Source organism: Myiozetetes cayanensis, unplaced genomic scaffold (genome assembly GCF_022539395.1).
Source record: "Myiozetetes cayanensis isolate MyiCay16 unplaced genomic scaffold, myiCay2020 scf19, whole genome shotgun sequence".
Lineage (NCBI taxonomy): Eukaryota > Metazoa > Chordata > Aves > Passeriformes > Tyrannidae > Myiozetetes > Myiozetetes cayanensis.
This window is the reverse complement of record NW_026087400.1, coordinates 3624776-3902934: the sequence shown is the minus strand read 5'-3', so window position 1 is coordinate 3902934 and position 278159 is coordinate 3624776. Positions and strand designations below refer to the sequence as shown.

General features: G+C 49.8%; 12 protein-coding genes and 1 non-coding gene across 41 annotated transcripts in view; 5 read left to right on the top strand and 8 right to left on the bottom strand.

Annotated features, from left to right (window-relative positions):
- ZNF512B (zinc finger protein 512B) overlaps positions 1–16282 on the top strand; it is a 29812-nt gene extending 13530 nt beyond the window's left edge. For 3 of the 4 annotated variants that reach the window (XM_050313696.1, XM_050313693.1, XM_050313694.1), the window contains exons 11-17: positions 758–856; positions 1571–1861; positions 2443–2634; positions 8841–8942; positions 9920–9982; positions 11903–12001; positions 12329–16282. In XM_050313696.1, the coding sequence (XP_050169653.1) occupies positions 758–856; positions 1571–1861; positions 2443–2634; positions 8841–8942; positions 9920–9982; positions 11903–12001; positions 12329–12622 (1140 nt within the window). In that variant the 3' untranslated portion in view covers positions 12623–16282. The remainder of the gene's footprint in view (positions 1–757; positions 857–1570; positions 1862–2442; positions 2635–8840; positions 8943–9919; positions 9983–11902; positions 12002–12328) is intronic. The other variant, XM_050313697.1, reaches the window with a different exon arrangement.
- A 1064-nt stretch (positions 16283–17346) lies between these two features.
- On the top strand, positions 17347–39335 carry UCKL1 (uridine-cytidine kinase 1 like 1). 2 transcript variants are annotated; one of them, XM_050313789.1, is made up of 15 exons: positions 17347–17415; positions 24942–25135; positions 25637–25743; positions 25947–26117; positions 26361–26432; positions 27936–28125; positions 28869–28930; positions 30216–30232; positions 36339–36437; positions 36767–36860; positions 37159–37221; positions 37536–37658; positions 37968–38075; positions 38239–38395; positions 38964–39335. In XM_050313789.1, exons 1-15 carry the CDS (start codon positions 17366–17368, stop codon positions 39038–39040), a joined length of 1584 nt encoding a protein of 527 aa, XP_050169746.1. In that variant the 5' UTR covers positions 17347–17365; the 3' UTR covers positions 39041–39335. The 2 variants fall into 2 exon arrangements, with proteins under 2 accessions (XP_050169746.1, XP_050169745.1); XM_050313788.1 differs by lacking the exon at positions 17347–17415 and adding an exon at positions 21188–21351.
- An 8847-nt stretch (positions 39336–48182) lies between these two features.
- LOC126639241 (corticoliberin-like) lies at positions 48183–49258 on the top strand. Its single transcript, XM_050313888.1, has 2 exons — positions 48183–48200; positions 48672–49258. Exon 2 carries the CDS (start codon positions 48696–48698, stop codon positions 49086–49088), a length of 393 nt encoding a protein of 130 aa, XP_050169845.1. The 5' UTR covers positions 48183–48200; positions 48672–48695; the 3' UTR covers positions 49089–49258.
- A 1862-nt stretch (positions 49259–51120) lies between these two features.
- On the bottom strand, positions 51121–81865 carry DNAJC5 (DnaJ heat shock protein family (Hsp40) member C5). The gene is made up of 6 exons (XM_050313613.1): positions 81796–81865; positions 66748–66815; positions 62393–62529; positions 59927–60140; positions 58721–58892; positions 51121–57999 (listed from the first exon to the last, which is right to left on the bottom strand). The coding sequence occupies exons 3-6, from the start codon at positions 62497–62499 to the stop codon at positions 57896–57898; spliced, it is 597 nt and encodes a 198-aa protein (XP_050169570.1). The 5' UTR covers positions 62500–62529; positions 66748–66815; positions 81796–81865; the 3' UTR covers positions 51121–57895.
- A 345-nt stretch (positions 81866–82210) lies between these two features.
- On the bottom strand, positions 82211–82282 carry TRNAE-CUC (transfer RNA glutamic acid (anticodon CUC)). Its single transcript has one exon. It is a non-coding gene; the product is annotated as a tRNA-Glu (tRNA).
- Positions 82283–84768: 2486 nt separating this feature from the next.
- TPD52L2 (TPD52 like 2) lies at positions 84769–100916 on the bottom strand. 9 transcript variants are annotated; one of them, XM_050313678.1, is made up of 10 exons: positions 100762–100911; positions 100138–100277; positions 98849–98997; positions 97945–98004; positions 96441–96500; positions 92313–92414; positions 88437–88463; positions 88011–88052; positions 86749–86797; positions 84769–86534 (listed from the first exon to the last, which is right to left on the bottom strand). In XM_050313678.1, the coding sequence occupies exons 1-10, from the start codon at positions 100778–100780 to the stop codon at positions 86439–86441; spliced, it is 744 nt and encodes a 247-aa protein (XP_050169635.1). In that variant the 5' UTR covers positions 100781–100911; the 3' UTR covers positions 84769–86438. The 9 variants fall into 9 exon arrangements, with proteins under 9 accessions (XP_050169635.1, XP_050169628.1, XP_050169629.1 ...); XM_050313671.1 differs by lacking the exon at positions 96441–96500; XM_050313672.1 differs by lacking the exon at positions 96441–96500 and having other exon boundaries at positions 100138–100250; positions 100762–100863.
- A 23490-nt stretch (positions 100917–124406) lies between these two features.
- ZBTB46 (zinc finger and BTB domain containing 46) lies at positions 124407–177398 on the top strand. 7 transcript variants are annotated; one of them, XM_050314059.1, is made up of 11 exons: positions 124407–124475; positions 124926–125106; positions 131410–131537; positions 133295–133434; positions 140045–141014; positions 155332–155613; positions 161530–161702; positions 162816–162867; positions 162959–163270; positions 168966–169141; positions 172430–177398. In XM_050314059.1, exons 4-11 carry the CDS (start codon positions 133381–133383, stop codon positions 172814–172816), a joined length of 2406 nt encoding a protein of 801 aa, XP_050170016.1. In that variant the 5' UTR covers positions 124407–124475; positions 124926–125106; positions 131410–131537; positions 133295–133380; the 3' UTR covers positions 172817–177398. The 7 variants fall into 7 exon arrangements, with proteins under 7 accessions (XP_050170016.1, XP_050170018.1, XP_050170019.1 ...); XM_050314058.1 differs by lacking the exon at positions 124407–124475 and adding an exon at positions 124623–124784 and having other exon boundaries at positions 124897–125106; XM_050314057.1 differs by lacking the exon at positions 124407–124475 and adding an exon at positions 124625–124784.
- Positions 177399–178258: 860 nt separating this feature from the next.
- SLC2A4RG (SLC2A4 regulator) lies at positions 178259–182614 on the bottom strand. Its single transcript, XM_050314065.1, has 8 exons — positions 182545–182614; positions 181406–181557; positions 180558–180667; positions 180228–180472; positions 179697–179797; positions 179320–179587; positions 179116–179195; positions 178259–179023 (listed from the first exon to the last, which is right to left on the bottom strand). Exons 1-8 carry the CDS (start codon positions 182599–182601, stop codon positions 178912–178914), a joined length of 1125 nt encoding a protein of 374 aa, XP_050170022.1. The 5' UTR covers positions 182602–182614; the 3' UTR covers positions 178259–178911.
- Positions 182615–186491: 3877 nt separating this feature from the next.
- On the bottom strand, positions 186492–193644 carry LIME1 (Lck interacting transmembrane adaptor 1). The gene is made up of 7 exons (XM_050314066.1): positions 193413–193644; positions 191117–191378; positions 189293–189443; positions 188765–188813; positions 188585–188672; positions 187969–188375; positions 186492–187595 (listed from the first exon to the last, which is right to left on the bottom strand). Exons 3-7 carry the CDS (start codon positions 189406–189408, stop codon positions 187191–187193), a joined length of 1065 nt encoding a protein of 354 aa, XP_050170023.1. The 5' UTR covers positions 189409–189443; positions 191117–191378; positions 193413–193644; the 3' UTR covers positions 186492–187190.
- Positions 193645–193799: 155 nt separating this feature from the next.
- ZGPAT (zinc finger CCCH-type and G-patch domain containing) lies at positions 193800–201245 on the bottom strand. Its single transcript, XM_050314064.1, is given in 7 exon segments — positions 193800–195921; positions 196360–196771; positions 197522–197623; positions 197626–197652; positions 198583–198738; positions 199456–199589; positions 200220–201245. Coding segments are annotated over 7 exon segments (1623 nt in total). The 5' UTR covers positions 200873–201245; the 3' UTR covers positions 193800–195782.
- Positions 201246–201416: 171 nt separating this feature from the next.
- ARFRP1 (ADP ribosylation factor related protein 1) lies at positions 201417–212361 on the top strand. The gene is made up of 8 exons (XM_050314071.1): positions 201417–201482; positions 202602–202701; positions 203018–203105; positions 203239–203321; positions 203956–204037; positions 204202–204272; positions 209847–209947; positions 211399–212361. Exons 2-8 carry the CDS (start codon positions 202609–202611, stop codon positions 211484–211486), a joined length of 606 nt encoding a protein of 201 aa, XP_050170028.1. The 5' UTR covers positions 201417–201482; positions 202602–202608; the 3' UTR covers positions 211487–212361.
- A 2573-nt stretch (positions 212362–214934) lies between these two features.
- On the bottom strand, positions 214935–230959 carry TNFRSF6B (TNF receptor superfamily member 6b). Of its 3 annotated transcripts, XM_050314067.1 has the most exons (6): positions 230324–230958; positions 229720–229792; positions 228154–228231; positions 227238–227616; positions 225005–225199; positions 214935–223224 (listed from the first exon to the last, which is right to left on the bottom strand). In XM_050314067.1, the coding sequence occupies exons 3-6, from the start codon at positions 228193–228195 to the stop codon at positions 222947–222949; spliced, it is 894 nt and encodes a 297-aa protein (XP_050170024.1). In that variant the 5' UTR covers positions 228196–228231; positions 229720–229792; positions 230324–230958; the 3' UTR covers positions 214935–222946. The 3 variants fall into 3 exon arrangements, with proteins under 3 accessions (XP_050170024.1, XP_050170026.1, XP_050170025.1); XM_050314069.1 differs by lacking the exon at positions 229720–229792 and having other exon boundaries at positions 230324–230959; XM_050314068.1 differs by lacking the exons at positions 229720–229792; positions 230324–230958 and adding an exon at positions 228757–228844.
- A 1578-nt stretch (positions 230960–232537) lies between these two features.
- Positions 232538–275473, bottom strand: RTEL1 (regulator of telomere elongation helicase 1). Of its 9 annotated transcripts, XM_050314055.1 has the most exons (36): positions 275454–275473; positions 274677–274793; positions 273912–274110; positions 273528–273621; positions 272524–272605; positions 271863–271923; positions 271538–271613; positions 271287–271371; positions 270256–270321; positions 268438–268591; positions 268057–268095; positions 267378–267456; positions 266633–266730; positions 265302–265357; positions 262577–262654; positions 261661–261742; positions 259202–259334; positions 258766–258879; positions 257539–257579; positions 257105–257190; positions 256223–256300; positions 255426–255503; positions 254882–255025; positions 254065–254180; positions 253298–253421; positions 252005–252158; positions 250923–251077; positions 248107–248202; positions 246745–246955; positions 245397–245534; positions 244674–244793; positions 242586–242828; positions 241023–241196; positions 240046–240231; positions 239429–239532; positions 232538–233922 (listed from the first exon to the last, which is right to left on the bottom strand). In XM_050314055.1, the coding sequence occupies exons 2-36, from the start codon at positions 274776–274778 to the stop codon at positions 233848–233850; spliced, it is 3921 nt and encodes a 1306-aa protein (XP_050170012.1). In that variant the 5' UTR covers positions 274779–274793; positions 275454–275473; the 3' UTR covers positions 232538–233847. The 9 variants fall into 9 exon arrangements, with proteins under 9 accessions (XP_050170012.1, XP_050170008.1, XP_050170005.1 ...); XM_050314051.1 differs by lacking the exon at positions 275454–275473 and having other exon boundaries at positions 239429–239528; positions 274677–275012; XM_050314048.1 differs by lacking the exon at positions 275454–275473 and having other exon boundaries at positions 246745–246952; positions 274677–275012.
- Positions 275474–278159: the final 2686 nt, after the last annotated feature.

The following is a 278159-nucleotide window of genomic DNA, read 5'->3' as shown; positions in this document are numbered from 1 at the left end:
GGTCTTTGTAAAGGAGGGATCACAGCACCTTCTTTGCAGCTTTTCACACACTGCTCAGCCCAGACAGTGGCCTTCCCCCTTCCCTGCCAAGCAAAGCTTTCCCTTCCCCAGTAGTGAGTTAGGCTCATGTTGATCTTGATAAGTAGAGCAGAAGACTGAAAAAATAAACCAGGATTTCAGATCCCAGCGTGGGGGAAGATTCGGTGAGTACAGTGAGGCAGATTTTGAGTGGCAAAGCTCTGCCTCCAAAACCTTGCCCGCAGATCTGGGACTGGTGGGTTCTGCCTCGCACAAATCTCAAAATCTGGTCTTTAGCTCTCCACCATGCATGGGAGAAGCAGCCACAAAATTTATCATGAATAAAATTTTGTAGGCACCAGTTTACATGCTGTTCTAAAAATCTGGCCATGTGCATCTCTGGGATATCAGGGCAAGGCATAACCACATATCTACATGTCCCGTGCTTACCAGTTGTGACTTGTCTTTTACCTGTGCCTTAATCTCCTGCTCTTCAGTCTGGCTGGTGAATCCTCCATGCAGGAACTGCTCTTGGGTTTCTCAGCTAACCCTTTGGGTGTAAACACAGGAAAAGCATGAGCAGATCCAGCACATAACAGTGAAGCAGCAGCTCTCCTAAGGAGAGGTTCCCTCCGGCCCAAGGCAGCTCCTGAGAGGCAGGGGTTTGCCACCCACTCCTGGCACAGAGGACATGAGTAAATGGTTGACTCTGTTGCTTCTGTTACTTCCTTGTTTCCAGCCTGTTCCTGTGGAAACCACTGGACTTGGTGAACAGGAAGAGCGGGAAAGGCTGAGGAAAGTGCTAAAGCAGATGGGAAAACTGAAATGCCCCAATGAGGTACGAGAACGATTCCTGTTTCTCGTTCTGTGAAAAGGTGGAAGGAGTGAGTCCCGTGTAGAGGGGGACGTGCTCTCTCCAGGGGGACACGTGCTCTCCAGGCATCCATTGGCACACGCTCGACGTTTCCACCCTAGCTCAGCCATCCCAGTCCCCATCCCCCTGGCTCTGTGTGCTCTGGCGACAGGAGGATGGGCACAGGGCAGGCTGAGGAGCAGGGCAGAGGGGGCAGGTTCTGCCTCCTGAAGTCAGGAAGGGGCACAGCTGGCGCTGTCCCAGGCACAGCATAAAACCAAAGCAAACCACACCAAAAACGGTGCCGAGCCGGTTGCAGACAAGTCACGAACAGGTAAGGGGGGTGTGTGGCAGAGGTTTGTCCCGTGGATGCTTTGCTATCCGTGCAGGCAGTGCCTCCTCAATGCCTTCCCCTCCTACTGCCCACTGTGTGTCTGTCTGGAGAGCTCTGTCCATGTGGTGGGGCAGGGAGTGCGAGGGGCAGGGGCTGCTCCCCCCATCCCTCTGGGGCAGTGCTGTGTGTCTCTTTGGGGGCTGTCGAATCCCCCATCACTCAGATGGGATGGGTTGGTGAATCTGCGCTGAGGAGTGGGCTCCTCAGGAATATTCCTCCCTGGAGCAGCGGCATCCCAACCTTTTGGAAATGGGCACGTGAAGCCCCAGCCCTCCTTCACCCTTCCCTTCTCCCCATCTCCATAGGGCTGCGTGGCCAACTTCTCCAGCCTGATGGGTTACCAGTACCACCAGAAGCGGTGTGGGAAGCAGCTCACCGAGGCTGACAAGCCTGTTTTCAGCTGTCCACACTGCAGCAAGAAGTACAAATCCAAGGCTGGCCACGACTACCATGTGCGGTCAGAACACGCGGCCTCGGTGAGCCCCCCGGATGCCTCCGCAGCCCGAGGAGCTGGGCCACCTCCCCCTGGGGGGGACTGCAGAGCTGCTGCGGAGCCCGTGGGCAGGACAGAGCCGGGCAGGGCCGGGCCAGGCAAGGCAGGTGCAGACGTCGGGCTGATGTTGTTTCCTCCCTCACATCACCACACGCGTGTGTTGTACCCTGCGGTGTCGGGGGGAACAGGCTGCAGGCCCCTCTACTCCTCCCAAAAGGCAGGATGCTGTGTTAACGGGAGCAGAGCGATTGTCAGTGTTCCCTTTCCCCAGTGCCCACTGGGCTGTGCTCCAGCCCACCCTGCATCCGTGCTCTGCAGGGGAAAAAAACAGAACTCAGGCCGCTCCCTCACAAGCACCAGCTGCTTGCCAGCGCTGGGGTGGCAGGATCTGTCCCTGGGGAGCATCCCTCTCTGTTCTGTTGATCCCTCCTGACAGTGCATCCAATGCTAATCACTCCCTAGCTCTAATAACTGGAGACATTTATACACGTGGGACGCAGTCGGTCTGTCTCATGGCTGGCTGCTGGGCTGAGGGGGTGGGCGCTCCCTTCATTCCTGTGCTCTGGTGCAGAGGCACAGAGCAGGTCTGGAAACGCGCAGCCCAAATTCCAGCATCCCCATCCCGGGGCCGGAGAGCTCGCCTGTTCTCTTGTCATGCCCTTGCTGACTCTGTCTCTGTTGCAGCCTCCGGAGGAGCCAGAGGTGAAGCAGGAGCCTGCTCCCGTGGAAGATTTCGAGAGGACCCCGAGCGGCCGCATCCGTCGGACGTCGGCCCAAGTAGCCGTCTTTCACCTCCAGGAGATAGCGGAGGATGAGCTCGCCAGGGACTGGACCAAGCGGAGGATGAAGGATGACCTGGTGCCTGAAACGAAGCGGGTGAGCAGCCTTTAGTTCTCCTTTTGTTTGTACACGGAGATCCTGGGATGCTAGCCTGGCCCCAGCTGTACATGGAGATCTCGGTATGATTGCCTGGCCCCAGATGGCTGAGGGCTCACGTGTCTCCCTTGCTGTGCCTTAAATTAATTAGCTGTGATGGCAGATTTATTGCTGAAGAGCCCACCCAGCACAGGCTGAGCCCCTGTGGTCCGGAGGCTCCCAGCTGCAGGCAGCTTTGCCCTTTTCCACTGGGTGGAATGGAGCAAAGGGTGGTGCTCTAGGGAGAAATCAGAGTCCAGCCCAGAGGATGTTGTTTCTGGAGCAAGGTTGGTTCTGGTCCGTGCTGGCAGCCAAGAGGAGCATGTGAAGAGAGCAGAGATCGGACCTAAAATGATCTCTCTTACGCTGTCAGAGAGCAAAGATGCTCCAGGCAGAATTCCCTCCCTTCATATCTCTTCCTTAATTTCTGGGAGATGCTTTCCTGGAGGTAAAGGGCCTGCAGCATCCCAGAGCAGTGCTGCTGAGAGCAGAGGAAGGTGGAGAGTGGAGGCAGGGCTCAGCCCCGCGGGCTCCAGCAGCGATGCACTCGTGGCCTGATGCTGTGGGGTCTGCATGGGGCTCCAGGAGGTTTGAGCTTTGTGTAGGCATTGGTTAAACCAAACCTTCCTCCCCCTGGCTGTGGGAAGAGGTGATTATTCCTGGGAGTGTCCCAAAGCTGAAATTCCCTCCAGGTATGCTCCTTCTGGACTGTAAAAGGAATGAAGCAGCAGCAAATCGTAAATCTTTTAAGTGTAAAAGAGGAATAAAGAGGAAATCAGAGTATTTTCATCTGCCAGGGCTCAATGCAGAGCCATCCTGCAGTCTCTGCATGAGCTGTGGCCTGTTTCCTGAGCAGGCAAATCTGCAGTTGGGTGCCAGGTCTACTCCTTGCTCTGAACAGTTGGGCATCTCTTGTCCAGTGCTCCAAAATTCACCCTGGGCAAGATATTGGGCACATTGCAAATGTGGGAATGAGAGTCAGAGGGCATCAGGAGAGCGTAGTCCTGCAGAGACCAGGAGGAGTTCAGCCCAGCTCAGATCCCAGCTGGAAAACCAGCACAGAAACAAACCAGCAGCTTCTTTACCCACCTTGGCATCCTGGTGAGGCGCTGGCACAGAAGGGGATCCATCCACAATGCTACCACAGAGCAGAGCTGGGGGTTCCAGGGCCAGAACTGGTTGCAAAGTTTTTTATTTCCCCAGTGCTTGGTGTTACCATTGTTGGTTTCCAGATGACTTCAGCTGCAATGCATTTGTGACATAAAAAAAATCAAGCCTAAAGTAGCTGTTTCATTTCAAATACTGCGTGAGGAGAGGTGTGCTGCTTTCTTCTCCCCCCTCCAGCCTCAGCTGTCGTGTTCCTCTCTTCCTTCTCAGAATTCCTTCCCTTACCCATGAGTTGGGGTATTTTCTGTTTAAATGGAAGGAGCAGCCAGGACCCCGGGCCTGGACAAGGGACACATGTTCAGGCTGACATACAAAGGCATCGTAAAGGTCTCAGCACTGCTGTAATTGTTCCATGAAATGCTGGTGGGGGTTTTTTTATGAGACATCTCTCGTGTTCAGAGCCTAATTGTTTAAGTTTAACTGAGCCCCATCTTGGTGCTAAAAAGCAAGGAATTGCTGTGATGTTGGCAGAAACAGTTTTGTATTGAGGATGGACAAGGGGGGAATTGGATCAGCTCCCAGGTGACAAAACAAAGATTGGGACCTCAGGCCCTGCATGAAATCCTCCATGGATTTTGAAGGAAACGAGTGCAATGGGTTAATACATACGTAGCTTTGTGTGTGCCTGTGGATACGTCTTGCAGTGGCTGTCACGTTCCCTTGACAACACTCTATAATCTGTTCAGTCTATGACACTTTTTCTCGATGAGAGGTGCTGGAAGGAGGTGGGAGGCAGGTTCTGCCTGGGGAGGCTGGTGGGAACTTGCTGACTTCAGCACGCTCTGTGTTGCTCTGCTGAGCCGTGTCTTGCGTCGCTCGGGACCCCTCTGGGTTTACAAGTTGCTTCAGTTCAGGGCGTGGAAAAACCCTCCCAGCTGGGAGCGCCTCAAACATGCCAGCAAGTGCCCAGTCTGACCCCATTACAGCCCCGAACAGCCCTTCCCTCAGAACTGCCTTCAGCTGAGCTGGCAGGACAGCCCTGTGCCATGTGGGAGGCTTGGAGCAGCAGGCAGTGTCCCCACGTCCCATGCCACCACCCCACCGAGCGTGTGTGGTGGCTGTCCCCGAGGGAGCTGACAGCCCAGAGCCACTGGAGCAGCAGGAAGAAAAACACCAGTTCACCCTGACCCAGTGTGGTGGGACTGATGGGAACTGGTGGAAATCCTAGAAGAGCTGCCACACCACCACCTCTTCTTCCCCCTGAGCCTTACCCAGCCATTGGGAGTATGCTGCTGGGCCTGCAGACCCCCTCGCTGGACCTGGGGAGAGGTGGGATGTGAGGGATTGGCAGCAGATTTCAGCTGCTCCTGCATCTTCTTAGCAAGCCCCGGGGATTTCCAGGATTCCTGAGGGATGAATGAGTCCCAGCTCTGATCTGTAACCTGTGGCGGATGGATACACCCAAACTATGCAGCTCCATCCCTGAACTCTTTGAGTTCCACACCAACAGTCCCAGCAGTCAACATGGATTCCAAGGAAGCTGATGAAGAAAGCCACCCCTCCTCTCCATCCCTTCTCCAGGCAGCAAAACTTTTTCCCAGGGGAAGGCACAGCTCCTCAGCAAGCCGATGGGATACAGAGGTTTGCAGCCTTCAGCAGGCACAGCCCCACTGCAGCCCCTGTGCTGTGGCCACGTGGCAGCTGGTCCCAGCCGGGGAGAGGGATGCTGGGTCTGGATCCCACTGGTGGCCCATGGTGGGATGCGTTCGCCTTTCCCCGGGAGAATGGATTCCTTCACACCAAAGCAATGGCATTAGAATAAACGATTGCTGCTCGATCCCAGGCCCTGCGCTGCCTTCGGTCTGCGCTAACCAAATCCAGCATTTCTAAATATACACTGGAGTCTTATTTTCTCGCTCCGATCTTTATTTGCCTCCGGATAAGCTGAAACAGATGGGGTGTTTCACAACAGCCGCTTGCTGGGCTTGTCAGATGGGGAAGGGCACACCCCTGCTGCTCTTCTGGGAAAAATCCCCTCTGCAGAAGCTCCATGAAGATGATGTCGACCCTCTGACCCTCCTCTGGCCTTCGCTGGGGCCATCATCCACCCATGGGCAGCCTTGGGGCTGCCGCAGAAGGAGTGAGAGGCTGCAGGGGTGGCCAGGTTGGTGGCACAGGCAGGCATGGTGGGCTCTGGGAATCTAGTGGGGGATGAGAAACAACTTCCTCAAGCAGAGGGAAGAGGCATCTAAGGGGAAAGAGGGGAGAAAATGCCATGGAAATCCCATTGTTTCATGGAGTGATGCCTTCCTAGTATAGCTGGAGGTGGCATTGCTTGCTTCAGGGTGCTGGAGGTGGTGTTGGGCTCCTGCAGCCCAGGCAGCCACGGTCCTGTACAAGGAGGGATGTTGAGCTCCTCTGTGGGGTGCAAGGACACCCCATTCACCTCCCCAGGGCTCAGGATGTGGTGCTGTTATAGGGCTGAGGGCAGCCGTGGATGCTGCACATCCCCATGGAGCCTGAATGCTGTGGGGAGCCAGGGGTTCAGAGCGAAGGACTGCCGTGGGCCAGTCATAAAGCTAAAGGGGAAAAGTCATCTCCAGGCTTGAGGTTTTATACTGGAAGCAGGATAAATTCCGGAGCAGAAGGGGCTGGCTTGGGTTTGTCCCCCAAAACAATGGCCCTGCGATCTGGGCAGGAGCCAGGCTGAGCCCTGTGGACTCATGTCACTGGTGGGCCAAACCGGATCCCAGCTCCAGCTGCAGGGCAAAATCCATCCTTCCTTCCCATGCTCGGCAGTGCTGGCGTGATGTGACCCTCCTGTGGGACCTGGCTGCCATCCAGCACCCTTGGGTGCATTTTGGCTTCACCTCCAAGGCAGCATTACCCACAGCTTCCACGGGGCCCTGGGAGAGCCATGCCTCGTGCTGGGGACCTGGGTGAGGCTTCCAGGGGCGCTCCTTGGCTGAGACATCCCACATGGTTCTCGTTTACTGCTATATATTTTGGGGAAGGGGAGAGCTGTCTAAGGAGGAGAGAGGATTGAAATATGAAAGTTAATTAAATAAAACCGTCAGTCAAAGAAAACAAACCTTCCCAGCCCAGCATCCTTCGACTGTTCAGAAGAGATGGGCTGGAGCCAAAACCAGTTGTAGTCGTTTAATGATTTGGCCATGAAGATTTTCACTTACAGGCTGTTTGAGGAAAATAAATGGAAAAGAAAAAAAAATATAAAATATTCCATGCCTGGGGCTCCCTCTTAATAGAGACATAAAGATGACTTTGACATTCCCAGAACCGCAGCGCCCCGGGAAGACATGGGATTTGCATGTTATTGTGCAGGGCTGTTGGAGGAGAGCGGGGAGGGATTTTTCTCTGGAGTGGGAAAGCAGAGCAGCAGAGTCCACATCTCTGAACATCCCCCCTTGCCTCCTCCCCGGGGACGTGCGGAGGGAGAGGTTGTTGCTGGGGCTGTGTGCGGTTACCATTAATGTTTGCTCATTCATGGGATTGATTGGTTTTTAATTATGGAGGCCGTTTGGCATCCTGGCTCTCAGTATCAATGGCAGAAAGGGACTCCTGTGTTCTCCCCTGGAGGTGACATTGCCTCCCCCGGGTGGGGGACCAAGCGCTTGGTAAAGATGCACCATCCCAGGGCTTCAAAGAGCTCTGCTGGCATCTCCCCCAGCCGCGAAGCACGACAGAATAGCAGCACGCTGGGGCTCGGGGGAGTTTTCCACATCCACATCCGTCTGTACCAGCGTTCGCGGCGCCGTTTCGCAAGGCCCTGTGCCCCTGCCCCTCGCATGGAGCCCAGCACTCCACGGGCTCCCTGCTCCGGCCGTGCCCCGCCACGTGCCAGGGGGAAGGCAGCAGGGGCACACAGATCACTTCAATTTGAGTGGAAGTGAGCGGTTGGCATCTGAGCCCTCCACATCCCGAGCTTCCCTTTGCTGGGAGGTTTGGGAACAGCTTGCGGTGGGGGGGGAAACAGACAAAGGCAGATTTGCAATTTTATCAGCGTGTTCAGGAAAAGTCACAGCTGGAAAAGAAATCCAGCCGGCTTCCCGCTGCCGCTGAACCAACCAGCTCTGGGTCCTCGGGGAACGTTTTAAAAACAGCTCCTGGGTTTGCACCTCTGCGAGCGCCGTTTGGCTGTGCGTCCTCTCCATCCAGGGATGCGGCCGTGCCCCACGCTCGGAGGTGCCCATGGAGAGTGGCACGTGCTCAGGTACCTACACCTGCACCGGGTCATCTGCGGGCTCACCTGGCACTGCTCCCACTCGGGGCAAGTTTGGGGCTTGAGACCCAAACAACATCCATTGGCTCTAGCAGAGCTCACCGGGGCGGGCTGGGAGTCATGCAGGCTGGTGTCCCCTGCAGACCTGGCCACGGGAGCACAGTGTCAGGCTGGGACCAAGCCCACAGGTAGGGCCAGGCACAGCGGCCAGGAGGCCCAGAGATGCCCCGAGCTGCAGCCTTGACTTGTGCTGAACATGCAGAACTGGAGTTGGGAAGGCCGGCCCGCTATGCTAACCCTCAAAGTCGTTAATAAAGCGGTAATTAAAAGCACTTGGAAGGAGCAGCCCTGCCAGAAGGAGAGGCAGAGGCACAAGAGCCTTTCATTGTTTGACGGGTTGTGCCCATTCATCCATGGAAGGCAGCCATGGAGGCTCCTGGCTGTGTCCCCTCTGCCCAGCGTGCAGGGTTGTTTATTCCCCCGGTTATGAAACACGGCAGAAGGGCTGTGCAGACACTGGGCACCGAAAATGCTGGGTCCAGGCCTGGCCCTGCAGCTGGGCATGGACCTGAGAGCAGAGCAGGAGCCTCCCCTCTCCTGTTTGCTGGGGACTCCTCACTGATGGCACAGCAGTGGGCAGAGCCGCCCCTGTGCTCTGCAGTGCCCGGGGAGGGGAATGGCATCTCTGGGGGAAGCCCCACAAGTAGTTTTCAGCTCCGATTCACTTCGGGTGGGGACAAGACCCTTGTGAAGAGGCAGGACTCCACCACAGAGCGGGTTGGGGTGTGCAGCTCTGCTAATCCTCTGCTATTGTTCACAGCTCAATTACACCCGACCAGGGCTTCCAAAGCTCAATCCCAGGCTGGTGGAAAACTGGAAGAATGAAGTGAAGGAGAAGGGCCGCATCAACTGTCCCAACAATGTAAGGACTGTCTCTGTTCTGCCACAGGCTAGCTGGTCCCAGCAGGAGGAAGGGGAAGTTTGGGGGGCAGAAACCCACTAAAGCATGTTCTCATTGGGCCTCAGGTGACAGTGATGCTCAGACACTCGTTTCACCTCCTTTCCCTGGGCTTGCTGCCATGCCTGGTTAAAGCATGTCCCACCTTTGGGATCCTCCTGGCGTGCTCAGCCTTGGGGACTGGGCTGATGGTTCAGCATTGCCCAGTTCAGGCTCTGGAGCTGCCTTTGGGAAGCTCCCGAGATCCAGACAGGGGCAAGAGCTGTGCATCCTGTGCTCAGGAGCCTTTTCATGCAGAGAACCTGCTTTTCCCAGAGTTAAGCTGGGCTGGATTTAAGCCAAGCTTTTTAAAGCCCTGCGACAGGCAGCAACCTCAGGGCATGGTGCATGCACTTCATCTCTCTGTGAAAGAGTCTTGGCCTGAGCTGGCGGGGAGGTGAACCCCACCCTGGTGCTGGGCCTGGATTTATCATCCCAAACAAAGCCTTGCTAATGGGAGTTCTGAAGGAGGCTGTTCCCGCAAGGCCGGGGGAGCCAGGCTGCCTAATTAATGTCATACACAGGCACTTGAAAAAGACGGTTGCTCAGAAACTGGTCATGCTGCTGCCTGGGTGATTTCTCCTCTCCCTTAAGCCTCTGCTGTGGCTCCAAGAACTCCTGTAGCCCAGCAGGACCTCCCGACAGCTCGCAAATGTACCGTTTTCCACGGAGACATTTAGGGGAGACGTTTTTCAGCCTGTTGCAGAGGGATGTGGCCACATGACTCCCATTAGCACTAATAGGAAACGTGTGACCAGAGCCCTCGGCGCCTCGCAGAGCATTAACCTCACACTGCTCAGCCTGGACCGGTGGCTGTGCTGGCTCAGCGGGCTCCTGGCCCCGGCTCAGAGGAAGGCAGATGAGGGGGATCGTGTCTAACCCTGCTTTGTTTCTTCCTGCAGTTCTGTGAAGCCATTTACTCCAGCGTCTCGGGGCTGAAAGCTCACCTGGCCAACTGCAACAAGGTGGGTCCCTCCTTTTACACCCTTGTCTCAGAGGTGGCTTTGGGGTTTGGTTTTCTCTTCCCTCCCAGCTGCTTTGGAAGGCACAGGCCAAGGGACAATGCACAGGCTGAGAGGCTCGAGCAGAGCAGATGGGAGGGAGGGAATGTAGCTGCCATCTCAGCTGTGGAGCAGAGGTCCCACAACACAAACATCTCCCTCAAGAGCCAAGACCTCTAACACATGGAGCAGTCTCAGGGATACAGCAGTGGGACCAAGCCCTCCTGCCTCATGTACTCCCATCCCTCAGTAGCCCTAGCCCAGCTGGTTTCTGCAGCCCCTAAATCATTCATGAGCCTTTGATTACTCAGCAGCTCACACAGCCACACATCAGCCCCAGCACCTCAGAGCCAAGGAGCTGGGTGTTGGAAACTGAATGTTCCCTGGGGCAGGTGGGAGTCAGGAGTCTTCCTCCATTGATTTAGGCAGCCCTGCAACCCCTCTGGAATCCCAGCTGGAGGGATGCTGTTGTGGTACCTCCTGGGATGAGCTGAGGCTGGAAGAGGCGGCCGGTCCATGCAGAGACCAGTGCCCTCCTGCCTGAGGGAGCAGCCCTGAACTCCAGTGGCCTGCAGCTGCCACAGGGGAGGGAGAGGGAGCTCAGAGTAGGTCCCTCAAACTGGAACTGAGTAAGAGCTGCAAAAGCTTTATACCCTGAAACATTTCCAGCTGCAGCTTCCATTGAATGGAGCTTCCAGGAGGCAGCTCCAATCCATATCCCATGGTTATTAAAAACACCAACTCCTGCACTCCTCCAGCGCTAGCTGGAACAGCAGCCCTTAATGAGATCATTTAGAAAATGGGCTGCAGAGATCCAGCAGGAGAAGCTGGATTTATGCAGGATAAAAGAGCAAACACAGGAGACTGGGGCAGCTCCTCTGCTGTCCAAGGGAAAATGGAGCTGGTTTCTGGCTGGTTCCATGCACAGGAAGCAGCCAGGATCTGCATGAGCATTTCCATGAACCACAGAGCTGCACACTCTATCTGGCACAGCTGGGACCGGGTGCTGGGGGGGTCAGCACTGGGGGAATTCCAGCTCTGTGACCCCCACACCACCATCAGTTGGCTTCTTCCCCTTACCGAGGATTTAGTTTGGTTACATGTGCCATCAAATTGGGCATAAATAAATTATAACCCCTCCAGAGCTGGCCTGTGATTCCTGCTGTAAAATCCTGCAGAGCTGGTTGCAGTACATCAAGCCTGAGCGAGAGCAGAGGCTGCTCCCAGGCAGCACCCCACCCTCAGTGGGGATTGATGCACCAAGGTGATTTTGCATGAGTATTCCTGAAGCCAGTCTGTAGTGTGGCCAGCCCTGTCCTCTCCTGAAATGAGAGACCCATCTAACTCCAGATTTACAGCTACGGAGAAATTCCCAGGGAGGAAATATATTGCCTGGAGGGGCCCATCCATAACCCCCTCGTCAAGAGAGAGCACATTATCTCTTGTGTGCCGTGACCTGCGGCAGAGCCGGGGGATCCATCATCCCACCAGGGCTCTGATGACAGGAATCCAGCAGTCACTGTGGCTCTTTGACAGCATAAAAGGAAAATTAGGTGAGTGTTGGACATAAATCTGATGGTGGTTCAGTCCCGGGAGAGCACAGATCTGTTGACAGCGAGGACACAGGGCGATGGCCTCATCAGCCCCGGGACACACCTGATGTCTGTGGTGACACTGGGGACACACAAGGCTGCAGCACGGGCTGAAAATCAGAGAGAAGATGTGGCTGTGAGCTCCTGGCCTGGCACCGAGGCCAGTAGTGATCTGGTGCTTTAGACATGAGTGTTTATTTTGTGTCACTTTGAGGTCACAGGGGAGTCAGGGCCAGGGAGGCCACCCCTCTGGGCCACTTCTGGCTCTGCAGGAGGCTGCTCTGTCTTGCAGGGAGACCACCTGGTGGGCAAGTACCGCTGCCTCCTGTGCCAGAAGGAGTTCAGCTCCGAGAGTGGTGTCAAGTACCACATCATCAAGGCTCACTCGGAGGTAAGGAAGCAGCTGGAGCTGGGCTGGGCTGGTCCCCGCTCTGAAGTGCCCATCCTTGGGCTGTCCCTCTCCATCCATCCATCCATCCATCCATCCATCCATCCATCCATCCATCCATCTGTGAGCTTGGCAGCAGCTCCCAGAAGCACAGCAATGCTGTGACAGCCTTGGGGGGTCCTCCCTAACCCCCAGGCTGAGCAGTTTGTCCTGGGGAGGTGATGCCGGTGGGGTGTGGGGTGGGCCAGGCTCGGGTTGTGTGTGCTGGTGCCGGTGCCAGTGCCTGGCCTCTGGACAGTCACTAACCCCCGTGTCACCCCACGGACACAGAACTGGTTCCGAACCTCCTCAGAGGCCAGCCGGAAAAAGAAAAACAGGGAACAGCTTTCTTCCAGCAAAGAGGAGAAAAAGAAAAGCACAAACGGGAAGAAAAGAGGGAGGAAACCCAAGGAGAGGCCTCCAGAAATGTCTCCGAAGGGCAAAGAAAGCATGGCAGCAAAGACTAATCACAAGAAAACCCTCGAGCACTGGGAAGGCTCCCGGGGCAGCCCCGAGGGGGACGAGCATGTCCCCAAACCCCCGAGCCAGCGGAAGGGAGGAGCCAGCAAGATGCCTGAGAAATGAGCAGCTCAGAGACTTGTGTCCGAGGATTCGTTTACAGCCCAGGGTAACAGGGTGGGGGTCTCTCCCGGTTTTATGTCCTCTCCTTCCCATCCCACCTCCCTTCCCCCCACCCTCCTCTCACCCTCTTTTTACAAAAAGAAAGGAAAAAAAAGAAAAAAAAAAAAAAGACAGAAAATACCAATTAACCACTTTAAACTAAAGTCACGGACCTTGTTTCACACTGGAAAACAAACAGGATCAAGGAAGCTGGACCGTTCTCCACCCCCTGCCTATGTACATACCCCTCGGTGGGACCCCGCTGCCTCCCCCGGCCCGTGATTCCCTTCCCCTGCACCAAACTGGTGACGCTTGAGTGAAAGAGAAGTGCAATAGCAGCGGGTCCCGTGAACGGGGACCCTCCGCCAGCAGCTGCGTGCCGAGGCAGGGAGCTGCCCGCCTGCCCGGCAGCCTCCAGCGGGCCCCAACCTTCCAGCTCCAGGGCGATGTTTCCAAAGATGTTTGACCTGGTTGGGCAGAGGGTCCGGCAGCGGGTGCTGGTGGGGTCGGCAGTACCTTCCCTGCAGCCTCAGGTCGAGGGAGAACGCGTTTGGCAGGGATCGGCTCCGTGGGGTGTTGGCTTGGCAGGGTTTGTCTCGGCGGCGCAGGCAGAGGAGGGAGCAGGGAACGTGGGGCTGGGGGTGCGGGGGGCAAGAGCGGGAGATAGGACTGGTCGGGTTGGAGGGTTTAATGGAAAGTTGGGGGAATGTTGTGGGCACCGTGGAGCGTGGCAGTGCGACCACGGAGGGGGCACAGTGAGGGAGCTGTGCCTCGGTGCTCGGGTTCTGTTCGCGAATGCAGCTGGCAGTGCCAGGGTCAGGGGGAGATGGTAGCCATCAACCTGCCCCCCTGACCCGGGGGGCATCCAAGGGTTATTCAGGGTCCCACTGTGCTCTATCCAATCACACCAGAGGGAGGAGTGGGGCTCGGTTCCCCATTTGCAGCCGTGGGAGGTGTGTGATGGGGACAGGGGCAGCGTCAAGTGACAATCACGGGTCCTGCTTTGGGGCAAGCCCAGCCGCTGCCCAGGCACCTCCTGCTCCCCTTGCCCCTCTGGGCCGGGACCCGCTGTAGGAGGAGTCTCTGCTCCCAAAGATGTATCTGAGCCCCTGATCATCCCCCTCAGGATGGGAGGTCCCTGTGGTGCTGTCCCTGCTTGTGCTCTTCCCCCTGGGCTCTTCTTTGCACCTGTGTTGACATGGTCATCACACCTCGCTCCAGCCCAGAGGGAACCCTCCCTGGACCAGGACATATCCGTCTCCAGACAAAACCAGGCTACCTCGGTCCTTGGGAAACAAGCACGTTTCCTCTCGGTAATGGAACAGAAAACCTTAATTCAATTTTTTCCCTATGCAGAGCCAGGAAAGTGGCATCGGAGGGAGAGCTTCTGCTTTTGCTTTAATCAGTTCAAACCTCAGTCCTCGCTTTCCGAGGAGTCACTGCTCCTTGCTGCCCGCTAGAGGCTCGGGATCATTCCCTGGCTTCGAGCAGTGGCTCAGTCATAATTAACATCCTCCACTGGCAGGTTATTCCAGCCGGGCAGGGAGGGGGGGTTGGTGGGGGCTGAAGCCAGGGCAGCTTCTCGGGGAGCCAGGTCTCCTGCTCTGTCCACAGCTCCAGCCCCTTGATCCATGCTCTGCATTGCCCAGCGAGCTGGGCAGGTGCCTGCGGGTGAGGGAGCGTGCTGGAGCACTGCTGGCTGCGCCGGGCCTCGAGGCAATTAGCGAGAAAGCCTAATTAGTCGCTGCGGCACAGCCTGGTCACTGCTTGCTCTTCATCTGGACCTGCATTTGGATGGTGTCACCGGGGTAGATCCTGCCTCCCCAGGAAAGGGGGGGAGCTCCAGGGGAGTGTAGGATGTACACGCTTGGAGCTGCTCGCTGTTTGTCACGGCAGGGACGTGGTGGTGCTGTCCTGGCAGTGACTTTCTCTGGTGCTGTGCCCTCACTGAAGCCACAATGGCTGGGAGGGCAGTGAGCCTCCCATCCCAGGAGGGTATTTGGGGGGCACACTGGAGCTGCTGGGGAGGCCGGCAGGAGCAGGAAGGTCACAGCGGGCAGAGAGGGGGACCTGGCACTGACATCTCTGCAAAGGGGCAGAGGGAGCCTCTGCATCCCAAAATCACGTCCCACCACGGAAGAAAGCCCTCGGGAAAGCTTCATGCCCTGACCCAGGGAGGGCGACCCAGCTGGCCCAGGCTGCTGGCTTGGACAGTCACCACACAATCCCCAGCGCCTCCCCTTGTGCACAGCCCGGGGTTCCATTCTCATTAATGTGCAATTAATTGGCTTCTTGTTGATTAAATTAACAGCAGTGTGCTCCATGATGGGGGAGCCCTGGGAACTGCTCAGGGCGGGGGAGACCCAGGGAAGGGCCAGCCTGGGGGGTTGTCATGGAGTGCACAACAAAACCCAACCTCTGCTTCCTTAACGAGATTGTCTGCAAAGGACCGTCCTGGGAGGAGCAGGGACAGCTGTGGTGGCCTCACAGAGTGACACCAGCCTGGAGGGGACCCCAGGGACCATCTGGGGTCTTAGGGTCGGCAGCAGGAGCGGCGGTCCTGGTGCTCTCCTTCACACCTCAGACCTGGGAAACGCTCACAGCCCTGGTGAGGGCAGCACTGTGGTCAGTTGGGAATTGCCATGAGAAAGTGAAATCTTCAGAACACCAGCAGCTGCCAGCGAGTGGGCAGGGCTGAGTGACACCACTGAGTGACACCACAGTGGCATTGCTGGGGCCAGCAGGTTGTGCCCCTTCAGGTGCTCCCAGCGAGGCAGCGCCAGCTGGGAAACCACCTTGATCCAGAGGGAGGGGCAGAGGCTGCAGGACCAGATGGGGGCATGAGGTGTCCTGTCCCCTTCCATCCCATCATCTGCAGGGTTTGGGAGTTTTGTCACCCTGGGGACAGTGACACTGTGGTCCCACACGTCCGCTGTTGTGGAAACCCACCATCCCGTCACCCGTGTCCCTAAGGAAAGGGCTAAACCTCTGTGGGAGCAGGGATGGACTGCAACCCTGTGGGAAGACCTCATGGAAAGCTTCAGTCCCAGGGGGCTGCTGTGGCTGAGGAACCCCTGGCACTGACACCACACCCTGGTGGGGGTGTCTGTGCTGCGCCAGCTCCAGGCAGGAAGCGAGGGCCAAATCCAGCCACAGTGGGTGGAGCTGCCTGGGCCTGGAGCATCTCTCACACCCAGGAACCTTGGGAGCGTTTTGTTCTTTTCTTTCTCTCCTCGTGACACCCATCCCACGGCATATCCGAATGTTTCTCGTCGATGCCAGTTATTAGTGCATAAGTGTATTTTGGGGAAAAAATGAAAACATTAAAAAAAAAATAGGAGAAAAAAAAAAGAATTTTCAATTTATCACTTGTAACCATATATATAAATATATAAATATATATATTAAAAAGTGTTTATTTGCAAAAAAAAAAAAATAAAATTGTTTTAACGGTAAACTATCTTATAATAAGCTCCCGATTTGTGACGATCTGTTCTTTTGTTAATCATTGACAAATCCTCAGTTGGAGAGTACTGTCCGAGCAGCTGAGCCCCCGCGGAGGCGCTCCCTGTACTGTATGTATGAAACAGCTGTATCAAATAAATGGTTATTGATTTTTTATTAGCACTGCTGTCATCGTTATTTGGCATTTCGGAGGGAGGGTTGGACGTGGGATCCAGTGGGTTTGGATTTGTCCTTCCCCTGTCCACTGGGGATTGAGCCCAGGGGTGCCCCCAAAACTGGGATGGGGAGGGTGGGGAGGGTGAGGACTAGGGATGCTTCCTGCACTACCACTTGGCACAGCTGGCAGTGCTGGTGACAGAAGGATCTCCAGAGGATCCCCGGTGCCCACAGCCCAATGTCCAGCTGCCCCCCACTCCCCTATTTTAGGGGTAGAAATCCCCCTAAAGCTGCTCCCAGTCCACCCATGCCATCAGCAGCGTCCAGGGTCTCCCAGCCCCAGGGGCCGCATCCAGCCCAGGACCTCTCCTCCCTGGGGAGTTCTGCGGGACCCAGGCCCCACCTCCCGGCCCTCCCGGCGTGGGAATAAATCCTCTTCTGCTCCATAATGTTTTCTTTGGCACCGAACCCAAGTCAGGGACAGATTTAGACTGATCTCCCCTGATCTGGCTGAGAACCCGACCCTTCCCCATGGACGCTCCAGGCTCCCCAAAGGCAGGATGGGGACTCCAGAAGCAGCACTTGCCTTGCCCCCCCCCCTCCCCAAACATGTGGTACCCCAAACCTCTGCCCCGGGGACGCCAGACACGAGATGGGAGCACGATGTTGAGTAAAACCAGATCCCACCCAGCACCCTGGGACCCCCACAGGGCTGGGGTCCCCCAGCTTCTCCACTCCCCGTGCCCAGTGACCAGGTCAGGGCCTGGAACTGCCCAAACCCTGCTGCCCCCAGCTCTGCTGGCAGCGATAGGGGGTGGGGGGAAAACCCTTTTCACTCCACGGCACCTATCAGTACCCAAAGCCTCTACCTGCACCCCACAGCCCCCCTCATTGTGCCCTACAGCTCCCAGCCACGCTGAGATCACCCTGCGGTGCTCACCTGGACCCCACAGCTCCCACCACCCACCTGCACCGCACATCACCCCAAACCGCTCCGCACGCCCCCCTTCCCGGTCCCGCACTACAATTCCCGGGGATCCCCGCGCCAGCGCCGCCCCCGCCGCTCCCGCCTCTCCCCGCAGCACCATGGCCGCGGCCCCGGTGCCCGAGGGGGCTCCGGTGGAACCGCACGACAGGTAAGAGCCCGCGTTCTTTTCCCCGGGATAGCCCCTCCGGGACGGGACCGGCACCGCAACGCCCCGCAGCCGCCGGTTCCCGTTCCCGCCGCGTCCGGGGCGTTGCGGTGCCGGTCCCGTCCCCCACGATGCCACTTCCGCGAGTGGGGCCTCCCCGAGACCATCGCTGCGTTAAAACCCTTCGCCTTTCCCACCAACCAACCGTTTATCCGCTGTTTTTTCCCACCCCCGCCTTATCCCTTGTTTATTTTCATCCCCCCTTTTTTCCCCTTCGCGTTGTCACCTTTCTCCTTATTTCCCTTGTTTTGTGGTTTTTCCCCTAATTTCCCAGCAGATAAACCACAGCTCCCATTTTCTAGGCTTGCTGGTACATGCATCTGCTCCATCAAGCACAAGGAGTGGGACAACCTAAACTTTTACACCCAAAACCCCCATGCAGGGCGATTTTGACACACACACACACTCGTGTTTTCCCTCCATCGTCCACCCCCTTTTCCGGCTACCCCTTTTCCAGCTCAATCCTCAGGGATTGAGGAGAGTGACTACTCCCAAACATCAAACGTCTTGGAATTGGATTTGGAGCATCACTGGGAGGGCTGGTGATGTGGCAAAGCTTATAGGGATGGAGCATCCCTGCATCCCTGGTTGTAGGGTACCAACACCCCACCCCACTGGCCGACTGACCCCAGAGTGAGTGCCAAACCATCCCGCATGTTCCAGGAGCTAAATCCGCTACCTGTGCCTTTCCTGTGAGTCAGCAGTGGGTAGCAGGGAGGATGAGGATGAGGATGAGGAGGAGGATGAGGATGAGGATGAGAAGAAGGAGCCTCCCCGAGTTGCGCCGACCGAGCAAGGGATGAGTAACCGGGTTGTGTAACAGAGCCCCTTCCACCGCGGCTCCCGCTCGGTATAAATAGCAGCGGATAATTGGGTTTGAAGAGGGAAATGTTTGTCCTTTTGTGGTGAGGGAGCAGAGGCCATAATGGAGCTGGAAGGCAGCGTGTGTGTGTGTGTGGAGCTGCTGGGATGAACCATCTGGCTCTGGGTGGCTCTGGCCAGGGCAGAGGTTGGTACGAGGCCGGGTAAAGCGGGAGTGACGTTCGATGGGTTGGCAGGATGTGCGTGGATAGGGCACGGCACGGGCACGGCACGGCGGGACTGCCAGGCAGTGTCTTGGTGCCCCTGGATCCCCACTGGCAGTGGGGTGGCAGCCAGGTTCCTCCATCCCCTGAGCAGGCTCCTCCATCCCTTGTGTGAGTCCCTCCATCCTCTGGGCAGGCTCCTCCATCCCACGGGCAGGTTTCTCCATCCACTGGACTTGTTATTCCATCCTTTGGATGGTTTCCTCCATCCCTTGGGTGGGTTTCTGCATCACGTGGGCGGGTTGCTTCATCCCCTGGGATGGTTCCCTGGACAGGCAAGGCCCATCCAAGGGCTGTCACACACAGATCCAGCCCAACAAAGCCCAGCTCAGTGATGGAGGAAGCAGGTTTGGCCTCCAACGCTCCTGCAGGTGCTGCTCACAGGGGGTGGATCTGGGAGCAGGACCCTCTCCCAGGCATGGTGTGTCCACATCTCTTCCACCTATCCAGTGACAATATGCATGACCAAACCAGGAAAAGCCACATGCAATCCAGCTTCCATCTTTAAATCCTATGGGAAACCCATCCCTGGGAGGGAAAGGGGGTCCTGGCCTTTGTACCTGGTTTCCTCTTCCTCACCATTTTAAGTCCAGCTCCTGGAGACTGTGATTAGAGGAGGGATTTGTGCTTAAAAATCATCTAGAAGGAAAAAAGGCCAAACCCCAGGACTTTTGGCCTGCGTGAGAGCTCAGCAACTGTGAAGGGACTTGGGAAGCAGAGGAGGTTTGCAGAGGAACGTGTGCCAGGAGGAAGGCTCTGTCACTGCTGAGGTTTGGAGCCAGTGTGGGCAATTCCAGTCCCACCTGGGAATCTGGCAGGGGTGTGGAGTGGGATGCTGGGAGAATTGCTCCTCTCCCTCGGACATTTTAACAAAGGCAGGAAAAGTGGCAGCAGGAGCGTGCGATAAGGAACAATATCCCTGGGCGAGGGCTCCTCGCGCCGTGTCCTGCGTCCCTTTGCTTTTTTGCTTCTTTAATGAGAAGGAACAGAAGTGGCTCCGGAAGAGGATTTTATTTTTAAACTTCTGAGAGAGCTTTTACAGCAAGAGGAGAGTCCGGGCAGAGATCAGAGGTGGAAAAGTTCCTTTGATCATCGCTCATTTCCCTGATGTCGGGGCAGCAGCTGCAGCTCCCGCTGGGGACAGGTTACCCCAAAACCCTCCTGTCCCTGTCCCTTGCCTCAGGACCAGCCCCTCATTCCTGGTTCCCATCAGGTTTCTATCTTTCAGGGTGATGGTCTCCTCTGCAGGTCCTGTTGGTGAGCAGGAGCAGGAGGGGGCTGGTGCCCCCCATGTTCAGGAGGGGTTTGCTGAGGACACCGGGATGCAGTGTGTGCCCCCTGCCTCTGGAATAGCCCTGGTGGCTCCAGAAGGTGGAGGAGGGGCCCATCTCCAGGTGTTGGTGCTGAGCAGGAGGGAGTACCCACCCTGGACCCCCTCAGCTCAGAGGCCAAGCTCCCATCTCAGGAGTCTGGAGTCTCACTCAGTGACCATGGAACATCACTGGGATGTTCTGTGTCCCTGGCAGAGCCCTCAAGGTGTCCTCTGCCACCTTCTTCCCTCCTCAGCAGCCAGGGGCTGTGGAGTGGGGGCTGCTCTGCCCTAGCCCCTCTACCCCAGGGCCAGCTGGGATCCCCATGCCGTGGTGCCCAACATCTCCCACCCTTGGCCCATGTCCTGCCCATCAGCTCCTGCCTGGCTTCCCACAGGATGCCCAAGCTCCCTGCCCTCCGTGGTGAGCCTGACGCTGGCAGAGGAGCTGGCAGGCCCAGGGTGGGGGCAAGGGTCAGCTGGCAGGGGGTGCTGAAGGAGCGGATAGCCAGGCTCAGCAGCCAGCAGGACGTTATTCTTAGCCACCCACGGCTCCGGGTGTTGAGTTTCACCCACTTGTTTACTCCAGGGCTGAGGGGACAGTGAGGGGCAGCTCTTGGGGAGCTGAGTGACTGGGGGTGGGGGACTCACAGCCGGACCCCCACCGATGGGAGCTCAGGGAGGAGGGTGAGTCCTACACCGAAAAGCCCGGCACAGCCAGCAGCCCCCTGGCCCTGAGCCCCAGCTGCTCCACCAGCTGCATGTGACGTGCTGGCTGGGAACCCCCTCCACCCCTGCCCTGGGGCCATCCCCTCCTGCCCCCCTGCAGACCCCTCCCCACCAGCGTCCGGAGCCCACTGGGGACTCAGCAGTGCCCGTGGATGTGGATGTCACTTACCAGGTGCCCTCCCTGCTGAGCCCCCTCGTCCAGGGCGGTGGGACACCCCCGGTCCTGGGGAGCAGAGGCGCCGGGGGCCGGTGTTTATTGCGTGTGCCGGGGGCGGTGAGGGGAGGTGTCACTTCACCCCCGACCCCCCCGCTTTGCTTTTTTTTTTTAATCAAGCCAGTGCTATTAATATCAGGTAATGAACGTAATCTGGAGGTTAAGCTATCCTCTTATGCTGCTGACCGCCGCGCAGCTCCCAGACGCAGACACTCCCCCGGCTCTGCTCGCTTCTCCTGCCTCCATCTTCCAGCCCCCCGGATCTGCGGGGGGTCTGTGTCGACCCGACCCCTCGGGACCCCGCAGTCCCCGTGCCAGGGGGACGCTCCGTGCATGGCTCCGAGTCCCGAGGCTCGCCCGGCTGCCTTCCCGCCCTGGTAGTGCCAGAGGTTGGGGACAGGAGCCGAGGTGCAGGCAGGGACAGGGGGTGACACCCTCTGTCCAGGACCACCCCCAGCTCGGCGGCAGGGGGAGATGAGCAGCCCCCCAGCCTTCTCCAGCGTCCGCATCTCAGGCTGCTGGGCCCTTGGGCCGGATGGCGGGTGAGTTTTACCTCGTTTTTGGGTGGGATTTACTGGTTTTCACCTGTTTGCGTGCTGGAGCGAACCCTCGGTGGCCCCAGTCCCGGTCCCCCAGCTCCAATTCCTATCTCCTAGACAGCTGAGGGCTCTAGAGAGCTCTAGAGAGCGCAGGCAGCAGCCTGGAAAAGATCAACCTCCCATGGGACACGGCTGCGGCCAGCCCGGCGCCTCGGCAGGCTCAGGGGGCTGCTGGGGGGTCCCGAGGGCTGGGAGCTCGGTTGGTGGGTTGTTTACGGGGCACAGAGCCCAGGACATGCTCCCCTGTCCACTGCCAAGTTCAGGTTTGGGGCTGTGCCATCTTTCCTTGCTGCTGTGGGCACTGCTGGGATCTGCTGCCTTTCCTGACCCGATCCAGCACGGATCCAGGGTGGTCAGAGGGCTGAGAAGGCAGTGGAATGCAGAGCCTGGGGATGGGAGTGCAGTGGGGAAGGAGAGGGATGGCCCTCACACCTCAGCAAATCCATGCTTGGACTAAGCAGGAACAGAATGCTTCCTTCATTAATGCTGGCACGGCAGCAGGGCTGGAGAGCCCTTGTGGGGAGCAGACACCCCACACCCCCTCGAGGAGGCTCCAACGAGGATGCACCAGCTGCAGGGAAGGCAAAGCATCCCCAAAAGCTGGGGACAGGTAGGCTTGGCAGGAAAGGGGATACCAAACCAGAGTGTTTCCTGGTTGTGGCACTGAGCTGCTGAACCCCAGTGATCCACAGCCCTGAAGAGGGTCTGTGTGGGACAAGGAATGGCATGGACTCCAGCAAAACAGAGTCTCATTCTCTCAGGGCTCTGCAGGTCGGGATATTGCAGGGTCTTTATCACTGCTACAGGGAATTTTTGAAGAGGGATAGGGAAGAACGGCCAGCAGAGATGGCTTGGATCAACCATCCCTTTGGAGCTAGGAAGATCCCCTTTCTGGCAAAGGCAGACATGGAAAACATCTACAAATCTTGAAGTGTAACATTAGGAGAAAAGGCATGACCTTTGGGGAGCTCTGGGACAGCCCTGCAGACCGCCCCACAGCCCTCCTTCTCCCACATAAATCATGGGAAAGGTGGATTTGAGAGGTGTAGAATATCTGCCTCCTATACAGGCACCAGCAGTGTAGGTGATATCGATAGAACTGTGCAGAATTTTGGTGAAAGCCCAGAAATATTTGGATGAGACGAGGCAAAGCACTGACTTTTGGAACAGGAGTCAAGTGCTGCATCCCAGAGCAGCCCCAGGTGCGTGCAGGGGGAGGATGGCTCTGCTCCTCTCCTGGAGGTGCACGTCCCTGCATCCCAGAGGAATGTCCCCTCTGTGCCAGCACCCTGGGTGTGCTGTGGGCACGCAGGAGAGCGGAGAGGAGGGGTGGCACTTGGGAAAGCAGGATGGAGCTGTGGCCATTGCCAGTAATTCTGGCACTGCCAGAGCCGTCCATGTCCAAACCTCCCCGTCCCTGCCAGGAGCTGGATGATGTGGATGCTGGTCAGAGGCACCGGTAGCAGAGGTCAGCCTTGCTCTGAAAAACAGAGCTTTGCCCAGCTCTGAGTCACTTTGGGAATGATGGCCTAGGTGGGGATCTGCGAGCTGGCACAGCAGAGCTTGGCACTGTGTGGCACCAGGGAGCAGAGCATCCCGACAGGCTCGCCTGTCTCGTGGAGACCGGCGTGCATTCCCAGAGGAAAAGCAGCCGAGCAGCCCGCGGTGCAGCGCCAGTGGCAGGGCTCTGGAGTAACCACGGTCCCAGGAGAGGGACTGGGATGCGGGTGAAAGGAACCACTTTATTTTTCTGGTAAACAACTGGGGGTTTGTCATCTCTGCTTTTATCAAGCCAAAATGACTTTGTTCGTGCACCGGCACCACCAGCTGCTGTCGGCCCCACCCTGGGAATAGCACCAGTGGGAGGGGAGACCCATCTATCCCATCTGGGTTTGCTGCTCTTGGCGGACAGAACCATTTTGGCGATTACCCCAGAAGGTTTCCTGATGGTCTCACTTCCTGAGGTTGGTTTTTAAACGTGATAGTTGGAGTGCTCGTGGCTCCTGGTTGAGCCGGAACCCACTTGGAGCTGGCTGTGTGTGCCGATGGGCTCCGGCAAGGGATGGGGTGTTGAAGGCTTGAGGCTCCTGTGGGGCACTCTGTGGGTTCACACCTTCAGGTGGGCATCGGTGGGAGAGGTCCTGGTGCAGGGGCAAGGGCTACAACCTGCCTTTTGTTAGCAAGAGTTCAGCAAAGTCAAGCAAAATCCCTGTCTCCTTGCCCACTCTGCAGGGATGTGCCGGTGCAGGAGGTAGGGATGGTTTCCTGGGGGGATCCTGCCATGCCCAGGGGGTTTGCCAGGGCCATCTCCACTCTGCCTGGGAGGTTTGCTGTGTGACTTCACGCACAGATGGCGGGTCTGAAATTTTGATCTTTATCTAAAATTGTTCTAAAAGGGGCTCAGGGGGTGAAGGGAATTAACCTTCATACCGAAACAGCTTAAAATCAACCCAAAATCTGTAAAGCCCTGCAGTTTAAGCCCTTTCAAAAGCAAACCATAACAGAGTGGCAGCAATGCCCCCCTGGCTCGGCTGAGCTGTACCAAATAGGGCTGGTTTGGAGCCATTGGTGCTGAGATCTCTTGGTTTCCCTTCCAGCCCAGTCATGGCTGGGGAGAAGAGCAGCCCAAGCAGGGAGGAGCCCTTTGCACCTTCTCCCAGCAGGCAGACATCCCTCTGAGGTGGTGGAGCAGGAGCAGGGAGGAGAGGGCACTGGTATAAATAATCCTCCCTGTGCCCACGCTGGCTGGGCAGTGGCTGTAGCTTATCTCCTGGCCAGAGGCCACTTATCATTTCCCAGCCACTGCTCTCCCGCTGCCAAGCTGGAAAGGGTTCAGGAGGGTGTGTTGTTCCTCTCCCTCCCCGGGGCTGCAGTGGGAGGGGAGATAAGAAAGAGGCGTTCAGCTGCTCCACGGCTCCGGGTGAGCTCGGAGCTCGCCCAGCTCCCAAGGCAAAGCTGATGCCAGCATCTTGGCATTCCCACTGCCTGGCTCTGCCCAGCTCACAGGCTTGGCCCCAGGGGCTTCAGGACAAAGGAGGGGGAGAACTAGAGCTTGAGTGGGAGTGCAGTGCTCAGAGTGGGAAGAGAAATGGAACTGGTGGTGGGAGGATGAGGACAGTTTAGCTGTAGCCTGTGTGTTTGACTTCTATCCCCAAGAAAGGTCCCTTGGCACATCAGGAGGGGTTGTTGCCCCCTGTAACACACCCCTCCGTGCTTTGAGAGCTCACTGGGGGGTTTAGTTCACACAGACCTTCTGCAAGCAGCAGGATTTTAGGGAGGGACGTTTGCGTTGCGCCTGTTCCAGGTTAAAGCTGCTCGTGTGTAAGAATTCCTCTGTGCTGGCCATGGCCTGAGGTCACAGAGGTGTGGGTGCTGGTAGTGCTGCAGCAGGGCTGTGCCTGCCTCTCCCCCTCTTCCATTGCATCCCTCATCCATATGGCGTGGGATCCCCTCGGGACGCCACTCCCACACACTGGGAACACTTCTCCTTCCCCGCTCCCGGTAACTGCGCTGCCTCCTCTCGCCGTCCCCAGTAACAGCAGCGCTGAATCCCTGGACCGCCTGTATCCCACGGTGGGCTCCACCAAGCCCCCCCGCAAGCGAACCACCAGCCAGTGCAAGTCTGAGCCCCCACTGCTGCGCACCAGCAAGAGGACCATCTACACAGCGGGCCGGCCGCCGTGGTACAACGAGCACGGGACGCAGTCCAAGGAGGCCTTCGTCATAGGTAGGACACCTCCACACTGCCCAGGCAGCATCGCTGCCACCTGCCCTGTGGCTCTCCAGGAGATCTTGGGGTTGGCTCTAGCCCGAACAGGAGCAGGGAGAGTCCCCGTGGTTAGTCCAGCACTGACTGGGTGGGCTGAACCCAAGAGTCTGCAGAGGGGCTGATAGACTGTAGCAGACCAGAGTCTTTGTTGTTCCCTCAACTCCTGTTGCCTGGGCTGTCACGAGTTCCCAGGGATTTAGTCTGGGCTGGTTCCCATGCCAGCTCTCACCGTGTTACACAACCATGTAGTGAAGGGTTTCCCAGCCTTTGCTGGGCATGTTGCTGGCAGTTCCAGTACATGCCACTTGACTTTTTCGAGGATAATCTCCTGGAGTGCCTATGATTTCCCTTTTTTAAGGTTCCTCCAGCTTAGTGCAACAGTAGCAGGACCTGGGCTCCAGCCTGGGGTGGGAAAGGCTGTGCCCGGAGTTGATGACTCCATTCCCTTTTCCCTGGCAGGCCTGGGAGGAGGCAGCGCCTCTGGGAAGACCACGGTGGCCACCATGATCATTGAGGCTCTTGATGTGCCATGGGTGGTTCTGCTGTCCATGGACTCCTTCTACAAGGTGAGGCTGCTCGTGGCCCTGGCCAGGCTCTTGAGGCTGCCGCGGCCCTTGGCATAACCCTCGGGTGGTGGGGCACTGGCACAGGTTGCCCAGAGAAACTGTGGCTGCCCCATCCCTGGAAGTGTTCAAGGGAAGAGGTGACTGGGCACGGCACTGGGCAGGGAACTGCACAGCCACGTGCCCCAAGCTCTACTCTGTGGCAGGTGCTGACCAAGCAGCAGCAGGAGCAGGCAGCCAGCAACGACTTCAACTTTGACCACCCCGACGCCTTTGACTTTGACCTCATCATCGCCACCCTCAAGAAGCTGAAGCAAGGCAAGAGTGTCAAGATCCCCATCTACGACTTCACCACCCACAGCCGGAAGAAGGAATGGGTATGGGACCCTGAGGGGGGTGGGACGAGGTGGGGGGATGGCCAAGGCAGGGGGAGGGAGCCAACTGGACCCTTCCAACCCCTGCCCTTGGCACTCAGATTTGCGCTGTCGCCCTCTGCTCTGTGCCTGGCTCAGGATGCATTTTTGGGTGAGCTGTTGCAGTCACTCACAACCCACAGCTCTGGGATGAGGCATCTCTGAACAGATGTTCTGGGCTTAACCACATCCATTTTGACTCCACAGAAAACCCTTTATGGCGCCAATGTGATTATCTTTGAAGGCATCATGGCATTCGCAGACAAGGAGCTCCTGAAGGTGAGGAGGGGTTTCTAAGCAGTTCTGGCAGGAGGTGGTGGGAGGATGCTTTCTCCTGAGGTCCAGCAGAAGGGAGGTGACCTCCCCTTCCAGGTTACACCAGCTGTTGCAGCACTTCCCTGTGCAGGAGAAACAGGCTTTGACTCTGCAGCAGCAGGGGAAGAGCCCTGGCAGAGGTCAAACATTTCAGCGAATACCTCGATCTCAGCCATTTGTGCCCAGGAACCAGGAGCTGTGCTGAGTGGTGACCTGGTTCCTGGCAGTGCTGGTGCATAAATACAACTGGAAATAGCTCACCTCCACACTGCTGCAGCTTGCATAGCCAGAGGCAAAGTCTGCTGAACTTCTAGTGCACAAACCCAGTGTTGCTAGCACCGACTCATCCAGCAGTTCAGGCTTTCTTGGGAATTATTTGGACACATCACAGAATCACAGAGTGGTTTAGGTTGGAAGGAACCTTAAAGGAACATCCAGTCCCACCCCTCGCCATAGACAGAAGACACCTTTCACCAGGTTGCTCCAAGCCCCATCCAACCTGACCTTGAACACTTCCAAGCATGAGGCAGTCACAGCTTCTCTGGGCAACCTGTGTCAGCATCTCACCACCCTCATGGAGAAGAATTTCCTCCTAATCTCTAATCTAACCCTGCCTTCTGTCACTTTGAAGCCATTCCCCCTTGTCCTGTCACTCTGGGCCCTTGTCCAAACTCCCTCTTCAACTCTCTTGAAGCCTCTTTAGGCAATGGAAAGATCTCGAAGGTCTCCTCAGAGCCTTCTCTTCTCCAGACCGAACAGCCCCAGCTCTCAGCTTGTTTCCATAGCAGAGGTGCTCCAGCCCTCAGAGCATCTTCACAGCCCTGACAAATGCTCCATCAGGCAGTGAGCCATGCACAGACTTAGCCAAGCTCTGTCTAAAAAGTTCCCTCCCCTGCCAAGCAAGCACTTGGGTTGCACTTTCCTGGAGCAAGGATGACCTCCAGTGGACAGCTGAGTCAATCCCCCAGGAGACTTTCCTCAGCATCCCTGCTCCTGCCTCTTGCAATTAAGGGCAGATTCATGAGCTGCCCAGCTGTGCTGGGCAACTTTCCAGTGTTAATTCCCTGCCTATAGAAGGGGCTTGGAATGAGATGATCTTTAAAGTTCCTTCCAACCTAAACCATCCCAGGATTCTATGATTAAGGAGCCAGTGCTCCTGGGTGGATCCTGTTGGTCAGTGTTGTGGGCAGTAACTCCTTTTGTCTCCTTGCTCCTAAATAACATCCAGCCAATGTGTTGGAGCTGGTTGGTAGAGGGGACAGGGTTTGGAGCAGGACAGGTCTCAGAGGGCACAAGAGTAACAGACAGGTGGCAGCAGGGGACTCGCTGCAGCACCAGGCAGGTTCCAAGGAAAAGCTCCTGCAACGCTGGAGCAGAGCAGAGCCGGGAGGTGTGCTGAGCGCGGTAGGAAGGTGGATTGTCACACACCTGACCCGGTGTGGTTTGTTCCCTCCCTTCCCACTTCAGCTCCTGGATCTGAAGATCTTTGTGGACACGGACTCGGACATCCGCCTGGTGCGCCGCCTGCGCAGGGACATCAGCGAGCGCGGCCGGGACATCGAGGGTGTCATCAAACAGTACAACAAGTTTGTCAAGCCCGCCTTCGACCAGTACATCCAGCCCACCATGCGCCTCGCGGACATCGTCGTCCCCCGAGGTGCCTGCCCAGGGCTGGCCTGAAGGGCAGTCCCTCAGAGACCCCGTCCCTCTGCCCTCAGCTCTGCTGGCCAGTCCCCCTCCCTCCAGCTGGTGGGGACAGGGTGGCTGTCCCATACCAAAGCAAAGGTCCCTCCAGCCGAGTGTCTCCAAGCACTGGCCCAGTGCAGGTTCCATGGGGAAAGTCTGTGCTTTTCCCTCAGCCACCCCCTGCCCTGCCACGTCCTGGCAGCTCAGTGACTGAAGAGCTGGAGGTGACTTGCACATACCCGGTAACAGATTATTGAATAAGGGTTTAATAAAAGCAGGAATGTCTCCTGCTTTGGCAGGAAAGGCCTCTTTGGGGAAGCAGGGGTACTGTGTGGTTTTGAGCACAGTGGGGAATTTGAGGAAGAAACATGGAAGAAAACTGGTCCTGATCAGGGTGACTCCTTTTCTCTGGTATTAAGTGACAGGACAAAAGGAAAGGGCCTCAAGTTGGAGCAGAGGAGGTTCAGATTGGGTATCAGGGAAAATTTCATCACCAAAAGGGCTGTCAAGCCCCGGCACAGGCTTCCCAGGGCAGTGGTGGAGTCACCATCCCTGGAGGGATTTAAAAGATGTGTAGATGTGGCACTTGGGGACATAGCTTAGTGGCTGGCTTGGCAGTGCTGGGGGAGCGGTTGGACTCGGTGATCTCTGAGAGCTTTTCCAACCTTCACAATTCTGTGATTCTGTAATTCTGCTGCTTTTGGTTCACTCCAGGGAGTGGAAACACCGTGGCCATCGACCTGATTGTTCAGCATGTCCACAGCCAGCTGGAAGAGGTAAGAGCTGCCGGGTGGAGAGGGAGGTTCTCAGCCTTGCCTGGCAGTGGTGGCGTTGCAGGGAGCCATGCTCTGGGTGCCCGGGTGGGAATGGCCTGGCTTCCTTTGTGCTCCAGGTGTGGGAGTCCCTGTGAGCTCCTCCCAGCCCTCTCCCTCACTCCAGATTCCTTCCCTACCTGGGAGAGCACGTCATCAGGGGACAAATCAACCATCCTTCTGTGATCCAAGGGATGTACCCCCTTGCCTGCAGCCCTCCTGGGGCAGCATCGCCCCAAACCCTCCACTGCTTCAGCTCTTGGGCTTTTCTTTTCCCCCTCCCCCCATGCAGACACTACTGCACAGTCTTTCCAGTCAGGAGCCCACTTTTTCACGTCTGTGTTGAGTGCAGGCCCTGGGTTTCAAAACCCAGAGTCTCATCAGTGTTCGAGCCCTGATCCAGGCACATGCTCCATCACTTCCCCACCACTGGCTTTAACAAGTCTTCTCCTGTGTGTCCCGGGCCAGTCCTGACTGGTGGTTTGTGACTCTGTGATCAGCTGGTGCCGTTGTGTGTTGCTGTCCCCAAGCAGCACAGCCTCCTCCTGCCCCACAGTTGTAGCTTTAGTGATGTTTCAGTCATGGAGATGCTCAGAGCGATGTCCTGGGAGGTGGAAGAAGTGTGACCTGGAGATGGATGCACCTGAGAGTGAAGGGCTTGATTCCTTCAAGTCTTTTGGAGCTCCCAGGTGGTAGGAGCTGCTCGGCCCTGGGATGGAAGCTGGCACACCACAGCATCCTGCTTCCCATGCCTGCTCAGGAGGGACCACTCTTGGGCAAAGGTGTCTTGGCAGGTTCCCCCTCCCGGAGCAGCTGATTGCCTGGATTCCCAGCACTGAGCTCTGGGGGGTTGGGAATGTGGTTTCTAAACCCTCGGGCACAGGAGGAAGGATCAGAGCCCTGGCATTGGTGCTGGCACCAGGCTGAGGAGGACACCCAGCTGTGGGGCACAGACCAGGGGAGGGGAATGTCTGTTTCCCCCCAGCCCCTGAGATCCAACCAGGGAATATTGTGGCACACCCAGGGAATATTGTGGCACACCCTGCAGCTCCCATGGGTACCACTGCCAGCCAGGCAAGGGGTTGCCTTGGGGGAGGCTTTCGTAGACCTGGGGAGGGGAAGAAGGGTGAAAGGCTACATGGGAATGCAGGAAAATATTCCTATTTTTCCTTTTTTTTTGTCTTGAAACGACCCTGGTGTTGACAATGCTTAATACCGGTTGCATTGTGTCTTTGTGTTGCTGCCGCAGCGTGAACTCAGTGTCAGGTAAGAGCCCTCACTCTGTCCTGTCTGTGCAGCCGAGGCATTTCCAATGCCAGGCACTGCTTGGCCTCACCCTGACCTGCAGCGGGACTGACAGCTCGTGTAGTGCACGGCCCTGTCACGCTCCAAGGTGACAAAAGGCCGCCTTTGTCCTTGGCTTTGGGCTGGCAGGGACGGGGCTGCTCCCCAGGGATGTGCCACCAGCTGGAGCGCAGACCCCTGAAGCTGGGGCAGGGCCAGGTTTGTAGCTGGGGACCCCCAGTCTCTGTGAGAGGGGAGGCTTTGCACTCTGAGTTTGTGTTTTATTTCTCTTCATCCTCTAAGTTGAACCATTTTCAGAGCAACTCTCCATCCCCGATGATTAAAGATCATTAAATGTAAATTATTAGATTAGCCAAAGCATCTTAAAAATTTAAAAAAAATTGTTGGAGAGTGACGTATTTCTTGGACAGATAGTGATAGGACAAGGGGGAAGAGTTGTAAGCTAAAGGAAGAGAGACTTAGATTGGATATTAGGAAGAAATTCTTCCCTGTGAGGGTGGTGAGGCCCTGGCACAGGTTGCCCGGAGAAGCTTTGGATGCCCCATCCCTGGAAGTGTCCAAGTAGCATAGCAGTTTCATGTGGGCATATGTACCCCCTTTCCCACTGCATCCAGAGGCTGCACAGCCACTGCTGGAGGACTGAGAAAACCCTGCTGCCCAACTCCAGCAGGATTTCTGATTTCGAGGTATCTGCAGGTAGATGTTATATGTTGATTTACTTAACCTCTTCAGCATGTGCCTCCAGATGGGACTTTGGCTCTCTTGCTTCCATTAAGGCTTTCAGATATTTCTGTAGGAAGCAGAGGGAATGCATTATTGCAAATGGACTTCCATTTAAATCTTCATCATTGTATGGAGATGCTCAACTCAAGTAGCCCTAAAATTTACCTTTGGCATACAATGAGCTTTTAAAATACCTGAGATGAACAGGGAAGAGGCCCTGCCTTACTTATTTCTGCTTCAGCCAGTCATTTCTAGACTAGGGCAAGTGGATGTTTTATTTTATGTCTCTTTGGTTGTGTAACACCCTGGGGCCTGACATTTCCATACAGACACCTAAGCTTCCCTCTGTGTCTGGAGGTCCAGGTGGGAAGATGCTGTTTAGTATGGAGAGAAATCTGTTACTTTAAAATATGGCAGGGATAACATTAGCAAAGACACTAATGTGTGTGTGTATGGGTGTATGTGTGTGTGTGTATATATATATAGACATATAAAATTATATGTATATATAAATAAAATTTTTATGTATGTATACACATATACACACATAAAATTTCCTTTCTTTCCAGGGAGTCTCCCCTTTAATCAAAGGGGCACTCAGTACAGGTGATCTTTTTCTGCACCTTAAAAATCAGGCATTTAATGTATCCATAAAGTATTAGTAGTTTTATGATGGCAAGTTTGGAAAGGTAACCCTGACCTGCAGAAACACCTCTGTGATCACGACAGCCACAGCCGGTTTTATGTTCTGTCTAAGGCTCGTGGTTTCCATTTATGCCTTTGACATAAAATCTGGAAAAAAATTCCTGCAAAAACCCAAATCTGTTCCTCTGCTGGAGCCTCAGTGCTCTCCTGGCACTGCTGTGTCCCCCAGCCCCTCTGTGGCTCTGCAGGAGGAACCAGGTGGATGGAGAGACGCAACGAGGGAGATGTGCCTGGCAAATATGGGCTTTTCATCACAAACAATTCCCCATCCTCTTGTCTGGAATGGCTTCTTCTAAATGTCAGGGTTGTTGTTCTGATGTCACCACTGTTTGCTGGCGGTGGGGACACAGGGAGGGCTTTGTGCTGGCAGGATAAAACCTGGATGCTCAGATCTGGCCCCAGTCCGAGGTTCTTCTGGAGGCTGTGCTCCAGGGCTGCTTTTTCTGACCGAGGGGCTGGCTGGGACAGGCAGGGAGTGCTCTTCCCTGATCAGATGGGTGAATTCTGGGGAGTTTAAAGGAAATGGTGCCTTCCTTGGACCTACAATGCGTGTTTTCATCCTATAACTGCTGGCTGCTGAAGAGTTTCACTGCCTTCCCAGTTATTCCCCCAGAGAACAGGTCAGACCTTAGCATCCTTGCTGCTGGGATATTTCTTGTCCAGCTTCCCCTGTGGAACGGTGCATGTGCTGGAGATGTAATTCCATACCAGCACTCCCATTCTATCCGTGCCCAGGTGGGTGTTTCTCCTGCAGCCTGGTAGCAGGAGTTGGAACAGCCAGCCCATGCCCACCAAGGCACAGGGCTCCCAGACCAGCCTGCTCTCCATCCCTCCTGCCACGCTCTCAGCATCCAGCCCTGTTCCCAGATCCAGCACTCTTTCCAGCCGATTCCCCTCGCCAATCAATATTCCCCACCCCCAAGGTCCCGATCAGCTTGGCGTGCCCTTTGCCAATTGTGTCTTTAAATATCAACCCGTGGCGCAGTTTAATAGCCCTTGTTTGAAATGTCAGCCCTGAAAGGCAGCCGTGTACGTGTTTGAAATGCCTTGACTGCATCAGCTCCTTTGTAGCTGGATGTCTCTTGTCTGCTTCCTGCTCGATAGCATGTTCCACAAAGAGCTGAGGATGCTTCCTGAAGCCTTCCTGGGAGATGGTCACCCCTTTCTCTCTCTCTTTCTTTCTTCTTCTTTCCGTTTTCTTTTTTTTTCCCTTTAAAGCTTTTGTTCTCAGGGGGAAAAAATGTTTCCAAAATAAGACGTTTTTCTTGACGTGCTCATGGCTGCCCGTCTGGATGTTCCGTCGCAGTCCTGCCTGGCAGGGAGGGACAGGAGGCATCAACGCTCCCTCCTTCCCTCCTGGGATGGGCAGGGGTTGACACAGCAGTGGTGGGGTGGCTGCCAGAGGGGCTGAATTCTTCCCTCAGCCTGCAGCCCTTCTCCAGGCATGGTGAGCCCAGGACAGGTCCAGGTGAGCCCAGGGGAAGGAAGGTCTTCCCAGTGGTCAGTGATGTTCAGTTCAGAGATGGGTTTCTCCCCATGTTCCTGGTGCTTTTGGCTTTCCAGGCTCTCCAAGGCTTGGTCATCTCTTCAGCGTGCAGGAGGGGGACATCCCTGTGAGCACACAAGCAGTTTGCCTGGGAGCAGGGCAGGTTGGATGAAGGTTTTGCAGGTTGGGCAGAGGTTTCTAGTTTTGAGTGCCTGCACTTGCTCTGGGATTTCAGCAGAGCCCCGGGTGAGGGCTGGGCAAGAGCCCTGGAAATGTTCAAGGCCAGGCTGGATAGGACTTGGAGCAGCATGGTCTAATGGACCTGCCCATGGCAAGGAGAGTGGAAGAAGGTTATCTTTAAGGTCCCTTCCCACCCAAACTATTCTAGGATTCTATGGTACTGTGTCCCTCTGGGCTCCAAGAGCCTCTGTTGCAGTGTGGCATTACCTGGGACAGAAGTGGGACAGTGTCCTACCATGTCTCTGGAGCAGTGGAGCCGGTGCCATGGAGAGCAGCGGTGACATGACTTGGTCACCAAGGGAGGAGCACTGGTGCTGCACCATGATGACCTGGGCACCAGACAAGTCCAAGAGCCATTGATCAATTAGGGGATTTTTTTCCCCCTTTGACTAATGACAGTGCTTTCTCCTCTGTTTCATGTCCTGTTTGTCCCTCTCCCCTTAAACTCTCGTGCCTCCTGTCTTGTCTCCCCTGGACATCCCTCCCACCGGGTGACCAGAGGAAGCTGCGCTGGGATATGTGAGGAGACAAACGCTTATGGCAGTGTTTTGGTTGTGACACTAATGGTGGGGAGTGGGCAAGGGCTGTGCAGGGTGAGCTGCCTCACTAACCCGGGCTGGGGGTCTTGGGCAGACAGCTCGTGGGGTCCCGCTTTGCTGGGGCTGTGTGGACCAAACAGGGGTGGAGGCACTTGAGAGAGCAGCTTTATCCCAAAAATGGGACCTGTTCCCCCCAAAAGTACTGTAGGAACCCCCACAGCACTGAGTGGCTTTCGAGCAGGGTGGCATCCAGACCTCCCTGTCCCCGCACTGCGTGGGTGTCACAGGAAGGTGCAGAAAACTCGATGACAGAATGCTGACAGCGCTTCCTGGGGGCTTGCTGACAGCTCAGAGTTCAGGGGCAGTGTTCCCACCACTCATGGAGCTTGGAGCACTCACTGGTATCTGTGGCAGGGAGCAGGAGCTGGGCTCACACCAGGGCAGGAAAGGGGCTACCCATGGCACTGGCATGGCAGGATGCTGTGACATAGACCCAGCAGTGATGGAGGGGAGAGGTGCCAGTGGCAAGCTCATTCCTGTGCCCCTGGGTGGGCTCTGGTGGATGGAAGATGACCCCAACAGCTCCTCTGGTTTGGGCAGCAGCAGTTTGTCACCTGGGCAAACCCAGCAGGGGCCATGAGCAGGTGTGTGGCTCTGTGTTGGGGGTCCCCTCTCTGCCCCCCTAAAGCAGGCAAACAGGCAGCCCCTGTGCAGGCACCATCTGCCCAAAGCAGAGGAGCTGTTCATGCCCTCCTCACCCACTGCGTGGGCACCCTGGGGTAAGGGAGGGGTTTAGACAGGGCTTTACCCCCAGGATCTGTTCCCAGGCCAGCTCTGGCAGGAGGAGGGAAGGGAGGGCTGTGGGGGCAGAGCTGTGGGTGCTGCTGGCAGCACAGCCCTGGCGTGGGAGCGGCTCTGACAGCAGCTAATCCGCGGGGCAGCCACTAACGGGGTGAGCTCGCTTCACTGACAGCAGGCCTGGGGCCTTGAGGGCTGCTTGTCCCAAACCAGCGATGGGCTCTGCAGGCAGTGGGTGAGCCCACGATGGGACCATGACCCATCCACGCTCCCCACAGGGCTGCCAGCTGTCCTGGCTCTCCGGAGCGTTCCCTGCATGGGGGCTCTTGGCTGCTGCACAGGACTGGAGCTGGCAAAAGCAAGAAGGAGCCCTTAAGTACCCACGGGCCTCGGGAATGTCCCGTTTGGTGTTGGTTGGCCAAGACCAAGAGATGGCTATGTGGATGGAGGCCTCAAGTTGCCTAGCTCTGCCCTCCTCCATGCCTGCCCATCTTCTCTGTCCTCCTCTCCGCTTGCGTGCCTCTGTGTGCCTGTGTGCCATTAATCCAGGTTTCTGCTTGATTTGAAATCTTAATCATGCGGTGCTTTCGTTTGCTCTCTTCTCCACCTCCCCAACATCTCTCTGGCTGGGATGCAGCCGCTGGCACGTGTGTGATCTGACGTGTGGCTTTCGGACCCCAGCCCTCCTCCCAGACAGAGTTGCTTGTCCGTCCTGCCCAGCCTTGTGGAAGCCAAATGTGTCCTTCCTCTCATTACTGCTGCTCTCACAGGGAGAGGTGACTAATGGGGCTCCATTGTGCACTTCCCCAGGAATGGTGTTCCCTTGATCCAAGAATAGCTCCCAGCCCTATTTGTTATGTGGAATGAGTCACACAGAGCCATCCCTGTCCAGCCATAAAGTCTTGAAGCTGTTCCCAATTTGGAATGGTCCAGGTGCTCTCTGAAATGGTCACATTCCAGCCATGTGCCAGTGCTGCCAGCCTGGCTGCTTGTCCCATTTCTGGTAATATCTGGCTCTTGTAGGACAGAGACAATCACAACAACCCCTCTTCACCCCATGAGTCCAGGATCCATCACCAAATAAGACTCCAGAGCAGCAAAAGGTTTTGAGGTTATTTTCCACTTTCTTCCCAACCAGTGAAAACCAAGACGGGCCAACCACCTTCAGAGAAGCTGTGGCTGCCCCATACCTGGAAGTGTTCAAGGCCAGGTTGCATAGGGCTTGGAGCAACCTGTTCTAGTGGAAAGTGTCCCTGCCCAGGGCAAGGGGCTGGAACAATACGGTCTTTAAAGTCCCTTCCAACCCAAACCATTCTGTGAACCGTGTGTCAACTGCCCAGCAGGTCCTTGGGCTGCGAGGTGCCACTAACTCCAGTGCCCCCCATTCATGGGAGCAGGTCCCTTTGCCATGGCAGGGCAGCAGGCAGGGCTGGCTGCTGGCTCAGCTCAGCTGGATGGGCTCGGTGTGCGTTTGCAGTGTGCCAATGACATCTGGGAGGATGGCTCCGGCCGTGTGCTGTGCTCCAGCCTTCGGGCAGCCTTCCCCAGACCTTCTGACCCTGTGTTTGGTTTTCAGGGCCGCCCTGGCCTCTGCCCACCAGTGCCACCCCCTTCCTCAGACCCTCAGTGTGCTGAAGAGCACCCCTCAGGTGAGGGGCATGCACACCATCATCAGGTAAAGCTCCTGCTGTGGCTCCAAGGGTGGGATGGGGCTCTGCTGCCACGGGAGTGGGTTCAGTTGTCTTTGGGCTCCCCAGTCCTACTTCTGTCTGTCCTCACAGACAGGGCTGAGGGTGGTGGTCCCTGCATCGAGGAGCTGTGCAGTTAGTGCTCAGTGGTCTTGCCAACAATTTTTCTGCTTTTTACCTTAAAACCAATGCCACAGTTCCAGGCTCAGATGATACAAATGAGCCAGAGAGGGGCAGGGGCTGCCTCTGACCTCTGCCAGCATCTCCTGGGGCACACTTTAGTCCACAGCTGACATTGCCTTTCCCTTCCCTCTAGAAACAAGGAGACCAGCAGAGACGAGTTCATTTTCTACTCCAAGAGGCTGATGCGGTTGCTGATTGAGCACGCGCTCTCCCTGCTCCCGTTCCAGGTAGGTTCAGGGCTATAGATACTGAGTTTCCTCTCCAGTTCCTAACCCAAAACTGCTGGGGAGCCAGGACAGTCCTGGCACTGCTCCTCCAACCTTCCTCATGGATCAGCCCTTTCCCCTGGATTAAAGAGCACCAGGGCTCCCTGAGGCTGTGAAGCAATGGTGTGGCCATGGGTGACAGCTCTTTGTCCTGCCTTGGTGTCCAAGGGTCCAGCCCAGCCCATGGCTGGGTGACTCCAGGGCTCCTCTGAGAGCTGTGCAAGAGCTGCTGGTAACACTTCTCATGTGGTTTTTGTAGAGTTGCACAGTCCAGACCCCTCAGGGACACGACTACGAAGGGAGGACGTACAGCGGGAAGCAGGTAAGTGGAAGCCAAAGCACTGTTGAGACCTGCCCCATGGGGGTGCACTGGAAGCCCTGTGGGTACAGGGAAGGACCCCCCTGGCTGCCATCAGGCTGGGTGTGGTGCCTGCTGGCGCCCTGGGTCAGGCATGCCAGTGACCAAGGGTGCCATCAGCAGTGTCACTGTGCCACTCGTGGGAGGCACTCTGCCCTGGGAGCAGCACAGCCCTCTTGGAAGGGATGTGCTTTGGGGTTACCCACTGGAGTCCCCCGCTGCCATGTGGGGTGGTGGCAGCTCCTCCACCGTGTGACCACCCCGGCTGTGTGCTGCAGATCACCGGGGTGTCCATCCTGCGAGCGGGAGAGACCATGGAGCCGGCGCTGCGCGCGGTGTGCAAGGACGTCCGCATCGGCACCATCCTCATCCAGACCAACTGCAACACGGGCGAGCCGGAGGTAAAAGCTGGGGCTGCCCAGAACATCTGGTGTTAACCTGCATGTGCTGGGTGACTCAGGTGTTTTCTGAGAGCTCTTCAGTGACACAGGAGTCGGTCTTGGCAGGGGTTGAGTACTTTGAAAGCTGCTCAAGTGGGCTCTGCCAGCGGGTTTGTGCACACAGGGACTGCTTTGCTGCCCGAGCGTTTGCGCTGGCTCCAAGCTGACAGCCGGGGTCCCAGGGGTGGAGATGAATGAGGGATCGAGAGAAGTGCTCGGGTTGCTCCATTCGCCCACATCCTCTAAGCTGCTCTCGTGTTCTCTGCCCAGCTCCACTACCTGCGTCTGCCGAAGGATATCAGCGAAGACCACGTCATCCTGATGGACTGCACGGTCTCCACGGGCGCCGCAGCCATGATGGCAGTGCGGGTGCTGCTGGTACGCAGGGGGGTGGAGGGTGGTTGGTTCCAGAACAACCTGCAAAGCACCAGCTGAGGGGCTGTGCCCGGAACTGGCTCCTCCGTGGGAAGGATGGTGTCAGGGCACACGGCACAGGCTGGGGTGACTCTGCCCCTGAGCTGTCCCTGTGCATTTCCTGTAGGATCATGATGTGCCAGAGGACAAGATCTTCCTCCTCTCCCTGCTTATGGCAGAGATGGGTGTTCACTCGGTTGCCTATGCGTTCCCCCGGGTGAAGATCATCACCACGGCTGTGGACAAGAAGGTGAATGACCTTTTCCGGATAATCCCTGGCATTGGTGAGTATCGGGGTAGGAATAACCTGAGGCGAGGGGATTTCTGGTGCTTCTGGTGGGGAGAGGTGAAGCCCTGGTTGTCAGCAGCATTTTAATTCTGGCCTTATTTTACCTGGGGACCCACTGCCCCTCCTGGGCCCTGCTGCCACGTGGGTGGGATTGACATGCTGGCTCTGAGAGCTGCCAAGCAGCCATTCCTTTTTAAGCAGTGGGTGCCATTCCACATACCAGGAGCCTCCTCCAGCCCCAGGTGGAGAGGTCTGGCTGGGACAGCTGGAGCAGCCCTGTGCCCACCTCATTCCCGAAGCTGCCACCTTGTACAAATTCACCCCAAACAAGCTCAGCGTGTTCTTCTGTCCTCACCTCTGCTGTGCCAGGAAACACCCTTCCACGGGGTGCTAAACCAGCCTCCAGGCTGCTCCAGTTTTGCTACCACTCAAGTTTCCGTGCTGTTCAAGCTGTCAGATAAACCTGGTTTTTTTGTCCCCTTGCCTGCTGGGGTGAGGACAGGCAGGAGGATGGGTCCCAGCGCTCCTGCAGTGCTGCACTCTGACTCTCTCTCTCCCCACAGGGAATTTTGGTGATCGGTACTTTGGGACAGACGCTCCTCCCGACTGGAGCGACGATGAGGATGCTCTGAGCACTTAGCTGGATGTGGAGGTGCCACGGGCACCAGGCAGCTTCAGCACCGCACCTTAACCCCTCTGTCCAGTGCAGATTTCTCCTTCCTCTCACCAAGCATAGATATTTTTTTCAAATCTTTCATCGGAGATCTAGGGCATATTTTTTCAAAGAAACATAAATCCTAGTTTGATTTTATGGACAGTCGTGTGTCCCAGCATAGAGCAGAGTTAATTTATTTTAATTTAAATATTTGCCTATATAACTTATTGGAGATATTTTATAAAGGACAATAATAAATTTTTTCTCTGGTTTTCTTGAACGGAGCCATTCTTTGTCACTTCCCATGGACCCCCAGTAGGATTTGTGACCCTCTGGGACCACTGTCCTGAGAGGGGTGGTGGGAGGTTGAGAATACCACACTCTTGATCCAAGGAAAGACTTGGTGGCAGAAGAGAGAGAATTCCTCCTGTCTGCAAGGAAACAGAAGCCTGGATATTAGGAAACAATTCTTCCCCCAGGGGGTGGTCAGGCACTGGAACAGGGCATGGCACCAAGTCTGCCAGAGCTCAGGAAGCATTTGGACAAGAGTCTCAGGCTCACGGTGGGATTGTTGGGGCTCTCCTGTGCAGGGCCAGGGATTTGGACTTCGATAGTCCTTGTGGGTCCCTTCCAGCTCAGGAGATTCTATGAAGTTCAGCTCAGATCACGTCACACTCCAGCTGAAGAAGCACCAAGTCCCTCTTTGAGTTCAGCAACTGAAGTGAAACAAGCTCACCCCAACCCCAGCTCTTGCTGAATCAGAGCTGCTCAAGATGTGGTGAGGAGCAGGTCACGTACCAGTCCCAGGACTCTGTGAGCAGAGCAGGGTGATCCTGGTGGAAGGGGAGCAGGGTTCGACCTGAGGAGGCTGTGACCCCTCCAGAGCAATTTTTCCTGCAGGATTCAAAGTACCAATGCAGCATCTTTGTGCAGGAGATAAATGTGCCAAGGGGAGCAGGCCTGATTCTCATCTGGGCATCCCAGGCCAAAGCCAGCTTCTGAGGGATCAGGGAAGGCAGCCAGGTGCTGCTGGCACCTCGGGTCTGGGAGGGAGATGGTCTGCCAGGCCCTCAGTGAAATGGAGAGTCACCTGGTGATCACTCAGTGTGGGCTTGGGTGTGATGAGCCTGAAATAACCGCCACTGCTCTGCGGCACATTCTGTAAATTCTCGACTAGATTTAAAAGAAAACACACACCCGAGTTCCTGCCAGCACTTGGTGAAAGAAGGAGCCCTCAGCTGAAAGCCACGCTCAGAGCCAGCACTGACACTCGATTAATGTCTTCTAAAAATAGGTCCTTGTGTGGGTGGAAGGAGAGTTCGTGAGCACAAACACGGGAGGACAGGCAGGCGTGGGGTGGTTTTGGCTGGGTCAGCAAGTGAGCAGTGGTGGGACAAGGGACAACAGTGTCACCGTGTCCATGGAGGAACTTATCTGAACCCAGAGTCTTTCCTCTGGGCTGCAGCTGCCAGTGCAGGAGCTCAGTGCTGGAGGAGCCTGGTGGCATCTTTCTAGACCATGCTCAATGCCATGAACAAATACCACTGTCATCCTTTGTGCATAAAGCTCTGGCAGACCTTGTTTGAGCAGAACTGTGGGCATCCTTGAGGGAGATAGAAATATGTGTGGGTCTAGAGCTCGGTTTGTCCCCAGAGTCCACTGTTGGGATGTAGATCATGGAATCCCAGAATAGTTTGGGTTGGAAGGGACCTTAAAGCTCGTCTCATTCTAACACCCCACCACAGTCAGAGACACCTTCCACTAGACCAGATTGCTCCAAGCCCCATCCACCCTGGCCTTGAACACTTCTAGAAATGAGGGAGACACATATCACTTATTTTCACCCCTCAAACCCAGGTTTGCCACCACTCAGCCTGAGTTCAAGACAGGTTTGGACAAGGCTTTCAGGCACATTGGGGGTTTCTTGGGGTGTCCTGTGCATGGCCAAGAGTTGGACTCTGTTCCTGATGAGCCCTTTCCAACTTAGCATATTCTACAATTCTATGATTATTTTACCTCACTGTTTTACCTCAGCAAACCAACCCCCATGCCCATGCCAGCGCCTCCCCTGGGGCTGCTGCTCCCGCCACTGGCAAACATGGCACCTTCCCTCCCCTCCCGCCCCGTGGGCTGCTCCTGCCACTGGAAAACGTGGAGCCATCCCTCCCTTCCTGCCCTCCTCGAAGCCGCCATGGCTGATTCATCAGCAAACTCTCTGGCTGGTGGTTTCCACCCCAGGCGACCTCCTCGCCGCCGCCCTTGCCCTCACGCCACGGCGCCATCTTGGATCCCTCAGCCTCCCCGTCAGCCTGCCATGTTCCACTCCCTCAGCCCGCCATGTTCCCCTCCCTCAGCCCGCCATGTTCCTCTCCCTCAGCCCGCCATGTTCCTCTCCCTCACCCCACCGTTACCAGCACTAACAGACCGAATTTATTTTGTTTGTGACAAACTGCTGGTAGCAAACGCCAGGTCGGAAACAGTGTGTGGGCGGTGGGCGGCTCCCTCCTTCCCTCCACCTGTGCCTCACTGCCCCCCCAGCCGGAGGCAGCGTTCCCCCCCGCCCCCAGCCATGCTGGCCATGGGCTGGGGTGGGGAAACAGAACAAAAAACGAGCTTTTTTTTTTTTTTTTTTTTTTTTTTCCAAGATATCGATCTAAGGCGTTCTAAGCAGTCCAGGCCTTGAGGCTGCACCACAGCAGGGTGGGGGATGCAGCTCCTCATCAGCCCAAACTGCCCCGCAAGGGTCACGCCATGATTTAAGTGGAAAAAAGGGCAAAAGTGGTGGGTCTTGAGCACAGCCAAGCCCAGTGCTCTGCAGACCCTGACCAGGACAGGCACACACTGCTCCAGATCCCTCCTGCTGCTGACCAGCCCAACCAGGAGCATGTGGCACACAGGGACACCATACAGGGACACCACGGTCACCCTCCCCACTACCTCCTCCATTACATGGGGACACTGGGGAAATGGAAAAAATCCCTTTCTTCTCATTGCAAACCACACCTCCATCTGTCCAATTAAAGCAGCCAAAAAGAAAAATAAATCCTAAAAGTATTTGTTCATTGCCATCGCAAGGTGCCCATGGGCTCAGGTGCATCCCCCTGCCATCACTGCAGTCCCACCTCCCATTACAGGATCCCTGCTCTCGGCAGCACCTGCAGCTCTCAACCATCACTAGGGTCCCACCCCAGGACCCCCACTCTTGGCAGCCCCCTACCATCATTGGGGTCCCACATCCCCCAGCAGGATCCCCACTCTCAGCTGCACCAAGGCTGCCTGTGCTTGACTTCCTGCCTGGCATCTGGAGTGACCCAAACCCTGACCCACGGCAGAGCCTCTTGAGCACCATCCCCTCATCACCAAAAATAGATCCGAGCAGTTAAAAAAAAAAAAAAACCAACAGACAAAAAAGGCGAACAATGTCTGCTTGACCATCAAAGAGCAACCACAGTCATTTTGAGGCAGCAACACCTGAGAAGAGGACTTTTGGGTTGTGTTTTCTCTTTCTGCAGCAGATGGGCTCGGTTTTCTCTGAAAGAGATGAAATCTCTCCTTGCCGGAGGTAACGGTACAAGGAGCTCCAGTGCTGGCAGCTGCCCCACTTGTGTGCTTGGTGAGGCTGGAAAGGAGCCCAGGGATCAATGGGTCAGAAGAAATGACTCGTTTTTCTTTTGAACTTGTTACCTGCTTGTTTCTTAATTGGGCAGAAAGAGGCAGAACTTGTGAGTTGAAATCTGGGTGCTCACCCCAATACTCATCTGAGAACCCAGCAACTCATTGCAGGAGTGGGCTGTGCTGTCAAGGCCACCTCTTTGGCCTGAGTTTGTGGGAGCAACATGCTGCAGCTCTCTGGACCTGGCATCTCCAGCCCACAGCTCTGTAGGAAACAATCTTAGCCAATTGTTAAAAAAATATTGTAAATTTCCGTGCATTATAAACAAGAAGATTTGTTGCAAAGAATGGCTGTTGGCATCAAACACTCTGCTCTGCTAGCAGAGGCGGGTTTTCAGAAGCCAGTATCGAAACAGGGATGGAAAATGGGGTATTTTGAAGCTGTTGTATGAGGAGTGTCACGCACGGTGATCAGCCGAGACATCCGACACGCCACGCACGAACATGTTTACCTGGTGCTACTGGAAAATTTTTCAGCAGCACCCTAAGGTAAATTCATACCATCTGCTTCTTAGAGAGATCCTTGTCCAAGCTCACTTATCATAGAGGCATTTATAAACACCCAAGACATTTAAAAGACTTTATTGGACCTCAGTGCATTTGGGCAAGGGACTGGAGTGACAGGACAAGTGAGACCCGCTCCAAACTGACAGAGGGCAGGGTTAGACGGGATATCAGGTAGAAATTCTTCCCTGTGAGGGTGGTGAGGCTCTGACACAGGTCACCCAGAGAAGCTGTGGCTGCCCCATCCCTGGAAGTGTTCAAGGCCAGGTTGGACAGGGCTCAGGGTAACCTGGTCTAGTAGAAGGTGTCCCTGCCCATGACAACAAATTTCCAGTTAACATTTGTTGAGTCACAGAATCTGAGAATGGTTTGGGTTGGAAGGGACTTGAAGCTTGTCTCATTCCAACCTTCTCCCATGGGATTGTGCCCCTCCAGACCAAGAGACATCGCTTCAGATGGGCCTGGATCCTTTGACAACATCCATATTTTCACAGCAGGCAGTTTTCCACCTTTTTTTTTTTTGTACCCTCCTCTGTTCTACAGCCAAAATGACTCTTCTGCACACACCAAGGATAATGAAAGATAAAAATAAATGGCTCCCCTCCAGATCTGCTCTCTTGGAACCATGAGGCAGGGGAGTTGCTCTCCTCTCTGGGCTTGGTCACACTGGAGGATCTGCTGGTTGAGCTGGAGTGGCTGGAATGGGATGCAGAAAACTCCACAGCTCCTGGTTAGGGCAGGATGGAGCTTTGCCTTGTAACTCCATTCAGAGGAGCAGCATTTAGAAAATGCTTTTTTGGTGAGTGGGTTGGGTGGGAAGGAGGGTCTTCTTGTTGAACTGAGTAGTGGAACCTCTCCATCCCTCAGGGACAGGGAGGGGGAAGCCAAAGCAGCTGGAATGGGCATTGGTTGCAGTTCCCACACTCAGGGCATCCCTCCTCACCTCCCTCTCCATCTAACAGCACTTTCTCATTTTCAAACGAGGCGAGAGAACCACTAAAACACAGAGTGGTGTCGGGGTTTCTTTCTTTGCCTCACTTCTCTCTGCTGCCCTGCCTGTCCAGCGTGTAATGGAAATTTTACCACAGCCGCTCGATGAGCAAACAGGAAGCCTGCAGAGAGCGTGGCAGCTCGCTGTGGCCCGGCTCAGCTCAGCAGGGTGACAAGGAAGGCCATAAAAGCCAGCAGGGGGTGGCAGGGGGGTGGAGAGTGAGCCAGAGGGGCTAAGGCTGGCAGCAGAGAAGGGGAGCTGGTCCTGGATTCACAGGTAAGGCAGGCTCTGCCCTGCAGCTTATTTTCTCCCTTCTTCAAATGATTCCTTATTATTTTGGGGAGTACTTTCCACTGTTTGCTTGGGGCCAATTGGGAGGATTCTGCCACTACCTTATTCTCAGTCCCAAACCTACTAAAATTTCACCTTGCTCTGAGTTCTGTTTGGGTTTTTCCTCTTCTTTTTCACCTTTTCAAGCCCAAAATACAAAGCTTAAAACTCCCCAGAGCCACTCAGATTTCCAGTGGAGGTACTGGAGAAGGTAAAGCTGGGCTGTAGTTCCACAACCCTCACGCTCCTGCCAGAAAGATTTTTCTTCCCTTTGCTCCCAGGAAAATCCAGAGTCACTTCATTGAATAGTCTTGGCACTGTAGGGGGTACCCAGAGTTGCATCTGGCTCAGTCCCCACCACACACGTGGCTGTTAGGACCCAAGTGAAGCAAGAAATCCAGAAAGGGGCTGAAAATGGATCACAGCTTTCCTTCCTCGGTGTCTTTTGCTGACAGCTTTCCAGACTGGCTCACTCCTTGCATGGAGCTTGTCAGTGACGAACTGGGAAAACCCTTCCTTTTGATTTTCCACTTAGTGCACTCATTTTGACTGATGAGCTTTTAACACTCATTTTTCCATACAACTCCCTGAATGGAGGTTGTAGCCAGCTGGGGGTCGGTCTCTTCTCCAGGGAAAAAAATGACAGGACGAGAAGAAACAGCCTCAAATTGTGCCTGCCAAGGTTTGGCTTGGATATTACAGAAATTTCTTCGCCAAAAGAGTCGTCCAGCACTGGGAGAGTGCTGGAGCTGCTCAGGGCAGTGGTGGGGTCACCATCCCTAGAGGGATTTAAAAGAAGTGTGGATGTGGCACTTTGGGACATCGTTTAGTCGTGGGCTTGGCAGTGCTGGGGGAACGGTTGAACTCAGTGATCTTAAAGGCCTTTTCCAATCCAAGGGGTTCTGTGATTCCATGATTCCATGGGAGCACGCAGGGCAATATGAGGAAGATTGGGTAGGTCCCACAGATAACCCCACCATAAAACCAGAACCAAGGGGCCGCTTCTCTGCTGTCTCCTCCAAATCCCTCAGAGACTGAGGGGTCTGGGCAAGCACACAGTGCGGGGCACAGAGCACACGGCAGGGGTTTCGGCGGCTGCCTCGGCGAGGGGCACCTCGAGGACTGTCTAACCTGAGAATGGTGAAACATCAGGGTCAATCTCAGGTTCGTCAGCCCATGAGATGCCTTCTCCAGAGCGGGACGGGCAGCGCCGGCCCCCGCCGGCCCCGTGGCTGCTCATGGGGGAGCATACGCGGGAGCACAGCGGGGAGCAGGGAGCTCCATCTGCACCCTGGCACGGCTGTTTGTGAGGATGGGGAAGGACCGGGACGCGTGTCAGCTCCCCAGGGAGAAAAGCGAGGAAAGCGGCCGGCAAATCCCACCTGTTGCTCAGGACAAGCCGCTGGAAGCTCGGCCGCACGTTAGTGCAGAAGCTGTCACGGTCGGTGACACAGCGGCTGCCACGTGCGAGTTGCTGTTCGTGAGACAGAAGGCTCTGAGTATTAAAAATGCCTAATTGGGAACCTCTCTGACTCCCACCCGGATCTGTGCCTCTGTGTGCCAGTGAGCACAGCCCAGGGGTGAGCTTGGCATTCCTGAAAGCATCATTAACACGTCGCTCCTCACACTCCTGACTGGAGGAAGAGACAGTTACAGCCCTAAAAGTGACGATAATGAATCCCCAGGCAGCATGCAGGGCCTGTCAGCGCTGGATGTGTCAGTAATTTATGAAGGGAGCAGAAAAATATAGGGTTTTTTTTCTTTTCTAAATTTTCCAAGTTGAGCTTCCTAAATAAAACATGAGTACAAGATGCACTTGTAGGAATCAGTCTTTCCTACAGTGAAATGACTAATCCTAAAAGATAAACAGTCTAAAGAGTTACCAGCCCCAGTGCAGGCCACGGGGTAAGGGATGAACTGAGCTGCTCCTGGCCAGGTGGATGCCAGTGCAGGAGTAGCAATCCCTGCCCAGAGCCACTGGTTCGCTCCTTTTGAACCAGGGTGGCCCCCAAAGCCCCCCAGGCTGATTCCAGGCAGGGAGCACCAGCACCCACCAGGTCCTGACCTGACTTGAAGGGAATTCAAAACCATTCCAGGAGCCCCCACGAGCAGCTGGGCAACACAGGGAAGGGTCAGGCTCAGCACTGGTGTAAGAGTGGGGGTCAGTACGGGGTCAGGAGTGGGGGACAGGGGGGAGAAGTGGGCTCAGGTGGAACACTGGAAATGACAGCGGATCTCAATGATTCAGTGAAGAAAAGGACTTGCAAAGCTCACAAAGCTCACAAAGCCAGCAGGAGGCAGCTGCTCCCCCACCTCCTTCCCTCCAAGAGCTCTCTCTGCTGTTGCTGAGAGTTATTCTGCAATTGAGGGGGGCACAGAGGAGCCCCCAACTTGTCACATCCACAGACCCCCTGAGCCCTCTCCAGTGACCCTCAGAATGCAGCAGAGCCCTTGCTTTTTTGGGTGGCTCCTGCCATGGAGAAAGATGGGGGTGGTTCTTGCCATTCATCTCAAGTTCTACTTAATGTGGGCTGGTTTGGTTTTTTTCCCCTTCTCTTGAAATATTTGTTCCTCATGAGGGGATTTTGATTTTAGAGACAGCAGTGCTTCTGCAAAGTGAAGTGATTTCTGAGCTCTGAGGGCCAGGTGATAGAGAGGCCATCAGGGCAGAAGGGAAAGGCAGATGAATCCCTTGTGTACTTCCCTTGGATCCCAGGAGGCATCCCAAGGTGTGTGTTTGTGATGGGGTCGGGCCAGGGGAAGAACATGCCTTTGTGTTGTGCCAAAGGGGGGCAATTGTGCTCCAGAAGTGCATTTCACTTCTGCAGTGAAGTTTTTGTCCGTATGAGAGCTGAAGAGGGATCACTGCAGGGAGCCAGGAAGGAGTCAGGGCTGCCTTTCCCAAACAACTGCCAAAGGAGCCATCAAGAAAACTTTGCCTGCGACATGAAAGGCTGCAGAGCTCAGGGTCAAGTCCACACACACAGGGTTGTGCCCCAGCGTGCCTCTCTGCCGTGGGCACACGTGGTCCCGAGGGGACCAGGGGTCTCCATGGGGGTGTCCAGGGCCCAAGTGCCGGGAGACACATCCTGGTGCGATGTGGGAGCGTGGGGCTCAGCCCAGTCGCCCCTGTCACCCACAGAGGGTCTGTCATGCACACAAGTGTTCTCACACACATACCCTCCACCTCTCCCACCCCCCCGGGCTCCCCCTCCCCACCTCCCGAACCCCCCACCACCGAAACACACAGTAAGACCCCTCAGGCCATTTGTGCCCTCTTGCATGCACACCCCTGCACACCCCACGCACCCCCATGGCCCCCAAAACACTCAACCCCTCACCCCACGTACCCCCAGACTCATGCCACGAACCCCTGTGCCCCCCTCTCTTCATCTCACGTATCCCCGTGTCCCCCTAGACTCTCCCCCCACGCACTCCTGTGTACCCCCAAGTGCTCCCCAGACTCTCCGCCCCTCCACCCCCGTATCCCCCACTGTCCCCTGTGTCCCCCCGGCCGTCCCCCCGTTCAGCACCGCGGACAGATCCCGGCCCCGCTCCCATCACGTGGCTCCCACCGCCCCTATATAGCGCGGGTTCGGGCGGCGCGGAGCGGCGCGTCCTGCGGGAGGAGCGGAGCGGAGGAGAGTGGTGAGACGCGCACCGGGAACCGGGACAGCCACCGCCCCGGGAGCCCCGGCCCGAGGAGAGGGAGTCCCGACCCCGGGAATGTCCGATCCAGGGGAGAGGAGGGTCCCATCCCGGGGGGAGGTGGGAGAGGGGATCCAGTGGCAGGGGATTCCCAGGTCCTGGGGGGTCCCGTTCCAGCTGCCGCGTGTGTCCCATGCCCGGAGGGGTGACACATCCCGGGAGAAAGGATGCCCGTCCCTGGGTGTGGGGGCCGCAGCCCGTGTGGGGGTCCTGTCCCAGGAAGGGTCCTGTCCCAGGGTAGGGGGATGGAGTTCCCATCAGCTGGGGTGGGAGTCCCGTCCCGGGGGGCTCCATCTCCAGGGGATCTCATCCCTGGGGCGGGAGTCCCCCATGGGGTGAAGCCCCTCGAGTGACCCCTGACCGCAGCAGGGGGATATGGGTGTTGGGGGTGTGGGGGGGCTGCTCTTGCAGGCATCTGGCCCCGGAGCGGCTGCGATGCGGGTCAGGATGATTTCGGCTGCCTCCGTCCTCGTCCTGCTCTTCCTGCCCTCGGAGACCTGCTCACCCCTGCAGTGGCCCCGGGGTCCATCCCGCAGGCTGACCCTGGCCCCCCAAGCCACCTGGGAGCCCTGGATGGGCGCCCCGCGACCCCCGGTCCCTGCCGCCGATCCCCTGCCCCAAAGACTGTGCCAGCTCCACGGGGCACAGCCCAGCCCGGCCCCCCGAGCCCCGCGGGCGCTGCAGACCGGCAAGAGGCGAGACGGCAAACCCAACTCGTTGGATCTCACCTTCCACCTGCTGCGAGAGTTCCTGGAGATGTCCCGGGAGGAGAGACTGGCCCAGAAGGCACTCAGCAATAAGCTCTTGCTGCAGAGTATAGGAAAATGAGGGAGGGTCGTTGAAGGGGGGGAATGAAGGAGACCGACCCCATAGCGAGACGCCGCGGCACAGCAGAGAACGGGGGGAGTGCCGGGGGCTGCAGCCGTGCCCAGGGAGCCCCCACCTTGCCTGGCAGGGTCCCTGTCACTGCGTCCCGCGTGTCACTGTTGTGCATTAAAGTCACCCTCGTACCTGCCCTCCTGCTGTGCTTTTATGCATCCTCTCCCCGTCATGAACCTATCACCAAACCAGGTCTCCCCCCAGACATCAGAGCAATCCCAGATGTATCCCTGGGTGAAAAGCCATAGCATAAAGAGCTCAGAGTGATGCAGCTTGTGCCTCCCCAGCTGGGAGCTGCACCCCGGGACCCAGTCAGGGCTTCTGCTCCTCCAGTCTCTCTCTGAATGGCTCAAAGAGCTGCCACTTCCCGGCTTCACAGAAAGCCTGCACCTTGTCGCGTCACAGCTGGGGATTTGGGACAAGGCTTCATGAAACCTGAGGTTGGCAGCACTTGGAGGAAGATGAGCAACCATGTAAAAGCATCGGCAGCAGGCCCCCAAGGAGTCCTTGTCCTCTCCCTCCCCACTCTGTGTCCTCTCTGGGCACGGACTTCCCCCACAGCGGCTCAATCCCCCCCTCCCGCAATCACAGCCCCGTGCTCGGAGCAGCCTTCCCACCTCAGGCTGTGCAGGATCTGCTGCTGGGCACGATAGGGCTGAAGGGGGTCTGGGAGGGCTCCCAGGCACTGACCATCACTGTAGAAGGAGGGAAAATGTCCTGGGACCCTCTGCAAACATCCTCTCCCCACAGCCAGCTCGGCCATCCCAGCCCTGGCTGACTCACTGGGGTGGGCACAGGGACGGACCCCTCTGCCACCCTGGGGGTATTGGAGAGGGGACAGTGAGGGAGTGGAGACTTGTGGGGCTAGGACAGAAATCTTGATAAGGATCAGACTATTCCAAGCTGGGAGCACAGGGAAGTGGTAAGGAGCACATGCTTAAGTTTAGCAGCTTGGGCTTAGCTCTGTGACACCAACCTGGCCTGACCCTACCCCTCACATCTGCCTCTCCAGAGGGGCTGCTCTGCTCCAGCAGCTTTTTCCCTCTGTCCATCAGTACCTTTCCCAAGTGAGGCCACAGCAGCTCACAGCCCATGAATAAAACTCTGGTTGGACCACTCCAGCATCCTCCATCCTCTGCATCATGCACTTCCTTAGCACCTCTGGGCCAAATTTTGCTCCCATTGTCCCCAAGAGCACAGTGTCACAGAATCCCAGAATGGTTTGTGTTGCAAAGAACCTTATTCCAACACCCTGCCATGGAATCTTCCACTAGGCCAGGTTGCTCCAAGCCCCATCCGACCAGCCAACCCCAAACTTAAACAGGATGATGTTTTGCTCACCTCCATCAAATGTGGAACTCACCTTGGCAAAATGAACAATCCTAGGGAAGCTGTGCAGGTCAGAACAGGTCAGAACAGGTGCTGGTGCCACCCCTGGCAGGAGCAGCCTTGCATTCCTCCCAAGCCTGGGTGGCAGGATGGTTTGTGCTGCCTTGGCTCCCACTTTGGCTTCCATCAGTCTTGTAGCACCCTCAGCGCATCTTCCACTCATCTTTGCTTCAGTCTCTCTGCTGGCGACACCAGGAGTAAAACCAGTGTCCAATAACCTGAGCTTCTCCAGAAAAGAGTATTTTTACTGCAGACAGTCAGACATTCCCTGCCCCGTTCCCCAGCCCTGAAACAATTTCCCATCCCACCTGACAACTCTAACCTGCACTTGCACCCCAAATACTTGCCAGGCTCTGGCACCACATGAAGATCTTTGGCCTTTAAGGCTCAAAACCAGCTGGGCCCCTATGGCAGGTGCAGGAGGGGCAGAGGGCAGCTGCAGTCCCTGCCCTGGGGACCCTGCACCCAACCCCACACGTCCCAGGGACAGGTGACCCCTCCCACCTCCCACCCAGCCCCACTGTGTCCCACAGCCCTTCCATCCCGCACCAACTTACAGCGTGCAGACGTGGAAAGAAAAAGCCGGTGGGCGTTTCTGCATTGAAAACATTTATTTTACAACAGTGGTTTCCGATAACTTAGCAATCTTTATTTTAGTTTATATTTGGACATACAAGACACAAATTACCATGCTAAAACAGAAAATAATTCCTTCTGCCGTCGCTGCGGGTATGTACAGGAGCTCAGTAGTATCGAGTGTTACAATCCACGAAGTTCAGACAGCCACGTCTACTTACAGACAACTCAAAGTATGGTCCTTTAGTAACATAACAAAATAGATAATATGTCTATATTATAATTGCTTCTCAGATGCATTTATACCTCGATTGTGGTGGGTTTGGTTTTTTTTTTTTTACTGTTTTTTTTTTTTTTTAATTTTTTAAAGATGGGCTCCCCCTACCCCCACCCCCCGCCCGAGTTGAAGTGCAGTGCAAACGCAGACGCGCCTCTCCCGGCGCCCTCAGCTCCCGCCAGCTCCATGAGGAGGCCGGGACAACCAAACCCCATGAGGAATTACACAGTTCAGGGCCTTGCTCACATGCAAAATGAACATAAACCGCCTGGGATGTCAGCAGTGACACCAACCGACCCATCCACACCCTGCCCCAGCCTGGCGGGCGACGGTGGGATGAGAGGGAGGAAGGAATGACAGCGATCGGCTCAGCATCCAGCAAGGAAACAGCGCGTCTGGAATTGGCAAACTCGGAGTTCATAGACCGTGATGGACACAAACAGAACTTCAGAGGTGCCAGCAGTAAAAATCTCCCCAGTATTCCCCCATCTCTGCTGTGAAGCAGGAACCCCCAGCGTGCTGCATGTCAGGAACAGCCCCTGGAAGGAACGGCCCGAGGAGGAGGAGGGCGGCAACAGCTCTACCCAGCATGTCTAGAGGGGACGTGGTGGGACTCACAGGTACACTGGCCACAACTGTTGTGCCTTCACACGGATCACTGCCAGCTTCGGGTTTAGGAATTTCAGTGACTCCAAGTCCTGATGGAACCAAAGTGCAGGTGGAGGGACTGTGCCCGGCCGTGCAAACACACCCCACTGCTCACGTGGGAACTCCCCCGAGCACAGCGTGGGGAGCAGAAGGTGCTTCTCCCACTTCTATGACCCACTTATTTATACAACAGGCTCCGTGTCCTCACCAGTCCCTTGACCCTACAGGTCTGGGTTTGGGTTTTCCTGCAGCTGAGAGGAAAGAAGCACAATTGTGGCCACACAGAACTCACACCTTCCACCTGTCTGGCTGAGTTCAGCGCAGTACTTTGAGCCAAATTTCACTTTTTTATCACCAAAATAAAACCAGCAGCAAGTCCTAGGTGCACACCTGTTGTATAAATATATACATATGTGCATATATACATACATACACACACGTGATGCTGCAGCCCACAGCCCTCAGCACGGGGTGGACCTTGCTCTGTGAGCTCACCCAGCCTCGCTCCAGGGAGTCCAACGTGGTGAAAACCAGGGAAAGACCCCAGATCGAGGTGTTCTGTCACAGCTCCAGTGATGAGCACATCGACCGCATCTGAACACCCCACGGACCAGCTGCACGAGTCCGAGTCACTCCAGAGCTGCCCCTGTGCCCTCTGCCTTGTCTCCCTTCTCTCCTCCAAAGGAAAGCTGGAGCAGGTAGAGGGGGCCAGGACAAGGGGCAGCTCATGGAATTCAAGTAGATTGTTAAATTTTTGGAATGGTTTGACAAGCAACCACTCACAGACTGCAAGAGCACCCCCACGGGGCTGGCTGTGGAGAGAGGGAGCAGAGAAGACAACGGCACTCGGGAATGAACAGCCAGTTTATATAAGAGCTTCCTCTATACATATACATATATATATATATATATATATATAACCACCAGAAATTTCCAGCATCTATCCTTTTAACACCTAAATGAACTGTGCATGTAACATTGGCATAATGAAAGTTTGTCTTCCAGATTTCTGGCATTTGGCTTGTGCAAACATCAAAGACAGCCAGGTTCCCTCCCGTGGCTTCTCCTCGTAAAGAAAGCGTCTTCTTGGAAGGGCACGGGAATTGCAGTCTTGCCGAGTCCCAGACAGTCCCAGTTAAGTCTCCCAAGGCAGCTCATGGAGCAGACCACGGATCTTGTGGGAGCTGAACACTGACAAATTTCCTGCCACCTGGTGAGCTACCGGTTAGGATTCTTTCGAGAGATTTTAAGCAGCTGTTGGTGCAATGAGACACTACAAACTAGGTGATTTCCACTAGAACACAGAGAAGCGGCACCAGATGATGAAGCATGTGAAGTTTATACCAACCTGACACTACAAACACGAGTACTGGGGGGTTACAGCTCAGTGCTCCGAGATTAACGCGCATTTAAACACCATCCGGGATTATTAACACGAGGTGGGGGCTGCAAACGCCACCCTGACCACCCTGCCGGGGTCACCTGTTAACCATGATGCCAAGATACAGGTACACTGGGTACAAAAAACCTGCAGCACAAATTTCCTAAAGTCTCCAGAAATGGCAAGAAGATTGAAGGGCACAGGGACAGACGAAGGGCACAAAGTAGTTGAGAGAAGCAGGTGCCTCTCTCACGGAGTGTGTGTGGTACAAACGCCCTGGTACAGCCCCCCAAAGTGCACTGGTGTCCCGCCACGCCACACAACCGCCTCGCAGATGGGACAGGAATAGCTTTTCCATCAGGCTCCTGCCCTGGTTACACCCGTGTGAGGGTGTTCCCAGGCTGACAGGAAGGGGTTGGAGAGTTGCACTGCCCTGACCGCAGCCCTGCTGCAGGACTGGGTGTTTCTGTGCCCAAGCACTCCTCAGTTCTGCTCCTCCAAACCTTCAAGAGCATCCCACTGTAAGAACACTAGGAGTGCTAATATCTAAAGCAGTTTAAAAAGCTTACAAATCTAAAAAGAAGACTAAAAAGGGAACATTGCTCTAAAACGTCACTGCATGGGACCAGCAGAAACCGACACCCTACGGGACGCCACCGAGGCTTACATAAATTTATATACAGATAAATATTTAAGAATTTCCTACAAAAATCACTAACAAAATGAGACTGGCATTTAAGGGCTGCAATGCCCCTTCAGTACAGTGCATTGGGGATGCCCCCATCCCCAGGGAGGACGGGCAGGGCAGATCCAGCACCTCCTTCTCCAGCAGTTCCACGCACCGGGAAGGACAGGCAGCACCCGAGCGCTCTCAGCAGCAGCTTTCCCTCCTCAGCCTAAGCTAGGAATGACTCTCCATGCAACACAGCTCAGGGATAAAGTCAGTGGTCCTGAACACCAGCTCTCTGGATAGGATTCACCCTGATGGAGCTACAAGTGCTAAGGAAATCGGTGCTGGAGTGGTCGGAGGAGCTGGATGGAGGCGGCCGAACGACTGAAAACGGAGGGCTCAGGCAACTCGTACAAATGATACAACTTCAAAGAAACAAATAAATAAATAAAATCCAAGCTCAAGTTTTGATTCTGGTAAGATGTCAGACAGAGATGGACAGTGCTCAGGTTTGACTTTGGAGGGAAACATTCTGCACTAAGCCAGGTCAGGGACGCAGTGCTGGGACATGGCAGCTCCACCTGCCCAAGCTCAGACCTCCTGTCTGAGCTTCTCCACCAGATTTCAAAACATGATTCCCAATACAACTTTGCATTTACTATGATTCCACTTGGCCATTTTTAAGTGCAACTCGTGTTAGAGCCCAGGGTACTTTTGTACCTTCCCTCCTAGAGGGGAAAAGTGGGCATTAACTTACTTATCTTCCAATGACATGATTTTGGCTTTAAAAGCGGAATGTTTAAATCACTTTCTTACACAGTTCAAGAAGAACTTCAATAATACACAACAATCCTAAAGTCAAGAGATTAGACAGTAACATGGGCAAACTTTAAATAGCTTTAAAAAATATGAATATTCATGTAGAATTATGTTTTTCCATCGTTCTCTGTAACTGGGATCTCGGAGTGGTTTCCCTCGGAACATCTAACATCACTCTGGCACGTAACAGACTAATTTCCTGTTCACACACCACCCACAGACAACTGACAGGAAAGCAGTCTCTCTCCAAACTCATCCCTTGCTAAGCAAAGAACTAAAACTGCAGATTTATCTTGGATGTCATCTTTCCCCATGGATAACGGTGCTGCCTCTGGTCCTCACGTGCTGCTCACATTTTGGATCCCTTGTCAGGAGCCTGCAGAGCCATTCCAGGTGTGTCCCACACCTCCCTGGAGCCACAACTTCCCACCAGCCTCTCTGCTTCCATGGAAACAGCCCAGAGGGGTTAAGAAATAAGAGGATTATTCCAAATGAACAGCAACAACCAGCCACCAGCACCTGGGGCAAAGCTGCTCCGCAACAACCGGCTTTGTGTTACCACCAACACAAATGCAGGGACAGGGAGTGTAACAACTCCCAGGGAACAGTCCCTTCCCCATTCACCAGCTCTCTCCAATCAGCCACACTCATTTACAAAGCCAAAAATCCCCAACACCTTATATTTTTTTTTCCAAGAACACAATTTGCACAGTGAAGGGTGATTTTAACCAGCAACTGTTTAGGGACAAAGCCTACAGATACTCAAGCATATTCCAGCCTGTAATTCTACATCAAGAACAGGCTTCAGGCAAAGTCTGCAAGGACAGTCAAAAGTGATGTTGGATGTAAGCCTAAAAACTGCTTTTCCATCCAAGGGGTCAAACAAAGACAGTAATTAAATAAGGACCTCAAGCCAAATCATACTCAAATGTCCTCAAGACCACCTAAAACACAAAAAAGTATCTTGCAGTAAACTACCACATTTCAGGTCTAAAAGGACCATGGGCAAGGAAGAAATGACTTAAGGAACATGCTACTGAAATCAAGCCATTGGTTAGAGGTCATGGGGGTTTTTTTGGAATTTTGGGGGCCTGATGTGGTACCAAAAGCGTGTTGATCTGCATCAAGCTCCTGTGCAGGCAAACGTGCTTCTACCAACAGCTACAGCCAAGTCTGGGTGTGCAAACATCCCTCACTGAGCACTGAGACCGTGCTAAGAACATTTTCTCCTACCCAGCATGTTTAACAGGGTTTTCACGGTGGATTTTACGTGTTCCATCACTGCTGCTTGTGCAAAGACAGCGGGAAAATAGATTCCAAATGGTTCTCTAGCAGGAGAGTCCCCTCCTATCCTGGTGGTTTTCCTACAGACCAGCAGAGCTTTACACTGCTCCAAAGTAACCCCTGGAGCAGCAGACACGTTGGGAAGGTGCCAAGAGCTCCTCCAAAGAAAGAGGGGGAGAAACAAAACAGGGGAAGGGGGGTACAAAGGACAGCAGAGTGATAAAAACCAAAGCGATCAAAACTAACGAGGCCGTAATTTCCCGCTCAAAGTGCCAAGTGTGGGTTCTCTGTAGCTGTTCTAGATCCTGATTCTGTATCCCCTAAAGCAGGATTACTGACAGCAAAATACACCAGCAATTCAGCAGCTGCCTAAAATGCCTTTTTAACTGTTCATTTCAATAAACCACAGTTTACTAGAGCAGAATTCGGACTTGATTTGGTTTCAAAATAGAACAGGAAACCTTTCAGTGGCTTCCACATAGTTGTTCTGAGGAAAAGAAAAACACTGGTGTAAACAAATCTAAATGCAAGACAATGTGCAAATTATACAATATAAACACAAAGAAAGGTGGTTTGTTCCTAAAAATCCATTTCAGTACTCCACAAAGGTGGTCATGAGAAAATTAAAGGGTTAGTGTATTATAAAAGCTTTAAAAAGAGACAGGTAATACCCCATTTGTCTACTAAAGTCTCAAATTATCAGAACAAATTTTTACAAACCAATTTTTTTAAAACATTTCTGCTGTTGCCTGCATTTTACTCACTTGCTCAGTGAGAGCCAATTAACCAGTTTCACTTTAAGATTCTCATGCATTCAGAAACAAAGCTGCACTATTTGGTCTTTAGCATTTCAGGAAAACAACTGAACTCAAACCGAAACAGAACTGTGCTTGGAGTTAAAAATCCCACTGCCACCACCACAGGAGCCCATTCCCAGTTGGTTTTGGTTCCATTGTCACTGGAGATCGCCTCACACACAACGAGCTGTTCAATTTACTGTTCAAAGATTGGCAATTCTCCCTTTTTATGTCTCAAGGTAGATTTATTTAAGCTGAAAACCAACATTAGAGAGGACTCCAGCTCTGCAGGACTGGCATTTTTTGGTTCTTGGCTTTGTAAACTTGCTTAGATAAAAACTCAGGAACAGGAGGAATGAAAGAATTTGTTTGTTGCACTCAAATGAAAATCCTCAGCTTTTAAAGGTCTTCGACAGCTCAGCTGTAACAGAAGAACAGTGGCTTCTGTGACAGTTTCTGAACCTCATTTTTAGGCCAGTACTGCTGCTTAAAATGCAGAATGTCTCCATCGCACTGACATTGTGACAACTCAATACGTTACACCACAGACATTGAACATAACTCCATACATGCTATTAAAAAAAAAACCAAACAAACAAAGAAAAAAAAACAGGGAAAACAAAAACCAAAAGAAAGGAAACAAATAAGACCGTAGCTAAACTGCTTTAAATACTGCATGCTACAGCACTTCACGTATCATCGAGATACGACACTGAAAGGTGACAAAAGGCTGAAGGGATTACAAAATATTTTCGGCAGGTTGGAAAGCTGCCTTCTTACTGTGGCAGAATTATTCCCCCTCCCCGTTCTCTACTTCTAATGTTCATGATTCTAGTGTTGAGTTGGCCATGTATTTATTATTTTTTTTTGTTTTTGTTTTTTTTTAATCCATTCTAATGACAGTGTTTCCTTAACTTAATTAAATCCATCAGTGTGGTAGCTGGGGTGAGAGTCAACTGTGAGCTGGGTTGTCTCTGTGGCTGATGCTGGCTGTATCACAATAGGTGCGTCTGAGGCCTCTGAAAAGGGAAGACAAAAGGCTTAGGACACCAAGGAACAAACACAGCACTGTATGTTTTGGTCAGCACAAGTCACATCTCCCTGCAGGGCTCTGATACCACAGTTTCACGCTGCTCTAAGAGTGTGATGTTAGTGCCCTGATTTTCGGTGTGCACACAGAGCGCTTGACTCAAGTCCACACGTGGAATATTTATCATATTTCCTTCTCCCTATAAGAGCAGCTGATCCTCACCCACCATTCAGCAGTGCCCATTAAAAATGTCGTCACAGCTTACACAAGGCTCTCCAATTTTTTTAACTATTGGTTTAATTCTAAAGAAAGAGTTTATACCTTCATGAACAGTATCAGACAGAGCTACTGGGGCAGCAGTGCCAGCTCCTTTGCACCTGACGCAGTTCCAGCTGCCCTGACACCCCCAACCTTTGGGGTACAAGAGCCCCTTTCTGCAATCACACACTCCTGGCCCCGTATGTTACCCCCAGAGATGTGGGAGGAAGATGAATGGTGGTCACTGACTGCTCTGAAGCTGATACCATCAAGTTCAGCGAAGACCCTCAGGGAGTTTTTGGCAACTCTATACCCGGTGTCGGCGTCACCCACACAGTGCCACAAACACTCCCTGCTCATCACCCACACCCCAAGGCCTGTGCTGATCCCTCACTGATGGGCCTGGCAGGGACTGATGGTCATCCCAGACATCCAGCAGCATTTTCACCTACCCCTTTCATCTGACTGCAACTGTGCCTCCAAGTCCTCTGGAGAGACATAGTATTCCTGCTCTTCGCCTTCGGGAGGTTTCGGTTTACACTTCCCACAGCAACAATTACAGCAGCAGCACAGACAGCAGCAGCAGTAGCAGGCTGTGATGAGCCCACAGAACACAAACAAGGCCTGCAAGGGACAGAAAACACAGAAATAATCGCAACCTGTGCCTACTGCACCGTGATCACGGAGTTTGTGAGACTTGGATATGGAACCAGAGAGCAAAAACAGAACTCACCAGCTACAGCTTTATTGCCTCATCAACAAGAAAGATTTAAAATTATCTGCAAAACTATAGCCCTCCCCATTTTACATTGAGGTGAATACTGACAACCTGGCTTGCTTGAAGAATTGCTACAATTTAGGTTAAGTGGACTATTTATTCTGCTGCATCTGGAAGAACATACAGGTCTAAGACTGCATCTGTATTAAAATCCAGAGGTACAACAGCTCAGAACGGGCTGTAGCTTGCAGTAATATCCCTGACACAGACTGACCTGTGCTGGCTGATGCACAGGTCGTGATGTACCTTCAGCAGGGACCTGGAGCAGCCCAAGGCTGTGGGCATGGCTGGGAGCTCAGGGCACTGAGGTTTGATGCTCCCACTGTGAGCAAGGCAGCCCCAAGAGAGCCAGGTCTGCCAGGTGCTTATCACAGTGACAATGGGTTAAATTAAAGTCTTCCTGTAGGTCACTGTATAATTGTTTGAAAGAAATGATTTTACACATATCAAACCAGCACAGTGATACAATTATTCCCTTCCTTAGGGGAGTCAAGAGAGGGAGGCAATGCTGGCAAAGGGTGGAAAAATTCACCCATGCAATGAAATGTAAGCAGACTTCTCCTGTGTGAGCTCAAGTTCAGAGTCAGGACTCATTTTGCAAAACTATTTAGCAGATATCACCAGAGAACACCCCGAGACCCTCATCACTTTTAATTCCACTAGAATGGAAGCTTCAGTTAGTAACAGAAGTCTTTGTATTAGGTCTGTTATCACCAAAAGATCACAGAAAAACACTTGTGAACACAATGCAGGAAGAGGGTTAATTACCAGGTATCAGAAATTCTGCAAATTTCCAAAAAAACAACACACAGTTATCAAATGGAGCTCCTACAGGGCTTTCAGTGCCAACCCAGAACAACTTCCCTGCCCTTTTATTTACCTTTGCCCACCAGCTGGACAGCACGAAGTATGTGTTCACATTTTCTTCACCAAACTGCTCTGCTACATAGAGCCCCAGGGACCCATACTTATCGTAAATGTTCCTCTTTGTGGCATCGGTCAATATTGCGTGGGCATTATTGATCTCTTTAAATTTTTCTGCTGCCTCTGGATTATCAGGGTTTTTATCAGGATGATATTTCAATGCCAGTTTCCTGCAGGAAGAAGAAAAAAAAAGGAAAAAAAAAAAAAGATTAAAAACTGTGATTTGGGTTCCTGTTTTTTTGATTTAGTTTAATTCCGTAGCCTGCCACGCAAGGGAGACTTTCATGTTTCCTTCATCTGTGATTCAACTTCCCTGATGATTCTTCCTTAGGTGATAACAAAGAGCTACAGCAGTGTCTGGCTTAGCTCACAGGATTGACTTCAGACTGTTGGATTTGACCCTCAGAAATCCACAGGGAAAAAAAAAAAAAGACACTGAAGAAAAGTAGTTGTGTTTTTTTTTTACCCTCAGCTCCAGCAATTTCCACCCATAAGTTTTGCTGCTCCTGCTACAGCAAAAAAAAAACCACACCCCAAATCTAAGGTATAGCACCAAAGAGTAAATAGAAGCTGCTTGAACAGCGTCTGAGCTGCTGCTTCTGCAGTGTCTGAACACAAAAATAGAACAGACGATCACTTGTGGTTAATTCACCAATTCCTGTGCAGGAACAAAGTACTTCTCAGTTCAAGGTTTGCTAGAATAGAAAACGCTTCTCAGTTTCGAGATATCAGGAAATCACAACGTACACCTCCCCTAATCAGGCCAGATCTCTTACAACTCACAAAAAGATCAGATTAGGCATTGATAAATGTGCTAGTTCTCACGTGGCCCAGACTATTTACAGAAACCAGCAGAAATTACTGGGCAAGCACCTCCTTAGAAACAGAAAACACGTGCTCCCCAGTACAAAAATGACACGGAACTCTGGGCTGCCTCTTCTCCACCACAAAAGGTTCTTGTACAGAAAATGACCACAAAGTCTCATATTTGAGAAACACGAGAGGAGCCTGCAGAGGATTCCACATCGGCTTTGCAGCGGGGTAATGTTTAGACCAAACATAAAATAAGGATGCGTGTGCAAGCCCTTGGATGTGCCTGCAAGGGTCTCACAGCATCTGAAAACCTGAATGGCCCTTGGAACGCTCCCACTGCACACGATCCTGCTCAGGTGAATAATGTCCATGGCTGCCACTCGTGCCGCAGCCTCAGGGAGGACTGAAAGAATCACAGCTTTTATAATTACAGGGAAGTTCTAGAAACCTGGAAAGGGCTTAATCAGGCTGCAGTAAATAAACAGTTTTCATTTCCCATCTCCTACACACACACAAAGCCCAGAGCCCCCGGGCCAGCAAAGGATGTGCACATTGAACACGGTACAGGAGCAGCAGAGGAAACGAGATGAGATGAAGGTTCAGGTAAGTATGAAGCAGCTAAATTTCACCCCAGGACCTCGTGGGGCTGTTCCTCCAAAGGAAAAACTTGCAGTCTTTTCCCCCAGGATGGTAAGATTATTTTCCAGTTGCTTGAAGATAACCGATTCAAACTTCCACTTAAAGTTTTTAGAAAGATACACCTAATTTTTGAAAATCTGGGGTCCCAGTTTATTCCTAGACTTCACCATGTCGTTCCCATTGGTATTACAAATGTAACTTGGGAGGGGAAGAAGTTTTGGTAAAAGACTAAAAGGAAACAATTTTGCAAAGAGTATCCTCAAGGAAAGGTGATGCTGACCCCTAGTGTAATTCCATACACATTGCCACTTGTCACAGAGCAGCAAGTGCATTTAAGTAGATTTTTTGGGAATGTGGAAAGGGAGGTTGTTACAGAACCCTTTTTCTGTTATTAGTTGATCAATATGAAGCCATTTCATGTCTCCAACTCTTTACGAAAAGAAACAAAGAAAAAAATCCTCTTTTAAACTAGTTAGCTCCACAAAGAATATGAAATTTTGAGAGGAATTTTAGGAAAGGGTAAGTGTCGATACTCGGTTTCCATCCTTATTTGCATCTTTATTCTCTACCTCACTCAAGTGGAAACGATGGCCAAAAAGTCAGTTCTGCCCATCTGTGCTACCCCTGAACCAGACACAAGGCTGCCTAACAGGTAGAGTTTGACTCTGATCACGCTGCCTTAAAATTCTATTCAACTTTTAAATAAAGCCCTTTCAGAATGACACTGCATATTTGAGAATCTAGCTTGGAAATATGGGTGGAAATTGAGAATTTAGATGGAAAAATTGAAAAGACCTAGGCACGTTTTCACACCAAGAAGCAACCAAGTTTTCACCTGTTTTTCTTACGTATTTTTCTTGCAAAAGGTCTAAATATACCAACTCAGGCCCCTCTGTAAATAGGCCATCTGTTGAACATTGAATTAAAGCCATTTGTGCTACTGGGGCAGGTGTGAAACTCGAACTTTTACCTGTAAGACTTTTTGATATCATCTGAAGTGGCATTTTTGTCCAGCCCCAGCACGTGGTAAAGGGATTCCCCAGAGGTAGAGAGCGAGCGTTGCCTCTGGTCTGCCATCTTGAGCTAACCTGAGGAGAGAACTGGCCCCTGCCAAAAAAAAAATTAGATTAGGAAATACTTAAAGAATAAAACAGATCTCATGAATCAAATCATCCTTAAAACCAGGGTTTGCATGAGAAAATTCAGCTTTTATGAGGTTTAAATGTGCTTTGAAATGGCTCTTTGCACATGTGGAAGGTAAAAAGATACAAAATGAAAATTTCACTGAATTACCGGAGAAAACAACTATTATACTTTCAGCACAACACCAGGCAGCCTGAATCAACACTGTGTATACTCAACTTTTCTTTCCAAGAAGCCCAAATCAACAGCTGAGGTACAGCTACAGCTATCCCTAAAGATACTTCTTAATATTCAGACTAAGAAAGATTATTTGTGGTAATATCTATAAAAACAATCAATTACACTTTAACAAAAAAAACCCCAAACCTCCCCACACCTCCCAAACCCCACCAGGTCAAACAGAATCCTTAAGGCAAGTCCAGTGTGCCTAGGCCTGTGCATCCCAAGAGGAAAGAGGGAATGCCTGCCCACTTAGAGAGGCGCAGATCTCCCCTCTCGTAATTTAAAGTTGAGGATCCAACATTTGACATGCATTCTAGTCAAATCCATGCTACTTGAACATGGATTAACCTCCTGCTCCACATCCAAACGTGGCAGACCCCAGAGGTGTCCCCTGTGCCATGGCAGGGACAGGTCTGGTTGTGTCCCCTCCCATCCTGAGGAGATCAGCTCTGCTGTTCTTTAGCTGCAGAACTGCAGCCAGGATGAGCATCCAAGAAAAGTCTATTGGCTATTTTTGGATTATGTCATTACAATTAGCCTACACCAGATTATGCAGCCTTTGAAAAAGATATTTAAAGCACCAGACTTTTCTAATTTAACCCTATGTCTTATATAACAAAGTTAATAACTCCAGCTTTCCCGAGGCTGGCTGAAAGCGACGCTCTCAGACATCCCTCCCCTGCGCTGCCTGGGTGGAGCTGTGACCTCACACCTCACAAAACCACAGCACATGGGAACTGTCACACCCACACAAGGGTGACCAGGCGACAAGGAAGTGGACACACACGTTACCACTGTCTTGTTCAGCTCAGACCCTGCTGCTCATCCTCTCCCGCATTTGGGCTCTCCAGCTCTCCATTTATTTAACACTGTGCTCCATGTCCAGTTGTTGTAATTGGAATACATCACCTAAACCAAACTCTCATCCAATCTCCTTCAAGAAGTCTTTGGCAATTCTACCAAGTTTAATACAAGGAAGCCTAATAGGAAGATATAAATTGTTACTGTTGATAATAAAAGGTCTAAATTCTAAAGCTCTGGCTAAGAATTCAAACTGCACCCCAAATCTGGAAGGTGAATGTGTGGGTAGGGAGAGTCAATCGTTTCAAGGACATTGTTCAGTACCAAAAGCTCTCTGTATGGGAGGAAAATTACTGAGTGCTGCGAGACACAATACAAACAACTCACTTATTCAGGCATAATCTGATTCAGTGAAAGGAAAAACGTATTTCAGGAACGAAACCCCACACCAGGGCACACAGCAGGCACAACCCTCCAGGCCAGCCTTTTCCCACTGGGAGCCTCCCAACCCCCTCCATGCTGGAGCTGAGGTCAAAGACCGATGATCCTGACATCTCCCTAGTAATCTACCTAATCACAGCAGCCTGCTCCCACTGCTGTCCTGGCTCCCTGCACAGCTCCTGCTGCTCTGTGACCGTCACCTCACACCCTCCTGGGAGCCTCCAGCCACCAGCCCCCCATCAGCAGCTCCCAGCCAAGGAGTGTCTGCCACTTCTGTCACTGTTGCTCTTGGACACGGACCTGTGAAGTCTGAAGGGAGGGGGAAAAGCATCCTGATTGGAATTTTACACGTTAGTTTGCTCTCCCAGAGAAGATACTGCTTCAAATGGGAGCTTCCAGGGCATTCCAACATTTGTGCTGTTTTAAAGTCTGCAGCTCTGTTTAAGCACAGCAAGCTTCCTGTAACATCAATCCAACATGCCCTTGGTGACAGATGCTGCAGATCACAGCCATACACCATGTTCTGATTAACAAAATCTCCACTGCTAAATTAGGGCAAATTTGTTTAATAAGAATGAATTCAGTTTGACCCAGGTGGTATCTATCAGTCTGCAGGCACAGGAATACAATTCCACACTGCTGCATCCTTAATTGCTTCCATCTGAGCAGTCCAGGGGATCCACAGCTGGGTGTAACGGGGTGTTAGCACTTATTTCTCCAGACTGGTAGGAAATGGACACCTCGGCCTTGGCAGAAGAGTGGAGGACAAGGTGGTGATGGGAGTTCATCTGGGAAGCTTGTTATTTAAGGGAACAGAGGAGTATTATTACTAGGAATGCAACCTTTGGCTTTTTTAAATACGAAACAGACAATAAAGATGCAAGTTATTTAAGTTCTGAGTGCCTCATAAACCAGGGTATCATCTATCCTGCTGTTTTCACACGTGGCTCTAATTCACAATCCTGAAAGCTGCCCTGTATTTTTAAAAACGGTTGTGTTCAGCAGCAGGAAGCCATCTGCTCCCTGCTCTGTATTCTAACCAAGCTGGATGCCCTGAAGAGGCTTCTCTGGGAAGGCTCTGGAGAAAGGTAATCTCCTGGATTAACCAGCACAGTGTTTAACCATCTGTGTACCGAAATATCCTGCCTTAGTCAGCTTTAACACAACAGGCAGCTGCTTCCAGCAGGACCAGGTAAATAGAACTGGTACCACCTTGCTGAAAAGACTCAGGTTAAACCTGAGAGGTTTTCATGGGAGCCAGCCTTAACATTCCAAATGCATCCATGGAAGTTCAATCTTACAAAGGCTAATTTTCTTTTCAGCTTCCCAAAAGAATCCCATCAAGGTTCGTGAAACTGGTGGTACTTTAGCTTTTGCCAAGACTGCTGACTCTTTTGGAAGTCGTATTTGACTCATTAAAGTGTTATTACAGAAAAAAAAAAATGAACAGTTCTGTGCCAGTTTAGGGAACTAAACAGTCACAGAGCATCCTAAAGAATGCCTGCACTGGAAAGGGTGACAACAGATCCGGTGGCCAGAAGCAGGGAGGGAGGGCCAAAACTCCACCTGACCTGCTTCAAGATGCTGCAAAGAATTTCACTGGAAGGGGGCAGCAAGGGGGATATTGATTTTTCCAAAAAACACCTGTGGAGCTGTGCAACAGGACAGAGGGTGGAGGTACCAGCACTGGTCACTCAGGGAGAATTTACTTGAAATAAAATTGAACAGCCACTGTTCTAATTTTCTTAATGTCTGTATATTCATCAGTTTAAATTCCTAAAAAATATAACAAAACATGAATGCTGTGCCAGTGCATAGACCTGTACACATGTGCTATTCACAACATTGCACTGAACTATCCTCAATGCAGGGAATGTGGCTGCCAACAGCTGTTCCAGAAAGTGAAATCCCACTGTAAAGGAGAAAATCCACCACCCTCTGACAAGGTGATACCCACTGGACACAGGATAACGGGAGGTCATTAATGCTGATGGATATTCTCCTTTGCAGAGGAGTTTGGTTGAAACCACAACAAAACACAAACTACCAGTAATGCTGCCAAACCCTCTGCAATTACAGCTTTAAGAGCACATCAGCAGATGATTAAAGAGTCCAGCTTGGAAACGATGTTTTGCCAGCTCTTACAAAAATTATGTCTAGTTGATGCTTTATTATAGAACTTTAGGAAGCACTGGAGTATTTAAGGAAAGATTTGTATTCCACAAAGCCTTGCTGCTAACTGACTGTGTGGTAAAATACAATGTCAGTTAAAGTTATGATTCCAGCTTTTCAAAGATTTACAGTGCAGAAAATTAACTACAGGCATTAATCTTTAAATTAATTATCCTGTCTCAAACAGTATTCATCAGTAAAATTCTAAACAAAAACACTGAGCCAGAAAACACTTCAGTAAATATTGATTTGTCACAAAAAAGAAAAAAGCACCACTGGCCTCCACACCCTGTCCATCTGTCTCAGAGTCATTTAGAGTCGTTCTCACAATCTGGTATTTTTCGAGGGTGAAAAACACCCGTTTTTACAGGGGAGAGGAGAGAAGCTCCTATACAAGATTGTGTTACCACTAAAAATATGAGGTGTTTTAGGTTTGGCTTCCTGAGGTACTAAGAGATTTCTATAGGAAATTTTGAGCTTTGTTTCCTTGGCAATATTTTGAATTTAAATGAGAAGCTGCAAGAAATACAGAAATCCAGAACTTACCTGGTGTCTACTTCGAGTATTCTAAGGTAAGTGGTATCAGCCTTCACACACTTCTAAAGCTGAATCTCCTGAAGACAAAACAGAAACAAAATAAATTGTTCACCAGCTCTTAGGCTGAGGGTTCATTGAAACACTGTCATCGCATTACTGGACAGTAAAAACACACAAGTGTTTTATCAATATTTATACACAGTAAGTCCCCACAACGTAAATACTTGTCTTTAGAACTGATTAACTGTCAAAGTAAGTGACAAATATTTTAAAGCATAGGTTAGAGGGCTCTATGCTTTTCTCTGTAGCTTCAGTCTCTCTTCCTCATTTTTTTCCCACGTGAAACACACTTACCCAGTCGCACCGAAAATCTAATAAGCATTATTGGTTAAAGAATTTGGGCTTTTTCAGTTTAGGCCTTTGTGAAATACCTGTGCTGAGAACAAGAGAGGCGTGTTTTTCAAGTCTTGCCAATGTGTCACGTTGTCAGAGAGGGACTGCTAAAGCAGCTCAGCTCACACAGCAGACCCCAAGCTCCGGCACAGAGCCCGCTCTGAGGAGCAGCACCAGCTCCTTCTGCCAGGACACATTTCCATCAGGAAAACAGAGGTTTCATCCCATTCACATTCCCCCATCCTGAAGCAGATCACTCCATGCAGAAACAAGGCTCATTTCAATGTACAAGGAGGGAGAGAACCTGAGATGAGCCAACAGCACAGCCTCAGTCTTTCAGCGGTCAAGGCAAAGTCAGACAGATCACTCCAGATCAGTGATCACATGGAAATAAGAGAGTAAAAGGGCAAGAGGAGCCTAGGAAATGCTATCTGATGCTATAGAAAAAAATTGAGGAAAAATCACTGCAACAGTTTAAAATATCTTTCCTATTAAGCTGGTACAGGACACGTCTAACCCTCATCACCAATCCCAAAGTCACTTGTGCATTGGATGGCTGAACAATAAACCTCCTGAGTGGAACTTGAGAGCAGCTTTTTCCCGGCAAGTCATCGCTTCATCATCATCCAAACCCTTTCAACAGCTTCCAAAGAACAAGCTCTGAATGCACTGGAGAAATAAACTCCCCATTGAATTAATAATTAGGCCTTTCACGCACTGGAAGGTTTCAGTGTGGCGAACAGAGATGTTGGGAATACAACCAGTGAGCTGCTGGCATCGCTGCCCACAGCAATTGTTTGGTGCCATCTGCAAGAAGCTGCTTGATCCAGCAGCACATCACTGAGCGGGTATGAATGAACCAACCAACAACTCAATAATCAGCTTACTGTTAATGGATCTGTTTAGTTCCTTTGATAGGTACTGGCAAAGGACTTTTCCTGAAAAACGAAAGGCAGGGAGTTAAACTTCCCCACTCAGGGTGTGTGCAATACTAGAGGGTGGAATACCCCTCCAAGGAAAAACAACCTGGTGTGTGAAGCTATCAAAGCTCCCAGGTTTCCTGCCCGCTGCTTCCCTCACTACAAAGTAATCCACAAAAGGCACGTTTTTTAAGCATCTACAGAAAGCTGCAGATGGTTAATGGGGTTGGCAACCAGAATTATGGCTTCACACCTAGATGAAGAACATCTTTAATTGTACCACTGATTCTGTTTCAAACAGCAACCTTAGATGTTTGACAGGCAAACTGAGAACCAGTTAAATTATGTTCAATTTATGGATGTACACAGATAGAAATATGGGAGTGGAACAGGAGAAAAAAAGCAAAGTTCAAATGTACTTAGGAGACAAATACACTTTGATAGAATGAGCTATCCTGCTAAAGTCAAAATTGGGCATGTAATGGTATAAATAACATACAATGATCTGTGAATAGAAGGTTCAAACACAAGATTCTGGCCCAGGCCTCATCAAAACTCCATCAGTAGAAAAGATTATTTTTTACAGCACATATACATACATAATAACCATCCATGTGCAGAACTCAAGATATATATAGCAAAGTATTATCTTAATCTGGATGCAAGCAGCAATACTTCCTTCAGTCTTTCAGCTATGCCGACACGTTTCACTAAGAGCAGGCAGCCTGATTTACAGCTGAAAATAACCAAACAAGGCAGAAATAAACGCCAAAGGAAACTACTTCTTATAAAATCAAAGTATACACGACAAACCCATGCCAGCTACTCCGCATCCTCCCCTTCCCCAGCGCATCCTCCCTGCCAGCACTGAGCCAGCCCAGCGCTCCATCCCCAGGGTTCACTCCCTCGCTTTCTGTTGCAACTGGCAATTCCAATTTAGTGACTCAGGAATGTTTTGATCTCCCCATCCAATCTCATTATTCAGCAGGCCAGATCCACTGACCCAGAGCTCTACATAATACCCGGCTTGTAATTACTTGTAAATATCCCCCCCTCCCTTATTACACGATATTCACAATCCAAATAAGAGCAGAGGAAACGAAAGGGAAAAGATGAGGGGAAGCGTTTGAAATCCACATCAAGCGCACGGCACCCGGTTCAACAACACACACACAAAGAGGAAAAAAGTCTGGGAAAAGGGAATGCACAGTTGTTTAAGAAGCAGAAAATGCAGATGTGAGTATGAAAATGAGAAGATTAAAGAATGACAAAGATGAGATAACAAACAACAGCAAAGCTACACAACTGCAAATTGAATTCAGCAACACATTCAAACTGTGGTGAGTTTTGTAACACAAATGAAGAAATTCGCTTAGGAAGGCTGTGTGCTCCTGCACCCATTTTGCTCAGACCAAAACCAGCTCTTCCAGCCTTATTTCTCCTCCAAATTTGAATCCAGTTTATCTAATACTGTATTTTCCCCACACACTGGAACCATAAACAGTGCTCAACACCTTTCCCTCCTGTAACCAAGAGACAGATATTCCCTTTTTCCTTCCAGAAATCAGACACGTTCTCAGACCTATTTGACCAAAAGTGTGTGTGTTTCTTGTCTCCCCAAACCTCCTCTGACAGATGCTGGAGAACCATTTTTATTGAATAATTCCAGTGACAGAACTGCCCTCATCCTGCTCCAGATGTTGTTAACAGAAAGAGGGAAGCACCTTCAGGATACTTTCCCTCATAATCCATCTCTGCCATGTACAGGAGCTGTACCACAGTTAGCAAATATTTAAAGAAATGCTGCTGCAATTAAGGTAAATACAATAAATCAATATACAAAACAGGAACTCCCAAGCCTTTATTTTCACATCCTTACTTGCTCACATCACTTGCAAAATGAATCAGCATTGGAGAAACAAGAGGAAAAAGCTGAAGGCAAAGCAAAGTGCCTGCAGAAAACCACTACTATTTTAAAGCACCTTTCTTCTCCCTGTAGCTGTCTTGAAATAGTGATTTTTAACTCATTAATTGAATCACTAACATTTACTATTTTGTTAAAGCATCCAAGAGTGTGCTTTGGTGTTGCTTATATTTTTGTATCACAGCACAAAAGCCTCTCAGCTACATTTTGCTATTCAGTTTGTGGCCTTTTCGCTAAAGGTCACGTGAGAAATTTCATAGCCATAAAAAACATTCTGTTTTAACATAAAAGCCCTGATGGAAAGCTAACTGAGCATCCAGGGAATTAAATTAAGTGCGTAGATCTTTCTCCCAGAAATGAAAAAGAACTTTACTATGTCCAAATGCATCTGCCTTGGGAACAGAGGACAGGCTTCCAACAGGGAAAGACTGCAACACTAAAAACTTCATTAAATTCCCGTAAATATGAGGATTTTTTAAAAAAATAGAAACACAGAGCTTTTAAATAAATGAACAACACAATTTTTCTGCTAAATTCAAGTCTAAATTGATGTAACCCCCACCACTGATGACTGCCAGAGAGGTTCCACTGAAACTTGTGACAAACTTAACTACAGTGACACAGTGTTGTTTCTCTAATGAGCTTAGCAGATTAAAATGTGGCCATTTAAGTCTGATTGACCAACCTGTTATAAAGACTTGTGACCTTGTACCCTATACAAGAGTAAGATTCAAGCCTGCTAAAGGAAGTTCTCCATATCAGGGGTGAAAAATGTGAAGTATTAGATTTGCATTTTCTATCCTCTCTCGTCAACTAAAATAATTACTCTAAAAACCGGGGGGGTTTAGTGGATTCCCTGCTTAGGATTTCATTGCTCCTATTTAATCCTTCAGCAATATTAAATTATTGTTTGTGGCATTACACTAATTTATGTGCAGAGTGTAACTGTCACAAACTGCACATGGCTATAAAAAACTTGTGTCTGCTTACTCAGTTATTTAATTTAACCATTTAGGAAAAAATCAGCAGTTCTGTTTCCTTGGCTCATTATTACTCTTAATTTTTGCCCTCTATAAATTGTGTTTGAATCACTGTAACTACTCACAGCAAGTTCACTGGAATAAATCAGCAAACCCACAACATTCCCTGCTGTGGGTAAAGTGATGCTGATGCCAATTCCTCTGGAGAAGAAATATTTTAAACTTCTTCAAAAGCACCAGTGCAGACATAAAGCTCCATTTGTGTCAGGTGGGTTTTATAAATTATAAAAAAAAAAGAATTCAGTCCCGTTTTTGTTTTCCTACCAGTTGTGAGAAAAAGGAAAAGGTAAATGAGGGTTTTCCCCTCCTCAAAACTTACATAATGTAACGCTATGGATTTACAAACTGCAAAACATGGACCAAAATGACTTTATACCTAAGCTGGTGTTGGAGTTGCTGTGTTGTCAAATAAACACTCTCGGCAGTTTCAATCATGAACAGTTTTTGGTAAAGACTCTGAAAGGAAGAGTTTATTTTAATGGGTTAAAAAGCAAAAGGGAAGAGCAGGTTGTACCAACAGCAGAAGGCAATGCACATACCTTCACCCTGAACTAAAATGATCCACTCTGGTGTTTCCCTTTTGAGAAACTCTGCCAGTTTTCAAGTTATCAAACTCTGTCATTCAGTTGTTTAATGGTTGTCTCTCACCCCACCAAGCACACAAATATTTTGCTTAAAAAATTATGAATAAAAAGGCAAAATAAGCAGAACTTATAAAGAATTTGTATTTTCCAGAAACAACCACCCACCCACCTCAGGAACAGAGAGGTCAAAATGCTACCAGGAACCCCCTGTAACATCAGAGCCCTTCTATTTCACAGGATAATTAGAGTTTAGTAATCTAAAATATACATTTTACTCTAAAAATTAATCTTATTTATCTTCATAATACAGGCAGAAAGTAGATTTTTCCCCTGATTCACTTTTACCTCATGTATCCAATCAGGTCCTCCCAGCCTAAGATGATGGATAACTATTCCAGCAACACTTGTATCTTCTCAGTTAAATTCCGAAGGCTTCAGTTCCAGAGGTTATTTCTTTTGCAAAGTTAAAAATTAGGTGTAGCTTAAGATCCTCTCTTCTCCTAATTGCTCAACTGTATTTCCCCAGTTTTTATGGAGGGTGGGGAGGAGACTTCACTATTTCATTATTTCACTTCCTCACAGAAACTGACAGAAAAAAAGAACATTTTCGTTTCCTTCTGTCAAATAAAAAACCCAGAAAACATGGGCTTCTAACACAGCTCCTTTATTACATCATGAAGAGCTGCAGTAGAGCTGCACTGGGGACCAACCACTGTGCCAGTGGTCATGCCCAGTGAGGCCATCCCTGCACCAATAAACAGGAGTTTTAATCACAACCTGCTCTATCCCAGAGGTTCCCACTGGCACAACCCCTCCTGCAGGTCCTCGGTGGCCAAGCACTGATTGTCACCACTCCCTGCCAGCCCAACACCACAAGCACAGCAGGACACCACTCCTGCAGCTGAGAAAAACCCACCAGGACACGCAGTCGGTGCTGTAAAAGATATTTTGGGCCTGAGGAAAAAAAAACGGCCAAAGACCCCAAACAAAAACAAGCCCAACAAAACTCCACCAGGAGTTAAGTGGTGCCCTGATTACCAAGGGGGCACAGATAAAACCACTGTGAGGGGTGAGCACAAACCCAAGCACAGCAAGTCCCCCCAGAGGCCACCTGCAGGCTCCAGGTGAACACCTGCCCAGAACTCAGCTGGCACAGAAAGCAGGATTTGCTTTTCCCACAGCCTGGATCAAGGACAACACCACCCCCACCCCAGCAATCACCAGACCTCACTATGTACCCCCCAGTCCTGCAAACCAGAGCTATCCCTGCACATGGAGCAGCAGGACTGGCCTAAAAACTGCAAGTGAAATGGCAAGCCATGAACAGATTTACTAAAACTAACGGATGCAAACAAATATATGTGTATTTTGGACATGGGAGACACTTTTCATACCACAGATTCCTCCTCGCTGGATGGTGTTGGGTGTTACAGAAAATGCTTTAAAAGCCCCAAGGAGATGAGTTTCAAACCTGCCCCATTCAAATCCCCGGCACATGGACATTCAGAAGCATGAAAGGAGTTCAGACTTCAGAATTCCACGACAAAATCTGAACTGACCAGCTTAGCTTTTACTTGTTTTGGCAGGAAAATACAACCAAGTTCCTTCTGAAGGCTGGGTAATGCTGGCAGTGATGCCTTCACTGCAAAGATTTCTGTTTCTTCTCAGGTGAATTAAACCAGAGCCAATGTCCTTGGGATTGAGAAAACATTTATTCCCTAGTGATCCCAAAGTTTTGAGGAAAGCCACTGTGAATGCACTGCTAATGTCACAATATTCTTAGAAATGCCCCCAGAATGCACTACCCAGTACACATCCCATATGTTGGAGTCAGCTCTCCTGGCTACAAATACCCAAACAAATCCCAGGGCTGGATTAAAAGGGGTTTTAATTTAAAGTGACATTTTCTTACAGGAGACAAACTCTTTGGTATTTTCTAAGTATACAGTGTGGTTTCACCAACAAAAAGATTTATTTTATACTACTCCTCCACAAACCATAACGATGTTTATTTCCCCTGTTCTCCTCACTCTGCATACATTTAATCTGCAGACTGCCTGATGAAGTATGTCCTCAGCTCCTCCACTCAGTCTGGCAACAGTATTTCATGGCTGCTTAAAAAAAGAAAGAAAGAAAAAAAAAAGGCAGTCTATAATTTAGAAATAATAAGGCAACTAAGAATGTATTTGTTCTACTGATTTTCCCACTAACTCACCAGTGATTTAACAAGAAAAGACATGGTTTGAATTTCAGACCATACACTCATTTTGCAAACCTGACACTTCAGGAAAAACCACGTTCTAGACTTTAATTGTAACTGAGTTTTCTAACATTATAATTGGGTAAGAAAAAGAAGACATATAGTTTTTATACCCTGAGTTTTCAGACAGGAATCACATTTCAGACAGCTTAGAACAAAAAGGCCACTATTACCAGTGGGGCATAATTTAATCACTGCCATTCCCAAGGCCTTTCAGTTCCAGTACAAAGTATAGAATTATCACATTCAGGGCCTTTTCCCCACCTAAATAACTGAGAATAATGTCACAAACCCCACAGTTTTTGTGACTGTGACACTTTTTATTCCTCCCTGTGATCTTCACTAACACCAGAGTGTGACTGTCTCTTCACTCTGCCTGTACCCCTGATGTGATGCCATCAGTCCAGTGTTAAACCCATGTCATTCCTAAACATACTCCCCAAAGCACAAGGATGTCCCCCTGGAAACCCTTAACAGGAACAAAATTAGTTGTAAAATAACACCTTTCTCCATTCAGGGTTATTTTAAAATAGTATTTTATACATCCACACATTTTAAACAGCCTCAAAATAGCAAGGAAGAGTGAAAGTCATAATAGATAATTTTTAACATGCAGGAGGGAGTCCCTGGGCTTTATAAGGAAGATATCAACAGAATAAGCCACGGGAAGAAATGTGGTTTTAAGGCAAGCTGCAGGAAACCAGGGTAAGGAGTTGTGCATTACCAAACAACTAGGAAAAATGTTGGGTTTTCATCATCCAGGATGTTTCATCCAAAATATGTTCCATTCCAGGCCCAATAGTAAAGTCATGTTGGCTGCTGTCCCTGTTACCCAAACCACTCAGTGAAATAGTGAGGTAGGCTTGGGAAATTATACTGTGCACCTTCCAAATACCTTCTGATTAACTCTGATTGCCTGGTTTTCCTGAGCTAATTGTGAATAGCAAATGCTGTGCCAAAGCAAAATTTAAAAGGGCAACAAGAATGAAATCAGCGAGTGTGGAAATCAGGAACTTTTTAGGAAAAGAAAGAGACATCTATTAAGGAAGGTAAATATTTTCACTAATTACTGTCCAGACAAAAATATTTCCATTGAATAGGTATTTATTTCGCTCTCTGATGAAAATGGTCTACTCCAAGCCAGAATATTACAGCGTTACCTTTAGGGCCTTCAGAAGGACTGACTGACCAGTGATTTGCCAAACCAAACCCCAAAGAAGACAAAAATAGTTTTCTGAAGAAGGGACAAGCTTCAGACCCTATTTCTCTTCCACCACACAGACCAGAACAGCTCCAAGTCATAAGAATCCTACAGGTGTGGAAAGTAGGGTCTCTGTGTGACAGAACTCATTAGTTATCAGATGGAAAATACTCCTAAAGTTCTCAAAGAACAGCAACTCAGAATGAACCTGGAACTAAATCCGTTCACTGCCATAAACAGAAACTGAATCCAGCTTTTCAACTCAGTTTAGAACAGGAATGTCTCTGGCTACAGCTTCCAAGAAACAGGTCACCTCAGATTTCAGTGGAGGGACAGTTGTGTGGTCCCTTCCTTCCTCCTCAAGGAGCAGCAGGTGAGGAGATTTTGGGGGGTGTTGGGAAGAATGTAGCACCCAGGACCTCCAGCCAGCATCCCAACAATCACTCCAGAGCTCAACCAAGGTCCCCTGTCCAAACCACCACGTACATTGAGTCACGTGAGGTGTACTGGTATGCCCTCTGTGAAAGCACATGAACACTCTTTAATTTTATTCCCCTTCTACCCACTTTTATCACAACGTCCCATGTCTCCCAAAGACACACTGCCACGCTCCAGACCCTGAACAGGATCTTGCACATCCCGTTTTGGCCGCTCATCCCCGTTCTTGTATGTCCAAATACCAGAAGCAGGAGCACCAGCTTCCATGCTGACCTCAGAACCAGAGAGAAGTAAAGAAAAATTAAGACATTCCTCAACATATTTTTAACAGTAATCCCTCAGGAAATGCTGGAAGCAACCTGAAATTATAAATATCCCACCTGATGCAGCCTGGCCTTGGTAAACAAATTACCTGCATTTGGCATATTCAAGATTACTGCAGATATCGTCACTTGTAACTGTCCACAACAACATCTGGAGTTTGGCTTCCAAGTCCCCTCCTCTCTACGAGCAGCTTGAAACCTAATTATGTTTTTCCAGTAAGTGTCCTTAAATCCTTATGCCACGAGAAGTAGATTCCTAAGGAAAATTCCCCAACAACTGACCTAGGCAAAGGCCAACATAAATTAAACTGCTACAGTATTACCATCAGAGCAACAGAAAATCCTGCTAAGATGTTACACTTGTAATGACAGATGGAAGAGAAAAAGAATGTTTTCATCTGAAGTAGAGAAAAAAATCGAAGACATAAAAGGGGAAACGCAAAGAGGAAAAAAAAAAACCTCTGTGAGTTTCTGCTTTATGGAACTGTAATAGGTCACTGCAATGATATCAGTAAACTCTGGGCTTCTCTTACCCCCACTGTAAAACATCAGCAATCCAGAGGTTCTGTATCTTCACTTTTTTTCTGCAGATTGTTCCTGAGAAGTTGCAAAGGTTCCAGAATCCCTGACACCAAACACAACTTCAGTCAGACCCAGGTGAAGCCAAGGAAGGACTGTGACGCTCCTTGGGACCAAAGCAGAAGCAGGATGGTGTAAGTTCTCCTAGAGCGAGCAGTTAAAAACCAGCTCCTGGCAGATACATAAATATATATTCTCAGAGGGAAGAGGAAGCCCAGAAGGCAGGAAGGGGAAGCACGAGCTGCTGTTGGATCTCTGGTTTGTGCTCTCCTATCATTGGTCTGAGATAGTGCCTGTCGTTGCAAACAGATGCACAGAACCATTGACTTGCACCATTCACTGGTCAGAAGCCACAAAAATACCAGTTAATGAACACAGACTTATGTCACAAAACTCAAAAAAGGAAAGGTTCACTAGTGGTGCTTTGGTAAGAGGTAACTCAATGCCACTGAGTTTTTTGTTTGCACAACCATTCACCCAACAAAGTCCAGATCACGGCACTGAAGTATATTAAAAATAAAAATAAAAAAAGAGCCCTAAACTTTCATTGAGAAACTCCCATTACAAAACCCTTGAGCACATTATGAAAGAGGAGATGGCAGCTGCTAATTCAAGCTAATTCTGGCCTAGAGGATCGTTCTGTTTGCACCTCTGTGCGCCACAAACCTTCAATTTCCTCCTTCCAACACTTGCACAAGAAGATGAGAAACTTGTACCCAGGAGAAAAAGGTACTCCAATTTTACTGAGTTTGGCCCTTCAACACACTGGCACTGAAAGCACCTCAGCATTACTGAAAGAGGCAGAAAAGGACTGTGAGAGGCACATTTCAGTGCAATGCAGATATATGGAAAGTGCAATTAGGAAGAACTGCCAGGATATAAGAAATTTGAACATATGCTAAAATAATTTTATTCACGTTCTCCCAATAAAAAATGATTCATCACCAATGCATTGAAACCCTGCAATCAATGCCAATAATTATTATTAACTATTCTATGCACAAAAAAATGGTAACCTTTTTTGGTTGGTCACTTCATAAAAACATTCAGGAAACCTTGAGGCACTTTCATTTTGGAACACAGTCCTTCCTATCCGTTTACATGGCCTGAACCGGGAAGCAAAGTGCTTTTGAAGGTAAAACATGCACTTTCCAATAACTGTGCTTTTTTTTAATTGATTAAGAAAATATTTTCACTGAGCTTCCAAGGAAACCCTAAGATACAGCACCATTCAAAGTCCTTTCTTTCAAGACTAAAGGTAGCCACTGGTTAATCAACCAGCATCAATATGGAGTAGTTGATGCAGTAACAAAACTGTAAGAATAAACAACATAATAAAACAATGGTAGGAATTCACAGTTTTTAAAGGATTATAAGCACTGGCCACCTGCTGACAGCACACACTGGCCAGGTGCACTCAGGTCACTCCTCAATTTCCTTTTCATCCTCCAATCTTTTCTTTTGCAAATGTCCATCAGTCATTAAATCATCCTGGACGCGCAGACAAGCCTTGACAGCCAGGGCAGGCAGCTGGAGAGTTAGAGATGCAAAAAATATTTACATGGACACTTCTGAACCAACACTGCTCAATTCAAGTGACTTCAACAACTGGAGCACCTGGAGAACAACCTTTTCAGGTTAAAAGAAACAGCGCAAAGCTTCGCTATGGTCCTGGGGGTTACTGATGTTCCTCAATCCCCCCTCTGGATTCTGCCACGACCCATCTGTGCCATGGCCCAGGTGGCCACACCTGAGGCAGGGATGTGCTCACTGCAGGGCTCTGTGCCATCTGCTGCCAACGTGGGGGTCACCTCACAGAGACCCAGCGACTGCCAAACCACACTCCTGCTCCTGGAAAATAAATGTCTTCCCAGGCAGATGCAAAGCCAAACAAAGAGCACTTGCACAGCCCGAGAGCAAACAGTGAAGGAAATCAGTTACTCCATTAAAACTATCCTAAATTAATCCTCCTGTTTGTGGTTTGAGAGGAGAGAAGTGAAGATGCCACCAGATGCCAGTCTGCACACTCTGGGGAGGGCTGTGAGTGCTCAGGCCAGGTATGAGCTCTGCAGAAAATTTCTGCCAACACCGTCCCAACCATACCGAAAAAATTTTTTGATCCGGTTGTTAACATTGAGGAGACTTAAAAAAGATAAAAAACTGGCAAACTGATCAAAAGAGGTAAATATAGCAAATACTAGAGGCCAGTTACAGCAGTTATTGTAAGTCAAGAAATGTAATGGACAGGCAGGATTTCCTGAAGCCCCTTCCAACCCTCAGTTGTGCCTACTTTTCCAGAAAAGATATTCTGGCAACTGAGTTCATAAATTTAAAAAAAAAAAAAAAAAAAAAAAGAGCCAGATCAGCAACTTTGTATTTAACCTAAAACATGATTTCTGCAGTAATCCAGTTAGGCTTCCATTAACATTCACTGTCACACTGCTTAAACACAGACCAAAATCCTTCCTGAGGCTCACCAAGAGAAGAAATGCAACGATGAACAGCAGCACTGCTGACAACCACCAACCTACCACACAGCCTGAGCGAGGCCAAGGCTCTCAGCATCAACATTCCTGAACCTGACCAGTTCCATGAACCCGACAGTGCTGTCAGGTTTGGATTGCAAGGGACCTTAAAGCTCATCTCGTGTCCCCAGGCAGGGACACTTTCCACTAGACCAGGTTGCTCCAAGCCTCATCCAACCTGGCCTGGGACACTTCCAGGGATGGGGCAGCCACAGCTTCACTGCACAACCTGTGCCAGGGCCTCCCCACCCTCACAGGGAAGGATTTCTTCCCAATATCCCATCTAACCCTGCCCTCTATCAGTGTGAACTCATTTCCCCTTGTTCTGTCACTCCAGGCCATTGTCCAAAATCCCTCTCCAGCTCTCCTGGAGCCCCTTTAGGCACTGCAAGGGGCTCTCAGGTCTCCCCACAGCCTTCTCTTCTCCAGGGGATCATTCCCAGCTCTCCCAGCCTGTGTCCAGAGCAGAGGGGCTCCAACCCTCAGAGCATCTCCATGGCCTCCTCTGGACTCACTCCAGCATGAATGTGCTTAAGTCATGTTTTGGGACCGCTCCATGTTTTCCAAAGCACGACAGTCCAAACGCCCCTGCTGATTCCATGGATGCCTTCCCCTGGCATGGCGAGAATGATGGGAAAAGCTTGTCCGTGCCACAGCTGTATTCCAGCCCCTGCTTTGATCATCCTCTGCAGAGCAAGCTCTGCAGGCTCCAACCATCTTGGGAACCTTCCCAGGGCAGCCAGGTCAGCGACGGTGCCACCCCAGCCACAAACCACACCAACCGCCTGCAATCCACTGAAAACCGGGACACGCGACAGCGGAGCGGGAGGCGGATCACTGGACACTCAGGAAAGACTGAGAGAGTGTTTATACTTCCTGGAATAATCTACATGGATTATGGTCCACTCTGGGAGACGAAACATACTCCAAAACGTTACTTTTTTCAGACACTCGCTGATAAAAGGTGGTTAAATATAGCACAGGGACACCCTGCGAAGTGGGGGAATCTTCCACCAGTGCTTTGAACCTCCAGCCTGCAATTTATCAACACAACACATCCAGGATTTAGGAGGAAAATGACCACGTTGCAGCATCTCCCCTTTCATTTAAACACTGCAGACAGTGCCTAAGATGAAGTAAAGGAGGGAAAGAAGTACTTACTTATGCTTATAAAAAGCTGTTTGGCTGAAAATCCCAATCTCCCAACCCAGGGTTCTCCACAAAGCAGATTCTGCACTGCCAGCATCATGACAAATTTCTCCAAAGCCCTTAGAGCATGGCAAGAAAACCACAGGAAGCTGCCTAATAAAAATAAACTTCTTTTCATCCTACACTCCATACATTAAAGTCAATTTCTCTTCCACTCCAGCTTCTGCTTCCCATCTCTCCTCCCTCCCAGTGCAGAGCACACTTGATTTATTAGAGCTAATTCATTAAAGCAAATGAATCTGGCATCTATTTCCCAGGATCCCTTAGTCAGATTAGGATTCCATAATTTTCCTATCAAAAGCAAACGAAAACGCAAACACTGACCCTGAGCAGCCTCAAACCAAACAGATGCCCCAGAACCTGAAAGAGCCTCCACCAGCATCACAGTCAAAAGAATAAATCCCACTTCAAGGTGGCTGCTACAATTCGAGAATTCGAATAGGTCCGATCCTGACGCATTTCCAAAGGAAATCCTTGCGGCTCTGCATACTTTGGAGGGCTTAATTTACCCAGAGAAACCCAGCGAACCACCACGGCTCAGCCACCGGCTGAATGCGGCCTGCAAGTTTTTTGCTTCGATAGCAGCAAACTAAGACGGCATCCAAACACACACACACACATCATTTCCCTTTCCTGACGATAAGCTGGCACGAGGCAGACACCAGCAGGGAGAATTAGATTATTTCACACCGCTCTGAGACGATGTATCAAATTTACGGCTTTGCTATTCTTTTTTTTTTTTTTATTAAGCTTTACCGCAGCACAGACAGCTCGACAGCAACATCTCACCGTGCACGAAAATTAATACCCCCACAAAAACGAAACCTAGAAAAGACAAAAAGATTTGGCTTTTCCTCTGGTGTCAGACAGGGTGGCCTTCATCTTTCTCCCCAGGGAGCACCGGCTCCATCGGTGCCTCCACTCCGGCAATAAACTCAAGGCTTTGATGTCACTGGTGTGTAACAGCCAGGTATTGATACAGCACAAAAGCAGGAGCGAGGCGCTATCAGGGAATTCTGCCGTTCTGTCCACTCGCGTTCCCCACCTCCAGAATTACCTGACCGGAATTCTTAATAATGTGTGAGAGCCAGGAGACACCGCACGAATAAACCGAATTATGCTGCCCTCGCAAGTTTCTCGTCATAAAGGCTGGATTTGCTTCCCCGCCGCCGGTACGTCATTCATTAAGCACCTCATCACCCGAGCGGCCACAAATTATTTCTCCAAAAAATTAGGCAGAACAATGTAAGGAAAGGGAAGGGGGAAAATCACCGCGGCTGCCGGAGCGAGCCGGGGTGAATCACTGCTCCCACACACACAGATGACTTTCATTAGGAATTCACCTTCCCAAGGCCTTTTGTTTGGGGTTTTTCCTCCGAGCCCGGGGGAAAAGGGGAGGGGGTGTTGCGGAGGGCAGGCCCCGCACCGCCACCGGGGAACGGGGCGCGGGGTTCCCGCGGCGGGGATGCTCGGCGGGCGATAAACCCCCCCAGGCAGGGAGATACCGGCGGGCAGGGAGATACCGGCGGGCAGGGAGATACCGGCGGCACATCACACCCTCCCCCCCGGTCCTTCCCCCTCCCTCCTCCCTTCCACCACCACCACCACCACCACCAGCTCCATCTTGGCCTCCGCCCGCGGCCCGGCCCCGCCGCGCTCACCTGCGGCCCGCGGGCGGGCGGGGGCCGCGCAGCCCGCGGGCGGGAGGGCGAGGGCGGCCCCGCGGCTGAGGGAAGGGGGGGGCCGGGGGCGGCTCCTCGGGGGCCTCGCGCGGGGCCCGGTCGCGGCGGCCGCGCGCGCTCCGCCCTCAGCGCCGGTGCCGCCGCCAGACACCGACCGGGACCCGGCCACGGCAGGGGGCGGTGCCGGCGCACTGCGCATGCGCCCTGCCTTCCCCCCCGCCCGGCACGCAGCGCCCCCGCCGGGTTGCGGGCACGAGGCCGCGGCCCCGCCAGCGATGAGGGGGGGAAAGGGATAGGGGAGTCGGGAGCGCGCGCGGGGGGATCCCGGTGGGATGGGACTGGGAAGGGGGCGGGGATTTGTGGAAAAGAGGGGTGAAAGGGAAAAAAATGAGACTTCCCTGACCGGGAATCGAACCCGGGCCGCGGCGGTGAGAGCGCCGAATCCTAACCACTAGACCACCAGGGAGCGATACGAGTTTGTGTTCCTCGCTGCACTTCACACTTCGCTACCGCGCCCGGGCAGGGACGGCGATACCGGGAGTGCGGTGGAACCGGGAGCCACGGCGGCATAGGGACCGGGACCCGTGGTACAAGGACGGGGAGCCGTGATACAGGCACCGGCAGCCGTGGTACAGGCACCGGGAGCTGCAGTGCTGGGACCGGGGGCAGGGGCTGCGCTACAAAGGCCTGGGGGCTGTGGCACAGGGACCGGGGGCTGTGACTCACCACGGGAGCCGGTGCTGGCGGTACAGGGTCAGGGGGCTGTGGCACGGGGATTTGTGGGGCTGGGGGCAGAGGCACAGGGGCTCCGGTGGGGTCGGGGGCTGCAGTGGCACAGGGGACATCCCCAGCACATCGCCCGTGTGCCGCAGGCCTGGGGGTTCACTGCCGTTGTGATGCTGTACAGACGCTCAGCCTGCCGCCCGCTCATCGACCCCCATCTACAAGAGGTTTGGGTAGCACCTTCAACCCCTGTTCCAGAGGGTCCCATCCTGCCACCCCACCGGCCCGTGCAGGCACCAGGAGCTCAGCACAGAGCCCTCTAATGAACAAACGAGCATTTACAATTAGAGCAAAACAGGTTTTTTTAAGCTCGTGAGCCTGTTTTTCCCAGTTGCTCAAGTTTCCTGGTGCTCCTGGTGGTTCCCCAGGGAAGGTGGCTGTTTCCCAGTGTTGGGTAAAAGCCTGGCTTCCACCCATCCAGTGCATGCTGGAGTAGGTGACCTCAGTGCCAGTGCAGGGACACTCATTCCAGTTATCCCTCCCATAGCTCCAGCATGGCACTGCTGGCATTTGTGGCCTCTCGGTGCAGCCCTAAACGGCCTTTCCCGTCTGCTGCTTCTGACTCACATTTTTAAGAAATGAACGATGATGGATCCCATTTGCCAACAGTCATTGCCATGAATCACACAGCCATGCCCTCTCCTGCTCCATCCAGCTCCATCCCCAGCCCAGCTCCAGGATCACACTGGAGCACAGGATCAGAGCACAGGATCCCGCTGGTGGAGTGGTCATGCAACCCCTCTCACAAGCCTAAATGTCAAATTCCTTAAAAAATGTTGGTTGTGGTTTAGGCTGAGGGTTGGGACATAGTGCCAGCAGGGAAAAGCGGCTTCCAGCTTTTTGCAATTGGTTACCTTTTGATTCTCCTGTTTATCTGCTTGTTCCCACTTTGTGGGACGGAGCAGTCCAGCTTCTCCCCACCTTTGACGCTCTGGATGATGCACCTGCACCTCACACTCCTCCACCCAAGTTGTCCCATCTTTGGGCACAGGTGCTCACCCTCCCATTTACAGTGATAGAGGTTTCCTTTTCATGGCTTAGGAATTCCAGTGCCCTGCAGTGAACTTTTCCCAAGCTCTCCTTTCCTTCCCAGCCACGAAGGAACACAGGGGTTTGCACCCACAAGAGCTGCCAGGAGCACACTTAGAAGCCAGGAAGTGACAGAAACCCTGCCAGGCTTGTAACCAGGAAGGGAAGGTTTGATTATCCTTCCTGCAAAACACCCGAGATTCCTTGCTGGAAGGGACTGGGGAGGTGGAAAACATCCCTGAGCCCCTGCGGCTCTCACAGCCCCAGCTCTGCAGGCCAGGCACTCCCAGCAGCACCTCTCCTCCAGGATCAGGTCTTGTACCAACCCCTCTGCTCCTCACCCCAGTTGCAGAGATGTAGTTTTGCCTGCTGAAGCCAGGTAGTAAAAAGATCCCCAACCTTCAAAACAAACAAACACCCCACAAAACCAAACCCAAGCCCTCACCACCAAGCAGGTGCCTCAAGCCTAGCCAGGCATCCTTCCTCTGAAAACAGCACACCAAGGATCTCTGCTGGCCTCTCTCAAACCTAGTTGCCTGCTCTCCACTGCCCTTTTAAACTTAAGAGAGAGAGCAGCTCCCAGTTCTCCCAGCCATCCATCCACTGCTCCCCCTGTGCCGTGCTGTTTGACTGCCAGAGCTTCCGTGGAGGTGATGGATTCCCTGAGGTATCACACTGGGAAGCTGTGCCAGCACCACAGCTGCAGCTTTTCCTTCCACATTAGAAGCTTCTCCAGGCTCAGCTCCCACTGCCAAGGTTAGTGCTGGGACTGCAGTCCCACGCTCCCAGCTCGGGAAGCTCGAGGTTCACGTGTGGCACCGGTGGCAAAGGGAGAGAGGTGATGGAGCTTGGAGCTCCCCAGCCCAGGATACAGGCACGGCTCGGGAACCAGCTTGGGAACCATGTCCTGCATCCTGAAAAGGAAACATCAGACTGCAAATATTATTTAGTGCATTCCTTTATGAGAAAGCATCCGGAGCACTGACAGACAACAAGCCAGAGGGATAGGAAGGAATATTTCAGTTGTTTCTTGCCTCGGGCTGCTGCAGGCAGTTGGTATTTACCTGACAAGTTCATCACAAGCGCCCAAGAGCGGAGTTTGGTGCTGTTAGACCAAAGAAGACGACAACATTCACCCCATTTTCTCCCAAAGGAATCCTTTATTGACAAGTTTCCTCAATCTTTATCTTAAAGAGAAACAGTTCCATACCCAAGCTCCCGCAGTCCTCGTTTCACTGGCTCCGTTCCTCACAGGGAGGCCAGTTCCAGTCAAACGAGGAGCGCCAGTGAACGACACTCTACACTCCACCTATGGCCTAGTACATCTGCCCACTAACATTTCATCCCCAGGTCTGCAGAGGGAGGGGAGCAGGGGTGGGGGAAATGGAGATTAATCAAATCAGTGTCAAAACTTGCTTCTCTAAAGGGTCAGAGACAGTTCAGTCCCTCCCGGGTGATAAACCACTAAAACTACCCAGATATGTACATAAGTCTAAAGACCTGAGTAAGTCCCACTTCGCCTCTAAGGCACAGATTTGCTCACTCTAGGTATTTCTATGTGGAGGCACTAGAATAAGATCAGGCCTCTAGAAAAAACTTGGAATTTTATCAGCTCCTGAGCAATGAAGTTGGACATCAAAAGAGCAAAACGTCCAGCCCCTGGGGACTGGGTGAGCTCCGTGACTCTCTGCCAGTTATGTAAACCAAAATTAGAGCTGGGGCTTTTCAACTGAGAAACCCATCCAATCACAGCCAGATGTACCAGCTGGAGGAGCCCTCGGAGAGCAGAGTCCCTCCAATGGTATCCATATTCCAGCCTCCAGAAATTCCTCCTCCGAGAACGAAGGCATAAGCTGAGAAGGGAGAAGCAAGTTTCATACACTCGGGAAACAGAGTGCACCACTGAATTTAAACACAAGAACTGGCTTTATAAGCATGCTGCTACGACTGCATGATGCAAAACTCCAGTGCTCAACAACCAGCTTTAGAAACCTTGCAGTCTTCTCTACAGAAAACAAATCATAAACAAGTAAAGCGTAAGTGATGTAAGGCTTGCAATTCAGCTTCAGAGTCCAAGGGAGCATTGCCCTAATATGATGCCAAAGCTCTTTTTTTTTGTTTGTTTTTTTTTGTCTGTTTTTAAGCTTTATTTCTTTAAAGTTCATTGCATTTAAAAATAAAGATTCTTAGTTTTGTTAAAGCTAGAGCATTAGTGTAACAACGAGGCAGCTGCTAAGTGAAGTTTCCCTTTTGGGAGCCCAGAAAAAAAAAAAAAATCAACTGTTTACCCCATTTACCAGACTGCTCCAATGAGAGCCAGAGAAAACAGTAACGGGAGAAGCCTGGGAGCATCCAGAGTAGCTGCATGGCATGTCCCACACAGAGAATGGAGCCAGAAGCTAAAGCTAAGGTGCTTTAGCATTCATTTGGCTTCTCCAGTAACTGCCCTCCTCGTGCTTCTCAGGGCCACGATCTGCTCCAAGCGATGTCAGACAAGGGAAAACTGTTCTTATCTATAGCAGTGGCATTTCTGAGCTACTTTAAGGAAACTCCAGCTTACATGCTCTCCCAAAAGGACAGCAGTGATACATTTAATCTACAAACTTTAGTGTAAAATATTATTTGTGTACAAAACTCTGCATTCTCTTTATTTGACTTGGATCCAGCAGCAGTGTCTATGAATGAAGGATGGATCTCTCCTGACTGGCTCTCAGCCCCTTCTTGGATCGGCATGTTGTTTGCTGTGGTGAAGGTTTGGGAGGGAGGGGGCTCTTCCAGTTGTGCACAGCCGTGCAAAGCCACATCCAGGCCTAGAAAGGAGCGTTGTCTTGTGGAGACTTGTCCCCAGCTCCCGAGGGGGAGTGCAGGCCGTCGGTGCTGTTTTCCCTGCTGCCCACCACTCTGTTCTGCAAGGAGAGAAGAGGGTGAGGATAACAAGAAAGCAGCACTGGGAATACCAAGTCAATTCCCCCTTGTCGAGGTCACCTACTGTAGCCAAGACTTCACATATCTGAGAGGCCATTTGCCCGAATACTAGTCTACAAGAAAAACATTGCAGAAATTAAAGTTTCTGCACAAGGCTTCATACTGTGTGTTTACAGGACAAAGCAGACTGTTTACCTTTATGGTCCCAACTCTATCTTCAAAGGACTTGAAGGTTGCAGAATTCCTTGAAGAAAGAAAAAAAAGAAATCAAAACAACAAATCAAGACAAGTTAGTTCTCAACCATGTCAAATGGCACGGCGTGACTGGGCTCTGTGGATGTTCCCCTGCAGCGACACCACTACCCAAAACACTTCCAGCTCCTCACAGCCTTTGGCACAAATCTCTCAGGCACATCAGGCAAGAACACCACATACAAACTCTGGAGGAAAACATTTATACCACGTGCAATCCGCTCAATTGCTCAAGCTAGAATCTTGAGGGAAACAAGTCCTAGCTCACTGGGGAATCAAGGCACGGTAAGCAGAGAAGAAATCAGCTCCTAGTTTTACAAGGCTTGCAACTAAAAACATTTTGTTTTAAATAATGGAAAGGGAAAGCTGAGAAGCCTTTAAAACAAAGGCTTCAGCTTCCCACATCACATCCCGTGGGCGGGAAGGGGAAGAGCCACGTGCCTGCACCTATCAGCAGTTTCATTTCGTACAGGAGTGATCATTCACATCAGGAAATGCTCACGAAAACCACAGTGTAATAAATTAATCAGAGCATTTCATATTTCTAGCAAAGAAAACCAGGTCAGTTGTTTGACAAGCCAACAAGCCGCTTCTCTGGCGAAGGATTTCAGGGAGAGCTCTGTACTGAGCCTCCAGACCAGGCAATTACTCATAGCGCTGCTCCCCCGGGCCAGGCTGCAGGAGCGCTGGGAGATGACTCGTCTCATCTCAAGTTATTTTTGTTCCAAGGAATCGCTTTATATTTGCAGCCACAAAATAACCTCCCTTGATCTGGAATGAGAATGAACAGAGGAGAGTTTCTGTGGGCCTTGTCCAGCCCTGGCAGTCGTTTCCCCTGCAAGGAGATCACCACCTAAGGCACCACGAGGGCAGGCTGAGAAGGGCACTGAGCTCCCAAGCCTGGAGGCAAAGGGTTCTAGTTAGGATTCATCTTGGTATTAGCAATGGCCATGTTGTACATCGTGAGAGAACTGTAATCCTGCCCTTCAGGGACCCCTGAAAGCCACGAATTTCAATCAGGCTCTGGTGCAGGCGCAACACTTGTGCTAATTAACCATAAGAGATACCAGGTAAGCCCCCCACCAAAACAGTCAAACTGCAGGCTGTGGTTCATCCATGCTCGAGAAGAGAACCACTTGTACAACTCAGAACAAAAACCCCAGCAGCAGTGGAGGCAGCTGTACCACCCCCCAGCCCCACGTTACCTCATGGCTGGCATACTTATGGAGTGGCGAATGGAGTAACTGCTGCTCGGAAGCATTTGGAATAAGGAGGGAAAAGTTAATGACAATTTCACACTGTGACACCGTGCAAAAGTAGCGTAACCCCGGGGGCTGAAGCACTTCCTGTCCACACACAGACTGCTGTGGACAACCCAAGTGGTAAGAGCCAGCCCTCTCTCCCCTTATTTAACAGCTGCAGCCCAGAATTTATAGTTTTCCAGATACAGGACAGCAAGTATTTAACTGCAACTGCGATACAAGAGTGAATCCCCGGGCATTGGTTTGGGGCAGATTTCTCAATCTGTGTCAAAAGTGTAGGCGAGGCTTAAATAACCAGCTTCCCTTTAAGGTCTGCAAGGGCCTGGCACAGAAACAAATGCTCTTTTAGAGCCTTGAAGAGTATCTTACCTAAGGGAATGCGAGATGGAGTGAGCCCTGGGAGAGGCCACGGGCAGCAGAGAGAAAAGGGAAAGCAACAGTCAGAAACTTGTGCAGAGCTAAACACTAAAGGCAGGGACACAGTCACAGAATCATGGGGCAGCAAAGCCAACTACTCAGGAAAAAACCTCTCAAAATAAATCACAGAAGCAAGCAAAAAAACCAATGCTTTTCATTGACTCAAGGCAAGCAAAGATGTTTTTCAAAGAGCAATAACAGCACCTCCAGCAACTTAGAGCCAGGGTGCTGGGGAGGGGAAGGAGTGGGTGTGCAACAGCAAAACAAAACATTTTTCCTATTCCTATCCATTGCTTTCACATGTTGTTTTAAGTATATTTTTTTTTTCTAAACTGAAGGTTTTACCAAGTACCAACTAAACTGGTAGAGATACCTCCTTCCCCTAAATCCCCCCATGGTGTCTCATACAAAGACAGCACTGCTTGGACTTCTGATGAGAACTTGTCTAAGGGCAGCCTGCAATGGATTCCTGAACATTATCTTGCCAAGCCTGCAAATCGCAAAGTTACAGCTCAGAGAACAAATGCACTGCAGCCTAATAAAGATAAGATTAAAGGTATATCATGTTTACCCCATAACCTGGTTGCCCATTTTTAGGCTGGGGTTCAGCAATGCAGTAGCATCTCAGAACAACAGACCAGGGTTTTCTACCTCTATTAGCAGGATTACCAGGATGCTCTAAAGGAGCTTCTCCTGCCAGAGCAGTGTTTTATTCCACTTAAATATAACTTTTGTCTCTGCAGGAAGCAGTCATGGCAAGCTGGATGTGAAGTACTTGGCAAGGAGTACAAGGGTTTTTCCTGACAGCCAGAGTGAAGACGTTTGGGCTTTGTGGTTTCATTTCCCTATGCATCAAAGTCAGTTCTTTGGCAGGGCAGACTCCTTGAAATGCTGCCTTTGCATGTGAAATAAATTAACTTTCTACTTGCTGTTGCTTAAAGGAGAACAACACAGATAACACATCCATGCACCAAGCTGCTCTGTAAGCAATACCACAAGCGCTGGTTCGCTTGTTCAGTATCTTGGCCTGCACCTCCCAGTAACCCTTTTCCTCCTTCCACAAGGATTTCAAGTTTGCATTGATTCAGGAATTTGCAGGTACTTGTGGGATCAGGCTAACATTTCATAATGGATTCGCTTGTAGCATTACATACAGCAGCAAAGTTCATCAGACAACGTGAAGTGCACTGGTGGACACAAACCCACAAAGCAACAAAAAGAAAACACTCCAATTTTTGCAGTTTACTGGAATCAGTAAAATGCAGGAACAGAATGTCTAAAAGCCAATTTACTTTTTAACTGTAGGTAGAGATAACAGAAAAGGCTGAACTGGCCAAGATTTGAAGAAAACCCACCCACTAAGGTAGATTTTCTCCCCTCAATCCAATAGAGCATTAATGCAGCAGGCACACGGTTACAACACAAACTTCACAGGATCTCTTTACAATCCACACCCAGAACATTTAAAATTATTTTGACCAGAATACAGCAACCCTAAAGATTTAACCCAGGGGCACGTCACTTGTATATAAGAGCATTTTTAATGGAATTACGCCCACGCCCTCGGTGTATCCGAGGCTCTGTCCCATTCATCACGCCTTCCTTGCATTTATCAACCACTGAAGGCTGACTAAACAAGGAAATCCCTTCTGTTATCTCAACACTTCCAGTGCTGGAAAATAAACTTGCTTTACAAGTGAATTTGTAGTGGCAGAGGGGGGAAAAAACCCAGAGTACAGTAATGGAGGTTGCAGTGTAGGCTACAAGGCCTGTAACGGAGATTGTCTGGGAACAGAAATCACCCCACTCGTTCAGAGCAGTGAGCACAGCAATACAACAGACTTCACTCCCAGTCAGCTCTGACCACATATCAGAACACCAGAGTTTCACCTGGCAAGGCTGAAAAGTGGGACAGTTCCTGCAAAAACTTATGCTCAGAGTTAAACCTCGTTCAGAATCAGAAATAGGAAGACTTGGGTGCAGCACAGGAGACAGAAGTCTGTTTATATATGCAGAGAAGAACTGAAAGTCTTTAAAAAAAAATCATTACTGTGTTCCCCCACAGGGCCGCAAATACAAATCCTGCTGAAATAACTTTGGCAGGGATTCCCAAGACAGAAGCTGCCTCTATTTCATAACACCTCACCCAAGGTATTAGCTATAAAAAGGAATGCAGATGTTTAATTTGGTGACTGATGCTGTGCAAAACCATTGCTGCAAAGGCCTGGCTCGTTCCTAGGCCAGCTGATTACAGGGCCACAGTTTTCACAGTGACTGTGCCAGGCCAGCTCTGTCACCAGGAGAGCACCCCGGAGTCCCCTCCCTCCCTCCATCATCTGCTCCTGGGATGGCACAAACATCTCTGCAGCTGCATGACCTGCATTCTCCCAACTAAAAGGAAACAGGCAGGACCAAGCCTGTCAAAACAGCTCCTGCTGGTGGCAACACTGGTTGAGGAGTTCCCCGTTTGGTCCCGAAAAAAGCACCGTTCCCATCCCTTTGCTGCAACAGCCTGGCCAGACTGCAGAAGCCAAGCACCAAATTTACTTATCAGTTTGGCAGAGTGTGTTCCCACCACATCTTGTGCCAGTATCTGCAATCTGCCGTGATTGCATGAAAATCTCTTCTTCCACCAGACTAGGGAGTTTCCAGGAAAGAAAAGTTACAACTTGAATGCTGGAAAGGGTAGAGAGCCAGCTAGTTCCTCTGCCAAATTTAGTTGTGAGCTACTGAAAACACCAAAAAATACCCTCCAGGAACACAGTAACCAAGTCATTGAGGACAGAACCAGAATAAATCAGTACTATGTGATCAGAGGCCAACAAGTTCTTACCACTCAGATACTCCCAGCCACAGTGGAATAGGAAATTCCCTACAAAGAATGACAGCTACCCATTCAATCCAAGGTCTGATATAGCACCTTAAATACAAGCTCTAAGAATCTTTCCTGATTAATCCTGACAGGCTGTATATTCAGAATTAACTCTCAAACCCAAGAAAGCACAGTCAAGGGATTTTTAATGGGAAATCTGGATGCTGCCATTAGTGGGGAAGCAATCTCTAGTTTAAAGTTCTGAAGAGCAGGTAAATCACCAAGTTGAACTTTGAACTTGGCACGGCTGAGAATCTCACGGAGCAAGAACCTCAGCCAGGGGAACCAGCCTCTCTTCCCAATTTGGAGAGGTTTAAATCTGTGGTTGCTTCAGTGGTCATCCGCTTAAGATGAACCGAGATAACCACCACCCACAGCATAAAGTTTTTTATGTTGTCATAATCTTCTGAATCAAGTGGTATTTTCCAACCAACATGATATAACTGTGCCTGGAAGACATGCTGCCCTTTTCCACAGAATGTCAACACACAGGGCTGGAAACCACATGGAATGCAGCATCCAGACTTTGCCCTGATTTAAATCATGACAGACCCCTCACTAATCTGAAAAAATAACACTGAGAAAACACACCTCTATAATTCAGAAAGGAATAGAAAAGGGAAACTTTAAGACTAGTTTTGTACATGACATAAAATATGCAGAGAAACCATCTGATAGTAAAAGGGGGAAGGCTTCTAAAAATGTTCAGTCAGTTCTCCTAAACGAAATCAAACTTAAATGCCTTAGAACAGGCTTTATACCACCCATAACTCTTCAATAAGTGTTTAATCTGTTCTCAACTACAGTGCACAGGGCCACACACAAGGGAGTAGCACATCAACAGCAGTGTGCTGCCAACTAAGCAGAAAAATGAAAATAAGCCTGGTCATTGTCTAAAGTCTCATTCCTGTTTGAAACCAAGATCAAAGCTCTGGAGTGCAAACCCGAAATCTTACCTCATGTCACCAAGCTTCCTGCTGATAACAGAACCTACATTGGAAAGGGCTGCTGAAGTCTTCTGTCCCGCCTGGGAAAGGGTTTCCTGGGTCTTCTTGTAACTAAGTAGAAAAAAACATCATAAATTGAACCACTGGGTTGGATCTGAAAGTGTCCCCCCAGTTTTGGATAAGGACCCCGTATTAAAGCAAAGAAGCAAGATTAGTGAGCTGCACTGACTTCACTGAAAGAGCCACTTCCAGACTTGCATAAATTCAAACATCTGAAGTTTTTAAAAAAGCAGGAAGTGTAGGATTAACTTTCCCATACGCTCGCTTTCCCATTTTGACCATACGTTCTTGAATCCGACACAAACAGTCGCCAAAAAAAAGCAAAGCAAAACCAACTTTCCATGTGGAAGCTCTAACACCACAGCACTGCAGCCCAATATCTTTTGGGCTCCTTGAGAAAATAAGTCTAGGAACCTATTCCATATTATCCTTGCAGCCTTGAGGAAGTTACAGCATTTGTTGTCATGTTAAGTTTTGGGGGAAGCGGCAAGAGGCAAGACCAGCATCATCACATGGAAAAGAAACGCAGGAATCAGCATTATCTCTACGACTGCAGCTTAGAAATAAATTGGTAGAGAAGTTTCCTATCAGTTACCATTAACCACAGTAGGTAAGAAGTCTGACAGCTTGTATTTGTCAGCTGATTATTTGAGCTTATACCTGAGATGGAGAAGACAGACACTTGAGAACCTTTGTTTCCCTCAGATGAGACTAATCTCTGGAACAAAGATTCTTTGAGCCACTTTCATCAACTGATTTCTCTCTAAACTATTCCCCAGTTGGTGATTAACATCTAGATTTATGTCACTCTTGAAACTACAAAGAAAATACTCAGGCTGGAAAACAAGTTCAACCTTTTCTTATTCCAAATATTTCAGCTTGAGATTATTTTTTTTGCCTGATGAGGGCATTTAGGAGAAGGGCATTATAAACAGCCTAAAGTTCTCTCATGCCTGAGCTCCCCTGGCTACACACACCATGGTGACAGCTGACTTACTCACAGCTCCTTCTCTCCAGACAGAAGTGCATGGACAGCACCACAGTACCTGAACTGGATTTGAGCAATTCCAACTGCAACATGATGGTTTGTTGGGTTTTTTTAAGAACCACAGCCAAGTATTTATGAATAATGAATGCAAACGAGACTTATGCAGAGCAGGGCAAAACTGCATCAGCTTTTCCTTCCTTCTTCCTGCTCCTGAAAGACAATTCCTATAACCTACTTATTTTTCAGACAAATTCCTCTTGAATTCAGTGAATCCAGAAGAACCTGAGTGTGGCCTCAACCCTGCCTCTCCACAGCACAATGTTCTGTGCCTCAGGACAATTTAGGAGCGAATTGATCAGCATCAGTGCTGCTTGTTCTTATACACGCCTTCCCACTGCAATCACCGTGCCTGAGGAGGATCTCAATCCCTGCCTTCAGCAGCCAGGCTCCTCCCTGGCTGAGCCCTGTCATGGGATTTGATTTACAGCTGCCTAACAAATGTGGAAGACCTCGTGCTCACCCAAGTATGCAGTGCTGACTCCAGGTCTGTTTGGCACTCAGAGCTCAGCACTGGGGAAGGGTTCACAGCCCCAAGGGGCACCATCACACCATGCACACGCTGCAAACTTCCAGGTATTATGTCCAGCTTCAGCAGATAAAGACCAGAGGCCTTGCAACTGTATTTTCCACACCTGACAGCAAAATTTCTAATATAACCGAGGATGGAGCACTCCGGGGGCTGCTGCTCCTGCCCCAGTGTGCTCCTTCCTCCAGCCCAACTGTTTGTGCTGGCACAGCAATCTAGATCAAGGAAACTGCCTGGATTAAATATAAACTTGGAAGAACAAAAAAGCAGCAGCTGGATCAGATGGCCAGCCTAGTCCTGCATCCACAGCTCCCACACACACGTGCACACCTCTCCGCTGCCAGGCAAGGAGGCAGAGCCAGGGAGGCACAGGGGGGATGAGCAGCTCTAACCCAGAACTGCCACCAGCCACACATGTGGAGCTGCATCTGTGACAGCCAGGGATCAGCTTATACAAGATGCAACTTAATATACTTTAATGCAACTTAACTACGCCCAGCCCTGAACTAGAAGTTGCAACTCTTCTCCTGCAAGCACCGTGGCCAGGTTTTCCACCGGGTTTAAATTCACAAGCACTCACTTTCTTCCCTTAGCACCAGCACAAAGCACAATGGAATAATCCAAATCTGGGAGTAATAAATTTAAGCTCTGGTTAATACCCTGCTTTACTAACAGGCAATTGGCTGCAGTATAAGCTGCAGAAACGATCTCTGCCCTGTGCTATTCATCCCCCAGTATTTCAACATTGCACTGCACCCCTCTCCTATAAACCCTGACAGGGAAGAGCAAGACCTGCCCCCACAAATCCTCCTTTATCCATTAACAGCAGCCTCCTCTCACTTGCTTTTATACAGCAATCACCATTTGAGCTGTCTGGCTAAAGACACAAACCATCTAAGTCATCTCATGTCCTGGCTACAGTGAAAGGGGATCTAGGAACAGGCTGGGATGGTTTTTGCCCTGTCTATGCAGAGGGCAAGTCTGTGGCCAGGAATTGCCACTACCAGGAAATTCCACAGCACACGAAAAGCACTGTAAGGTTGGGAGTTAGGCCCATTCCCAGTTCAGTCAGGAGCCCTGTTAGTCATGATGCAGAGCAGCTCTGAAAACAGGAAAGAGGATTCATTTGCATAAACCCCCAAAACTTATGAATAAAACCTCATCCCTGGGCTTCTTGAACTTGCCTCTTTGCACTTGCTGAACTCTGGAGACTGAGAAGCAGAACTTCTGATCGACATCTGAGGCACTGCTGGAATCTCACCTTTCAATCCCCCTCACCTCTCCATTTCAACCAGCCTCTACCTTGCCAGCACCGACTGTCACTGGCCAGTGCCAAAGCAAGCAGGAAAGCCATCGTGCCCCAGCTATTCAGGCCCTGAGTGCTCCACAAAAACACTGTTTCCGCCGCTTTTCTGGTGCTTATGAAGTACAAGGAAACAGATACAACCAGAAGGTTTCTATTCCAGCAGGCACACCCAGGGAGGAACTCTGATTAAACACCCCTGGAGTCAGCCACACTGCCAGCAAGCATAAAAACCAAGGTCATTCTACTTAGCAAGTGAAATAGTGACAGTTTACAGTTTCTTAATCTAGAAGACACCCAGGGAACGTTGAAAGTAGAGCTGCATACTTGAAAGTTTTTTCTGCTACTCCTACTTTTTATCTCTGCTCCTCTTTGAACCATCTTGGGAAGAAAACTGTCTATTCACACACACTGCTGAAAACCAGCCAGCTTCAAGGACTGCATCTCACACCCTCTCCAGAGAGCAGGAAAAGCTGGCTCACACTTAAGACCTGCCTTACCATGCTTTAAATCAGCTCAGAAAACAGCGACACGACCTACCTGCTCCCACTGCAGCTCTGCAAGGGATTGCCCTACATACTGTGGGAAAGGCACAGCGAGAAGGACAAAGGCCAACTTCCACAATATCCTTCCAAAATTTAGTCCAGATGAGAATTTAATTTCAGGCATTTAATAAAAACATGGCTAAAAGAGCTTTGCAGGCAACAACTGGAGTAGAACAGCTGTGAGGTTTAAGCTGGTTGAGCGCATTTGTGGCCCCAACGTGCCAGAAGAGCTGCCCTGGACACTACAGCTCTATCTGTCCTCAGCAGGTACCACAGCAGAGAAAAAAAAAAAAAGAAGCTCCAGTTTTCTGCAGAGCACAAGAAGAGATCAGTTTGGTTATTCCACAGCTTCTCAGCTGAAGGTATAAAGTGTGGCACACAGGTCTCAGCTACCCAGTGGTTTCAGCCAGTTCCTGGGGGCAGGCAGGAATTTGTAAAGTATCACTCGGACTGCAATGAAATCATTTGAAAGCTGGCTTGGAGAAAAGCTCCCTCTCCCAGAAGAGGCATTTATTGGGTTAAAAAAGTGAAAGCTGGGAAAGACAAATGTCTAAACAGATCTAGTGAAAGCAGAGGACTGGGAGAAGGGGCACAGCATGTTAGTGGCAGCACTGTCAGGAAGGCATTTGTTAATGCTGAAGGTTAAGACACTCACGCTTCTGATTGAGTTAATTTTTCATTCCAGTCCTCCAGTGTGCTGCTGGCTGAAAGATATCTACAAACACAATGGAGGTTAGAGGCAGCACCAAGATTCACTGCAGATGCTTCTTTTGACACTTTCCCCATTATTAGTGACTCTTTCCACTTGCAGTATCAAGGGCTTTACTTCTCTGACAACAGCCTCAGCCTCTCTGTTACAGCCAGAAGCAAAAGAGCTGTTTGAGAGGCAGGGAGACACCTAAGCCCCAGTTTCTTTTATATAAGCATGTTCAAACACTGAGCACAAAGAAACAAAGCCTGCAGTTCAGAAGGTGTCAGGAATTGAAAGACTTTGCATCTTCTGCTCCCTTCCTGCATGCTGTGGCAGCTCTGTATTAAAAGCACAGAGCAGTGAGCTGAGCTCAGGGCCAAAAAAAATCTGACTGCCACACACAAAGCTCTATTTTACCAATACAGCATGACCTGGAAAAACACTTTAAACTTTTGTTTTCTAATATTTAGAGATCATGTGTCTCTACCCACAACAGTACCTTAGAGAACTAACACTGGGGGTACAAAACACACACAAGCACTACAGAATGTGGCTGCTCCCAGCTCAGACAGCTCAGAGGAGGTGAGATATCACAGGCAGTTCACATCACCCCAACTAGACCAGTGCCACTTTGCCTAATGATGGGATGCTCCCAATACACATTTTCCTCTTAGCTAAATCATCATCTCCTTCAACAGAAGACAGAGAGAGAAACTTCAGTGCAGGAAACATTAAAAGGGCCCCCTTAGGTTCAGCTATGCAGCAGGAATCAATGATTCATGTCTAACAGGAACAGAGGTCTAATATAATTAGAGAATATATTCCAGAGGCAGGAGTAGCCAGATGCTCTTTGTCTGCACTTGTCACCTGCTCGGATATACAGCAAAGACTACAATTCATGGCTTTCTAGTGCTGACATCAGGAAAAGGTTCACACATCAATGCAGGACATTCAGAAGCTCATGAACACACTGGCAGTTGCACAGTTTCCAGCTACAGGGAAACACCTCCAGCCCCTTCCCTCCCAGGTGGCCACACAGAAATAGTCAAACCGATTCCTAGCACATCTGATGATGAGAAGAGAAACAGTTTCACAGTGAACATAGAGGTTCACTAAAAAGACATCTGATAACAACACACTGACCTACCAATTACCAGCTGAAGGGAAACTGTGGTTAAATTTTTGTCCCCTCTCTTTTTTTTTTAAGATAAAATGTGGTCTGGTAACTGATTGGAATTTTTCTTCTGCAGCAGCAAGACCATGAGAGAGCCGATGGCAGTAACATTTACTCATCTCCCCTGCAACTGAGGGATGTTTCTAGCTGGAAGCCAGGCATGCTGGAAGTAACAATGCTGCTTCACCAGGCCTCCAGCTCCCAACCAAGCCCTCTGATGCCTGAGAGAACAAGGAGCAGCACAAATCAGGGAAGGCAGAGAGGAGGCGATGCTGAGGAGCCCGAGGCACTCACAAGTCAGACTGTGTCACTTTGTCATTCCACTCTCCAAGTTTCTCAGATGTTTTCACATAACTAGAAACAGAAAGTGTTAATGAATATAACTTCAATATTCATTTTTTTTAGAAGACAATGACACAGATTTCAGTGACAAAGGAATAACAGAAATGGGGCAGGGATGGAGGAGGGAAGTGAGGAAAAGGGAAAGAATAAACAGTGAGATGAACAGCTCAATGATCTGCTCTGCAGTACCACTGTCAGTAACTCCAAATCCCAGCTAAATTACAGAAGAGACTTTTTAGCCTGAATGATGCCTCCTATGGGCACCCAGAGTCCCTGACACCCACTGCAGGGTCAGACTTACCTCTTGGACTCTGCTTTTGGGTCTGTCAAGCACAGCAGTGACCGTACCCTTAATACCTGTTCAGGGACAGTCAGTCTCACTTCACACCTTCTTTAGGCAGAGATGACTCTGGCAATGCACACTAATCTCACAGAATTGTTTCCTAGGAAGTGCAGGCTTTTAATTCAGGCTGTCTGACCCAGGAAACGCTCTGAACTAGCACTGTGCAGCACAGCTGTGAAACTCCTTGCACTTCCCTTTGAGCCTGAGCTCAGAACAAGGTAGCAGCTGTCTCTGCCTCAAAGACTGGGCAGAAATGGGCAAACTAGACTGTTTAAGTGATGATCCAGGTCTCTAACACCAAGGGAAAGAGCATCCAGCGACAATTTATGCAGATCACACATACAAAAATTCCAACATAAAACAGCAATGATTTTTTTTTTTTTAAGTGCCTTTTACTCTATATTCCCAACAGAGGAGAAGCTTCCACCCACTTGGAAGAGCTCTGAAATACACTGCTGGGAAGTGTCATACACAGTGCTATTTAAACACGTGTGCATCACAAGCAACACTTACGCGTTGGAGACTTGGACATCGTGCCAGCTTTTGGACAGGTTTTGTTTCAACCCATCCAAGGGAGTCAGACCCAGCTTCCTCTTCAGCTCTCCACAATGCCTCTCTTTAGCTGCCAGAACTTGCCTGAGAGTACCAATTTCTTCTTCAACCTTAGAGAGAGGCAGAGGTTTGCCTTAAGTCACAGTTTAGTAAAATCCCGGAAATTAAACCAACTCGTTAACACCAATTTTGAAAATGGGGAAGAACGTCAGGTGCACGCAGAGCAATTCAAATCAACATGAACTGTACTGGAATGGGAGGCTTACAGATCAAACTTCAACTGGGAAAACATCCATACAAGTCACTGGAGTGGTGATTTAGTGGCACAGAGATTAACAGAGCCCATTCCTTGTGTTGTAATTTCAACAGCAGACACAATTCAGTTGCCAAACCTTATGAATCAAGGTCTTGTCTTATGATTCTTTTCCTCTGATGTCGTCAAAGCAAAGAGTTTTTCCGCAGAGATCTCTCTTACAACACTTTCAAAGCACTCTGGAGCTGTTTACAGGCAGAGAGGGTTCATTTCTACTTAAACTGCAGCTCACCAAGCTCTGTGTGACCACCCAGGGCAGCAAAGTCCTCCCTTGCCAAAATATGCAAGTCAAAGAACCACCACGAGAGTCTCAAATGAAGGAAAAGGACAAGAAAGAAAGAGCTGCAATTCTCTTCAGCCACGTTTCAGATAGAAATTATAAACCGACCTTTAAACTCAAAAAAGTGCTTAGACTTTGGGGTATTACAGGACGAAATCCCAGCTCCTTGAAAGCATGTTGGCAACTATTTTTGGTGACTATAAAGTGCAGTAAATATCTGAGAGAAAGAGGTAGGAAAAAGGCATATTAAGTGCTCCATTGTGTCAGTTTCCTAAGGAAAAACGAGTTTCTTTTGCATAGCATTTGCCTAAAGTGTTTTCCTGCTTCAAGTGGAGCTAAAAGCCTCCACCAAGCTCACAGCATCAAAAGCCATGAGCTTTTCAAGCCCTGTTTCCTTCAAGCCCTAAATTAGGCTGTTCTGGGAAAAAGCAAACACCACACCACGGCGTTTGAAGTACCTGCCAGCTTTGTGCCTTTTAACAATTGGCTGAGAGACCCGAAGGTAACGCTGCAAAAATTAAAACCCCCAAAAAACAACAACAACAAAACCAAGAAAAAAAAAACAGAAAACCAACCAAACCAAACAAAACAACCAGTGCCGCTCCTGCGGCTCCTGTTTGTTCCTTCCCAGCAGAACACAAGTGGGACAAACCTCACCTTGGCAAGCTCGGATCTCAGCTCCTCCTCCTCGGCCAGGGTCAATCCCTCGGGCGCAGCGCTCCGGGCCGCGTTATCCACGGGAACATCTGTCATGGCATCGGCCAGCAGACCTTTGTTGGGAGAGTTAAGGTTGATATCTGTCGCAGACAAGGAGCAGAGGGCACTGAATAAGCGGTCGGCGCGAAATGCAAAGCAGGGGGGGCGGCGGGACGGGAGGGCTGCGGGGAAGGGGCCGAGAGGGGGGAAAAAGAGGAAGAGAGACCCGAGAGACCTCCCGCGGAGTTTCCTGCACGGGCATCCCCCGGGATCCACGGCGGCACCGCGGGCATTCCGCGGGCCCGGCACCCGGGGGTGGGGATGAGCCCCGGGGAGGGGGGAAACGAGTCTGGGGGTTGAGGAACGAGCCCGGTGCCGGGGGAGCGACCCCCCGGCCGCTGCCCATCCCCGGGGCCGCTGCCCATCCCCGGGGCCGCTCCCACCGCCGCGGCCGCGCCCCCCCGCCCCATCACGGCAGCGGCACCTCCCGCCCCCGGGACACTCCCACCCCCGGCACAAGGCCACAGTGTCCCGGAGCTCGGCATCCCCCACACACCCCGCTCCGCTCGCCCCCACGGGCCGTACCCTGGTTCGCGCTCTCCATGGCAGCGCCCCGGGCCCGTCCCCGCCGCCGCCGCCGCCCCCGGTGACGCGCTCAGCGCGCGCCGCCCGCCCGTTCCGGGGAGGGCCGCGGGCACGGCCGCGTCACCCGCCGCGTCGCCACGGCGACGGTGACACGCGTGTGTGTGTGGGGGGGTGCGTGTCTGTGTCTGTGTGTCTGTCTGTGTCTGTGTGTCTGTCTGTGTCTGTGTGTCTGTCTGTGTCTATGTGTCTGTCTGTGTGTGTCTGTGTGTCCCCCCCCGCCACACCGGACACGGGCGGGCGGTGACGTCACGGGGGGGGCAGCGCGGCCAGGCGGGGCCGGCCGTGCCGTGAGCGCGGCCGGAGGGCAGGGGGCAGCACCGGCATGGGATACCGGGACACCGGGATGGGATACCGGGACACCGGCATGGGACACCGGGACACCGGCATGGGGTACCGGGACACCGGCATGGGACACCGGGACACCAGGATGGGATACCGGGACACCGGCATGGGATACCGGGACACCGGCATGGGACACCGGGACACCGGGATGGGATACCGGGACACCGGCATGGGATGCCGGGATACCGGGCAGCACCGGGATGGGATACCGGGACACCGGCATGGGATGCCGGGATACCGGGCAGCACCGGGATGGGATACCGGGACACCAGGCAGCACCGGCATGGGATACCGGGACACCGGGACACCGGCATGGGGTACCGGGACACCGGGATGGGATACCGGGACACCGGGCAGCACCGGGATGGGATACCGGGACACTGGCATGGGATACTGGGACACCGGGATCATGGGATACCGGGACACCGGCATGGGGTACCGGGACACCGGGATGGGATACCGGGACACCGGCATGGGGTACCGGGACACCAGGATGGGACACTGGGACACCGGGCAGCACCGGCATGGGATACTGGGACACCGGGATAGGATACCGGGACACCAGCATGGGACACCGGGACACCAGGCAGCACCACCATTGAGTTCTGGTGACTGCCCTGCTTGCCCCAGCCCCGGTGCCACCTGCAGAAGCACAGAAGGAGAAGCAGTGGCAGGAGAGGGGGAGTCTGGCCTGTCCCTGCTGCAGGCATTGCTCAGCACGGGTGACATTCCCCTTGGAGGGGATGGGAGTGGAGCAGGAGCCCAAACTCCCTGGCAGCGCAGCTGCGATTCCACGTGTGTTTGAAACCTGCGTCTGGGCACGGGGAAGCCCTGGGTTGCTCCACTTCCATTTGTTTTGCAACCCCTCCCTCGCTGAAAGCCCCGCTGGGTTGGGGTGTTGTTTCATTTTCAGAGCCTTTTCCCTTCGGTCTCTTTGGGTTGCCCAGGATGAGGCATGAAAAGGGAAGCAAATATAGATGGGGAAATGGAATTTGTCAGAGCCCTTTCCATCAGCACCTCGGCTGCCCGAGCAGAGGGACTGCACCCACAAGTGCTCCTGGAAATGCTCTTCCTGGAGCTCAGCACATGACCAACATCTGCCTGCTTGGCTGGTTGGCCTGGAAAGGACAGGGAGCCCTTTAGCAGCTCAACTTTTTTTTGTGGGGGGTTTGAGGGGTTATTGCGAAGTTTGGAGCTTCAGCACACATCTCATTTCGAAGCTGAGCTCAGTGGAAACCCGGGGAATGGCCAAGTGCTGAGCCCATGTGAAAAATCTGGATTTTTCCGAGCTCACCAGAGCCCAGATTCCTGAAAATCTGGCCCTGAGAGGTGGCTGCGGCAGGAGGAGCTGGGAGGGCTGCGGCTTGCAGGGACTGCTGTGGCCTCTGCCAGCTCTGCCAGGCACAAAGCCCACTGCCAAGTCCAACCTCTCTGAACATCCAGGGATCAGGCTGTGCCTCACAAGATCGCCCTCCAAAGAGGGCTCCAGCCTCCACTGCTCCAGTGGCTGATTTCCCTCTACCTTCAGGTGCTGGCTTTTAATTAAATGCATCATGCTGCCAACTTGGTCATTCCTCCTCCCAAGCCCTTGAAGGGTGTTGGGAAGTGCAGAACGATCATGCGTTTGGGGAAGGGGGAAAAATAAAATCCTTTTTATGGAGGTTCATTTCTTTCAGATCCGCTGCGGCTCTGCTGGGGCTGGGCAGTAATTTGGGGGCAAAATGTCTGCAGAGGGTTTTCTCGCCCTGACAGTCACAGTTCTTCACCCTCCATGAACCCCCGGTTCCCCTTTTGCTGTCACCGGGATTTTCGCTCGGTTGGGACTTTTTTTTTTTGGCCATTTGCTGGCGAAAGCTGAAATGTCAGACCTGGGGCCAGTTCCCTTCGCTGATGCCCTTCCAGGCGTGTGGAGGCGGAGAGGAGGGAAGGGGCCAACTTTGGTGGGCGGGGGGATGTGTCATTTGTGATGTGAGTGGCATCTCCCTGTGCCCGGGTATCCGTGTCTCTGGAACGCGCATGTCCCCGGGCACCGCGTTGTTTTCCAGCCCTGGCAGAGCCAAAGCTACAAAAAACTGTTTCCCAGCAAAGCAAGGAATTGCGTGTAGGGCCACGCAGCCGGGAAGCAGCACCCGTGGGCACCCTCGGCCGCGGGATGGGGATGCTCCGGTCGGTACCGACGTTCCTCAGTTGCCGGTTCCCGGTGTCCGCGCCGGGCTCGGGCAGGCGCTGCTGCTCCGTGGCTTCGCTAGAAGCCGCCGCGATCTGGGCTCGGTGCCCCCTTTTAAAGCAAGCCCTGACCTAGATTTCCCTGCCCGTGCACAGCCACTGGGCTCTGCTCCCCCGCCGCTCCTCCCTGCGGCTGGAAGGGGCCCAGCGGAGCTTTCGGATCCGCTCCGGGCTCCTGCTCCATACGCCAGTGGCATTGCCCCGGCGGGAGCGGGGAACGAGCCTGCGCCGGCTGATAGAGCCCTATCGCCCTTTTCCCGGCCCTCCGCGATTCCCAGGCGCTAACGGAGCATCCCCCGTGCAGGAGGGGCGGCCGGTGGGGCTATCTCTGCTCTGCAGATGGGTGCCCAGATGCAGCGCTGATGGCCCACGGCCAGCCTCAGCCCTGCCTGTTCCTCCCAGGACAGTGCCCCCCCCGTTCCCATTGGACCTCTGGCATGTCCCACCCCTCGGCCCTGGCCTAGGCTGACATGGGGGGTGCAGCATCACCCGGGGGGTGCAATGGGGAGAGAGCAGAGCTGGATGGCCTTAATCAGAGTGTGGGTGCAGCAGGACCCTCTCTGTCCATCTATCTGTCCATTCGTGCATCTGTCCATTCCTGCATCCATCCCTGCATCCATCCATCCATTTGTCCACCCCTCCTTCCTTCCATCCGAATCTCCACATCAGAGTCAACCCCCACTGGTGGTTATATCCCCAGCCTTTCCTTGGGGAACTGCCACTGCTCCCTGTGCCAGCAGCTGCACGGGATAGCATTTATCTGGGCACTGGTGGCAGAACACACACTTGAGAGCAAAAGACAGCATTAAAAATCAGTGGGTGCACCAGCCTCCCACCCACTCCTGCATCCTGGGAAGCAAAGGCAGGAGTTGGGAGCTGGGAGCAGGGGATCCCCTGCTGCCCAAGTTGCCCTCATGTGCCCCCAAAAAGCCCTTTTATGCTTCAGGTGAGACAAATCCTCTTTCCCAGTCCCACAGGTGGGAGTAGAGGGTTCCTCCTTCCCCATCCACCACTGGCTCCCATGTGCTGTGGGGCATCGCTCCCCCCTGCCCGTGCTGCCTTCCGCTTTTCTCCAGACCCAAAATAGCCCCCGGACGCCGGTGGGGGGACGCCGGTGGTGACGCTTCCTCTTTCTGAGACGCCACTGCGGCTGCTGGGGAAGGTACAGGGACTCCCGAGTGGGGAGTGAGCCGAGGGGACGTGGGCACAGCTGCCGGGGCTGACACCAGGCGTGGGCCCAGAGCATCCTCTGCAGATGCCTGGATCACTGCCAAGACCACCCCGACATCCCCCACCCACCTTGCCATCTCCCTGCCGGCGTGTGGGGGCTCGGTGCAGACACTCGGGCCACGTGGCCGCATCCCATGGAGCAGCCTGGGCTGAGCTGGAGTCACGGCATCCCCTGGGGTTCCCCATACCCACCTTCCTACCCTGAACAGAAAGCTCCACGCACCCGTGGGCTGCCCGGGGGGTTCCCACCCAGATCCCTCTCTTTCCTGGAAAGTGTTGGTGACTCCCCAGCCAGGGGCTGGGCTTCCCCACTGGCAGCTGGAGTACCCCTGCTCCCACCCCAAAATGTCTTCAGGAGCAGTGAGACCAATCCCAGCAGGAGCAAGTCAGACTCTTCTCTTTTGAGGCCAGTTCTGGAGCCTCTCATCACACCCCTCTGCCTGGAAATGGGTCCCTAAATTTCTGCTTCGTTATCCTGGCTCATTCGGCTGCTCTCAGCTCCAAAGCAGCTCCTGGGGACACCCAGGCACACTGTGCCAGGCACCTGCACTGACCCTCTGACTGTGGAGTTTCTCTCCAGTCCCCACCTCGTCACCTCTTGTTTCCACCCTCGTCACAGGGAATTCCCCCCGCAGCACTTGGGGTGACGTTGCTCATCTCCACAGTTGCAGCAGAGCCCGGGGAGCCACCAGCGCTGTGGGGAAGGAGGGATTGTCCCACTCCAGCACCCTGCTGCCCATGAACCCCATCCCTGTGGCCAAGAACTCCCCAGGGGGAATCAGGGGACATGGGGGGATGTGGGGTGGAGCTGCTTGTCCAAGGGGTTTCCACGCACTGCCCAGGATGATGTGCACACCCAGGAGTGTGCAACTCCCATGGGGACACGCACTCATGGGGTCAAGGGGAATGGGCAGCTGAAGGACCCAGTGGGTGACAGAGCCACGTCCCAAAAACAGGACCTTGAGCCCCACAGCCTGGCTGGGACACACTGGGATGCTTCCCGGGAACATGGGGAGCAGCATCCACGCTGCTGCCACTGCGGCTGTGACCGGCTCTGGGCGTCAGCTGGCATTCCTGGGAGCTGGGGGAAGGATCCGTCCCTCCAGCCCTCCCTCGCACTCCGGAAAAGGGCTGGGCAAAGCCCCTCCTCCTCCTTCTGCCTGATTCCCTCTGCCCTGCCCAAGGCTGCTCGGGGACCTGCTTCCCACCCCGCTAACCCTGCCCTGGGATCCATCCAGCACCATCTGCCGCTTGGAAGAGCCCTGTTCCCTAAGCTGCTCTAATCCCCGAATCCTATCTGCGCCCCGCAGTCGGTGTGAGCTGCCGGCATCGAGCATCTCCCCGGCATCCGCAGCCCCCGCTCCCGCAGCCCACGGCCCCGCTCCCTGCGGCTCTCCCGGCTTTTCCCTGCCCATGATCCTGGGGCTGATTGGGCGTTGGGTAGGATCCGGTCCAGCCCAGTCCCTGAGGTGCGGGAAGATGGGAAATGCTGGGAGAGACGAGAAGAAAGGCAGTATGTGATGCCCGGCACTGCTGCCTCCTGTCCCTCCCCTGCCCTGGGAGCGGGGCGAGCTCTGAGCCAGGGCAGGAGGATGCAGCGCAGGATGCAGCCTGGGATCGGGAGGCAGCAGAGGGGAGAGATCCCCGGGGATCGGGATCTGGGGGTCAGCTGGCAGGAGAAGAAAGGGAGCGAGGGGCCGGGGGAAGGTGGGAGGGGAGATGTGGGGGGTGAGCCCGGGAATGAAAGAACCGAACGCGGGAGCAGAGAAACCCGGCGGCTCAGGAAGCCGAGACCGGAGGAGCGGGGGGTCGGGGGTGGGAGGGGGTCTCCCCCCCCTCACCCCGCCGAGGAAGCGCAGGGGAGAGCTTCCCGGAGGATGCAGGGCATGGGGGGAGAGGAAGCGGCTGAGACAGCTGCACAACATCTGGCAGCGGCGCGGCCCCCCGGGACCCCGAGGCAGCCGAGCACGGGGGGGCCGAGCCAGCGCGACGCTTCCTGCCACCCCCCCGCTGCCAGATGTGCACCCCGCTCCCCCCGGCCCTGCACCCCCTCCCTTCCTCCCCGCCGGGACGTGCCCAACACCTGCTTCCAGTTCAGTCCCAGTTCGCCGGCGCTCCCAGGACCCCGCGGTCCCCGTAACGCCCAGGGGACACGCGGCCCCGTCACCTCTGGCATCCCCATCCTCTGATGGCCTTCCTGGCTCCCGCGGGGCGGCCGGGGGGGGGGGACTGTTATTGTGTGTGTCCCCAAACGTCCCCCCTCCGTGGCACTGTGGTGCCCTTACCCAGAGCCAGAGCGGGTACCCAGCAGCCCCAGCAGAGCAGGGCACAGGGTGCAGGATCACCCCATCCTGGCCGGCAATTCCCACCCGATCCCTCCTGCCCCCAATCCCTCTGGATGCAGACTGCCCGGGGCAGGGAGCTGCCCATTGCCCGGCCCCGGCAAATAGCTGGGTAAGGCTGAACAGCAAGACAGGATTAGCCGCGGGCAGGGAAAATAGCCTCTCCCTTCAAAAATAGCTTCCTGGGATTAAAAATAGCCAGAGGTCCCGGAGCCGTGGCTGCAGGGGGACACAGGCACCAGCTGGGCCGAGCCACCCGCTCCCCCACCGGGGGACAATTAGGGGCATTACGGGAGCTTAGGGCTGCTCAGAGCCATCTGGCCACGGACAGAGCCCCTCAGCACCGTCCCTGTGGTAGGGCCAGGCCCCCCCAGGTGATCCCAGCAAGTCCCACAGGCGGGGACGGTCCCCAAATCACAGTTATCCCCTTCCCAGGACGAGCTGTGTGACGCAGATGACACACTGGAGGGAAGGGATGGCACGCGGAGGGACCTCGATGGGCTGGACAGGGTGGCCTGTGTGAACCTCCTGGGGTTCAACAAGGACAAGAGCAAGGTGCTGCCCTGGGTCAGGGCAATCCCAAGCACAAAAATAGGCTGGGCAAACAATGGATTGAGGGCAGCCCTGGGCAGAAGGACTGAGGGGTGTCAGTGGGTGAGAAGCTGGACGTGCCCCAGCTGTGGGCACTGGCAGCCCAGAAACCAACCATGTCCTGGGCTGCATCCCCAGCACTGTGGGCAGCAGGTGAGGGGGATTCTGACCCCCTGCTCCACTCTAATCAGGCCACACCTGCAGTGCTGTCTCCAGCTCTGGGGTTCCCAGCATCAGAAGTACATGGAACTTCTGGAGTGAGTCCAGAGGAGGTCATGAAGATGCTCTGAGGGCTGGAGCCCCTGTGCTATGGAGAGAGGCTGAAAGAGTTAAGTTGTTCAACCTGGAGGAGAGAAGGCCCTGGGGAGACCTTGGAGCCCCTTCCAGGGCCTAAAGGGGCTCCAAGAGAGCTGGAGAGGGACTTTCAACAAGACAAGGAGGAATGGCTTCACACTGACAGAGGGCAGGGTTAGATGGGATATTAGGAAGAAATTCTTCCCTATGAGGGTGGTGAGGCCCTGCCACAGGTTGTGCAGAGAAGCTGTGGCTCCCCCATCCCTGGAAGTGTTCAAGGCCAGGCTGGATGGTCTAGTGGAAGGTTTCTCTGCCCGTGGCAGGGAGTTGGAACAAGATGAGCTTTAAGGTCCCTTCCAAGCCAAACCATTCTGTGATTCTGCGAAGTCCCCGGGCATGTTTTGGGCAGTTCCAGGGCACAGAGCAGGGGTTTCCCCATGGGCTGGATGGAGGCTTTTACCGGTGAAGTCCAGCTTAGAGTTCTGTGGGCGTCCCATGGCATAGGGACTGCCCCACTGCCCCAGATCCCTGGCACTGGAAACCCCCAGCCTGGGGTGATGCTGGGACATGGCCATGCCCCCCAAATCCCAGCCAGCCCTGGGGGTTTCTACCCTGTGTCACAAGAAAGTGGCATCAAAGGTGTTCAGCAGCACCTGGGCTGGGAATGTGGTGCTCAGGTTTTCCCTGAAAGCTGCTGCTCAGGGTGATGGCAGCAATGGCCGTGCCACAGTGCTGGCAGGGAGGCAGCCAATGGCATCACCCCCACGCTGGGGACAGGAGGCAAAGGTGGTCTCAGTGACAAGGGACAAGGACCAAAAGCCACCGGTGAGAACCGTGTCCCTTCACAGCCAGTCCTGGGGGGAGGAGTAGAGGCTGGTTTGACATTTTCACCTCCACCTCCTGTTTTCTGCTCTCCTCCCACCCAGTGCTTGGAAACGGCTCCTCTTTCTCTCCCTGCTTTTCTTCCCGCATTTCCGCTGGCTGTGGTCTTTGCACATCTCCCAGTGGGAGAAGGAGAGCGGAGAATTCCTCCCACTCCAGTGGGAGGGTTGGGGGTGCGGGGGCTGGTGAGAGTCCCGCAGGTGGAGAGATTTTGGCAGAAGCCGTGCAAGGAATAAATCCTCAGCTCCTGGAGTCCCAGGAAAGGGCGAGTCACCTGGATCATGTCACTGCAGCCAGAAAGATGCGTGTGGAGCGACAGTGGGGACAGCTGGCAGGGAACGGCAGTGTCCCAGTCTGGAGTGGGGACAGCTGCCCTCGGGGCACAGCAGGGTGGGGGGAACCTCTCCGTGCCCCCCGTTATCATCAGTTCCATCCGTTCCGCAGCCCCCCTCTGCCCCCGCCGGCATTATCCAGCTGATCCCGCTCGCAGCCTCCCTAAGGCACTTAGAGGGGTTAAAAACAGCAACTGTCCCAGCCCTGACCCCAGGGGACCCTCTGAGTCCCCAGCTCCCGCGGGGCGCTGGCACTGACCTGAAGCAGGGTGGGCACTGTGGCCTTTCCCCTGCGTGGGTGTGTGCCCCTCCACATTCCAGGATACCTCCTGGTCACCCCATCCCTCCCAGCTGGGACGGTGGGAGTAGAGGTGGGGTAACTCCACCCATCATCCTCTCCCTCCGTTCGCGGGTGATGGGTGATATTTATGGGTGCTGGGCTGGGGGGGGCCATGGTGGGGGCTGCTCTCTGCTTCAAAAGGGGGGAGGGGGGTTCCCACAGCACCCCGCCAGTGCCCCCTTCCCAGCGCCCTCCTCTCTGCCTTCCCCAAAATCCCGCCCGAAGGCACGGAGATGAAAGCGGGGTCATGCTGCCCTGCCTGCCCACATCCTTCCCGCACATTCCTCTCCCTCCTTCATCTCTCCGGGGGTGCCCGTCCGCGCTCAGCGCCGCGGCAGCCCAGGCTGGAGGAGACCTTGGCGTTTTCCCCTCTGTTAAAAATAGCCTGAGATTTATTTTCTGGCAGCATGGAAAGCCCCCGGGGCGGCCGAGAGGAAGCAGCCGGGCTGGGGCAGGCTGGGGCGGCGGGGGGAGAGCGCGGAGGGCAGGAAATAACCCCCGGCAGCGGCTGCCCTGGACGGGGAGAAGGCTCAGATGCAAACAGTGTGTGGTTCATGTGGAAACTCCCAGGACAGCAGCCACAGCTCCGGCCAACTCCCTCTGCCTGCTCCCCACGGCCAAGGTCGGACAGGGCTTGGAGCAACCTGGTCTAGTGAAAGGTGTCTATGCCCATGGCAGGGGTTTGGAATGAGATGACTTTACTGCCCCTTCTAACCCAAAGCATTCCATGATTATACAGGAGGGCTACAGCCTCCCCAGAGTGCCCACAGCACCATGACCCCTCTGCCCAGGCCCCTGGGTTTGCCCTGACCCCAGCCCCATGTCCCCACACCCTCCATGGCATCATCCTCCCCACCTGCATTACATGCTGTGAAAGCCCTGGGATGCTGTGAAAGCCCTGGGATGCTGTGAGAGTGCCTGGGATGCTGCAGGACCCCTGGGGTTTCACTCCTGGAGGACTCACCCAAGGGCTCCCACCCACTCTCTAAGGATGCTCAGAGTGCCTCTGCCTGCATCTGCATCCCATTGTCCTCCTGCCTAAAGCAGGATGGGGGAACAGGGTTGACCCCCCTCCCAGCTGGCACTCCCCATGCTGCTGAAGGATCCTGCCCATCCCTTGCCCACACACACCACCCTGGAGCACAGACCCACCAGTTCCCTCTGTTTCCCTCAATTCCTCCTCCCCCAGGAGGCCTCCTCTGTGCCATGACCTCCCTCTGCTACCCAGGGACCGGGTCCCGTTTCCTGGGGACCTTTTCGTTCTTGTCCCCCTTCCCCAGCCCATTCGTTATCAGCCTCACTATCATTTCCTCCCTGTCCACCCACCTGCTTATTTTAGCTGCTTCTTCCTTCCTCTCAGCTGCTTTTGGAGCAGAGTCCGGCTCTGCTGCCCCCTGGCAGCCCCCACCCCAGCCCAGCCACGCCACCCCCTGCCCACCCCCATCCCCAGTGTCCTCTCGACACCCTGACCGGGGCCTGGCTGGCGATGCTGGGTTCTGGGTGCTGGGTGTGGGCAGCGTGGGGTGCCAGGACGTGCTGCCCACAGGCACAGTTCCCTGCCCGCTGGTGGGGCACAGAGGCTCTAATTAAGGCAGGATCTGCCGTTGCTCTTGGCTAATTGCAGCCTGTGCTACCCTGCCAGGCTCCCTGGCTCGTTGGCCGGTCCCTCCCCGCGCTGCCTGCACTGCCTGGCCTCTGCCTGAACCCTGCCTGTGGGCTCTGCCTGTGCCTGGCCTGCCTCCCCCAGCTGGCAGTGCCTTCTGGAACGCTCCACCCTGCAAACCCATTTGTGAGGAAGCATCTTCCACCAAGGGAAAATGGATGGGTTACATCCCCTTGCCCTGCCTGTGCCCTGCCCGCATTCCTACATCCTGCCTGCATCCCCACACCCATCCCAGCACCCCAGGAAGCACCAAAGGCTTCTCCCTCAGCCAACCCTCAGTGATTAAATCCCATTCCCAATGCAAGACTGCGATGCTCCATCACAAGAGGCTTTGAGGAGAGGGCTGGGAGAGCCATCAGCCAGTGCTGATCCTGCCGGGGACACCCCAGGACACCCCCAGCCCCTTTCCCTAGATCCCCTCCACAAACCCCACCCCAGGCCGAGCTCCCAGCAGCACTGTCCTCATTCCTGTTGTGTTCCAGAGCGCAGAGGCTGCCAGGGAGCGCTCCCAGCGTGGTGCTGCCAGCAGAGCCGGGAGATGTCGGCAGCTCGTTATTTATTTAAAGCTCCATCTTTGCGGGGAGAGCCTGTCCTGCAGGAGGGATCCGGCTGCCAGGGATAGATCCGGCTGCCAGGGATAGATCCAGCTGCCAGGGAGGGATCCAGCTGCCAGGAGGTCACTGGCCACCAGCCACCCTCGTGGAGGCTTTTCTCCCTTCATTTTCCCCTGCCCTGTGGGAGGGCACAGCCCCCTTTGCAGCCACCTCTCCCCCCGCCTGGCACCGGCTGTCGTGTGGGATGGGGGGCACAATTCCTGAAATCCCTGCTGTCACTGCGAGCTGGTGAGTGGGGTTTGGCCTCGCTGCCGTGGTGGCTCAGTCCCTCAGTGGTGACAGGGATGTGTGGCTCGGGCGCCGTTTCCAAGGTAACCCTGGATGAGCTCGGCCTCCGCATCCCTCCATGCCCCCGCATCCCTCTGTGCCCCTGCATCCCTCCATGCCCCCACACCGAGGAGCCTCCCAGTGCTGCAGGGCCTTGGTTCCTTCAGCCAGGCACGGGCACAGGGGTGGGGACAGGGAGGGTACTGACTGCAGGGAGGAGGGATGGGGAGGCGGAGAGGTGCAGGACATCCCTCCCTTTCCCATTCCCAGCACAGCCATCCCCTGGGCACGGGTGTGTTCAACCTATTCCAGACACAAGACCTCGAGGACCTCGGGGACCAGGTCAGGGTGTTCCCGTCCTCCCTTCTGGAGAAAGCCAGAAATAGGATCTGTGGTTCCCCACCCAACCCTGGGCATGAGGCCATGGCCGTGGGTGGGAGTGCGCCCCGAGTCCCGGGGGACACTCTGGATGAAGTCCCACCCGAGCACCCCCTGCCTGGGCAGGATGGGCCAAGCAGGCAGTGTAGTGGGTGCCAGGAGTCACTGGGGGTCCTATCCTGGGGAGAAGATGGATGGGTTGAGGGACCTGAGGGTGCTGTCCAGCTGGGACATGCTGAGAGGAGCCTGGCCAGGCTGGGAGCCATCTGGAATAAATCCTGGGGGGGTCACCCCATCCCTCTGGTGCCCACTGTGCCCTTGGCCAGTACGGCAGCACTGAGCCATTCAGCACAGACGGGGACTGCAGCCCCCCACTCACCTCCCCAACCCCCCTGCTCGTAGCTCTCTGCCCACTCCATTCCTGGCCCACAGTCCATTCAGGATGAACACCCCCAATTTTCCATTCTCCCTGGCTTTTATCAAACAAATCTTTCAGTCGGGGCTGGAGCAGGCTGGGATGCTCCAGTGGGAATGGCAGGAAGGGGCTCAGCAGGGATGGGATGCTCCCAAAGGGAAGAGGAGCTGCAGAGACGGAGCCAGACTCGTTTCCTCTGCATTGGGAGCCCCAGGGGGCCCATGGCAAGCAGGGAGACCAGCCCCCTGATCCTGGACCACCGGCTGCCACAAGGAGGGGAAGCATCTCCGCTGCCAGGATGCTGCCAGCCCGCCCTGGGCACCATTTCCACCACAGCCCTCCCTTCTCCATCTGCTCCTGCCGGCTCCTCAGGGCCCTCCTGCACGGGGCCACCGATAGCAGCGATTTCTTATTACAAATATGTTCCGGTCCATCGCCCCCCAGATCTGCATCCCTGGGACCTCTGTGATGAGGAATTCGATTCCTCGCCGTTAATGAGTTTATGCCAGCGAAGGGCTTTGAAGACATAATGCTCTGTACAGGAGCTGAGCATCATTTTTATTATTGATTTCACTGCCAGCCCCTGAGATGCTGCTGGAGGACACGGACCTCTGGGTAAAACCTCTCTGGGGAGGCAGCAGGGAAGGATGAGCAGAGGAGAAATGTGTGGCCACACAATCTCTGCACTGCTTCCAGGTCTGCGCCCTTCCAAGAGCAAACCCTTTTGCGTGCAGCAGGACAGCAAACCTCTCCTTGGGATGGAGAAGGGTTTGTATGGCCAACCCCCACATCGGAGCCAGGGGATGCCACCTGAGTTGGCCACTTACAAAACGTCATCACTGATGGCATCCTGCCACCCATGCTCCGGCCTCAGCCGCCCCGGCAAGCCAAGCCCCACGGTCCTGGCACCACACAGGACCCTGAGCCATGAAGGGCCTGGAGCAGCTGAGGTCGGGGTCAGGGTGGGGCCGTGGGTTTGGAAGCAGCAGGAAGGGCGGCCGGAGCCTTTTGTCATCCTCGGCTGGCGGCAGCCGTGCAAAGGTCCTTGACAGACCCCGTATGGCCCCGTCCCCACACACCCCTGGGGACTGGCAGCTCCTTTCAGAGCAAACAGGGGGGGTGTGTGCAGCTCCTCCAGCTGCTGGTCCCCACCGGAGCAGGATGCACCAGGGGACCCCCCCACCTGCACCCACCATCACTGCCCTGGGCTGAGCCCGGAGCTGCTGAGATGCTGCACGGACCCCCTGGGCTTTGGAACACCGGGGAGGATTTCCTGCCTGCAAAGGGCACTGCTGTCCCTTGGCCTGGACCGCTCCTGGCCATGGGATTTTCGGGAAACTCCTCCCCAGTTCCCCAATCCCGGGGCCGCCCGTGGTCATTTCCCGTGGTGGGAGCTGGCGTGGGTGTGGGGCTCACGCCTCCCTCCCAGCACCCAGCTGGGGAAATGCCATGCTGGGAGAAATCACTGGGAACCGCAAAGCCTACGGCTGCAGGAGAAAAAACCCAGCTAGTTATCGGCAGGGGAAGGAAGTGGGGAGGGAGATGCTGTGCTGGGGCTGGAGGGTGGGGAGAGGAACCGGACTGCTCCCAGCTCCACCACTGACTCAGTGGCAGCCCTGGGAAAGCCACCTTGCTCCATGGTTACCAAACACAGACAGACATCCATAACACCCTGTGGCGATCACACCAGAGAGATCTGACCCTGGGATCAGCGTCCCTCCCTCCTGGGTATCACTCCAGGGATGCTCTGGTGGCCCTGGGGGTGGCGGTGAGGTCACACCTGTGATCCGGCATCAGGAGACGGCTGAGAAATGGAGGTTAAGAAAAAAATATAGAAACCCAGCGGAGGCCCACTTTTGCTTCCTGTTTTGGGGTCTCCATCTCCACCATCAACCACTGCCCTGGGGCTTTGGTTTGGTGAGAGAGGCCAATGTCACCTCGGTGCTGGGGACACGGCTCCTGGTGTGCACTGTTCTCGGAAAGGGGGAGTGGGGGATGCCCGGAGCTCCGTCGGTGTTTGGGGGATTTTTGGTGGAGTTCCCGTGGGTCCTTTCTCACGGCTCACTCCTGCTGTGGGCAGAGGCAGCACTCCAGGCAGCACAGGCAGGCTGCCAGTGGCAGGAGCACCACTGGACAGGTCAAGGCTGAGTTTTGGGGTCCAGGGAGGGAGCCCAACCAGCCAACCATGGGGCAAAACATCCTCCTGGGTGTGCGGTGGGGGCCGGGCAGTGACCCATTTATCAAGGTCACGGCCGTGGGCAGCGCAAAGCAGAGGCGATGTGACTATTTCGGTGAGCTGAGGGAACTTCACTGGCCTGATTCCCATAAATAAAACATGCAGGGAACAGCCCCTGCTCTGTCCTATTAATTCTGGACCCCAGGGGCCTGGCTCTGTGTGCATTCAGCAGCTCAGTGCCGCCTGCTCCACTCCCCTCTCCAGAGCCTGGCTGGGCTCAGGAAGGCTTGAAACCCCCTGGTTTCCACAAAACGCCGACTGTGAGTGCTCTGAGGGCACTTTATGGAAAATCCATTTGTTTTCTCAGGCACAGAGGCAGCTGGGAAGAATGCTGGTGGGTGGGTGGGTCAGGCAGCAGAGGACAGCTCCAGTTTGCTGCAGCCCCCAGCCCAGCTCCCTGGTTTCAAGGAGCCAGAGCTGCTTCCACCAGCTGCCTTTCCCTCTGGATAGTGCTCCCCATCACCCCTCTGCCTCCCAGCTCTCCAGCAGCAGCCATGGCTGGTTCCTCCAGCCCCCATACAGACGGCATTAGCAGAACAAGGGAGTTTAATTATCTGGGTTTTCTTCTAGGAGGGCATGAACCTGTCTCTCTCTTGAATTTATCAATTGCTGCCAGATTTTATCTCTAGCTTTCAATTTGCTTGTGGCGGTGTTTTCTGCACCGGGGGCACCGTGTCAGCAGCTCCCTCCTCGTACAGCACAGACACAGTAAATGATCTCTCTCTTCCCTCCATGGCATCGGGTCCTGGGTGCTTCCTCCAACACCACACCCTATCATGAGCACCCATGGGTGCTCACGTTGGATTCACATCCATTGCTGACCATGGCACTGCCCACCTAGAAAGAAGCTGGAACAACACCAGCGCCAGGAGCACGTCTCGCCCCGGGGCTCTGCTGATATCCACAGCCCCACCAGTCATACCCAGAGATGAAGGGCCCCCATTTTCAAGTGACTCAGACTCACCCTTCCTTCCTCAGGAAAACCTGTGATCAGATAAAGCCATCAAACTATCTGGTGAGAATAAACACGCTGCATCTGCACGGATGCAGGCGCTGTACCCCCGCTAACCCCGCAGCCCCTGCTGCCCCATCCCTGTCCTTAGGAGAGACACCTCCACCCCCAGGCAGCACAGCAGGGATTGCACACACGTGTGCAAGGCTGGGAGCTGCTCTCCCAGTGTGTAACTGCCCTCGCTGGAGGCTGGGAGGATCAATTCCCAACCGGCACCGGGCACAGCATCTCTCCATCCTCCCTCATCCCGCTGAGCTGTATCCGTGCTGCACCAGCAATAAACGCAGGGACAAAGCAAAGGGTGAGCAGAGGAGGAGCAGAGGATGGAGTAGGAAGAGAGAGGGAGGGAAAACATTTAAAAACCCCTACAATTGCTAGCAGATGGGCACTGCCCCCACCAAGGTGCCACACTGGAAGGCGGAGGGGCTGGCGAGAAAAAGAGCAAAGGAAGGTGTGAAGATCTCCCTGCAGATTAAACCAAACCCACACTGCTCTGCTGCTTGTTGAGCCAAGCCTGGGCAGGGAAAATGGCAGGGTTGGGGTTTGGGTTTCTGGTCTGGCACAGGGAGGACCCCCCAGCTCCCCTCATCTCTCCTCAGCTCCCAGCCCTGCCTGTGGGATGTCAGGGGTGCTCAGGGACACAGTGTTTCCACCCTACCTGGGCGGTTGTATGATGCTCTGGGGGGCAGCTCTGCTCCCCTTACCCAAAAAACCCCCTGGAGGTTGGAGATGCAGGAGTGTGGTGCAAGGATGTGGCTGCAGGTGCTGGGGGAGGTTAACCCAGCAGCTCCAGAGCCGGTTCCTCCGGGAACAGTAAGGATGGAGTGAGATCTGAGCAAGGCAGAGGGGAAGCACAAAAGGGCTGCTTGAACCAGTGCTGGGTCCAGCAGGATTTGGAGCTCAGGGTTTGGTGTGACAATGCAGGAGCAGATAATGTATTACAGGGAACAAACTCCCAGAGGGATAGTAAAAATGAGTGGGTTGGGTTTAGGAAAGAGCTGAGAAGAGAGCATAGACATTTCTGGAGGGGGTTGGAACTACTAAATTCGGTGTGTGTGTGGAGGAATAAAGAAGGCATCTATCTTCTTTGCCCTCATCCCTGTGTCACCTCCCAGAGAGCAGGGGCTCTCCTGGGCTTTGGGGCCAGTGATGGTTCTGCCTCTGCTTGGGAGCATCCCTGAGCCTGGATGTGGGTGCTGGCCCTACCAGCACAGCTCTGGCTGGGACAAGCTCCAGGGCTCACCCAGACAGGGACTAGGGGACATGGTGCCCTGTTTGCCTTGGAGCCCCACACCCCTCCAGGCCAACACCCACAGCCACGGCCCCCGGGCGATGATGGGTTTTGTCCTGCCTGGTGGAGAAGAGGAAACATCTTCCCAGCAGAGCCTGGCTCCGGGAGGGATTTTCCGCTGCCTGCTGGCCACGTGCTGCTGGAGCCAGCTCAGGTGCTGGATCTCCCTGGCTGTAATTTCATCCCTGGGCTCCTGTGACGGCTCTGGCTGGGAGGCACGAGGGAAGTGACCGGGGCGCAGGTCCGAGCCCCGGCCCGGAGCTGCATCCGCCCGACGTTTCCAGTCCAGCCTTATCTGGCAGCTCCCCCTGTGACTCCCCACTTTCCTCCTCTCCCCTCCTTTCCCCACCCCACCCCGTGCACCCGGCAGAGTTTCCTGCAGCAGGGCGAGGGCTGGGGGCTGCGGGGTGCCTGGACGGACCCCTCCCTGCTGACCCCGGCTCTGCCCAGATAGGAAATCCTGCGGGAGCAGAAGCCTGGGAACAGCGGCTGAGTCCTCCCTGGGGCTTGGCAGCACCGGGATTTCAGCTCCGGGTCGTACCAGCCGTCAAGGCTTCCCTGGGAAAGGCTGGGGTGAGCAGGGAGAAACCCAGGAAGGGCACGGAGACCACCATGGTGGACACCCATCACGTAAATGTACCACTTATGCCAACAAGAGGGGGTTTGCACTTAAATGAACCACTTTCCCATTGGGAATGGTGGGAGGAGAGGACATCAGAGCAGGAAGATGCTGCCCAGTGTGATGCACGGCCACCAGCGTGACCCTGGCAGCTCCCAGGTGTGCAGGAACCAGGTGGGTGCTCACCGAAGGCAGTGGTGATGCAAAATGTCATCAACAGCCTTTGATTACCTCCAAATGTAAACTAATTATTTACAGCCTCATCCCTCTTCCAGACAAGCAATTTAATATGAATTCAAATATTGTGCAAAACCCTTCTTATTTACTTAAGAGCATTTTGTGAATGTTTTGCCAGGGCCCTCCTAATTTTTCTTGTTATTATTTTAGAATGGGAAGCAACCAGAGATCTGCCACTCGCCCCAGCCCACAGCTCAGCTCCAGCACGGCCCTGCAGGGGACCCCGAAACTGGGGCTGTCTGAGCAGATTCGGGACACTGGAGGTAAAAACACAAGGAAGCATCAGGGCAGGAGCAAAATGAAGACGAGCTCTCCATCCCTTCTGAGCTGAGGGGGATGGGAGCAGAGGTGGGTTAATGCTCCCAGAGTGGAACGTCAGCCCAAGCTCTGCATCAGCCAGCGCAAAACTTGACTCAGTGTTGAGCCCATCTAAACCTCAGCTGTGGCCTGAGTCGTTAGGCAAACCAGCAATTGCCTGCCGAAACCCCAAGCCACACTTGCCAGGCTCCAGGAGTTATATCTATATATATTTTAACTGCTGCCTCTGCCTGCTGCCAGCGCGGCTCCGCGACACGCACGGCTGACACGGACTGCACGATGCCAAGGCCTCGCGTGCAGCCCTGCAATTTCCTCAGGTTCTGGAGAAAACCAAACCTTTGCAAACAGAGGGACTTGCTTCAGTGGAATCTCTCTTGAACGCTGAGGAGTTTGAGGTGCTGTAGCAAAAAGGGTTGAGCTTAACTGAGAGCTAAATCAGACTCTGAAGGATGCGGGACCACGGCCACGTCCCTGGTGCGTCTATTGTTCCTAAAGGAATGGTGGGAGGCCCTGGTAACGGCCAGGAAAGGTTGCAAGAGTGAAGGATGGTGATAGTGGAGGAGGAAGGGTCAAAATTTATTCAGAATGTGCCGACGTGGTGCTGGTGGTGTCAGAAGAGAGACTGGCTCAGTCAGCTGGCTGTTCCTCTTCTATGGGGGTGACGGTCAGCGAGGAGCTGCAGAGGGAATCTGGTTAAAGAGCGTTGTCCAAAGTGCACAGTGGTGAGCTGCTCCCAGTCCATACCTGGGAAAGGAGGAAGCCTGGGAAGGGACAGAATACCAAAGCACTGTGATGTAAAATACAGCAGGAAGCAACTCCAGGAAGAACCCAAGCTCAGAGAAAGGAAAGGAGAAATCCTTTACTTTACAGGTGACTTTGTCAGGGCACAGGGATCTGCTTGAGGTTGGACCAACACCCAAATGACCTGAGGCTTCTGGGTGGGAGTTGGAGGGGCCCAGGTTGGCTCTGGGCTCACAATGGTGTCTTCAAGAATCAGCATTTGGCTGCTGCTGGGCCCCTCCAGGGAGGAGAACAGGGGAGGGACGAGACAGAGCCAGGGCAGCAGGTCAAGGACGGTGAGGATGGAGCAGCCAGGAGAAGGTGGGAACAGAGCTTGCTGCACCCTCCTGCAGCCTCTGTGCCATGGCCCCAGCACCCTTCATCCTTACCATCACCTACAGCCCCAGGGGAACCCAAACGGATACCCTGGAGCTGAGCTCACCCAGGCCACGAGAGGTTGGAAGTGGGGGCCTGGATTTGGCAGCCTGGATGCTTCTCCACTTGAGAGGCTTTGAAAGGGAATGTATTTTTGGAGCATTCAAGATCAACTGTTTCTGACTCCGGCCAATCCCTTTCAAGAGCAGCACCAAAGGAGGTCAGTGGGATGCGGCTGGTCAAATATTTTGTACATGACCATCATCTCTCACCCCCTCAAGTATTTACAGACCTGAGAGCATTTCCTGCTGTTCCCCCCCGTTGAGTATCTGGTGTCTCTGCTTGCTCCAGCAGGACAGCGCGGTGCGTCCCAGAGCGCGGTGAAGCCATGAAGGACCACCCCGGCGCTGCCCTTGGGTGCAGCAAACAAAACTAAATCAGCACAATGTGTTTAGTCACACAAATGGCAGAAGGTTTACCCAGCCAGCAGTGGAACACAGCCATGATAATGAGAACAAATCTGCGGGGGTGGGGGTGGTGGTGGTGGGGAGATGGGGTGGAAAGAGGGAGGTTTATTCTCCAGGGGGGTTTTTTTGTAATCTTCGCTCACCATATTTAGTAGGCTTGTGACTTGCCCTTGCTAGCTCATGGAGAATTCCCCCAAGTGTTTACTCCCACAACCTAGCAAATGCCTCAATACACATCATGGAAAAAATACAATCGACATCTTCACTCCCACTAGAGAAGGAATTCCGACTTGCCCGGCACAGACCGGGAGTATGAGCCTGTGAGAGAGACAAATACTGCTTCATTAGCTCCCCTCAGATGTGGTTTACTCCTCAAATGACCTGGTCAGGGCTGCACCACCTCCCTCCCTTCCTTCACCTAAGGAACCCCTGACCTTTGGTCGGAGCAGTGGGGACAGGAATGTGGGTCCTTTAACCCTTTCCTCCGACATCCGCCAGCTGCTCTCCATGCGGTTCACAAAGCTGACGGTCACGGGATTTCCAGGGATCCAGAGATGCTGTGAAGGACGAGATCAGAGCTCTGCAAAACAGCTTTCTTCCTGCTGTACCTAGGGAAGGGCAGGATTTGCTGATGGAGAGCCATGTCTATCACAAACAGAACATGGAAACAAAACGGGAATTTCTATGAGCAGAGCTCACAGATCACAGATCGCTCAGGATTACTTTGGCACTCCTACTTCAGAGCACAAAACTTTAGTAGAAAAAAACAATAATTAGGCAATTTGGATTTTGTCAATGTGTTCCTAAACTGCCCACATGACAAGTGTACACGGGGAATCATTTTAATTTATCAAATGTAGAATCTCCTACAACTGCAATGACTATAGGTAGAGCAGAGCTGGAGAGAGGAGGTGGAATGAGAATGCTTCAGTGTTACTGATGATTTGGCATTTCCAGACAGGAATTTCTTTGCCCATATTGGCCAGGGAAGTGGTGGGATCACTATCCCTGGAAATGTTCAAAAAACACGTGTGGATGTGGCGCTCAGGGACATGGTTTAGTGGTGGGTTTGGTAGAGCTGGGGTTAATGGTTTGACTTGATGATCTTGGAGGTCTTTTCCAATCTAAACAATCCTGTGATTTTGCAAATGGGACACAATATGGACACAGCACACAGCCAGCTCTCCTCTGCTGCTGTTCCCTGGTCTGTTCCCACCTTACCCTGGCACAGGGGACAGCGGGAGGATGGTGCTGACTCATTCACACCAGGGAGGTCTCGGAGACTGTGCAGGGAGCGATCACAGAGGCACAAGGACACCAAAAAGGCAGTGGAATTCATTCAACCACACGTGTGCAAGTCCACATGTGCCAATTTGCACAGGCAGTGACGATGATTAGGCACAGAGCACTGGCAGTGCAGTGGTGTCAGTGCAGCTGTGACGGTGATCTGAGAGCTCTCGTGATCTCTGCAGAGCAAAACGAATCTCGGAGTGATCCCAAGCACTCTTGTGCTACAGGAATATGACTTTTACCTGTTTTCCCAGTGGCTAAAACCCATCAGTGGTGTGATATCACCAGTCTCTGCCTGCCTGAAACCTGTGGTATGGTGGCGTGCGAGGGACATGGACTCGGGCTGGAAGCACGCGGTCTGTAACCCCTGACATTTCTCCAAGGAGGGGCATCATTACACCCTTAATCTCTCCTTTGTACATCTTGTTTATGGTGCTTTGCACACCAAAAATCATATTAAATATTCTGATTTTTCCTCCAGCTCCTCTTTTTTCCTATTCTCCTCTTTTTTCCACGCACGTCCTTTCCTTCTTCACGAGGAGAAAGCACCTCTCTTCCCTGGGCAGGCTGAGCTATTGCAGTATTTGCCTAAAATACAATACAAACTTCTAATTAGAGGAGGGAGGGGATTGGCAAAAGAATATTAAAGCTTTTCAAGTCTCCTGAAATCCTTTGTGTGGAACAGCTCTGGGAAACAGGGCCTGCTGCCACCCTCCCCCTCTTGGGAGCATTCCCCAGGGCAGTGCCCGGGCAGCAGCTGCTGCTGCTCCGGGGGAGTCAGCCCAGCCTGACACACAAATAAATACCACAGGAAGAAATGCTTTCTTCCAGCAAAGACCTGGGGAAGAAACCCTGGGTATGAGGAGAGGAAGGGAATGTACATGTTTGCACCTGAAGAGCTTTGGGATAACTTGGTCTCAGATATAGAGGAGCGAGGAAAAGCAGGAATGCTTATAGATGCAACCAGGTATGACACAGATGTCATGCAAAACAGATAGATTTGCATAAAGATACACCTCCATTTTCAATCAGCCCCTCTAACCTTCACATTTCAGCCTAAAAAAAAAAAAAAAAAGGGCAGACTTAAAGCACAGAAGGACTTAATACCTGAAGGTGTGGAGGGGAAACCAGCTGGAGCATTTAGGGAAAAGGGATTTTGGTTGGTTCTGGTGCTCCTCACCCACAGGTGAGAGAGGCTGGAAAATTTGTGTACAAGGTGAACACACAGGATTGTGTGTGCAGAGAGAGCATGTGGCAGCAGGAACACTCGCCCAGCGCTGATCCTGCGTTGCTCAAGTCTAAGAAATTGTGTCCTTCGTTGCATTAACAACTTCTGCAAAGTCTTCATTTGCATTTTAATGGAACTCTTTCTAGGAAGGTGCTGCCTGGACTCTGTTGCAATGTAAAATGAAGAGGTAATTAAAAACATGCTGGAGTTAAAAGGCATTTTGTTTTCATTAATCAGGTTTATTCATGATCTTTTCAAAATTAAAGGTATTTAGGGTACGTGGGAGGAAACGGGGGGAGGGGGGTGGAAAACACACGATGGAACATCCGTTTATTTAAATTACAGATTAAAAAGTGGAAAATACACTTTTTGTGAGGGGACGTCCTGGGGATTAAAAGCAGGAATGGATTTGAAGAAAGAGGAGGTATAGGAGTCAAGACAAAGGTTCCAACAGCAGGTCTGCCTGCTTGAAAGCCAGAGATGAAGAAAATATATAGGACGAGGGAAAGGAAACCACGGAGGAAATTCTTAAACCATCGTCACGCAATTACCCGGGGCAAATGACTGGGATTACACACCTAAACCAGCTATCTATGCAAGCGGTCAGCCCCGGCCGGCCAGACACGTATTTCCCCAATTTTTGGGCGCAATCACAGCACGCAGATGTCGATAAGCAGTTCGCAAACGTTTTATCTGCCTGGACCAGCTCCTGCTTTCACAACCCGGCGACCGCACAAGGAGCGATCCCCCCGCAGCCATCGCGCCCACCTCCTCCGCGCCCCAGACCTATCCTGCCCTGTTAAGCTCCGTCCTTTGAAATATAGGGCAGGTTTCTGTCAGATCCTTCAGCGCGACAGTCAAAAGGGCAAAAAAAAAAACCCAAACACAACAACAAAACCCTGCCCTTTGTCGCACCGGGAGGTTTCTCCAGCGCGGCTCCTCATCCCCGTCCGCTGGGATCTCTGTCCTCACCGGCCATTACGGGTCGGGGGGAACTGGGGGGGGGCTTCGAACGCCGCAGGGGCAGCACTTGATTTTCTATTATTTTTACACGATTTTATTCCGGGGCGGCGTTGTGTGAAATACATCGCAGCGCAAAAAAGAGGGGAAAAGTGTTTCGGTTTGGTTTTGTCTCCACACCCCCGCCCCGCAAGGTGCCGAGGCGGTCCCGCTCCCACACTCGCCGTTGGGGCTGAGGGGACGCGCCCCGCTGGGGAAGGCGGGGGGGACACACAGCCGGCTCTCTCGGGGTTGGGCGCACCTGCCGGCGGCAGGGACACCCCGTGGAGCCGCAGAGGGGCCGTGGCAGGGGCAGGGCCGGCATGGGGGGCGCGATGAGGGTCGGGACGGGCACGGGGAGCGGGAACGCTCTGAGGGTCCCGCCGCCCCCGCCTCAGCGCGGCCCCCGCGCCGTCCCGGCGTGCCCCGCGCGCCGCGCGCCCCCGCCCTCCCTCACTTCCGGTGTCCGGCAGTGGCAGCGCCGCCGGCGGCGCCCCCGCTCCCCCCGGCGCAAGGGGAGGAGGGGGGCGTGGCCGCTGGGCGGGGCTTAGAGCCCCACCGCCGACCAATCACCGCCCGCCGCTGGGAGGGAGTGGGCGGGGACAACGCCGGCACGCGCCGCGCGGCTCCGCCCACCCCCTCCCCGCTGCCGCCTCACCCCCCTCCCGCCGCGGGCTCGCGCCCCGCGCTCCGAGGAGCGTCGGGAGCGCGCCCGGGCGCCCCCACGCTTCCCCCTCCGCCGGGTTCTCCCCCCACACCACCCCCTCCTCCGCCCTCCGCCCCCTCCCCCTTCCCCTTCCCTCCCACCCGGGAGGAGGGCACAGAGTGACCGACGGAGCCACCGCTCCGGCCGCTCCGCCACCCTGCTCTCCTCCATGGGGCTCAGGTAAGCGCGCCGCCCCCGCCCCCGGGGCGAGCGAGGGTCGCCATGGCCGCCCCACCCTCCTACACGGAGGGGCGGCGGGGAGCCCCCCGCCGCTCCCGCACCGCCGCCCCCGGTGTTATCCCCGCTATTATCCCCACTGGTTATCCCCGTTTTTTTATCCTTATCCCCGTTTCCATCCCCGTTATTCCCACCCGCCCCCTCCTCCTCCTTCTCCTCCTCCTCCCCGGTCGCGCCCTGCCCCGGCAGGGAGGCACGGAGCCTTCTTTGGGACGCGGTGTCCTATTTGGTGTGGGTGGATGGCTTAACTTGGTAAGTGCCGGGTTTAACCCCCTCCCCGGCCCTCCCCTCCCTCGCTCCTCCGCCCGCCCCCCTCCCTTCCCCCCACCCCCTCCCCGTAACCTCCAAAAGGGGAATTTTCCAGCTGGTAATTTCTGCTGCGTCAACACCCAGCTCAAGGGAGAGGAGAAGAGACAAGGGGGCATTTTAACAGCAGCTCCACTTGCGGATAGCCAGCCTCAATCCCGGCTCCAGCATTAAAACCCTTTCCGCCCCCTAAAAACCAGCATCCGTGCAAGTTGGACCAAGAGTTTGTCAGGAGTGTGGTTCAAAACTGCTTGGAAAAAGGGATGAGGTAATAATACTGGTGAAGCATGTTGTATTTCTCTCTTTCTGCCTGTCTCTCTTTCTCCCTCTCCTCTCCTCTTTTTTTTTTTTTTTTTTTTTTTTTTTAAGCCAGGCCTGTTTTGGGTTATTGTCTCCCCCTAAAGCCAGACATAGATCGCCTGGCCTTGCCTCCATTTTAATTGCAGGCTGAAATGGGGGAAGTGACCCTCTTTAAAAAAAAAAAAGAAATACAAAAAACCCCACCAAACAGACGAAAAAAAGCCTTGGAAAAAAATAATGCTGGTCCTTTGGGGGGATATAGGTTATTTTTCATAAGGCTGTAACAAGTGCAAAAGTGGCTGGAAATGTTTTCTGTCATGCTGGGAAACTAGTGAGGTGTCCTCTCCCCTCCCCAGGAAAAAGTGCTGGTAAAATTTGGCGGAGGGGAGAAGGAGAGGTGCTGGGAAAAGCAGGGGTTGTGCTGCTGGATTGCCTTTGTGTCTCTGTAAATAGACATGTCAGTTCCCAAAGTAATACAAGTAGTGTCTGATAACTCAATCCCAGATGACAAATAGAGAATGGAGCAGATTTTCAGGACTGTAATAGTGGGAGGATTTCTCTTTTGAAACGGAGAGGGGGGGAAAAAAAAAACACGTTGGTACCTCCTGAGGAGGTTCTTTCCCGGCGCGTTATTGTGAAGCGGAGCGTTCGGATGGAATCCGGAGACATAAACCCATATTTATTTATTTTTACACCTGACCGGGGAAAGATAAACAAAGGAGAGTTTAACAGCTCTTTAATGAATTCCTCATGCTTTTTATTTTGCAATCCCAATGATTCATTTGGCAAGCCTTGCAGGACCGGATTATTATCAGCATTGTTTAAAGCCATGCTAATTAGGAGATGTGTTTAGCAAACAGTGGTATTGTAGACACCTGTACCAAAGTTCTTGCGTGCATTTTAATTGCATCACTGCTATCATTTTTAGCATTTAGTCACTGTAATACAGATCTGGGTCTCAGTTCGTGGACTCAACCGAGTATTTATTACAAGTGTGGGTTCTCTAGGTGCAAGAGCAGCCCTGCTCCTAACGCACTAAATGTGTTTTCTCAGAAAGGACAGGGAGTATTTTTTCTTTTTTTATTTTTATTTCCCTGTGGGGATTCAAAGAAAAAGCGGTGCTGTCCAAGAAGAGTGGGAAAAACACAATTTTTAGGAGGAAGCTTGCTGTGACTGGATAGCTCTTTCACTTTAATCAATACCTCACTTGAACACTGTATGTTTTTGTAGCCTCTTCTAATTGAAAATAAAATTCTACTTTCCCCTTCTAAACTCCATCTAGCTTCTCTCTCGCTGTTTGTCAAGTTTTATGTTTTGAAATCCTCGGTGATGGGGAAAAAAAAAAAAAATGGGTGGAGTGTATTATTAGTCACAATATTTTCAACATGCGGTGAGGAATTGCTGCTTTGAGGTGTTTTTTGGGAGCCGACGGGGAGCAGGGCAGAGGAGCTGCCCTGTGGGAGAAAACTAGGGGACAGGATTTTTGGGAGGGCTCCTGAACGCACGTTGCCGAAGAATATTGTGTGGTTTGCTACGTTCGTGGGATAAAGTGCAACTGAAATAGAAAACGAGTCTTTTGGTTTTGATGCAGCGTGTCCAGGAGGGGGAAACTCACTCACAGTGAAACTTCTCTCGCGGTTGTTTTCATAGGCTGCTGGTGGAACCGAGTCAGTTTTATAGTGTAGGACCAGAAACGGGGTATTCGAGTAACTCTTAGGGTTAAGGTGTTTATCCCTGTGCTTTAAATGCTGCTTCGTTCTGGAGTGTGTAGGACTGAGCCTTTGAAAACATGACCTGTACTCGGGGTTCTTGGAGGCTGGAGAAAATGGGCCACTTTCTCCCCGTGGTCTTTGTTTTCTGGGACAGTTGTACAACAGTGGAAATGTTCTTCGCAAGAGGATTTTTTTCTTTTTTTTTTTTTAATTTTAATATCTGAAAGTGCTTAGAGGAAAATCGTTTTAGCACACACCCACCCCCTTCACCAGCAGCCCCCTCTGTCAAAAGGAAAAATGCCTCATGGTTGGGAGGTGTGTTGTTTGCCAGCGTTTCCTCCGGTGATGTGTTGTGTTGCTGTGAGGTTGGGCAAATTCTTTTCGTCTTTGCTATCCGCTTGTGTGGATTTTTTTTTTTATTATTATTTATTTATTATTTTGTTTTAGATCCGTGTTTTTTGAAGTTTCTAAGCAAAGTTTCCTGTCCTCCCAGCAGCTCAGCGCAGGCTGACACCCAATCCAAACTGCCACTGCCTGCTTTCAGGGCAGGAATTATTTCATAAACAGCTCAACCTTTCCCAGGACATTTTTCCCTTCGTGTTCTCGCCGGTTTTACTGGCTGCTCCAGAGAACTCTGTGACGCTCTCCAGACTCCCCCTGAATTGGTAAAAACCATTCACAGGGGTTTTCCATGCTCCTGTGTGCTCAGTTTAATGGGCAAACAGAAGGGCAGAGAGAGGGCTTAGTTTAAGTCTTTGAAGAGCTACCTGCAGCTGTAATGGTTATCCCACATGTCCCTTATAATTCCCAGGAGCCAGCGGTTTCTGTCCATTCCTGGCTGTGAGTGTTGCCCTGGAAAATTCTAACACTTTGCACAGAGGGATTAATTCCGTGTTTATATTTTGTACCAGGCTGGAATATTCTGAAGCGTGGAGCTCACCTGTGTTTTCTGTGGGGGGATATTTGAAACTTAAAATGTGTTAATAGTTAAAGGGAGCGTGCCGTGGGCTGTCTGCAGATACCAGGGGTCACGTTAGGAGAGAGCACGAGGACTGACTGCAGCTGAGAGGCAGAGGGAGGAATTCAGTCTGGGGGAGGTCCTGCGATCCCACCTCACACCTAAAACATCTCTGTTAAAGGTTTTCTGATATTTGGTCAAGCCCAGTGGCAGTCAGGGCTCCAGGGTTAAAATCCGTTGCTTCAAAACTTCGCTTATTCCCTCCTGGGGACGTTTTGTGTGTTTGTGTTGCAGCCCCCTTAAATCCGTCCTTGGGTGGTTGGTTTTCTCAGTTCCCTCTGGATCTTCAGTCCTTCGGGCAGGATGAGAAATAAAAGCCTGGATCGCTTCGTGCGGGACTTTCACTTGAGATGTAAGAGGGGAGAATCTCAACTTCCCTAAACAGTTCAATGGTTTTCTGGTTTGTGCTGCCTCGGTGTATTTGGATGCACAAGGATGCCCAATTTGGAGGCATGGCTGCTCCTTGGGACTCCTTCCCCATCCTGTAGCTGTTGATTGAACTGCTTGTTATCAGTCTCCCCTTCTGTGAAACGGGGGTGCCAGGGTTTACTCAGCTCTCCCAAAACACGTTCTGTTTTACTGATAAAAAATCAGAACTGTGCTACAAGTGCTTTTCCTTCATAAAGGCAAACCAGTGTGAAGTCCTTGCTGGATTCCCTCCGGGATGTGGTGGAGTCCAGAGGCTCATGGGTGGGGTTTGACATCCCTTACCAAGTCAGCTGTGGTGCAGTTATTTTCTGAACTCTTGCTTTAACTTTCTTTCACGCCCATACATTTAAGAAACATCAGGCTGCTGTTGAGATGCTGGCTTGAAATAGCTCTGCAGGCGGGGTGAGATCCTTGACAGCCACTCTAATGAGATGGAAATGTGTCCCACTTGGCAGTGCTCAGGTTAGAGCTGAAACTCACCTTTTTTGCCTTGCCTTTTGGGATGTGGCTGACTTCTGTTCTAGCCCATACAGTGGTGATCCTGGCCTGTTGCTCACTTGGCTCGTGCTCGTGCTCGGGAAGAAAAACATCCTGCAAATGCTGGAAGTTGCCCTGCATTTGCTTTGTTGTAAACCTGACTTGGGGTCTCCTGCAATGGAGGGAGACACCGAGGCATCAGAAATGCTCTACAGACACATCTATGAGCTTGTGTGTGGATTAAAATAAACCTGGTAACAAGAATGTTGATGTGTGTCAGGACCTTACCTTGACCAAGAGCCCTACTTAGAAGAGTGGGTAGGGTTTTGCATATTAAGGAATGTGTTTGTACCTCTGTCTACTGAAATACCCAGTCATCTTTCCTGATTATTTCCCCATCATATGTTGAACAAACTGCTTATTCCATCCAAGTGAGTTTGCTTACCTGGTATTTCTCACTTCTGGAGAAGAGCTCTGCGTAAAGTCGATATTTCAAGTGGTTTGGCTTGTTCTCTCTGAGGGAAGAGTTAAACAAAATTTACACCTTTTGTGCTAATAGAGCATCAGAGGAAATACCTGCCTGACTAGTGCTCAGATCATGCCCTGAAACAGAAGAATCAATGGTCTGTACTAGCCATTAGTAACTTAAAATACCCAAAACCAACAAATTTAAGTGCCAATGAACGAAGCAGTCAGGGTGCAGTTGCTCCTAACAATCCTGCCACTATAGTGTTGGAGAATGAGGTGGTGGCTAAATATAAACCCAGCTTTTTGACTTCCTCCTTGTTACCACTGTGTCCTTCTTGGCTTCACTCCACTTCTTTTTTTTTTTCTTTTTTTTTTTTTTTTTAATAGTAGTTGATCAAATCTGGATTATGAGATTTATGCTAAAAAGTAAAACAGGATCCTTACCCAAGGCCCTGAGGGCTTGTACCACAAATTACACAAACAGAATTGGGTTGTTCTCAAAGCACCTCATATGTTATCTTTGGTTTTGCACTGGTTGTTTGTTTTTTTTTTTACTCTTAGATTATTCCTGACTCCTTTTGTGTCTTTTAGGTGATCTTTCAGTTCCTCCCACTGCTTTACTTCTCTTTAAAAATCACCTCATGATTCTTCCTCCTTTGGCTCCCTCTGTTTTTACGTACTGAGTTTGGGAACTTTGGCAAAGATCCCCTAATTAAAAAGCCAAAAACCAATGAGAAAGTTTAGGGGAAACCATTCTTCAGGGCAATTCCCAGTGTGATAAGTTCAGAGTTCTCTAATTCCTCTTTTTTTTTTTTTTTAAGGTCCTTTTTGTCTTGTTTTTTTTTTTGACTAATAGATGCACAAGGGCAGAGTCTTTTGCTTAGATTTCGTTTGTGACTTTAAAGTTGAAGCTTAGGATCTTTAGGAGTTAATGGCACTTGGGCAGGTAGGTGTCATGTGGGCCACAGGCACTGGGATTTTTTTCAGGTTGTTTTTAATCTTCACTGCTAGAGTAGCAGATCTATCTGTAGCTAGATTCTTATATTTTATTTTTTTTTATTTTAGCAGACTTCTCAGAGCTGGTTCCCTGTAAAGCACTTGCTTTTTAAGCCCTGGATAGCTCTGCCATGTTCCTTTTTTGTGTTCTGCAAAGTGTGTGGTGTGGGTAGGGTTGGATCTGTCCTTGGTGCAACGAGATGAGAGAGAATGGACTTCAAAAATAGGGGAATGATACGAGCAAGTGTTGCTGTGCTGGGATGGAGAGGGGAGGGACAGGCAGGCACGTGGACAGCGTTGGAAGTTATGGGGAAATGGATAAGGGGAATGCAAAGTGCAGTGAAAATATCCCTGCAAGCAAGCAGTTGGAACTAGAGGCACCCACCTGTGCCCTGTGGGAAAGGTGCATCCTGCCATATTAGCAAGTTGTTACCCGTTGGAATATTGTATTTCAGGCTGCTTTTACAGGCATGGAAAATGAAACTTCTTTCTGCGTTCTGTTGGGTATTTTCATCTTTGCGGGGTTTCTTCTTTCAAAGCTTGTACGTGTTTGTAGGAGGAGCAAAGTGCTTTCCTTGGTACCTTGGTGGATGCTCTGTAACATGAAAGGTCATGCTGGCTTTTGAATACTGTGATTGGGTGGGAATAAAACTCAAATCTCTTACTTTTGTATGACATGGGCACATAATATTTTTCTGTAACCTTAGGCAAATATTTTGGTTTGGAGGGGAATCACTGTAACCATGAGGTGAGATTAATACTAACCCCATTTCAAGTGTGTGGGTGGCAGGGGTCACAGAAACATTAACTGAAACTTTGATGTCAACTGAGACAGTGTTAAAATGGTTTGAAATCATTACATAAAGTGCCAGTTTTGTAGAGTGACTTTTTCAGAGCGCTTCTGCCCGGAAGCATCGTCAGAAGTTGTTACTAATCTTCAAATTGGTCTGTTAAACTCTTTCTTTAAGTTAACACAAGGGCTAAATCATTTTCCCTGTATGCTTAATTATGGAAATACATCAGAATATTTCTTGTTGAAATGGCAAACAGTGCTGTAAATGGGCAGTTATTTTAACTGCTGCTTGTAATTATGTGACACCGAAGGGCTTTGTATTGAGTTAAAGTTTGGATTCTAATTTTTGCCTCCTGTTCTTTCCATTCCCAAACACAGGACATCTGATGAACCTTTTGGAGCTTGTTACCAGAGACCATTCTCCTCTCTTCACTGAAACATGCACTGCCCAGCTGGGAAACATCGCCACATTTATTTTTGCTAACAGGAAACACTTTTAAATATCGGTAAGTTCTCAGCATTTAAAGATATTTTTGTCACGTGTTGTGGGAAAGAGAAAGAGGAGCTGGAGATAATATTGTCATGGGGGCTGACAGTTCTTTATAAAACTTGGCTTTACATTGCTAACAAGGGCTCATTTAGAATTCTTAGCCAACTGCAAAAGTTGGAAGAAATACCTCTGGCTGTTCTTCTGCTCCCTCCCTGTGGCAGAGGTGCCTCCACTAATCGTGGCCACTCAGTTCTCATCTGTTTGATCAGAAGAGGAAAACAGGTGCACAGCTCAAAGCCAGAGGAAAAACTGCAGAGCAGTGCAAAACAGTGTGGGCTCAGCCTTGCCATTCTTACCAGTCTGTTCTGGCTCCCGTTGTGCCCTGGGACAGAGGTGTAAATGAGAGTTTTAACAGTAACAGCCCCAAGTCTGAGTGAAAATACGTATTCCCGTTACCCTCTGCTAACAGATTAATTTCCCAAGTGTCTGGGTTGGTCTGGCTCCCTCACTGCCCCACTTTATTTTTCCTTAACTGTCTAAATAACAGGACTAAAAAGAGCTGGCCAAAACAATTGCTATGGAGAAGCAATCAGAATTTAGAGAAAGGCAAGACTTGGCCGTCTGAAATAGAAATGGAGAACAAAGTCACTGGTGTTTGCTTCAATTGGGTCATATTTGTTTTCAGGATTTTCGGTTCTGTTTGCCATAAGAACGCTTGGATTTTCCTCATTGCTTCATTTGTTTATCAGATATTTTATTTTGCCTTCTATAATGGCATTGGTTTGTGTTGGAAAAGCTCTCCTAATTTTTATCTTCTGATGTTTTCTTTCACAATCTGTTACTACAGAAGGTCAGTTTTGAAATCAGCAGTATTGATTTATAGCTTATTTTCATTAAGAGAGCTAATCTGGTGTATTGAAGACATTTGAAATGCAGAGATCAAAAAAGTCTTTCTCGTGGCTATCAGCATAAAGCTCTAAATAAAACATACTCAGAAGTTTAAGTTGGAAGGTAAATGTTGCCTGTATGTGCTATTCTGAGGAAAATAAAGTTTGTTTTGTACAAGAAAAATAGGTGTACAAGATGATGGTTTCTAGTGGATGAGTCCTCACAGACAAAAGCCTTGGTGTAGATGAACTATTCCTACCCCTTGTAGCTTGTAACCATAAACAGCATTTACCTGAGAAGTCTCTCTGTGAATGTGCCTTTTACACATACTGAAGTACCTGTATTTTACACAGAACTTTAAATACCGTGGGATGGTTTGGTCTCTTATCCCAGAATGGTGTCAACCAGTAGAAACTACTGGTTCAAGGAGCTAAACATTTCAAGAGGAAATTCTCCTGAGTATTCCATTGCAAACTTCTTTCAGGAGCTGTAGTGGTAGCTTTTTAACCTCAGTATTTCATAGGTCAGATAAGGTGAGTCTCTTTAAAAGAGTCATTTAAGTGAGAATGTTTTGAAAAGCTCCCAAACAGGAAACCCTGTTGTTCAAGGATCCGTTTGAAGTTTTAGTAGCTAAAATTAGAATTTTTGTTCCCATACATTTAAGAAATAACTCTTACTTATATTGTTACTAAATGGTAGCCAGGCTTTAATTACCTGCAGTGTATTGATATGCTTGGAGTTAACTTTTCTGGGGTTCACGAAGTCGTAAATAGGGATGTTCTAACTGTGAGTTTGGAGGGAAAGGGCTTCAAAATGTCTCACTGATCAGTAATCTTGTAGCTTAATGCTAATAATTTCCTCTGCTTTTGCTTTTTTTTGTCATAGTTCTGTCTTTCTCCTACAAGAGTTCACGCCAGTGCTGTCGGAAGGTCACGGAACAGGGCACTACCTGTGCTGCCCTGGGGCTGTTGATGTCCTCAGCTGTTGTAGGAGAAACACTAGACCTGGAACCCAGCCTGTTACTGGTAAGAAGTAATTGCCTTGGATTTCATTTATTCATTTAATATCACGGTTCCTGTGTTTTCTCTAACTAAATCAGTAAATACCTCTTCACTGATTTTTACTTTAAAGAACGCTATAGCAAAATATGCATCTCTTGTCTTTTCCCCACCCCCAATATTTTTAACTTCACAGTTTCTAAGTTTCTAATTTCCCTCCATCCAAAATACAGAGGTTAACAGTTTTCATTTGGATCTCCTTTTCAGTCCTGGTTTTCTCTTGAAATTCTTCATGCATTGTCAGAGCTAATGAAGGTTAATAAATGGATTTTATTTCAATACCTGCAGAAATCCTGTGTTTTGGTTGCATTTTTGTGGTGCCAGCTCCTGCACAGGCTGGCCCTGTAACTTCAGGTGGATGGTTTGACAGGTCAAAGGCCACAGCCAAGTCTCTGGTTTGAAGTTTTGGAGTAGAGGGTGACATGTTTAATGGTGGTTCCCTGTTATTTTAAGCTGTGCTATTGGAGTTAGATTTTGCTTGTGGTTTGTGTTTGGACTGTGCTTTAATGAAATGCCAGAAGTGTGTGGTGTTCTGTGCTGCTGTTTGAACTTTGCTTTTGGGCTTTCTGGATTGTATCTGCGCAGAGATTCTAAACAGAGATGTTGTTTTAATGCTCTGGATGATGGGGTAGTGTTGGCTTGAAGTTGGAAAAATTTTAGTGAATCCTCATCAGGCTGATGTTTGTTAAATAATGCATGTACAATGACAATTGAGTGGGCCGGTTCAAATTTCAGAATAAAGATTGAATTAGTATTTTCCTTTAAGTTTACTGAAAATCATTTGCTTCCCAAATTCTTGCCTTTTCTGTACTTCTGTAGTATTTCTCAAGCTGAATGGTGAAACATTTTTTTTTTTTTCCTTCCTGTGACTCCTAACCCAAAAGGCTGAACGGGCACTGTTGGGGCTCTAATTAAACATTCTCATCCCCTGCCATCAGGGAAAAGTGGTAGCTGTTGTTTGCACGAAACCCTGAGCTGTGAGTAACCTCTCTGGCCCAAGGGTCTGCTTTGGTCTGTTTACAAACATCTGCCTGTTTCTCTTTGAGTTCAGAGTTGTGGTTGGAATGACCAACTCAAGCAAGGGGTGATCAGTTTCGGGAATGGGGAACAGGGCACACGAGTTGCTTTTTTGGCAGCTCTTCGTTTTCATAAGATGTTACTTACATCTCTTTTGAACAAAGCTGAACATAGGAGTATAATTTGGGGTTATCTAATGTCAAGAAATGAAAACTCCTCTGGAACTGTGTGCTTCCTTGAACTCACTGGTGAGAAAACTCTGCACGTGTGGAAATCTGTGCCTGTAAAACTCACGACCATCCATTAACACCCTGAGCCTTCTTTTCCTCTCATTTACCAGAATAAGTGGTAGGTACTGTCCTTTGCAGTTGCTAAGGTTACGTTGAGGGGTTTTGTTCCCGTTCTTTTCAGCAGAGGGGCACATGGAGAGGAGGAATCCCCTGTGTTTCTGTTGTCTTTAATTGGATAAAAGTGAAACTTCCATGCACTCTGTGTCTCGTTGTGCAAGGAAGCATTTCAGGCCCAATCTCACCTTACAGAGCTCCTTTGCAGAGGAATTTAAGAAATGTTGGAATGTCTTGGGAGTGGATGCAGGGACAGGACACAGGGGAAGCAGAGAAGTGGGGTGTGTTTGTTGGTTTTTTTTTTTTTGCATAAAATAAACCACTGGAGTGAATTTGAGTTCTTCCTTAATCTGTTTTTACTTTTCTCTGAAGGGAGAGAGGGGGGGAGGAAACAACACATTTTTGGTTAAATTCCAGTTGGCATGTTTTCTCCAGGGAGCAGAGTGGTGGAGGAGTGCCCTAGTGAGTATTTTGGTACTCTGTAACTTGGGTCCTTGGTTTTAAGTGTGGAAACATGTTTAGAAAATTGTAACGGACAAAGTGTGGTGTAGTTTAAATCTTCAGCTCACTCATACTCTGAGAGAGGAAAAAGTAAACAAACAAACAAATCCCAACAGCAGCAATCCCCCCAAAAAAAACTCTCCAGGCTTTTTTTTTTTTTCCCCTCTTTTCTTTTCTTTCTGAGTGAAGGAAGTTTATTTTTGGCCCCACTGTTGCCCAGGGGACTGCTCTGTAGAGGACTTTGTGTGTGCTTCATTTCTTGTCTGTGACTTTTTGTCAAAATTCAAGTAATACACTGAGATTTAGATGCAACAAATTTCTACCCCTTAATTTTACTGGTGGTAATGTTTTGGTCAGGAGACTTATTCTGATTATGCTGAGAGGTATGGTCTTGTGAGTACTGCTGGTTACTTTTCTTAAAACATTTTCAAAGGGAAGTGAAGTTTGTGTCTATTTAGACTCAGGTGATACTTTCATGTTTAAGTAACTGTACTGACAGTGCAAAATAAGGCACTTCCATAAGATGCTCTATATGTAGAACTAGGTTCACTCTAGCTGGGGTTAAAGATTATATAAATTATTAACAGTTTATTTAGGGCCAGCTTTTTTGACGTGAAAAATAAAAGGTAGGCCTGTATCCTGACAAATTTCATGGAAGTGGCTCTTAAATCTGTTCAAACTGTGCTCTTTTTGCTGTTACGTGCCAGGGTTTGTTTAGGGACAATGTTTTTGTTGTTGTGTTTGGAAAAGCAGTAGACTTGAATTACTGTAGTGTCTATGCATTGGCTTATGAAGAAAGACTGATGTGCTACAGTTTATTTTGTGGAAAATCTTCAGATGAGCTCTCATGGTTTCTTGGCTTCCTGGAGAGCTGTGTTGTGGCCACGTGCTGGCATGGCAGGAGCAACCCTAAAGAACTCCAGTAGGTGCTCAACTTGGAAATCCTTCAGTGTAGTAAAAAGACCTGAGATAAACCAAAAAAAAAAATACATCATTGATCTTTGAGGTCTTTTGCTAAGAAAGCTCCACAGCTTATTCCATCCTTGCTGTGCTTCCACTGGAAATTTGAAGGGTACAGCTTTCCTGAAGAAATCTTTCCACAACATTTTTTAAGTGGAGATAAATATCATTACCAGGAAAAGGGAAAAAACCTAAACCAGCAACAAGCCACAAAACAGCATGTAAAATTGGAACACAAGAGCACAGGGTTTTAAAGCTTCCTGAATTTTTAACTACTAGCAAATTGCCTTAAATTTAACTTGGATTAATTCCCTAGTGATCCTTGACATTAAATGGATGTTCTGGTTTGACATGGGTAGACAGAAAACTAATTAATTCCTCTGAATTTGAGGCATATTTAATTTTCTCCCCCAAAGACCTCTCATTTAAAAGGTACAATGCCTGTGACAGATGCTGAACGTGGAGCGATGTGTGCGAGGTGCCAGACCTTCCATCAGAGGAAGATCAAGACATCTACAGGAATAATTCCTGACTTGAAAAATGTTAAACTCTATTGATTGCACTGAACGTGGGAGACTCCACATCATCATTTGCTTACTTGAAGGTGCTGGAATGTGCCCACCTCACTGGCCAATAGGGAATCTTGCATAGATTTGTTTGTGTCTGGTATAATTTCCCTGATATCTTTTCTCTGGCTTTATCTCCTGCTTCCTGAAGAGATGAGCAAGTGCTTCATCCATAAGTAGCACTGAATTAGTCAATCCCTGAACCTCAAGCTGGTCCAGTCTAAACCAAAGGTAGCAAGAGACAAATATTTTAAAATCTGTGTTTCTGCCATGGGCAGCTTTAAAAAAGGACAAGGTGTATCTGAAGTGGACTGTTATCAGTGAGGGGGAGCCCAACCCACTGCACTAAGCTCAATAAATGTATGAATTAGCAAAGAAATAAAATCTCAAGGAATTTATATAATTTCCAGGTGAAGAACATTGAAGAAGAAAAGCTCTTGTTGCATAAATTTCACCAGAGCAGGTGGAGACATTGACAAATACTCCTGATGCTATTCTGTATGAAATTGAGGAAGAGAAAAATTATCCTTGCAGGAGATTTCCCCACACACACACAGGTCCAGGGAGGTGCTCTTTTGGAATATGGATTTTGATATCCATGAAGGTACAGCAAAAGGAAATTCCATATCCAAAATACTCTGATGGCTTCCTGATTGTATCCTGTGAGGTTTTCTTGCGTCTCCCTCTGAGTCGTGTGGATATGGCAGCTGTTGGAGACAGGACTGATGATGGACAACTCACTTAATCCTATGTGGCAATTCATATTTCCTGAGGGGACAAAGCTGACTCTTCAACTCCTAAAAGTAGATGCAGTAGTGGTTTCTGGAATAAAGACAAAACTGAGCTGTCATTCTGCCTTACGAGGCGGTTCTCTCCAACACGGAGATGTTGGGAAGCTGTGGCAGCCACCTCCAGAGCCTGGGTTGGAGAACTGCTGTGCTGGCTGATGCCATCACAACCTTTTCAGGCCAAGCACCTGAAAAATCCTTTTTTTTTTTTTTTTTTTCCCTGACTCTGATTCTCTGTTTGATTTTCATTGATTTATTTCAGTTGTTTGAGATGGAGATGGTGTCTGTGTGAGGATTTGGTTTGAGGTCTCCAGGCAGATTTCTGTGGTAAATAGGTGTTGCTCAATGTGCAGCTGTAATGTTATTGACCTCTTCCAGTTCAAATAAATAATAATAATAAAAAAATTGGTTTCTCTGTGCATTCTGTGCTTAATTCTGCAGAAAAAGCTGCACTGCTTTGAATTTGGTGAACACCAGTTGAGGCTCTTTGTGATGCAGGAAGATGGTCCTTCCTCTCTCGAGGAAAGCAAATGCTTCTGAGTGATCAGGGACCAGCTGGCCATGCAAATCAGCATTTCCAAGGCTGCAGAGAGGCAGCTCCATCCTTGCAGAACTGGGGAAGCTTGGAGCAGTCTTGCATAACTTGAACTTTTGAGTCGTCAGGTGACTCTCTCGAAGGTCACGTCTCACTGTATGTTCTGTGGGCTGGGAGGTGTTTTTCTGGCCAGCAGTGTTGACTAAACTGCAGCTGGTTTGCTCCTGCTGATGATAATCATAGCCCAGGGTAGGGAAAGAGGGCAGGGGGCTTGTGGGTCTGTATTCCACAGTACAGGAACCACACTTGCACGTGTCAGGATACTTCCTTAATCACGGCTGCCCTAGAATTGTGAGCCAATTCGAGCAGATGGGACTGAATTTGTGTGTGAACTCGCTGGATGTTAGGAAGGTGCTCCAGGCTCTCATCAGCCTCCTTAATGCCAGTTTTTATACTGAACCGTGTCTGCTTCAAGACTGTAAGACCTCAGAGATTTCAGTTTTATAAGTAACAACCAGTAGCCTAAATCCAGGCTTCTGGATGTGTGTGCCTGCCCATACTAACATTTGGAACTGGGTCCAGTTTTACAGTTTTGTGTTGACATGTGGACCCTCATATCGATTCTACAGCTGACACTTCTTGTGTTGGAACAAATTGAAGTTTCTGAGAGAAAGGGGCAAGATATCCTTCACCTCGATGCTCTTAATTAGTTGGGCCATTAAACCACTGTGACGTGCTGTATAAATCTAGATAATAATTTCCAAAAAAGTGATGTAAGATAGAGGAAATGGCAGAATTGAATGCCAAGGAGTTTGTAAAGCTGTGACAGCAAAGGCAAGTGTGGAGTTGCAAAAATAATAACTGGGTAACATTCAGTCTGAATATCCTAACACTGCTGATTACTTTCAATATATCCACATTTAGGACCTTTATTTCTGTTTTGGGGTGTAAGAGGATAATTTGTAGCATAACTTACAAGATGCATTGCTGCTAGCACTAATGCCCTTTTTTTTTGATAATACTGCCAAATTTTATGAAAGGTGATCAAAGGCCCTGTGAATTTTTCTCAGCTTTGTTCTGTTGGTCCTTTCTTTAGGGAATCATGAGAATTTCTCTACCCAGTATCTGAGGGTGGCTGTGGGGTAAACTTGGAGATGTAAAGCCAAGGAGATAGCATGTTTGTTACAAAGTAAAAAATCTTGTACCTGTAAGTAGTTAAGCTTCAAATAACAGTAATTTCATAGTTGTGATGTATTGCCAGTTTAGTTTGGGTGGGGACTTAAAATTTAGTGATCTGTGGTCTTGGATTTTCCTGACTTTTAACCCATATTTATAGCCCTTCCACAGAAATTTAAAGAGGGGAAATGCTGGATTCAGTTGGCTTTTGTTGTGTGAGGATTTCAGCTATTCAGGGTACTACACACCTTGCTTGTTCCCTCGAGAAAATTGTGCTCTTCAACAGTCTTACCTCCATCAGCGTGGTTTCAAGTGCAGCACCTGTTTCAAACCCAAATTTTGCCAAACTCCGAGTAAAAACTGACAGCTGGTGTACCCTGGTAACTTCAGGTTTCCTTAAGAGCCCGCAGTAATTTAAAGAAATATTTATCTGGGATGTTATGAGCCACAGGAGGATTGGCTTCAAATCTAGTTCTTCTTAACATAAATTGCTTGAAGTCTGGTCAAAGTGAGCTGCATCATGTCAGTGAGTGTGCAGTTGCAGGCAGTAGCTGTATTTGTGACATTCTTTCCCGATGAACCTGTTGCTTTATTTGGCACAGCCCGGGGTTTGCCTCAGCCTTCGGAAAACGCGTCTGCGAGCTCCTCTCGGCTTTTTTGTAATGCTGTCATTTCCTTCCCCCGCTGCAGGACCTGTGGAAGAGGAAGCATAAAGATTTCCAGATGAATAACCGAAAGGAAGACATGGAGATTGCTTCCCACTACCGTCACCTGCTGCGGGAGCTGAACGAGCAGCGGCAGCACGGCATCCTCTGCGACGTCTGCATCATCGTGGAGGGCAAGATCTTCAAGGCTCACAAAAACGTCCTCCTGGGCAGCAGCCGCTACTTCAAGACTCTCTACTGCCAGGTGCAGAAAACCTCCGACCAGGCCACGGTCACCCACCTGGACATCGTCACCGCGCAGGGCTTCAAGGCGATCATCGACTTCATGTATTCCGCGCACCTGGCGCTCACCAGCCGGAACGTCATCGAGGTGATGTCGGCCGCCAGCTACCTGCAGATGACGGACATCGTGCAGGCCTGCCACAACTTCATCAAGGCGGCCCTGGACATCAGCATAAAGTCTGATGCCTCGGAGGACCTCGTTGATTACGAGCTGGGAGCCCCTTCCAGCAGCAGCACGGACGCGTTGATTTCGGCGGTGGTGGCTGGCAGGAGCATATCTCCGTGGCTGGCCCGGAGAACCAGCCCGGCAAACTCCTCTGGGGACTCAGCTATTGCCAGCTGCCACGAGGGAGGGAGTAGTTACGGAAAGGAGGATCAAGAACCAAAAGCGGACAGCCACGAGGACGTTTCGTCCCAGTCTCTCTGGGCCAGTGACATGGGCTATGGGTCTTTACGTATCAAAGAGGAACAGGTTTCACCCTCGCATTACGGAGGGGGGGAGCTTCATTCTGCCAAGGATAGTGCAATACAGAGCGGGTTCTCAGAGCAAGGCGTGGGGGATGGCTGGCAGCCCACGGGGCGCAGGAAGAACAGGAAAAACAAAGAGACTGTGCGGCACATCACGCAGCAAGTGGAGGACGACAGCAGGGCAAACTCCCCGGTGCTGCCTTTCTCACCTGCCTCGGGATGGCCCTACAGCAGTCGAGACCCAAGTAAGTCGTGCCTCCAGGTTTGGGGGCTGAAATTAAAAGCGTCGAGTTAATTAGATCTGTTTATGGTATGATCTTATCAGTCTCTGAATTACGAGCCTGATGGTAGAAACTTGTGCTGCCAGCAGTTCAGAAGCACCAAGTGCTGCACGGTTCAGTCAGGAGCCTCGGTGTCACAGGCGGGTTCTCCTCTAGAACCAGAAGTTTGGTTTTGTTTTGGGCTTGAACGGCCTAAATCGCCCCCAAAACACCTCTGCGATTGCTGGAATTAGCGAGAGGAAAGGTTGGAATTTATTTTAGCAGGTGTGCAAACTGATGTCAGGGTTGAAGAATTTTCCTTGCACTCTGTGTTGATGATGTAATTACACCACACACAGGTGTAATTTAGTCCTGCCGATACCATCTCCAGAACTTCCTGATGTGCAGGTGTCACTTTCTCTTGGGTAAGAAAACCACCATAGCTCATTGCTGGTAATGGCAGGGTCAGTGTTTGGTAACTCCTAAGAATAATGTGTTTTTTCTGAGGCACCGCTATGGCTTCAGATGTATTTTGATGTGTGACTGCTTGTGGTCTGAGATCAGTGGCTGCTTTTAAAGTGTTTAGCCAGTGAGAAAAATGATTTCTTGACTTCCTTTGAATCTTCAGCAGTTACTTTTCTGTCTCGTGATAACTGCCCTACTTGATTCCTTGATCAGTGGCAATGAATAGATCCCGGAATGCTACTGAACCAGGAGTTCGGTGGTTTTTCCTGAGGACTTTGGGGAAATGTGGGATTAAAGTCTCCCAAGTTGACTTGGAGAACTTAGTCCATGCTGTGAGTTAGCCTGTGTTTCATTGCATACCAGAGCCCAAGTCAGCCAGGGGAAGGGTGTGTGAGATTGTAGACTTTTATGTTGCCAAATTTGGATTAAAAAAGCAATATAAAGAGTACTGAAAGTCGTTAAGAGTCTTTATGGGCAGAAAAAGGAGGTTTAAGGTGCTTACATTCTGGAGCTTAAATGTGGTTTTCATTGAACGGGTAACTCTCTACAAATGTCTTGAGATTTATTATGTTTTACGGTTATCTGCTGCAGCAAGCTTGCATGTAATTATTCTAATTAGCTGATGATAAAATCTAAACAACGTCAGTTAGAAGAAAAATGCAAGATAATTTAAGATAACAGTGATTTATGATGAATCTTGTTTTTATAATGCATGCATTTCAGGCTTGTTTTGAGTTAAGACTCGGCCCGAATTGCCTGGTGTGCTGTTCTCATGCGGCTGTTTTTCATTTTCCATGGCATCCCATAAAAACAACTCAATCACTTGTGCTGTCTGAGGGATGTGGGCTTGGACAGTACCTGGAATGAACCAGGCATGGAGAGAGAGACTGCAGAAACAGAACTGCAGCTCTGATCCTCCTGGAAAACTGGGGACAGGTTGGACATCTTCACTGAAAATGGTGTGAAAGAGAAGACGCTGTATTACTGGAAGCTGAATGAAGCGTGGATTATTTAACTCCTAATTGTTAAGGAATTAAATTGCAGTGGCTGTTTGCAGATGAGAGGAAGATGGCTCAGGGGCTTGACTCAGCACAGTGCTGAGACAGCACGTCAGCAGGCACATCAAATTAGTTGTTCCAAACCTTGGCTTAAATGCGGCTTCCAATAAAAAAGGTGGTTCCAGTGGTGGGAAGGGGGAAGCTGAGTGGTGGTGGAAGGGGGAAGATGTCAATATTCCACTAGTGCTGGTAAAACAAAAGGAAAAAATGAAGGGCAGCGCTTCTCTGTGTCCAAAACGAACAGGCACGGGGGCTGCTGCTCCAAGAGCGGCGTGTGCCAAGTGTCCCTGAGGAGCAAGGAGGGCATGTGGAGCCTGAGCTCTTGTGTGTTCCCCGTACTGGCCATGTGGAGAGATGAATGGAAGTGAAGTTCTCCTTCCTGCCCTGCTGGAGAGGGAGGTTTCTCTGCACTGTGGGGCCTAAAATTGTGGGAAGGTGCGTGTGGGCTTAACAGCAGGGATTGTCTCTGCAAGCCCTGCGTGCGCCTTGGGTCCAATTGCCTTGTCTCTGGGGGATTTTTTTTTGGTATAATTTCAAAGGATTGGAGATGCAAATGTTCAGTTTCGGTTAACCTTGGACAGCTTGCCAGCAGCCTCTCGTGTGGTAGGCGTGTGGTTTGGGTGAAATCAGTTGGTCACTGAGGTGAGACTGCAGCTCTTTCAGTGAGAAGTGAGAGCTCTCCTGCTGCCCCGAACCAGCCCCGTGTGGGGCCCTGCAAGCAGCAGGGTCTTGTGGTCTCACGCGGTTATTTCCCATATCCAGCCAAGTGGAAGCAACTTTTCCTGCAAACTGCTCTATCTCCCAAGTTCCTGAGCTATGGGGTTCTGCTCAGGTTGAGTTTTGGTGCCCCAGGGTCTTCCCTCTCCTGTTAGAATTCAGCAGTAGTGTAGGGGTGTTGCAAACTTGACTCCTAAACGTGAAGGAATAATTGATTTTCCTTGTGTGCAAATGGATAATGACACAGCGCAGACACTTCCAACAAGTAATTGGGATGTGTTTAAATTTCAGCTTGAAGTTGTCTTTGATTTAGTCGTGTCAGGTTTCATTCTTTAAAACACACTTCATAGTCTAGGGCTCTTTTTCACCTCATTTATTTAGAAGTGTCCCATTGTTCACAGCTGTGATGAAAAGCTACTCATTTGCTAGAGGAAATGGGTGTTGAATGTTCTTTCATAAGTAACTAAGAGGAAAGAAAGTTACCTAGAACTCTTTGTTCTTTGAGGCTCCTTCACTTTTCTGATCTAATCAGTTATTTTAAGATGCTGGTTGCTAAGGCTGAAAGCCCTCATTGTGGGATAATTTGGGTACTGTTTGTGAATGCCTCTGTGCTGGAGGACTAACACAGATCTTGTGGCAATGCAAAAATCGATTTAGGAGGATCCATCTTCAAAGTTCAGTCCTCGCAAATTTGAGCAAGGTTCTCATTTGGTCCAGGAGAATTTTGGAAGGAGAATCTTGCAAGTAACTATTGCATCACCCTTTGGTTATTTGGGGCCAGTACACTTCACAGACTGAAAGTGCTGCTCCTAGTCCTGTATTATACAGGATTGTTTCGTTCCAGTTGTATTACAAAGAAGCACATTGCAGTCATTGAAACTGCTTTTCAAGCAACTCACAGCTCATTCACACTCAGCAGCGGTGCTTCTTTCAGTGGGAAACACGTCCTTGTCAATGCAGGCAGGTGTACTAAAGTGTCTCAAATATTTAAGCAGACTGTATTTAGTTACTAATCAATGAGGTCTGAAAAAGACAAAGATTGGGTTTTTTTAAATTGAAAGGGTAAAAAAAATTCTTTGTGAATCAGTTGATTCTTTCCCGGGTGCTGCTGAGAGTCTTTAAATTTGACAACGTTACAGATTAAAATGAAAAGGAGTGTCTGGAGTAATCGTATTAATGGTAATCAAACATCGTGGAAATAGCAAGAGATTGTTCATGTCTGCCATGAAGAGTCTTCTTCATCCAAGAAAGGATGATCAAATAGGATTTGCAAAAGAATGCAAAGGAAGTTGAGGTGCTGGATTGAGAGTGTGACTCAGCTCACAGTTTCCCAGGGTGTTGTCAGTCAAGCACAAAGCTTCATGAGGACCATTTTTTCATGGTAAATTCAATTTATTAGTTTGGATTGTCTGCTTAGCATCAAACACATTAGGTTTTCTCTTTCTTATCCTGTTTGAGTTGTTCAGGGTGTCAGCCTGTCATTCCTTGTATGAAACATTCATATATATGTTTTCCTCACCAAGCCACATTAGCTTGGAAAGGCAATTCTCCAAAGTAAACTGGCTTTTATAAATAATAACTTTTTTCACAGATGAGCCAAGAAGAATTTCCTCCACAGACTTGCTAAAAGGGCAGGTCTGCCTTTTATTTTATCCCTTTTGAATTTCATAGGTTTTCTGAAAAAACATACTGCTCTTTGTTAGTCTTCATATCAAAGGTGCTTATGAAATTCAAAAGTAGTCTTGTGCCATGAACATCTTCATTTTCCTTAGGCTACAATTCCTTTAACACTGCTGGATAACGTTTTTGAAGGTTTACATATCACAAGTCCATGGACTAGAGGATCAGGTGGTGTTTGGAAGGCTCTTGCCAAAGAGGACAATTACCTTCAGGATGAGAGCTGTTAGGGTAGCAAAATGTTGCTGGATTTGCTTCTTCGTGTAGTGGAAAACTCTTGTCACTTGGAGGGTGTCTTTTGAAGAATTTATTGATGGCTTTATTAATGTGTTAGCTCAAGCATAGTAATTATGATTCAGGAATTTATTTCTGAGGAAATAACTCCCACGCATCTTCTGATTGTTTGCACCCAAAAGCTGCGAGTGGATTTCTGTGTGCCAATTGACTGTGAAATGAAGCTAATTATTTTAAAACCAGAAAAGTCCTTTTTAAATACTCTGCACATTGGGAACTCTTTGCTTTCCTTTGGTTACATATTTCTGTATTCTGTAAGAAGAGCTTCAGGACTTGATTAAGCCCCGAGCAGCGACCTCCACGGCAAGGACGGGCAGGACTCCACTGTATCCTCCTGACTTTGCAGAGTTCACAGTCCCCTTTAACATTTTTCCCCTCTCAAAAAATCTTTAATTATGCACAAGTTTCCTCCCTCCTGGTGAGGAGACATTCGAGTTCCTCCTTTTCCAATGACACACACGTGATGGCAGTGCCTGCTGCAGGGAGCTGTGCTGGCAGCTCCCCGGGAAGCCTGGAGACAGCTGCTGTCCTCAGCCTTTCCCCATCCCTTTTGCTGTCTTGGCTTCCAGAGAGCAAATCATGATTACAGGAGCTGCTGGTGAGCACAGATGCTTAACAGTGGCATCATAGAGTGGGCTTACACTGCAGAAGGCTTCAGAGGGAGGCAAGAGAGCCCGTTCTAGATGAACTCTCAGCTGTTTTGTGCAAGTGAGGTATCTCGACCTGTCTGAGTGCAGGCAGGTGAATGATTTTATTCTTGAAAAAAAAAAAGTCTTTTTCTCATCAAGCTACCAAGGCTTCCTGTCCCTCTGTCAATGCAGATCTTTCCTTGATTCGTATTTTCAAATTATTATTAAATCAATAGTTCCATTGAAAATTCCATTGTTTCTGTGGTGATATTTGGCAAAAATGTCAGTCCAAGTAGAAGAATACAGATTTTGCAAAATGAGAAAAGGTAGGGAAAAAAATGAGTGTGGTGGTTGTACTCAGGATCCAGGGTGTTCAAGGAACTCTTAAAGGTTTTTGTTCTGTTTTATGAGAAAAAAACAAACTTATTGAAGGAGGTGTTAAGGAAACCCTTGGAAGCATGTGGTGTTGAAATGATCCATGCAGTGTGGGAGTCAGAAAACTCACTGGGACAGAACACAGCCAGTTACTCTCCCTTTAAATGGTCTTTGCTTTGAAGAGATGGAGTGTCCAATCCACCCACCATGGTCTGAGTCCTGGTTGCAATATGGAAACTTCGGGCAGGGGTTGAAGTGTTTGTCACAGCCGTGACTGAAAACTGGAATGGGTAAAATTTCAGTTGTCAGATAAATATCTGATGCCCTAAACCGACACAGGCTCGAAATTTTAGTGGTTTCCTACCATTGGTTTGTTACTTAGATCACAACTCAGCGTATTTTGGGATTCTTTCATGCCTAATTTTGGAAAGATCGCTTTTTAAGGAGGATAGACGTTTTGGATCAAAGCATTCAGCTCATTGGAAAGATGCTGGAGTATTTTTGAGGGTAGGTAATAGTAAAATACAAATTACCTGCCACTTGGAAAACTAAGTTCATTACTGCGTTTCCCCCCCTTCTTCTCGTGAAGTTGCAGTTACGGTGCAAGGTATTAAAATTTCCTTTTTCCTACAAGAGGGTTTTAATGATGCTTTTCTTGGGGAGATACTTCAATGCCATAAGCAGTGGTGGTCAGCCATGCCAGCCTTGCTTTCTCAGCCAGACCTGGAGGGGTTACAGCTTTGTGCTTTAATGCCACCCCCCCGAATTCTTTCTTAGCCCGAAAATCGGCTTAGCCTGCATTCCTGGGGCTTATGGAGCTGCCCAGGTTCCTGGACCCTCCTTGGAACTCTTGGTGTGCACAAAACGCCAGTGCACTGTGTGGAGGTGGCTCTGAGTTGCATCAAAATGCAAAAACAAGCCAAAAAAAAAAACCCCACCCCAAGCCCCACTGACCTGTGTGACCGTATGGTGAATTATGCAGAGGGTGCTCAGTGAATAATTCAGGTTCTCTGCACGGCCACAGTTACAGGCTGACGAAATTATTAGGATACAATCTGTGTGGGAGTGACTTTGGAGTTTCTGTTATTGAAGGGTTAGGTCAGGTTATTTTCAAGTTTGGAAACGAAAATCATCCCTTTAAACCCAGACACTCAGTCCCTGGCTACACCCTGGCTTTAAAATGGTTCCACCCTAAACCAGCTTTAGCTCAAAGCTCAGTGTGTGTTTCCTTTCCCCACCCTACATTCCTTTTTCCCCAGGCTCCCAAGCCCTCCTCCTCCTCTTCCTCCTCCCCGTGGTTGCAGCCCTGATTCTGTTAATCTGCTTTAACTCCAGAGATCAGAGGAATTTTCCCTCTCTTGAGTGCCCTTCTCACTATTTTATTTGTTCCCTATGCCAAGGTTACACTGGGCTCATCTTTAGAGATCTCAACCTTTCAAAAACAATTTCCCCCTCCCTTTTTATTTTTTTCTTTACTGAAATTACAAGTGAGAAATCAAGAAGCTTTCAGTATTTTAACATAAATCCTACTCCTACTTTGCCATCAGCACTGTTCAGGACTTTACCTTCCCTATTTGCAGTGGTTTTGCATTAAAACACTGTAGGAGTTAATTCTTTAGATGCAGTGATAGGACTCAAACCCAAACTTTGCTGTACTGGTCTCAGAATTGATTTATTTTTAATTTTTTTTTTTTACCTTTCTTACAGGCACTTCTTTCAAAAGGGTAAATACTTGTTCTGAGGGGTTTTAGAGTTTATAACTCAGCATTCTGTCATATCACAAGTGTTCATATTGAATGTGGTACTTGAATGTTTTATTTCTGTCCCTTCATGTTTGGGTCTGTTCCTGTGCTGATGAGCAGCGAGAGGTTCTCTCTGTCCCAAGGAGCACAGGGAACAGTGTCAGTCCTTTAACTGCCTGAGTTACCAGACTTGGAAGAAGAGGTTAAGCTTGCAGTCAACCTTAGTATTTTTAAAGTGATAGTCTCAAGTTACTGTACAATTCTCCGCATATTTTAGGGAAACAAAAGCGGCTTAAGGTATTTCTGCACTTCCCAGTCATTCCTGCTCCTTCGAAGACACTTTATTATTCCATTCTAGAATAGTTTCAAAAAGAATGAACTCACCCAGTTTAACCATTTCCCTCTTTTTTGGATTTGGGAGTTCTATCTCGGTTTAGGAAGATCAGTAGTTGAGCAGGTTTTATCTCACAAACAGCTGAGTTGAGGTCACTCACAGGCAGTGGGGGAGCAGCAAAAAGCAGCAGGATTGGGGCAGGAGATCCTTTTGCTAACACAGACCTTGGAAAAGTATCTGCAGAAAATTGTTTCAGTGGTAGAAAAACAAACATTGTGGGAAAGAGTTTGAAAATTGATTATTTTTTTCCAGATGCCTGGAGGACTGGAGGGAATTTTCCTGTTATTTGTACACTGGTAACTGTTTGGAGGAAGGCAGAGATGGAGATACACTTGTGCTTTTAGAATACACTGCAGAAGTAGCAACGTAGAACCAGGTGGTATTTGTGTAGAACAAGCCTGATTTATTTTAGCAACGTTATTGTAGAGGTGTTGAGGAGAATGTTTCTGTTGGCAAAGCAAAACACAGACAGCGAACATCCTATGGCTGTAGGCTTGAAAATTATATTGAAGCCTCTGTGCTCCTCCTGAGCCTTCCAGAAACAGGAACAGCATTGGAAATTGAGAGTTTCATACAGGATGGGGTTTTTTCAGAACCCAAATCCTGACAGTCCCAGATCACCCTGCTTGGAGTCAAGCTGTAGTAGGACTCAAACCTGGAAGAAGAGCCTGAAGGAGGTGACTGTGTTTTTGGTTCTGTAAGGATTCACTTAAGATATCTTGCAATCATTAATACAGAGGCAGTTTTTAACAATCATATATGTTGTGGTTAAATATCTATATTTGCTAGTTTCCTGCCCTAGGAAATTGGAACTTACTTTGAATGCTGTGCACATTCATTGCATCCACATGTGTACTGTTTTGTTTGCAAAACGGTGCAAATCAAACCCAGTATAACTCATGGCATCACTTCCCCGTGTAAATATTGCAGTGGGTGAGAACACTGGGGGTTGTTTAACAAATAGTAAGTTGTGAAACACTTTTGAGGGATTTCTGGTAGGAAGGAGGAGGTATCTGAAACATGAGCTCCAAGGGTATTTTTAGCAGCTTGGTAAAAGATCGTCATTTTTCTGCCAGCCTGTGTGCTACTTTTTTTTTTTTTTTTTTTTTAATTCACAAGAAAAAAAATCACTATGAAATGAAAACTCTTCTTTTTTCCCTGAGAGTTTAAAAATTAATTGTCTTTTATACAAGAGATCAAGCCAAATCTTCCTAAACTTACACAAGACACATCATCCCTGGCATTCTAGATGAAATCTGCTGTGGGGCAGATGCTTGACACAAATAGGTGGCAGAACCTCAGAAAATTAAGTCTTTGATTTCACCTAAGTTTTTTCCAAAAGAGTTTGGCTCGGGTCACAGTTTGACTGTGTCCTTGAAACAAAAGCTGAGTTTAAGTGGCTCCCACTTTTCTTTGATGCTTAATTGCACCCCCACGCCCTCCTGCAGTTGTTCCGGTGAAAATGTCTCTGCACCCATGTAGAGAACCAGATTGGGGAACTGATCTGGGTTTAAAAATAGCTTTTTTTAATAAATCAGTTTATTTTTAACCTATTAGTTCCTGTCTCAAGTTTACTTCACAACTACACTTGTGGTCATGGTACCACTGAAGGAGTAGCAGGGGAGGACGCAGGAATTTGGGGTGGGGAGAAGTTGCTGATGTTGGAACCTCTTCCCTTTGCCCTTCCCACTTGACATGCTGTAAACAGAAGAAAATTACGTTTGCCATCACACTAAAAATTACCCAGCTGTGTGCAGGAGATCCTAAACATCTGCCCCAGAAACATCTGCCTGCATCCATCACAGGCTGCTTCCAGGGCTGATGCTGGTGGTGGGATGTTGTGAACCCCTGGCAGGTTGTTGGGTGGCACTAGGCTGGGAGGGATGATTTGCTGGGAGCCAGCAGTGCCAGGCACAGCATGAATTCCACCAAGTCCTGCGTGTGGGGCAGAATAACCCCGTGCAGCACTTGGGGTTGGCAGCCAAGGGGAGAGAAAGCAGCTTTGCAGAAAATCTTTCGGTAAGGAGCTGAAGAGGGGCCTGTGTGCCCTTGCAGGAGTGAAATTTGGCTGCCTGCCTTAGGAAGAGCATCTGGAGTGCAGGATCCAGTTTGGGGATCTCCAGGCCAAGAAAGACTTTTGACAAGCTTGAGCAATCCCAGCCATCAAGATGAAGTGTATGAGGAAGGGCTGAAATGGCTTTGGTTTAACCCTGCAAAACAGGAGGGGGGTAGATGGATTGCCCAGAGCCAGACCCTTCTGAGAATCTGGAAGGAGAAAGGATGAGAAGGAATGAACACGAGTAACAGGAAGGGAGATTCTCCTGGGGTGGAAGGAAGAGATTCCTGCCAGTGGTCAAATGGTGGAGTTGTGGAGAAGCTGTGCTCTCTCTCCCCTGCAGATGTTCTTAACTGGGCTGTACAAGCTGCTGAGCAGCAGGATCTATCTCCAAAAGTAGCCCTGAAGTCACTTTCAACCTGATTATTCTGCAGTTCTTTGATGACTCCAGGTAACAGAGCAGTGATGCTGTCCCAGGTCAGGGTGACTTCTCTCTCTGATGGTGACACCCTTCCAGATGTAATTCCAGTTGCTGGTGCTTCCAGACTGTACTTTCCCTGGTGCTTGCCTTGCTGTGGCTGACAGCAGGACTCCTGTACCCCAAAGTGTCTCCCCTTCAGTCCACCTTTCCACCCTGATTTATGTAAAAGGAGAACATTCCCACCACCTGGAGGGTCTGCTGTGGGGTTTTCTGTGGAAGATTGACCTGGCAAAACATTGCCTTTAGTTCTTAGGGGGAAAAGGCTTGTTTCTGCTTTGAATTTTCCAGCAGCAGATGTAACCTTGTGTGGCTTTCCTTCACATCTGTCTCCCTTCTCGTGGGTTTAGTCCTCCAGCTACAGATTTCTAGGTGTTCAGCTGTCTGCGTGAGAGATGAAAAGAGGAAAAAATTATTAAAAAAAAAAAGAATTATGAAACAGAATAATAGCATTGGGAGTCTGGGAAACCCCACTGGGGGTTTACTGAGAAGGTTGAAACACAGTACAAACAAGAAATAAGTGGTGTGAGAGAAGCAGACACTGAGGAGGTAGTTTGGTAACAGATGAGTTTAAGCTGTAATGAGGAAAAATGACAGAAGCAGTGAGAAGAAATACAAGGGAAAAAATTGTTTTCTGTATTAAAGTAATTAATTATGGTAGCCAAATGGAGTCTTTAAAATAGAGAAACTTTTCCTTGCTGTTTCAGGGGTGGCACGTGTGCTTTGCTCAGTTGTTGGCCTGGGTTTAATGCCTTTTTACTGACAGTTTCCTCCTAGATCTTGGGAAATAAATTATCACATTAGCATATAATTTGGGTACTTTTAGTAAATTTCATCACTTTTATTTGTGCCACAGCCCTTTCCAAGGGGCTGCCAAGTGTCTGTAGCGCTTGATTGTTTTGACTAGTGCAGCTTGGTTTTCCTATAGCTGGGTTTGTGTGACAGGAGCTCGGTTTGCAGGACTTTTTGGGGATTTTGCAGTAGCCACCTTGGGTGTGTTGGGAGTATTGCACTACTCCTGCTGTCCTGGCATGAGGTTTATTATGGATCTGTTAAAGCCTGCCTGGTCAGCGTGGCTGGGAGGTGTGTTTTGAGATCAGCTGGGATGTGTGACCTCTGTGAGACCCACCCTGTATCCCTGTTACACGAGGCTTTCATGTGTAAGAACTTCACCAGTGAAACGTTGCTTACAGAATTTCAGGGCTGCGTGGGAGCACTGCTGACAGAATTGCCAGAAAATAGACCCTGTGTTTTATACGAAAGCAAACCCCAATAATAAAATATTCTTTTCAAGTCACCAACTAAGAAAGCTTTTCTAAAGCCTTCTGTGTTGGGAAAGCAGGCTGGTGTAACAGAATAACTGCAAAATAATGATTGGCTAAAGAGACTAATGAGCTCAGTTTTCCGAGCGGGATTAATCCCGTGTTTAGCTCGGGATTTCCTGCGTGTGGAGCCCGGATCTCTGCAGTCACAGGGGCTGTCCCAGCGGCGTGAAAAATGAGATGTGGAGGGCTCGGACGGAGCTCTCGGGCAGCCGCGGGACCTGTGGCAGTGAATAATTGCGGAATAGAAGCTCATTGACTAAAGCCCGGTTTACGTGGGGCTGAAGCTGGAGTAAACAGTTTAGATTACTGGGAAGTGACGGATGCTTTCGATTCATATAATTCTTTGGCTAAATCCTGTTAAAAGGAGCTGCATTCTAGAGAAAAGAGAAGTGGTTTCGGAGGCGCCGTGGAGAGGAACTTGGTGCATTTTTTTGGGGAGTTTTGGTGTGCCAGGAGTATTTTAGTACTTGTGTGACTAAGTGGATATTTATTTTGCCTTAATGTGTATTTGATTATATTACATCAGCTATAAATACTGGAAGCTCTAAAGCATCTATTTCACTGTCTGTCTCTAATCTTGGCTTTTGAGGAACATTTAATGTCTTGTTGTGGTTACAATTAATCTGCGTGTGTTTTAGCAATTAGTGTTTATGTGCAGCAGCGGATTCTGGCAACTGTCAGTCAGCAGCTGTAACAGGCTCTGAAGAAAGGATGGCAGAAAACACAAGGTGATTTCCTGCCTGCCTGGTTATTTGGGAACACAGTTTCGTGGACAAAACACCCTTTCTGGCTGTGATTCCCCGTGTAGGCAGTGAGTGGCGGAGGAATTGTGGTATTGTCATGGCTTTGATGTGATGGAGCTCTCTGCTACTGTCCCAGTTTAATGGGCTAAAGTTTAATTTACTTTCTTCACCACCTTTTCCAACAGCTGCTGGTTCTTAATTTCTTGTAATTTCCCTTTATGTGGGCATGCTGGATTGCTTTAAAAAAACCTTCATTATCATCTAGAAAAATGTCTATCCCCTGTGAGCCATTAACAAAGGGGTGACAAAACACGAAAAAATTTGAGACATCTGAATTCTTCTTGGCTAAGATTTAATAAAACTGATATGAATATGATACTGTTCAAGCAAAGCACAGATGGAGGAGGGAAAATGGTTTGTTTTAAACAGAGAGCATCTCTGGTAGTTCACATTTATGAACTGCCTACTGTGTTGGTAGCCCCTAGTCTTGAGTACTCCCTACATCTCTGGGGTGTGGGAGCACTTTGCCTATGATTGCTTTTTCCTTACTGTTTGCTTTGAGGCTGTTTTGGTTTTTAAAGGAAGTGGAAAAACTTAAGAGAAAGAGGTATTGGCAGAACAGTGCAGCTTAGTAAAGCCGATCTGGACGTGTTATGGAATCTGACCTGGAATATGCCCTGGGCTGGGACTGGGAAGTCCACCGGCTGCTCCCGGCTCCGTGGGCTGGACACCTCGAGCAAGTCACTGCGCCTTTCCCTGGCAGCCACCACCTGTAAAATGGAGATAAAAATAATGATCTTCCTTCAGCTGTTTTCCAGGCTGCAGGAGGTGGGCACGATACCAGTGTCCTCATTAGCATTTTTTAATTTTAATTTAATTTTAAGGCTCTGCAGATTAATGCCTTGCCCTGGATTGAAGTGGCGGGAGCCGAGGGCCGGTGTCTCACACTCCGCCTCCTCCCTTCTCCTGGGCTCTGCTGCCCTGAAACCTGGGCAGGAGGAAGTTTATTGCAGTGGTGTGTGTGGACAACACCTGAATTCCTTGCCCTGAGGAGCACAGGGTGGGTGTGTGAGAGCAGCAGGTATTGATGGTGTTCCTGTCGTCCCACTGCTTTGAGCTGGAACAGTTCCCTCTTGCATTGAGTAGATTTAAATCTGTTTTAAACGAGGAGGCAGTAAAATGTTCAGGATCTGCAAAACAGCTTCCCTTTCCATCCAATTGCTCGTTATCTGTACCTTCTCTTTGGATTTGGATTTTTTCCCTCTGCATCTTGATGGGAGAAATGCTACAAAGGCATGAGTTTTGGAAGCTTCAGCCCCGTTTGCCAGGTGCTCAGCTGGGTTTTGAGCGTGTCAGCTGTGTTTGCTGCTGCAGATTGTGGAGTAGGTAATTGCAATTTGTTTTATGCACTTTATAAGTGGGCTAACAGCCCTTTTTTTACATTATTTTTGTTACTTCATGTGAAGAATAGAGGGCAGTCTAAGAGTCACTTTACATAAAAATACATAAATTATTTAAGACTATGAGAGAGTCAAAGTTCAAACACAAGAGAATCTTCAGTTAGACCTCCCCAAAAATACAAAAATAAACTACACTTTCACAGAGAGGAGTTTACCTTATCGTACCTTTTTTTGATGTTGTTTGGGTTCAGTAATTGATATTTTTATTAATAATTCATTACATTTTCGTACAGTTTCTTTGTAGCTACCTGTTGTTGTAAAGTGGCTGATGTGTATCTTTGGGGTTTTTTTAACTGTATCACTTCTGTATGAAACCCACCCTCTGATAGGTGCTGGGAACCACTGATTGCTGTGTATTTTCTAGATAAGTGACCCCAAGGGATTTATATTGCTTAGCAGCCCACTGTTAGATGCTGTCTATTACTGGATTTTTCCAAACCTTCGTCACGGGGAAGAAACGAAAGAATGAAAATTTGGACGACTGGAGTCAAATTATGAGGAAAACAGAGCTTCAGCCTTTGAATGTAATTTCACTACTAGCAGACCACCTTGAAATCTTATTTTATCCAAGTGTTAGTTGTGAAGGAGGCAATACCCATCTCCCTCCCTCTGCCCTGCCTTCAGAGTGCGTGGTGCCGTGGTTGAGCCCAGTTGGTGGGGCCAGGAGCAGGCTGGAAAAACAGAACTCCCAAGTTTGGAGGGGAAACACTTCCCACTGAGCCTTTGAATGGCCAAGTCAGGAGGATTTTTGGGGAAAAGAGGGAAACAAAGCCAAAATAGGTGTTGCTCCATTCCTGTCGCTCCTGTTGTTTGGATCTGTGGTGGGGTAGGCGCGTGGTCCTGGTGCCGCGTGTTTTCCCTGTCTCTGATTATCCCTTCCCTCCCGCAGGTGCTGATGTGACAGGGACAGAGCCCAGCAGCTCTGACAGCAGGGGGGAGCGGCCAGACCCCTATGCCAACGTGGAGGAGGCTCTCCTGGGCGGGGAATCCAGCTACATCCACCAGCCCCTGACCCCGGAGAAGGAGGACGCGCTCCAGGCCGCCACGGTCGCCAACCTGCGCGCGGCTCTCATGAGTAAGAACAGTTTGCTGTCCCTGAAAGCCGACATGCTGGGCGAGGACAGCTCCCTGCTCTTCGAGTACCTACCCAAAGGCACCCACTCGCTCTCTCGTAAGTTGGTGTTCTTATATATATATATTTTTTTTCTTTTGTATAAGGATAATCTTTAGTGAGAAGAAAACACAGGTCACTGCCTCATTTCTTACCGCTCACGTGTTTGTATCCAATTTTTTATTTTCTGTAAAATTTGGAAACCTGTGTCTGATATCGATCCGTGGAAGGGAATATTCTCTCTGTAGCGGTCGCCCTCAAATTTCTGTTTCGCTGCTTGGCAAAACTTTGCAAACAAAATACAAAATATTTGTGGTAAAGGAGTAGCTCCATGTTTCGAATCCAAACATGATCGATGTTGAACAGCTTTATTGTTGCTCCTGTGTCTGTGGAAACAGTTGGGGTGTTGCAGATTGCATGTTCTTTATTTGGAGCAGTTTAATTTTGGACCTGTAAGTAATGAGCAGCAATTGACTGTTTTGTTATAAGTGCACGTGGAAACGAATGTTTTTCTACTGGTGATCTGTTGGGGACAGCTGATGTGAACCATTAGGTGTGGAGAGCTGATTTTTCAGCATACTTTTGTGTTTTCTTTGTTGCAGCTTGATTCTCTAGTGCATAAAGAGGCAGAAATGATTAGTGCTGTATTTTAATAATGCTCTCAGAAGGTGGGGATGTCGTTTGTGACACAGGATAGGGCAAGCAGCAGCTTTCTGAGGGCTACATGGAAATTTCCAGGAGAAAATGCTTATTTTCATTTATGCTGAGAAAACTGACCAGTTAAATAGAACGAAAAGTTCACTTAATGTATCTGTTATTCTGTTTTCCTTCCGTTTCCTCAATGGCAAAAGATAAATAACGGTCACAGAGTCAGAGGATGAATCAAAGAATCACAGAGTAGTTTGGGGTGTAAGGAACCTTGAAGACCATCTTATTCCACCCCCCCTGCCATGGGCAGGCACACCTTCCACTTGACCAGGTTGCTCCAAGCCCTGTCCAAGTGGCCAGCTGGTCACTGGAGTTGTAGGACAAAGGGAAATAACTGCACAAGGTAGTGCCAGGCTTAGTGTCTCTTTTCACTTCTCGTGTCTAAACAGTGGGATTATTTTAAAAAAAAAATCTCTCTAAAGAACCTCAGGTTTCTGTACCTTATTTTGCAGCTTAAGTGTTTGTGGGGAACGGCCGATGCCGCCTTCTGGTTTCTGTCACGGTAACTCACCGAATGATCTCCGGTTAAATCAGATTTAGATGGTTCAGGCAGCGCTCCGGGGCTGGAAATCCCTCCATGGCAATGGAATAGCACAGATTCTGCCTCAGTTCAGTGGCTGGGTTTGCGTGCAGGGAGCAGAGTGCCCTCAGCTGGCACCGGGACAGGGCGAGCCTGGATCGATGGCGACCGCGGGTGATTGATGCACCGCGGGTTCCGATCCGTGACTCGTGACAGGCGGAATCAGCACTTTCATCTTCCGTCATGATAAACTGGAGTAATGATGGGGCTGCCCTCTATCCATCATCCTTCTCCTGGTTGGAGGATTTTTAGGTTTTGCTTAAAAAATTGAAGGACCACTTGGCGTAAAGACAAATGAGTATAAGGCAGTCGTAAATCCGGGCTGGGAATTAGAGATTGCCCAGCCAGCTGAGGAGGGAAATTTGGGGACAGTCATGGTGTAGGCAGAAGACCTTCTAAAATAAGCTAAAATAAAGCTGGATACGTTAGGAAAGGGCATGGTTGGTACCTCACTGAGGGGTACCATGACTCAGGTGGTCCTTCCAGCGTGTATGTGAGGTCCCTGCTTTCCATCTTCTCACTGTCACTTGAATTTCACTCAGCTGAGCTTCAGTTATCTCATCTTTATGGAAGCAAAGTGAAATGCCCACGTCAGAAAGAAGACTGCCCGCTTGATCTGTAGCTCTCACCCCAGTCGGGGATGTCACTGTGGCCTGGTAAGGGGGTTTTTACAGAAGCAGGGAGTTAAGGGACATATTTTTCTTTCATCTTACTCAGATTCACAGGTACCAATTTATTTTAATCACTCGAAAAAGATCTGATACACGATTCACTTTTAAGTGGTCATCACTGGATACAATAGGGCATCAAGTTTAACGAGAATTTTCAGTGTATAAAATGACAGTGAAGCGAGTGGTAAGAAGATTGTGGAGATCTAAAAGCACAGTCTAGGCTGGTGCTGGCTTTGTAGGTGTTTTTGACGTTTTTCTTCAAAAACAATTTGAGGATGTTGAGTCATTTTAAGTCCTGAGTTATATTAAAAAAAAAAAAAAAAGGGGGGGGGGGGAGGGAGGAGTAGGCCAGAGCACAGTGAAAAAGATTGTATTTAACAAAACAACCAAACCCAGCAATTTTCATCTGTCTGATATGAAAAAGAAATGGCACTAATTTGGGGGATTATAAGTGATCAGTCTCTCTTGACTTTAAAAACTGTGAAGTGTTTTTTTAATCTTGGCTGCTGTCACTGGATTGTCTTTTTGTTCTCTTATGAAGCACTGCAGTACATAAGTGGCTCAAAGAGCAGTGTCCAGGTTTATTTTGCTTTTCTGGAGGAAAAAAGACTTAATGGAGGTGGACAGATGCAAAGAGAATATTAAACATGTTTAAAACTTGGACAAGCCATTTCCAAAGGGGATAGATATTACTCTCCAAGTCACTGCATACATTAAAAGTTTTTATTTGTTCTTCTGCATACTTCACCCTGTTGTAGAAGTTACAGGATACCCCAAGGTTTTCATTTTCCCCCCTATTCTTTTTTCCTGATTCACTCTGTGTGTAATGATCATATGAGATACGAAGCTCTCTGTCATTCTGCTGGTGGAAAACGAAGCCCAGGACGCGTTGTGGGGGTGGTGGTGGTTCTGTTGTATCACTGTGAGCAGTTAACCAGTTCAAACCAATTTAAAATCAGTAGGAAAAATTTAAATTTGGGTGGCACAGGTGCCAGGTAACCTGCAGCTGAGGGGCCCTGCGAGTCTGACGTTCATGGTGTGTGATCGAGACTGACGTTGTTCGTGTGCTTGTCAGAAACCTGGAAGGTGCAGCTTTTGCAGGGAAAAAAAAAGTACATGTGAGTTGCTCTTGGGTAACACCGACATCATCTGGGGAAGTGCTGGCTGTTGAACCTGCATGGCTCGCTGCTGGGGGCGCCTTTCGGATGAGGCATCGTGAGAAATTCAGCTTTCCTGGTCTTTGACGTGTTTTCTTGGTCTGTCTGTTGAAAGCAGGTGGTTGTTCTGTGATTTCTGACTTCAGCAGAGCTCCTTGGTTTAATAACGTGTGTCTTATTCCGTTTGTGAGCCTGAACTTTGGTAGCGTTGTTCCCCACGGTTACATCACATGGCCAGAAGTCTCAAAGGCTTTAGTCCCAGTCTTTTGAGCTGGTTTTGCCAAGTATAATCAGGAGAACGGGAATTTTAATATTCATTAGAAAATGAGGTGGTTAGTTCACATCCTTGTTGTCTTATTAAGGGGGAAAAAAAAAAAAAAAGAAGAGAATTTTAGGGCCATGGGATGACTGGCTCCCTTAAAGGGCAACTTCCACGTTTCAGAATAGTACATTGCATGCTTTTTTATATGTCTAAGTTTGGCTTTTCCTGTTTACCCTGTTGCAACTGAAACTGTTTATAGAAGCAATTCCTATGAAGCTTCCAGTCCAAGTGATTACATGGTACACAGAGCCCTTTTCTTTTGGGCAAACCAACTAATAGATTATTTTTAGTTAGTGGTTCATTGGAGCCAGTAATTTATTCTTGCACTGGATGTTAGGGAACACATTTTACACAGTGGTTGACTTTTCCCAAGAGGAAGTTAAAGGTATTCAGTTTGGCATGGAATTTTTGTACATGGTACACGAAGATTTAGGGGAGAATGGATGCAATTTTAAACGAGATATAATAACTTTGCCTTTTACTTTTCCACAGTAATTTGCTGTCCAACTGTCAGAGAATGCTGTATTCATATAAAAACTGCTAAATCCCTGCTTTATCCTCTGTATGAAGGAAAGCACTTTTGATTTCTGATTTAGGAAGTTAAAATACTTTTGATTAAAATTTGTTTCTGCACAAATTTAGGAGGGAAAAAGTTTTCTCACAGCACCGGTCAGAACGGGACAAAACATAAACCCAGGTGCCCTCTGGGTTCTCGTGTACAAAGTGTGGGTCATTGATGTGGGTTTCTTTTCTTTGTGTTACTTGCAGTTTTTGAAACAAAATAAATATTAAATATTGCTTGGAAACTCATCTTTGTACTTTGTTGTGTTGTACATCTTCGTGGCTCAGTTGGATCATAGTTTATTGTTTCTCTGTGCTCTACTTCACTGCTCGTTCATGAGCCTTAACTTTTGCTTTAAGAAGTGCAGAGTTTCTTGGGCGCCTTTGGAACTCTGGAGAGGTGCTAAAAAAGAATTAATCAAGCCAGGCCCTGCTGGCTGATCTTTACTGCATGCTGAAGTACCATTAGTTAAAGGAAGTGCAACCCAGAGATGCCTCTGGGGCAGTTTGAATCAGTTTGGGATGTTCGAGGGGGGAATTAAAAGGAATGTGCCTAGGCAGGAATTCTGCTATGGACTTGGAGAGCTGGATTCCTGCTAACGGTTTCTAACAGGAAATACTGATAAATTCCTGGTTTTTCTGATTTTTTTTTTCCCCCTATCTTCAATACATGGGATTTTAGCATTTTGTTGTCCTACCCTTAAATTACAACAGCAACAGATGAGCACCACGGGAGTGAAACCTTGGAGCGTTGTTATCCCAGCTGAATAGAGTCAAATAAGTTGTGAAAGACTTCAATCTGGGATCAAAGGGGAGGAAGGTAAATCAAACATCCAGCTTGTGGCACAAGAGCAGAATTTCCTTTCATAGCTGATTAAAAAAAAAAAAAAAGTTTGGGATTGTTCACGTTTCTTGGTGTGGTTTCACTGGAGTGCTTTGTTGTCACCCAGATCACAGCGCTTTGTATTCGGACACAGTGTAAACTGCGACTTGTTATTTGTAGCCCGTGTTGGAGAGTGTGTTTTTTGTATCCCTGGAGGTGTCAATCAAACTCTCTTGTGCTGGAAATGGAAAAGCCTTTAGGGCATAGAATGCTTTAAGTACAAAGTTGTTTATTTTATGCTGTATTTGCTTCTGGTTTTGCCTCCCTGCTTTTCAAAAAGAACGACCCGCTCAATATGTCATTCCAATATTCATTCAAGGCGTGTGCTAAAGCTTGTTTAATAATTTATAATGTACACTGATTTTGATGGCACAGTCTTTATTTGTATTTAGCTTTGTCATTGATTTTTCAGGACAGTTTCTGGAATATTGTTTTCTATTTGGTTGTTGCTGCAGCGTAGGCAAGAGGGTTCAACTCTGCTTGGGCTGGACACAGCATGTTTTCCTTCTGATCTAAAGGGGATTTTTAGACTGTAATGACTGTTAGGTGTAATTGAAGAGTTTTGTACAAATATTTGAACTTCCTTGCTTGTTAACTGTAGAATGACAGGAATCCTTTTTCCCATCTTTTGTAAAGCACTTTGAGATCAAGGACTGACAGCCCGATATTAAATAAACCGCCACGGACAGATCTTGAAATCTGAACCTTTCAAGTTAGTGGAATGAAGTCTGTGTGCACGTTCCTTAAAGATGGAAATGTATGTGTTTGGGACGGTGCTTCTCCAAGAGAAATGTGATTGCTCTGGATATTTGTGCTGCACTGTGCTTCTCTCTCTCCCAACGGACTCCGTAGTGACCGTGCCGTGCCGTGTAACTCCAGCATTTGGGTGGGGAGGCTGGTTTTTAAAAAAAAAAAACAAAACCCAAGGAACCAACCAGAAAGACCAAAAGCCTGGCATCCCTGTCCTGCTGCGTTCCCTCCCGCTGACAGAAGATGAGCTGCGAGTGCTGGGGCGCTGCCTTTGCGAGGCCGTTTTTAAAGCCACCAGCTGGTGCTCGTTCACGTGGGTGAGACTCGTTTCCTGTGTTCCCCAGGGCCTGGCACCAACTCGAATCCTTCAAGGGGAGAATGTGATGGCAAAGTGGAAGCACCATCTCCCCCGCTGCCTTCAGCACACCTTGCCACTCAGAGCCCCCCCGGGATCTGCTCTTCTGGTGAAATGTCACCAGAAACTGTGATAAAAGGAGAGGTGCCTTCCTCAGCCCAGGTAAGATCGGGGGGGAGAAGCGCAAAGGAATTGAAATGCAAAGGTGTCTGTTTGATCAAATCCTTCTCAGTTAGGAGTTTGAAAGGCCTAATGCCTTCTACTTTAGTCTGTTAGTTTTTCTAAAAGGAACACAGGTTATTTTAAAACTAGAAGTCTCTTGAGGTCAGGGCTGGTGCTGTCCCAGTTTTAGCCTTTTTGCCTTACCTGAACAGAACTTCATTCAAAAACCTCTGTTGTTTTTTTTTTTTTTAATATAACTGCCCTTTTTGTTGTAAATTTCTTCATTTGCACAACATTGCACACAAGTATATAATAATGTCATGAAGATAGCTGAGACCTCAGCTACCCATTGCTCACTTCTGGCATTCTGCATTGGGGTTTCTTGTAGCTGCCTAAATTCAGACAGAAGTGGGCTGGCCCTGTTACAGAATCAGGAGTTTGACCTAAAATCCATCATTTTCTGTGGCATTTCTTAACGTTTTTAAGTGATGCTTTAATTCTGTTAAACAAATGGGTGGAAACACAGATTTTCCTCTGCAGTCCCTGTAGGGTGAAGCGAGCTGGTCTGCCTGGTCTGCACAGACCTGCCGAGGCTGCAGCGTGGCTCTGCCTCATACAGGGTTGCCATCTGCCACACGCTGGCATATCGCGAAGGGTTTATGAAAAAAAAAAGAATAAAATCAGCTTTTATTTAGAATTTGGCCCAGCAGTGCCAGAGAGCATTGCATAAAGGGAGTTTGTCTTCTACAGGCTTCTCTGTGTGGAAAGGAAAAGTAGCTGTGGAGGGCTAAGGGAGAATTTTCCAGTTCTGTTGTATCTGCTGTAAATTTTCCACCCAGAGTTTCCCTTTGGCCTGAGTGGGAGCTACGGATGCTTAGCAAGACTGGAAACTGGGTGGTTACCCAAGACCTAAACAGGAATGTTGCTTACTGTCTTCAAAGCACCAAATCCTGCAAAATACATCCCAGTTCACTGCTTTGGCAGCGAAAGCTTTGTAAAGGCACGTAGGGTCGCCAGGCCAAGTGGTTGAGCCTCCCTTAGAGAAGGGGGGGAGGCAGTGCCGGGAGTGGGAGCTCTGCCTGCCTTAACCTCCGTGTGCTTTTTCCTTTGCAGGCCGCTTACGACAGAGTGTTGGCACTTTGGCAGTTTGATAACTCTGACTCGGGTAAGCAGAGAGAAAAATATTTCTTTCGGCTGTCATTGTTTTCCACCTGAAGACACTGATCTCTGCACGTGTGTCCGTGGTTCCGTTTCAGACACGAGTTTCTCCAGGCCCGAAGACGCAGACGTTGCCACCGATGGGACCTTCCTGGATTCAGCCCTGGCCAAGAGGCTGACCTGTGGCTTCTGCAGGAGGGTGTTCCAGTGTGCTGAGGAGCTGAAGGAGCACATCCACGAGCACGCCTTCTCCACGCTTCTCCCGCTGGATGTGGTCGACTGCTCCCGGCCCGGCCTCGCCGACAGCGTTCCCGCCGGCCAGCTCGGCCGCTTCCAGTGCTCCAAGTGCCCCGCCAGCTTCACTCTGAAATCCAACATGGACCGCCACGAAAAGACCATCCACTTCCACTGTAAGAAGATGCAGTGTCCTAACTGTGCCAAGCTGTTCCGAGACAAGACAGACTTAAACCGGCACCTTCTGTCCGTGCACTCGAGCGAGCGCACCTTTGTCTGTCTCTGCTGTGGGAAGGGCTTCGGCACCCAGAAGAACCTCAGTAGCCACGTGAAAACGTGTTACCTGGGCTCTGCCCACCTGGCTGGGTTGGAGCTTTTGGACAGTGTAGGACCAAGCGAGGATCCCGAGGATGCGTAGCTGCCGTGTCGTGTTATTGTGAGACGCTTCCCTAAACTAGGAAAAGCAAATTGTTCCGTGGTTTCTCCTGCTGCAAATAAACCTTCTACGGGTATCATTTCAGAGAGTAACTCCCCCAAGCTGGTCAGTTGATGCTGTGCTGGTTCCAGATCCTGTGTCACTGCAGCCTTGGTGCAGTTTTTGTGCAGAGACAACTTCTGTCAGTCCACAGAGTGGGCACTTTGGCTGTTTTATTGGTGTGCTCATGCTGTGTTCTTACACTACCTTCGACTTTATCAGTAGATCTCAAAGTGCTTTATAAAAGAAATGGTGAAGTTTTCCTCCTATTCTCTGGGAAAATAACATATCTCAGGTTGTTGAAAGTATTAGTAATAGAACTAAATAAGAGAATTCAGTTCCAAGGTCTGCTGTAGTGCTGTGCCTTTAGACAATTTGGGCATTTCAGGGGCTTTCAGTGTGGACTTAGGAGCTGTGGAAGCACTGGGTTGCTCAGCCCTCTAAGCTGTTTGTAAAGTCTGGTTTTCTATGTCTTTTAAAGGAGAAAAACATGCTGCTTGTTCGTATGTGCAACAGGGTTTGAAAGCTGTCTCAAGGCTTGTATGTTTTATTGGCATTATATTTGAGTACTTTTAGGACTTCTTTTTAAGAATCATCCTGGAGTATGGCTGTGGTTCTCAGGAATTCTGTACATTCTTGTGACTCATTTGTTTTATATACTGTAATTAAAATCAGCCAGGCTGAGTGTGTGTGGTGTTGAAGCAGAGGAAGGGGATCTTCACATAGATCTAATTGTGACTCGGGGTGTGCACACAGCATCAGTAGTGGCGGTTCCTGGTGGGTAGAAATCTTACTGTAATTCCCGTTTTTATTCTATGAAATTCACTTACTTTTTAAAAAGATTAAATATTTCTGTGTCTCTCGCTGTATATTTGCATACTAAACCAGATTATGGTGACTGTGAAATGAAAGTAGCATAATTAAGTGCAGTGCTTCCCAGCTGCTCTGTGTGCAGCACAGCTTGGCAGCGTGTGGGGTTGCTTTCCTCAGTGGGTGAGAGGCAGCTGAGGAGAAAAAAGCTTCTGCAGAAGTTCTTTAGAGTTCCTCAGGAAAGCTCTTTCTTGTCGTACTGTTGCATCTCAGGGAGACGAAAACGAGACAAGTTTAGTCGTGCACAAAGCGGAACTTGAGCAGCCTGGAGACTCCAGTGGGGAGCTTCTTCCAGAGCTGTTTGCTGTGGAAAGATGAGAGAGCCCATCGATTCCTGTTGCCCCTGGGCTTGTAAAGAGGGAACGGGCATATTCTGGTGCAACGCTGCTCTGCCTGTTCCTGCTGCGAGTCGGAGCTTCAGGGAGACATCTCAGTGCCGTGCCGGGGCTGGGAAGCTGGGGTTTCCCTGCCTGGCTCAGTTCTTACTCTTCCTTTGGGCAGGCTGCAGTCAGGATTGAGAAGAAGTTCGTATATAATCAGGGTAGGACATCGTACTTTAATCATTTAGGTTTAAATTTTGCGGTTTCTGCAAAGTCATGTTTATTTTTTCCGCTCTTGTTCCCGTTGACATCTTTGGCATCGGGGATCTCGGCTCTCTGTGAATGTGTGTAGTTTATAGTCTGTCAGCTTCCCTTGTGACAGATGTCAGGGTAATTGCCTCGTGATTTATTTTGCTCTTAAATAACCAGCAAGTGAGGAAGGGGAAAGCTGAGCCAGAAGACAGAGTTGCGACCAAAGGAGTCTTATCTGGAAATCTGGGAGCAGCGGGGTAGGATTTGTCTGAAATTGGGAAGTAAGATGCCAGCAAAAGCAATTTCAGCAACGTTTAAAAGGCTTCATTCATGTGATAGTTCGTGATGTTTCGTGTTTGTTCGTTTTTCTCATGTTTGAGAGTTTAATTTAACATGAATTTTTTTTTATCTGTAGTCAGATCAATTCGCTGTCTCTAAATAGAAGTTTAAGTAGTATTTTCCTTGGCCTGTACATCAGAGTGCTTCCCAACATCAGCACTGGGAATTTCCAGTGCTTCCCTTCGGGATCAGGACTAGGTTTTTTTAAGTTGTTAGAACCATAGGGTATAGCAGAGCAGAGCCTTGCTGGGCTTGTGTAGAACAGGTGTTAGAAGCAGGATTTTTTTGTTAGGAAATGGCATGGGAGGATGATGGAGAGCGTGAGTCTGACAATTAAATTACACCTCACTATTTATAACCTGAAGTATAATGGGCATTAAGCGGACAAGAATTTTCTCCTAAAGTTTGTAAACTCTTCATAATAACCCAATAAATGCAGTATTTTAGTGATTATTAACTAGGTATCAGTTTACAGAGTTAATCCAGAGCAGCTCTATCTGGCAGGGCATCACTAGTGCATTTTCTTCTCTCTCAGGGATGTAGGAACCTGTTTCCTTTAACAGCCTCAGTGAAATAAGTTACTTGAAATGACAATTCCAAAGGCTTTTTCCCAGGCATTGTTGTGTTGGTTTGAAAAACACGCACTTTCATAAATATTTTCGTGACGTTAAGTGCACAAATTTTTACTGGGGCACTGTTTGTGTTTCCTTCTCTGTTTCTTGGCGCTGTGTCCACCATTGACGGTGCTGCTGTTAATCATCTTGATGATCATGTTAAAGGTGATTTCTTAGGACCTTAATGCTGCTATATTTAATGCTGCTCTATCAAATACTGTCATTTAGACAAAGATGATGCTCATACCAAAGCTGGTATGTTGCTCATTAAATAGACGTACTGTGGGTGCATATATTTAACAGGACTGTGAAAATGTTAACTCTGCAAAACAGTTACTTTTCTGACAGTGCTGCTGGTTGTCAGGTGATTCCTTTTGTAGATACAAGGACTAAATATATGGCTATTTGGTGAAAAAACAGTTTTCAATAAAAGTATAGCTGCAAACAGTGTTCTGTGAGTATTTTTAAATACAAGTGTACTAGAAGCTGGAATGTTTTTCTTGAGTGATTTAAGCTAAATGCGGGCATGAGGGATCTTGGAATCGGTCAGTGTTAGGAATAGCCTTGAAAACCCATGGATGTGCTGGAAACAGGTGGTTTTTGGTGTGTGCAGGAGGGTGCTGGGGGTGCAGGTCGTGCACCTGACGTTGGGTGTTGCCTTTTCAGCTCTGCAGCAGCTCAGCCATGAAGTGAAAGGAGAGGTGTGGGCAAGGGAGAGCAGGCACCTGGTCACTTGGGAAATGACAGGCTCAGGTACAGCCTGGTGATGCAGGAAATAAGGGATTTTGTGGTTTTATTTCCTTAAAGTGCCTTTGCTTCGTGATCCCGGGATCTGGTTGCTGTCAGGATCTCTGTGTCAGTGTTTTCCAATGGTTCCACCCAGCTTGCTTACCTTGCCTGGACTCCATAGTAACGGGGTTATTAGAACTCTGTGTGTGGCCTGTCACTATTAATCGAGTGGTTACAAGATCAGACTGGAAATGAATTTATCATAAGTAGCTTTATATCCTAAAATCATAAAATTGCCACCTGCTGTAGGAAAACGTGGGCTCCTTGCCTCTGAGTGTGTAGATGAGGGGGGTGTCAAAAACCAAAGGAGAAAATAAAGCAAAAAATAACTTTTCTGTAATGTAAAAGAGAGAGTTTTGATATTCTGGGTGTTAAAAAAGGCGGTAAAATGTTATAAATGAGAAGATCAGTGTGGGGTAGGAGAAGGGCTGATGTTTAGTTCACCAACCAGAGCTTGCTTTGCTGGCAGGTGAATAAAATATTCCTTAGCCTTGGCTTTCCCTGGTGTCAGTGTTGCAGCCATGGCCCAGGTGAGTTGGCACTTCTCTTTTTTTTTTTTTTTTTTTTGGTTCTTTCTCTTGGGCTAGAAAATTCTCTTTGGAAATGTGCTGAGAAAAAGCAGCTGTGGGCTGGACCATCACAGGTGCTGAGCAGCCCAAGGCACCAAGTTAGAAGCCCAAGAACAGAATATAAGAATATTAAATGCAGTGCAAACTGATAATCAAAGGAAGGGTTTTTTTTTCCACAGAGAGGCCTATGTGTAGGATATGTTTAATTCTGAGTAGTCAAGACAAATGCTGAAATAAATTTTGTATTATGACAGCTTTTAAGATCTTGAATAATACTTGTAGTCTGTATTAGAACAATAGAAAACTTCCTAGAATACTTTTTTTCTAAGAAGAAATATTGAAATGTTTGCTCTAATTGTGCAAGGGGGGAGCTGTTACCTTATTTAAAGTTGTCTTTTAATAGTGTCAAGTGGTTTTGCACTTCTGCATGAGTGACAAATGTAGCTACTGTTCACTGTGTTTCACCTGTATTGGAATACGAGACAAAGTAAATTTTAAAAGCAGAAGGAAAAAAAAACCCTAAAAACCAGATTACATGGGCTTACTGTTTTTCCTTAAAAAGGCCATTTTTCAGTGTACAGTGTAACTCCTGGGCATCACCTGTGACATCCTGAGGACATGCACTGTACACACACCTAGTAGGGCATTTATAGGAGGTAATATTTCATTAGGCATCTAAAAATACTGCCAAGTACTACCTCTTTTAGGAGCCAGGTAGTAGGTCTGGTATTCCCTGATTCCCTCAGCTCTCCTCCACAGACTGTTTAATTTATCAAGGGCCATTTACATACACGTAAGGACATTGGGATCATTAACCAGAACTTGCTCTTTTTCCCCCCTCCTTGTTATGTTAATATGTTGCTTTGAGAAGTAACAATAATAAAGAGAAAAGTGGGTGAAAATTAACATAATAATGGGAAGCAATAGAATAATGAGAAACTGGAGATTTAAAATCATCTCCATGTGGACAGCCACTTCCAAACTTGTAGGAGTGGGGGGTTGTACTCAGGGAGCAGCAAATACTCTGTTTTCACCTGCTGTATTCTGTGTGTGGCACTGTTGCTGTGTTTTGGGGGAGGAACCAGGGTTGGGTAACATAGAGAAGAGGGGTGGTTTTAATTGTCCTGTTTCTCCTGGGTCATGCTCAGTCTCTGCTCCTTCACCGAAATGCTCCTGGGGTGTGTGATGATGTTCTTGCACCGCCCCGTAAATAGCACTAAAGCACGAAGTGCTGTTGGGGTGTTACCTCTACAGGCTTCTGTTCCTGGCTCCCTGCTTCCTCCACGAGTAATAGGGTTAAAATTTTATATCTTGATATTTAGGATCATTCTTTATAATAAATCAGAACTGTAGCAGGTTGCCAGCCCTCTTTATTCGCCCTTCAGCAAATGCTGGGCAATGTCCCTAACAGGCTTTTGCTAAATGTTTATGTGTTGCCTCGTTCAAGAGCTGCTCTGATAAAGGTACTTCACTTCTTAGCTTTAATAATAAAAGGGCAATAATGTAATGATTAAAATATATAGATGGTTAAGGAGTGAGGGTGTGATTTCACAGTGAACTAATTTAGCAGCGAGATAGTCAACCAGAAGACTGTTTCGAGACCTCCTGAGATGAATCTCTGTGTTCTGCTTCCTCTCTTACAGTCAACGAGTTCACAGTCATCAGGAAGAAATTCAAGTGCCCCTACTGCAGCTTTTCAGCCATGCATCAGTGCATCCTGAAGAGACACATGCGATCCCACACGGGAGAGAGGCCCTACCCCTGCGAGATCTGTGGGAAGAAGTTCACCCGCCGGGAGCACATGAAGCGGCACACCTTGGTAAGGGCAGGGCAGTGCTGGGGGAATCAGCCCTTCTGTTGGGGTTCAAAAGAAGAGAGGGCTTCGCCTGATTTAAATCTGGATTTTGTTTCCCCCCCCCAGGGTTTGACTGAAGGCTTCTCCTGCATTGTTTTTCCCTGCCTTTCAAAGGCCTTGTGGTTGGCTGCCTGTTCATCCAGAGCTGACCTCCTCCTGCTCTGCGAGCTCAGCTGGAGGGTTTCCAAGGTTTAGATTGGATATTAGCAAAAAATTCTTCATGGGGAGGGCTGGCAAGCCCTGGCACAGGCTGCCCAGGGCAGTGGTGGAGTCACCTTTCCTGGAGGGGTTTAACAGGTATATAGATGTGGCACCTTGGGGGGCACAGTTTAGTGGTGGGCTTGGCAGTGCTGGGGGAGCGATTGGACGGGATCCTGGAGGGCTTTCCCAACCTTAACAATTCCATAATTCTATGACTCAGTACAGAAAGCTTTAAAATACATTGCTCAGCAAGAATTCGAGGCAAAGCTACTCTGGTCTGGCCACGCTTAGTTATCAAAAGTGCTGTTAAATCTTATTAAAAAAGGGCTGCTCAGCTCCAGCTCCGAGGCTGGTGCTGGTGTCTGACTCTTCACAGCTTCCTCAGAAACAAAATTTTAAGCCAAACATTGGTTATTTTTCTTTTACAGGGTAGAATTAATTCCCCATCCTAGAGAGGGTTTCAGGCTTGGTGTAGAGGTGCTGTTGTGGGAGAGCAGACAGTTTCCAGGCGATTATTTCGGCAGCAGGTTCTGGCAGCGGGCACAGCTCACCAACCCCGGCCTTGGAGCACCGGGATCATCGAGGGCCTGCCTGACAATTCGCCACAAACCCCCACCACCTCCTTGACTTCCTTGCCCGCACGTGTGTCCGTTCGGATGAGTGCCCAGCCATCTGCTCTGGGAACTGCCTGCTCCCCGAGATGCCCCTTCCCTGTTTCCTTGGGGCCTTGCGGCTCTGGTGTTCCGGAGGCAGATCCAGCAGCGAGCTCAGTCCTGCTGCAAGCCCACGGGTTTCAGGATGGGTTACTGCTTTTGCAGCAGGTAACGCCTTGTCGTGCCAGCTGGTTGCCTCCAACATTTTATTTCTGAGAGTTTTCCCTTTTTATAATTCTTTTTCCATAAACTTAGGGTGTTGTCAGCACATTTCCCCCCCTCTTTGTTGGAATATTGGTATTTAGTCAGTTAGAATATGATCTTGCTGATGGCGTGGTCTGATACTGAGGGTCAGAAGCTGTTTCTGTGTTTAATGCTTACTAATTTGGCAGTGAGGGAAATAAGATTAGTTTCTACTCAGCTGCATCTGGGAATATGGTTGTCTTTTAAGCAGCTGACTGAACTGTTGGAAAAGAGGGAGAGAGGTGATCAGGTTTTTAACAGATATTCAGCCTACTGTAGTGGCAGGTGTCCCTGCCCATGGCAGGGGGTTGGAACAAGATGAGCTTTAAGGTCCCTTCCAACCAAAACCAGCCTGTGATTCTGTGATAATTACAAATTGCTTTAGTACCTGTTCTATAATTCCTTCTTTTTATGGTTCGTTTAGCCCTTATCCTGCACCCCTGACCACCTTCTGTTCTCCTATTCAGCTTTTGATGCCTGAAAATCATTCTTCTACAAGTTAAAAGTGAGTGATACCTATAGATCCAGCTGGATGACTCTGACCAGCCCTGTCCAACTGCTTTTGAAGAAAATAATAAAATCCAAAATGCCTTTGCTTGATGCAGTAGAAGAATGTCATGGGGACTAGCTCAGAGCAGGGGAACCTGCAGCCAGAGCACATCAGAGGCACTCCCAGGCTTTGAACACGGCTGGGACTGGTGAAACACAGAGCCTGAGCCAGTGTCCTGTGGCAGCGAGGGCTGAGGGGCTACGATGGGTCAATCTGTCCTCTTCCCAAACAGCTTTAGCTCAGCTGAGTATTCCAGAGCACAGGGTTATGGAGAATCAGGTTAGAGCTTTTGATCCCATGCTGAGGCAGGAGCAGGGAACTGGCATCCAGGCAGCTGCTTAAAAATATAAGGAAGGGCTTTAACCAGCCAAACTTTTCCCCCAGGCTGTTTCAGGAGCGTGGGAAGAAATGAGTTAAAAAAGGATTAGGGACTGGTGATTTGTGCCCCAAGGCTCTGGTGGCTGATGGGCTGACCCCAAATCATTGACCGCTGGATCCTTATCTGCTTCTACACCTCTTCCCAAAGTGTCCCTGAGGATCAGTTCCAACCACAGGGCATTGGCCAAGGCAAGTGCCTGGGCTGTCCCCGTGTGGTGTTAATATATAAAAGAGAAATTTATAATGTATATTAGGCAACCCTAAAATAGGCAGTTGGACCAGAAGATTTGCCTAGGTCCCTTCTGACTAAACTATTCAATATAGAAAAAAAATTCATATATATTTAATGTGTATATATATATATATATATACTCAAGAAATAAAAGTACCTGATGAGGCTCCCTGTGATGGAATTGATGAGTTCTCCCTGCACTGGTTTCCTTTAGCAGAGGAGCAGGTGAGTGGTTTGACAAGCTCCTTGCCTTCCATGCAGGGCAAAAGTGGCCAAGGACAGATTTCACTTTTAATTGGGTGATTTCTTCTTCTCAGAGGGTGTAACTTTGCTCACTGAGTAGTGAAGTGTTTGACTCTTGAAGTGATTTCTGGTTTCCTGCAGAGCATTTTCCCACTTGCCACATGTTCTGTGATAGCAGAGTGCAGCCTGAGTTATGGAACAGAAACATTTGTGACAAACCAAAGTAGTCAGAAATAAAGTCACAAGTGCAGCCAATGGGGTTTTTTTGGAGATGCAAGATGCATTCCCAGTCTTCCTGCTCTTTGGTTCTGGGCAGCAGTAGGATCAGGATGAAGACCACTAAATCACCATGACATTAGCACTGTATTGGTCAGGGTAGTTCTGCTCTGGTCTGCAAAGAACTGGTGCTTGGGGTTTTTTTTTCTAATTAAGATTTTCCTGATGTTGGTGCAATGCAGCTCTTGCACCCCAGAAAAACAGAAAGAAAAAGGGAGGAAAAAAAATGCAAGTGTTAAAAGTTCCTCTCAGAACTACTTGATGATGAGTGGGCAGTCCCAAAGGATTTTCCACTGTGTGTCACCATTGCAGGGCTGAATTAATCATGGTGGGTTTGAGTTCACAGTAAAGCCGGTTGTGATCTCGGGTCCCAGCGGTGGATTTACCTTCGCAGAGGGCATGGGAGCGTGTCCTTCCCCGCAGCTCTCCTTCCATCTCCCTTGGCATTAACCTTTCCGCTCATCCTCCTTCTCCAGGTCCACAGCAAAGACAAAAAATACGTCTGCAAGGTGTGCAACCGGGTGTTCATGTCGGCGGCCAGCGTGGGCATCAAGCACGGCTCCCGCCGCCACGGCGTCTGCGCCGACTGCTCCGGCCGCGGCATCGCCGGCCACCTGGACCACAACGGCGGGGAAGGGTCCCCTGACGAGTGTTACCCCGGGGAAGGGCAGTACATGGAAGACCCGGATGACATTAAAGTGGAAGGAGACGAGGAGATGGGAGACGACGACGACATCAAGTGGAAGGACGACGTGGGGATGTCACAGGATGATGTGATTTTAGATGACGACAAAGATGTTGACTCCCCGCAGGAGCCGGACAACTCTGGGGAGAACGACAAGGATTTTACCTGGATTTCTTAGGGATTATTTTTTTGTTTTGGTTTTTTGTTTCGCTCTGTTGTTTGTAGGGGGAGGGAGGGTGGGGAGGAAGGAGTATGTTGGAAAAACTTAAGTAGCCTTGTTGTCGTCCATGTGTGCAAAATAACTCTTGTGTTTTCTAAACAAGTCCTTCTCTGTTCCACTCAAGACACTGTCTTAGCAGTGTCGCTTCCAGCGGCACGACTGACTTTGCCTTCCCTTTTCCCCCCTTCTCCCCCTGGGAGCCCCCACCCGCAGCCGCCCCTCCGGCCGAGCCAGCCGGGATGCATGTGAGGGAGATGGAATTGCTGCAGGTGTGGGCAGGCTGGGTGAAGCATGAGTCCTCCTCCCCTTCCCACCCTGAACCGAGCACCGGGGAGGTTTTTGTGTCCGAAGCAGGTTGGTTGGTTGGGGGATTTTTTTTTAACACCTTCTCTGGGCTAAAATCCCAGCAGCAGTGGAATTCCAAGCTAACGTTGTGAAAGCAGATGGATGCATGCATTGGAGGGCTTCCCCTGACAGATACAAGCCTTTTGCAAAGTTATTTAAAGAGTTTATATTGTTTGTTTTTTTACGGAGCCAAATAGATCAAAAGGCAAGTCAGACTACAGCCTTACGAATACTTCTCTGAGATTCTCAGCTTCCAAAAGAATCGCCATCAAAGACAGATTGTGACTTTTTCTTGGACCTACTGGCATCTTCCCCACGTCCTGTCTTCCAGCCTTGGTTATCCACGGGCACCGAAACGCGTGTTGGTGCTTCTGGAAGCACCTTTTGCTCTAGAGGGCACAGGTAGTTCTGTACCTGTCATTCTTCTCCACAAATATCTCCCACTTCTCCCCCTTTGCTCAGCTGCCTTTTTCGTAAATATATGCAAACCGTAGCAAAAACGAGGCATTGGGCCAAGTGCAGGATGAGCTGGGAAAGGCGGGAAGCCAAGGTGAGGAGATCCCAGCGGGGTGGAACCTTGCTGCTCCCGTCCCGTGGACTGTGGTGGGGCCAGGATTTCGCCTGGGTACCTTGTTCTTCCTTGCCAATCTAAACACTCTCGTTCATCACTGGGAGGTGTAGCAAACGCCTGCTTGGTTCATGACAAAAACTTCAGCTGCGCTGGTTCTGTGTAAATTTTCAAATAAAGCATTTTCTCTTTCAATAAGAACCAGGTTTCTCTCCCGGAGTCTCCTCAGACTCTGTGGGGCCGCTCCAGGTAGTTGGATTCTCCCTGTTCATATCGGCCACTGTTGCCTTCTTCCAGCTACACCTAAATAACAGTAACAGCGTGTGTTGGAAGTGTCTTTGTTCCTGAGACGCAGCTTGTTCTACCTTCACTTCTTTGCTTCTGGTGCTTTTTTTAAATAAATAAATGAAAAAAAAAAAAAAAAAAAAGCTGAAGACCTCACTCCTTCCTTGCCATCGAGCAGTTTTCTACAATGTCTGCCACTAAAGACAACCCAGAAGCCAAATGACTCAAGGTGCTATTTTCCTCCCTGCGGGACAGAGAGCATTCCTGCAGGCCTGGTGGTCCCTAAGGAAAAGCCTGGTTCCACCCAGCAAAGGAATTAAAAGCATATTGTGCATAAACCCCCGTAAAGCAAATCATCTGGAAGGATTTAAGGCGCTCGGTGCCGGGATTTGGTGGAGTGCGGTGGGAGCTTCGATCCTGGCACTTGCAGGGGCTGGTTCTCTGTTCATTCCCTGATTCCAGCTGCATCCTGGGTTTATGGCGTTCAGTCTCTTTCTCTGCTCCTCACTTCCTTGCAGACATTCATTCACCACATCCTCTCTGCATCCATCATCCCCAGTTCACGCTGGCCATCATCTCCTCTGGGAGCCTCCAGCAGCTCCCAGGCTCCTGCTGGGTTGGTTTGGGGGGTTCCTCAGCAGTGTGGGAACGCGGGTCTTTCCTAAAAATCCTCTGTGAGGCCACGCCAGCATCGCTGCTGCTGCTCCTTGGACTGGGGGAGTTAGTGGGACTTTGTTGCTTTAGCCAGTGAGCATGGATAACCCTCTTCCTCAAATGTGGGAAGAGCAGAGTGGGTCGTGCAGGAACATTTTTATTAACCTGTAAAAATCCCGTTTTGCATTTTAGCTTCTTTTCCTTCTCTTCCCCTATTTAAAAAGCTGTAAAAACCCACCCAGTATGTCACGATTGGACCTTTATATACCTTTTGCCAGCGGTTTTGGGGGGGGTTTCCAGAATGATAATTTCCTTATCCCGCTTTTGGCCCCCTGGAGTGCGGGCTCTGTATTTATTGTCATTTACCCTGTAAATATGGAGGGGGTGGGCATGCCTGAGGTCCTGAACGTGCAGCCTCACCTGTTACATGTAGACAAATACATACAGTACTTAAAGATTTATCTGTAGCTTTGCTTTTTATATGTAAAAATCTATTTAAAAAAAAAAAAAAGAATTTTAAGACCCAGCCAGTTCAAACCCCTGGGTTTGCGTGACATTCCGATCGCCCATCCCCTCTGATTCCAGTGTGTGCATCCACCTTCCAAGGAGGAGCAGGTGTGGGCTGAGTCCTCCTCTTCCTCCTGCCCTCACCCTTGGGTGACTCAGTTTTGTAATTGGATTTACAGGGTGCTGAGCTTTGCTTCACAATTCCTTTGGAAATGCCGTATTATTTTCTTGTCTTTCCTTATTTTTATTAAGGGTGGGCAGAGGGGCCAGGCGGCGCCCAGGAGCGTTCCCCAGTTGTGCCACTTCGAGGCTCTTCGAGCTGAGGATGCAAAAAAATAAAAGCAATGAAAAAAAAAAAAAGGAGAGAAAAACGGAAAATCCACATAAAAACTTCTCCCAGGTTACCGTTCTAACCTCGCACGAGCTTCTGCCCCACTAACACCACGTACCAAATAAACCCCTCCTGACACCTGATGTCCAGTGAAGTGCTTTGTTTTGATGGAGGTGGGAACACAGGAATTAACCTTCTCCGACTTCAGTTCAAAAACAGGAATTTGGGTGCATTTTTTTTTTTTTTTTTTAATGCTGAAACTTTATATAAACTTCATCAGTTGCTCTGGGTGATCACATCCCTCCAGCTTCTCTCCGGGATCTCTCAGATCTACTGCCTATGCAAACTTCTGCTCTTGGAGATTTAAACAAAACCCCACTGATTCTGCCTGTTCTGCATCTCGTCTTTGTACTTCCCTTCAGGGCTTTGTATACTTCACTGAGGTTCCCTTTTTTTAATTTTTTCTAAATATATATATATATATATAATATGTGTGTGTATATATATACAGACTTAGTCCCGAAACAAATAAACCCCTTAGAGGTAAAATGTGGATACACTTGGCCTCCAGAACTTGCAGCTCATTTTTTTAAGCATTTATACATGTAAAAATGTTCCTCCTCAAATTCCTTGATTATCCTGATTTTTTATTTAAAACACGAGTGCCAGGAGTACAGAGCGTTTCGACCATGGCATGGAACAGGGGCTGGAGGTTTAGTCCTGCCTGTGCCCTCTGGAAAACATCCCAGGGATACATGGACTAGGATAATACCTTAAAGGATGGAGACAAACGAGGTCCTTTAATGTCTGTCAATTCAGAATTTCCAAAAATACTGTTTAAAAATTGTTCATTCCCCAGCTTTGTGTGTTTTAAGGTCACCCCGAAGCCTCACAACTGTGACTGTGTGGAGGCAGAGGAAAAACTTCCCTGAGGAAGTTTTGCAAAGTGACTGTCCCTTCCCTTTTCCTTCCTTTTTTTTTAATCAAAAATCAATGTTTTGGACAACAAACCGAGTATTTTTTTGTACGAAAGGAAACCCCCCTCCAGCATTACTTCCCCTTTTATTTCCTCTCCCCACTCCTGCCTTTAAACACTCTGCTTTCCCCAAGCGAAGCTGCGTGGCTTTGGGGTGGGTGGGTGTGTTTTGGGACTGATGGCTCTGACCCTGTCTCCGAGCACCCCCCTCACCCCCAACGCTCCTCCTTTTGCACATTGCCCTTGAGGAAAGAAACTCCATGAAAACGATGCAAAAACTGGAATTTTTTGCAATATTCTCAAAGATGATAATCTTAATTTTCGCTCATTCTGTGACACGTGCGACTCCTACGAAAGCCATAATTAGTGGTTCCTTTGATTTTTGTAGATCCTGAATTGTGTTTTGAATTTCAGTCTTTTTTTTCTTTAGCCCCCCCCAGTCAGAGTGCTGTGTGTATGCTTTCATATATATTTATTTTTCAACGTGCTTTAAACCTGTCTACAAAAATAAAGCTGAACAAACACAAAAAAGGATGGTGTTTGAAGATTGTTGATTTTTTTTTTTTCTGGGAATATTCTATATTATACTGACTTTATATTAATTATTATAAACCTGTGTTTGTATTGAAGATGTGTTTAATATTTTGGGGAGGTTGAGGAGATTTCTTAACCAGAAGTCAGTGGGAGAACATGCTGTGTTGTACTGATTTTCTGTCGATGTAGTTCAGGTAAATCTGAGTTTATTTTCTAGTTGCTGCCCGGTTCCTTGCCTGCCGGGGGCTGCCCCTCGGATAGAACCTTTGTGATGGGATTTAGCTTAGACAAACCTGCAAAAATCAATCAGTTTCAATAAATTGGGAAATTGCTGCTACGATTTTGTCTGGTTTTTCTTGTTTTTTTTTTTTTTTATGATGTAGTTACTTTATTTCCCTCCTCGCCCTGTAAGGATGGGATGACAGGGGGGACCTTGGGCACCACCCAGCTGCAGCCCTGCGGTGCTGCAGGGCCCTGCACCCTCCCCTGCTCTGGGATGCTGGACTGGGGGTCCCCACTCCCCAAAACCTCCCTTCAACCCCAGCAGGGAGCTCTGCTCACCCTCAGACTGGGGGTGTTTCTCCCTCACCCTTCCCCTTTCCAATCTCTATCCCAAACAGGCACCTCTTGTGGCTCGTTCCCCCACTCCCTGCTGGGTGTTGGTGGCAATTTCTTTATTTTTAGGGCCTTATCTGAAAATAAAACAACTCCCAGGAGGATGCAGAGGGCAATGCCATTCCTAGGGGATGCAGGAGGGGGGGCGGCAGCAGATCTGGGGGTGCCAAGGGGCCCAGGGTGCCCACCCTGCCTCTCTTAACAGTAAATAAAGAACAGGAACCATTAAAAAGAAAATCCAAATACTTGGCTTTTTTTCCTTCTGGATCTGACACATCACATCCCCAGAGGGGGCAGGTGGGGGGCACAGCACCAACCAACCCATGGGGCCAAAGCAGTGTCTGACCCCTTGAGAGGGGGGACCCTGCAATGGGGAGTCCCTGATACAAAGGGAACCTTCCCACAGGGCAGGAAGGTGGCAGGGCCACACTACCTACCCTCCCTGTCCCCTCCAAATGGTTTTGGAGAGGGAGGGAAAGGGGTTTTTGGGGGTAAAAAGGGGGTTTAAAGTGAATTAAATCCCTCAGAACCCACCCAGGGCTGGAGGCGTCCTGCGGCCCGCGCGCTCTCGTGCTGTGGGAGTGGTTAAAATCACGAATTTTCATATATTTTATTTAAAAAATAAAAACCACACGAAGGAAAAAAAAAAAAAAAAGAAAAAAAAAAAAGGAAAACAAAAAGACCCCTCTTTGTGCAGTTTGGCTTAGTGCAAATGGGCGCATTCCTGCAGGCACTTCCCGGGGCATCAGCCCCGGAGGGAGCTACTGCTCCCCGGAACAAGAGAGAGAAATGACAATACAAAGAGTAAAAACCCCCTGGGGGGGTAAAGGAGGGGGAAGGGGGGGCAGGCGCCCACTTCTGCCCTGGGCACTGGGGCTGCCCCCCGGGAGGAACAGACACCCCCTTTCCCGAGCCCCCGCCGGCCACAGGCACAGCTTATTCGGGGGGTCCCCAAACCGGAGTGGGGAGGGGGCCGGGAGCAGCCGGCCACCCACCCCCCAGCCCCCACCGGCCAGGAGCGGGGTTGGATTTAGCTTATTTTCAAAGGAAAAAAAAGAGGGAAGGGGGACAAGCTCCCTGGCTGGGGGGCGAGGGGGGCTGTGTGTGTGCACATAAAGCTTTCGGGGGCTGGGGGCCGTTCCCTGAGTCCGGGGGGGGCGGCCAGGGGGGTTTGGGGGGCGCGAAGGCACCTCGAGTGCAAAATGTGCAAGAAGGAGGGAGCCGCGGAGGGGGCCCCGTCAGTCGAGGAAGCGCTGGCAGGCCTTCTTCCAGCGGCACGCCGTGCACCACATCTCCCGGTGCTCCATGCCGTACACCTTGCGGCACTTCTTGGCATCGCCCCGCGGCCTCCTGCGGGAACAGGGCACAGGGCGGCTCACGGGGAGCGGGGACACGCGGGAGGGAGGGAGGGAGGGGACAGGGTGTGGGGCGTGACGGCTCACCTGGGGATGGCGGGTGGCTTGGGCGGTGGCGGGGTGGGTGAAGAAGGGGACAGAGGTGGCCGCGGGGGGGTCCGGCAGCCCTGGAAGAGAGGACACAGCCCCCGTCAGACAGTCAGACACGGGGTGGCTGCTGGGGCTGGAGGGTGACGGTGGGTGAGCCCCCCGCCCGTCCCTGTCCCCACCTCCACCCCCATCCCCCCTCACCTGGTACGCGTGGTCGGTGTGGACGTGGCAGCGGCCGGGGGGGCCCGGGGGGCTGCAGGGGGAGGCCAGGGCCAGGTCGGGGATCGGCAGTGCCAGCGGCAGCGGCGGAGCCGGAGCCTCGGGGCCGGGAAAGGCGGGAGGCACCGAGGAGGTGGGCGAAACAGGAGTCAGGCTGGAGAGCCCGTCCGTCAGCGCATCCACGTCCACGTCCAGCTCCGTGTAGTAGAAATCCTCCTCGCCGTCGCTCTGCTCGGGGTCGGCTTTCCGGCTGCAGGGACAGCAGGGTCTGGCTGCAACACCCTGCCCCCATCCAGGGCAGGACCCCACAGGGGGAACCAGGGGACCTTGCGGTGTCCAGGGGGACCCCACGTGCTTACCCAAGGTGCACTGTTCGGATGTGCTTCTGCATCCCTGAGGAGCTGCTGAGGACTTTGCCGCAGCTCTTCCACAAGCACTTGAACATCACCTTGGTGGAGTTCTGCAGGAGAGAGGTGTCAGGGTTCGCCGTCCTGTCTCCATCACATCCTCATCCCTATCTTCACTGTCATCCCCATCCCCAACCTCATCTCCAGCCCCACTGTCATTCCTAGCATTATCCCCATCCCCAAACCCATCCACATGGTTATCCCCATTCCAAACTCATCCTCTTCTTCATTCCCACCCTCACAATCCCCATGCCCAGCCTCATCCCCAGAACCAGCTGCATCCCCAACCTCATCCCGCCATCCCCACCCTTAACCTCATCCCCCTCCTTTTCATCCCTGTCTTCACTATCCCCACTCCCAACCTCATCCCCACCACCAGCCACATCCTCAACCTCATCCTAAACTCATCCTCCTCTTCATCCCCATCCCCACTATTTCCCATCCCCAAACTCATCCCCAGAATCATCCCCAGCTTCATCCCACCTTCCTCTTCCGTGGGATGGGCTCTCCAAAGATGAAGTGGGTGCCGTCGGGCTCGTCAGGGCCCTCATCCGGCAGCGGGGTGGGCAGGAAGGTGCTGGGGACGTGGCTGGAGAGGGGGGGCGAGGGGGTGGAGGGGGTGGAGCGGTCGCTGGGGGGGTCCCAGCTCCAGTCCCCGCTGGTGTTGCTGCTGCTGCTGCAGCTGGAGGACATGGCAGGAGCCTCCTTCCAGACTTCACCGCCCGGCTCTGGTGAGGAGGAGGAGGAGGAGGAAGGTCAGGTCCTGCCATGGGACATGTGTCCAGGGAAGGGGGGACAGGGACACACTCTTACCTGGGGTGTGAGTGGCCGGGGGATGCCCGAGCACCAGCGGGCTGGCGGAGAGGCTGGTGAGCACCGCGGCCGCCATCACCTCGTCGATGCCCGCCTTGCCCGAGAGCTTCCTGCCAGCGAGAGCAGGGGGGCTGTGTCAGGATGGATGGGGCCTCCTGAGCCACTCCATCCCTCTCCATCCCCCCACGAGCTGCTGGGACTGGGGGACACAGTGGTTTGCTTTTGTGTGAGTGGCACAAGGCCACAGTCGCCACACCGTGCTGGGGGTGTCTCCAGGTGCAAAGCGGGTGCCCTGCGCCCTGCAGCACCCTGAAATGCCACTGATCCCCACAGGGATCATCCCAGCAGCCGGTTGGAATCCTCCCTGGCAGGGCATGGCAGAAGTGCAGGCAGCCAGCCAAAAAACACTGCTGTCTCCCACCCTGAGGGAAAACCCTCCATGCCTGGGGGCAGTGCCGTGCTGGAGGGCACCGGCGCCCACATCCCACCCAGAGACGTGGGGATGGCTCAACTTGGGCCGAACAGCTCCATGAGGTGGGGAAAAAAATATAAAAAATTTAGATTAAAAAAAAAAAAGAAGCGAGAGGTCAGGAGCACCAGAAACCGTTTTGCAAAGGGCAGTGATGCTCCCAGCCCGGCACACGGCACAGGGAGCCCCCAGAGTGGGACGGCCGGTCACTGCCGGACACCCGGCGCGGCTGACAGCGGCCAAAGTCCTCCTGTGGCCGGCGGACAAAATCCCATTTCCTGCGGTGAGGCCGGTGCTGGTGGGAGGGCTGTGGCCGTGCCGGTGGCCGTGCCGGTGGCCGTGCCGGTGGCTGTGCCGGTGGCTGTGCCGGTGGCCCTACCTGTGGCGGGGCACGGGGATGCACTGCACGGCCGAGTGCAGCGCCAGGTACTGCTCCAGCCCCGCGTCCAGCACCCGCAGCACGGCCTCCCGGCTGGCCGCATCCTGGCGCGGCGGCGGCTCCCCCAGCCAGCCCTCGGATCCCAGCGGGGCCTGTGGGAGAGACAGCGGTGGGAAGCCAAGAGTCCCCGAGCAATGGATCCCGCAGGGATACCCCCCTGCCCCGACTCTTGGTTGGGTTTGGGGAGCTGGATCGGTGCCTCCAGGCAGGGCTGTGCAGGGACCCTGCCAGACACCCCCGCTGGGATAGATCCCATGTGGATCCCACCAGGTCTCAGTGGCATCCAGCCAGGATCTCCCTGGCACTCCCCGGATGGTCCTGGGAGGCTGATCCCAGTGCCAACACCTGCTGGTTGAGCATCAGCAGCCAGTGGATCCCTCCCCAGGCAGATCCACAGGACCACGAGCAGGGATCCAGCAGGGATCCAGCAGGGATCTCCAGAGCCAGGAAATGACCTGACATCCTTCTGCAAGGCAGCTCCAAGGTGGCAGCACGCACATCCCACATGCCAGCACGGATCCCGCCTAGGGATCCACATCCCAAGTTTATCCCTCTCTGAGCTGATCCCCCAGGATCCAGCAGGTATCCCCAGCGCTGGGAGCACACTTGTCTCTGCCAGGCCAATCCCAGACACAATTCCCAGCCTGAGCGGCGGCGCCAAGGGGATCCCGCTCCAGGGAGATCCCAGGCGGTCCAGCACCAAGCGGATCCCGCTCCAAGCGGATCCCGCTCCAAGCGGATCATCGCTGATCTTCCCAGGGCGGCGCTGGGCGGATCCCTCGCAGGGCAGATCCCTGGAATACCGCACAGGGCTGCGATCCAGGAGGGATGATCCCACCGCGGTGGGGGTGGGGGGAGCGGGTGGCCGGTGTATGTGTGTGTGTAACCCCCCACCCCCGGGCTCCCCGCTGCCACACACTCCCCCCCGCCAAAGTTTATCCCGTCGCGGCGCCATTTTACCGGCGGGGAAACTTTCGGGCGGGCCGCTGTCAGCTGTCACCGCCCCCCGCCGCCGCCGCCGCCGCCGCCTCCCTCCCGGGATCCCACCCCGGTGCCCGCCGCCTCCGCCCCCGCGGTACCTTGCTGGCGGCCCCGGCGGGCGGCGGCGGCGGGCGGCGGCGGCGGCGGGCGGGCATTAGGACCGCGGGCGGGCGCGGGGGTCCATGCGCGAGCGGCCGCGGCCCGGTGGGGGGAGTGGGTGGGGGAGCGCGCTCCGCCGCGCGCGGCCGGGGTCGGGCGCCGGCCTCTCGGCCACGCCCCCCCGGAGCCTCGCCATTGGCCGGGGCGCGCGCGCCGGAGCGCGGCCGCCGCTTTCGGGGCTCCCGATTGGCCGAGCCGCGCTGTCACTCCGCCCACCCCCTCCCTCCTCGCCCGCCGCGGCCGCGCCCCCTCGCTCCCGCCCGCCGCGGCCACGCCCCCGCGCCGCGGCCACGCCCCTCCCGCCGCGGCCATGTTCGCGCGCCCTGCCCTCCCGCCGCGCGCTGCCCGCGGGACCCCCCCAAAAACCACACCACACACCCCCCAACACCACCCAACCCACCAGCCCCGATCAACGGTACCCCGTGTCCCACCTCCCGTCCCGGCACTCCTGGGAGCCCTCCCGGCACGCCTGGGGCCGCCGTGAAGTCGCCCCGCGCTTTCCCGCCAAACTCGCGGAGCTCCCCAAAAAGTTGCGGGGGAACCCCCCCACCGCCCGAAAATTCCCCCGATTCTGTTGTTAGGGCGAGGAATTAGGGGGGCCCCCCACAAGAAAGCGCCCCACCCCCCCAAACTCCCGGCAGCTCCTTCAGACTTACCGGGGCGAAGCTTCCCAGTGTTAAAACTTCGGGGGTTTCCCCCCCTCAAAGCTTATGTCCCCCCTATCAAATTTTAGGGCTGCCGATGAGTTAGAGGGGTTCTCCAAAAGTTGCGGTGCTCCCCACAAAGTGATACTCCCCCAAAACGTATAGGGCCCCCCCAAAGTTCCCTCCGAAGTTTTAGACCCACTGGAAGTTGGCTATAGGGCTCCCCCAAAAGTTACAGTGTCTTTCTGCTGGGAAGGAGGTGTGGTCTGTGTTTTTGGGGTGGGAGGGCTGTCCCCAGTCCCAATCGTTTAGGGTCAGTCCTGCCCAAACCCACCCGTTATGGCAGGGCTGGGTGTGGCGTGCCCGGGGTGCGTGGGGTTCTGGGGGTGCTTGGGGTACTGAAGTACATGGGGTTCGTAGGGTGCATGGAGTGTCCTGGGCATGTGGGGTGCCCGGGGTGTGTGGGTTGTGTGGTGTTACAGGGGGCGCAGGGGGTACTGGGGTGCCCTGGGCATGTGGGGGGCACAGGGTACTTGTAGTGTACTGAGTATTGGGGTCGGGGTGCTTGGGGAGCCCTGGCTGCCTCCCACCCGTGCTCTTCCTCACCTGCCCCGATTTCCCCGGGGCCAGGAGGGCCGGCGAGGGGCCACCAGATCCTGCTGCTGCTGGATTGACCAACGCGCATTCTGGAGGCCGGGACAGAGTCCGTGTGCCTTGTCCCGGACGGTGGCCCCCGCCTGTCCCCACCCCGTCTCCCCGCCTGTCCCCCGGCAGCCCTGGGCTGACCCACACGGCTGATTCCCACGGCTCGGGGACTTTGGGGGTGCTGGGGCGGCACCCCGGGGATGCCCTGCCCGGGAAGGCGATGTTCCCAGCTTGCTTCCAGGGGTGCTTTGGCTGCACCTTATTCCCTGCTCTGGTGGGAAAGGAGGAGGGGGTGGCTGGAGGTGCCGCTTCCAGCCTGCGCCATGCCCAGGTGCTTTCCTAAAGGTGAAATAAAGCAGCAAACCGGGAAAGCCCCCACGCGCCCGGCCAAGAGCCCGGGTGTCACCCCGGGACTGCCGCCCGCGGGGTCCCCCTGCATGGAAGGGGGGGACCAGCAGCGTCCCCGGGGAACCGGGACACCCGCGGGGCCCCAAACCTGCGGGGGGAGGACGGGAGGAGGAGCGCAGCCGGAGCAGCCTTCATCCCCATCCTGTCCTGTCCCGTCCCTGGGGTGTGTCCGGCCCCACAGCCCCCGTTAGAGCGGCCCTGGAGGAGCCCGGGGGGCCCGGGGGAGGCTCCGCGGCCGCCCCTGCTCTGGTTTAATGGTTAACGGCGGCCGAAGCGCTGAGCTGGCCGCTCCGGCAGCTCCGTTCAGTGTTGAGCAACTCCACGGGCATCGCCCGCCCTTGCACAGGGCCCCCAATGCCACCAGCCCGACCCCCGGCCCGGGCTGGGGGGGCTCGGCAAGGTGCCATCCCAAAATAGAACCATAGAATCTCCTGAGTTGGAAGGGACACACAAAGATCACTGAGTCCAACTCATGGCCCTGCACAGGACACCCTCAAGAATCACCCAGCACAGCACCGTGCGGTGTGTAACGCATCTTGCAGCACCGTGCACCGTCCTGCGGAGTGCAGGACGACACGGCAGCCCCGTTCAGCACCGTACGGCGTGAGCTGGGCTCCTGCTCGCTCCCTCTTGTGGGAACAGCACCGTTCAGCACCGTCCCTTGCAGCACCATCCCCTAGCAGCGTGACTTAGAGCCCCGTACAGGTCCATCCCCGGGGCCCAGGAAGGGTGCTCCCAGCCCTACCCTCTCCCCTCACTCTGACTTCAATCTTCCCGACCAGACTCCGAGACTCCAAGTGACATTTTGGGGTGGATTCTTCACTCACTACCCAGATTTCGAGCCTGCAGGGCTCCAGGCACATTTTCCATCACCCTGAGGACTGGGCACTTGATCTTTTGTTTGAGTCCGGCTCTCCCAAGTCCCACAGGAATTATGGGCACGCAGGCAGCCCTGCCCAGCGTGCTGCACCTGCTGCTGGGGCAGGTTGGGAAGATGCATTGGCCACCTCAGCTCTGCCAGAACAGGAGCTTTCCCTCCCCAGGTGCCATGCCAAGCCTTCCTTTCCCCATGGAGGCAGCATAGCGATGCCCCTAGGGCAGCACAGGGCCCACTTCGCCCCAGAGTGAAGCCGCTCTGATCCCACAGGGAGCTGACACCCCTGTGTGAGGCCACGGAGCCCAAACCAGCTCCTGGGGGGGGGTGCAGGTGGTGCAGGAGGGACCCAGCCCTGTGAGGTGGGTGAGGGAGAAGGGGAGCAGGGGAAGGATGCGGCCAGGGCAGCACGGGGGGAGCTGTTACCGGGCTGGCAGCAGGAAGAGCGCGGCAGCACCGGCACCAGCCGAGTTCTATCGGGGCCCTCATCTCGCAGGGGGATGGGAGCAGCTCTCGAGCGGGCGCTGTGGTTTGGCGTCGAGCGCGGGGCTGACGGAGGCTGGGGTGCCTCCGGCTCCAACGCCTGCAGCGGGGTTTGCTGAGCGCCGCGTTTTCGGTTTTAATCTCCTCACCTGCCGCGCTGTGGGGGCAAAGCTGCTGAAGGAAGGCGTGTGGCTTCCTGCTGCACGGCGTGGCACGGCACGGCACAGGGGCTGCAGGTTCCACCCGGCTCCAGCGAGCACCAGGCCACTGTGCCACCGTGCCAGGTAGCCCCTGTTGCCGGGCTACACCCGGCGGAGGCATCGGTGTGACTGAGCCCACCATCGTGTCATCACCTGGGGGTCACTGGGCATCCCTTGGGGCAGGGGTGCCCAATTCCCAGTGGGGAGGAGGAAAGTTTAAGCCCTGGGGTCTGAGGGTTGCACGTCCAGCTCTCCTGAGCACTCGTTTCTTGGCACACTGAGGCTGCAGGACCCATGGAGGTGATGAGGCGGTGAGCAGGCAGCAAGTTGCTGTGCAAATACGCCCTGGTTCCTACCCCAACCCTGTGCAAAGCTCCAGAGGAAGTCCCTGCTCTGGCACAGGCCATCCCATTTTGGCAGCTCTGTGGCTGCATGTCCCCATTTCGGAGGTGCCAAACCATCGATGCAGGGCGGGTGCAGTCACAGTCACCCTGTGCCCATAGGGGCTTTCCCAGCATCACTGTGTCTCTGCTGCAGCAGCACCAGCCCCCAGAACCACGGATTTAGATCCAGTTTAGGAGTGTTAACACCCTCTCAACCTTTTAATGGTGTTTGGGTGATGGCTGCCCACAGAGACACCCTTGCGTGAGTCTGAAAGGGTGGGTGGGAGTGGGAGAATGGAGCAGAGCCCACAGTCCACACACTGCCACAGTCCACAATCCACACGGTGGGATTTCTGGATTGTCCTATGCAGGGCCATGAGTTGGACTCAGTGATCCCTTCTGGGTCCTTTCCAATTCAGGATATTCTATGATTCCATAGAAGCACAGAGATGATTCCATCTCCTCAACAACAAGGGACATTCCGTGATGGGAGCAAAGTCACTCAGGGCTTCCTGGAGGCTGGAGGGAGCCCTGCTCTCCCCCAGGCAGCAGGAGGAAGACAGAGACCCTCACTCATGGCATGAAACTCCTGATAAGGGTCTAGTTCTGCAGCCCCTGACAGGGTTGACCACAGTCCTGCCATCTCCTGCCCTAAAACAGGACCGGTCCCCCCCCATTCCCATCTTGGTGATACCACCAGCCCTGTCCCATTGGGGTCCCACACAGCACCCAGCACCCCCAAACTGCCCATCCTGGGGCATCCCACCATCAACCTGCTGGCACCAGCTGGGCTGGGGTGGGACAAGGACACTTAAAAAAAAATAACAGAAATATATACAGAGAGCCTGTGCAGGGATGCCCCAGGGCTGCAGGTGCCTGTCTCTGGGCACTGACAGTGTCCAGCCAGGGTGGGACCCCCCTGTGGCACTGACCCCAGTTCCAAGGGGGCTATAGGTTGGTGATGTAAACCTCCAGTCCGTTGGCTGTCCTCCGGGTGGAGGCTCTCCGGGGCTCCCCTGCCCAAATGTCCCCAACGCTCTCGTACAGGTTCTCAGGGACACAGGTCTTCCCCAGCTTGTCCCGTTTCGCTGCCTTCTTCCAGTTCATGTCCACAGCCTCGTAGTCGGGGTCGGGGCCACGGCCCTGGGCAGTCCAGGCTCTGTCATTGATGGATTCATAGCAGGGGTCAGAGGAGCCTTGGGCTGACGAGGTCCAGCACCCGGCTGGGGCACCCTCCTGCTGGTGTGGGGGTGGCCACCCAGAACCCGCCTTCCTCGAGGCCCTTGGGGTCGATGCAGGGACCTGGGATTTCTTCTTGGTGGCTTTGCACACTGTCGAGTACATCTCTTCCAGCTGCAAAAGGAACTTTTTTGGGTGGGGGTTTGGGGGCGATCCCTGCCCACTGTAGGGTATCCCCGTGCCTGTGCCACCCCCCCCTCCCCAGATTCTCACAGCCCTCCAAGAGGATCCTGGCAGTGGATTAACTGTTGGGGATCCCACTTTTCGTGCAGCCCAGGAAGCCTTCTGTGGGGCATAGGGAGCAGCATTTTGGGCATCACCTGCCCTCTGAGGTTTTGGTTTTGTTCTAACTCCAAAAAAACCCCCAAAAAAAGTGAAAATGCAGTAGCCTAATTTATACCCTGCTCCAAACACGGGCGCTACAGGGAGGCAGGGAATTACATGACCCACTCTGTACCCCATCCCTGGTGCCCCCCCAGAGTCGTACCTTGGCCTGGGGGGCATTGCCTGTGCCATCCCAGCATTGCTGTGCTCCAGAGGGTCCTGCCATGGCCTCATCCTGCACCTCCACAGGCACCGCCTTCTTCACCTTATGGACACGGGCGTAATCGCCCGCCCCGTGCCCCACCCGCGGGGGGGACAGCTGGGTGCCAGCGGGTGTGAGGGACACTGGAGTGTCCTCCCCCCCCACTGCCAGGGACTCATAGATGGTGTCTGCTGCCGGTTTCCGCAGTGGGGTGAAGAGCAGGTTGGAGTAGGTCTGGTCAGGGGCCGGGGATGTGGCGGGGGGCTCGGGGACGGGGATCTGGGGCAGCTCACGGTGCAGGAGGCCAGAGCTGGGCAGGGACTCAGCTGCGGGGGCTGCGGGGAGGTCCAGGCTGGCTGGGCGCTGGGCTGCAGGAGAGGAGAGGAGATGAGGGGACATGGGGGAGGCAGCACCACCAACCGCTGTGCCAGCAGCACCAACCGCTGTGCCAGCACCATGCCAGCACCACAGCACGGCTGTGCATGTCGTGGTGTGCTCCCTGGGCAGTGTGGGGAACTGCAGGCACTTGCCAAGGGCCACCGGCCCCGTTGGCTTTCCCAGCTCCACCACCACTCACCGCTGTCTCTGGCCTTCAGCCGGTACAGCTCGTGCAGCTTCGTGTCCGACTTGCTGAGCGATCGCAGCTGTGTCTGCCGGAGCAGGGACTGCAGTGGGGGAACACAAACTCTCAGCTTCATGTCTGGGAGCCCCAGAGCCCCCCCCGTGGGGTTGATGCTGCCCCCCAATGTGTGCTTACCTCATCCACCAGTTTCACCCCATCCGGAGCGACCTTCTTCCTGCCCTTGCTGTGGGGAGAAGTGGAGCTGAGCTTGAGGTGGGTGGACAAGCCAGGGGTGAGGAGCAGGTGCCCCAGGACCCCAACCTGGCATCCCCCAAACCCACAATCTCCCTGCTCCTTCCCCAGCCCTGCAGCAGGGTCTGTGCTGGCTGGAGAGGTCTCAGTTGCATCCTGCACTCCACTGAGCTGTGCCGGGCACCACTGGCACCACCCTCGGCATTGCCCGTGGCATCACCCGTCCTGCCCATCCCGCTCACAGCTCAGCCCTCTCTGGGTTGCTCCTGTGAGGTTTTTGGTTGCAGGGGGTGTCCCTGGGCACTGGGGTACAGGGCACCGGGGTTCTGGGTGAGCAGCAGATGGCAGTGGTCCCAGATCAGGAAGGGCACGCGTGGGGTCTCCACGTGTGGCCACCAAATGCCACCGAGGGGCCCCCAGCCCCATCCCAGTGCCAGGAGGGAAAGCAGAGGGGCTGCAGGCAGCACGTACCGTCTGCAGGCAGCACACAGGGCACCCAGGTAGACCAGGCCACCGAGCAGGGCCAGGGCAGCGCCGGTCAGCAGGAGTGGGGTCCCCACCGGCCCCTCACCCCTGGCAGCAGCCATGGGGGATCCCCTTCCAACACCACCGTGGGGCTGAGCTGTGGGGAGAGAGAACATGAGCTGGGGTGCAGCCGGGCACTGCCAGGCTCACCACAGCACGAAATGGTGCTCCATGACGTGAGAGGCACCTCTGGAGTGGGACATGCACTGGATGTCCCATTTTCTGGCCAGTGGTTGCCCTCCCCAGGGTCACCGTGGAGCCTCCAGTGCCCCACCTAGTGTGGACACCCAGCAGCAGATGCTCTGCCACCTCCCAGGAAAACTTTTGGCTCCTTTTGAAAAAACCAACCCAGTAAACCCAACGAGATTCAAGCTCCCAAGTTGCCACTGAGATGCTGAAAAGAAAAAGATTGCCAGGGGCCCTAGAAAACCTCTGAAACACCCAAAAAGTGACAGGGTGCTTTCTGGGAACACCAGAACACCGCCTGGGCTGTGGGATGGAGGTGACACCACTCCCAAGCATAGGGGAGGCCAGACAGGACAGGCAGATGATTCAGCTTCCCAGAAATGGGAGAGCTTTGGCCTCACAGCCACCTCTTCCTCCTCTTCATTCTCACACCCCAAGACACCCTCTGACTGCAGCAGGTCTCACACAGACCCCACCTCTCCTCTACCACCACAGCCCCGGGTCTGCAGCTGCTCTCTGCTGTGACATGGGAGCAGACAACGCCCAACCTTTCCACCACTTCCCTCTGCCTAAAGCCATGCTTTGCCCCAACCCAGCCTTTGTCCCTGCACCTTCCTCAAGGGAAGAGTCCTTCCCTGCAAACCGCAGCAGTGGCAGGGCCAGAGCAAGCGGTGCAGAGGCACGAAGGTGCTGGGGAGCCCGACACAAAGTGCAGACGCTCCCCAGCCTGTCAGGATCACTCCCAGGAGGCTCTTGGTGACCCCAGTCCCACCATCCCCATCCCTGCTCCGCTGTCAGCACTCTGCAAACCCAAAGCAAAAGCTGACACAGCTTCACCTGCCCCAGTGTTGATGGTGGCTGCGGCTCCCGGCTCTGCCCAGCTCAGCTCTGAGCACCCCGCGCTCCAAAAAAGGCTGGGCTGTGACCCGCACCCGGGAGAAGCCGAAAGGAGGCGGAGGCAGCTCCCAGCCCGGGAGTGAAGCCCAGCTCCAAGAAGCCAAGGAAGCTGATGCAGAGGGGGCCAGCAGGGTCCCTGGGCAGAGCTGGGCAGGACAACTTCCACCAGCACAGCTGGGCACCCACAGATCCTGCGGGGCACACCGAGCGTCTCTTACTCACCCTCTCAAATGTCACCATCTGGATGACAAAGGCCAGGCGAGCTCTGGTGAGAAGCCACCCTGCCTCATGTGAATCTCAGAAGCTTCAGCAGTTCCGTGGCGAGCGGGGCAGTCCATGCCCGTTGTCCCCACTGCCCTGACCTCCATGTCACACTGCAGTGTCTTTGGAGCATCTTTTACCCCAATAACTGGCAGGTCTCTGCCCACTCGCAGCACCCTTTTATCCGAGAGCACCCTTTTATCTGAGAACTTCCCATGCCTTTGGAAACTGCCCTGACTGAAGCCTGAACCCTGGAGAGCAATTAGTTCAAGGTAGAAAGTGAGACAGCGAGTTTTTAGGGACTAACCAGGCTGGACAGACTGGCTTAGATCAGAGCTGGGAAGGCAAGGCTGTTCCCTCTCCAACGACGTTTTAATTAGACAACACAGCTTTTCTGTCTGAGCATACATTAATTACAGGGATTACCTGCAACAGGGCCGTCGTGTTAGACAGAGCCTGGAGCTCCTCGCTGGACTGGCTCAGCTCATTAGAGTGATGGGATCACAGGCTGCAGGAGCTGCCGTGCTCAGGGCAGAGCCGAGCAGGCTCTGGGGTTCAGCAGACAAAGTTCTAACGAGGAACGACAGTCGGGAACCGGTGTGATGTCGGAATCGCGGTGGGAGCTTTCAGCATGCTGAGGCAGGCACACATGGGGCAGCTTATCCCACAGCGGGGGGATTTTCCATCCCTAAATTTTTAAGATTGAAGAAGGGAGAGGCTTCCTGAGTGGAAATGAATACAGAGAAATTCTTCTGACCTACTCAGTTGTGCAGGTGGGTGGTTGCTCCTGGATTTCTGACCAGTGAAACTGCCTCTTGCAGGATCAGCAGTCACTGGGAAAAGCCACTTTGGACAACTCGTTGGGCCTCCCAAAACTACGCATTTGCAAGCAAAGCCTCAGTGCCCGCCTGAAGCCGCTCGGGTAGGACCGAGCAGGTTTGCAAGGCAAAGTCTCAACCAGACCTTCTGAAACCCGCACCTGAATTTCCTGCCAATAAAGTTATCGATCTCCCAGTCCTGGGGCTGTTCCCCGGGGCAAGGAGACTCAGCAGACGAGGTTTCACAACGTGCCGGCTCCGCAAGCCCGGGTGGCTTTGAAGGCGAGGGCGGCCACGGCCGTTGCGTACGTGCGACGAACACCCACGGCCCAGGAGGGAGAACTCCCCCCCGTGACACCCCAGCACGGGCACCGTAAAGGGCAGATGGTTTGTTAACTCCAGGATGTGGGAGTTTTTTTGTGACTCCTACGAAAAGCGCAAGTTCCTCGGCTGGGTTTCACGAAAACAAGATCAACTTCACTGCAAAACTCAGAGCTGCTGCTGATTCTGCCCGACCTCTGATTCATCTCCCCAGATAAAACCACACAGTTTTCAGCGCAGGGTGATGAGCAGAAAGTCTGTGAAGCTACTCAAAGCCTGGTTTTTGCAAGAAACCAGGGGGAACATTTTGAGCTGATTTCAATCAGCGACTGTGCACAGGGCTGCAGCGACCTCCTCTCGGGTACCCGGGGGAGTTGTGCTGCAAAAAAGGCCCAAGAAGCAGAAGTAGATAGTTTTTTTTTTTCTTTTTAATTATGAAAAATGAAAGCCCTGTTACAGTTAGTCACAACACTGAATCTGCCCTAGACCGTGGGGTGCAATTAGTGATTTTTAAAACAATTTCTAACACAGAGCAGGCATGAGATCTCACCCACTTCACTCATCTCTGCAGTGAGAAGGAGAGATTTCATGGTCAAACACCTCTGGAAGCATTTCATTTAGAAAGGACCAACTCTGTTTCTAAATGCCAGACCCAAATGTCCCCAAGCTTGGATGCATGCTCCCAGCTGCAGTTCTGACGGCTGCTCACGTGCTGGAGTGGCATCTGAGAAAATATGGCTTTAAAACCTCCATTTAAGTGATCACCCGCCCACACCGTGGGGCTTTTCTCCAGGCTGTCAGCGCCTTTCTTTCCTCCTGCCCCTCCCTGATCGCTGGACACTCACTCACTTGGGCAGAGAAATGCTCTTCTAAGGCAAAAACCTGCTGGACAGATTTTCTGCAGAGCTGAGCCACAGCAGGACACCAGTGGAGAGCTCGGATCTGCCGTTATGGGAAGCCAGATTCCAAACTCCAGAACGTATTAAGGTGATACGTGCCTTTTTGAGAACCACCTGCCTACCACAGTGGTTTTCTTGCCACACATTCTGTAGCTGTGCACAACCTCAGGTTTACAGAGGACAGTTTCAGTGACCACACTCTCAAGCCTCCTCACCCACAGCTCAACACAAGCAAAACTCCAGTTCCCCTCCCCACAACACAACTCGAAATTTTCCTATTGAAAAAAACCCAAAAAAAACACAACACCCCACACCTCCCAACTCAACTCATTCATCCCAAAACCAACTGGCTCCCACTCAGCCTCCAGATCCCAACCACGGGATTCCAGCAGCGCTGCCAACCTCCAGCACCTTTTCTTCCCTCTGACGCCCAGCAGCAGAGCACAAAGCATGGAGTGGCACACATCCTCCAGAAGTGGCACACAGCCTTCAGCCCAACTAGCAAGGTTTAACCCAGCTGGTGCTTCCCCAGAGCAGAGCAGGAATCCTGCCTGTCCAGTCTAGCCAGCTGCAACAGCACCTCCATCCATGCTGTGACTTCCCTATGATCTCGTAGGGTCTTAAAGGATTCCCCCCTCCTGTTTAACTGCAGATTCCCCAGACTGGAAAGCCAACAGCACTTACTCTGCAGGAACTCAGAGGACGGTGGAGCACAGAGATCCAGTCATGCTCTCCTCTTTGCCAGCCATCCTGGAGAACTTGATTTCTTTTATCCCGCCGAGTAAATCCCAATCAGGGGTTCCTGTGCCTTTCGAACCCGCTGAGCTCTCCCAGTCCCGAGCTCTGGGAGGAGCAGCCGGCTGTGAGCACACACGGAGCATACACACCCCGCAGCTTCCTGGCCTCGGAGGTGGTGGCTTCACCCCGGGGTAGGCTGGGTCTGTGCTCACAGGCTCCCAGCACAGCAGCACCCTCTGCCCCCGCCCGGCCCGTCTGGGTGCTCAGGGCAATACCAGGAAAGAATGAGGCGCCCCAGATCATCATTACCTTGCAAATGAGCAATGCCTTACATGGAGAGAGGGGAAAATAAACACCGACTTTATTCATCAGGGATGTGGATGTGTTGGGTGGGAGGTGGCAGCCACTGGAATAGGAGACTGAGGCTCCTGAATAGGCAGCCACTGAGCTGAGACACAGGGCTAACACACCCAGCTCCTAAAGGGATGATGTTATATAGTCTCAGAACACAAAATAAACCCCAAAAAATTTCTCTGCCCAGGTCAGATCCCCAGTCACGGGCCACTTCAGCAAGCACCCATGGTAAGCTGGGCACACATCAGTCCTTGTCACCACTCCACACTCAAGTGTGGGAAACAAACAGTCATTTGTGAGGGAAGGGCTCTGAGCAGCCACTGTTAAACCCTAGAGCTGAGCCCCGTGTGTGGAGAACAGGAATTCAGAACAATGAGGATCCTGCAGCCAATTCCATTAGGAACTGATGGATGCTGAAGTGGCCAGGGCAGCCCCTGCCAGTTCCACATCCACAGCATGATCCAGGTGCTCCCACAGGTTTCCTGAAGATGTTCATCTTGTCTGGTTTTGCTGCCTCGCTGTGTTTTCGGAGGTGTGTCTGCAGCAATGTGAAATCCCACATGACTTGAACAGCTCTGATCGTATCTTCCTCAGCCTCAGATTTTCTGGTTAGTTTGGCAGCCTGGCCCTGCAAGCAGGCTCAGCCCTGCCCAGGCTGACAGCTTTACAGGCTTCTTAGGCACAGATAAAAAAGGGGGGCACTAAAGGAGCAAACCTTTTCATGAGAAAAGTGACTCACAGAATAAAAAGAAATCAGTTTCTTAAACTAAGAAAAAACTGTGTCTGTAAGATACTGGCATGAATTGCAATTTTTTTTTTTTTTTTAAAAAAAAGCCTTTACAATGCACAAATCCCACCAGAAAGTCTGATGAAACCACTATCTCCTCTGGGGCAAGCATTGGCTGCCACCAATGCAGAATGTAACAGAGGGGAGAGAACAACCTTCCTGTCCAAAGACTCTCCTGGGCTGCTCCCAGCCCAGCCCCAAGCTCTCCCACTGCAGGGCTGCACAGTGGACAATACAGATCCTGCTCCTTGTGCTCATCCACGGCCCAGTCCAACCTGCACCTGGATCCTGAGGTTTTTTAGTAAAAGGACCTGTGTTCAGCGAGCCACCTCGGACAGAAAAACCCAACTGATGGTGACAAAAATCACAAGGCTCCCTGTGGAGTTGTTCCTAGTGTTTGGGAATCCCATTACACTGCTGGCTTATTCCCCCACTGTTGGCACTCTACTTGTGGACCCACACAGCCTTCCCTGCCAAGCCAAATGAGTTAGGCTACAGCATGTCCTGGGATACTCTTACAGTCAAACTGCTGAAATCTGATCCTCAAGGCCGCTGGTTCCCACCTCTGAGCTGCCAGTTTTCACTCTATTCCTAACACTAAGGCTACAAAGAACTGCTCCCCCCAAAAAATGGAGCCCTCAGATAAATCCCACAGTAAAAACCAGAAGGCAGAGAGCAGCTGAAGCACTTTGCCTCTGATGTTTTCTCCCAGCACAAGCCTTTTCTGCTTTGCCAGGCCGTGCTCGGGACCCTGCTTGTACCTGTGCTCCTCAGGGGGGCTGCAGGCAGAAGTCACAGCTGATGGCAGGATGTGGGGCTGTCCAAGCCCCCTCAGCTGCTTTGCAGCCAGCAGTGTTATCACCTGAGCAGCCACTGAACTCTGGATGGAGGTGCTACCGCAGGGAAAACGGAGGAAAAACGTGTGCAAGAGAGCAGAGAATCATATTTTGTACAGCCAGTCCTCATCCAAGGCCCAGGGAATGCTTTGGGGGCTGGATGGATGTGCACTCCCCCTCAGTCCCAGCAGAGCTCAGAAGCATCCAGAAACTGCTGCTTTTCCACCCAGTTTCAGGCTGGGCAGCCTGAGGCCCAGAGGAGCAGGATGGCTCATGCAGGCTCTGAGGCCAGGAGCACTAGAAGGACAATCCCTGCAGTCCAAGGCCTTCCTCAGCACCTTAGAACTCAGTCATCTTCTTGTGGGTTTCTGCTTTCTTCTGCTCCCGCTGCAGTCTGGCCTCCTGGGCCTGCAGCTGCCCCAGCTTCTTGTGAGCATTTGCCAGCTTCTCCTCCAGCCTGGCTGCAGCAACGCTGTGCCTGAAAGCAAAAAGCACGGTGGCAATGTCATCCTGCGTGGCAAGATCAAGGGCTTGTCCTCATCCCAGGACGGTTTGCCCTTTCCTGTGGGATCAGCACAAGGGACCTGTTAAAAGCCAGGAAGAACCCGATGCTTAGCACAATTTGGGCTAGAAAACTTTCTCCTGGCATGCTCAACAGCAACGTTGCAATGGTGGGCACGAGAAAGAAAAGAGTCCAACACCTTTCCTCAGAGAGCTCCTCTCTTTCCCACAGCCTGAATTCCAGCCAGACACATCTGCCAGTGTCCAAGATGGCCTGAAGCACACACTGAACTCTCTCCTCCACTTCCCCTTGGGTCTCATCCACACGTTTCACTTGTTCCTCCCACACCCCATTTCAAGCCCACCCCTTCCCAGAAGCACCAAGAACTCGGTCCCAAAGGGAACGTTCTCCTACCGCCCGGTGTTGCGTTCCAGGGCCTGCTGGATTCCCCTGATATCCCTCAGCGTTTGTTCAATCTCCTCCGCTGTCTGGAAGAGGTGGACACTCAGGACTTTCCTGGTGCTCTTGCTGGCGTGGTAGATCTCCTTGCTGTTCCTCTGGGGCAGGGCCATCCCTCCAGCCTTGTCCCCGGTGCTCTTCCCACGCAGCTTCTCGTTCAGAAAGTCAAACACGTTCCGGGGGGGCTTCCGGCCGCCCGACTGTCCAGAGTTGTTTCCCTTTGCTCGGCATTTCCTCGATTTGCCTGGGTCCAGCTTCCCCTGCTTCTTCTTCTGCAGCACCTCAGCACACTGGTCCAGGGACTTCCCTCGAGGAAGCACCACAGCCTGCACTGGCTCCACTCTGCCCTGAGAATTCTTCCCTAACCCTGAGGAGAGACACGGAGTGATTACAGCAAGTGAGGACAGCCCCTCTCAGAGTCACCTCCCACCACGGGCTCACGTTGACAGACTCACAAGCTTAGAACAAGCAAACAGGCTTTTGAGGTACCAAAAGCTGCAACTGCTGTCCAAGCAAGGGGAGCAGCAGCAAAGGCCAGGCCTGGAGCCTTTCACAGCAGGAGATTTGTGATTCCAAGCCTGGGGCCATCCGCCGGGCCGGTTTCTGTGAAACCAGGCCCAGCCTCACATTCTCAGCTTCTCCAGCCAGGTTCTACTTAAAACTGGTTTGGTTCCTCTGGGAGAACCAGAGACACACAGGCAGCAGGGCTGCCCTCCCAGAGCCCCCAAGGCTCGATGCAATTTGGGTGGGGAGCAGCGGGTTCAGCAGGCTTTGAAGTCTGTGTCCGGAGCCAGGAGATGTGCTTAACACAGACATCAGAAGCTTTGCAGATCAGCTCCCCTCCACCTCCAGCCTCCCGACGCTCACACAGCAGTTCTCACGGCTTTGATCGCCAACTTGACCGTGGTTCCAGTGTTTGCCATTACCATACAGGGCTGGCTGCCCCACATGCCTGTACTTCCATGGAATAAGTCATCCCTCTTCCCTCCAACACCACTGTGACCTATTGCATCGCTCAGGCCTCGGGGCCCTTCAGCACGGCAAAGTTCTGGCTTCATCCTCCCAAATCTTGGGTGTTTTTTTTCTTAACAGCCACAGGACCACCTCCTCCCCTTACCTTTTCCAAACTCATATCCCATCTGAACAAGCAGTTTGGAGCCAATGCCACGAGTATGGGCTTCCCAGCCACCGAAAGAGGAGCTGCACGCAGGAGTCCACTCCCGTTCTCTGGAACTCCTGAATCTATCACTGTGAGCACAGGAGAGGAAAATCAGCGAAACACAGGAACGAAGCTGCTCTGCAAAACCCTCGTGGGGGCCACTCACACAGCATGAAACCCCCTCGTGGAGCAGTACAATTCACTTCTCCCACCCTAAAACCATTTGGCCACTCCTCCAGCCCTGCTTGGTTCCTACCGAGTTGTCAACTTCCATGAACACTGCACAGGGAGTGACTGAAATGAGAGATCTCACTTAATTTAATTTTAAACCATCTCTCAGACCCAGGCACAGTCACCCAGGAGGTTTATGCTTCCTTTCCATCCTTCCAGGATGGTGACACAGAGGCACATAACACTTATCCTGTGCCTCCAGCTCCTGCCTCGGGTCCGAGGCTCCTCTGGGCCATGGTGCTAATTCTGTGTTATCAGGATCCAGTAACCTCTGTTAGGTTAAATGTTCAGGGCTCTAGGACACGACCCTGTCCCTGTGACACTGCTGTGGCACCAGCACAGGGACAGGGCTGCCTGTGTAACCTCCAAGAAGTCACTTGGAAGGACCCAACACTCAGTTACTGGGATCTCACACTCCTGGGTGATGAAGCTGCAGAGAGATGAGGGAAAATCTCCTGATTCACTTTTTAGTTCAACTCAGGCAGCCACATAAGAAACAGGCTCTGAGCCTGGAACTCTGAAATATCACACCCTCGTGGAAGTTCCCATGGAAACCTCCAGCCTTCATTAGCTCAGTGATTTGCATAAACCAAAGATTTTTAGTTGGCAGCTGTAACATAACAGCTAATTACTGTTCTCTACCTTTCAGGAACACATGAAGAGATTAACTGCTCTTTCATCAGAGGTGAGACACTCGCAGGGAGAGCTCCAGGACAGCCATCCAGTCCCACAGAAAGGCAGAGCCAGATCACAAGAAGCTTTTGCTCATGCCCTTCTCTCTCTCTCACCTTTGGCATAACCAGAATCATCGACACTGTCCTCGTCAGACTCAGACCCGGCAGCATCTTCACTTCTCAGTGGGGGGATGACACTGTCCCCTTCCACCACAGCCTCCTTGAGCAGCAGGGAGTCAAACTTCACTGTGTAGTAGCCACTGTCCACGTCTGCAGAAGCAACAGCAAGGACAGGAGCTCCTGTCAGTCCCCAGCACACAGGGGGGCTGAGCCAGACTCAGCTCCAGTGGAACGACACAGGAGCAGGGGAAGGTCCAAGGAGAATGTTTTTAAGAATTCTGGGCTTAATTTGTGCTTTTTATTTCTGTCTGGGAGGGAGAAGCACCAACTGCAATGAAAAGCCACTTCCACAATGCCTTTGTTGATACCTGAAGGTTTATTTCTATAAGGGAAGAGAAATGGGCTGTTGAGAAATGGAATTTAGGAGAAATTACACTTGCTCCCTTCTGAATTAATAATAGTTAAAAAAAGTCAGAAAGAGGGAATAAGCCCTGCTTCTTCTCAGGACACAGGGAAGCTTGTATGAGCAGCTGCTGGCCAGGGCCAGCTCCTCTGGTTTTTGTTTAAACAAGAGCAGATTATTGCAATTCTCACCTAATATGCATGCAAATTCCTGCAGGACCAGCCTCTTCCCTTTCAGAGCAGTTAATGACCTTGCACTAATCTCCTTTCCACATTCCTGCCCTTTATGTCTCCTTTCCATCCCACACTCTCTTTCCCAAGTCTGACACCGCTCAGCCTGTTGCCCCAAGATTTTCAGCTCAGGGCTGCAGCCACACAGCTCACCATTCTTCTGTCACTAACCACAACAGCCAAGCTTTCCACCCACGTCACCATCAGCCTCCACCTTCCCCCAGGGCCCCTCACCAGTGATCCTGGCCGTGTACCATATCCCGTCGCTGTGCTTCGCCAGGCAGGCCGAGCCCACCCCCAGCGAGCTCAGGTCGGGCTCCTGGAAAGGCTGGAGCTCCTCCACAGACACCACCTGGCCGTGGGAAAACCTGCAGGGAAGGAGGAACAGGAATCTTTAAATAAAAACCCCTTCCCTCCCTAAAGGAAACGTCCCAGTGATGAACCTGCCTCCCCCCCCGGGGCACTGGGGAGGTTTGACCACGTTGTGGTTGCAATTCCACAATCTGTTCATGTTTCACCTCAAACGTGGCATTTATGCCACGAAACAAAGCAAGGATCCCACCCTGGAGAATTAAACTCCCTTGCCAGTGACACATCCAGTAGGAAAGTTCATGTCCTTGGAGATGAAGAGGATCAGAGGCAGGCAGGGCTCCAGCCCATCCACCTTCACTGTCCCCTCAGGCTGCTCCAGGCCCTTCCCGGTGAGGATCCCCCAAAAATGGAGCCTCCACAGCCTCCCTGTGCAACTGGAATGTTTGCACTATCCAGAGGTTTGGGTGTTTTATTTAAAACACTTAATCAGCTATTAATTTACCCACTCAACATCTCTGCAGCTTTCCCAGGGGATTTTCCACTTCACCTCTGCATCAGCTAAAAGGAAACAACCCAACTGATGCCACTGCTCACCACAGCACGTTTCAAAAACACAAAGGCACAGTTTCACTGGGTAAAAAGGGCACTTCAGGAGGTGGTTCATCCCTCCCACCCCCTCTCTTTACCGACAGTTCTCCTTAAATCTGCACTTGTCGTCCAGGAAGAACGGGCAGGGCTTCAGGGACTTGTGGGTCGGGTACAGGTAGAGCACCCTGACCCCTGCACTGCCATCCTCCAGCTCCTCTGTCCCCACAATCATGGCATTGTGGTACTCCAGGGTCCCCCAGGAGCTGTAGTAGGGGGCTTTAACCTTCATCCCACTCAGCTCCTCCTCCTCCTCCTCCCTCTCTGACTCCTCCTCCTCCTCTTCGCTGCACTTGGATTCATTTTTATCACCCGTTTCTCCCCCTCTTTCCGAGGAGATCTCGTTGTTATCCCCTGGAGGCTCCTCGTCTGCTCCAAGGCCAGCAATGGCTTCCTTAAAAGCAGCGTATTCCTCATCCTGGGCAGAGCTCTCCAGGCTGGGATCGCGCCCCGGGACACCTGCCGGGGAGGAGGAGGAGGAGGAGGCATCTGCGTCCAGAGTGGCCAGGAGTTTGCTCTTTTTCACAGCCACCAGGCTGGACTCGGTCAGTTCGATCAGCTGCTTCAGGTCCTCCTGCAGCTGCACCAGGTCCGAGTGCTGCGATGGGTCCTGGCCGGCCCCCAGCGCCAGCTCCACCTGCTCCAGCTGCGCGTTGTAGGTGTGGATCGCCGCCTCCAGGCTCTCCTCATCCATTATGGGCACGACGGGGGCGCCTTCGCCCGCGGGAACTCACAGCACGTCCAGCGTTTACTTAAGAACTCTCCGGATAACGAGCCCGCAGAGGCGACGTCCACCCGCCGTCCCGCTCCTTCCCTTGGGATTCATCAGGGCGATGGTCCCGCTGGGAACGGGAGACGAGAGAGGCCGAGGAGAGGCCGGGCCCGGCCCTGCCTTCCCCCGCCACGGTGCCGCTCCAGCCCGCCGGGCGCCGCTCCTCCCGCTGCCCGGGCGCTCCTCCCGCGGCCCGGGCTCTCCTCCCGCGGCCCGGGGACTGCGGTACCGTCCCGGAGCCCCGCTCCGCCCTCAGCGGCACCGGGCCCTGCGAGCCGCCGCCATGACACCCGCCATGGCACCCGTCCCTTCCGGCCACGGCGCACCCACTTCCGCCAACGCGTCACCACCCTCGGCACCGGGGCGGGCGGTGTCGCTGTGAGCTCTGGGAGTTGTAGTCCAGCGAACATCTCCTCATCGTCCCGGTAGGGGCACCGGGACTACAATTCCCAGAGCCCCGCGCGTGGCATGGCGGTACCCGACGGTGCCGGGGAGTCGTGAGGGGAGGCGGTGGCGGCGGCTCCGGGACCGGGTGAGGAGCCTCGGGCTTCGGGTTCTGGGCTCTGAGCCCCGCCCGCCGCGCTCGGGGAGGGCGGCAGCGGCCGCGGCGGGGGCACGGCTGGGCTTGGGGCGGACCTACCGGGCCGGGACCTGGCGCTGGGCCTGGAGGGGGAAATGGCGGTGAGGGACCGTGTCCGCCTTCAGCCGTGTCAGGCTGTGCCAGGGAAGGAGGAGGGGGATCTCCTGGATATGGGGGGATCTCCCGGATCAGGGGTACGCCCGGGGTCACTCGAGATCACGTCATGGGTGGCAGGAGCTCCCCCCTCGCACAGCTGGAGGCGAAGGGTCCCGATCCCACCTGTGGGGGTGAAGATCCCCACGGCCTGAGGTTCCGTGTCCTCCCTTGCCATGAAACCCCCGATTCCTACTCTGGAGCGCTTTTATTTCCCTTTAGGCGACGCTGTTTGACTTCAAAGTGATCGCTTAACCACGCACTTGCTCGAGAGTCTCTGCCTCGAGGTTCCCTTTGCCTGTGTTTGAACAGGGGGGTTGTTGCAATGCCGTGTGAGTCAGCTGGAGCTCTTGGTGCCAATGCTTCCTGCGAAGCTTCTCTGCCCTGTGTGTGCAAATCCAGCAGCAGAAAACACAAGTGTGGGCTGCTGCAGGTGCTGGTGCCACTTTGATTCTCAGCCTTGTGTTTTTTTGCTGGGCAACTCACATGTCTGGCCTGAGAGAGGACAGAGCACTGTTTGGTGGGTGCCACGACATGAGGCTGGTGTTGGATAAGGCTGAAATTTAGATAAGAGGAGGATTTATGTGCCTTCAGGTTGCTCTGCACTCACTTCAGCCAATGGAGGCTCCCAAGGTGCTTTTGCAGGGATTGGGAAGCAAGGAGGGGAGACACAGACCTTCAACCCTTTGCAAGATAATCCCTCCCTCGTGTGCATTTGGAAACTTGATCTGGAGCCATTTTCACAGTCTCTCTTGGATCTGTGATCCTCCTTGGGCTTGCCCAAGGAGTGAGAAGTTACTGATGAAAGAGCAACATCATTTATTTGTCCAGGGGTTGGGAAGAACTCACGCTGTGGAATGAGAGGCTTTTGGGAATGACCTGTTTGTTAATGAATTCCTGGCATTTTTTGTTTTGCAGGAGCAGGATGTATACACTGCTGTCAGGGCTCTATAAATACATGTTCCAGAGGGATGAGTACTGTGTCCTGATCCTGGGTTTGGACAATGCTGGTAAAACTGTAAGTGCTGTTTATCACCATCACAGGTCAATCTTTCTTCAGCTGTATCATGAGTTATTTTAGTGCTGTCACAGCAAACAATCAACTTTTTCCCCATTGCTTAAATTTAGCACAAGCTTTCAGGGATGTGGCTGAGGCTTTGGTAATCCCATAATCACCTATGATCCCTTCTTTCCTGGCTAAAATAGGGAGCAAGGAGAGTGTTTTGTCCAGAATTAGGTAGGGCAGTATCTGCTCTAGCAGGATTCTGCAGAAATTAAATTGTCTCAACAAGTAAAATATTTGGCAGTAAATACTTTGTCTTGTTCCTTTCCAGACCTTCCTTGAGCAAACTAAAACCCGATTTAACAAGAACTACAAAGGGATGAGTTTGTCCAAAATCACAACCACTGTCGGCTTAAACAGTGAGTAAATCTGTTTGGAATTTTTTCAGCTTTCCTGCACAGTTGGACAGCAGCTGGTTCTTGTTTGAAATAGTCAAGAATTGACGAGGGCAGAATAGTTTTCACTGGATTGTCTTTCCTTCTTTCCCTCTAGTCGGTACTATTGATGTTGGCAAAACTCGGCTGATGTTCTGGGATCTCGGCGGGCAGGAGGAACTCCAGTCACTTTGGGACAAGGTTAGAGATGTGGGGTTATTTTATTTTAATTTATTTTATCTGTGCAACTTGTCCAGACAAGCTGTGGCTGCCCCATCCCTGGAAGTGTTCAAGGTCAGGTTGGATGGAGCTGGGAGCAACCTGGTCTAGTGGAAGGTGTCCCTGCTCGTGGCAGGGGTTGGAACTGGATGAGCTTTAAGGTCCCTTCCAACCCAAACCATTCTGTGTTTTCTTTTAGAAGTGGTTTTGTCTCTTTTAGAACTGAACCAGTACAATCATTTGGCAATCACACAGACTTATTGGTAACCCCATTACTCCAGAGATTCAACTATATCTGTGCAAGATGAGCCAAGATAATGCCTAATATTTGCTTTATTGTTTACAGACAGCCATTACCAGCCCATATCTGGGGTTGTGCCACAGAGATAAGGTTTTGGGGGACACAGGTGAGCTTTTTCACCTGGTGTGTTGAGCAAGCAGAACAGGCAGCACATTCTGTGTGTCTCCATTCCCTCCCAGAGACACACTGGGGAACAGCTGGCTCTGACTGGCTGATCTTTCCACGGGTACCGAAATTTTACCGAATTGTAATAAAATCAGGCAGAGGAACAAAGAGTGCAGTGGATTGACCCCAAGCTCTGTGTTCTCCCTGCAGTACTACGCTGAGTCTCACGGGGTGATCTATGTGATCGACTCCACGGATGAGGAGAGGCTCTCAGAGTCTAAAAGAGCTTTTGGTGAGTACAATCTGAGGAAAACAGACCTGAAAGGTTGCATTGAATGAAACTGTGATGCAGGAAGGAGCCTCTGGCTTCATCCCTCTGTCCAGATAGCCTGTACCATGCATTTATAGAACTCCCAGAACTGGCTAAACCTCTGGGTTTATTTCTGTGCTTTGCAGAGAAGATGATTACCAGCGAGGCTCTGGAAGGGGTTCCCATTCTGGTGTTGGCCAACAAGCAGGATGTAGAGGTAAGATTCCTGCAGATTTTCATAAATGAGCAAATAAGCCTTGGAAAGGTGAGCCCTGCATTCATGTTAAGTTTGTTCTACATTCCTGGGCTGATCCTATGGGTTTTTCCTGCCACAGGAAATACTTGCTTTGAATTCAGGTATTTGGGTTTTTTTTTCCAGTGACATAAATGAGCTTCCTACAGGCACATAGTTGTGAACTCTTGATGTAAACAGAGCAAACTACATAGCAATGGTGGGTCTTTCTCATACCGTGACTGGCTACATTGACACTGTTTTTTCCTGTTTATTCAGAGAAGAAAAAAAAAAGTTTAGTGCACTAATTGTTTATGCTGCTCTTGCAAAACAGCACAGCAAATGTATGTGAAGCATTATCATCCTTTTTCCCATAACTTGATAAGATCTGTTCAATGAAACATTTGTTTGTCCTAAGGCATTCCATCAATGTCAGCGGGGAATGATGAGGAATGCTCTTTTCTAGTAACACAATTGAAATTCTTTCCAGCATATCCAAAACTGCAAAGGTCTTGGTTTGGATTTGCAATATGGTTTAAATTCTTTCCGGCACATCCAGAACTGCAAAGGTCTTGGTTTGGATTTGCCAGGTTCGTGGGTGGAACAGTGTTTAGGCGACCCATCCAGGGGCATCCTCCTCTCCCCCGGTATGGAAAAAAGGAAGGAGAGTGCCTAAAGTGGTCGTGGTGTTTTCCATGTGTTCTTCCTGCTTTCCTGTGCGTTGTACCTGGAATTCCATGGCTGCAGCTCCAGTGATTCATCTCTAGATGGAGCCAGAGGCTTCCAGTAGGATTTGGAGGGCCAGCCCTGGCAGTTGGGATCAGTGTCTGTTCCAAAGTATGCAAATACTTCTCAGCTTCTTCCCCTGGACTTTACACTTGTCCAAGTGATTGCACTTGTGGGAAGTACTTGAGACTTCCATAGAAATCACTTTGGCTTTACAGGAGGATTTGGTTACACTTCACATGTGCAGCACAACAGATTGAGTTTTGGATGATGGTGAGGTTGTCTAAGGGATTAGCTGGTCGTGGAATTAAGAGAAATGTAGTTGAGACAGAACTCCAGATTTATGGCCCTGACTTCGCTGTGGTCTCTGGGATGTGGGAAAGTCATTAAGGGTTAGATAAAGCTTATTTTTCAGTAACAATTCAGGTTCACTTAAGTAAGGGTTAGAAAACTTGGTGGCCTGGTTCTCTTCCTCCAACATAGCAGAATGGAAAACCTCTGGAATAAAACTGAACATTAATGGGTTATCATTGGTAGAGATTTTTCTGGATCTCCACACATGTAACTGTGGTAGGGAATTCTCACCAGCATCCCTCTATCCCGGACCACGACGAGGATAAGAGGTATGTTAACCTTGCTGGGACTTGCAGATGGATGGTAATTCTGGATGATGACATACAGAGAGGCCAGCAAATACATCAGAAGTAGAACATCTGACACAGCTGGGGGCTTTTTGAAATTTCCATAAGGTAACACAAGTTCTGACTCAATGCCTGAACTCGCATGAGGTGTAAGAACTGTGCTGTGAACAGACACCACTACCCCAAGGTTGGCTGTGTCATCTCAGCACTGCCAAACACAAGTGGTATTTGGTCATATCAGGGGGTGAAACACAGTCACAGACTGCAAAACACCAGTTCTAAGATTGTGACAGTACTGAATGTGATGTTGTGTTGTACCAGGAGAGCGCTCTGTGCTCAGCAGGGGCTTCAAAACTGGATCTCCTCATAGTTAATTAAAAGGCTGAGTCAAACGTGTGTTGTGGAGGGAGTTTGGTTTGGTTTTTAATGAAACTGTTGCTTTGTAAGGGAGTTAAATCTCCAGTAAATACCAATTCCTGTGGACTCCCTTTCAGCTCAGAATGGCACTTTTGAAAATAGGTTTTACTGCAGAAAAAGCTGCAAAGTAAGAACTGATATTTGCTATTTGGTGTGAATGCAGCTGGTTAAAGTTTATACAAGGGCTGTATTTCTGAGCTGTGCAGTGAACTGTTATAACTTGGGGATAGAATGGCTTGTTATGGAACACTGTTGAAAATACTGGAAAACCTGAGCTGGGAAAAAATACCATCTGAGAATAACCAGGTGTTGCAGGATGCCTTTGGGAGCAAGTTTTGCCATCCTAACCTAAAGATAAATTCTGGAAATTTAATTTGAAACCTCCAGAATGTTGAAAAGCCTCCATGTGTCTGTGGAAAATGGTGAGTAGCAGAAACTCATTTCCACATTGTTGTTAGAAAACAGGCCCTTCTGTAAGAGAGAGCCCTTCCAGTTTCCAGCTGAAGACCTACCACAGCTCCCCTGTAAAATTAGTTTTAATTTAAATAAGCTTGTTTAAATTGAGGCCATACTATGGCTTGTTTTAATCTGAACAAGCTTAAGCTTTAATTTAAAATAAGCTTGTAAAAAAAAAAAGTAGCCCAGAACCAGTCAGGTTGGTCAGACTCTTCATGGAACAGGCCGCTCACATTCCTGCTGTTTCTCTTTTAGTACCGTTCTGGTGATTGATTACTCTTGAGATGAGGTTTTATCCTGTAAGGTTTTATCCTAACAGGAGACCAAGCAGCAGTGTTGTCTTTGGTGAATGGATAAACTCCACCATTTTTTGGCTAAAACTCACCTTGCTGCTTGACAGATTTTTTTTTTTTAGGTGAGCGATTAATGAGTCCTAATTTGGATAATGCTGTTCTGAACCCAGCTGATAAAAAGAATTTGCTTTAGTCCTGGCTGTATTGTACCTTGAGGGGCCTTCATGAAAAGGTCTTTTGCAGTGTTATTTTGGGGAAGTTGAGATGGAAATATGCTTTGACATGTGTTGGGTGAGGTTCCTCCAAAGCAGCTCCTGAAAGGTCACCGTGGGTTGTGTTGTTGTAGTGGGCACTGTTGATGTGGTCACAGGTCCAGCTTTTGGGTTGTGTGGTTTCAGCTGAGGAACAAAGCACATTTGGAAATAAATACTTTGTAGCGTGTCTGGGGAGGTCTCTCTTGGGAAACAAGGGGAACTTGGAAGCCACAGCTGACATTTTCCCCTGAGCATGAGAAGCTCAGGTGCCCCTTGCTGGAATGTCAGATAATCTGCCTCATCCTCTGCTTTAAGATGAGATTCCAGTTCATGGCTTCCTCTCAAACACTAAGACAAGGCTCGTCCACACTGGTAGTTTGGTGATGTCCCTCCACTGCTCTACTTCATCTAGAGGGGGAAAAGTTACTCCACAGCACAGGAGTGGTGTTGTGATGCAGTGGCACCCTGGTGGAACAACGTGGAAGGTGCAGAGTCTCCTCAGAAGCAAAACCCTGATGCAAATTTCTATGGACAGTTCTGTGGGAAGTGGGGCAGGCCACGGTTATACCAGAGTGTGGGAAAGGGAAGCGATGACAGTAGATTATACTAGGGAGGAAAAAATGACTGTAATTGTAAGCAGCACTGGGAAAAGTGGACTCTCAAAGGGCCTCAAGGGTGGGTGAGGGGAAGGATGTGGGTGTGTGCAGGTGTGCTGGTCTGCTGACTGGTTTTGGGATGTTCATTGCCTGACTGCTTTGTCCTGTAGACATCAAGGACAGTGTGACTGCTCTCTCTTGTTGTCTCCTACCTTGAACACTTCCATATTTTACAAATATTTTAAAATATATGGTCATTCAGAAAAGGGGAAGTTGTTATGCAATGGTATTGAATTTAAAGCTTAAACTATATTTCAAGTAACATTTACTCAATTTCCGCTGCCTTGAGAGTTACCCTTCCTGCTGCTAAGTTCTCATTGACTGAAGAGAAAAAAAGACATAAAAAAATAGTTCAAATTACTGACATGCAGCTCTTCTTCCTTCCCATTTGTTGACTAATTGATTTGTCCAGAGCTCTGGCTTAAACCAGGAGGCACCTGCACCTGCCTTTCTTACTGGGCAGTGAACACCATACCAGACTAAAGCAGCATGTTTTACAAACCCATAGGGAGTGGTTGGTTGGTTGTTGTCTCTTACCCATCTTCCAGACTTACTGGTACAAATTCTAAGCCCCAAGTCCAGTCTGACTCCTCTAAAGTTAGTATTTGTTTGGGTTTTCTTAATTAGCTGTTCTCCCTGTGGCTGACAGTTCATTCATATCAACTGCACATTTTTTGCTTTGCAGAAATCCTGAATTAAATTGTTAAGAATTTGGTGCAGTGATGTCAGTAACATTTTTGGGTATGGTTTCCAGGTCATTCATTGAAAGGGCAAGTTCGAAACACAGCTGAGGTCATAAGAAAGTACAGTCATCAAAAGTTGCACAACTGATGGAGTCAAGGAGAGTGGGTGAACTGGGTGTTGTTAAACTCATCTCAGGAGTTTAAGGGTTTCTTAAGAACCCTTCTTATTTATAACTGTTGATGCTTACTTGTTGTATGGTTATCTCCACGGAAGTTTCCTATACTTAATTTCTCCAGAACCAGTGTTTTGCAAAATAAATGGCTGATTTCATTAATTTCCCTATTTCTGTTCTCTCGGAGTTCACATCTGCTTGGCCGATCCTCAGGACCCACAAGGGTCCGATTTGGCATTTGTGTAAACACTTTGTCCAGAACATGTGTTTGGGCCTCACTGACAGTTCAAAGCACATGTTTGAGCCATGTTGAAGGTCCAGAATGTCCTTGCAGAGACAGGAGGAAAGGTGGGTTTGTGACCAGCTGAAGTGCTTAAGTGGCTCATCCAGGGCTTCTGAGGAAAGAGCGAGCACTGAGATCAGGGAAGGATCTAAAGGCTGGTGATTTCTCTTGTAGCTGCTCCGTGTGCTCAGGGAGGTGCAAGTCCAGACTTCACTAGGGCAGGTTTGCTTTTGTTGTGTTTGTAGCTCTAAGAATCAGATTTTTGTGGTAACACTGTGATCTGTGTCAGGAAAGTAATACACTTGTTTATCAGGGGGTTTATGATTTGTGTTGTAAAGCCACTTCTCAGCAGCCTTCTGGCAGAAGTGCAAGACCTGCAGAGGGTCAAGAGCACAGTGACATCAGGCATCAGAAAACGTGGTGCCAGCGTTTCTCTGAATGCACACAGACAGGTGCAGCGTGGCTGTGCCTGTGGCAAGGAATGTGCTGAGAACTTGAACAAAAAATCACATCCAAGCCATTTTGTGAGAGTGCCCAGGCTGCTGGCAAAGGGTCAGCTGGGCTTGCAGCAGGTCCAGCATTTCAAAAGCCTTTGTAAATAGTAAAGCTCTTGTTGTGTCCTGGTGGACAGGAGCTGTGTGTGATGGGGGGGTGGGAGTGTGATGAGGAAGGAGGAAGGAGTATCCTGAGGGAGTGCAGGTTGTGCTCATTTTCAGGACTCTATGTGCTTGGAAGTGCCCAAATGTGTGGGTGTACTGTCTGCAAAGAGCATTCTCGTTGGTGAAAAAAAAGAATATGTTAGTTTTTTCGGAATGTAAAGAGGTGAGTTTGCTGTGTTGGTGGGTGAGGGGGTTTGACCTCCCAGCATTGCCATCCTGACTGAAGCAGGACTGCAGACATGGTGGGGATTTGTTGTGGAAGAAAGTCTCTATCTCTTGTAGCACAGAAAGCAAGCTCTTCTTTGGTTCCCTTTGCAGACTTGTCTATCCATACCCGACATCAAGACAGCATTTAGTGACTGCATTAACAAAATTGGGAAGAGAGACTGCCTGACTCAGGCCTGCTCAGCCCTGACTGGGTGAGTATGAGGATGGATGGAGCTTTGGTTGACTGAGCAGCTGTGGGGTGTCACACACAGAGCAGCATTACAGGATTTATTAAACCCCTGAAAGGGAGCTGCGCTTCCTCCCAGCTCTGACTTGTTTGTGAACCCTGGACGTGCACCAGGTCAGTAACTTCATCTGTAAATCCTGCCAGTGAAACCCGATGGAAATGTACTGCTGGCTGAGAGCAGCAGACTTCTCCACACACAATAATCCTTGCAGATGCTGGCTTGCTGCAGCTCTTGGCTTTTAGGTTAAGGGGTCAGTTGAAAATGCAGCTGTTGATGTCACTGCCAGAGAAATGGGTAGTGCTCTGCTGCTGTAATTATGCTCTCGCTTTCATATTCTTTGATGAGCTTTATGATGTGGGTAATATAACAGTCTCCAAGAGAGTCCTTACACAGGGATGCCTGTGGTTCAAAATCTGATGACTCAAACAGACCAAAATCTGAGTGTACACAGCTGCATGCCACGACCTTGACCAACCCACTGGGTTCTTGATATCTCGGCGTCGCTGCTGCACCTCGAGTCTTGCAATCCTTTGGTTACACTTTCAGTTCTCTGAGTGAAAAGTGCTGTTTGCTGCAAGTTGAAAGTTCTGTTCCAGATGGCAGAAACACTCCTGGCTGAATTTCTGCCTGTGCTAAATCCAGAGCTTTGAGATTTCTTCTAAATCTAGCAAGAAATCTGTGTTATTGTACGAGCTACTGCAAAAAAAAACCCTCTGAAAACCATGAAAAAACCCCTCTTAAAAAACCTCCTAAACCACAGTAAAAATCTGTTGTCTGCATTGCTACAAAAAACACGTGCCATTAAGCAGATAAGTGACCAGAAGAGCAATGTTTAAGCACTGACTGGAAGAGAAGTATTAGATGAGAAGCAACCTTTTCAAACACTTCGAGTTTTGGTCTGTGTGGAATTTCCTTTCAAAATTCCAGTTTGAGCTTGCACTAAAACAACAAATAACTTGTGGAAACCCTGACTGGGGAGCTGTGCAGACCAGCGAGGGGGTGACTTGCTTGGCAACCCCAGCACAGATTGTTAACAGAAAGATGGAACCAGGATTGCAAGATCTGATGCAACTAATGTGAGGTTTGTGGCAAAATAACCTCAGACCAGCTGTCAGGTGTGTTTGATGCTTGTTCATCCCAAGGTTTCCACAGAGTTGGTGACTAAATTGGCTGTAGACACGTACAGACACCAGAAAAATAAAGGATGGATTTTATATGCTGAGTTAGAAGAAATCAGATCCCTATTGTTTGGCTCTATGAGAAATAACACAGCAACGGCAATAAATAACAGCAGGGCAGAGCCCTTCCCTTTCTCCTGTAAGGGCTCAGGGCCTGCCTGAACCAGGTTTCTGTTCTTGTTTGCTTCTTGTTGTTGGTTTATTTTACAACCTTATCTGTTTATCTTCCTTCCTTAGCAAAGGGGTGAACGAAGGAATTGAATGGATGGTGAAGTGCGTGGTGAGGAACATCCACCGGCCCCCAAGGAAGAAGGACATCACGTAAGGAATTCCAAGGCAGCCAAGGAACAGACAGTCTTTTTCCACACAGTTTTGTGTTCCCTTTAAAGAAGGTGATCCACTGGATTCCTATTACGCCTGATTCTTCCCTGAGTTTGGAGACAAATATTCTCCTTCTGTGTCTAAAAAAAACTTGAGCCAAGGATTCCAACTGGGTGGGGGGTGGGAATCTCTTACATTAAGTATTAAGTCTTTGGCTTGAGAGCATCCTATGTAGCAACCTACACATTGTTGCAGATGCAAAGGACTTGATTTTCTACTGTTTTACTTTGTGATTCCTGATTTGTTAGTCTTAACAGGCTGGAGGCCAGTGGCATGAAGGAACTCCTGAAGGAACTGTGTAGGTGAATGTGGGAGGGGAGGAACAGCCTGGGGAATGGCTGTCCCTCCTGACTGAGAAGCTCCCTTGCTGCTGCAGCCCCGTGATGTCTGCAGGGTGTCACTGGCCCTGTGATGCTGCTGTTTGTGTAGTGGGGAGAGACAGTGTTGGTTACAACTTGATTTTCAGTGGGCGTGAGGACTTGTAACTTTGACCTGTGGTAAATTCAGGCGTGGAAGCAACTGCACAGTGGTCGTAGGATCATGGAATTGTTAAGGTTGGAAACGACCTCGAAGACCATCGGATCCAACTGCACAGTTGTGCACTGGTTGCAATGGGTATTCCTGCCAGGACACGGACTCCAGAAGCACTGCCCTGCTCTGACTGCCAATCTCTTTGTGCATTCTCTCTAATCCTAAGAGTAATTGGGATCTTCTGTAACTGGAATGAATCGGGGCCCTCTCTGTGATCCTTCTCGGCCAAAACCAGAACCTCTAGGCAGGGAGAAATCAGTATGCAATAAAGCTTCCTACTCCTTTGAACTTCTCTGGCTGAAACAAGTGATGTTTGGGAATAGCAGAACTTGGCCCTCTAGTTTTTTTGAAAGGTAAGAAAGAACAGAAAGGCAGCACTCAGAGTCAAACAGTGCTCAGTTCTTAGCTCACCTACTCAGCCAGATCTGCTGATGTATCACTTATATTTCCCTGAGTATCTCCTTTTGCATGGGTTTGGTGGTGATTTGGCAGTGGGTGTTTCTCCTGGCCTTTTTTAGTTACTCCTGGTGCTGTTTGCTCACAAAATGAAGGGACCATTAATCAAGCTGAACTTGAGCATGTCAGCAGTGTTTGTTTAAAGTCTCTGAGCTGGTGTGTGTCAAAGAACTTTCTGTGTGCAACTCACTGCAGATTTTTTTTTTTTTTTGGAGAAAGAACATTCATTCACTCACATTTGGGTCAAAGGGCAGCTGGGCTGTGTCCTTAAGCACATGAAGTCAGTGGAAATAGTTGCAAACTGGGAAGCAGAATCCTGCTTTTCCTCACCTAAGAGAAGTAAGGCTCCTGCAGACCTACTGACCCAGTCAGGTTTCTTGGTGTGCTCTGTGAACGTGGAGGATCTGTCAGAGATCACTCACCCGCTGTAGGAGATGGCACTTTGGGTGCTGCACGTGATGTAGGGCTGAGATTTTCAAGAGTACAAAAGTTTTGGAGACCCAGTGACCACTGATTGTCAGGGAAATCTCTCTCACTGGACTACCTTGGAGAGCCTGACTGTTTTCCAGGTGACTTTGTGGCCCTGGCTGTTTTGGTAGATAGGGTTGGTACTGACAATTAAGATGTAAAGCAGTAACCAGGGAACAAAAGTACCTTGCTGAGAGAGAAATCACTTTTGTCAATTAGCTTGAAATGTCTGCCTTGTGGGATACCAGGGGCTTTCCAAGCTTTGCACATACTCTTTTCAAAAAATCTCTTGATCTCCCTATTCCCTGGGAGACGAGGAGGGGAAAAAACAGTTCCTAGACACAGACTGCTTTGTTGCCCATATCAGCAGGGGGTCTTAAATGAAATGAAATGTTTTGACCTCAGGATTTCAAGTTCTCAGGCATGGGAGAGCCTTTCTCCCACAGACATGCCTGAGCTGTGGTAGATATGTGATGGTCATAACAAACCAGGGAGGATTTCTCTGAAACCAGCAGTGAAAAGTTCACTCTAATTCAAAGCTTCCAGGGCAGGTACCAGGTGGGACATTTTTTGTATTTTGATCATAACTTTAATAATTTATCCCATTTTAGACTTACAGGAAGCACAGACTTATCTAAACCGCTTAAGTGACCCACACCACCAGACTTCAACCAGAGCAAGGACATTTCTGAACAGTTCAGTTGAAATCAGGTCTTCAGATTTTTGATACGTTTGCATCGGGCCCACTTCGCCCGTGCCAGCTCACACCAATGCACTTCTCTGAAGAGCTGCTTTGTCTTCCCAAGGTGAAAGAGATTCCTCACATGCACTCAGTAATCCCTGTTATCATGCTGCACATGAGATAAAGGTGGTTGTCTAATAAGCTCAGCAGTGACTGCACTTGCCATATTTGAGCATTGGCAGATGGTTGCATTTCTCTCACCCATCTGGAATTTCCTACGCGAAGATTTATTATCTGGGAGCAGCGGGAGGCAAGAGCTAAAAAACCCTTCTGAGGCTTTTTAGAATCCCAGTGAGTCTGCTGGCAATCCTATCTTCATTTGGAACTCTGAGAAGACACAGAGTGACGACATTTTGGCTGGTACAGCCTAATCCCGTCCTGTCCTCACTCAGGGACGTCTCGGGAGTGCTGATGTCAGGGCTTATCCCACTTCCCAGGACATCCTGTCCCACAGAACCAGGGGGAAAATACCAGGACAAATCAGACACAGCTTCATGTTAAGTCCATTATCTTAGTTCAGGCTCTGGCCAGTAACATGTGGTGAAGGTGAAGCAAGCAGAGGCTGTCTGGGGCCTGTGCCCTGGCCACCCTTCCTACTCTGCTGAACTGAAATCAGCCCATCATAAAGAAGTGGGCCTTAACATCCAGTGCTGCAGGGTGGCTTTATTCCTAATTGAGCTATCTTTAGTCTTTTCTTCGTTAAGATCCTAATTCTGTACTGCTGACACATCCAGCACGTCCATCAGTTTGTTTAGGGAAAGGATCTGCTGTTACACACACAGATCACAATCTCGAGTGAGCCTCCTCAGCGATGATGTTTTAGCTGAGCATGAGACTGTTGGGTTAGTCATGATTTCCAGAACTGCTCATGATTTACTGACCGAGAGCATTCCTCAGCTAAAAAGCTGCATTTAAGTATTCACAGGGTTCTGAGTTGATGTGGGCATTTCACCGTATTTTGGAAGGGTATCCTGGGATGTCTCTGCTGGCAAGCGGTGTTGATTCACGGAGAGAACTTCGAGAGGGGACTGCTAAAGAAGGTAAAGAGTGGTACTGTCACTGCTCTTGGCAGTTATCCCTTGAAATTAAAAAAATGTGGATGGTGATTCCTGGCAGCCACAGCCAGCAGTATCAACACGTGGAGGACATGAGATGATGTCAGGCCTCTACATCCAGCTCTGCTGCTGGTCTTCAGCTTTTACCCAAAGCAGCGCCACAAGCTGAGTTTCCTTCAGCCTTGGGATTGTTTTCAAACTCCTCAGTATTTGTAGGTTTCCCAAAAGTAATTTGGACAATGGAGAAAGACAGGCTGAATTGACCCTGCCATGTTGACCCAGTTTCTAGGTCAGGTGCCCTCTCAAAATTCCCTTCTGGCACAGTTTTCTATTCAAATGTGTCTGAAATCTCCCTCCAGGGAGATAAGAGGCAATGGGGAGGGGGGAAGAGCCACTGCCCTCTGCTGAGCTCTTATCAGGACCAATGATGTCAGAGAAACCAGGGCAGGTGCTTTTTCACAATGGAATATTACACCCATTGGAAATCCCAAGTAAAACATTCCTGGTGGATAACGCAGTTATTTTTTTCCTGGACCTTGGGCATTTTCTGCAGCATTGCCCTTGGGTTTTGTTCCTTGTGCTTCTGAAATCCCTTAGGGTCGTTTCTCTGCTCCTCTGGTAAAACCAGCTTTCATGACAACTCCTGGGGGCTTTCCATTAATTTCTTTGAACGCACTTTGCCCTTTTTTATTCCCAAACCACCTTCATGAGGCTCCAGTCCCAGCTGTCAGTAGTGTCTGCTCTCACACAACTTCATCTGCACAACTTACATCCCATCACAAGCCTTCACTCCCGACACCAGTTACCTTAGAAGGAAGTGATGCTTAAAATTCCTGGTAAAGCAACAAATTGGTACTAAAAAGAATCAGACTTCATGGAAAACTACAGAGATCTGGCACGGAAAACATGGACAGCACAATGTGCAACATTACCAGGGAAAAAATGAGCTCAAGTTTTCCCATAAGGTCGTTAAGTGGAAACAAGGAGAGGAGGAATGTTGGCACTTAATTACACTGTGCTAGAATTCTACCTGACATTTATTTTTAAACACATGCCATCACTTTCTGGAGGCAGGAATCTCCTCATTCCTTCTTGGTTGCACTCTTTAACACTATTAGCTCATCAGTAGTAACTGCTTTTTGTGTTTGGGCCCTCTTGTCTAGGCTGTGCTTTTGCCAGGAAAGGTTGGACCAGACGATCCTGGAGGTGCCTTCCAAGCAGGGATTCTGTGATTCTCCATCCTTTGAAGGGCACGTCCTTCAGCTGAATGCATTTCGTGCTAAACATTTGGAGGAACTAATCCAGCCAAACCTCCGACCCAGTGCAGCCTTAAGCCATCTGTATTCAGTACCTACCAAAAGAACTGCTCTGAGGGTAAACTAAATTCACTGTGAAATTAAATGTATTTTTAAGTGTTTTCCTGAAACAGAAACCTCTGGAGTTGCTTCTGTTGTGTTCCGGTTCAGTTCAAAGCCAGGAACTCCTCTGCCAATTCTCAGAAGACAAAGAAGCTGACACTGTCTCATTAGAGATTTCCTTCAGAATTTTCTTTTTCGAGTCACGCTCCCCCAAAGAATAAAGGGGTTCTATAAGGCAATCATAGGGAGGAATAAGGAATTTGTTGTTCCCTGAAGCTGGTTTATTACGAACAGCACCTCCAGTAACAGTAACAGGCAAAGGAATGCAGCGGCAATTCAAAGAATCAGAAAACACCCTGAGCTGGAAGGAATCCACAAACATCACCAAGTCCTGCTCCATGCTGAGCTTTTGCTGGGTTTTGTCACCAAAGCCCTTCAGAAGGGCTCTTCTGCCAGGGGAACAAGAGGACCTGGGGGATATGGAGGGGTGTCCTGCCCTGCTGAAAGATTTTACCCCTCTGACACAAACAAGGCTTATTTTTACATTAAATGTTTGCGGTTACGTGTGATAACCCCAATATCCACCACCACACTGTGACAGGACAAGCAGTGGGGTGAAGGCAGCTGTGGTTTCCTGGAGAAGGGCAACAGCTGAACCAAAACCAACTGAAAGATTAAGCTCTCCCAGGTCTGCACCCACATCCTCAGAGTGGTGGAAATTTTGACAGCTCATCTCCATGCCACGAGAAGAGGCAGAATCATGGGATAGCTCAACACCACAGGCTGTGAAAGGCCAGTAACTATCTCGTGAGTGCATCTGGTGTATCAAAGGGGATCTCTGTAAACAAGAGGTGCTGAATCACAGGCAAGGTTGTGACGTGACAGCACGCACAACACGTGAAACTGCGCGAAAGAAGAACTTGGGGTTGATCTTGTCAGAGCTACTTTGTCCTTTCAGATTCAGAGTCATGGAATGGGGAATGTACACTCCTGTTATTACCCAGCGAGTTTCCCAGCTAAAGAACTCTAGTCTTAACTTATGGGAAGACCAAGTCCAATAAATCACCTCCCAAGCTCCAGAATCACAGGAGGAAGTAGAGGCAGAAATGAAAACCAGCAGCAGGGAATCTGTGTGATCTGACCGAGGCTGAACAAGCATGTTGGAGCAAGTCCCTGAAGCCAATCTGGACTCTCCAGACCTTTATCTGGTCCCTTATGCTTCCCAGTCAAAAGCCCCCTGAAGCCCACATGCAGCACTGACCACCCAACACACATCGTCTCTGAGCTCATGTCTTCACAGCAATAGCTGGGAAGTCATCATTCCCTGTGTTTCCATAGGAAAATGATCAAGCCTCCTGGCTCCACTCCCATCTTACAGCTAAGGCACCACACTGCTGGAGCTCCTCTGTGTTCAGAGCACGTGGGAGAGCCTCAGAGCACACCAGGATCCTGATGCACTGGGTGTCCAGTGCTCTTCCTGGGGGAGCAGTGACAAAAGCCACCACAATGGGGACCTCAGTTCTCCCCACATCCCCATGGCACTGTGAGGTCTGGAATCCCCAATACTGCTTAGTCACTTAGACACAGCAGGTTTTCTGCCCTCTCTCCCTAGGCATTGTGTAACTGGAAAAAGCCTTTGTTTTCAAGGGCAAGCAAACTGTTGCTCAGGGAAGTCTCCCATTGACCCAAACAATAACACACCAAGGGCTTGTGGTTCTAAGCAGCGAGGGTGTTGTACAGATATTTTAGCTGTGGCCATGACTGTGTCACCCAGAAAACTCCTGTAAGTTCAAGGGCATCAGAAGGTTTTCTGATTTTATTCAAGTTAAAGGGCAGACAGTGCCCAGAACCTGAGCATTACAGTCTGAGTACCTTGGGAGCCAGGTCAGGGGGGGCCAAAAAGTGTCTGACCAAATAGAATCATGGAATATCCTGAGCTGGAAGGATCCACAAAGATCATCACGACTGACTCCTGGCCCTGCACAGGACACCCCAACAATCCCAGCATGTGCCTGAGAGCATTGTCCAAATGCCTGTTGAACTCTGGCAGCCTTGGGGCTGTGACCCTGGGGAGCCTGTTCTGTGCCCAACCATCCTTTGGGTGAAAAACCATTTCCTAATATCCAAACTAAACCCCCTGACACAGCTCCAGCCATTCCCTGTCTGTCACTGCTCATCAGAGCAGAAAGATTAAAAATGTGCTTCAAAACAAGATAAAATCAGCGCCTCTGGAATAGTGACGGGAGAATTTCAAGTTTGGTGTGTGCCAGCACTCCCTGAGTCCTTTCCCACAGTGTTGGGGGGGCTCAGCCCACTGTCACCGCTGAGTGACACGGTAGGGTGGGGACAAGGACGAAAACATGGGGAAATCTGCAGGCAGGAGAGTGAATTTACCCAACTTGTGACGAGGTGGCAACCCCAGGGCCGAGAGGGCTGCAGGCTGCTTTCACAAGGTGGATTATGTGCTTGCATTGGTTCCATCCCCTCTGCATCCCCCTGCACACCTCAGAGAATCCCCCCCTTGCTCTCCTCCGGCAATCGCGACTCTCTGCGCTTGCGAGGTCAAGGCGTGAGCCACCGACATGTGACCTCACCAGAAAAAAACTCCTACTGACTCCTTCCACTCACATTAGTCACTCACCTAAACCTTCTCCAAGCCCTTGGAGCTGGACCAGCACTCTCCTCCCAAAGAGAGGGACGTGTCCTGACAGCTCCTGTGACGAGCAGGCCGGGAGCACGTCAGCTCCTGCCGCCAGCACTGCTTTGAGGCATCACCACCAGCTGAGTCACTGCCACACCTGGCTGTGGTGAGAGGTGGCCAAGGAGCCCACGGCACCGACCTAACCCACCTCAGCACTTTAAACCATGGGGTCTATCCCATTTTAATAATTTAACAGCCTGATGTGGAGGGCAGCGTGGGCTTGGGCTTTCTATGTAGTGCTTGTAAGCATTTGGAAAATTATCTTCTGTGTACTAAATATCTGAGTCATCCTGCGAGAGCACTGCATCCACTTTTGGATGTTACCATGTGCTGTCCTCAGCCAGAGTTTATGAGGGAAGAGTCATTTAAAACCATCAGGAAAAAAGCTCACGCTGCTGATTCTTCCTCTTCTCTCTCCAGGCTTTGGAAACTTCAGTGGAAACCAAAAGGGGTTTTGTTTTCATCCTCTGGACTTCAATTAGCTGAAAAGGTGAAATACCTCATGATCAGCCCGAGGGTGGTTTGGGAGTGCTTGCCGTGGTCTGGGTGTCAGCTGGTGGGAGCAGAGGTGGGAGGAGCTGGGGCTGGCACCATGCAGTGCTCACAGAAAAGCTCATCCCAGCTTTTCCAGCAAAGCCCATTTCCTGGAGGCTGAGCAGGACTCACGTGCTGGGCTGTTTGGCCACTGTCGTAATGGTCAATATTTACCAGAACCTTCCCAGTCACCCTGTGAGAAACTTCCCAGCTCACAAATTCCAGCTGACTCAGCAGGGAGGGGACTTAGGTCAGGGGGAGACCTGATAGAGACTCCAAACCCCCTCAGCATCAGGAGACACCCTGGCAGAGCGAGTCACGCTGGTGGCACCGAGCCAGGGAGCTGCTGGTGGCCCAGGGCATCACCTCCTTCCCAGCCCCTTGGCTGGGGGCAGCAGGGGGAACCTGGGAGTGCTCTTTGACACGATCTGGGCCATCCCCAGTTAATTAATCACCCTCTCCTGCCCTGGCAAGCTGAGGTCTGTGGTCCCCACTGCAACCTGGCACAGCACACGGGTGCCAGACATCCGTCGTCCCCCTCCAAGGAGAGGTCACACATGGTGGGCCCACACTTCGTGCTGGGAGGGCCACGAGGCTCAGCAAGGCATCACTGCTCAGGAAGATGGGGAGTAGCCAAGGCTCTCCTCTCCCTTCCACACCTCCATGGGGTGTTTAACCCCTCGGAGTCACAGCTGTGGGCTGTGAACTTTGGCAAACCTCTGGGTGAGAGCAAGCCTGTCAAAACATCTGCTGCATCTGCTCTATCTGAAGGGACAAAGGGCCTGTGCAGACTGTGGTGTCCAGATGGGACAGAGCACTCATGATGGTTTGTAAAACCCCCCAAAATAATAAAAAAAACCCCAAACACCAAAACTTCCCTCCTCTGCACCAACGTTCAGCAAAAAAAAAAAAACATTTCCTGGGCTCTTCTCTATGGCCACTCTGCTTCCACCTCTGCCAGTGCCTGGTTGGACCCAGACCCCCATGGAGACCCCGGACATGAAACACTGCCAGAACAACCACAGCTCATCCAGGAGCCCAGGAACCAGAGCTGGCTCTCTGTGTAGCTGCTGGAAGCCTCCAGCCCACACCCCAGGTTTTTGCCTTGCTGGTGGGAAGGGCAGCAAGCTCCAAGGACCACATGAAGTGTCCCAGGACCCTGAGCTCAGCCACCAGGCCCCACAGGGACTTCCACCTCAGCACTGAGGTCTTCTATCACAGAAAAATACACAGAAAAGGCCCGTCTTTCTCTTCAAGTCACCCAACTAAACCAAGATCTAAGACAACGATTATCAGCTGCTTGCCAATAATATTCCCATTTTCCCTCCCCCTCAACTTCCACATATTTGAAGAAGCTATGGTGGTGTGGATGAAGAACAGGAGGTGGTTTCTGCACCAACAACCCTCCGTTCTTGTTCCATTTCAGACTGAGGACACCGAATCCTTCGTGCTGAGTCAGCACTAACTGCAGTGCAGCGGGATGGGAATCCCTCAAGGAGCCACAGCCAATGCTGGAGGCTCTGGCTCCTCCTACCTTCAATCCATCAGCTCTGGGCATCATGCCTTGCACTCTGCCTCAGAGCAAGCTGCTGCAGCTGTGCTTCAACTCTCACAGTGCTCCAAAGGAAATCCCCTTCATCTCCTGCCCCAGCTGCTCCCGGCCTGTGCCAGCAGCACTTCTCTCCTGCCAAGGGACTTGGAGTAAGTGACACCTGGGGACTGAGCTTCATCCCACTGGGATAAAGCAACTGGGAAGGGCAGAGATCAGATGTGGTGATAACTGAGCACTGGGAAGCCCTGTGAAGCTCCCTGGTAGGATTTCAAGGCAAGGCTTGAGGAAGCTTCAAGCTGATTGCCAGGACTGAGGGGATTGCCAGGATCAGTCCTGGCTCAACACAGAGGTGCAAGTGAAGGATCCCCTCTGCTGCTTTTGAGCTATTTGCTTCTCTTTGTCCCTGGTGAACTGGCCCAGGGCAACATCAGGATCACTGAGCTGCTTCCCAGAGCCCAAAATCGGGATGAGACAGTTGCAAGACTGAGATCCCCAGTTCAAGCCCATGGTGCCAGGCAGGTGGGAGCAGACCTCCAGAGACTATGGAGCTATGGAGCATCAAATAGGCAGGAACTGCCCCCTGGGATCATCCCTGTTCATCCAGATTGCCACGGATAAACTTGTCACTGCAGCAGGAAGAGCCTGGGATGTGTCTGTGGGCAGCAAGGAGAGGTTAAAATCCCCTCCTGTACTCAGTTATTCAGCTTCCCCCCAGTTTCCTCACGTGGGGGAAGTGCAGGGGCACTTCCACATAGCACACACTTCAGAGAGCTTTAAATAGGTCCAAGCTGGGGGAAAATATTCCTCTTTTGAACCACAAAGTATTCCTGGCAACTGCTTAGTTAAAAAGGGCTATAAAAAGTCCAACTCATTCAAGACAAATGTAACTGCATCATCATTGTTACAGGCTGGAAAATGCCTGGAGGGGGTCACTCTTGTTGACTTTCCTAAGGAACACCTGCTTAAAAAACCCTCCTGCAGTCAGCACAAGTGACCCAAGCCTGGTTCTTGGCTGACTGAGCAACTCTTCACTTGCTGCAGTGTCTGGTTGGGTCTGGGAACAAACCTGGGGCTCAGAGGGGATGTGGTTGTGTTGAGCCAAGAGACCTGAGCTTCACCCTGGCCACAAGTCCCAGTGCAGACAGGCTGCATCCCACTGGCACACAGCCTTACTGGGGCTCACAGGGGCTGGAGTTGGTGGGCTCTGGGATGGTTGGTGTTGTGTGATCACCAAATCACAGAATGGTTTGGGCTGGAAGGGACCTTAAAGTTCCTCTCATTCCAACCCCCTGCCATGAGCAGGGATGCCAGCATGGGGAGAAGAATGTGCAAAAAACAGGCAAGGGTAAGCAGGGTCAGATATGACAGTCTGGGACTCCCAACATCACCTCCAAAAGAGACTGGGAAAGGACTCTGGTGACAGAGAATTGTACAATAAAATAACTCCTTTGGTTTCTTTCTTTAGAAAACAACTTTCACACACGGTGTAAAAATAGGTAGTTCAGAAATACATTTCAAGCTGGGTCTACCAGTGACTTTGGGACATCTTCCCTCACCCTGTGCCTCAGCAGCAAACTCCCTTCTCAAACAAAAGCGTGACAAACAAATGTAAGTGAATCCTCTGTGGAAAATGCTGTTGCATAACTAAACCCTCCAACAAGCCCAAACTTACACAGTTTAAAACAAAGCCAGACAGTTTTCTATAAAGAGGACAGGGTTCTTCGCAGAAATAATGACCCTGGGTGCAGGTTTTTCTACTGATAAAACTCTGGGCTGGAAAATCAGTGGCCAACACCTGGAGAGCTCTCAGGAGCTGTGCTGGTGTAGGGACACTGCTGCTCACACATCCCATCCCACCGCTGCCACGGCACGGTGTCACTCCAAGCCATCACTCGTCTCTCATGCTGCTTTCCAAGTTACATTTGGAAAGATGAATAACAAAGCCACAGAAGGGAAAAAAAAAAAACAAACAAACTGAAAAGCACCCGAAAAGTCCAGTTCGTGCTCTCAGGGCAGCAGGAAGCGCTTGCGGACCTTCTCCTCGATGGAGTGGAGCTTGACAACGCGCAGCGCGTCCAGCAGCTCCTTGGTCACCTCGTAGTGCTCCTCTTTCTTGTGAATGAGGAAAGTCCAGAATTTCTCCTGGATGGCTGCCCTGGTCCATGTTTGGTGCTTCCTTGGTGAGCGCTCCAGGATCTGCTGCAGGCGCTTCAGCTTCTTGACGGGGATGTTCTGATACACCACGAAGTCAATCATGGCTTGCTCGCAGTCGTCGTCCTCTACAGCTGGTGGGGGGAAAAATAGCTGGTGGTTAGAGGGGAGCGAGCCTGGGACACGGGAGAGCAGGACACAGCCCCGCTAAGCCTCTCCGTGGAACATCTGCCCAGGGAAGTGGTGGATTCCCCCTATTCCTGGAAGTGTTCAAGGCCAGGTTGGATGGGGCTTGGAGCAACCTGTTCTAGTGGAAGGTTGAACTTCCCGCCAGTGACCCGTGCTACACGTGGCAGTTGGAAAACAACATGTAAAAAGTTCCTGTAATTCCGAAAAAAAAGTAAATGTACCTACTCCAGGCTCCTCCCTGTCGGGGAGGAGAGGAAGAGGGAAAGTTCAGAAAAATCAGGAGTAGTTGCACTAAGTGTTTACATATTATTTTTCCTGTGAGTTCCTGTTCTCCCATGCAGATTTGTACATCTCGTGACAGGACGAGCCCCGAGTGCAGCCCCAATCAGGGCACTGGGACAGATCCAGCCCCAACCCGTGGAAGCTGCTGGAGGGCATCCAGCATAAGGAATGAAAACAAAGAATTTTCAAGAGACCAAGGCCAAAGGATTACTCAATTAAGGAGAGAGAGATTAGCTCAGTTTCGTGCTGTTGCAAACTGGGAACGGTTTCACTGGCTATAGTGGGTGGGTTGGGCTCCACTGCTCAGGCTGATGATGAGCAGGTCCCTGAGTGCCTCCTGAGCGGAATCATGACGAACTAGATTTAAAAATACCCTTCAGCTCTCATTGCTGGGGCCTCCTCTCTATAAATAGCTGCAAAGGGCTGGTCTGGCTGTGGTGTCATTGTCTGACGCACGTGCTGCTGACGCTGCTCCCACCTGACCACTCCCCACACCCAGGACCATGTCTGATGACAGAGCTTTCCATCTCTCTGCAGAGGGATCATGCTGCTGGCAAGGAACTCATGGTGTGAGTCAGGATTCGTAAGGAGAAATGTCTGGGTTGGTGGTGCCAGGAGAGGATGGAAAGGTGAGAGCTGATGGGGAAAACAGCCTCCTCCGCTGTCACAAATCACCCCTGGAGCCAGCCCTTTGCTCTGCCCTGCACCTGTTCTTTTGCCAGGAAAGGTTGGACCAGATGGTCCTTGAGGTCTCCTCCCAAGCCAGGGTTCTGGGATTCTCTGATCTGTGCCCAGTGGCTGCTCCTGCCTGACCCTCCACCTCCACTGAGGCTCATTTGTACCACTGTGTTGACGAGGTTGACATCATGTCTCTACTTTTTCAGCTGACAGGTCAAAATCCACCCTAAACCCAGCTCTGATTAACCCTGGACTCTGCTCTTTTCAACCTGCACGAGACCAGGCTATGCTGCAATAAGAGCTTCCAGAAAACAGGCTGAAGCCCGGGAAAAGGGAGCCCAGGATCCATGCCAGGAGCCAAGCTGGATGCCTCAGCCCTTCACACCTTGGCTGTTTGCCTGACCATCAGACATCAGTTATCAGCTACAGTCAAAAGGCTGCCAAAACTGTCCTCCTGTCCCAGCATTTCCAGTTGTTCCTGGTAAGATCCAGCAGGATTTTACTGCCAGCTCTTTGTTCTCACCCAGTGGTGGCCACTGCTTGAGCCCAGCAACCTGTCCTTGCACTATGGGACTGACACTGGAGGGGGAGGAAGGCAGACAGACTATATTCTATCTATAATTACTATTAATTATGGATCACTCCATACTTTTACAGACCATTTCCAAACATTTTACGACCTCATTTTGTATCTAAGTAGGAGAAAATCACCAGAAAGTTTGCTCTTGTCCTGGCACCCCCTGTGCCCACAGAGCCGCGGCTCACCTGCTCCCTGCGTGGTGTTGCCTCTCCCCAGTCTGCAGGAGGTGCAGAGGGTGTCGTGGAACCTGTTGCCCTGAACGTTGGTCACCTTCCCCTGCTGCTCACAGTCCTGGTGTGGCTGGCACGGGGCAGTGCTGGAGTTGGAGGAGAAGGAGCCCGGGGGGCACTCGTGGCACTTGGTGTCCTCAGAGGGGGTACCTGTGCACGGAAAGACCAGGGGACCGTCAGGTGACAAGCTGGGAGCAGAGGCAGGAGCTGATGCCAGACACCACTGGAGTTGTGAGGGTGCTGTTTTGGAAATGATCACTGCCTGTAACTCCCCTGGGCATTGCACGTCCTTGTGTGGGGCGAACAGCAATGCTTTCCCCAGCCTTCTCCCAAACCAGTGCTGGTAAATTGTCACCAGCCCCCGACACAAGAGGACACCTCCTCTGCTATGAAAAGGGCCAGTGGCTGAGCTGCCAAACCAGCCCTTCAGTTCCCAGTGGAGCCAGAGGCTCCCGGCCAAGTGAAAGTAAAAGTCGCTGAGGAGATGAAAGCACTTTGTCACTTCCCACACCGGCTCCGGGCCAGCCCTGCCCGTGGTGTCACAGGGACAGTGCCACGCAGCCAGGATTGCACCAGGCGTCTTGCACGTTCCCTGGGAGCAGAGGGAGGGGCCCTGACACAGCAGATTTCACACCCCTTTCACCTTCTTTTCACAGATCTAGTTACAAACACAATTTCTACCTTGTCACACCCCACTTTAGGCTGTTGCTTTGGCTTTCCTAAGAGAAGTCTGATCTTTCAGGTCCCTCTCAACCCAAATCGTTCTAAGTCCCAGCCAGCCCAGCTATGACCCCAACACCTGAGCCACTACTATGGGAAATCCCAAAGAGGCTGATGTCCCCCTGGGGGATCAAAGCCCCCCATCCAGACACCAGCACTGACAGCCCTGGGGTCCTTGCTGTGGGGTTCAGGTGGCTGGGCTGAGGTGCAGCCCTCCCCACACAAGAAGCCATTTGTAAAAAAGAAATTATAATAACAAAAAAAACCAAAACCAAAAAAATTGCTTCTCCTTAAATGCTCAGCTTGCTCACACAGCTCCTTAGTCCTGCAGCCAACCCTCCAGACAAACGCAATGTTTAATTCCAAAGAGCTTCCCTCTATTGCTTGGAGCCCTGCTTCCCCTTTCACTGCATTACTGCATTTTGTCATGTCCTACAGAAAATTGAACCCCAAACCTCAACCTTCAGCACCAGCTGAAGACAACAGGTATTTCTCCTCTGGCAGGGGAGCCTGGAGCTCTGCAATGCCGTGGATGGAAGGACTTCAAAAGCCTCTGCACTTCAAAGCATTAAGCAAGATACTGCTGGGTTTGCTGGTTTGTTTGTACCCAGCTGTGGTTTCCAGGCAGACCCTGGTCCTTGGTGAGCAGGGGGGAGCAAGAAAAAGGGAAAAGAGGGAAAGCCACTTGCAGGCAACTTGTATTTTCAGACAGTTTGCACACATACACACAGAGCAACTAAGGGACCAGAGAAATCTGTACTGGGGAAACAATGGGAAAATAAAGCCCCTAAAATCTCTTGGGAGTTACATCACAGAAGGAGATGGAGTCTCAGACTCGTGAATCGAAATAAGGCTGATTTTATGGGTTGGTTTGGAACCTGGCCATGTATCCACTGCATGTTTTCAACACAAAGTGTTCTCCAAATTGCTCAATAAAACCCCACAAAATCCAGCCCCGGGGCTACACACATCCACCAGCCCTGCTCTTGCATCATCAGCCACCTTTTTCAGTCCAGACAATCAGCATTCCCAGCTCCTTGGGCTACCTGATGCAGGCAGAAGGGACCTCTTGGAGGAGCAGGAGCAACTTGGACCTTCCCACCTGTCCAGAGCCACACAGGGCCAGCAGCTGTTCTGAGGATGGGCAAGTCACAGCCTGTTGCTGCAGGTGAGGCAGGTACCTGGGACTGCCACATCCCACCTAAGTGAGGTGCTGGGGATTTCACAGGCTTCCAAAGTGAAAGCTGGGGAAAAACCCAACCAAATTCCTCCTTGGGAAAAAAAAGAGTAGGAGCAGTTTCACATGCCAGCGAGGATGGCAGTGTGACAGTGAGCTAAAAGGGAGTAGATCAGGCTATGGGTAAGCATTGGCTGTTGCATTTCTCCTTGGCTTTTAGCTCCAGCGGGGATTTTGGGATGTGACAAGAGCCTTGAGAGCATGCACAGCACCGCCTGTCCGGGTATTTACCTGGTTTCTCCACGCCGGAGCCCGGCGGGCACTCGGAGTGCCTGATGCACAGCTCCATGTCCGAGTAGTACCCCTCCTGGCACTGGCAGACGCGGTTGTGCGTGGCATCGCACTGCTGCACCTCCACCTGCTTCTCCCCGCAGATCACGTTGCAGTACCGGCACTTCTCCAGGTAATTCCAGTACTGCGTGTAGTGCAGCTCCGGGCAGGGCTCGCACAGGGTCGGGCTGTCCCTGCTGCAGTGCCGCGACACGAAGGTCCCCGGCGGGCACTGCTGGCATGTGAGCCTCTCGCCCGTCACAGCGTCCTTCCATGGGTACGTGGGCTGGGCGCTGCAGCCGAGCTCAGCCAGGAATAGGAGGAGTGGGGGGAACATCCACTACGGCAAAGACAGCGCAAAGAGCCCTGAGCTCGTCCTCTGGCAGAGGCGGGAGCAGCAAACGCGGCTGCTGCTGTTACAGAACTTGTTATTGCTGGAGGTACAAGAGGTTATCCTCCCTCCCCTGTGCTGTCCCCAGCCCCAGGGACAAAGCATCGGTGGTACCGGGGAGGAGGTGCTGCCCCCAGTGCCTCCCCACTGCTCCCTCCCTTGCCATCCCAGGTGACAGAGCATCCTTCCCAAATCCATTTGTGATGCCTCATAACCCCTCCTTCAGAACTCAAAGCAGGTCCAGTACATTCCCCTCTTTCACCCCACTCAGTTCCCCCTGTTTGGGGATAGAGAGACCTTGGCAGATCAAGAAGGAGAAGGGAAGTTTTCCAAACCATGAAATACATAGCAGGCTCCATTGGAACCCTCCAGACTTTTTTGAAACCCAGATGCTCGGGATACCACTGGAGAATCCCAGAGCTTGTTTATCCTCCCTTTCCTTTTCAAAGCACGTGTGCCCAACCTGACGAGCAGACGAGACTTTACCTTGGACGGATGCCTCGAACTCGGCATGTGGCAGGATGGCATCACACCGTGGGGCTTCTGAGCGCGGGGATCTCAAACCTGAGGAGACAGAGAAGGTTTCTCAGGGGCTGGTGCCGGCTGGGCTGGAGCTCCTCTCGGCGGCAGCGGGGCCAATCCAGCCGGCCAGCAATAAAGCACAAAGCGGGAGAATGGGAAGGGCAGATAGGAAAGGGCTGTTGGGAGGAGCTGATAAGGAAGGGCTGTTGGGAAAGACCGCGTTTCCTCGCCTGCTTTCCTCCGAGTCAGCCCGTCCTCCGAGGGAGATGCCGGCTCTTCCCAGCCCGGGGACGGAGCAGAGCCTTATAGCGGCTGCGGGTGGGAGGCTCTGACCGCACACCCACGCAGCGCCGACACGCGTAATCGCCCTGGGTGAGGGAAAGTCATCCCCAGCCCGAGGGGGAGCAGAAGCGGGTGAAGTGGGGGGGCAGCAGCCAGGGTCTCCCTCCTCTCTTCCTCCCCTCGTGGGAGAGACCCCTCTTGCGCAAGCGACTGCTCCATCCCGGCCCCCCTCCCACCTCTCCCGCCCCCCGTGACTCCATCCCGGACCCCGAAGCCTTCCCGGACCCCTCGTTGCGGCGGCACCGGCTCCGCTTTCCCGTCCCGGCGCTCCCCCTTTTCCCGAGCGCCGCTTTCGCTCTCGTTTCTGCGTTTGCCTCTAAAAGTGAAGCTTTCCGGGCGATCAAGCGCTTTTTTGCCTGTGCGGAGGAAGGAGGCAGGTGGGAGTCGCACGGTTTTTCAGAGCTCTGTAGGTTCTACAGGAGGTCGGTGTGGAATTGTTTTCTGGCAGGGGAAAGGCGAGGAAATTCCCCCGCGAGAGCCCCGTTCCCCGGGGCTGTAAATGCCAAATAACTTCCCAGGAACAGCAGTTGCCGCTCGCTGTCAGGGCACAGTTTGCGCGCCCCAAAGACAGCCCCGAGGGGCCGATTCTGGCCCGGGCTGGAGGTGGTGGAACTGGCTGTGGGGATCATTCCCCCGGCTCTGCCAGGGGCTCTGGAGCGAGACCCCATCCCAGTCCCTCACCCTCCGAGGACACCGAGCCTTCCAAAACAGCCCCGACCTCAGTGCTCAGGCACTGCATTCCTAAAGCCGGCTCAAACCTCCAGCTCTGTCCTGTCAGGAGCACCGAGGAGGACACCGTGTCCAGCTGTAACACTGAACACTCACAGGTACCTTCCGTAGGACCACAACATCCAGTCAGCACTTCAATCCCTCACAGGTGGCACTGCCATAAGTCTGGGACCTCAAGGATTTCAGTGGAGGCTGAACTCAGCCTTGCAGGTACAGTGCTGGGCAGAGCACGCTCTGCTGCCTGCTCCCCCTCTGAAGAGGCATTGGTGAAGAGTCAAAAACAGATCACATGCTCAAAAAAACAAATGCAGAATCTCTGGAAATGTGGGGGATCCACAGTGAGGACCTGAGAGGACAGGGTGGTTTTCTCCCCAGGAGCAGCCACATCATTTTGCAGATCAGTACAGAGAATTAACAACCCTGCATTTGCCTTCTGCAAGAGGGGAAGGAGCCTCTCACCTCCAGCTGTCAGTCAGTGGGGCTGAGAATGGAGACTCTCCTGGACTTCATTCTTAACACTTAAAGATCAAACCTACAAGAAAAACACACCATTCACCAAGAAAATCAAACCTAGTTCTCTGCTACCCGGAAGGAGAAGGAAACCTTAATGGTCAGGAAGAATCCAAATCTCCTTCCAGTAAGTTCAGTTTCCACCCACCAAGGTTAAAGAAAGTCCTCAAACTCCAGCAGGAGCCAAGGGGGGTCAGAACTCTGGTCTGACAGCAGGGTCTGGGCTGTGTTTATTTGCACTTTACACAGAACAGGTGACAGGCTGAGTTTCACACGCCACTCCAAAATGGTTTTTAATTTTACTGCGAGCTTATCTCAATCCCCTGTAGCTCTTCAAACCAATCCTGATGATTTGTAACTTGTTTTGACATAATTCTGGAGCTGGAGACTGACAGGGCTTTGCTTCGTCAGTATGCATCATCTCAGGGATTAGTAAACTCATCTCCCAGCACTCCCCGGAGACTGAGGCACAGCCCCTTGAGGGATGGGGTTTTTTTTTGGATGAGACTCACCCCTAGACTGGACCCAGAAGGAAGCCCAGCTCAGAGCTCACCTGGCTGGAGAGCTGCAGCGGGGGAAAGGCAGGCGTTTCCCTCTCCAGAGGCAGAGACACGGCCGCAGTTTTCCTACCCTGGGTTTCACGTGGAACCCACAAGGTACGTGAAGCAAAGGCAGGTGGTACTTCCTGATGGCAGTCCCTGTGTCCGTGCCATGCACCTGCTGGGATGGACACAATACTCTGAGTACGCAGCTCCTCTCCACACTGCAGTGCCTGCACCAGCAACTATTTCTGTTGCGAATTTATCAGGGACAAAAAAGTGTCAGGTGGACGTTTCTGGAGAGAGAAACACCACATTAGTGAGACAGAAAGGGCTTCCAGGCAGCCTCCGACTTTCGAGGAGATCAGAGTCTGGCAGAACAACCTTCAATCAATCTTTTTCTGTCTCTTGTTCTACTGGCCCAACAAACCTCCCAGAGCAAGTTTATTGGTCACTGCCTGATCATCAGAAAGCAACAACATTGCTCACTGCTGACTCTGTGACCTCTGGAGGTAGCATAGAAAAGGAATTCTGCATCATATTCCTATGACTCTGACTTCACTCAGGGCATCATTTCACACTTCAGGGCGTTCAGTAACACCACTTTCTGAAACTATTCCTGCAAAATCAGGTTTCTCACTAATGCTCAGAGAAAATCCACAAAGCAAAGAAATTTCTCAGTAGCCAGCTTTGCCAAACAAAGACAGGGTTCATCTCTTTCCTAATAAAACATTTGGTTTGTTTTTTTTTTTTAGTTTCTTTCCTGAGTCCTTCCAGCTTTTTTTGGGAGGCAGGGAGTGAAAACCAGTAGGAAAGGTTTGTTCCATGACACACCACTAAAATTTCAGACAATGTTCCAGGTCTAGTCATAGCACTGCAAGGCAGGAGCAACTAAGAGATTAATATCTACTTCCTTCTTGAGATGTAGCCCATGTGTCATTTGCTTCCAAAAATCAGCAAGGAGTGTCCAGGATAGGTTTTCCTTTCCCCAAGCATTCAATAGTTTGCATCAATTCCTCTAAGCACTTAAAAGCAATACAGATTCTGCTGAAACAATTCTTGTTTTCACTTTCTTGCCTTCATAAGTAACGAACTGCCTTCTGTCTCGCCTTCTTGTAAATTCAACCAGTTTCAAGATGACAGAATATCCTGACAGCGGGGGACCCTCTTCTTCCAGTGTCACAGAATCACAGAATGGCTTGGCTTGGAAGGGACCTTAAAGCTCATCTCATTCCAACCCCCTGCCATGGGAAAGAACACTTTTCACTATCCCAAGTTGCTCTGAGCTCCATCCAACCTGGCCTCGGACACTACCAGGGATGGGGCAGCCACAGCTTCTCTGGGCAACCTGTGCCAGGGCCTGCCCACCCTCACAGGGAGGAATTCCTTCCTGCCTGATATCCAATCTAAACCCAACATAAACACCCTCCCAGCAGGTAACAAGGTTGCTATTTGGTGATGCCCAGTGACCTACAAAGGTAGAAATCTTGAGACGTCCTCTCCAAGGCAGGTCAGGAATGACAAACTCATTAAATTCAGTTCCTTATTAAAACTAAGTGAGTGCAGATAAGCCAAAGGCAAGAACAGAGAGAAAGAATTTCCAGGAAGAAGGGACAGAATGTACCCTCAGCAAGTTTGCTCCTCAGTACAAGAAAGGCAAGGAGTTACTGGAACAGCATTGTTTCTCTGCCCTGTGTCACTAACAATGGAGCATTCCCAGCTAGGAACAGTCTCCAGCCTAAAACAACTCCAGGAAAAAGCACAGCCAGAAAGGTATTTTGGTTGAAGGGAAAAAAAAAAAAAAAAAAAGGGTAATAATATTTGTCCCAGCCAATCCCACGCAGCTTTTTAAGTCTTTCCTTTAGTCTTGCGGCATCTGGCAGCATTTTTGGAGCCCATAGCAGGTAATTTCCATCAGCAAAACTGACCAAAACTATGTGGCACTGCCCCTGAAGATGCTCAGAGCTCATGGCTGTGCTGTGGTTTCCCTCCAGTGGCACGAACAGTCAGCTGCAGCTTTCCTGGGAGAGACCTTCAGAGCAAACCAGGCACTGAACTATCCACCAATAAATGACATTTTACTGCTTGTCCTGACTGAGGGAACACCAGAATTGAATATGAGCATCAAAAAGGAGTGACAGGGACCTGCTTGGGAGCAGCTGAGGGACTTTGTCCCAGACAGAAAATCCAGATCAGCCCCAAAAGGTAAAACCTTTGATTTGCTGCCTCTGGGAACATCTTTTATTTATTAAAAAAAACCATTTCAACAATGCAGGAGCTGTTAGAAAAGGAAAGGAGAACCAAGGATGAAGGAAAGCACTCGGCACAACTCGTGAAGGTTCGACCCCTTGACCAACAAATAAAATTAGGCACCTTTCAGGAATGGAGTTGCTTTGGTGACACCGAAGTTTTGAATTCTATAACCAGGGAAATAAGAACCTTTGTTAAAACGCAACTGGCTTTTCAGTTTTATCAATTATTAACAATAAAATTTTATTAGAATAAAATTTTCCGAATTCCATGGATATGAAAACCACCAACAGGGCATAAGCTTTCTACTTGCTCCTACCAGGACCATTGAGACCAAATACCTGATATTTTTTATATTTGGTAATTTCTTTTAAATTTTTTTTTTTATATATAAAACCAAACCCAAATAAGATAATTTTTTTTTTACATCCTTATTTACAGTAGCTATGTTAGATTTAAAATTGATACAATTTCCCAGGTTAACCACTTATACCCACTACTCACAGAGAATGGAAGTATTAAGGAAATTTTTTTTAACCTATCTAACATGCTATATTTTTAAGTTTTGGACTGATTAGTTCCTTTTTATTCCTGGAAAACAAACATCAGATAATGCAGACACCTGGAAATACCAGCACTGAGCAGAGAATAAAGGTTCCTTAGAAGCACATTTCAAAAAATCCCAGCAGGATGGAAGATGGAATCAGGCTTTGGGGTGCAGAGACCAGAGGGAGCTTCTGCTCACCATCCACCACTGGAATATTTCTGTAAAAAATGATTCTTTCAGGATCTTCTGCTATTGGAGACAGTGGCTGCTGCCAAGCACCAAACAGTGAATGTGAATCACCTCTTCCAGGAACACCAGTGGGGTATGGATGGGTAATCTGGCCTGCTTAGCCAGCTCAGTTCCACTGTAATAGCATTCCTGGGGTTTTTCCAGGATCTGGTATTACCTGAAGGGCAGGCAAATGCCAAATGCCCCATAGGATATGAAACTTCAGCCTAAGAGCGGCCACAGGAGAATTCACAGGCTAAATCAAGTAAAAAGTTAACCTTCTTGGCTCTAACAGATGACAATGTCCTGCTTTGTTTCCTGCAGCGAGACCTTTCAGACCCGACTCCCCCTGCAGGAAAACGATCTGTGTTGGGGCATCCTATTCCAGAGGAAAGGATCAAAGGCATTTACATGGACCTCCATCCTGCTCCTGCTCCGTGGGAGAGCTGGAGCACAGCCACCACCTTCTGCTGGGCACAGGGGGCTTGCTGCCCTTCCTTCCTGGGGGTGGGATTATGACCATAAGAAAACCTGGAGCAATCGCTGCCTCTTCACGTCACTGCGGCACCCGGGGCACTTCTTCACCACCTGCAGAAACCAAGGAACAAAACACAAGGATAACGTGTTTCTTATGGAGGAAACACCAAAGACAGTGATGGGACGAGGGGCAGTGGTTTTAAACAGAAAGAGGGCAGGGTTGGATTAGACTTCCCAGAGAAATTCTACTCTGTGAGGGTGGGGAGGCCCTGGCACAGGTTGACCAGAGAAGCTGTGGCTGCCTCATCCCTGGAGGTGTTCAAGGCCAGGTTGGATGGGGCTTGGAGCCACCTGGGATAGTGGAAAGTGTCCCTGCCCGTGGCAGGGGGTTGGAATGAGATGAGCTTTAAGGTCCCTTCCGACCCAAACCATTCTATGATTCCATGATATTAAATTTCTCGATCACGTTTTGTCCAACACGAACCACAAGCCACACCACTCACGGGTCAGTCCCCCAGACATCCTATCTGCCATTTGCATCCTCAGTGTTCCCATGCAGTTATTTCATTGCCAGTAACAAAAAGAAGGGGGAAAAAGCCTCCCAGCAAAGTGGCACCAAACTTTAACAGCAGTTGTCTCAAGTTAATTAAAGCTATGACACATCTGGACGACTAAAATAAAGGAACGAGGAAATGCAGAGCTGCAAGAGCTGCTGTGAAGTTACAGCTGTACTTTATTGAGTAAAGTCCCCTCAAGTGGCTCATGAGTTCCCTGAATTCCTGCTTCCTCCTGCACAGATGGGAAGGAAGAGAGTCCTGGGCATACCCAAATTCTCACGTGGCACACGTGGTCGTGATCAAGAGCTTGGTAGGGGAACCAAGCACATTTATTTCTTCACAGCACCCCGCACCTTTCTCAGCAGGAGACACAAGGGCTGGTGAGGCCCCATTTCTCCACTCAGGTTTCAGTTTGCTTCTTCCCTAACCTTCAATTTTAAAGTCATTTGACCTGCACGTGAATCCCAACTGCTCTTTTCATGGCTTGCAAGTTACTGGTAAAACTAAAATGCTCTGCTTACATCAAAGGGGAGACGGTAAAAAGAATCACAACCATTTAAAAAATTACTCTTTGGGAGAAGGCTGCCACCTCAGGAGGCTGAAATGAGGGTCTCCTATATCAGTGGCACTGCACAAGCTTCCCTGCAGTATGCAAGTTCATAATTAAAATCACAGAATGGTTTGGCTTGGAAGGGACCTTACAGCTCATTTTATTCCAAGCCCCCTCATTCCAAAAACACCTTCCACTACTCCGGGTTGCTCCAAGCCCTGCCCAACCTGGCCTTGGACACTTGCAGGGATGGGGCAGCCACAGCTTCTCTGGGTAACCCATGCCAGGGCCTCTCCACCCTCACAGGGGAGAATTCCTTCCTAATATCCCATTTAATTCTGCCCTCTGTCAGGGTGAAGACATTGCAAGAAAGGGTGCAGACTGCAAGGTGGGCTCTGGCAGTAGGATTTGGGTTCTAGAAACATGAATTAAAATACCATAAATGGGAGGGGGAGAGGAAAACTCACTTTACCTCCCAGCAGACAGTGATTTGCCAAAGACAATTTTAAGCCTAAAATACAACTATGAAACCTGGTATTATTTGCCTGTATTACAGACAGTCCAAATGAGAATAACTCAGTCTGTCTGGGAGAACTGCATGAACAAATGATGCACTTAAACACTGGAAAGCAGCAACAGAGCTCTGGAGAAAAATCAACACCCCAGAGCAACGTGTCCTGGCCCAGTCTCTGCAAGGTTTCCCCAGCACAGTGAATCACCCAACATGCTCCAGCACTAATCCCCCTAAATACCCCTGCAGCTGCAGGGAATTCTGACTGCTCCTCCAAAAGCTTCTAAAAGCTTCCAAACCCGTTCACCGCCTCTCCCCACCACTGTTTCAAGACAACAACAAACTGGAAAAGATCGCGATTTGCAAACCCCGCATTGTGAACCAGGCTGTTAGTCACTTCCTCGGGGGACAATAAGCACCAAGGGGCTTTTGAGCTGAAAAAAACAGTGAGTAAGTTGTTAGCAAAGAGAAAAAAAAAAAGGAGTTTTTAAACGCAGCCCAGTCAGAGCTGACAAAGCCTGATGCCATCTGAGGAGAGCTCAGAGCTCCGCCGTGGTTGCTCATTTCCTGCTGGTAAAGGTAACTCTATCCCAAACACGGCCCTGTCATGGATGGAGCTGATTGCCTGCTTGAGCTCCCACAGCACGAGTGGGAATGAGGATGGATGGATGTGTTAGGAGATGGCTCCTCTGGGACTGGTTTCAGAGAAACATGGAATAACCTTCCTGTTTGCAATCCTGGGCTGTCCCAGGAGGCTGGGCTTCCTTCTCAGCTCCATGACCAGCAGAGAACAGTTCTGCCTCAGCACTGGGAGAACCATTTCTGCATCAGTCCAAGTAACATCCTAATCTACAACAGGTTTAGATATTAGGAAGAATTTCTCTGTGGAAAGGGTTGGAAAGCACTGGAGCAGGCTGCCTGGGGAAGTGATGGGGTCACCATCCCTGGCAATGTTCACAAGACATGTGGATGTGGCACCTCAGGACATGGTTCAGTGGTGAACAGTGGTGGTGGTGGGTTGATGGCTGAACTTGATCTTAAGGGTCTCTTCCAACATTAATCATTCTATGGCTCTATTATTCGACTTTTCATTAGCCAAATGACACTTGAATCACATCATGAGCCATTTAAGACTCCTGTACACAGATGACATTCATCACCACAAAGATATGCCATAAGTAAGTGACAGGTAAGTGACAAAGATTGAAATCATTAATGATAAATGACCCACAGGGAATGACTCGTTTCCTCAAACATGGTTTTGTACTGGATGTCTGGATAGAAGAGAAGGAATACTTCCAGTTGGAAGGGACCTACAATGATCCCATAATCCAACTGCCTGACCACTTCAGGGTCCAACAGAAGTTAAAGCATAAAGGGCACCGGAGAAACAACCACCTCTCCAGGAAGCCTCTTCCAGTGTTTGATCACCCTCTTGGTAAAGAATGTTTCCTAATATCCAGTCTGAACCTCCCTGACAGAGCTTTGAACCATTCCCATGCATCCTGACACTGATCCCAGGCAGAAGAGCTCAGCACCTCCCTCTCCTTGTCCCCTCCTTGGGAAGCTGCAGAGATCCACGAGCTCAGCCCTCAGTCTCCTTTCTCCAAACTAGACAAGCCCAGAGTCCTCAGCCACCCCGTCCCAGAAGGTGCCTTCCAGCCCCTTCCCACCCTGGCTGCCTCCTCTGGATGCCCTCAAGCACCTGAGTCTGAAACACAATCTAATCCAGTAGGTCAGACTGCTCTGATCTCTGGTCTAAGAGATGTCAGTCAGATAAAAGAGCTGTTAAAAAAAAATTAGACTGAGCAAGTTGTCCTTTGTCTCTGAGCTCTGAAAACACATACTCATTCACTTGAGGATTAAGAAGAAATCCAGACCTCAAAATGACCAATTTCAAGATCAAAACCACAGAAGAGGGAGGTACAATTGCTCAATATACAATAGTACTAATTCTGTGGATTCTCAAACCGATGAAACAACAATTTCAAGTTCCGTCTTACTGGCAAAAGGAACGAGTTTTTCCCCAGATATTCATAAGGTCAAAATTTATGGGCTGAGATAATATAACCATGCTGTGGGATGCTAAAATGCTTGCCTAACCAAAAACAACTCCCCAGGGAACTCATTCTGTCCTAAATCAACTCAAGTCTCAAGCAGCAGAGGATATAAACACACACTAGTAAAAGTCTTGTTGTGACTTTGTGGGGGCCCTTTCTGCAGCAGAGGACTCTGCCTGTCAGATGTTCAACCCCATTACACTTTGGCATAAAGGGGAAAATTAAATATTCAGCAGCAAGGCCTATTCAAAGGCTACTTGACTGCCCAGTCTGTAGCAAACATGAGATGCCTTTCTTTGGTTTTCGTTTACTTTCTCACATATATCCCTTAAAATAAAAAGCTTCTGTATTTTAAATGTTTGAAGAAATACGACAGAGCAGACTGAGAATGAGATTCACTTAACAGCTATTGTGAATTCCCTCTAGGAGATGGAGATGTGTCTGAGACACGTCTGGATATTATGGAATGAGTCCAGAGGAAGCTACTGAGTTGATCATGGGGCTGGAGCCCCTCTGCTCTGGAGACAGCTGGGAGAGCTGGGGGTGTTCAGCCTGGAGGAGTGAAGGCCCCAGGGAGACCCTTAGAGCCCCTTCCAGTGCCTAAAGGGGCTCCAGGAGAGCTGGAGAGGGACTTTAGACAGGGGCCTGGAGTGACAGGACAAGGGGGAATGGATCAGAGGGCAGGGTCAGGTTGGTTATTAGGAAGGAATTCTTCCCTGTGAAGATGGTGAGGTACTGGCCCAAAGATCTGTGGTTGCCCCATCCCTGGGATTGTTCAAAGCCAGGCTGGAGGGGGCTTGGAGCAGTCTGGTCTGCTGGAAGGTGTCCCTGTCCATGGCAGGGGGTTGGAATGAGATGAGTGTGAAGATCCTTTCCAACCCAAACCACTCTGTGATTCTCTGCTTATTCCTCTTGGACCAAGCCTGCCTTGACCGTCACGTTTTCTTGGGACGTTAGCACGCTGTCTGCTGTGCTTGTCTTACACAACTCAGCATCTCCTTCCTCAGAAAAAGGCCTTTCTCTGGAACTTGGAATAACTGACTGTTTTGTACTTGTTTATAGAGTAACAGGCTGAAGAAGTTTCTTCTCCTTCTGTGCTGTTTTTTGTATGTTCCTGAGTTCCATTACCTCGTTCATCACCTGTGGATGTTCAGCAACCCCTCAGCTCTTGTACCAGACTTCCAAACCCAGATTTTTAACACCTGGTTCCCAAATCAAAGCTTGAGTAAGATGCCTCCAAACAAATGCACCACGGGACCAGCTACATCCTCTTACCCAAAGAATCCCAACCACCGACTTACTCAGCTGGGAAAACCAACAGCCAGGATGACACAGGAGATTACTTGAGCAAGGAATTTAGAATCACAGATTCACAGAATCATTTGCCTGGGAAAGACCCTTTAAGATCATCGAGTCCAATGGGCTGACCCGGCGTTACCAAAGGCCACCGTTAAACCACGTCCTTCGGTGCCACATCTGCACGTCTTGGATCCCCTCAGGGATGGGTGAGTCAACCCCTGCCCTGGGAAGACTGTTCCTGATTTGCCTCATCTCATGACGGTGCTTTACAGTAGGATTTTGATGGGGGAAAACGGTGACAATAATTTAGAAAAAAAACCAACAAAATGAAGGTTAGTATATGAAAAAACCTCACATTTTTTTTCAAGCTGACTCTACAGCTTGCTACCTTTGTAGTTTTAGACAGGAAAACACGTGGAGGCAGCTCAGAAAGATGCAAAGGTGTAAAATCTCCAGCTTAAGGCAGAGGTCTGCCTCCAATCACATTTGAAAACAAGGAAAATATTGAAACGAGTGATAAATCTTCCATGGGGATTTGGGTGAGCAAAATCCTGTTTCTAGGCTTGTTCACGTGGTTCTCATGAAAAGCACAAAAGTCGCCAGCAGTTTCAGGAAAAATCAGACCAGTAAACAAGAGAACCTGTAAGAACTGCTCCCAGCATGTTTTGCAGCAAGTGAAGTCACACAATGGACATTTAAAGGGCACATCATCCTCAGATTTGCAGTAAGAGCAGTAGAATCTTCCTAGAACAGAGGGGAGGGTGGGAAGAGGGGGAGAAAGAAAGAGGAAATGACTAAATTCCAGTAATCACCTGTAAAATTCTTATGCATCCACGTCTTCAGTGCACTCCAGAAAACAATGACCATTAACAGTGCAATACCTGGCCCTGTTACACAGTTACTCTCACATGACCTCAGCACGTCTCCCGGTGCTTCAGATCCCACTTAGACACTCAGATTACATCCTTCCTTTACCAGGAAGTTGTAGAGATAAAAAAAAAAAAAAAATTCTGTAAATTCCCGGGAAACTATTGCACCATTGTGACGAAGACAATGAAGCACTCTGAGAGCACGTGGAAGGTGCAGAAAGTACAAATTCTACTCAGCAAACCGGGCTAAACCACGTTTGCACCTGAGCAAACACGGGCACGAACCACTCATCTCACAGACCGTCAGTGTAATGATTCTCACCCCTGTAACTTATCTTTATTCCCAAGTATTGGAGAATGACATCACCCAGATCTCAGCTATACCTACCACACTCTGGTTCCATCTCCGGGGGAAAGACGGGCACGACTCCAGAGTCTGTGGGTGCTCTCATGTTGCCGGTTCTTTTGGATACTCCAGTCTTTGGCAACTTAGGTTCACTTTTCTGGCTAAAGCAGAAGGAGGAAATCTTGCTCTGAAATTTCCCTGGCACCCCGCTGTCAGAAGTGGAAGCATCTGGGGATAAAAAGAGAAAACCAGCACACAAACCTGTGTGGTGCAGAACACAACACCCAGACTCTGCACAACACAACCAGCAGTAAATTCATCTAAGTTGTCGTTGTGTAAGGAGGGAAACAAATTCGAATAACTGCTTTTTTGCCATTTTAGTTCTGTGGAAATTCTTCCTGGACACAGTGGATCCACTCCTGCTCCCTTCCCATTTAGATGCAAAAGTTCTGCCTTCACCCTTGATACACTTCCAGTTCACAGATGGCAAAACTGTAACTAATTTCTTCCTTGTTTCCTTGCACTTCCCCACCTCACTTTACCTTTTATCTTACACCTGTTGGGTGGGGTATTTTTAACCTAATTTGGACACAACCAATGTATTTGATCATCCTTCCCATGCCTTGGGCAGGGAGGCTCCAGAGCATGAGATGGACTTTTCACAGGGGCGTGGAGTGATAGGACAGGGGGAATGGCCTTAAACTAAAAGAGGGCAGGGTTAGATTGGATATTAGGAAGGAATTCTTCCCTGTGAGGGTGGGGAGGCCCCGCAGGTTGCCCAGAGAAGCTTTGGCTGCTCCATCCCTGGAAGTGTTCAAGGTGAGGTTGGATAGAACTTGGAGCAACCTGGGATAGTGGAAGGTGTCCCTGCCCATGGTAGGGGGCTTGGAACTGGGTAACCTTTAAGATCCCTTCTAAGCCAAACCATTCTGTGATTCTCTGACTCTAAGGCTGTTGTCTAAGCCTACCCATTACTAATAAATAAGGCTCTAAACTTCAGGCAATCGTTCATTACCAACCTTGTACGTGCCTGTTTCCTTTTGTGCACCAGCTCTCCAAGCTCAGGGCTTTCCCTCCACTTTGCCCTGGCTGCTGCAGCTGCTTCTTCCCCTCACCCCAGACCATCCCAGTCAAACTCTGACACGTCTCTCTGAACCGCTCCTTGTGGTGAGGACGCACAAACATGTAAAACCCTGGCCAAAGGAAAACACAGGCAAATGCAGATGAAAATCAACCATGGAAGACTCTCTCTCTGGAGGGGAGAAATTCTATGCAAGCTGAACAACATCAGCCCTATTCCTCAGAGTATCTTCAGCCTGGTGCAACGCTTGACTTTTTTTTGTGTGGTTTTTATGATTACGGGGTTTTCCTTGCCAGAAGGCAGATGAGTACTCAGCGTGGAGAACAACCCCAGCTGTTACCTTGAAATTCTTCTGTTCTCTTACATCTCAGCATAAACACCCAACCCAGCCCTTCAGCTGACAACTGATCCATGGAAATCAGGTATACACAAAATATCCGGAAAGATTCTCACAAAGGAAGTTTCTCGTTACTGTTTGGTTGACAAGGATTCACAACACATACACAGAAATTCTATAAAGCCCCAATTATGATTTATTGCCAAGTGCAGCCAATTTTACCACAAAGTCCTCTAGGTCAAAACATCTGCTCAGTGATGACAAGTGCTCAAGGGGAGGTTATGACTCAGTGCCCCACGATTCATTTCCCTCCCGCTCTTCACTGAGTCAAGACTCATCCAACTAGTTAATGCACCAGAAAAAAAAAAAGAATTTTCTGACAATTTGCAGACTATGACATCTATTTAAGGTCAATCAATACTTACTTTTATTTCCTAAAGACACCAAACAAAACTCCATCAGCATTTCCTAGCATACACCAAATGTGTAATTTCCTGCAGAGCAGTTCACCCCAGAGACATGGGGGAAGGTGGAACTGAGGTGTCACATCACACAAGCCCCCTTCTTCTTCTTCTTTAAACACTAAAGTCCAATTTCAAATTTTGAAAACCTGCAGCTTCCTAAATCCTTCCATCATTAACCCATGAAAGGAAAATAAAACAAACCACTTCAGAGAAAATAAATTACGGCACAGATCCATAACTATTTCCAGGTAAAGCTCTGTGAAAGAATAATTAACCAAAAGTGTGATTGCTTACCCCAAAACCTGGAAGTGATTTAAGAGCTTAGCACCAGCATAGCAATCACTTTGGTCATGAGAACAAACCTGAGTCAGTTCAATAGTCAGCACTGCTCTTTCTAAAGAGATAGTTAGTAATTGAGGAGAAATGTCATTGGTCATGAAAGCATCTGACTGAAGTTAACTGAGCTGAAGGTTAGGACTGGAATGACTGAGGTCTTGCCTAAAGTTTTAAATGGACAATTTCTAACTGAACAGACAGAAACAACATTTTATAACCTTTTGCATTTTTTGCTCTCTGAATGACGTACACTGAACACACCTTTCCTGCTGCTCCATCTACCTGGATTGCTAAACCAAGAGGTGAGAGCAACATCTTTTCAGCTAAATAAAAGTGATTAAAAAAAACACAAACCATCCCTTACTTTGTAGGAGGTGAAAGTCCTGTGGCCTCTCCGTGGTGAGGGCTGCGATCACCGATATCATCGCATCGTAATTATCTGTCCTCTTGTAAGCCAGCAACGCTTCGTAGAACTGGCTGTAAGTGTTTTTGGCCAAAGCCCTTTGCACATCCCTGAGGTAGGCAGTCCTGAGGGCCTGGTGATTGTCTTTCCTGGAGCCTGCAGGTTTTCCAGCCTCTCTCCTTGGAGCTCTGCTGGCGCTCTGCCCTGGGAGACAAAGAACAACGTGAGAAGAGCCTGAAGAGGAACCATCAGGTCACTCCATCACATCGACTTCTCATTTCATTTACAGGGGGTTTCTGGACTACTTCAAAGTGGGAGAGCCAACCCCACCTGCCCAGGCACACACTTCCCTCCAGCATGGCCTTGGCAGAGCCAGACCCGCTCCTGCAAATGGCAAAGGAGCAAAATAACTCTGGGGATCACTTTTAGCATCTTCTGGAGTTCTTTGATCTTGTCAAATGGAGAAACAGGCCAGAAGGTCGCCAAGGAACGAGCAAAAGGCGACACAGAAGGCTGTGTGTGGAGGTCAGCAATAAATCAGGTTTTGTGCTCCACTAGAGGAGTAAAAGCATCTTAAACAGATGGGTCAGCTAACTCTGCTGGCCAGACACATGGGCAATTTTAAGGGAGAGATTACTCACCCCCAAACAATGGAAGGAGAAAAGGCGGGGCAGGGTGTTTTCCAGTAGGAAAACATTAGGTCAAAAAGACTATCTAACCTGAAATGACACTCAAAGGAGCACAGGAGCAATGCAGGAGGACAGCAGAAGGTAGGAGCAGCTTGGAATGTCCTGCTGAACTCCTAGTGGACTTTGTTCAAAATGTCAATCTTTAATTTCTGATACATTTCAGAGGAAAAACCTCTTGCGTGTTACAGGCATGCAAATATGGATGAAGGATATGATAAGGAACTGATTTAATTAACCTGCCATATCTTTTGGCATTTAAGATCTTTAAAAGTTCTTTAGTGGAGGATAAAGATATTTCAGGTTTCAAAACATGGGCTTCATTCAATTTCCTGAAAAGGGAAAAACCTGGGTGTGAATTTTTATAATCAGTGTCCTAGAGCTTTCTGACACTTCCATAGGAGTGTTTTCTACTTAAGAAGTGAGCAACAGAAACAACAAATCCATTTATTGGTATTATTTTCTCAATTAATTTTAGTGGAAACAAGTTTCTGTGAAGCCACTCTAACCGTTTCAGGACAAAATAATTACCAAATATTCTGTTTCATTCAAATATTCTTAAAATACAAAACGAAAGGGAAAACAGATCAAAAGAACAACACAGCTTCACACAAGAAAAGCTTTTAAAGCCTTCCAGAAAACTGGCTTTTTTTGTTGTGTTTGTTTTTTTTTTTTTAAAGAAGGGATTAGCCTTCCAGTATTCTTTACCCTTTAAAGAAAGACTTCTAAGCTGTCCAATGATCCTACTCATTTCCTTGTGAGAAATACAAAAAAATTCCCTGCTGTTCTCGGGAAGACACGTAATGAAATAATAACCGAGCCTTTGAGTTCAAAGATAAATAACGGGCAGAGTGAGATTAGAGGGATGCACACAGAGATTACGTCTGCTGCTCTCTGTTTCTGCAGAAAAAACCAGCCTGTCCTCAGGAGGAATTCACACATTACACCCAGAACAAAACAGAAACGGTTTCTTCTCCGTACCTGGGTTCACACTGACGTAATCTAAAGCTGCATCACTTCACTGGCTCTCTCCTCCCAGACCCTGGACAAACAGGAAGCCCAGCAGACCTGTGCTCAGCTGGCCCTTTTCCCGGCTCAGCCTCTCAGTGCAAAAGTCTGGCTTCAGATGGTTTCTTTCATATCCACTTTGATTTAATTTACCGGCTTTTGTGTTTTGTTTTGTTTTGTGCGATCCCCGCTGAAAATTCTGAATTACCCTCCCTCCTACCTGCAGGGAGCGAGCCACTGTGTCGGCTGAGCAGAAAGAACATTGGTTCCCACCTGGAGAACTGACAGGCAGTGGAGAAATAAGACACAACAGGTACTTCCTTGGGACTGTGTCTTTATTAAACATGAAGGGTACCTGCACTGTCCAGCCCTGTTGCCAAGTGGGATCCTCCCTGGTTCAGGTGGAGCCCGGGGTTCAGCTGAGCACACGAGGCCTTGGACAAGGCACTTCTCTGCTGACTCTGTTTTCCTTCTGCTAAATAAAACCAGTCCATTAACAGTGAATTTAGGGGAAGAATGAACATAGAAAGGTGCACTTCAAAGTATGTCATCCTATGCTGAAAGCACCTGAACAACCCAGAGAAGTTGTGGCTGCCCCATCCCTGGAGGTGTTCAAGGCCAGGTTTGATGGTGTTTGGAACAGCCTGGTCTAGTGGAAGGTGTCCCTGTCCCTGGCAGGGGGTTGGAACTGGATGAGCTTTAAGGTCCCTTCCAACCCAAACCATTCTGGGACTCCACACAGAGATATTTCTCTGATTAGGAGCCAACACCCTGGTTTTTTTAGAACTTTATTGCTCCACGATTTCAAAGATTTCACAAGCTTTGTAAAGACACCATCACCTCCTATTCACAATTCTGGTGGCACTACCTGGGCAGCACAGAAGACACACAAGGTTTTTAAACCTCTGCATTACTAACTAATGCTCAGGGGAAGGCAGGAGGATCATGGAGAGCAGTGATTTAGCTCAGCATTGATTAAATTAAATTGCCTTCCACCCTCGCACTTCTGTATCAGACACATCTTGCTCTAAGATTGAGTAAAGCCCTTCAAACAATACAACTGAAAGCAGCTCCTCACCTGCTCTCTTGGCCAGGACCTCCCTCTCCTCCCACAGGAGGCTGTGCTCAGGTTTGTAGCCACAGCCCACCCCAGTCAGGCTGCAGCACGCCTCATCAAACTGCTTTTTGTGCTGGGGTCGAACAAACTGGTAAAATTCTTTCATTACAGAGAGAGGGAGGAAGGGGGGAAAAAAAGAAAAAAACAGAAGAAGAAAAAAAAAAAATCAGCAGGACTTCAAAGTTAGGCAATAAGGAGATAAACAGGTGCAGTTAAATTAATTAAAATCTAAATGTCCTTATCTAATATTTATACAATAAGCACATTTATAAGTTACACAAAGGCCAGCTACCACATAAACATTGAGCAATATCACTAGGTAAAAAGTGTCATTTTTTCACTGTAAATATGAAGTAAGACCTCCCAGTGAAACAGGACACGAGGTGACTCATAAACCATGAGGTCCAAGTATCCTCGAGGCTGATACTTTAAATAACTGATAGGCTGTTAATTTAACACTTCATGTTACTTACTTACCACAGAGTGTTTGCCAACATCAAATCAGCTTTAGGTTTCAGGTGCCTGACACTCTGGAAAACCAGACTTAGGCCTTGCTTTGATTATCAAAGAATTTATTTATATAGATCACCAGCAAATTGGGAAACCAACTGTGGTTACTATTAGTACTGAGTGCTCATACTGAGCTTCCCATTCCTTAACCTTAGGCTCTACCTCACACAATTTACAAGATGCACAACTAAGCTTTTATTATTTCAGTCGATGAAAAGAAGTCAGAGAAAAACCTGCCCATTTGTTCACAAGTCAAGAGAGAAATGAAAAGTCACACTCTTAAACTAGAAGAAACCTTGATGGGAGTTCAGTTCCTGTCAGTGCAGTTGTTAAAAGTCAGGAAAATACCAGCTAATCCAGTAACTATCCACGTTTGCCCAGATCCTTTGCTTTATACTCACCATTATTTAAAGAGAAAATTCCCCTAGATATTCTTTAACATTCTAGATATGTTTTAACACTGAATCCTTATGAATGCATGTGTCCAACTCACACAGCCACACTCTTGAACTCCTAAGTCACAGGGAATAAGCTGCACTACTTTTAGACAAAACCCCAAATAACACAAACTTCCACAGAATGTGAATTTCTTCAAGTCAAGATGCAGGCTGACATGGATAATTACACTGAGAAGACTTTCTGTGTGGTCTGGGGAAATGAACTGATGAATGTTCAGGATGACCATCCTGACTGATCTGTACTTCAAATCTAACATACTACCGAAATACCCAAGTGTACTTAAAGACAAAAGCCACATCACATAAATACACCAGGGATACACAAAACACACCAAATGTACCTCGTAACAAGACGTGCTTTTTGTCATCCTCTAAGAAGAGGGAGCTCATTTCAGATAACATGGTAGGGAAGTCATCTGTCTTCTTGTACTGCTGCAGGGCCTTAGAGAAGAGCTCATAGTTCTGCTGGCTCAGGGTCTCCTTCACTGTGGTGATGTAGGACGTGGCTCGGGCCTTCTTTGGCTCTGGCAGCTCAGCTTTCCTAAAGGCCTGCTGGGAGGGCAGGAAGGGATTTCAGTACAGAGTGACTTGAGGAGTTACTTTCACAGGAATTCAGGTAGAAGCACTATGTTTACAATTCCAACAGCACGTGGAACGAGGAATGGTTATCACGGCATCATAGAATCATCAGGGTCGGAAAACATCTCTAAGATCATCAAGTCCAACGTCCACCCGGCGCCACCACCATGTTCACCACCAAACCATGAATGCTTTCGCCTGACAGGTTGCAGTTATGGTAATCACCCCTCTATCCATGTATTATTCACCTTCTCTGCTGATAAAGTGACTGCTTCAGGGAAAATATTCCTAGAGAAGGCAGCCAATAATCATTGCACAACTCTCAGGAGAGGGCTTAATCAAATGATATTTACTCCAAGCCTGGAGGCTGAGCTGATTCATCGTGACATCAGACAGCAACAAACTGCAAACACAACTTTCTGCGTGAACCTGTTCTCTTCCTTCTCTCCTTTCTGGATATTATCGGCCTCAGGATCAGTTTTCGTTTGCCAGGTGACTGGCAGACTGATAGACAGGCAACATCCAGTTAGGACAGCACCTTGGACAACTACTGGTGCACACAGTCACTCAGGGAATTTTCCAGAATTCATAGTAACTCTTAAGCAATTAGCTGCATAATGAGTTAACCGAGTTTGGAGACAGGGCAAAACTACAGTGCACAACTGCAAAGTTAACCTGCAATGATGACCCACCTCAGGGGGGATTTGGATGTGATCCCTTACCCAAACCTGGCCAGTTAAACCATTTGAGGCTCTACCAGCAGTTGGACCAGCTGATCATTGTAGGTTCCTCCCAACTGAAGGATTCTATTCTAGTCAAAAAGAATGAAACCACCCACCACACCTGGTCACTGGGAGAAGTTGTTCACTAAGCATTCAATGCCAGAAAACAATTCTTTTCACCTACTAGCTCTGCTTGGACCTGTGCTTGATTTGGTCTGTGATGTCTGGATTTGGGAAAGATCATGACAGAAACAGATTTCAGGTGTGCACTGTTGAGTATTTACGATTTGGAGAAAAACATGCTTGTTCTGGCATCAGTCACCTGTCTGCCTGGAAATTTCCAATTCAAATGAAAGCAATCTACAGATCAAAGGGATGGCACTGACACAGGGAAACACATACTGTATTGCTGACTAGCTTTATTTTCTTCCTTCCTCCTTTCTGCTCATCTGTTAACCTCTTCTCATACTGAAGGGAAAGCGTAGACAGACGATGTGCCTGTGAAGACAAAAAGAAAATAAGAAATACACATTAAAAAAAAAAAGCTTTTCAAAGTTATTGTCCATTTAATTTAGATATTTCCAGAAGTAAGGCTTGTTGACTCAGTTTGAGACACCATTCAACAAAGTGGAACAAGTCAACCTAAATTACTGCAACAGAGCCTGGGCACATATCTGTTTCCAGAAGGTAATAATTCAGTGGACAAGTCAAAAAGAGAGACCAAATCAGAGTAAATTAAAGACAAAGCTGGTCTTGATTCCTGACCAAGCAAAGCTGGACTCACAGCAGACTGTCCCAGGGCAACCTGGGAGTGCACACAGACCTGTGTGTAACCAATGGCTCAGACACCACTTTCCTGCCTGGAAATCCTTCTCTGTGTGAAGAAAACCTGTATCAGGCTTTTGGGAAACAGAAGGGAAGCCTAAGCAGTGCTACAGAAAATACCAGGGCAGGTAGGATGAGACAGTAGCAGAAATCCTTGTGGCTCAACAAGCTCCTCAGCAGCTCCCATTCCCAGTAACACAGAACGGCTCTCGAGCCAGAGGACTGGGATTGCTCCACTATTAGATCAGCATCAACCACCTAGAACACAATCACTCAAGGAACAGAAGAAGCTGTAGGAGAGCCCCATATTGCCAGCTGGTCTCTCCACACCTGCTGAGAAAGCAGGAATGTGGAATTAGTTACTGCTCTGCTCTTGCCCAATAAAAATTTCACGGCAAGTACGTGACTATCAGCTCATTTACGTTCACTTGTGAGAGGAACCAGTGAAGCATAAGAGGGCCCCTCAATTCCACTGTGACTTCCAAATATGGCTATTCAGACCACAAAGCTTCAGAGTCAAATTACACTAACTACAGCTAAACACCACCACTAAAATAAACAGCTCCTTTGGCCAATAATTTCAGGTGAGCCAGTCTGTGGAGTCTGTTGCTGTACCCAGAAATACAACCTTCAGTGTGCACTCCTGATACTGCAAGGACACCCAATTCCAGACAAACCTGGCCATGATTTCAGTGCACATTTAAATATGTTTTATTTATGAAAGGGAATGAAGAACTAGAGTATAAGCAGCAAGTCAAATATTTATGATACTTGAAGTAAGTCAGAAAAATTATCAAAACCATCTTTTACTCCTGTGCTATGTAAAGGCAACACCTTGAACAGCATGATCCAGGAGAACTAAAAAGGCTTCCAAGATAAGTTTCCATGAGACATATCTCACAAGGAAATCTGATTAGGGGGAAATGGCAAGTCATTATTTAAATGGATTGAGAGACTATTTCTTGCATTTTGATTTTTTGAGATGACAAAGCCTTTTCTTCTTCTTCACCCCAAGGAAATTCTTTCAGGATGACAGCAGCTGAATTTCCATTTTTTTGGGGGAACAAGGATGCAGTATAACCTTGATAAAAGAAAAAATGGCAACACAGATACTGTGTTGGATGGTGAAGAAATACAGGAAATCACACCAACCCCATCCTCAGTCCAAATCCAGCGCTAAGTAAATCAGCTGCAGGCTGGACTCAGAGTGAAAGGTGGCTCCCTGAGGGGCCCTGCATGTCTCAGGACTACACTCAGGTCACCAATTTAGGAGCAGCACAGGATGACCCCAGGGTTCTGCACTCAGAGGAGCAGCAATGCCAAACAGGGAAAGAGGACACGAGCGAGCGACTGCCAAGCCATCAGGTCTGTCAGCTCATCTGACTCCAGGAAATGCTGAGCTCTGCCAAAAGCAGAGCAGCTGTGTTAGGAAGGCACTGTGGCTGAGTTACCAACTCCCTGGAAACGTGCCAGGCTTTCCAAAGAATAAGTTTTGGTGTCTATGCCATGGTGGGCTCAAGGGTGGTGGAGCCCATTTCCCACTTGGCTGCTACAGGTTAAATATTTGCTGTCCTTGGTACATTCCCTCTGTTTTGTACATGTCTCCATCTCCCTTAGGCCTCCTCAAATATTCCCCAGACACTCCTACACCCCCACATTTTCCTGCAGGCATTCTCCCCCTAAGCAAACTACTTGGATATGCTGTAATAGGCATTTCTGGAGTCTGTGCACCGGTCTGCAAACCAGCACCAAAATACTCCTCTGATGGCAGCCAGATAAGGGAGCCACCCCTCCAACCACTGCAAACAGGGATTTTGGGAAAGCAAGAACAGAGCCTAATCACTGATGCATTAAAAATACCGATCCAAGAGGAAAGAAAATGAAACAGCACAGAAGCAGCTTTGTTGATCTTAATGAGATAGTGGATTCCTGATTTAGACAAAATGTTCCACAAGTCTGCAATATTCATTCTCTGAGGCAAATCAAAGATTTTCATCTCAAAGAGCAATTTTCTAATTCATAAACCTTCCCCCACCCTTTTTTTTAATTCAATATCTGGTTTCACACACAGATTCCACCCAGGACAAACTGTGTATTTAACAACCTCTGCTCTGAGAGCTCTTTGTTTCCCAGAGAGCGTGGTTAACTTCCAGGAATCCACCTGGTCAGCAGCCTTGGAGCACAGTACAAGCACCTACCTGTTGATCACCCACATGAACGTGGCAAGGAAACCCTTTGATTAATTTAATTATGAGAACCTGCAGTTACCAGTGCTGATTACAGTGAGTTTTTTGGAAGGGAGTCGAGCTGGAACTCTTAATGCCAAACCCGTTTTGCTTTAAAGCCTGCGAGTTTTACTTACAAACAAGTCTTTTGCACACCATGGCCACTACCTTTTCCTCTCCTGGCAATTCATTTTCCTCTTCTGCATCTTCACTGCTCTTCTCACTGCGCTCCAAGGCATCCAAGAGCCCAACACATCGTCTTCTGGGCGAGACAAATTCTTGCTCATACTCCACACACAGGTTGGATGTTCCCTCTCCATTTACTGGCACCAACAGCACAACACAGACAACAAATTAACATTCCACATTATATCTCTCGTGTTTTCTCTGACTGAGTGATACCTCCCAGCCTTGTGAAGCAAGCCACAAAGACCGGTGGATTAAACAATCTTCCACATCCCTTCACCTCCAGTCCCACATTCCAGCCCATCCTTTGAGCTGGATCTATCAACCAAGGGGATGGAACATAAATTGGTTCAGCAAAGCTCATCTGCTCACTCTGCACTTGCACTAGAGATGGACTCAAATCAGAGGAAGGAGCAAAACTGCACAGTTGGAAATTGAGGGGGGAAAAAAAGTGGCAGCCAAAGTAATCCCTTTCAACAACAACCAGCAGTCAACACCGGCTTACATTTAATGAGCAATCACCCTCACACTTGCTCATAACTGGTTTGAAACCAGAGCTTTAAACACAAGTGCATTGTTCTGTTCCAAACCAGCAAGCAATCTAGAGTGCTGAAAGAATATCTGACATGAGAAATGCTTTATTCTGCAGCATTAGCTAACCACAAAATTTAAAACACTGTTTTGTTCCAATGTTTTTCTTTCTGTTTTCTTAGCCAGATTACTGAGTAAGAGTCATTTATACAACAGGATGAAAGAAGAACACATTGAAGTCAGTGTTCGTCAGAAAACTTCCAGTTTTCATTGTCAAAACTAACTGTGATATTCCACCAAGCCCCTGTTCTGTGGGGAGCTTTTTCAGGCCCCAGCTGCCTCTTTGCTCTGTAATTACAACTGGTTTGCTCCATTTTCTATTGCTCAACTATGTCCCTTCTGATCAGACGTTTCCATCAGTCTTTGAGCTCTCCTTGCTTTCTTTCCCATTTCAGTTTCTACTCTCTTGATCCTCCTTTTTTGGGAGGTTCAGCTCAAAACAGAAAGATGTATCTGCGAGGACACAAACCCACCTTTCCTTTTCCTCTTCAGACTGGGGACATGGTCATCCAAGTTTTTCGCTTTTTTGACGGAGGGGATCTGCTCAGATGAAGTAGATGGTGCTGAACTGCTGTCACTTAGGGAACCAGCATGGCCAGGAGGGCACTGGGGCAGGGGTGGGGGCATCTGCAAGCAGTTTGCAAAGTGTTACAAGGGGCAAAAGCTCCCTTTGCAATCAAAAATCTCAGCAACGACCCAAAGACATCTCCTTTTCCCCAAATAACCCTTGGTACAGAATGACTGTTCAAACTCTGGATTTATGGGCTTTTGAAAAAAAGGACCAAACAGCTTGGAAGTGCAGTAAGCAGGCTCAGCACTAAGTGAGCTGGTACCAGAAGAAGAATCACGACCTTCTAAAGAACAAACACCCCCTAATGCTATCCCTGCAACAACAGCTTCTTCTGGCAAAGCACATCAGACTGTGGTTCTCATTTACCACAAAACTCCCATTGATGATCAGAAAAGATCCAGTCATTCAGTATCACCCATCTGTAACTTATTAGTTTGAACAACTAATTGTTGTATGTGGCTAAAGTGTCTTCCAGGAACTCATCCAAGTCTGTATGTGAAATTTTAAGTGTTTATTTTAATCTTAACCTCTGTTTTGGGAACAAAGAATCCCCCATTCTGGCTTCCATCCTGTTTCTTGCTTTAACTTCCTCCAGTCAATTAGGAAGTCTTTTTACATCAAGGAACTATTACAGACAACATTAGCTTCTTAATGCTAAGAGAGAAGCTGTAATAGTAAAGATGACCCAGTGATGAACTGCAACAACAACTGATAGTTTTTCTTACTCTTTATACCAGTCAGCTCCAATTTCAGTGTGAGGGTATGACTGATTCTTCCACACACATGCCCTCTCCCTGAGGTGGAAAGCTTTCAGATGCCAACATCGGTTCCAGGGTTTGCATACCACCCAATATTTAGGCCATGATTATTTAGGAGGAAGAGGAAGTTATTTTTGTGATCTAACCTAATGAGCTGCCCAGCATAACAACAACATCCTGTCCCAGCTCACCCTTGGAGAAAGATGAGGCATATCTTCTTTCCTGTAAATCTTCCCATGCTTACAAGTGACAAGTGACTCTGTGCTAAGTCCTGTGAGGAGTCATGAGCTGGCCTCAATGATCCTTACGGGTCCCTTCCAATCCAAGATCACCCGTGATTCTCTCTCACATCTCTCACCTGGCTTAGGACTCCCAGTCTCCAACGCTATTCAGGAAATCTGCTATGTGTTTTGTGAGGTTTGTTTAAAGACACTTACAGTTTCTTGAGCAACGCGGAAGAAGTTGGAGACGCTTCTGACTGCGTGCCCGAAGTTGTCATAAACACTCACGTAAGGACGGACCCAGGAGGGCAGTTTGCCTCTTACATCAGCGACCGTGAACCTGTGTGGGAGTGGAAAGCAAGAGAATTATTTGCCAGGTTGGGCTAAATTAAATAAACAAACTCTAGATCAGCGCCTAAAGGGAAAAGGGAGGAGTAGCAAGACAAGTGAAGTTTGAAACAGCGCTCGGGAGAAAAGGGTTTTGTGGATACCACGTATCAGGCAATCAGCCAATTCCCATCTTTTGCCCATAAAAATCTCTAACTGGGCAACCTGAACAGCAGTACTGAACCCAGACTGTCCCCAATCGAGCCTCAGCATTGATGGCTATCAAACTCTAGTTGCCTATAATATACCTATTAAATTAATTAACATTTTATGAAAGGACATTAATGCAGTATAATATTACTACAGTATATTAATACACATAGCATTGTTTCTCTAATATAATCTGCCCTCGTTTCCATTCTCCTCAAAACAATGCAGTGCTGGTGACTGCCTTCTCAAATGAAAGGTGGAGAAAATGCAAAACTATTGTTGATGTTGCTGACACCACATCCCTGGAAGCGTCCAAGGCCAGCCAGGATGGGGCTTGGAGCAACTTGGCCTAGCAGGTTGGAACGAGATGAGCTTTAAGAACCCTTCCAACCCAAACCATTCTGGGATTCAGTGGTGTTTGCTTGTGTTGCAGAGCCCAGGTTTACCTCTGGTCACACAGGAAGATGGCACCGTAGTCCTGGCGGTGCCTGATGACCCGGCCGATGGCCTGGTTGACAGCCCGGGACGCTTGCTGGTTGTACCACTCACGCCCAGACAGGTACTGCAAGGGGTGGGAGGAAGAGTTGACACCATTTACCAGGTAAAATGTTTTCTCCATGCTGTACAGTCACTTTTTTTTATTAATTTTTTTTTTTTTTTTAAAAAAAAGCTGTCAGAGAAGATGCATTGACAAATCTCGAAGAGCCAAAGAATACCAAATAGAGGTTGACTCAAATTTGACACCTGAATTATAGAGCACAGAAAAACTCCAGGCAGTATAACAGACTCATCATATTATTTAAGCATGACTGTGCTGCAGAACAAACTAAATTATAACACCATTCATTTTCGTGCCTGAAGAAATAATAAACCAAACCCAAACCAAAGCACAAAAACCCCAACACACACTACCACACCCCCTAATCCACAATCCCCAAACTAGCCAGCACAGGCAATTCTTCCTGCTCACCCTCTCTCTGGATGAAATAAACCCCTCAGACACAGAGATGGGTAGCACACATACAAAGATTTTTGACTTCAATTACACCCTTTTTTTGAGCCTGTATTTGTTTGAGACTGTGCCAACTGGAGACAGAATGTGAAAACAAGGTGACTGCATTTGTGACAAACTCCCAAGGTTGTTTTTGATATCCATGCTTCCACAGGGTTGGGAGAAAAAAATCCAAACTCCACAGGGACAAGAGGGAAAAACAACAACACGAACCTGCAAACAGCCACCAGTGAAAAGCTGCCCAGTCTTACCCGTGCACCTGCAGCACTTCTCTTCATTTCATCCAGAAACTGCATCTTCAAAACGACTCTGGGCTCCATGCAAGGGGGAAATGGAAGCCCAGTAATGATGACTCCTCGTCCATTTGTATCTGCAAAGTCCAAGCCTTCACTGGCCTGAAGAGACAGAATTTTCCAGTTTCAGTAGGGTTCGAAGTGACATTTCAGAGCAATTCAGCAGTTGTTGGCCCTTTTTCTCCATTCAGTTAATTCCCTGGCCAAGTGTAGTTTATGAACACATTATGAATAGCTTCAACTAGATATTTTGCTTTTATTACCAAGACTTTAAACTTGTTTTTTAACTCCAGCAGACCCTGACATCAAAAATGTGTCCCTTTAATAATAACAGCAATGAGGTAAATATAAACGTGACCTCATTCTGAAAAAGCTTCAGGGCACTTGGGTTTATCCCCACATATAATTACAGTCAAACAACAGAAATGCATTGAAATCCAGAGTGATGGTTTTTCCTGTCAATTCCATAATCTTATCTCAGATGAAACAAATTCCCAGTTACCTTCCCCCGACACACTGCCAAAAATGCAGCTCCGTTGGACTTAGGACAGACGACTTTATCGTAGTAGGCATCAATTACCTAAAATATAAACAAGTTTAAGTAAGGGCAGGAATGTTATTATCCTGTAGTAACTAAATTTGACTTGCACGCCGAGATCTCAAGCGTGATTAATTTGGCTTAGCAGAGTTGTGTTTGCTTTCAGCTAATTGCAAATGTGAGGAGCCATTTTCTCAGCAAAACCTTTACACCACTGTGAAATCTAGAACACATCTGGGTAAGCATAGAAGATTAATGTCAGATACTCCTGATAAGAAGGTAAAACGTGGACTGTCTTGTGTTTCTGCAGATCCTTAAGTAAAACAGGAAAAGCGGGAAAGCAGCTCACGGATATTATTTACTCTAAGAAGCAAACAGAAGGGCTACAAATAAACAGATGACACTGCACGATTCTTCAACACTGAAAGCACGATGAGCTGGGAGGAGAAGTCCTGCAGAACATTCACAAATGCTGACTCCTCAAGTGACAGCTTTCCACCAGCTCGATTACTCAGCACATGTGTATTTTAGCTGCTGTTACATCACTGGATTGAAATGAAGACTGTACCCTGCACAATCAGCCAAGAGAGGACAAGAAGGATGCACAGAAGAGCCACACTTCAAAGAAGCGCTCAGAGAGTTTTAATTTCATCCTAGGATAAGAATTTGGGTGTTTCACACCTAAACACATCTTAGAGGAGGTATCTAAACATAAAAACAGATTCCGAAGACGACAGAGGTATGGAATGCAAATAACCAACCTCTGAAAAGCTTCCTTTGTTCCTGGGTTCCACAAACATCGGCTTCACTTCTTCTATTCTTTTAGCAAAATCATGCTCCTGTTAAACAGACAAGGCACAGATCAGAAATGTCACGTGAAAGTGAGCACATCCAAGCGCCCCCACAAGAACGGAAACGCTCACGAGTGGTCACTTCTTCCCCACCACAGCCTGCTCCTCTCTTGCCAAAACACAGAGAGGGAAGCAGAAACAAGCAATCCTAACAGCACTAACAGTGATTCCTTGCAGCTGCTGCACCTCAGATATTAGGCACGTTCCAACACTCATCTGCCAGATCCCAAGGCATGACACCTCTGCCCCTGTATCCCCTTTCAAGAAGGAGCATTCAAACCAGAACTGTTCTAAGCAAGTCTCACACAGGACACTCAAGTTATGGGCATAGAATTCACAAAAGTTACAGCTGCAATGGTTACAACTGAGAGTGAAATGCTCATATTAGGATTTTTCCCCCAAGGGTTGAAACACTCAGACCAATTCTAATTTGGAGGTTTAATAAAGAGAATTTTGGTGAAACTAAATAAAGTGTGAGATCAGATGAGATTGCATATTAAGATTCTTTTGGGTTTGGTTTCTACACCACTGCAGTCCAGTGTACTGTGATCAAAATATAAGAAACCTGACCAGATTTTATAACTTACTTATTAACAAAGAATTTTTCATACAATCCCACAATGGCTTGGGTTGGAAGGGATCTTATAAGATCATCTAAGTACCAACCCTCTGCCATGAGTATGAAACCCTCCATTAGAAGGTTTTTAATTACCATGGTTAAATAGCATAACTGCAAACTGTCCAGTGTGTGTGTAACCAAACCACCCAAAAAAGGCAGAGCAATAAACATACTCTCCAGTATTCCAGGCTCTTATCCATGACAGGATACGATGGGAAGAACACCAGCAGCCCATGTGGAACAACTCGCACAATGTTACCTGCAACGAGATAAACAAGGGGACTTTTTCATCCTGGGATGGAGAACCCAGACTGCAGAGGGAAAACAACAGAAACAAGACAAGAAACTGCACTGATTTCTTGTGATCCTTAAGTGCTCTGCAAATGACCTTTGTCTGCATCACCTCTAATTTTCTAGTTTGTGTCACTTTATGACTGTGTTTAGGAATCACCTTTCTGATCCAAACACAAATGCCTGACAATAAACATTTACTCCTGACTTGGAAACATTAAGCCAGGGACTCATGCCTTCTTTAGTATTGCTCCTTCTAGATTCCTAAAAACTGTGGGCATCGACTCATTTCTGAAATCCACACACTTACACTTACCAACTGTTTTTCCCAAAGAAGACAAATAATCCTCTGAAAACCTACAAAGAAGAAAAATCAAGTAACATCACTGTAGTTCCTTTTCTGTGTTTTTCATACACAGACTACACGTGATAATCATCTAAAATAGCATATCCAGACTCCCAATTGCTCTCCTTCCTGTGGCAGGCACCCACACCAGGGACAAAAATCAGTAATACTCTGACTACACTTTATTAATACTATGAAATATTCCTATTACTAAGCACAGAAGATCATCTAAGCTCCAATACTTTCAAAATGCATAAACAGAAATGGGAAGCCATATGAGCTTTATGATTAATACTAAGAACAACACAAAAGTGAAAGTTCTGCCAGAAAGTCTACAATGCTGCCAAGCCTGACTAATGTTAAAACTACTTAAAACAATTATTGACGAATTAGGTGTGGTTGCTACAGGGCAAAAGGGTGAATTTGGTTACTATTTACTCATAGTAAATAGTTATTATTTACTCATAGTAAATCCCTTCAGCTTCAACTGAAAAGCCCTGCTCTCCAATGAGCCATATTTATGTTCTTCCAACCCTGACTGAAAACTCACCTGTTCTCTCATGTCTTTAGGTTTCTTTTGGTGCCCTGTACTTGTGTACTGCTTACCCAGAAAAATTACACACGCAGGGAAAAACCCTAACATAGATCTTTTTATAAGACCTACAAACACCAGCATCACCACACAGATGTTATCAAAACAGAGTGAACTCTGTGAATTCCCTTCCTTCAAAAAAAAGTGATGAAGGAAAGCTTGGCAAACATTTGGATATGTTTTCCTTAAGAAGGCAACGCAGAGAAACTGGTCATGGTGAGAAGCTTTAAATATAAAAGTAGTTGTTGCAAACATGTTTCAGTCAATTAGGTCATGTTTCAAGTCAATTAAGTCTTCAGCTAAGAAATTTAGGATGGGGTTCCATGTCTGTGAGGGTGGACTGCTCTGTAAGGGAGAAGGTTGTGGGTGGAGGTCCAAGCTGAGGTTGGCCAGGGCCATTAAGGACTATCAGTGCCTCGACACCTGACCCATTTCAGCCCTAAAGTTCTAAATTCTAAACTTTCAGCAGTAGCAGTTAAAGGGTGTTGTTAGTCAGCACAGTGTTTACCCAAGAAAAGCACTACAGAGACCCCCTTATTTCACTGGCATCCTCCTGTAAGCAGAACCCAAAATCCAAAGCAGAATTCCACATGGAAGTTCATTACCTTCTTTCGTAGGTAGAAGTGAGCACAGCTCCATCAGGTCCTTTTGGAATGATCCCAACCCAGAGCTGGTGTTTATCAATCACATGAGGATTCTCCAAGCAAACGGGAAAAGGGCTAAAGAAACACAAAGGGAAGATCCCAGTCATACTCATTGCATGATTCCTTCCAGGTTACCAGTTCCAGAACCACAGAGTGGTTTGGGTTGGAAAGGACCTTAAAGCTCATCCAGTTCCAACCCCTTGCCATGGGCAGGGACACCTTCCACTAGCCCAGGTTGCTCCAAGCTCCGCCCAACCTGGCCTTGGACACTTCCAGGGAGGAGGCATCCACAGCTTTTCTGGGAAAACACACTCAAAAACCCTGAGATAAAACCCCAAATCACAAGAGCAGATCTGCACTTTCGGGAATGGCCCTGTTCCCACATCTAGGCACTTACATCTGCATTTCCATCGTAAACGATGAGATGGGGGAGAGAGTCCCACTTGTGAGGATAATTGTCCTGACCCCCTGTCGAACAAGCTCATGCATGCTGTAGCCAGGGCTGAAACACCAATAGCTTAAAGTCTTTCCTGCATCAGATAAAGAGAAAACACCAAGAAGGCACGGTTAAGTGGAAAAATTAGCATATGGCACATTGCACGTGAGCTTCTGAAAGTAAAACGGGCAGCATTTGAAGGCAAAATTCCAGGTGCATGGCAAGTTAGTTTCGGTAGAAAAAACCCCAGATACCTACATCCAAGTATCATGTGCATGTCTTTTAAATTTACACACTTCACTCAAAGCCTGTGTTTCCAAAACAGAAGCTGACGTTTGCAGGAAATCCCCATTAATATCTGCCCAGTGAGTGAGTTACTGCTTAGAATTACAAGACAGCATCTATTCTTAGCTGAAGTTTTGCCCTTCCATCTCATCTGGGCAAACCCCATACAAACAATGCCCAAATTCTAGGAAAATCACATTCCAAAATTTAGCAAGTTTTGTATCTCTCTAACTCACACTAAGAACTGGTGCAAATTAGCTTGGGTCTGTATGTGGACAGGCCAAAAAGTATCCCCAGACAAGAGCAAACTCACTTATGTCAGGAGCCCAAGCAATTCCAGCATAAAAGCAAACTGGGCTAATATGGGATGGCCTGGGAGAGGACATCAACCCCTCACATTTCCCTCCCCAGTGCTCAGCTGGAAACAAACCTCTCTAACCCAGCATGATGACTGCCAGACACCAGTTATCCACTTCCTGGAGACATTTCTAACCTGGTGTGCTGCAATTACGTAAAGGAAGATGCTTGAGTGGATAATTTCCACAAAATCACTGGAAAACAGCTATTCCTAAGGGTTTAAACTATTTCTATACCATTAACTATACCCCTACAGGAAACCAGAGACTTGATCAGTCATGTCTGGCCTCTGCTGGGCTTGCACATAGCACAAGTCTCAACATACTCAAGCCTGTTGCACAGGTACTTGCAAATGCGGTTTTTATTTGAAAATTTTGTCTACAAATCTTCCAAATCATGCAACACACTCAAAGTGTTTGTAGTAGCCTTTTCCTGCACAGATCTTTAACTAAATCTGCGTAGATTTATTCTTGTAACTTTAAACTCCAATTGAGCAACGTCTCAGGGAAACATCTGCAGATAACCAAACAGCTCTACATTTGTGGAAACATTCAAGGGGACATTATGTGTAAAAACCACTAAATTAGTGGAAATTCATTCTTTGAAAACCGTTACTTTTGTCCTTAAAATAAAAGGATTTCTGTGAAACACATACATTATTGAGCACTTAACTAAACTGATAGTCATGAGGCAAAGCATTTACAAAGATCCTTGGAGTGGGTTCTGTTAAGAAAGCTTAGGCAAAGGGATCTAATCAGAAAACCTTTTGTTTTCCACCTAATTATTAAAAAATATATTAAAAAATGAATGCTGAAGTCCAACAAAGCCAAGCTCGGTGCAGCTTTATAGGAGGCTTAGGATAAACTTTTTGATTCAGAAGCCAAGTTTCTTTTCTTCTAAATACGTTGGTTTGAAGCATGGCTATATTGAGGTTATTCCAGATCCCAAGTTCTGCAGAGTGTAAGGAACAAAACAGGTGGGGAGAGAGAGACAAGGAGAGGGAGAAATCTCAGCTGAACAAGGACTGAAAAGTATAGTCGAGGCTGAAACTATCAAGAGCTGACAACGTGCCCTGAAGAATTTACAAAGTTGCTCAAAGTAGGTTATCCCAGAGAAGGCACCAGTGCCCCAAGGCATGGCATTTTATGGCAAAGAAAGAACTCACGTGATCTGGCCAAGATCCCTGTCAAATCACTGCAGAGCTTCAGAAGGAGCCAACCAATTGCAGCACCTCCACAACGAGTCACTTCAACAGAGAACTTTCATGGAATTTGCTCACATAACACCTTTGGCACAAATTTTCGGCACCGTAGCTCTACACGAGTCTCCTTCTTGTAAAAGGTGGTTACAGGCCTTAATCAACACTAATTTTGTGTTTAACACAACAGCTGTGCAGAGAAATACAGCTGGTATGAGAACAGGACACCTCATAAACCTCAGGATGACTCCTGAAGGAGGGTTTCCCGTTCTTGGGCTGCTCTGAAGGTTTTCTCTATGCCAATACAACCAACCATTCCATCATAAAGATTATTTTCTTTCACTGGAATAAATGCCCAAGAAGAACTCCAGCAGTCCACAAAGCACCAAAGAATTTTTACACTGAGATGGTTTATGTCACCTCACCTTTAGAAGTAATTATAGAAGTTGAAAAGCACCTCCCCAGCTTATCATAGCCACAGTGGAGCTGTGCTTGTTTTCTTTTATTTGAACCAAAAAGGAGCAGCTGAGGAGTTTTCAATCCAGCTTTTACATGAACCTCCCCAAGCCCAGTCCTGTACCTTGTTTTTTTGAAGATGACGAATCCCAGAGATCTGTCCTTTGTTTCTTTTTCTGATTACTGTTATCCACATGAATATGTACCTGAAGGAACATAACAAACATTCCTAGAAATGGCTGCAGAAAGCAACTTGCAGTTCATCCCTCAAAAAAGCTAGCCCATCTTAAGAGTAATTAATGTAATTAGTGTCACTCTTACAGGGTTCCTAAGGCTGTATTATTTCCTCTTTCCTGTTGTGCTTCCAGTATTTCATAACTTTCTAAGAACCAAAAAAAGTTCATTCAACCACTCATTCTGAGTCAGATTATAAAAGCAACTTTTTATGGGCTGCTTTGAGCAAAAACAAAAACCTCATTATTTGGGTATTTCCACCAGCATAAAACATGCAGGCTGGAAATAAAACACTATTGTGGTAGAAAGACTTGCTTCATTTGGTAACAAAGATAGTATCAAGTTTTAAATTTAACCTGGTATCTAGAAAAAGATCTGTTCCTAAAATTCATTATAGCAGCACAGCCCATTAAGTTCCAAACTCCAAATAAATTGTAACTTCAGGGAAGGAGGTTCAGTGGTTCTGTGGAACTTACTTGGCAATGGGCTAAACTAAAGAGAATAAGATTATTGGAAGAACACGACAGTTCTTGCACGATATGCAGCATCAAAGCTTTCAGAAATTCACATTTAGCTGCACTTTCCTAATTTCATTTCAGTTCTTCAAAAATTGCTGTGTAGCTCCCTTTTCTTCTCAGAATCTAAATTAAATACAGTTCCCTTGGTGCTTTTTTTGTTTTGTTTTTCCTTCCTGTAATCAACATTACCATTTGCCACACTATCCACATTCTTCCTAATCTTGGATACACTTAGCACAGGGATCAAACAGCAGGGAGGAAAAACCCAGCACACAAAGCATCCCATACCTTGTAATATTTAGATATTGCCTGATGTGGCAGGAAACCTGCTGTGCTGCCTTCTGGGGACTCGATGCTGAACACTGTCTGCAAAATGGAGGTGAAGAGAATCACAGAATCACTCAGGTTGGGAACTGAGGTTGGGAAAGACCTCCAAGACCACGGAGAGAAACCCATGACCGATCCCCACCACGTCACCCGGACCAGAGCACCGAGTGGCACATCCAGCCTTTCCTGGAACACCTCCAGGGATGGGGACTCCACCACCTCCCTGGGCAGTCTGTTCCAATGCAAGACCACCCCTTCTGGGAAAAAATTCCTTGATTTTTCCTGATGTCCAAGCTGAGCCTTCCCCGGCACAGCTTGAGGCTGATTCCTTTCGTCCGGTCACTTGTTCCCTGGAGCAGAGCCCGACTCTCCCCACTCCTCTCTCCTCTCAGGGGGTTGTAGAGAATGAGAAGGTCCTCCCTGAGCCTCCTTTTCTCCAGGTTGAGCCCCCCCAGCTCCCTCAGCCCCTCCTGCTGCTCCAGCCCCTTCCCTGGACACGCTCCAGCCCCTCAATGTCTTTCTTGCCACACAACACTTGAGGCGAGGTCCCACCACTGCCCAGCACAGAGGAACAATCAGAACAATCACCTCCCTGCTCCTGCTGGCCACACTGTTTTTGATACATATATATTTTTGATTTTTGCTTCCAGCAAAATCCCAAATGTGGTTTTGCACTGAGAAGTTTCTTCACAAAAGTCACTGCTGTGGCAATCTTAAATATATCTCCTTGCTCCTGTATTCAATAAGGCAGAGAATCTTGAATAAATAAGGTTTTTACAGGTGATTCCTGCCAACCATATGGTTCTCTCATTGTTCCAAAACCACCAGCCAATATCTAAATATACTCAAACTATACAAATGACAGTATTATCATTCACACTGTTCATGACTCTGGCTGTGGATAAACAAACACATTCACAAGATCACAGTCACAAATGAGCACAAAAACTTTTCCAATTCCTTTAGTTCAAAATGTCATCTGTGATACTCACCCCTAATAACACTCTGCTTAGAAAAACAAACAAGTCGCAATCATACCTAATTTTCCATTAAATTAAAAGTTTTTATCAACAGTTATGCTTTTCCTCCTTTCCTGTATGTGATGGCTCATGACTATGGATGATGTTCTTTCAAACACATGACATTCCAGTCCAACTTCAGTGAAAACAGCTGTGGATCTAAATATTTATAACCTCTGTTCATTTTTCTAAACAAAATTTCTTTGGACATTTAAAAGGAATTACCCAGGCTCATAATAATATCAGCTATTTGAAACAAGAAAGATGTTCTCCACCAGTGGGGAAAAAAAAAAATAACCAACAATTCCTGGAAATATTTACTTCTGAAAAATAGCCAAAGATATGGTGATTTTGGTAAGTGTTCTTCAAAAAGGAAGAAAAAAAATTGACTACTAATTGAAACAAGCTAATGATAAATGAAGACTCCAAGACAAGGCTCTGCAAGCAGCAAGCACAGAGTTTAACAAAGAAAACTCTGTCCCAGTCCTACTTTAAAACATCTCAGGATAGCAAATTATCCCATGGCAGATCACTTGCAGTCACTGTCCATGTCCTCAGCAGCAGAAAAGGGATCTCATCTTTCTCTTCCAAACTCAAATCATTATCCACAGCCTAAAAGAGCACACACAGACAATTATCCCCAGGCCTGCAGCACAGCTCACTGGGATCAGGAGACCTCGCTCCTACTGCTGAATTTTCTCATCTCTCAGCTTTGAATCTCTGAGAAACTAATTTAAATTAGGCATAGCCTCACCTTGCCCCCACAACAGTGACATCACCACCCAGTATAAATCATTTTGGTGCCACTGTACACAAATTGCTATTACTGTATCAGGACATACATAATGGTTTTGTTTAACCACTCTTACAAAAATTAAATCCTGTGTGTGCCACTGTAAATACACCCTCACAAACATCCATCCATTCAGGGTCCAGTATTGCAAACCTACCAGGACCATTTAAAACACAGACCATTTAAAACTTGTCTTTACCATGCAGGCCTGCAAAGTTTGAATATATTTCTTCATTTTTAGTTTTAAATGGGGTGTTATTCTCTGGTGCCCCTCTGGACACATACGCTGGACAGGCCACTGGCCCACTGTACCTCCTGATTTTATGGGGCTCAGAATTTTCATAATCAACGTTTTGGAAGTCCACAATAGGGAGAGGACTGAAAGCATTATGTGGGTACCCACAGGTGTGTCACATTCAGTTCCTGCAGCACTGAAAAGCCTTTTGTTTTAGACATTTCTTAAGTTAATAATTAAATGGAAAAAAAAATGCAGTCAAATTATCTTTTGTTTGTTTTTTCTTTTTTTTTCCTTAGCCTGTCCTGTTATTTCGTGAGAAGGTCTCGTATTCTCAACCACTGCTGCTGGAAAGCAAAGAGCTCAATAACCCAGCTCCACCTGGTGGAGGCTAAATCCAGGCTACTTTAAATCCAGCATCCCCAAAAGGAGAGACCAGAACTGCAAAAGAACAACCTGGGCAAAAATCACATCAGACCATCCCATCAGGCAGCAGCTTTCCCCTCCAAAACTACAGACCTGCAGCACTGCACAGGTGTACACCCCATCAGGAATAAAATGGATCCAGTGCCTTTCCACACCTTTTAAACCAACTCTTCTATCCTTCAGATGTTTATAGAAAACACATTAATTATTTACCTGGATAATATCTGAGAGCTTATGCAATCCAGAGGTATTGATAAACATCCCAGTGCCTGCAGAGAGAAACACACAGTTCCTCTTACAATAACAAATATACATCCTCTTGTATTTATCCACATCTTATCTGAGCAGCTCAACACGCTGAATGCAAAGCCTTGAAAGTACTATCTGAAACAAATAAATTATTTCAAGTTTTTCATTATTATTCAAGATGCGAGAAGAAGCATAAAACTGGCACTGCACGCCAGGAAAACTGTAACACACTGGGAAATTGTCCTCTGAGGAAATGACATAACTTCTTAAGGCTCTTCTAGATTAAAAATTGGATAGGAGCTAATCAAAACCAAGGTAAACACATTTAAACTTTGGTTGCTTTTTTCAAAATCTCACACATCTTACATTTGTGTCACGGAAAAAAGAACAGAAAACCGACTAGTCCATGATGCAGAGAGAAAATTAACCTTTGCTAAAAGAAAAAAAACTTGCTAAAACCCTTTGCTTCAGCTATTAATAGCCCTTCCCAATCACCTCTAGTGTGCTTGAAACTGTGATTAGAGGAGCAGCTAAAGGAACACATGAAATACAGAGATGGTGGGGGTTTGAGAGCAGAAATGATCAACAGATGCACCTGTCAAAGGGCCTAAAAGGAGGAAGATGCTGGGGAAAGAAAAAGGAAGGATAGATGTGTTGTCCTAAGATGCACTTGCAGAACTGACAGTCTGTTCCAGTCCCTTCAATGTTTTTTCTGAGGAGTCTGCTAGGAAGAACCAAATCATTTTTCTCAGCACATGTAGAAGTTGGAGAATTTTCTTTCCAGAAGGGCAAACTAAGAACAAGATGCTGGCAGACAGTGGAACAGAAGCTTGTTAAATCAAGATAAAAAAACCCCACATTATGTGATTCCCAACATTTCTATTTCTTGACTCCATTACCAGGGAAGAACTCGAGGCACTAAAGGGGCCATCAACAAAATGTCAACAAGCTTCACCCCACAATCCACCTGGTTTGGGAGAAAAATAGTGCCTGTGTAAAAATCCTCTATGGATGCACACACACATATGTTGGCACACATCCAGGTTTTGACACAAAGTGGTTCTTAAAATTCCTTCTGTTGCATGAACAGACTAAAAACATGTTTCCAAGCAGAGCACCCTGCTGCAGGTCTTTATAAGACACACGTCCTCACAGTCAGGTTTTAGTTTTTGAAAGGCTTTACAATTTAATTCTAAACAAAGGAGCCTTTCTCCTCCTCTCCCTTAATAATGCAAACTTCCAATCACCTCCACCAAAAAGCCTGAGTGAAACAACTAACAAGTTCATACACTTACGGCCTGAAAGATACTGTAAAATTTGCTCCAGTGACTCCAAGAGGGAGGATTTGGTCTGGAATGTTATTTGAGCCTCTGCAAACAGACCAAAGATGTAGCTGCAATTTAAAAAGAGAAAGCAGAAATGGGTAAACACTGTAAAGAATCACATGGACACAATTACTGTTACTCTTTTATAACAAACAATTTCACCATCATGCAGCAAAACATGTTTCTGTCTCCATGAGAAAGAAAGATTTACAAGAATGAAGTATTTGCTCATAAAGAGAGCGGATAATATCAACATGACAGAAAGCACACTGACCACACCACTCCCATTTTCCATGATTTCCCTCCAACATGGTAATTTAGAAGCAGATTTGCGTGCACTTTCCATGATTATTTTTACCATGTACAACAGGCATTAGTTTAGGAACAGACTTGCAGAGCTCTGAGGTACCTCAAACAGGTCACTGCAGCACTGGTGCCTGTGCTTAAATCACGACACAAAATTGAAAGGAGCTTTCTTCCAGCTCAGAATACCCAAGGCATACACACAAATCCACTCTTGAAACACTTAATAAGTAAGTTCCACCAGAAGTAATGATTGCTACAGACAGGGGATTTAAGGAAACCCAAAGGTGTGAACAAATACTATTCCCAGAAACTAGAACAGTGCTATAGCCCAACAGCTCACCCAGCTCCACCTGGGACTAGAATTTGCTGTACTTTTAACATATAAACATATTAATGAGAATAAATTTACCTTCCCTCTTTGGTGACTCCATTACCATTCAGTGGCAGCTCCACTGCATCAATAGCACTTTCCAGCTGAAGAAGAATTTCTTTAAGAGAACCAAGAGGGAAAAAGTCAGGGTGCACAGAAACTCACTTCTGGGACATATCTCAGCCTCTTTTTCAAATTTACTTTATTACAAAGGCTGTTACCAAAATAAATGAAAATTACCAAAACCAATTTCCTAGGTATCATCTTTAAATATTCATATTCAACTTTAAGAACTTCCACGATCTCAGTCCCTAGATGAAGCTTATGTCATCAGCTAAATGTTAAACTCTTCTTTATAGACAGGGAAAGTTGTTTTTGGAAATGCTTTGTAAACATGAGATATCTCAAGCTCTTGCTGTTAACTTCAGGTAGCATCATGTTGTTCCAGCAGAATGATGCAACTGAAGTAATTCCAGGATCAGAAAACAAGGGAATTTCTAGCAAAGAAGGAAGCAATGCATTCATCTGCCAAACCTCTCTTCCTGAGAAAAAATGAGCTAAACACTTGACAAAATTCTTGGAACAAGCCAGACAGCTTGAGCTTCCATGAATGTCTCAGTTGCAAGCAAGGTCTATGGAAAAGCTACATGAGCTCGATTTATAGTTGCTGGCTTTCTGAGCCTGTGCCAACAGCTTTCAACAAAAGATATAAGCTTACTCTTGATCTTTGCTATATCTTCGAGTTCCATGTTCAGTCCTGTTGAAGAGAGGAAAGATTTCTAAGAGGTTGCTTCACACCCATTTCGTTCCCAGTTGCTTTATACCTTTTCAGAAATTTACAACTACAAAGGCTAGAACTGTGTGTATGGAAGGACACCTTCTGTGTTCCCCTCCCTGTCATTTCCCACCACCCCTCAAGTCACATTGGTTTGATCAAATCTTTCCGTGTCTGGCAGCAATTACTAATTAACAATAATTTACCTACAAACGAGGATGTAAATTTCCCAGAAACTTCCCGCAGAAGTCATTTTCCAGTTCTTGGTAGTGGCAGCCTAGAGGAACTCCCAGAGGAACAGCGATTTGTGGCTGCCAAACCCACCTGAAGTGGCCAACTCCATGTTGAATTCAGCATTGATTTCATTCTGTTGGACCACTTTGGCTTGTTCCTCCAGGACCACGTTTATGGCATCTATCGCCGAGGCCAAATCGTAGGGAGTCAGGTCAAAAGAAGAGGACTCCTCACACAGCTTCTCCTAAAATACAAGCAATGGAAGAATTACTCTGACTGCTCTGTGTGCTCTTTGCTCAGGCAGTTTCAGAGATGATGAAGTCCAGATGACCAGGGCTTGATCTCATTTCTGATCGCCAGCTCAGGCCACAGGATATTTTATAAGCACCTGAAGACTCTGACTTTTACTAAGTATCCTTTTTTTTCTGAAATGTAGAACAGATTTTGCCTCTTCCATATTATTAACATTCTACAGAGTGTAGATAGTAATTGTGTGATGACAAACTGTTCAAACAGGAAAGTTTTTACTTAGAGAATCAGTTTGTCCTCCAAAAAAGCTACTTCTGGTCCCTCTCACACTCTTAAGAAATACTTGTATCCCTATATTCACTCATATGAAGACATGGTCCTTGCCCCTCTTTATTTTGCAGAGATGAGGGTGTGGAGAATAAAGGGAAGGGACACCAAGAAAACAAAACCAAAAAACCACAGCAAAATGAGTATTATTCCTACATAAATCTTGGGCCAAAACGTATGGCAGAATAAATAAATACTATTAAAGGAAAGGAAGGAAACACACTAACTTTCTATTTAAAAAATGGTTTAAACACTCATAAGTGGCAAATTTGACAAAACTCTCCCTGACTTTGAAAATTAGGTCACAGACAGTTCTGCCAGAAATTTTCATTCACAAAAAGAATCATTTTCCCCAAAGAACGAAGATCAATTGTAACCTACACAAAAACTTGACTGCAATAGCTATGAAGAAACAAGTTATAAAGAAAAAAGCTGAGCTAGCTGTATGTGCAAACAATCTAACCAGAAATAAATCAATTTTATTTCAGGGTAATCACTAAGTTTCCATCTTAACCTGGAGTACCATCAGAGAACTATTGCAAAATGAGTAGCTGTTCTAGTTAACTTCTGCATGCAGGCACACCAATTAGCACTTTTTAAACACTACAAAGGGGAGGGGGGGGAAATCCAACCCCCAAACAACTATGTCTGGATTTCCATCCATTTTTCAACAGAAAAATTGATATTCTGGTGAAAGGGGCAAATACTGAATGCAACTGTGCAACACTTTCTGGTGAAGCAGAGCAGACCTTCGTGTGGTTGTTTACTGAAAGGACACAGGCAATCAGACCAGAAACCACAGCTGCTCAGCAGAAATCCCACTGGGAGGCCCTTCATGTGGCAGAAAAAGGGACATATTTCAAATGTTCCTTTGCATTCCATCATTTATGCAAAGGGCTGAAGTTTTTGAGCCAGTTAAAAGAAGAACTCCTAACTCAGCACTATTTATTTCTCCTCGTTTTCCTTTATGAGTGAAGACATGGAAATTATTACAAGAGCCATGTTTGCCATCTTCTGCACTTGCAGCTGAGCTTCAAGAATGGATCTTTTTGTGATTTCTCAGACCCTGGAAGAGGAGTCTCCAAGAAAATAAGTACCTCATAAATTTGGAGATGCACCTTTCAGAAAGAAGCTATCACCTTATAAAAAATCAGCAGTGTCAAAGGACTGTAACTCAAATTACAAACTTTTACCTGTCATGGAAACAAGAAATGTTCGTGATAATGAATATCAAAAGAACACATCTGAGTGCAGATTTTACAGCTGTTTGTAATTGGGCACAGGTCTATTTTCTCTTTGGGTGAAAAATGGCAACAGACCAGAACAACTTACCACATTGTGAGCTTCATCAAGTATTACCACAGTCCCCTTCAGGTCTAAGTTGTGAGCTTTCCGACTCTAAAGACAAAAAAAAAAAAGAGAACAAGGGAATGGACAAAAAGGCCTCTGAGAAATATGGATTTGATTGGCTGGGAAACTGGATGATGAGATACATTTGGGTTTTCATGTCCTTTGAAGTTGGGTTGGTTCTTCCCTTTGAAAAAAAACAGCAAGTAAAGGCTGTGGCTACTCAATACAAGCAACCACAGAATCACTACCTCTGGAAATGAAGGTGTTAAAGTGCATCATGTAACAGTTTGCAGAGGTTACAACCTGTTATAAACAAAAAGCCCCAGATGTACCATACTGGGATGCACAAGTATAACAGAATTCATTTCAGTCGCTATTTTTGGCAATAGGAGTGGGGTGTGAAGCAGGGCATTTGTCTTGTATTTACAAGTTTTTATTGTCTTTGTAAGAAGTGGATACTCTGAAAAAGCACCTCCAACCAGTACCACACCATGCAACCTCATTTCACGGTGCTTCTTTGTTACGGTGCTTATGATATTTTTTAAATTTAGTTTTTAATTTATTAAACATTTGGGCCTTCTGCAGCAGTGGAGTGTAATCTGGGTTTTGCTATGATTCATGAATTACTCCAAGTTGCATGGAGATGTCAGCACATTTGTTTCCTCGACAGAGTTTTCAGAGGTTTCATTTTCTATCCATGAAATATGGACAACTTACTACAACAGTTCTGTACACAAAGCCAGTAATTATTTCCAAGGGATATGTCCAATCTCTACTGAAGCTTCTTTATCCTAGACATCACGAAGCTGCTGCAGAAACCAAAATGTCTCAGGATAGATGCAAAAATACTGCACAGGGTGAGACTGGAGGCTTGTGTCCAGCAGGTGAATATCCCCAGCCAGAAGGGCACGACACTCCACAAAGCTAATTCTACAAAACCAGAAACATCTCAAACAAACAAACAAAAAACAAACAGAAGCACAATTGTATTTAAAAGCAAAGACATATGTTACCTTTGAGTCTAGTAAATAGTTGTAAGGCATAAAAATAATGTCTGCTTGCTGCTTCAGGCTTCGAGAGAGATAATAAGGACAGGCTCTGTTTAAAAAGAAAGTAATACTAACTATAATACTTGCAGGAATGTTAAGATTGCATTCAACATTCATGAACTGTGATATACAAAGGTAATAATAGGAGTGAGCAGAAAACTAGTTTTCATTATTTTCACAAGTCAGGGGGAGGAGGGTCAGAGGGGATCCTTCACCTGTGCTTGCTTCCATTTTTAACCAAGTCTTCGATATCCATGATGGATTCAATCAGTTCTTTCTCTGTACTCTTTTCTGTAAAACATGACATTAAAAGCACCAGCTTAGGTAAAGGTGTCACACAAAGACCTGTTGTTCCTCTGATCATCCCATTTACTCGCTGATATTTCATTCTTGAAAGACAGTAACACAGAGCAAAACACACACACACACAGAGGTAGATTCTGCCAACTCTTCCAAACTTCTCTACCTGCCTAGCAAACCTCTCCCTCTCCAGAAAATGGGGCTTTGCTCCCAGGTGAAGTAAAGGTGAGCCCAACTCACCTTCCACGTTGTTATAGAAGTGACAAGCACGAGCCATCACTTTCATTCGGCACATGTAGATCTGTAAAACAAAGTCTGTGTTAGCCCAGAGTGGCACAGCTTGTCAAGCACTTAAAAGCAGTGCTTAAGATACCAGTTCTCTCTAACACCAGCTAATGAATAAATGCTAATTACAGTACTTCAGTTTTAAAATCACGAGTCCCTCTGGCCACATTACAAGTCAGGCCCTCTTTTTTTTTGCAGCACAGAACACTCAGATGCTCTGAGACAATTTTGCTGTGTTTTCCCATTAGTACTTTTCAAAACTGTTAATCCTTGATGCTGTAAAAATAACAGGTGAATCAATAACTGAAGCACTGTTTTTAAATTATTATCGCTCTTGGCAAACACTTAAAAGGCAGGTCAGAAAGTAAAGTACAAAATGTCAACTGTCACGTTCTACACAGTGACATCTGTGATTCTGTGATCCTTCCCTGGAGGAGAAAACACCACCAGAGACTCAGAATCTCAATTTGCACTCACAAAACTAGAAACGAAAAGTTCCTCGAACCACATTTACAACTACTGTGTTTCCCTACTGCCCCCAGTAGTTTAAACAATGTCAGAGTGAAGAATGACACACAAATGACACAAAATCCTCCTCTCTAGGCTCTGATCTCACCTGCATGTGGTTGCTCTCCTGTCTCTTCACTTCAGGATGGATGCAAAGCTGCTCTCTGGATCCCAACACACAGATCTTCGGCCTGTTCAAACAGGATACACAGAACTGATGTTAAAAATAAGGCAAGGAAGAAGAACAGGAGTTGTAAGTGTCGAGATTCGATGTATCAAGAGTGAAAGATTCAGGAGAAACAGCTGAGCCCAAAACAAGGGTAAAAACCAGAACAAGTAAATTAGTCTGTCTGTAACTACTGCATATGTTATTTGGCTTTCTGGCACTGTATTTCTGTGGCAGCAGAGGGTGTTAATAAGCAGCAGCATCTTACACCATCCACCACAAAATCTGGGTTCTGTTATGACACTTCAGCCCAGTCAGCTGGGCCTGTCATCCATTACAAGATATTCCAAGCTGGTGGGGATGTTCAGAGTAAGGTTGTGACAGAACTGATGCACTACAAACATTCACAGTATTTTTTTAATTTTTTTTTTTTTGCTTAATACAAGGTTGTATCTTTACAAGAACTATATAATCAAATGATTACTGCCTGTCCAAAGAGCCAGGCCACACACTGGCATGTCAACAGCTGAAAACTGTGACAGGCATTGGTCTAACAAACCCACAAAGCTCTTCATAGATTTACATCAGCCTGAGGAATTCAGCTTGGTAACAGCTTCCCACTGCCTTTAAAAAATGCCTCAGGAAAAATATAAAAGAAAGGGAATTAAAAAGGGTGATTTTATAAGTAAATGTGCCAAGTGAAGAACCAGAAGCATACTAAATTCAGAAAATTCTGTAGTTGAAGAAGATAAGAGAAGCTGTGGACTATTAAAATAAACCAGACCCAACAACAATGAAATCCAGGTTCTGTTCATGCACAGTAAGGGAATGATATTTCTCTGGATAAAGCTTTATACATCCATCTACAGAAGTTCAAACAATAACCACATCAGATGGGTTTGTCCACCTTCTCTTTGAATGGCAACACTACCCTAAATCACACTTGCCTGTAGACTGTGTTCTTCAACTCATTAATGACTTGTGTAAGCTGGGAGTGAGTTCTGGAGGCATAAATTATTTTCGGAATGTCAGTGTAATAAGCTGCCAAACAGAAGAGGAAAAAAGCAGAAAAACATTATGAGCAGGGACAGAAGAACTAGGGGATATTCTTAGCCTCTCTCCCCAGCTGGTACTATGGTAACAGTTTGCCTTGTAGAGACAGCAGGAAATTCTGTCATCTAACAATTCACACCCACCAGACGAGCTGAACGTGAAACTGCGCGTCAGCTGCTCAACAACAGCTCCATGACATAATCACGTAATTATTACAAAAAACAGACAAAAGCAAGCGCTGGTTGACACCCCTGAGGGCAGAGGAGGTGGTAACTCACTGGGGACATCGCCATCTGTGGCTGCAGAGCCCCAGGAGGACAGGGGTCTGTCGGGGAACAGCTCCACCCCGTGCATCCGCTGAGCGATCTTGCGGGCTGAGATGGTGTCCTTGAAGTGCTCCCGCCAAGCCAGGGTGGAACACAGCAGGCAGAGGGTCTTCCCCGTGCCTGTAGGGCTCTCCAAAATGCCATTCACCTTCTTTATTGGAGAGAAATAAAATAATATGAGGGGAATGAGAGAGAGATTTGGAGGTTCGGCTGGAACGGGTCTGCGTGTCCTCTGCAGAGAGCAAACAGCAGCTGGTAGCCAAGGAACACACACACACAGGGTCATCATCAATGCACAACCTGCAGGACCCTCTAATCAACTTAATGAGGCCCAATTAAAAACCCAGAGCTGGCCAGCATCCTTCACTCAGCAGAGGAGTTCAGTTCTCCACTCTCAGAGCAGCTGGGGTGTGTCACAGGCAGCCAAGGACAAGCTGCATGAACACAAGCACTACCTGCTCAGTTTTTCTTCCTTTACTCAGTTTAGGCAGGAGCATCCTATCTATATATCTACTGACTGTCACCTGCCCCCTGGGTTTTCAATAACCACAGAGTAAAATGAAAAATACAAGGAAAGGTCAGATAAAACTTAGAAAAGGCAGCAAATAGACAACCTTGAATCGTGGAACTCGAATCGTGTCAACCTCTTCTCAGAGAAATAATTTTTACAGTTGGTTAACAAATCAAATTGCCCCCAAGGAGGCAGCACTGACCCACCTTCTGCAGGCACTCCAGCACCTTGGCCATGTAGGCTTCCTGGCACGGGTAGGGCTGGAAAGGGAAATCCACTGTGATGCCATTCAGAGTGATCCTGGGCATGGTCCTGAGAGGTGCCTGCAAGGACACACAGGCTGTGACTGACTCTGCTGCCACGGTGTTATCAGAGTGATAGAACCACAGAATGGCTTGGGTTGGAAGGGACCTTGAAGACCATCTCACTCCAAGCCCCTGCCATGGGCAGGGACACCTTCCACCAGCCCAGGGTGCTCCAAGCCCCATCCAACCTGGCCTTGAACACTTCCAGGGATGGGGCAGCCACAGCTTCTCTGGGCAACCTGTGCCAGGGCCTCCCCACCCTCAGAGGGAACAATTCCTCTCTAATACCCAATCTAACCCTTCTCTCTGTCAGTGTGAGTCCATTCCCCCTTGCCCCGTCCCTCCAGACCCCTGCGAACAGGCTCCCTCCACCCTTCCTGTCGGCCCCTGCGGGCACCGAAAGAACCACCAGGTCACACCCGGTTTGGGACGGGGCGGTACCGGCGGGAGGCTCAGGGGCACTCGGGGCCCGGGTTCCCACGTTCCCGGTCCCCTCCACCCGCTCTGGCCCACGTTCCGGTGTTCCCATACTCCCCCTTCCCCCTATTCCCGTATCCCGGTAGTCCCACATTCCCATACTCCCGTATCCCGGTAGTCCCACCCTCCCCCATTCCCGTGTCCCGTTATTCCCCCGTTATTCCCCCGTTATTCCCCCGTTATTCCCCGTTATTCCCGCACCTCCCGCTCCGCCGTTCGCAATCCCCGCGCCCGCGTCACGTGGGCGCCCCACTCACGCTCCGCGCCTCACTTCCGGCTGGCGCCCTCGCGAGAGCAGCGCCGTTGCCCCGGTAACGGCCCGGGGAGGAGGCGGCCATGGCGGGCCCGGGCCCGGGGCGGGTCCCGGGGGGTCCTGGGCTGAGGGATCGGGGAGCGAGCGCGTCCCGGGGGTGGTGCCGTGTCCTCTAAGGGGCCCCAGGCTGGAACAGTCCAAGCCCGGGGGGGTTTGGGCCCTGCCGCACCCGAGGGAAGCGGGCCCCGCTCCCCCGACAGGTGGTTCAGCCGGAGGGTCCCGCAGCCGCTCGTCCCGGGGCGCTGGCCGAGGGTGGGCCCCGCACAGGCAGAAATCGGCTGTTGGGTCACTAAAAGCCGCATTTCCGAGGCCTGCCAGCCCCGTGCGGGTTCCCCAGCACAAACTGGCGTTGCTGCCCTTTTGAAGGGCTCGGGAGCTGTGGCGGGCTGTGCTCTGTGCCGGGCGGTGCTGCGGGGAGGACAGGGCAGAACGTGAGAGGAGGCTTTGTGACAGCCTCAGCCTTTAGGGTGGGAGGGGTTCTGTCTCTCTGCGTCGAGCCCTGTGGCTCCTGCCTCGGGAGCGGTAATGAATTCTGACGGCTCTCTTTTGTTAGGGGTGAACGTGCCGCTCCTTTGTTCCCAGCTTTTCTTCGGCGCGGTGCTCCCACCCTGTTGGTGTGCCCATGGAACGGCTCCGTCGGCGTTCCAGGTGCTCAGCCCGAGGCTCGGTTCCACACGTGTGTGCTTGCAGCAGCAGACTGCTCTGAACTGATGGCTTACTCGGTTTTTAAGACCCAGCTGTTTTAACAAGGCATGGTTTACCTAGACACCCCCCCCCCCAAAAAAAAATTTTGCAAAAAACCTATTTTATGCAGTTAAATGAGGGAGAAGGCAGGAATAAAATATTTTACACACCTCTCTGTGCTTTCTTGCTGCATCTCACGCTGTCAGATGGTCACTGGGTAGATGAAGAACAGGATGTGTCTTCTTTTATTGCAACTTCAAAATTCTTTATCCCCAGCCAGCTGCACAGTTTGTTTGTGTGTAGAAGTTCTGATATTAAAAGGAACAGAAATCTCTATGTAAATTAAACATTGTGTGATCTCTGCTGTTCCCAAACTCTGGTACCTTCTATCTCTTGTTGCTGGGTTAGGGAAGCTCATGGGTGTTGCTGTTTTAAACTTTTTGAGCTGAACTTCCCTGGATTATAAACTGCCTTTAATTGTAAGGAGGGGTCTGGATTATAAATTGTCTTGGATAACCTGTGGGGAGAATAAAGGTTCAAAACTCCTTGTAAATACGTGGGAATACTGTGTCATTATTTCCTGTAAACACATCCTTCCCATGTGGAAGAGCAGTGCCAGCTGTGCACCAAAAAGGAGATTATTTCCCCTTGTTTAGGAGCTGTTGGTTGCAGCGGCGTTACCTGCTGGGAGAGAAGGGCTGGAAGGCTCCCAGCCCAGAGGAGGAGTGTGACTCAGCAGGTGCCCAGCAAAACATGACTCAGCTCCTGCTGGCTCCTCTGCACCAGTGACCCCACCTGACCAGGCTGCAGCCAGGCTGCCTCCAGCACTGCTGCACCGGGCTCTTCTAAAAACAGAGCAGAGGGACCGGGGGGGGGGTGTAAATTTAAAGGGAAATATTTATTTCTTGTTCAGGTTGCAGGGGTTTGGTGGAGCTGCAGCGCCTGGGTCGGGGTACGGGGATGGTAAATGAAGGTGTTGTCATGCACTGGATTGTCATCCTGGTGTTTGGCTCCCTGGGGTAAATGCTTACAAAGCAGGAGTTTGGAGATGGAGGAGAGGTTTCCAAAATGTGGGTTGTGTGCCAGTCCAGCCCCTCACCTGGAACAGCCTCTCCCTGCCAGCCCAGGCAGAGGGAACCAGCCCATCTCCTCTCATTAGTGAGTGGGGGAAGATCTTGGCTGAACTACTTCCCATTTTCAAGGGGGAAAAAATAAATATGCAAAATATAAACCTTGGATAAGATGATCCTTAACCTCTGTGGGGAAGTAGCTGAACCACATCATGGAGACCTGGAAAGGAGGACACTTGTGCTGTGAAGAAATGCAAAGGGAATAATGGTCATGCTTGTTCAGAGGCTGCCTAGGCAGGATTTCTCTTGCCAGATGAGATCCAGATGCTCCCAGATGAGCAGGAATCTTCAGGAATGGGACAAAAGAATCCATAGATCCACAAGGACCTGCTGTGAAACTCCTGTGGTTGGCATGAAGGTTATTTTCATCCTCTCAGACAGGAGAGCATTAAGTTACCAGTCATTGTCCTGAGATGTGATGGTTCCCATAACAACAAGCTAAAATTTTTGCTTGTCCCAAAATTATTTGATTCCTTTGAATACTGGTAACCCAGAGCCTTTCTGTCTCTTTAATTTTGGGAAACAGCTTTCCACCCTGACCCTCCAAATTGTTTGTTCCCCGTTTCTCACACGGTGTATTCCAGTGGGACACATGCCATGGCACCTTGAAAACCTTCTCTTCCCTTTCCTCAATCAAAGGAATAAAAGGTGTACAGGATTGATGTCCAGAATGTCACAAGAGGTAGCCAGACCCCCTTGGGACTGCTGGGTACATCAAAGGCAGAGCTCATCCTGAACAGAGCTGGGAACTTATTCCAGCAGTCAGGTGCCTGGGAAGGC

What these genes read in the sequence shown, in the direction of transcription:
- UCKL1 (XM_050313788.1), top strand. Translation starts at nt 21,284, where the DNA reads ATGAGCAGCCCCCCAGCCTTCTCCAGCGTCCGCATCTCAGGCTGCTGG. An exon ending in GCCCTTGGGCCGGATGGCGG is followed by an intron (nt 21,352 to 24,941) that starts GTGAGTTTTACC and finishes CGCCGTCCCCAG; the next exon opens with TAACAGCAGCGCTGAATCCC. An exon ending in GCAACACGGGCGAGCCGGAG is followed by an intron (nt 37,659 to 37,967) that starts GTAAAAGCTGGG and finishes TTCTCTGCCCAG; the next exon opens with CTCCACTACCTGCGTCTGCC.
- LOC126639241 (XM_050313888.1), top strand. Translation starts at nt 48,696, where the DNA reads ATGCGGGTCAGGATGATTTCGGCTGCCTCCGTCCTCGTCCTGCTCTTC.
- DNAJC5 (XM_050313613.1), bottom strand. Translation starts at nt 62,499, where the DNA reads ATGGCAGACCAGAGGCAACGCTCGCTCTCTACCTCTGGGGAATCCCTT. An exon ending in GATATCAAAAAGTCTTACAG is followed by an intron (nt 60,141 to 62,392) that starts GTAAAAGTTCGA and finishes TTCTTCCTGCAG; the next exon opens with GAAACTGGCATTGAAATATC. An exon ending in GTTGCAGTCAGATGAAAGGG is followed by an intron (nt 58,000 to 58,720) that starts GTAGGTGAAAAT and finishes TTCCCTTTTCAG; the next exon opens with AGGCCTCAGACGCACCTATT.
- TPD52L2 (XM_050313678.1), bottom strand. An exon ending in AAATTAACTCAATCAGAAGC is followed by an intron (nt 92,415 to 96,440) that starts GTGAGTGTCTTA and finishes TTTTCTACTTAG; the next exon opens with TTACAAGAAGACCCAGGAAA. An exon ending in ATAGAGTTGGGACCATAAAG is followed by an intron (nt 86,535 to 86,748) that starts GTAAACAGTCTG and finishes CTCTCCTTGCAG; the next exon opens with AACAGAGTGGTGGGCAGCAG.
- ZBTB46 (XM_050314059.1), top strand. Translation starts at nt 133,381, where the DNA reads ATGTCCTCAGCTGTTGTAGGAGAAACACTAGACCTGGAACCCAGCCTG. An exon ending in TGGAACCCAGCCTGTTACTG is followed by an intron (nt 133,435 to 140,044) that starts GTAAGAAGTAAT and finishes CCCCCGCTGCAG; the next exon opens with GACCTGTGGAAGAGGAAGCA. An exon ending in AAAGACCATCCACTTCCACT is followed by an intron (nt 163,271 to 168,965) that starts GTAAGAAGATGC and finishes CCTCTCTTACAG; the next exon opens with TCAACGAGTTCACAGTCATC.
- SLC2A4RG (XM_050314065.1), bottom strand. Translation starts at nt 182,601, where the DNA reads ATGCCCGCCCGCCGCCGCCGCCGCCCGCCGCCGCCGCCCGCCGGGGCC. An exon ending in CCCGGCCACTCACACCCCAG is followed by an intron (nt 180,473 to 180,557) that starts GTAAGAGTGTGT and finishes CCTCCTCACCAG; the next exon opens with AGCCGGGCGGTGAAGTCTGG. An exon ending in CCATCCCACGGAAGAGGAAG is followed by an intron (nt 179,798 to 180,227) that starts GTGGGATGAAGC and finishes TCTCTCCTGCAG; the next exon opens with AACTCCACCAAGGTGATGTT.
- LIME1 (XM_050314066.1), bottom strand. Translation starts at nt 189,408, where the DNA reads ATGGCTGCTGCCAGGGGTGAGGGGCCGGTGGGGACCCCACTCCTGCTG. An exon ending in GGGTGAAACTGGTGGATGAG is followed by an intron (nt 188,673 to 188,764) that starts GTAAGCACACAT and finishes CCCCCACTGCAG; the next exon opens with TCCCTGCTCCGGCAGACACA. An exon ending in GCAATGCCCCCCAGGCCAAG is followed by an intron (nt 187,596 to 187,968) that starts GTACGACTCTGG and finishes TTCCTTTTGCAG; the next exon opens with CTGGAAGAGATGTACTCGAC.
- ARFRP1 (XM_050314071.1), top strand. Translation starts at nt 202,609, where the DNA reads ATGTATACACTGCTGTCAGGGCTCTATAAATACATGTTCCAGAGGGAT. An exon ending in TCCAGTCACTTTGGGACAAG is followed by an intron (nt 203,322 to 203,955) that starts GTTAGAGATGTG and finishes TTCTCCCTGCAG; the next exon opens with TACTACGCTGAGTCTCACGG. An exon ending in GCCTGCTCAGCCCTGACTGG is followed by an intron (nt 209,948 to 211,398) that starts GTGAGTATGAGG and finishes TTCCTTCCTTAG; the next exon opens with CAAAGGGGTGAACGAAGGAA.
- TNFRSF6B (XM_050314069.1), bottom strand. Translation starts at nt 228,195, where the DNA reads ATGCCATCCTGCCACATGCCGAGTTCGAGGCATCCGTCCAAG. An exon ending in GTTCGAGGCATCCGTCCAAG is followed by an intron (nt 227,617 to 228,153) that starts GTAAAGTCTCGT and finishes TCTTTGCCGTAG; the next exon opens with TGGATGTTCCCCCCACTCCT. An exon ending in CAACACCACGCAGGGAGCAG is followed by an intron (nt 223,225 to 225,004) that starts GTGAGCCGCGGC and finishes TCCCCCCACCAG; the next exon opens with CTGTAGAGGACGACGACTGC.
- RTEL1 (XM_050314047.1), bottom strand. Translation starts at nt 274,958, where the DNA reads ATGGGGCTTGGAGCACCCTGGGCTGGTGGAAGGTGTCCCTGCCCATGG. An exon ending in CATGGAGTTGGCCACTTCAG is followed by an intron (nt 268,096 to 268,437) that starts GTGGGTTTGGCA and finishes TCTCTTCAACAG; the next exon opens with GACTGAACATGGAACTCGAA. An exon ending in TTCTTTGGGAAAAACAGTTG is followed by an intron (nt 257,191 to 257,538) that starts GTAAGTGTAAGT and finishes ATCTCGTTGCAG; the next exon opens with GTAACATTGTGCGAGTTGTT.